This window comes from Nyctereutes procyonoides, unplaced genomic scaffold, assembly GCF_905146905.1.
Source record: "Nyctereutes procyonoides isolate TBG_1078 unplaced genomic scaffold, NYPRO_anot_genome, whole genome shotgun sequence".
In the NCBI taxonomy this organism is placed as follows: domain Eukaryota; kingdom Metazoa; phylum Chordata; class Mammalia; order Carnivora; family Canidae; genus Nyctereutes; species Nyctereutes procyonoides.
The window spans coordinates 64,661,342-64,884,819 of record NW_026575051.1 but is presented as its reverse complement, the minus strand read 5'-3'; the positions used below and the strand labels follow the sequence as shown (position 1 = coordinate 64,884,819).

Genomic DNA, 223,478 nt, shown 5'->3' with positions numbered 1-223,478 from the left:
TATATTTACAGATCTCTCATTTGTAATAAGCAGGCTCCAAGCAAGCATGTTCTTTAGGAGTGGGTGGATGTGCTCTTTTTTTTTTTTTTTACAATGTACAGTGTTTTAACAAATAGATGATTATATATAAGCATCGTATCAAAATGTGCTTTTAAAAATTTTCAAAGCCTTTTTGTTATTGTATGTACATTTCTTCTGTTGGGTCCATTCTTTCATTATTTAGAGATCTATTTTAATATATTCCTTTAAATAGTGACCAGTAGGTACACTATAGTCAGATATGTAGTTTCATTCAATAAACACTACTGGCCTTAATGATTTTAATATTTTAGACTGCTTTTCCTTTCATTTTTGAAGCAGCATTTTTTTTTTCAAATACAGTGTATTGTGGGCCTGGGAGTGATTCAATAAAATTTCTAAATCTTAAGATTCCAAGACAAGGCAGTATTTTCTGTTCATGCTGTAAAAGGTATTTCTGTATTTTAATAAAGAATGGAATTTACATGAGACTGTGTATCTTTTCTCTGATCAACTTCCCTATGTTCATTATTATTTCATTAGATCTAATTCCCATGGGTGGAATAGGCAAGGAAAAGCCTTTCAGAGGGGGTCTTTTGACAGCCAAGGCCGAAAAGTCCCCATTCACAGTGCTGCAGGCAGCACTTCCATTGCTGGCACAGAGCTGGCTGGGAGGACCTGTTCCAGGAGCCCGGGGTTCTCTAGTGACTATAGTTCCTGACCTTCCTATTCTGGTGAGTACAAGGGGGTAGCCCAAGGCAGGGAAGGAATGTGAGAGCTGCTCAGAGCCCCGGGTACGGGGTGTCTGCTCAGGGTCCTCTTGGACCAGTCTCTCCTCTAGGATTTCCTTCCTGGTTAGTAATCAGGCCCAAAGGGAGGGCCGCCTCCTGTGGTGCTCAGGGGGATTGAAATAAATTGCAGTGCTTGGAAAAGCCTTCCAAACAGTGTCAGTTGAATCTGGAAACCTCTTCTAGCTGTTTACTCCGGCGGGTTGGTTGTGACTCTGGCCGTTCAGGGGTCATGATTGCTCCTGGGATTTGAGCCCACCCTCACCCTGACATGCCAATTGCGTCTCAGAGGCCACCATCCTGTCCCTGGTGCTTTCTTTGCAAGGATCCTCCCCACAGGCAGCACGGTTCTCGGTGAAACAATTCAGGGACAGGGAGCGGTCCTCCCATACCAGTGCTCTCTGTGGCTGGCTAAGGCCAGTGGAAGACCTGGGGACAGTTCTTGGGTAGAGTTGGGGGTACAGACCTCCAAAAACTCTCTCACTATTTGCTCTTGATTGGCTTAAAACTTAATTGATTCTGAAACTATTAACCTTGCTACTTGCTCTGCCCCAAACAAAACCATTTCCAAGTTCATCTCTCCCCTCTCTCCTCCGGCACAGATCTAAACTAGGTAGCCTTTCATATGTCTAGTCCCTGGGCCACCCCCCAAAAAAACCATCTACAAGGGCTCTGAACGTTTATATGTACACGCACTGCCCCTGCCTTCGTCCCTGTTTCTTAAGAGACACAGGGTACATTGCACCAGAAGCCACACTTGGGGTTTAGCCCTGGCTTTCCCACTGACCAACTGAGGCCACTGGGCAACTTGCTTTCCCTTTCCGGACACCAGGGAGTTGGACTAGCTGAGGTCCATGTTCCCCCGCCCCTACCCTGGCTCTCTCCAAGAGCCCCTGGGTCTGTTCCTTAGCAGCAGAATAAGCCATTTATAACTAGATTCTCTTTTTTGCAGTCTTGAGAGTCCTGAGGGACCCAGGGGGGACCCATCGGGGCCCCATGAAGAAGAAGAAGCTTAGGTGGCAGAGACTGGGAAGACCACCTACCTCATGGGCCTCTCCTGAGAATCCATGAGGGATAGTAGTTTTTTTTTTTTGTTTGGGTTTTTTAAAAAAGATTTTATTTATTTATTCATGAGAGACAGGCAGAGACATAAGCAGAGGGAGAAGCAGGCTCCATGCAGGGAGCCCAAGGTAGGACTCAATCCCAGGACCCCAGGGTCACCACCTGAGCCAAAGGCAGACGCTCAACCACTGAGCCCCCCAGGTGCCCAGAGGGACAGTAGCTTTTAAGATCAGAATGGAGTTAATTTTCTCAGGCAAGTTATCAGAAAAGAGAATCTCCACTGTCGCAATTTAAAGCACCCTCACACACACTGAGCCTGGACAGATCTTGCTTTCTGATCTCTAAGAACTTCCATTCATTTTAGTGCTCAATGAACTTGCACATTTTCCCATTACCCTTTTCATTAAAAAAAAATCATTTTTAAAGCAGAATTGCTTTTCTCCTTGAACTCTTCCCCAAGGTCGGTTCGATACCCATGTAGGAGTGGCTCCTCACTTATTGTTAACCTGTTAGCGGGAGCAGTAAAAAAGGGTGAAAGGCAAAGGCTATTCAAATAAGGAATATTTCCATAAAATCCCCTGGGATTGGGAGGTGGAGCAGCGGCTCTGAATCGCAGGTAGCTCCCCTGCGGGCTTCAGACTGACAGGTTTGGCAATGATGTTTTGTTAGCAGCAGCTAATCAGCGAATCCCATTACTTAGTAAGGCTATCACTCTTAGCACAAGCTGCAAACTCCAGTTCTTTCTCTGCAGGCTGAAGATAACATCCTCAAGCTGTCGCACCGACAGGTAGTGTCTTGTTAGCAGAACCAGGTAAGCAGCAGCGCACGGCAAATGCCATTTGCGCGCAGCTCAGGCTGATGTTTTCACCCCAATGTTCCCGGGCTGTTCGGTGGCCGCTTCCCTCCTCCCCGGGCCTGGGGGCCTGTGTGGACTGTGAATGGGGGGGTCGGGGGGACTGTTGCTTTGTTCATCACCAGCTGCAGGAAACACACGCTGGGGTCCCCCGAGAGTAAGTCCCCGCCATCCCAGGCCTGTCTCTCCTGGGGGAGGCTCTTCGGGTGACCTAGTGATCCAGGAGGGGGACTTTGCCTCAGCGAGACCCCTTGCCCGTAACCCCCTTGCACCGGGGCCCAGGGCACGTAGTGTAGCCAGAGAACTGCGCAACCCCCCTCCCAGCGCCCCCCGGATCTCCCCGGCACCCCTCTGGGCTCCTGCCTGCATAACAAGGCCCCTTAAGCCTGGCTTCTCTAGGCAGGGCACATGTTCAGCCCTGTTGGGGGGGGGGCCGGGAACCTCCGAGAAGGGCCCTCCCTCCCACCAGGGTGGTGTCCTGTCCCCCGTGGAGGGGCCCATGCAGGGGAGCCCTGGGAGAAGGGGTGCGGGGGGGGGGGGCAAGGGGAGCTCTTCCCTCCGTGCACCATGCAGCACAACAGGTGGTGGGAGACACCTGGGAGACATCTGGGAGGCAGAGGGACCACAGCCGGGCTTCCAGGCCCCCCCCTCCGCCCCCGCTGGACACCCAGCACACCTGCTCTTCCTGTCCCCGGGACCCCTCTTTACAGGGAAGCTGTCTTGTTTCATTGGCTTATTTTTTCCTTTTGCCTCCGAGAGCTCAGAGGGGACAGTTTGACCATCTTCCTGGGCCCAGCGTGTCGTGCAGGTGCAGGTGCACGAGTGGCCTACCTCGGGTGGGGGGTGGATGCCACGCGGTCTCCAGTCCACCCCCTCTTGCCCTCCGGTCCCCCAGCCTTTCTTAGAGCTGCCTGTCATTTCCCCCAGGAGGGACTTTGGGTTTCCTGGCTGAATTTTTCTTATACACTTGCAGTCACTTGCCCCTTTCGGTGGCACCTCTGCACCCTGCCCACACTTGGCTATGGAAGCATTTTTTTTTCTTGGTGTTTTATTTCCTCCTCTTGCCTCCTCCACCCCCACCCCAGTGAGAACATCTCCGTTCATGTCTCTCAGCCTTACATTTTTCCACCAGCAAACACACTTCCAAGGGCCTTAGTGACTTGTGAAAATTCCTTCCAAACTTGTCTCCTGGAAACAGGATGGCAGATGAAAGATTTCTTCATTAAAATGAGACACTTTAAGAGGCATTCCGTAAAAGCTCCAAGCATCCCCAACGGGCCCCTGTCTGGTGAGGGGACCAGAAGGAGGCCCGGGCTTTGGGAAAGGCTAAGACCAAGCACGCCAAGGTCCTGTCCCCTTCTTTCTGACACAGAATTCCTCCCCTCCCCGGGGCAGGGAAGGTTTGAACCTGATGGGCTGTGGCCTTCCTACTCATTGCTCACACGGACTGCTGCCTGGAACAGCTAGTGTGTGTATGGGGGCGAGGGGGGGCCTGGAGGTCCTCATGACCCACTGTTCTCGGAGAGCAAAATATGATTTATGACTTGCAGAGCTGGTCAAGGCTTTGGATGTAATTCCAAGCAGTGATTTCTCTTTGGGGCTCCTAATGTTTGATTATGCAGCTGGGCGGCACCCCCTCTAAAAGGCAGGTTTCTCAACATGGGCCAGTTCCCAGCGGAGAGCTTTTACTGGACCAGCAGTGTGCAATGGGAGCTTGGAAGAAACTTCTGGGCAGGGCCTTAGGAAACTCAGAGCCTGGGAAAGTGGTTGTCTCACTCCAGCTGAAAGCAGGCGAGAAAAAGGCATACAAACTGGCTCTTCCTCTGAGCCAGGCTCGGCACTGGGTGCTCCACGCACAGCAAACATCTCGCTGACTCCTCAAACGCCTCTGCTCTATGGGCACATGGCAGACAGGCTCGAGGCACATTCCTGGGGCAAACCAGACCACCTGCTGGACTAGCAGGAGCCCCTGTCTCCCTGTAAGACCTCTGGCCCCTCCATGAGGACCCACGACTGGGTGGTCTGGCCTTGGGATTGGGCCTGTGTCCTAGGCAATACCCACCTCTCATAGGCCAGGCCTCGGACCACATGGACCCTTCTTACTTCTTTCAGGGACTTGGGATACAGGCCTCTAAAAAGCTGCTGAGATGTCAAGCACAAACATGAGCAGAGATTCTATTTTTTGCCACCTAGCCCACCTGAAGGAAGCCAAGGATAAAACACCTTCTCAGCAGGTGCGCACACGCGCACACGCACACACACACAGCGCAGCAGGAGATTTGCCCCGTCCTTTACTGTAGATCATTGTGGTATCTGCAAACTATTAGGATGAATATTCTTGCCGGAATATTGAATCCTGACATGTAGAGCCACGGGCACCAAGTCGTCCTTATCTAGCCTGCAGTGCCTCCTCCTCAGTCCACTTGCTCAAGACTCACTTCACATGAGCACATACTGCTTCTGCAGCACACACGAGCCAGGACCTGTACCCTTGGTGTGTAGACACATGGTCTCAAAGCAGGGACCGAACTTCCCTCATTTGACGCTGAGACTTGAGTGTGAATATTGACCTGGAGACAAGAGGGATTGGGGTGGGGGTCAGAGAGCAGATCTTGAAGAGTATACGTACCACCTTGTGAGGCTTTGGAGGATGTCTTTACATTGCCTCCAGGCACCCGGGAGCTGTTTTTATACATCACAGAAGAGAGGCCTGCTGCTGCTGGCCTGGAGAGTTAAGGAGAATCGGTGATGAAGATCCTTAGGTGCTTGCAGTCAGTGTCCCTATCCCAAGTCTCAGGGGTCCCACTCTTTTTCACGGTTAGGGCTGTGAATTTAACACAGGAGACCTAAGGTTGCACATTCAGTAGGCTTGGCAGCTCTGCTACTATTATCATCAGACCTCAGGGTTGATTTTCAGCACAGTTTGTCCCATAGATACAGGATATAAAAGTTATGGGTTGCCACAGAGGTGCTCTGGCTTCTGCAGCAACTCCCATGTGGGTTGGGAGTCAGCTGTCCTCAATGCTTTTTTATCAAATGTGGCGATGCTATCACCCACCACAATCCTACTTACCTCATTCTACCCATCAAAAGCCACAGCAAATGCTTATCTCAGTGGTTCCCAAATTTTCCTGCATGTAAGTGTCACCTGGTGATCTTCAAAAAATACTGACACCTGGTTTCCACCTATAGACAGTTTCATTTCATAGATATGGGGTGGGACCTAAGCATGGGGTTAGTTTAAAACTTGCCACATAATCTTAATGTGGAGCAATTTGGAAAGCACAGGCCATCCCTCGCCGTGGCATATTGCTTCATCAGTGCCTCATCTTCTACCTCCACGTCATTGCTCTTAACCCCCGGTGAAAGCTTCAGTGCATCGCTGCACACCAGGGGTTTTCACCAGTCTGCTCACCACCAGCAGTGGGGGACCTTTGCCTTCAGCCAAGTTGGCAATTCAGCTCCAAAATCCCACCCTGGGGACTGCTTCCTAGGCCACTCTTGGAACTGTCTGTCTTGGCCCACATTCCTAGAAAACAGAGGCTGAGCAAAAGCTTATACACTAAGACTTTATGGCATAATGGAATTCCAGGGAGGCAGAAGAGAAGAAAGATTTGGGGGAAGAGAGAGAGCAAATACAAGGAGGTGCATCGCCAAGCTGGCCACAGCTCCATGCGAAACTGATGGCTCGGTCCTGCAGGATGTCTCAGAGAGACCCCATGACACTACCTATCCACAAACAGTCCTTCCCGGGGGAAGAAGGGAGAAGGCTTTGATGTCTGACTCCCATCTCCTACTGGTGCTCATTTGCCAATTGTCATTACATCAATTGAGTGCAAATCAAACAGTTTTCTGGATTGTGTCTATTTGGGCATCAAGTGGGTCCCCTAGCATCTTGCATCTCAATAGTGACAGGAACACCCTGCCACCGAAGCTGAGAGACAAGAAATACACAGAATGATGTGGAAGAGGCAATGCCTTGGTTGTCTATTGCTGGGGAACCAACCAACCTAAAACTTAATGACTTCAAGCAACAGCCATTTATTTTGTCCACAAGCAATTTGGGCTGGGCTCAGTTTTGGGGGGCTCTTTTGGTCTTGCCAGGGGTGAAGTCATCTGGTGGCTTACCTGGGGCACACTTGGGGCTGAACTGGCCAAGATGGCCACACTCACACGTCGGGCAGTTGCTGCCTGCCAATAAGGGTGTCTCTCTTCAAGCAATTGCTCACTCCCAAGGAAGCCAGCCTGAGCTTCCTGACATAGCAGCAACATATTCGAAAAAGGAGACAAGAGGCTGAGGCTCCAAAGTCACACAGGGTCACTCCTACACAGTCTCTTGGTCAAAGAAGTCACAAGGCCAGTCCAGGTTCAAGGAAGGGGAAACAGGCCTCTGGATGGGAGGAGTAAGAGAAGCACACCGCAATGGGCATCCACATGGCAGTGCAAGGGACCACTGCAGTTGCCTTCACAAACATTGTAACGCAATCACTGTCACCTTATGCCTGCGAGGAAACCCCTGATCCACGGCAGTGGTGGAGGCAGCCACAGCCTCCTGGCCCCAAGACAGAGGGGACAGCGCAAGTTGTAGTTAGACTCACGCCAACCCAAATCCAAGTAGAATGTGTGGATCTGAGTGGCTAGTGCCCACAGCCAGTTCAGAATGGACAACTATTTTTAGAGGGAAATATGATCATATCTAATAAAGTTGGAAATAGGCCTATAGTTCGGCACCAAAATTCCACTTCTGGAAACTCTCACAGATGTTTACAAGGTGCAAAGGAATATATTCGTGGTGACATTGGAATAGCAAAACCCTTGAAACAATCTCCAAGTCTATCAACAAGGGAATGGATAAAGGAATTCTGATAGATTCACTTAATGGAAAACTATACAGTAACTAAAATGATACAGGTGTGTCAGTGTGCATCGGAATAAATGCCAGAAATATAATGGTGAGTGCAATAAAATTGAAGGAGATGATACATATTGATATAATTTGTACAAACCTTAAAAAAACACAAAATGATACCTTATTATCATTCAAGCATGCAAATATACATTAAAAGAGTATAAAACACATATGGAAAAGAAACTCTCAACTTCAGGAAATCAGTTATCTCCGGGGGAGAGGAAAGGAATGAGGGGGATGTCAAAAATTTGCAACATTGTGCTTATTAAGACAAAAGGTATCTGAAGAAAAAATAGAAATGTGAACTTTTGTTATGTGGGCCTCCGGTTCATGGACTTTTTGCACCACCCTTTTCTATACTTATCATATATTTGAAATATGTCATAATAAATAAAAACAACTATTCTTAAAAGGCTCCAGGAGGCCTCCAATCTGATCTGGATTCAGCTTCTGGGCTTGCTCTTGGATAGAAATAAGTCTGAGAGAGATACATATCAAAATATGAAGGGTGCTGATTTGTGGGTGTTGGCATTTTAGAGTATCACTTGCTTAACTTTTATTGCAGTTCTTAGTGTTGTTTGTTTTATTATCAGGAAAAAAATTAAGATATTTTCAAGAACCCTTGTTCTTTGGCCTCAGATAAATCACTCAACTTTAAAACCACATTGAGCATCGCAAGAAAAATGAACAGAAATCACCATTTTGTAGGTTGGACCCCTGCCTTGGCCCTCGTGGTCTCGCCTCACTCTTCTGCACGTAGCTGACACACCTGGACAGTAAGCCCAGCTGCACGTCAGCAAGCCTGGACTCGTGGTGTGTGGGGTTACAGGGGCATTAGGTGGCAAACAAGGCTCCCCCTCACTGGAAAGTGGGTCCCCCAGCCCACTCCTTTATTAAATAATTCTTGGCAACAATGGCCTACCTGAGGGGGGACCCTCTGCAAAGTATCACCCTCTTCTAAGCGCAGCAAGCAAAAACCAAAAGGACACCTGAGCGTCCACAGCATGTCGCAGGTGTGCTGGTGTTGGTACTGCTTTCCATCGTTTGATATGTCCACCACTGTCGTGGCACAGGACTCTGGGGGTTCTGTGTAACAAGCAGGCTGGCATGTCCCTTAGGGGGCCCTGTCCCCTTCCTGCCTACCCATAAATGATGGCAGCTTGTTTGAGTCAGCACTACCAACTGTCACAGGCTGTGCTGACTACAAGAGGGATTAGTATGGAGAACATGGAGGCGGCTGGCGACCCTCGCTCCTGACTTCATTCAGCAGATTTCATGAGTGAGTCAGGGGGTGCAACTCCAAGTGGCTTAAGCCAATGGAGGGGGGATCACATTCGCTTATCTAACTAGATAAGGGCAAGGCTGAAGCTGGGACTCAAAGTCCAGCAGCAGGACTGTTCCTCTGTTTTCCATCTCAGCTTCTTTCTTTGTGTTGATTTCATTCTTCCTTCAAGAAATTCCATTCAGGAGCACCTGGGTGGCTCATTCGGTTAAGCAGTTAAACATCTGCCTTCGGCTCAGGTCATGATCCCTGACTGAGCCCCTCCCATATCAGGCTCTGCGCTGGGTGGGGAGTCCCTGTCTCTCTCCCTCCACCCCTCCTTCTCCCCCCCCCTTTAAAATAAATAAATAAAATCTTTTTAGAAAAGAAAAGAAACTCTTTTCCAGCAGGGAGGACAGAAGAAAGGGAAATGACCAGAGGCAATTCCAGACTTATCCCTGCCAGCTCAGGATCCAAGAGGAAGGAACTGGAGATCCATTAAGACCATCAGCACAGGGATCCCTGGGTGGCACAGCGGTTTGGCGCCTGCCTTTGGCTCAGGGCGCGATCCTGGAGACCCAGGATCGAATCCCACGTCGGGCTCCCGGTGCATGGAGCCTGCTTCTCCCTCTGCCTATGTCTCTGCCTCTCTCTCTCTCTCTGTGTGACTATCATAAATAAATAAATTTTAAAAAATTTAAAAAAAAAAAAAGACCATCAGCACATTGCATCTCATGAAGGACTCTCCTGAGGCCAACTTGGGTCTCCTGTCCACCATATGCACTGATGGTTAAGGTCAGGGGGCAGGTTGAGCTTGAGCCACATGCCCACCCTCGTCAATGGGTGTGAGGCAGCATACGGGGACTGGTGGCCTCATCAGAACTGATGCCATAGGCATGGAGGAGCAATTCTCTAAAGGAAGAAAGTGCTGTCATCTGAGGAAGGAACACTGAGGAAACAAAGTAAATGTCCGCCCCACACACATAGGTCACAGAGCTCTTATTCTGTAGCCAAGTTTCTTAAGCAGAATGGAGGTGTCCCCCCACCAAGTGTGCCTCTCCTTCCCCCCGTTCTAAGGGATGTGTGGGGAAGACCTCAATAGTAAAGTGAGAAAAGTTCTTGCAGCTGTTGGGTAGGCTGGTGGTTCACTTTGAGTTAGACCCAACGCCCTCCTCCTCGCCAGCACGGATACCATTCCTTTCCCTTGCCTCTCTGTTCTTAACCATCTCCTTGTATCTCAAGGCAATAACTTTCATGTTTATGACTTCCCCTAGTGATAAATAAGAGATATTTCCGGCTTCCTAGGTGCAAGCCCTTGTAGTTTAGGGGCAGAGATCTGTGTCTGAAAGGAAAATTGTAAACTAGTCTCACTTGTGATCCTAAGCAAATCATTGTCTGCAGGATGACCTCAGAATGCTAGTCAGCACTGTAAGAAAACCAAAAGAAATAAAACATGCCAAGGTCAAAAAGGGATAGCTAATACCGGCATTATTTGATATGATGGTTTACCTAGAAAATCCAAAACAAGGAATACCTGGGTGGCTCAGCTGTTGAGCATCTGCCTTCGGCTTAGGGCATCATCCCGGGGTTCTGGGATCGAGTCCCACATTGGGCTCCCTGCAGGGAACCTGCTTCTCCCTCTCCCTGTGTCTCTGTTTCTCTGTGTGTGTCTCTCATGAATAAGTAAATAAAATCTTGAAAAAAAGCCAAAACAACTGACAATCTATAGAACTAATAAGGCTTCAGTCAATTGCTATCAATGTGCGCACACACATGCATTTTTCTATGTGCCAGCCACAATTAGAAAGTGTAGATATTTTTAGTGATACCATCACAATAGCAATAAAAAGCTATACTCTATCTAGGAATGAATCTAACATAAGATGTGCAAAGTCTTTACAAGGAAACAGAATTTTTTTTGTTGAAAGATAGAGATGAAATAAATGGAAAGAAGCACCAAGTTCACGGAAGGAAAAGCTGTACCACAATGGTGCCACTTTTCCATAAATTGAAATATAACTTAACAAAATTATAATTGAAATCTGAGACACCTGTGTGGCTCATTGGTTGAGCATCTCCCTTTGGCTCAGGGCGTCACCCCGGGGTCCCAGGATCAAGCCCCACGTCGGGCTCCCTGCATGGAGCCTGCTTCTCCCTCTGCCTGTGTCTCTGCCTCTCTCTCTGTGTGTCTCTCATGAAATAAATAAAATCTTTTTAAAAAATCCCATCAGAGTTTTTCATGGGATATTTCTGGGGTCATTCATTTCCACCAAGGCATGGGCCACAGGAAAGGCTCCACAGCACAGTGACTGGTGGTGACAGCCCCACCTCTTCTTTGCCATCATCCCAGGGTGATGGGATCTGGGCCTCGGCCCCCATTCACCCCAATAAGGTGAGGAGCAGGAGAGTCCTGAATTGGGCCTATGACTGACTATATTTCAGCCTCAGCTGAGCTCTGTGTTTTTGAAAGAGGCGCCATAGAGAAAATTGGTTCCTGCTATTTCTATTGCTCAGGAACCAAAGCCTCTTCAACCCTGGGATCCGGCCAGCAAGGACATAATAAATAACCCCACCAGTGGAAAAAACGCCTTCATTTCATTCCACGAGTTTATAAATCAGTATGTTACTCAGTTATCCCCTGACTTCATCTAATATTTTTCTCCATCACTCCACCATTGGGGATAGTGTCCTGCAGGAAAAACTTACATTCTGAAATGTGCACTTCATCTTCTTCCAACATGGAAAAGCAGGCTCAGCGAAGAAGGAAGAGTGAGTAGCCGTTGCCAGCTTTCCGCTTGGAAACAAGCCATGGCAAGGCATCCAGGAAGAACCTTCTTGGAAGACCACTCTATCAGGACCAGATCGGGAGTTGGTGGCCACAGCTCCTGCAGGGGACCCTGGCGACCCACATGGAAAAGAGGAGCCCCTTCTCTTGCCTTGCTTGTCCGTCCCTCCGGTCTGCACAGCTCTGGCCAAAAGATAAACCCCAAGAACAGCAGCCCCGTGGATGGAGTACCTGAGACTTTGCAAATCATTTTGGGTCACTTGGTCTATGTAATGATCCTGTGACTATTGCCATTTGGAAAATGGGGAATATGGCACACTCACAGCTAGAAAGCAATCCAGCCAGGACTCATGTCCCGATTTAAAAAAAGAAAATAACCATCCTACCCTCTTTTGTCTCCACCTGTGCCGACCTCTCCGGGTTCCGGTTCAGGCCTGGGGGAGAAGTCCTGCAGCGGCAGTTTTGCTCTTCTGCAGATAGATGAAGGCATGTGGTTTGCCCACAGGCAGGACCAAGGAGGCAGGACCAAGGGAGGGTCTTGGGGCAACTTAATCAGAGGGCCTTTCTCCCAACAAGGAAATTGCAAAGGGCACCTGGCCACACCTGGTCTCCCGAGCAGGGCCTTCCTCCCCGGGCTGCGCACTGAGCTAGCACCTGGCCAGCCCACTACTGACACCTTGTGGCCGAGAAAGAGTTCCTGCTTAGAGTCCCACCAAGAAAGGAAGCTGAATGTTAGGAAACCAGCCAGATCTCCTCTCCTGTCCTGCCCGAGCTCCCTCGGCCACTGTCTCCTCTAAACCCAACGTGGCAGGGCAGCTTGGGGCCTGTGTAACCCTGAGCGGGTCCCTGCAGAGCTGCCCCACGGCCCGGGCTGCCTCGCTCCTGTCAAGCGCGGTGGCAGTCACAAGGGCCCTCTAGATGGCACCTGCTGCCCAAGGCAGTAACCCGCATGCATGGCACTCGCCAAACAACTGACAGATGAAACAAGGATTTGCTCATAAAAATAGGCATGAACCAGACACCTGAACACCGAGTCTGCTTTCAGGCTCTGTGCCTGCTGCCGCCAACCGAGCCTCAGAAGGTGGGCAGAGGACACCTGCTGGAAAGAGAGCTTGTTCCAAATAGCCTCTTGTGATTGCCATGGAGGCAAATGACATTTTAGAGGCAGAAATCAAGAGACTTGCTCCTTTTTTTTTTTTTAAAGATTATTTATTTATTTCTTTATTTATTTGAGAGAGAGCAAGCAAGAGAGAGCACAAGCTGGGGGGAAGGGCAGAGGGAAAGGGAGAAGCAGACTCCCCGCTTTTGCTGGGAGCCTGATGCGACGCCAGACTGGATCACGGGACTCTGGGAGGATGACCTGAGCGGAAGGCAGATGCTTACCCCGCTGAGCCACTCAGGTGCCCCCGAGGGGTTTGTTCTTAGGTCGGCAAGAAAGCACTTCAACCTCTAAGGCGACACTGCTGGTGATAGGAGGAAAGGTACCTGTGACATCCATATGCATACCCGTATGGTAGAGGCATCTGACTGCAGAGAGTCTCGTCACTGTTTTAAGATGTGTTGTGCAATTATTTTAGCTCAAGATATTTTTAATGTTCCTAAGAGTAATAATCAGTGTGGCTGTGATTTGCTTAATTCACTTCATAAAAATTTAAGGCAGTGCTAGCTCAGAGCACCACGACGCCCCATTGCACTAAGTAGCTAAGCATCGGGAAGCAGGTCACTGCGTCTCCAGCCCTCTGTCTTCCCACCTGTGAAATGAAGTTTGAACAAATCTGTATTTCTTAAATGTGGCTCTTGAACATAGGTGCATCAATGTCACCCACTCTTTAATTAAAGACCCGAATTTCACAACTGTTCGCCCGGGGTCTAAGAATCTGCATTTGATCCCATTCTTTTTTTTTTTTTTTTAGATTTATTTATATAAGGGGGGGGAGAGTGTGCCCGTGAGCAGGGGGAGAGGCCGAGAGAGAGAATCCTCAAGCAGACGCCCCTCTAGCACAGAGCCTGACGCGGCCTGATCCCAGGGCCCTGAGATCATGACCTGAGCCAGATAAAGAGCTGGACACCTAGACCCCTGAGTTCTTCTAGGTAATTCGCATGCACACATGTTTGAGAATCACTGAACCAGGTGATACAGTGTCTGAGAACTTCCTATGCACCTGGCACTGACAAGAGAAGACTCTTCCCCTCCAAGAGCCCACAGTCCCGTTGGGAATGTGGACAAGCAACCCAAAAGGTGCAGTGAGTGACTACAAATGCTGTGGCAGCAAGGAGGAGAGAGGAGAGGCCCTCCCTGAAGGCCCCACAGGGCAGGGGACGCTGGAGTCGCCTGGGAAGATGGGCCCAGCAGGGGCACCAAGGAGCTGCTGACGGAGGTCAGGAGGGGCTCTGCAGGCGTGGTGAGCTGCACGTGACTTCCAGCCACTGTGCTGTCCCCAGGCCCTGCGGTTAGAGACCTGGAGCCCCGCCCCGACAGTGCGGCCAGCATCTGTAAGAGGAGAGCAGCGCACTAAGGATTAGCCTGCCGTTTTCATTTGATCCAAAAATGGATCCAAAGCTCTGGTAACTTCATCCTCTCCTTCCAAAGCAGTAAGAGGTCAGGTCCTCACCGAGGGGGGTGGCCAAGGGCGGGACGGTGCCGTCCATGCGGGGACACCGCCCACGTGGGGCAGGGCTGGAGCTGTCTGCAAGAGCGGGCCTGGGATTTCCTGCCCCCAGATCACCTTCTCCACGAAGGACATCTTACAAAGTAGTCCTTACTCTCGATCCTGTTTCTTTCTTCTTTCCCCCTCTAGCCTTTCAATTTCCTTGACTATCTAATATTTTCAGCTCTTTGCTTTTGGTAGCTTTTGGAAAGATGTACCAAAAAACCCACCTTGAGTTATCTTCCTACCCGGGATCTGATCCACGTTCTTCAATCCATCTTGTACCCGCTCAGCCTGAGTTCTGCTCAAGCCTTCTTGTCCTCACGGCCATCGTCCCTTGCCTCAGCCCAGTGGCCTTTGGCGGAAACCCAGAGGAAGCCGAGGCAACCCCAACCTTCTTCTGCTGGTGTGTGGCCTGGAGGCCTCTCCTATCAGCTCACAGAGCCAATTCTCCATTTCCAGGAACATTTTGTTAAGTACATTTTATCATTAAAAATTAAATTATATGCATGACAATTAAATAAGTTTTGTTAAAAACAAAATTAATAGATGCCCCGAACTCATCATTTCCCAATTATTTCACCACATTATACTATTATCCAGGCTCCTGAGGTTATTTATACCTCTTATATCTAAATAGTGGAAATATTGTATAATGAGGTGCACCTGCGTGCGGTCTTGCCAACTCCAAGTTCAGAGGCGTCACCTTGTTAGCTTGCAATTGATTGTGGTGAAAATACACCATGGAAATGAGCATATGCTAGAAATCAGGGCTTGATTGGTTATCCTCTGAATTGTCTAGGCTTAAGTGATGGAAAATGCTAATGATGAGAATGAAACCTAAAAGCATCGTCATGTCCATGGGTGTCCATTGTGGGTCGCACAAAAATTTGAGGAAATACATTCCCAGTATTTGAAAAATAACATCTGATTTAGAAAAGAAGCCACTCACGTCAATGGTGAATGAACCAAGTTCCAACCTATGTCTTTGTGGTTTCACTTTTGTCTCATATGTTAGTTAACATACAGGAAAACATCACCGAACACTCATTCGGCAATTGCGACCAAGTACAGGTAAGAGAATTCGGCAAAAACCAACCAAAGAATTCTGTGAGAATCAATTTGGCCAAAGGAATTCATAACAGAGTGTTGCATACTTTGTATTATTTGTAAATTGTAAATATTGTATAATGAGGTGCACCTGCGTATCAGCAAAATTTATGTTAAACTTGTGTATGCACATATTTTCCCCCAAAGAGCCCATAGGTACACGTTGGCCAGGGCTCCATTCATCTTCTCTGAGCTTCACTTCTGTGGAACACAACTCGCCCCTGTTGAGGCTGCAAAACCTATAGTCCATTTTAACTGCCATGCTGGTCGCTGGACTGAGAGTCCAGGAAGACCCAGGATCTCATCTTGAGGACGTGCAGCCACTCGCTAGCCATCTGCCAACCCACTCAGCCTGCCTCGGCTCCTCCACGTGGGAAGTGGGTGCATTAAACCAGAAGAACAGTAAAGTCCCTCCCTGCTCTCAATTGTCATGATTTAGGAATCCGTGAGAAAGGGATCACTCCCAAATTGCAGGAATGCGATCCGGGAGGTTTGGGGTGCACCAACGTGCCAACCGAAGGACCCCCAACTCCATCCTTCAGTGCCAATGTCATTCACAAAGTCACAGATATGTTTAAGATGCTCCCATGCTGTTCGGTTACCTCAATAAGGATGACAGGAGTTCTAGACAAAGGGGAGGAGAGAGGCCTTGCCTGTAAAGACTCTTTCAAGGCCTGTCTGTTGGAGATGAAATAACAGAATTCTGTCCGTGGGGACAGGAGCGAGAAAGATGGACTGAGTATGCTGCCGTCCCATCTTCCTCAGCCCTGGTCCTTCTTCTGGACTCGTCTTTCCTGCCCCCCCCCTTCCCCCAGGACCTCTTAGCACCCGGTTCTCCCCCCGCCGCCGGTGGCAGGAGCAGGCCTAGCACAAGCAGCTCAATACCCAGCGAGTGATGGCCCACGAGGTCTGATCATTAAATAGAAAGCATTTTAGGGTTCCCACGGTGCCTTTGCAGCTTTCCCAGTGTCGGGCAGGAAATGGTTAAGCCTGACAGTCCGGATCCAGAGCGGCCACAGGCAGGGGAGGGGCCGCCAATTAATAACACTACACAGGAAGTGTGGGCCTCCTTCTTTCTGCCCAATGGGGAAATTCATTTTCAATCCTGACCTCAATGAGGAAGTTACTCTTCCTGCCAAAAGGAGGTACAACCTTCTCCATCCCCACGACGCAGCAGAACCAGAAGATGGGAGGCAGACAGAGAAGTGGCCCTGGGGCCAGAGCACAATGCAGGAAGGAGACAGACCCAGACTGCCCTTTTTGGTAGCACCATGACCCAGCTCAACACTCACTCACTGAACCGGAGCACGGCGAGGCTGGGAAACAGCAAAACGCTAGCTGGCGTGGAACAGCGGGAGACACAGAGAAAGGTCAGCAAACCTAGAAGAGCCTTAGCCAGACCAGACCCCATCACCTCATGTTCCTTAGCACAGAGTAAATGGAAGGTGCAGCAGAAAGCTGCTGGCTATTTTTAATTATAGCATATAAATGAATGTATGATTTTTGAAAAAAAAAACATATGTAATTCTTATCCTATTTTTTTCTTTCTTCATAATTCCCCAAGTTCAGGGACCTCCCTAGAAATTGTTTCAGGTTGACAACTGTCCCAGGAAGATCCTGACCTTGTGGGAAAAGTCCCAGATCTGATGCCCAGGGTGAGAAGAGCCAGGGGAGTAGCCCTGCCCCCGTGCCCTCCGTGGAATGAGATCTTCGGGGGGTCTGTTTCCATGCAGACGTGTGACATGCTTGCACATTTGCACACTCTATCAGCCAGGGTCCAACCGGGAACACAGAAAGCAGGCTTTTTCATGCAAGGCGGTTGGGTGAAGGGGATGAGCCGCCCAGGTGATGGTGAGCCGCAGAGCTATGCAGGGGACAGCGAGGTAACCCTGAGGCTAAAGGGACAAAGGGAGGAGGCTGCAATGCCAGAGGCTTTCTGGAGGGGACTGGCTGCAGCTGGAGGAGCTGTCTGAGGAGGAGAGAGAGGGAAAGAGATACCTCCTCCCACATTCCCATTGGCCGAATGCAGCCTGGGTCCGGTCCCCTGGTGGACAGGGCAGAGCAGGGGAAGGTACGGACTGGGCCTGAGGGAAAATAGGCCCAGAGCTAGCATACATGCCATCCTTTAATCCTGAGAGTAACCCCAAAAGTAGGTATTATAATCTCCATATCACTGATGGAGAAACCACACCTTGAAGACCTTAAAAACCAATACAGCCAACAACACACAAGGGTAAATCGTGGAACTGAAACAGAAACTGAGATCTCCCATCTGTACACCCACACGCTGTCCATTCTCTTTATTTGGTCCTGCCGTGGTGTGGGGGGCAGTGATGTCTATTGGGCCACATGGCTCTTCCAAGCTACTAATGGTAGTGGTCCTTAACCTCCTGCTCGGGCCTGGGCCAGGAGCCACAGTTGGGGTGCCACATGGTGCTCTGGCATGAAGGGAGGCCATCGTGGGCCAGCACTGCCAGCTGGGGTGGTAGACTCATGGAGGGACTTGCCCAACCTCCCTGAGCCTCTGTGAAAGGCCTCTGTGTGCTTTTCAGAAGGCAGAGCAATGGGCCAATATGTAGCCTGTGCCAGCTAATTATCTAGCCCTCCTTCTGCTCCCTGGAAGACCCGGCCTGCTGGACGGACCGATGTTCTGTGTTTCTAATGTCAGATGGCCTGGTTCCACCTCTCAGCGGGGCTGGTATTTGGTTGATCCTTCGGGTTCCCATTTGGCGCACAGAACACAAACATCTGCTGGGGTTCTGGTTGGCCTGTGGCAGACGTCAGAGTGGAGAGAGGGAAGGAGAAAGGTGGGGAAAGGAGGAAGGGAACTCGGGGAAGGGAAGCTGAGGGCAGAGTTTCTGGGGGAGCTCATCAGATACTGTGTGATGGGGGGAGGCTCTATCCAGCACCCCCCCCAAAGGAGGGAAAGGCAAAAGAGAAGATGAATTTTCATGGGGTTTCATTGGAAAGCCTGAAGTACAGTCTATGGATGCTTCTCCTCCATTGCTTTGCTTCCCCCAACTGTTCCTTTTCTCACCAGTTGGCTATTATTTTCTAACGCATTTTGATAATTACTTTATCAATCAAGAAAGATAAACAAAAGCCTAAAAATACATCTGAGTGAATGAGTTCCCAGAGCCAACCAATCTTCAGTACTATGATTTTTATGGCTTTTCTTTTCTTTTTCTCTTTTTTCTTTTTTTTTTTTTTAAAAACGTGCTTGGGAAACACTTTAAGGGCTTATTCCTCACTCATTGATGGTTCACAGAATATATTAACCAACCTCTGTCCTCCTGACACTCACGTAGGGGGCCAAAGAAATTCAATGAGTTAAGGAAATACTATCCAAGCAAAATAAACACCCTAAAAAGACACGCCTACGGTCTTATCAGAATGATTCTTTTTGCCTTTGATTTGATTAAGTCAACAGAGTATTGGGTCAATCACCTCATGAATAAAATGCAGAGAGTTTGTATCATTGCATTGCAACTGTTGAGGAAGAAAAGGTGCCAGAGTCTCAGTGACTAGACCTCATGTTTCAGAGGCCAAAATGTTATCTAGATATGCCCCACGGGTGACTGGCTGTAAGTCCCACTCCCTATCCCCCCACTATATCTCATGGAGCAGCCCAGCCTGGCATGGCTTGTTAAGAGCCCTGGGGAGAAGAAGCCAATGAGCACTGCACGGGGGAAGAGGCATTTGCTTCAACTTCTGCTTTTGTCCTAAATCCATGACTTGGAAATGAAAAAAATCACTGGGGCAAAGCACCCTAATGACCAGTTAGAAAGGCATGCCCCACCCCATCCCACTCCCTCCCAGTTTTTCATTCCCCAAAGTAAAGTGTCTCCTACCAAAGGGGTTCTGGGTTTTCTTTTCTAGCAAGAACAGCCCAGGACTAACAGTCAGTGACTACTCCCAACAATCCATAGCAGGTACTATAGGGATATCAGACCTGAAGGAAGCCATCCAGTTTATAGCTGCTCACGTAAAAGCCATCAGGAGAATCATGAAATGATTCTCCATATGGTGCCCTAAAGCTTCCAAAAACTATACGAGAGAGAGAGAGAGAGAGAGAGAAAGAGAGGCTTGGAAGCAATTCTTTCCTTTTTGGAGACAAGGAGGGTAGAAGCCAAGCATCTGTGGCAACCTGGAAAAGACAGTCCTCCCCGACACTCACCCCCCTGCATCCCCGGGGTGGCCTGGAGGATCCGTCCGCGCTGCGGCCCAGGCCCCCGGGGTCACCGACATCGGCCTGTTAGGCTTTTCCATTAACCAAGCTTATGTTTTCGAGTATAAATGAACTCTACAGTTACATTGTGTGGAAGCTTAGAGACACAGTTTGCCAAATGGAAAAACATTTGGAGGTTGGGAAAATATCTTGCACATAAATTACTGAAGGCACAGAGAATCTAAAAGAGGGATGAAATCAGAAGCCAAGGAAAAGCCGGGAGGGTGCCAAAGTAAAAATGGAGAGAGAGACAGAGACAGGGAAAGCGATGTAACGATTTCTCTTAATGACCTGCCTTCAGACCGAAAAGGCGAGTTTCTAAGCCTTGTTCGAGCCTCCTAGAAGCCATGTGCCTGAGTATCGAGAAATACCCTTTAAATGGCAAGATCAAGCCCCCAGTATTCAAGCTTTCTGAGTGGAGTTCTCCATTGGTTCGGTTGAGTGCGGGCCACCAGTGAGAAACACAAAAGCCCGTTGTCTTTGACGGTGGCCGAGGCCAGTTACACACTCATTAATTTCTTGATTTATGACACCGAGAAGATGGAGCTGGGGAGGTGCTTCTTCTCTTTCCTCTCTGTCTCTGTCTCTCTCTGTCTCTCTGTCTCTCTTTTGGTGGTGGCGGTGGAAACTATTAAAACGGAGGCAGATCAGGAAGTTTGTGATAAAGAGAAGCCAGGCTCTCGTCTGACATACAATCTCTCTCTTGGCTTAAGTAAACTTGCTCCTTCAAGGCCTGCCATCAACAGAGTCGGGCTCACGTTTCACCACTAAATCTGAGTCAACAATCTCTAATCTGGACACTGGGTTCGGAATCCGGGCTCAGGTTGCACTTGGAAGCTGACAGCAGGGACGAGAGGGGAGGAAAATACGGCCTTTGTTTCTGGTTTGATCGTCCCCACCGAGCGGAGCTGAGGTCATGTGTCGTTTTCTGTCATCAACAAGATAAAAGTTTGCACCTCTCTGGCCCCGAAATGGCTCTCCTGCCATTTATATTAAGGCCAGCGAGCTCTCTGCCGCAGGATCGGAGGGCCAAGTTTGTAGAGAGCTTAGATTTGGAGTCCTTTTCATCTTTCTGACATGTGATACCGTGACATAGGCAGCCCTTGCTGGGTTGCTATGCAGATATACAATTTCTGAAAAGTTACACCCGGAAAACGAAAACCCCGGGCTGGATTAGCATTTCACAAAGAACAGGGATAAAATGTGTAGCAGTTAGGCTAAAAAGCTAAAAAAAAAAAAAAAAAAAGAAGAAGAAGTGAATTAAAGTTTCGTGAAAACAAACTTTTTTTTTTTTTTAAAGAATCAATAAGTATAAAAGTATCTTATTACATTCCTGGCCTTTGGGCCTGAGCCATAATCCAGCTACTGTATGTGAAGGAGACGCTGAACCAAACGGCAAGGCCAGGAAGGGGAAGTTCATGGTGTAGGGTGGGTGTTGGGGGCGGGTGAAATCAAAAGAGTGCTGTTGCTTCATAAAGCTCTTCTTACTTTCTACCTACGGTTGTTTTCATCATCTTTATTTTGTGATCATTTTTGCCTTTTTTGTAAATAAACCTAGAAAGAAGGGGGGGCGGGTGGAATTACCACACAGTCTAAAGGTTCTGGCTAAATATGCTTCAGGAGCCACCTTCCCTTTCATTACCGGGTTGAAGGGCACGCCTTCAGAGCTCACTCGCTCACATGTGCCTTTCTTTTTCTCTCTTTTTCTTTTTTTTTAAGATTTATTTATTTGAGAGAGAGCGTGGCAAGGAGGGAGGGATGAAGGAGACAGAGAGAGAGAGAGAATTTCAAGCAGGCTCTGCACTGAGCCCACACAGGACTCAATCTCATGACCCTGGGATCATGACCTGAGCCAAAACCGAGAGTCTGATGCTTAACCGACTGCGCCACCCAGGTGGCCCTCACACGTGCCTTTAGGACACAAATCTTTTGTCGAGTGTTTCAAATATCAGAAAGTATCTTATGTGGAATATTTAAATGGAATGTGACCTCCCTGCATGAGACATAGCAGAGGGGAAAGGACGGAGGGCTTTCCTTGTCCTCAAGACCAGGTTGAGGTCTTGACTGCGTGCTCCCCTGCCAGTGTTCTTCCCGAGGGGCCTGGCCCTCCCAGTTGGGGAGGTGGTGGCTCCTCACCTGCTGCTCAGGCACCGGGGCTTCCCAGCAGCCTCACCTGCCAAAGCTCTGGAGGGGAGTCCAGAGCTGGAAAGGGGACACAGTGGGTACAGAGGAGACCTGAGGGACTCCACTAATCCCACCCCCACAGTGGATGGAAGTGGATGCAGCCGCGATCTACACTCTGGACACTCAGTCCTTCAATGCTGGACGAGTGCTGAGTGCTGGGTGCACGTGGGGAACGCAAAGATAAATTAGCCCCAGTGCCTGCTGCTGGAGCAAAGCAGAGGAGTGGAAGTAAGTACGGTTCAAGGCCCGTGGCATGAATCCCCGTGAGCACTCCTGTGCCCCATGACAAGGCCGGCAGCGTTCGTAAAGAAGAGCTCTCATTGGAACAGGAATCTACCAGACGTGAGGTAAAGGAGATGTGGGCAGCTGACTTTTTCCGGAAACTCAAGAGACGGGAGCCACTGTTGTGCTCCTCTACTACACTCCAGGGGTGGATTGAAAAGATGAGTTGACATAAGGGAAAGGGACTGGTGTGAGATTGGGCCCCCGCGTACCTCAATTAAATGCCCCTCTAGTCACGCACGCGGGCCTCTATCCATCCACAAGAGGGAGGCTAAAAAGTGCGAGTGTGCTGGTTGAATGTGGGCCAAACTCAGGCTTCGCACCTACGTAGCCCCCGTGTGCTCGGTTTCCTCATCTATAAAATGGGAATGATAACAGTACCCTTCTCACAGGGTGGTTGGGAGGCATCCATCAAGGAAATAAATACATACATGCATACATACATAAAATGATGCAACTAAATGGCATTTAGTACGCCCTGGATACACGTCCATTAAGATCACAGTGGCCCTTGGTCCCTCCTGGAGGGGTTTGCTGTCTGCGGGTCGGGCCCACCCCCGCACGTGAGGAACGGGTGAGGAATGAGCACTGTTCGCTCCCAGAGGTCTGCAATGACATCATCAGGCACGTGTCCCATTGGCTGACTCCCACTGGGACTGAGTTGCGGCCTGAGTGGCCGCCCGTGTTTCTGCAGCTGTGGGGGCGTCAAAGGAGCGGCCACGTGGGGGCAGAGGGTCCAGGTCTGGGCTCTGCTACATTCCTAAGCGCAGGGAGCCAAGCCGAGCCCTTCGGCTTCCTGGCCGGTGTCTTCCTTCCCCAGAAACGAGGATTCCACCCGCAGCATGTGGCTCGGTGCCGGGCGCCTGAGAGCCTGACGACTGCCCCGTCGCGGCGTCTGGCACGTGGACGCCGTCAGTGTTTCTGTCTGTCGATTCAGTCGCTCCGTGGACGGGGATCCAGTGGCCCGGCCCGAAAGTGACCGCAGGCCTGGCTTCCGCCCCCCGCGGTAGCTCCAGCCCTGCTTGTGGGGCGCCCCTTGGCCCCTGGAAACGAACGGCAGGGGAGGGAGCCCAGCTTACAGCTCGGGGCACCAGCAGCGTGGGAAGGGGAGGGCCCTGACCCGCGTCCCTTAGTCCCTGCCCTAGACCTTGGCCATGGCGGCCAGAGGGGCCCTCTCCCCCCTTCCTCTCTCTGCGCTGCTGGAACAGCACCCCTTCGCCCCCATCTCCCTCAAACTTCACCTACAGATACATTGACAGTTGTATGTTTGATGTTGTTCCAAACCATGTGTCAGGAAATTACGAGGCGATTTCTTCCCCTCTCCCGGTACAAAGGTCAAGGCTGTGTCAATGTCCTGGTGCAGGCCCAAGTCAACGAATGACCTGAAGTCTGCCCTGCGGCCTGAGCCACGGGGTGTCCCGGGGTGTCCACGGACATGGCAATGGGGGGGTTGGCCCCTGGAGCCCAGGCTGGGCCCTGCTTCCCCCTGTGAGCCCTGCCTGGCCGCACCCTGCCCCCCATCTTCATGCCCCCGTTGCTTTGGATACGAAACGAGAATGGTAATAACGGAGGCTGTTGTGAAAATCAACTAAGCGACTGTGTGGAAAGCCCATCCTGGGGCCCTGCACAGAGGACACCTGTCTCAGCAGAGGGCCCCCTTCCCTGGAAGGGTCACACACGCTGGTGGCAGCTGTTCATTCCAGCCACAGTCAGCAGGATGGACTAAAAGGCCCTTTCTGGGCATTGAGGCCTAACTTCCCATCTATAAGAGAGTCCAAGGGTCACACTTCGGGGTTATCTCATCTCCAAGGTTCTCTTGGGTTTAAAAAAAAAAGTGTCATGGTTCCTTGACCCTAAAGCCCTGCACAGCACAGAAGCCCCAGGACAGTGATGGAGCCTTATTCTCTTGTGCGGCTCCCTGCCCTCGGAAGCAGCCCAGAGGGTGCCGCCCCACGGGCTGAAGCCTGGGTGACACAGGTGCCTCCCTCCCGTGAGCACCAGAAACAGGACAGCACTCTGCTGTCTTCCTGTGTTGGCTGCACCACAGCTCCGGTCATCAGGGCGGTACTGCCCTCTTCCATCGGTGGGCTGGACCAATGCCTCAGCTCAGCCCATGTTTTCTCTTCCAAGGGTGGACAACAGTTCTGCAATGACGCAAAGTTAGGAGGGCCACGGTGGTCTATGTGCGAGGAGCCCAGAGGACACGGGAAGGGCGGTATGAGAAGTGGCCTCTCCCATTTAGGCAAGAGCACATGCAAGCCCAAGGGAGGAGCGGTGACTTGGGCCACAGGGGATCGGGCTTGGCCTCACGGAGGGGTGGTATGTAAACTCAGCTTTGAAGGGGTGGCTTGTTAACTGCATTAATAACTGTTATCATGCTCAGGGGTCCCCAGGTGCTGGGCCTAGGGGATCCAAGGCAGATAAGACAGGATCTCCACCCTCCAGGACCTCGCAGACTAGCAAGGGGCACAGAGAGGCAAGCAGCTGGACAAGCAGCGAGTGAGGTGCACCGGGATGGAGGAGGGTGCGGCAGGGGAGAGGGACGAGTGGTTCTGCAGGCTCCCCTGGAGAGCATCACCCATGCCGTGGGCTGAGTCCTGATGTCAAGGGGAAGATGAGGCACAGGGAACCACTAAGGACTTGTGAGCAGGGTGTGACATGTCCCAGGGCGAGGCCCTGTCACGGAAGTCAAGGAAGCTGGGACTCTGGCTCCTGGGGTGGAGGAGAAGCCAAGGAGGGGTGGAGGCAGTATCAGTCTTGCCTGCCTTTGTACCTGGGCCGGGGCTCTGGCCTTCGGCCAGGTCAGGTAGGCAGCATGACCTATAGGCCTGCTTATGGCTCATGCTGCCCTTCTAGTGTCAAGGGGACACCTACGGTGCATGGGAAGGGTACCTTTGCCAAGCTGTGAATCTAGGCTCTCGGTGTGCAATTACCTAAACCTTGGGAAACATCCAAAGAGATTCCTGGTGAGACCAAGAAGTGGTCCGTCTTTCCTACAGCCCCATCTTCCCATTACCTATAAGCCACTAGGGCAAGCGCTGCGAGCCTTTTTCTTCTTCCTGTCTTCCCTTAGCACCAGACATGGGGTCCTGAGTTCAGGGGGGCTTTGATAACCAACAAGGAAGACACTGCCTGACTCGTTTCTCAGAAAGCAGACTGGCCTCAGCGCTTCCCCCACGCCCAATGAGGTGTGGTGGGCAGGAACCGTGAACGCTCGACCCCCCTGCATCGTTTAAAGTGAGGGCCACTTGGGAACAAAACAGGATCACTGCCAAACTGACAGGAAGTCAAAATGACTCTTCGTGAAGATGTCATCAGTTTTTCTCCAGATGGAATGCGCGGCCTGGGCTCTGGCACCAAACCTCGTGGCTTTGAATCCCATTCTGCATCTCACTGGCTGGGTGTTCTTGGGCAATTACTAAACTCACTGAGCTTCTGCTGCTTCTTTTATAACAAAGGGAAAATAATAGGACCTTCACTCATAGGCTTACTCCGAGGATCAAATGAGGCCAATGTACATACGCTCAACACGTGCTAACAATTGTTGGCATTACGATTGCTATTTCTCTTTAGACACGGTGTCGATAGGCCAAGAGGATTTTGTATCCAGGGAACACCGAGATTAGGAGAAGGAAAGGAAGGGAAAAGGTGTGCTTATGTCTAATGAGATGCCAGGAAATTCTTTCTTGTCGGAACAAAGGTATCTTTTGTTTCCAGAGGGGTCAAAATGTTTGCTCAACAATCTGGGATTACGACAAAAGCAAAATCAGCATCCTGGGTGACTGTGTCTAGGGCCACGTCCGGATGAGTAACGCTATCTGGGACTCTGCACCAGACAACCACAGAGGGGTGTCCCGGTCCCCCGGCCTGTCCTCAGCCGGGCCTACGGAGCTCTGACCGAGCTCTGACCGAGCTGTCGTCATTCACACAACCCCACACCAGGGGCCTGCAAGACTCCCCGTTTCCACGAAAGAAAGAAACTTGGTTTCTAGAATCCACTCCCAGGAAGGTCTCTCAGAAGAAACTGCGGAGAGTGCCTACATCTTTTGATAAGTTCAACCACGCTCCGTGTGGGACTCGGCAAGTCAATTCACCCTTCCAGGCTTCAGAGGATGAGACGGGTTGAGCTGGGCCAGAACTAGGTACTAATGTGCTATATCCCCCTTAGAAGTGTTCTGATGTTTGATTCACTTACCCAGCAGAAGCCAGACGGACCCATCCATTCATAAAAAGTCAAAACAACCCGGGGTGGGGGGGTTGAGATGGTGTCCTGGTAGGAATGAACCCCAGAGGGGAGGTTTGTAACCACTGGATGGTGTTCCTTGGAGTCAAATCCCACCCCCCACCCCAAACCCTGATCAGGACCCGGAGGACGGGTGGGAGGGCCACACAGTCGGCAGGTCCAGGGCCTCACTGCACATGTACCTTCCAGTTGTCAGCAAAGGGTATGCAGGGGAAGCAGACCCTCGAACAGGCCAGCGGGCTCTTTGTACACGAGCATGACACGCAGCAGGTGGGGAAAGCCAGCGTCACCCCTATATCTCAGCATCTTTTAAAACTTCCTACCTTTATTTTTTTTAAAATTGTTTCCCTGGAGGAAAGAAATGAGCGCCCTCTGTAACAAGGAAAACAACAATAGTCATAATAATGAGAAAAGCAAAATAAGCACATGTAAGTGCATTTTTTTTTCTTAGAGATTTATTTTTGTTTGATGAAGCTGACACCAGTCAGGGAGAGAGGAGAATGTCGGGAGCCCCACAGGGGAGTGAGCACCCAGAGGAGGGGCTGTGCTTCCTGCGGGGCAGGGATGGGGGGTGGGGGTGGGCTTGGTGTTGGGGTTGGTTTGTTTGTTTAATTTGTTGCTGGAAGTTTTTCCTTTTGTTCTCTTTTATAAATCTCTCCCTGGGCTTTCGAGCTTCCCTCTCCCTCCCACCTCCCTTCCCCTGCCCCCCAATTTCATTTTTAAAAAGCGAGCTCGCTCGCCAGGTGTGTCCCCCAAGCTCTCACAGCTCTAATAAATAAGGAGCACCTGTAAAACAGTAGCTTGACTTGTTAAGTGACTCTGTACAAAGGAGAATATAGAAATACAGTATGTACACGGCATCCACGCGCCCCGGGGTGCGTCAAGGCCGGCGCGACACGGTCCCGGCCTCGCCCGCCCACCGCCTGCCACCCCTCCTGCCTCCCCGCTCGCTCGCTCGGCGGCCTGTGTGGGCGGGGTGGGGGGGGCACCTGGACCCCTCAACAGGGAGCAATTGCTTTATCTGAGTTAGTAAACAGATACACTGAATCACAAGGTGATTTGATTTTTTTTTTTTAGTTTTCTTCTTTTTTTTTGATTTTTTTTCCCTTATTTTTTCTCTCTTTTTTTTTTTTTTCTCTGTACTCATCAGAATGGGATACTCCACGACTGTCTCACCAACTCAGTGTCAGTACACATGCTCTAGAGGACTTCTGGACTCGCAGCTACGACTGTACAAGTGCACACAAGAAAATCTACCCTGTTATCCTCCACCCACTGATTGAGGATTGAATTGCACATTTCTCTTAACCATGACAGGAGAAAGCAAACAGTGAAACAGAATCATGGGTGATCTTTCTCACTTTCCCTCTTGTTTTCACTGGTTCGTCCATACCATTCTAATTATCATGAAAGGGCTCTGCGCATAGCGAGATTGCTTCACTGACTTCCTGGATCACCGAAAACCATCAGGGTTGAAATTTCATCCAAGTCTTTCGTGACGCCCAGCAAATATTCCCCCTCGGATTATTTTACACCTTGAGGGCATTTTGGTCTTCAGTTCAACACTCTTGCTGTGTTCCCAAATGGGGCGCTATTTAGGAGAATTTAAAGAGAAAGCTGAGAAGAATAAACATTTACCGAGTTCTCTTGGCATTCAGTCTCTGAAAAACCACAGTATAAACTATTCATGCTGCTTCTTACATCTGTCAAATCGAAAAATTAAAAGCCATAAAAGTGTAACACTGAAAATATGGCATTAAAAAGGATAAAGGTGGCCTTTGTAAAAATAACAAGAAAAAGTATATTAGCCAATAAAATATTCTAACTCTTCATTTAAAAGTGCATCCTGGGCGGGACAGAGATGAATCTGGAGGGGTTGGGGCTCCAGCGCGATCCCTCTCCGCCTTCAAAACGTGAACAGTATAGGTCCAAAACCATACAATGCAAATCACGACTCTTAGTGTAGCAGCAAAACCACAGCAGTTTTGTGTTTTTTTTTTTTTTTTAAATGCCTAAAAAAAGATTTGTGTTTTCAAAGTCGTATCGTCTTCCAGCCTCACCCTCTGAGCCTCGAAGACGGAGCGGGGAGATTTACCTACGTTGGTTGGTCCGTGTGGCTTGTCGGTGTTTTGTTTTCCCAAAACCAGGGGCGAAATCCCTAAGTTCCTCCGGGGAGAAGCGAGCCGGTGGCGGCAAGGAGGCCGGGCCGCGGGGTGGGTCCGAGCCGGGCAGGGCGGCCGCTCTGGGCTGGGGGCCGCCGAGGGAGGCCGCTTCCTCAGCTGCTCAACGACAGGAAGCGCCTTTATTTGTCTGAGTTCTAGCCCGAGGGGTGCTGAGCTGACAGCTGGTGTCACTGGGTGGCGTGACGCGGTGTGCTCTCGCCCTCTCTCCACGCAAGGTACCCTGTGAGTGCGCGTTCCTGGGGGGAGAGAAGAGAGAGAAGAAGGGGGGCCCGTCAGAACCCACTGGGCCACACCACAGCCCGACCCCAAGCGGGGAGAACCCAGGCGGGACCCAGTGGCCCACTCAGGCCCACTCAGGCCCGACCGGCCACCAGTGCCCGGAGCCAGAGCAGCGCCGCAGATTGGGACGGGCCTTCAACCCCCGGTTCTGCTCAGGGTGGGCCCTGCCAGCTTGGGGTGGCGGCTCCTGGGGGCGCCCCGACCTCACCCGGACACCACAGCAGCAGCCCCTGCCGCCCGGTGACCTTTGCCCTCGCCTTCCCGCCCAAGGTCACCCCCAAAGCCAGGCCCGGGCCACCGCGGTGGGGGGGCCCTGGGCCTCCAGACCTCACCCCTGTGCTCCACTGTAGGGGCTCTGGGGGCTGCTGCTGCGAAGGGGCGAAGCCTAGGGATGGGCTTTGCAGCGCAGGAAGCGCTGTCTCCTCAGAGGCCTCCTGCAGAGGCCCAGGAGCCCGAGGAAGGCCGCTGTCCGCGGGCCCTGGACGGCCAGGCCCACCAGCAGCACGGAGACCCGAAGCCCACAAGCCCCCAGGCCTGGGATCCCAGGGCAGAGGGCCCGAGCGGGGCGGTTCACCGAGGAAGGCCGGGGTCTGGAGAAGGCCCACCCCAGCTTTTACCACAGATGTTCCTCAGGCTCGGCCTCTCCATCCCTACCGGCTTATTTCACTTGCTACCAAGTGAAAGGTTTGAAACAGAACCTGCTGGGGACACTCAGGGACTCCTCGTAAACAGCCGCCGAGACCTGGGCCAACTGTGAAGTCTCTGGGGTTCGGGGCCGCGTCCGTTCTGCCCGCATCTCCACACCCAGGCCCTGGTTCAGCTCGACACGCATTTGCCGAGGGGATGAGGGTCAAGCAGCCCCCGTCCCCTCCCCTCAAAACTGTACCTTTTAAAAAATTAATAAAAATAAAAATAAAAATAATTTCTTTTTTCCTGCAGATACGTGAGGACGCCAGAAATGCCAATGGGTAAAATCTGACTGACATGAGGTGGTGACAGAGGACTCGTAAACATCTTTACAACGGCTGAGATTATTCCTAGAACAACGAACACGTAATTTCTGAGAGGTGATAGAATTTAAAACTTGAAGGGACCCCAGAGATAGTATAATTGCTGCATTTTATAGATGAAGAAAGAGAGGCCACAGAGAGACCCGCAGCCTCGCTCAGGGTGTCTGTAGCATGAATTTGGCAAAGTATGAGGAGGTCAAAGTGCCCACTGGGAGGACTAAGTACAAGCTTGCGCTTTAGACCCTGCTATCCAAGTCCTGGTGTTAATGGTAACGATAATAATGATCGGCCAAAAACAAGGTTTGAAAATCTGAATGTGCATGACAGGAAATGCCTGAGTTCCCCAAATCACATTAAATCACCAGATCCGTGTGTATTTAATATGTATATTAAATAACCAAAGTGAAAATGCAAAACACCACAAGTATGCAATGGGGGTGGAATTACAAGGCCATGGAAACCTTTTCATTTGGCATGGTCAGATTTGGAAATGTGGATATTTATCTCTGAAAAAGGAGCTCATTTTTATTCCTTTCTTGTCTCTCTCTCTCTCTCTCTCTCTCGTTTCTTTCCTTCTTTCTCTTCCTTGCTCTTGCTCTTTTTTTTTTTTTTTTTTTGAGAGTGAGACAATGGCAAGAAGGGACACAGAAATAAGAATGCCAAGAGCTGCCATCAAATGAGAGGTCATAAAGATTTGGAAAGGAGCCTCAGAAATCACGACTGGATCCAAAGACACAAGTGCAGCTTCTTCTGGGGCAGTTTCTTTTCCATTTAGGGAGCATAGACTGGAACTTGCTGTGCAGGGAGGAAAACCGTCCCCACCTCTGGGCTTGGGCCCAAGAGTGACCAAATCTTGTAGTCGGCGGGGAGGGGGGGGACTCCAAATCCTTTCTTTAAAAAGGAAAAGGGAATTTTTTAAAAAATGTGTTTTAATGCTTTCTTCCAGGGACTGGGAAACACCACCATTTTGAAGGACTTACTTGAGAATGTCGTGATTGCTTTTTTGAAGGATGTGGCTTTTTTTTTTTTCTTTAATGTGATCATGACCTCAAAAAGAGGAATCTTTCTCCAATGAGTTTCTTTATATTCAAATCACCTTTGGACAAAGGCCAAACATGGGCAGCATCAGCCTACTTGGAGAAAATTTCAAGGCTTTCATAAGGGACTGGGAAAACGGGATTATAATGAGAGCCATTCTGCAACCTTAACTACAGCGTTTGCCATCCCAAACACTATAATAATCATTATTATTCTCTGGTATCTATTATTGTCTGGTAAATAATATGTGTTTTCCCCCCAAGTTCTAAAGGGTGCAGCTGCACCACACTCTATTTTTTGCAACCCCATTCCTGCTGCTCTGAAAGCTCCTCACACCGAGCTTATTTTAAGAGAACGGCAAAGTAGACAATTTGTGCTCTTTCCTTCCCTCCACCACGTACTTGCCACGTCTGGGACACCCACAAAGGCCAGATGGTGGCAGTGCAAGTCTCTCTCTGCTGGTGACATTTGAGGAGGGGGTGGTACCGAGGTCATCCTCATCCGTTCCTGTGGCTCCTCTGGCTGGTGCAGGGCAGCCCCCTTCTTGGGGACCCGAGAATCAAATGGAAATGGACAACCTAGCTTTGGGCTTCACCTCCCAGAAGTGACTGGTATGCAAACTATGAAACTCAAGAGTGGGGAGGAAGCGAGCTTGCAGTTTTAGAAAGTGATCATGAGAAAGCTCCAGAGCCTGGGCTAGTTCCTACCTTTGCCCTTGCCAAGCAGAGGGATCTTATGGAAAATCCAGTTTAAATTTATTGATCTGAGCAAAGGGGAAATTACTATGATAAGTGAGACACAGACACCCATCCCCATCCAGCACGTCCCCTTCCTTGGCCTCCCCAAGCCTTGATTCCTCTTCTGTGCAGTGGGCGCCTCTGTGAGATTTTTTATTATATCCTCTATCTATCAAGTTCTGTGACTGTAGGATCTTCGGATCAAAGCCAGTGTCAATTATAGGGGATTATAAACTTGAGCAGTTGACTATTAATCTGTTAACAGCGCGTAAGGAGAACTAGTAATTTCTGAACCCCCAAGCCCAAAGTTTCAGAGACTTCTATTAATTACACACACACACACACACACACACACACACAGAGCTCTCTGGCAGAGGATTTTGGAGTGTCCCTTACAGCAAGGAAGTCTAGGGAAGTGGCTGTACTTGTGCCTCACATATGGGTTTTCCTGTGAGTCAGGGGTTCATCTGAAGGCAGGACAACCCAGGGTTGTATTTTGTAAATGGTTGTATTTTGTATTAGTACCCAGGGTCCTGTTGCAAGGAATATCACACGCACACAACCCATCCCGCATACCATGCATGTACCGGGTTTGAAGGCCGGCTGCACGATGTGTGGTCTCCAGCAGGCTTGTATGGCCAGGTGCCTTCTGGATTCCAACCCACCCACCCACCCACCCCACCCCCCGCCCCCGTCCCTTCAGGTCAGAAGAATGAAGTATCTTCCTTAGCAACGCATAACCAAGTGACTGAGGCTCCGCCTGCCTGGCACATTTTTCTTTCTTTCTTCCTTCTTCTTTTTTTTCTCTCTTCTTAGTAGGTTCCACACCCAGTGCGGGGCCCAGTGTAAGGCTTGAACTCACAACCCTGAGATCATGGCCTGAGCTGAGATCAAGAGTTGGATGCTTAACTGACTGAGCCCCCCAGGTGGCCCCCTTTTCCTTTTTGACATCAGGAAAGCATTGCTAAGAATGTGATTGAGTTACTCATCCCCCGCCCCCACACAAGAATTTTCAGAGAACTACAGAGGAAAAAAACAATGTGCCTGGATACTAATAAATGTCTTCAATATTGCTACTGTCAAAATACAACCATTCTCACCTTTTCTCCTTTGGCCTGTACAGCCTAAGACTTATGCTGGCTGCATTTAAAAGGAGATTTTATAATTTCTACACAACCACTCCCAAAAGTAATTATGTGTCCAGAGAAAAATGTTTGTCCTATTCTACATCCCAACATTTGTAAGCTGGTACAAGCGTCCACATCTGCCAGGAAGCCTGCCTCCACTTACCCATTTTCAAGACTTTTATTCTTCTTTCCTTCCTTAGATACCTTTGTAATTAGCATAATCAAAGTCCTGAACGCCTGTCCTGTCTTACCTGTTTAGAAGGCAAGCTCCCCATGTCTGTCATATTTATTCCCGGAGCCTAAAATCCTGTGGCATCAACTCTACAATGTGCAAGAAATGCCCACTGCTGAGCCGGCTGGCCCTTGTCCATTTACCCCAGCCCCGCAGTGATGCGGCTCACTCGGGCACGTCGGCCCATCACTTAGCACGGTTAAATACAGCCATTACGTGCTGGCTTCGGCCACGCTGTTTATCTGGGACAATAATGAGTCCCTGAGGACTGAACTGCTCTCAGGTAGCCGCAGCTATTCTGGGACACTCACAAGAGTAGAGCCCTGCGGTCAATGAGCAGAGTCACCTGCGTGAGCTGATAAACCCAAGCGTGATGCCAGATAGTGGTCTCCACGGCAGGCCCTTCCCAGAAGAGGCTACAGCTTGGTGAGGTTTTGCCAAAAACCGGTTCCTTCTCTCCCCCATCGATCATTGCTTCGCGAAAGTTTGGAAATGGCTTTTGCCACGATTGGAAACGGTTTTCGTTTATGAAGTAGATGGCACCTCTCTTCTGACAGCTCATTAGTTGGTGAAAAACATCCCTTCTCCTTCCTAGCGTGACTGTTATGGGAAATAACCAGTGGTGGGGAGAGGGGGGTGGGAGCCAAGGGTGACAGCTCGCTGAGCTCTGGTCTGAACCACAACCTCATCACCACCGTGCTACTCTCCCCACAGCGCCGATAAGCCGAGGCCCGTGTATGTTTAACAGAGAAAAAAAATTAGGCCAAACCTAAGGCCTTCCTTTTCTTTTTATTGTCTCCTTTAGCAATATCTCCTATTTTACTTTTTAATCAATAAAAATCACAACCATAAAGACCACCCACTAGGATAACTCCATCCTTAATTCTTTGTTTTACAAATTAAAAGTTTGGTTTTCTTTGCCTGGCTGCTTCTATGAATTAAATGGGTACAGAGGCCTGTTTATTCTCATAAGCGGTCACCGCCTTTCTCGCTGACCTCTGCGAGTTCCTAGGAGACAAAGAGCCCTCAACCACGGAACCCCATTGTGTGCACTCATACAAGTCCTTCTCAACATCTTCTTTAAATACCTCAAATCTTTCTGGAACCTGGGAGTTAGAGCAAACCAAATGACCCTGTCTGGCCCTTTCCTAAAAGCATGCAGGGATTCATGAGCACATGTTCACTAACCCGCTGGAGCTGGTGGCTACATCCATTCAAAAAAGAGAAAAATAAAATAAAGGAGACTTACTAATAGAGCTAATGTTCTGCAGGAAATTTTGAAGATGAGGCGAGAGCTCTGTGCCCCCTGCCTTTTCAGACTGAACACACTGCCATTATGGTTTGGAAAGCTGGATTTTTTTTTTTTTTTGCCCCCAAAGAAAGGAGTCAAGTTTTTAGTGAGCACCTACTTTATAGGAAATATTGCACGAGGCACTTTTACATGCTTATTCCACTTGAAAACAAGCATATTTTATATACTTATTTCACTTACACACTTTTTTCATTGAAACAACAATGCTATTTAGGTATTTATTAATGTCCCCATTTTACAGATGAGGAAACTTTCCTAGGAAGGTCAAGAAGCTTACTTGGCCAAGGTCACTAGCTAGAGGCAGAGTGAGTGGCTTGAGTCCAGCTCCTTTGACCCCAAATCCCACATTCCCGTCCAGGGAGTGCTTCCCCCAGTCCTGGTTTCATCGCCCCCCTTCCTTCCCAACAAGCAGGGGTTGTAGTGTCAGAGCCTTAAAGGGCCCTAGAGGCATACCTGGTCCAGGTCCTTTGCTTTAGAAACAAGAACTCTGAGGAGTTATTTGATAAGGGATTATAATTACATTTTCGTTCAAGTTTTGTCTAATACACAAAGTAGCTAATGCTGGTTCACGTGTCTTCTACAAATTCCGCCTTGAACAAAAAACAAATAGATGTTTATTGTGTTAAGACTGAGTTTGTTACCTCTCTATATGTATACTATCTGAACATAGGCATTCTAGATTAAAAAGAAGAAAAAGATCCAAGAGCAAAAAGCAGCTTTATGTGGCAAGTAGCTATGGTTTATGGGCAACAGTACATTTTAGGATTTCAGGTGGGATCTGGAAAGGTGGTTTCTCTAGCACTTTGTCTCTTCTTTACAGCCAGTCCATTAGTAGAGGAGGGAGATGGATATATATATATATATATATATATATATATATATCCAGAGAGAGAGAAGAGAGACACACTTCATGTTCAAGGAAACTAACTTCACCACACAATCTAAGAGCAAGCACACTGACTCCCCAGCACCCCACCGTCCCACCCCGGCACCCCCAGAGCCAAGGAGATGGAGAATGTGGTTAATGATTGCTTCTCTGCAACCCTTCACCCTCCCGACCCCAGATGTTGAGGTACGACTTACTTCCTCTCTGCGATCAGCTGCCCAACGGGAGGAAGCAATACCATGGGTGGCAAAAATATGCCTCTGGTTCTTGGCAAGGGGTGTGTAACTCAAGCAGCTTTGGTCATATCTGGTGTCCCACTGAGAGGAAAGGCAGATGAGGACTCAGGTTCTAATCCTGGCTATGCCACTCTGACCTTGAGCCTTTGCTCTGTTTGTCCCAGTCTCTACTTGTAAAAGTAGAACCAGACATCTTAGAGTTTCTGGAATGGTTTCCCTAGAACCTCCAAGGTTGGCAGCATGGAAGTGTTTCATTACACCTTCCATTACACATCCAAGGGAAGCGAGATCTGGGCTGCAGGGGCCCCCATGACAAGCACCTGCTGTACGCCAGGTACTTCCTGGGCATTTTAACTTAGGTTATCTACCCTGGAGCCTGATGACTCTCTGCGGTCGGGGCTTTTACCTTCATTTTCCTGGCATACGAGACATGCTCAGCGATTTTGCATGGGGACTCTGGAGCCAGGCTGCCAGTCAAATCCCAATCCCCGCACTGTCGCTCACTGACCGATGACACCGAGTGGAGACTTGGCCTCTCTGTGCCTCAGTTACTTCATCTGTAAAATGGATGCAGTAATGGTAACCCAGAGAGTTGCTGTGGGCATGTAACATTTGAACACTGCCCTCCTATAGAGTGTGCTCAATAACTATTAGCTGACACAATTATTTAACCAGAATGTCGGTACAAAGAGATTATAAAGCTTATCCAAACCCTCACAGCCAGTAAGCGATACAGCCAGTTTTCCAATTGGAGCAGGTCTCACTCCAACCCCGTGTCGTCTTCTCTCAGGCCTTGCAGCCTTTCTAGAAGGGACAGTGGCTGCCAGCGGTAGGGCACCTGGGACGTGCTCCACTGTCCATGTTTTCTTACCTGTCCCTCACAGCAATGGCACGTCCTTCCTCACCTACTGAATGGCTCTGCTGGGATCTGGACCCAGGCAGGCCCAACTCCAGAGCACATGTTCTTTTCCAGGAAACCATTCCACTGCCTTCCTTTACCACTGGGAGCCCACTGTCACTGCATGTGGGAGCTTCAGAAGATCTACAGTGTGGGAAGTAGAAAAAGATAAGAGCACATCTCCAAAGGTCATCCCACTCCCTTGACAGCACCTGCAGGCCCTGGGAGGATGGGATTCGGCTGCTATGGAAATCTCAGAAGGTGTCTGAGGTAGAGTCAGCCCCCCAAGCGTCATGGCTGCTCTTTAGTCCAGGACCAGAGCATTTGGGTGTCACTGCAGCCACTGTACAAGTTCTGTGCTCATCGGCACGGAGGTCCTCTGCCGGGAGAGCACTGCCTGCCTCTGAGGGCCCAACAGCCCGCACCACACCTGGCCGGCTGGCCCATCAGGAGGGCCGAGGCCCTGTTTGTGCAGCAATCTGGGGCCCAGCCAGCACCCTCGACTGGACTTTGACCTGGTCTATCGGTCGTGAGGTTTCCTTCCACCATGGGCTGGGAAGCCTCGAGGCCTACACTGGCCACAGAGTTCTTCCTCCCTTTGCACGACTACGATGCTGTGCACACTTGGTGTGTACATGCGGCGGCCTACGCCCCTCACATGGTAGCGATAACATCCCACAGTGTTTAGAAGCCACCACTGGTAATTAGCCTGTCATCAGAATGCAGCCATCAGCTTTAGGGATGCCAGTCTTTCTCTTGCTTCCTTTCAGTCTGCGAACAGCTGCTAAAGTAATTTTCTTTGAACACAGATTTCGTGCTGTCACTCCTCTGCTCGAGGTCATGGTGACGTCGCCTAACGCGTAGAGTACAAATCGGGCACCCTCCGGCTTCCCCATTCACCTGCCCTCCTCCAGGGCTCCTCTCCCTTGGCACGAGGGCATTGCTCCAGGCGGGGCAAAGGGGAGCTCATCCCCAACGGGGCTCACCCTCCTCTGCCTCTGGGGCCTTTGACATCCTATTGCATTCCTTCCTCTTACACTCCTGAAGGCCAGGCCACGCCACTCCCCAGACTTCAAGTCTCATGGAACCCCATCGGGGTAACTCCGTTAGCTATTGCTCTCCTGGGACTCTTCTCATTCATATATTCAGCAAATATCTGCAGGCCCAGTCTGCCAGCCCTGAGCTAGAAACTCGGTGACCCCGGGGAGTGACCCGCGCCGGCCCCTGCCCTCGCTCAAAGTGTACTGTCTGCAATACCACAGTGGTTTGTAGTTCTGCGTGTTGCTTGGAGAAGTTGCCTTGGTTATTTCTTGTCTCTCTCGGCAGGTTATTAGCTCCTCAAAACAAGTCAAGGACACCTGCCACTCCCTCTCCCATTTTTTTTGTTTGTATCCTTCCTTCTTGCCTGCCTGCCTTCCTTGTATCTCTTGACAACACCTGCACCAAGTCAATGTTAGATATCATTAGTTAAAAATGGATGTGTTTTAAAAGAAATGGATGTGTCTTGTTCTCTAGGAAAAACAAATGAAGATCATCTCTGACCCATCAATAAGTAAAAGGGGACTGCCTCCCTCTATTTGGATATGATGGGGAATTTATTAAGTTTGTGGAATGTAAAATATGAATTAAGTATAAATTAAGAACTCCCAATACAGATTCTTTTTAAAAAGCTATTATTATTATGTATAGGCCACACACACACACACACACACACACACACACGTGCATGCACACAGCTGAGACAAAGAACAAGTCGATCAGATGATCAGACAGTGAGGAGTGCTGTCAAAATCAGAACTCTGAACTGGTGGCCCCTCATCTTCATTTACAGAACCATTATGTTTTTCCAAAATCTTTCATAGTTTTCCAATTAAGATTTGGGATTCATGTTGCTCAAACCTTGGTGGATATGAAAATAGACATTAAGTCCCATGTTTATGATGCCATCATATTAAATGAGAGGAATGGAGGGACCTGGATGTATTTTTTGGTTTGGCAAATTGTAGAAATACTTTTTTTCAAACATTTGGGGTTTGGCTAAAACCAAAACTTACTTTGCCAAGCACTTTGGCCTTAATTTTTAAACCCATGTGTATTTTAAAAGAAATTCAATCTATATGTTTCTGACTCATTTACACTTAACTCATGAAAATGCTGTTTGGTGAGAGCTATTAGATGTCCAGGCAAGTTTATGAGGCTTTTTAAGCCTTCTTTTCCCGGTTCTTACCAGAGACTTGTGTTTTGCCAGCCATAAAAGAGTGTGAGCCCCAGAGGCCTGTGGTCGGTTTGAAATTTATAACCTCTGAAGCTTAAATGGATTCTGAGTGTGGAAAAACGTTTTTTTTTCTTTTTTTTTCCTTTCCTCTTTTTCATATGAAGTGCACAAACAGGCTACCTCTGATAAAGATGGGATCCTGGGTCTTCATTTCCAAGATGGCTAAAGGTGAATAATAAAGAGTTCGATCTAACCACCAATAAATTGCCCCTAAGACACTTCAGAGGAGCAATATGGCACTTCAAACTCCTGTGGACACGGATTCAGACCCAACCCTCTACAGGGAAGTTTTTACTAATTACTCCTAGGATAAGACAAGGAGGTGAGACACAACAAACGATTCAAGTTGAACACTTTACCTTTGGGAGAACTGGGTAATTTTTTTTTTTTAAATCAGACAACCAACCCTGTTTATGATTTTTTATACATTTTTTTAAAATTAGTGGAATCTACTAAAAATAGCATTTGAATTAAAACCAGAGAAGCAGGAAGAACGTGCATGCATGCTGCAGTGACTTCACCCTGTATCTTCTCTATATAATGATGCTCGGATACCACTCAATTATAGTATTCCAGTGGGAGAAAGCTTTTGGATAAAGTACTTAAAAATGGCTTATAAATATTTAAAGTATAAGCATCTAACAAATCATAATGACAAAGTTTTACATTTAACCACATGTGCTCCAAATATCTTGAAATTACTCTAAATATGGGTTTAAAATATCAAAAGGGCTTGCTGATGGGATGCAGAACTTTGCAGAGAAACTTAAACCTGATCGTTCTTGCTCCCACAACACCCAATCTGCACAATTTTTAAAGTGTGCGTGTGTAGATTTCCTTAGAAGAAGATCATGTTACAGTCTGAATCTCCAAAACAAGAGTTGAAGGATGAAATATAAGGTTTCCCTTTCTCTCACCAAATGCAGCTCAGCCACTTTGCTTCTAGATAATTTGTTAGTGTAGGTTGGCTCAAATTTAAGACAGTAACGTTTTAGAAACACATCGAGAACTCAGCCAGCTGCAAGGAGGATATCATTACAAATTGAGACACATGTTGTATGGGAATACCATTCATTTTCAATACCAAAAACATGTCTGGGGAAATAAGCCATGCAAATGAGGGAGAGATATACTTTTTAATTGCATTTTTGGGATGTTAGGTCAATGGTTCATATCGAATGAGTCCATAAAGTGTGTCTCTCCCTCCTGTTCTGTAAATGCCATCACATTCTTACCTCCCTTTTTACCCAGAACAAAACACAGCTTGCTATCAAAGAGACCCAACACACCAGAGGTTCAAAGGGAGAAATGATGAGACATCCAGCAGCACAGCCAAAGAGCCAGGTGGAATGAGGCTGGGGAGCGCCGGGCACCTCCCATTTGCCCCGGTCTGGACCCCACAGGTACGGGGAAAGGCAGTTCCCTCTCTCCCTGTTGGGGGAGGGGGGGCATTGGGGCAGCTTGGTTGAACTGCTGGCACATGCTTTTGCTGACACCGTAGCTCAGTACCAAGAGCCAAGGGTTCAAAGATCTGGGGAGCAACCTGACTGGTTTCCAATCTAAGAATGTGTCATGCACTCAGGAGCCACTCGACAGCACAAGAGGCCGATTGCAAGTTTTGGTTGTTATTGTCATTTGCTTTTGCTCCAAGTCATTGTCACTGGAATCTTTTAAATGACCCTTGAAATAATCTGTGGGTGTGCGTGAGTGTGTGCATGTGCGTGGGCTCCCCCCCTCTGCGGACGGCCTCACGGTCTCAGTCGGGAACCCCACCCCACCACCCGTCAGGCAGCATGCTGTGGACACCCACAAATTTGGAGGAGAGGCCTACCCAGTTAACATTCAGAGCTGGCGTCTGAGATGGAGTCCACCCCTTTGCCGTGAGAATGGGACCCTGTTAAATGAGGCCCACGTCACATCATCTCTTTTGCAAAGCTAAGTGAGCTGTTTCTCTGAAAATGGCTTTCTTTTATGCTTTTGAGGCTTTAAAAACCAAAAGTTTACACGTGCAGAATGCATCGCCTTAACACGCATTCACATGTGAAGGGCTACCCTGGAAACCCGCAGCGAAGAGTACAAAATCGTTCTGTGCAGGGCAGGGGGAAGGAAGGAAAACACAACGGCCACCTTTGTGGCCCTTTGGCACAACCTCTTTGGCACAAGAGAAGCTGGAGAAGGCAGCGTGCTGGGGCGGAGGTGTCTCACTACATGAGGTAAGTGTCCCGGGCTGTGGTGTATTTTGGTCCTCAAATACCTCTGCCCCTCCTCAAGGCTTGTCTGCACCAACGTAGGTGTAAGTGATTGAACCATGATGCCCAGGCAGCAGCTCAGGCTGGCAAGGGGAGGATTCATTGGAAATCAGACGGGGAATTTCTTTCCAGTGCCTTCCTGAGCAATGGTTTGTTAATAGGTGATGGAATGCTTTCCCTTCTGTCCAGGTGAAGAAGCATGCTAGGGAGTTAGGGAGCTAGGGAGCGAGGGGGAAAATGGGTAGCACTTCGAGACACAGCAACATCAATGCCTTAGTGTTTACTGAGCCGTCCACTTCCTGGGTGCTGGCCATCCTGCTCCCTCGGCCTCAAAAGCAGGGTGGAAGCTTTTCCACTGAAGGACAATGTCTCCCACTGGAGTAGAAACTTCCAAAGCTAGGGGCCTGGGAAGCGTCTAGCTTGTTTCTTTTCTTGCTTACCTTTTCTTGTGCTCATGGGATATGGAGAGTCCCTACAGCCTTTTGCCTTTGGTCACTAAGGCCATCTTCTGAGGCAAGTGCTACATTACGGAGCTGTGGACGGTGGTTCTGCAGACATCGGGTCCACAGAAAATACTGCTGAAAAGAATTCTGTTTTAAGGGGAGCTTTACCATTAAATTGGCTTCCTCCGAGCAACAAGAAAAATTCCAGCTCAGATATGGCTTAGTGATAAGATAATCCTTCAGAGATGTCAGGCAAACTTCTGAAGCCAAAACCTACGGACCTCTCCTCCCAAGAAAATGCCTTGTGCACAGGTATATAAAACTGGCTCTGAAATCCCAGGGGGGAGCAGCTGAAGGCCATCCGTGGACTAGTCCAGGGAGCAGGAGACCAGCTTAAGGGAGCTGCCACATGAGCCGGAAGGCCTGGAGCAAGGCTAGCACGAGCATGGCACCTGCACGCCCCTGAGGCTCCGTTCTGCAAAGTTTGCACACTAAGCACTGTCTCACCTCACCCGAGTCCCAGCCCCACAAAGATGGAGGGTTATGGCTACATCTGAAAGAAGTAAATACCCGGTCACGTACGTCATTTCCTAGTCCATCGTAATCTGATTGAAATAACATCCAAAAGCCAGATGCTTGCACATGGAAACCACCCCTGTCCACCCTCAATTTTAAGGGTTAAAATAGAGCCAGCGGCACTGAACGAGATCTTGACCCTGAGCATTCCAGAAAAGTCTCCCGTACGAGTCTGAAATGATCACAGGAATCTCGGGCAGGTCCTCCCCCACTCACCCATGTACATGATGCGGACCTGGTGGTTCCTCTCTGGCTCTTTGAATTACCCCTACCGGAACTGGACAGCTATCCGCACCCCCACAGCCCAAACTCGAACATCAGGAATTATATGGCCAATTCCCGCACACCCCATAACCAAGTACTGTTGGTTAAGAATCTCCAGTCTGGCCTAGGATCTGAGCACATCGCTGATTGGACTCATCTCCTCACCTCACTCTCAGGTTTTCTTCTTTTCCTTGCTTTTGTAGGAGGCACCCGTAGCAGTATTTAGAATGTATGGACCTGACTTCCCAGGCGGTCTACCCTCTCCAATTTCTCAGCTGGAGAAACTAAGCTGCCAAAAAAAGTTACCTGTCACCTCTTGATGAAGCCCCTTCGGCATTCTTGATGAAGCCAACACCGCTCCCCCAGCTTGAAATAGTCCTTCCTGGGACTGTGGCTCCATAACCAGGCTAATAACTAAACTCCAAGAAGCCACAGCTAGGGCTGCCTCCTGCAGCTCTCCCAGAGAAAACAGAAAGTGGGAGGCACCCCTGCTGCTGAGGCTGAGGAAGCACTGAGGCATCGGGGCCAGGGAAAAGAGTCCCAGATTTTCTTCCTGTTTTAGAAACATGTAAGAAATCTGGAAGGCACGAAGGTGGGAAGTCGTATGGACTTGTTGCTCCAAGGGGATGGAAAAAGTGAGGGCGAAAAGGTTACTCATGGTACACATTTTTTCCATTGATTATTTTACTTAGAATATGTCATTTCCCTGGAAAATCGAGGAGGGGGGGATATTTTCTTTTGAATATCTTCAAACATTTGCAAATGGTTACTCTGAACTCCCCAATGTACCATAAACAAGTGTAAACTGTAGAAATTCAGAAAATGTACAAATACAAACAGCTATCCCCCAAGCTCCAAGGCAAAGACAAAGATGGGAGTATTCCATTTACAAATGGAATTCTTTGCGGATAGAATAGTTTGGAAAATGTTTATACGTTGTTTTTCTTATTATTTGGGGGAATATTTTCTTTCCAGCCTACAGAAGCTGCAGAACTGGCGTTTGGGAGTCTTGAAAGTCGAAGATTAAAGGGAGATTACAATCTTTCAAAATCTTCGACTAAAACCTAATTAGTTCTGCCTCCAAAGACACTAGCTGCCCGTTGAAATCGTCTGTAATCATATCAACAGAGAATGCATAAAGTCAGGTAACCAGGAACGGAAGCCCTTCAAAACTGGGGGGGGGGGGAACGACAACAACAACAAAAAAACCCCAAAAAACACCAAACCTAGTATTTGCCGAGAACTAGCAAACATGATGGTTTCTTTGGAGAAAATCGTAGCTGCCTCGCTTACTGATTTTAAGATAAGTCGGCTTTGAATCTGCCTAACATGATAAACAAACCAGTAATAGAGTAAGAGAACGGCAGGCCCAGGGAAAAAGCATGAAGAACCCCGACAAGTTACCAGCGGCCTCCCCAAGAGAAATAATGTATGAGTCACCAACGAGCACATGGAGAAATCACTCAGCTGCACCTCATCCACCACAACCGAGGCCAGTTTCATGCTTTCCCCTTTGGCTCTAACTCGTCACCATCCGTGTTCTCCGTCAGGGCACAAAAGCCATGCCGCCCTTTATTTAACGGATGCATTTCCAATTTCCACAACCATATGAATGGGCTGGGTTTCTGAAGGCACCGAAGAGAAACAGCACCACATGTGCACAGAAAATCAGGAAGGGTCAGAGAATGTGAGTGAATTACGGCGGGTTGAGCCTGTGCTTCCAGGTGACATGCAACTCCAGAGGGCAAGAGGAAATGTGATTTAGTGAAGGAGAGGCAGTTCGCCGCCCCCCTCCCTCCGTCTTAAATCACTTGCCTTGTCACCCTGCTGAAGCTGGCGAAGCCTGAGTGTCTCTGACTTTAGAGAAAAGCTGTAATTTCTTGGGGGACCCATCATAAAAAGAACTCTCCAGTCTCGAGGGGCTATGGGCAATTTTGTCACTGCATCTTCGGAAGCTGGCCGAAGCCAGGTTGATATTTTTAGTAACGACTCTGGTCCACTTACAGGACCCTAGCCTGATTCTTTATTCAGAAACATTTATCATCCAAACAGCCATCATCTAGTTCATGCTTTTATGTTCTTTTGGGCCCATGCTACTCATGGACCGGTGGCACTATTCTTGACCTGGTCACTTCTCACTCGGGCCATGGAAGTAAAATCGTTCACCCTCCCCTTCCTCCTGTAATGTCGTCGGAGTGAGTGGCATTAGAATCATTTTTAAAAATTACAATTCCCAATGCTTTCTGGCTTTCTTTGTCCCACACCTTCCTGCTACTCACTGCTTTATTAACCAGAGTACATTAGTCTGGTGGAGACATCAGGGGCACTGGAAATTGTGGCGACTCTGAGAAGGCTGAGTCCATCAGTCTTCAGACAGTAGAACTTGTAGGTGTAAAACCCAGGAAGGAGGGTGAACCGATTTTTACTGTTCTGCTCCGACTGGCAAAGCCATCAGTGGAAGGAAACCTCAACCTATGGTGACCAGGAAAGCCTTCTTGCACCACCGGCAGCCCCCTCGAGCTGGCTCTATGCCTCCCAAGCAAACCTCGGGCTGCAAGGTAGGTAGGTGCCCACGTAAACATGCCAACTTGGAGACAATGTCTGGACACGCCACATCAAGTGTTCTGGTCCACATTTATATTTCCCACTGTGGAGTAACGGGCTGGTATTCTAGGTTTGCTGTTGTTGCTGGAAAAACAAGAATTGAACACTGTCAAAAAGAAGAAAAAAAGAATACTGTCTCAACACTCAGAGAAGCCGGTAGGTATGCTGGGTTTTTAAAAGTCTAGGAACTTTCCTCAGGACAACGAAGGCGAATAAAAGGCTTTTATCAAGCGGGGCCATCAAGGGGCCATTTAGCCTGTTCTCTTACAGTGGTTTGAAGAAACTGCAGCTCTGGAGTCAGACAAGCTGGATTTGAATCTTGACTGCTCGCCAGCTTGGGCATCTTGGGCAAATTACTTAATTTCTATGCCTCGGCTTCCTCATCGGTAAAACAAAGACAAAAATAATTACCATCCAGATCCAGACCCCAATAAATACTACTGAAAAACACTTACAAGAAGGCCTACACATACAAACGTGAGCAAGTGTTTGTGCTAGAAGGTCCACTTCCACCCGGACTTCCTTCCTCCCTGGGGGTATATCCCCCCACCAGACTGTATGGGTCTTGAGGGCAGGCGCTGCGTCCTATTCCCACCCCCCCCCCGTGTCTCCCAGCTCGTGGAAGAAGCTGCGCACAAGTTAGGTGCTCAGTAAACGTTCACTCCTCTTCCTCTGCTCTCCACAAAGCCCCGAGAAGCCTCAACTGAATGTTAGCCCATCTGCTAACATCTGCCGTCTTCTGGGACAGCAGGCCTGCGTGTGTGGCAGGTCTGAGTTACATACTGGTTCCCCCACTTGCTGGCTCTAATTTGGACAACATCTCCATGCCCTATCCTCCTCCTTGGTGGGGTACAGAGGAGGCCCATTCCGCCAGGTGGTGGGAAGATCAAAAGAGGCCACATCTGGCCCCAGCGGGGTGTGCTAGGCATGCTAGTTCCTCTTCCCCTTACTGAAACTCTGGCCTCATTATCAATAGCTCGTTTTGGCAGTCGGCAGGGCTCCGGTCACGGTCACGGGGTCAGACATAGGGGGACTCTCAGCCGCCTTGGAGGTGTGGCCCTTTTCTCCCTCCAAAGCCTTCCACTGTCTGCAGCGGTGAGTGACCCACTGGGCCACTGGGATCGAAAAAGGAGAGACTGAAAAGCTGGTCAGCCGAGCTGCAGGCCTGCCCTGGGCAATGCTGGTGGGGGACCTGAAGGAAGAGACCCCCCCTCCCTGAACAGGAGCCACGGGCCTCGCTTCTAACGCTCTGCCAGGGAGATGGCGCTTAGTGGCCTGGGGTCAGCTGGCATCAGCACGTGAGAAGATTAGTTTTTCTTCTCCTCTGGCCGATGGAATCCATGATTTCGGGGGGAAATCTGGTGAGTCGAGACACTCTGCTTATGAGCCCACCAGCTCCAGGAAGTGTGGCCCAGCTCCCCTTTTAGGGCGGCCCTGTAACCTCCTGACTGAACATTTGAAGGGCCCCAAGTAACCTGTCCTTCCTCCCCAACGTCCTCCTCTTCCTCAACAGGGAGAGGAGCAGAGGAGCAACGGTTTGGTTGAGGAGACGGCGTTCCAAGTCAGGTTCGCCACTAAAGAGGTCACCCCGGGGGGGGGGGGGGGGGCGTGGCCTCTACCTGCCGCGACTCGGTTTTCTCAGCTGTAAAATGGGGATGACGCTGCATCAGAACAAGCGAGCACCCCGAGGTGCCCCGGGGAGGGTGGGGAGGGGGGGACTCGCAGAACCTTGATCATCAAACAAGGCTCCGCGGCGGCGCCTGGGCGCAGGGCAGGTGCACCCGGCTCGGGGCGCAGGAGGAGAGCCCCGGAGGCCATACCAACCTTTTTCTCCTTTTTTTTTTTTTTTACTTATTCTGATTTCTAATCCGGAGGCACCTGCGTTTGAGCGGAGGCTCCAGGTCCTCGGGCCCGGCGCCGAGCAGGGGCGCGGCGATGACGCCCGGCGCCAGGGCGCTCTTCTCGGCGGGCTTTGGCACCGGCTGGATCACGCAGCCCGCCTTGGGCAGCATCCGCAGGGCGTACGCGTGGTCCTCGTCCGCGGGGTTGTTGAGGTTCGGGTCCGACTTGTCGCCCCCCGCCAGGGCCTCGTCCCCCATCAGCTTTTTGGCCGCCTCCGCGTCCAGGTGGCAGTTGGAGGCACAGTTGTTCTCCTTGACCGACTCCAGCTCGCTCAGCGCGGGCTCGTCGGGCGACAGCAGCTTCTTGGGCGGCGCGGGCGGCGCGGGCGGCGCGGGCGGCGGCGGCGGCGGCGGCGGGGGGGGCTGCTCGGGCGGCGGCTCCGCGCCCTTGGCGGCGGCGGCGGCGGCGGCGGCGGCGCGCGCGTGCCGTTCACGATGACGTTGCAGGCGGCGGCGGCCTCCGGGCCTGCGGGGGCGCCCGGGCCCGGGTCGCCGGCGGCGGGCGGGCTGCAGTGGCCGTCCCTGCAGCCGCCGCAGGTCCTGCGCTCCGCGGCGCCGGGCTCGCGCTCCGCCTGGCCGTGCGCGTGCAGCGCGCGGTGGATCACGTTGTGCAGCCGCGCGCGGTGGCCCACCGTGAGGTCGATGACGCCGTCCTGCGGGCCCTGCAGCACGCCCGCGAAGCCCGGGGGGCTGCCCGCGCGCCGCGTCAGGTCCACCACGTCGCTGCGGCCGGGCTCGGCGGGCGCGGGCGCGGGCGCGGGCGCGGGCGCCAGGCTCAGCGCCTGGCCCGAGCAGCCCGGCGGCGAGTCCGCGGGCTTGGACGGGCCCTGCTTGGAGTCCCGCGGGGACAGGGAGCGCCCGCCCGGCTTGCCGCCCGCCGCCGACGGGTCGCCAGGGGCGCTCGCAATGAAGTTCTCCCCGTTGCTGGAGAATCCGTTGGGGGGCTTGGAGTCGTTGACGTGGGGGATGGGGATGGGGATGGGGATGGGCACGGGCAGGGGCACGATCACGGGGTACGGCACGAGCAAGGTGGGCGGCGGCACGAGCGGGGCGAGCGACGGCAGCCCGAAATTCATCATCTGCGGCACGGGCATCGGGCCGTTGGGCATCATGCTCACGGGCGGGAAGGGCAGGCTGGGCAAGGGCGCGCCCGGGGGCGGCGGGGGCAGCAGGCCCGGGGGGTTCCCGGGCATGGTCGGCGTGCTGGGGGGGTGGATGTGGGGCGACAGCATGGGCCGGTGCATGGGGCTGGACGTGGGGCCCAGGTTCCGGGGGCCGCCGGGCGGGGGCCCGATGCCGGGAAGCATGGGGTTGGACAGAGGGCTGTTGGGGTTGGAGGCGTGGTGCGGCGGCCCGCGGATGAAGGGCGGGCGGATCTGCTGCATGATCTGCTGCTCCATGAAGATGGGCAGCGGCACCGGGCCGCGGTTGGTCATCACCATGGGAGGGCTGCGAGGCGGGACGCCGAGGGGAGGCCCGATGCTAGCGGGTGGCTGGACGGAGACGGGAGGGAGGCTCGGAGGCTCGCTGATGGGCATGGACTTGGGCACTGGCGTGGGGATTTTAGTGGCAGAGCAGTTGGCGGTGTCAGATGGAGAGACGGTGGTGGACGACGATGGGCCAGGGCCCTGGCTCTGGCCAGCTGCAGCCACCGGGGAGGGGGCCTTCCTCCGAGCATCTGCTAGAGGGATATTCCAAGAGTCTGGAGTGAGCAGCTGCACCCCGGTGCCTTCTGCTTTATTTTCCATGGGAGGGTGTAATGTGCTGCACAGCCCAGCTGGAAGATTGGCCTGTGTCTCTTTGTAGAAAATGTCCATTTTGTACTGATTGAGACATTTTGCACTGCAGAACTGAAGCCTTCTTTCCCCGTCCCCAAAATCCAGGTATTCTTTTGTGTGTCTTATGTGCTTACACCAGTCACATACCTACAACACAGTAATAGAAAAGAGAAACAAGATAAGCAATTTCCTCTGGTAGATAGTGTTCCGTGTTTCACATAAGGGTTCTTTCAAACTTTATCACAATTTTTTTTTTTTTCCCCAACAGGCTGAAGTGTTTCTTTCGGAAAGGCAACAGTCTTAAGTGTTTGTAAAATGATTTCTCCTCGGGAAGTCAGACTTGCTTTTTAAATAGTAACTCTTCAGAATAGCAGCTATCACCATCTAGCATTAAAAAACAGCCGCCGCCGCAGCCGCTGCCGCCACCACCACCACCACCACCACCACCCAAACCTGTGCTGTGCCCTTTCGGCTCAACGTAAAGGTGGCTCCGACAGAAAGGCGTACATCTATCTGCCTGCCCACGTATTTGCACTTGTCAAAAGAGGCTCGCTGTAAATATAAATGGAAATACCTGTGGAGAGGAGGATTCTCCAGGAAGTTCGGTGGCCTTTGAAAGAGAGCCCCATAAAATTCTCCTCACGCAAAGTCACTGTACGCTATTGACTGTGTTCAATAATGCAGTTGGAAAGGTTGTGCTGTGTTAACCAATAACACAAAGCGCGGAACATCATTATGTCTGGCTTCCAAAGGGAAACTTGGAATTAGTCATGAAGTCTGTGTGAGGTTTAGCTATTCCCAACCTGTGATGTTGCAGCAAGCTAGAATTATTTTTTGAGCTGTTTGCCCACTCTCTCTCAGTAGTCAGAATTTTTGGTGACATTTCTTGGCAGGCGGTCTTATTTAACAACTTTTCAAACACCAGAGAACGTTTTCCAAAAGTTGTTATGGCTTTTCCCCCCCCTTCAAATCTACTCCTGGCAAACGAAAGATATCACCAAATTTATTTTAAAGTTGGGCTGCAGAACTAATTAAAGGCTGAGAGCTTTTCCCAATTGGAAATCACTAGACATCAAAGTTCAAAAAATAGTCATTCTCGGCTTCAGAACCCATTACTTTGGAGAAATTATTGTGATTTCATTAACACATTAATTTTGCAACACCATCAGCTCTCACAGATGGTGAAGACATGATCTACAATTCAAATATGACTCTTGTTTGCACAAATGTCTTTCCTTCATATGGCATTTTAAACAAGAATTAATATGAGTAATCTTGCCATAGCTATAAACAGATAAACAGATGTCAAAATTTTCAGTAGTTCTTTCAGTGCCTTACTTTTTTGACTGAAAAATTACACACACAATTTTTTCTTTTTCTTTCTTTCTTTCTTTCTTTCTTTCTTTCTTTCTTTCTTTCTTTCTTTCTTTCTTTTTCTTGGTCATTTCCTTAGCTTAGCACTCAGTCATTACAGCAGCAGAGGAAGAATTCTGAAATGCAGCGCAATGGTGAGTTCCCTGATTTCAAGGCTCTCCTCCATAAAGCACTGATTCCAATATTGCTCTGAACGGGACCTTGTTTCTGTTGAGGAGGGTGTGTCTGTTGTTCCTTTGTTGATGCATGTTGTGTTGGGTTTTTTTTTTTTTAACTATGGTAAACTGATAGCATTATAAGTTGATAACTTTTAATCACGATTGGTCACATCAACAATGCAAAAACAACATATGCTGGGCATTTGATTACTCATCTCATTTAACTCTCAGCTTTCCTTGACTGTAAACAGTGGTGGCATGCTAGTATGTGACTGGGGGTGTACACGCTTGTGGCAGATGTGGCTCTGTGTGTGCAAATCCCCTCTCTTCCTTCTCACTTTCTTTTTTTCGCTGATATTTGCAGGTAATATACTGCAAGGCGTGAGACCGAATAACGGATACTTATTGGCACACATTCATTCTCTGTGTAGTCTCATAATCAAATTTCTGAATCCTTGTTGCAAGAAGAATAATTTCAATACTAATATACTTCTGCGTTTCAGAACGGTATTTTCAGGTTTTTCTAGAATTACAGGAATTTTTTTTTTAATCATAGTTGAGATGTCTACAAGTTTATGAGTAAGTGCAGAATTGCCTCTGATGAAAAGAAACACACAAAAATCCACCAGACCCTCAAAATTCTTATCTACATAAAGGTCAAATAAACTAGTAGTTAAACCTTGAGGCAAGTAAGTTATTATTTTTAAAACCTGATCATTTTTGTAAAGTTAATATGTAATGATGTAACATTTAAATTCTTGTGTGAAATAAAGCCACCTGAGTCTATTTCAATATTAGGCATCCACAGAAAGCCTAAAATGTAAATTTATAAGCTTGAAGGAAAGGATCAAAGATAGCTTCTTTAATCACAAACTAAAAAATATTATCAATGAATTAAACTAATTAAAGTAATATGCCAAATTTTCTGGCATATTTCTTTTGGATCTTATTTTTTAACCATAAGGGGAAAGAGTTTTCTGAAATCCTTAATTGCTTTTTAAATTGCCAGATTGAATTATTTGCCTCCAGAGGATTCCTCTGTTTCCTCAAGCTAAATAAATATTTTCAAGTGGAGTCACAAAAAATAATCTAAATATAACTTAAATGTTCTCCCTTCCTTCATATCCTTCACTTTTAATAATTCAGTGATGAATAAGGAATACCCATAGATCCAACCAATTATCAAATGAGAATTCTCCACCACATTTTATCTATTTCCACATAAAAAGAATTTGAGACATCAAAGTTTTAAAGCAAAATTCTATTGCATCAAACTTTCTGGTTAAAGCAACAGCCTACTGTTTACAACTCCGCTTTCCGCAACATCCTAAAGTGTTTAGGTAATAGCGTGAAAGTTCATGACTGTCTCGTTTTGGGTAACGTTGAGTGTGAATGTGTGTGCATCCTTGCCTTATTAGATTTCAATTCAGAACACTGACCTGAAAATACAGAAGAGCAATCTTTCTGATGAAGCAAAAATTATTAGAGAAAAAAAAAAACCTGTCACTTAAGAAATAATGAATCAAGTCTGTCTTACAGGACACATCATTTAAGATGAGGTCAATGAATTTATGGCACAAATGGCTATATCATGTGAGGCAATAAAACACAGTACCATCATTCATTCTACATCTAACTAATGACACACTTCTGGTAATTAAAGATTTCATCATAGGAGCCTGAGCCGATTACTTAAGTTGTGATAGTTAGGTGAAAATATATACTATAGATCTCTCTCTTTAATAGAATAACATTTGCATATCCATGAAATACACACCACGCGTCTCATAAACTATGGTTTTCTGAATTGTGTGTTCTGGGAGAGTCTTCCTTTCTTTTTCCACAGGCAGCTTTAAATTTTTTTTTGTGTGTGTGACGTTTTGAGGCATCAGTTTTTTTCTTATTATGCCAAGAAGTACCAAAATTCCTTCAGATATTTTAAAAGATAAAGATTAAGAAGTGCAGAGCTCAACTCACTGGGCTCTGGAATGATTTCCCCCTAATTCCATCCCAGCTTTGTTTCTGTTGGAATCCGGCCTCTTTGGTTCCACTTCTCTCCCTAACAGGTCCCAGATTGGACAGAGCTGAAGCTAAAGCCGTTTAACGATGGCAATCTGGGGACTGAACAATCAGCTAATGCAATGCCATTGAGCAAGACAGCTGAAATGCTTCGTATCACAAATACATAATGTATCACCAGGAAGACAAAAAGATCACAAAGGAGATAAACAAATGCGTATTCCATTCAACCCTATAACAGCAGTCCTCAAAAAGATTAAATTTACCTTCCTGGGATGTGTCCAATTCTAAACAACAGAATGAACATTTCCTTTAGTCCATTTAGAGTATTTATATTTTGGTGGCTGACTGCCAGGGTAGTACTTATAAGCTCAGTGGCCTGATGGATTCACTCCTTTCCTGTGAAATAAATGTGTGGCAACCTACACCGCTAAACTACTCAAAAGACACTGCCTCAGCAGAAATATCACTTGCTCTTGATAGAAGAAAACTGGAAGGCAGGACTTCTGGTTCCTATAACTCTTTCCATCTTGTATTTCCCCTGGAAAGAAAGAAAGCTATTCATGTTGGCAACTGAGCCTTTATTTTTATATAAACGTCCAAAGTCAAAGCCAAAGTATGCCATGAGGTTACCCACATGGGTATAATATATACATTCTGCTGGGCTTAAGAGAAGATTCGGGTGACTGGGGAGGGGGTCAGGGTTCCTAATTAACACATTAATCAGCTGTCGACTGTGGGAGTGAGGTTCACCCTTTAATGGAGCCCACGACCGCCTTCTGAGTGATAATCTGGCATGAGGCAATATTTAATTAAGAAGCCCTTTTGCTGAAATCTTTCTTATCTGGGCAAAGACATTTGTGGCAAATTAACAATTAAAAGATAGTAGCAACCCCCTGAATGCCATCAACACTTTGAAAAACGACACAAAACCTTCATGTGCTCCTGACTTTCCACAAATAGAAGCACCCAGGTACCAACTCAGAAGGTATAGCTCCTAAAACGAAATTGTAGCTTGCCCTAAGCGGCTGGTTCTCTAGGTCTTGGCCTGTTAAACGTGGATCTTACAGTCCACACGAGCTCAAGAAACAAACCAAACCAAACCAAAATCATGAGCTCACCCAAGAGTGAAGCAAAGGAGGACAGATAGACATCGGTGGTGGTGGTGGGGGGGGAATCAGCGTTTTTTAAAGAGTCTGAGGGCACCCTACCTGTAGTCACCCCACAGCCAGATTTGAGGGCCTCAAACTGACCCCACCTGGAGACCTGCTTCCAGCCTGACGATGGTTCCAGCAACTGTTTTTTGGGGGTTCGACATTGCCTCCACCAGGGCCCTAATTCAGTGCCCTCGGGCAGCAAAGGATGCTATGGAAATCACCTGGGATTTGGACTCGGAAGACGTGGGTTCGAGTCTGGGCTCCACTGTTTACTAGCAGTACAACTTATGAAAATCTCAGCTTCGGTTTTTTTTCCTCCTCCGGGAAATGGAACTAATAGTAACAGGCAGATCCCTCGGCTTGCTGCACGGTACTTTCTTTCAGTCCCTAGCCTGCCTTCCTCGTGGGTGCTGATGTCCCAGGAACATCCCATATGTTTAAGTTCGTTTTAACTTAATGGGAGAAGGACGTTTCTATGGCAATGTTAGTAAGGAACGGGAGAGCTTGTCCTGCACAGCTCTCCTGCGAGCCTGGGTGTCGTTGACATAGGATGGAGTGTTTCTCTCCGGGCAAATGCAGGCTGCACCTCAGACACCAGCCCCTGGCCCAGCTTCCTGGGAGACTGTCCCCAGGTAACAGGGGGGTGGCCGCATGGGCAACCAGGCCGATAGTTCTAGGCACATCCCAGCTGACCACCATCCTGAGAAGACTCTACTCCTGCCGAGCCCTCTCCTTTTTCCAGGCCCAGTCATTCTCTGATTCGGGCAAAAGCTTGACAAAGCAGCGCGGCTGCTTGGAAATGAGTGTTCCAACCATTAAGAATAACTCCTTCGGCTCAACTGCTGTTTGAATAGTGAAGGCCATAAACTGTGCTATTCATGTTTTATTAAAAAACAGAGCTGATGAGCGATCTGCTTGACTCATTACATGGAAGGGCCAAAAGCCACAGGATCACGGGCCTTTCAGACAGGAGGACCCAAGCCCAGCACGGGTGAATGCATGTGAGGACGAGCCCCCGTGGAGCAGGGAGGGGTACACTGAAACTGGATTCGGGGACCAACCTCACCATTCCAAGTTTCCTTGTGAAGCTGGATTAGAGAGGGAAGGAAGGAAAAAGACCATAGATTTGCAAAGCCACCCAGAAATCAGGAGAGGGATTGAGAACCAGCAAGGGCTATTTTTTTTTTTTTAAGCCAATTCATGGAGAAGTTCATTTTCAAAATAAACTTTCTGCAGGCTTGGATTTCAACATGATGATGTTTGCTGCATAGTTCTTTTTATTTATGGCTCTTACTTGGGTTTTTTTGTTTGTTTGTTTTGCTTTGTAGTTTGGTTTCTCTCTCTCTCCCCACTCCTCTCTCTTTTCTCTAACAGGATTCGGAACTCAAGGCGAGGCCAACAAGCATCTTTGTTAGAATTGAAAATCTGGTTAGAAAACTGCCCTGTAGGAACTTTATACCATGACCCAAGTTCTTCTTATACATTTTAAGCTGGATTTCAGAAATCTTGGCCCAGGTCACCAGGGCAGATCCTTCTTCTGCATGTGTGCCATGAATTCAGTCAAGCAGAGAAGAGATGGGCCTGGTTTTCAGGATCTCATTGAGCGTTGACAAATGGCTCATTACTGACCCAAGTATGTTTCTACATCCAAAGTAAGAGATGGAGTCCTGGCCTGTTTTCAGTGACCGTGGGTCCTTCTCACAGCCAAACACATGATTGAGAAGAAGGTGATTTTTTCCCTTTGGTCGCTCGTATGATTTAGCTTGCCTAAGAGCATTAGCATATCATCACACAACTCTCTGCTTCATTTATGCCGAATAGATGCAACTTACATCTTCCCAACACAAGTCATCCCGGCGGAAACTAAACAATTCAAACATTGGAGAATCTGGCCGACTTGGTGCCAAATGTCTGCCTCTCTGTTTTCCAGTTACTGGCCCAGAGAGGACACAGAAATAGCCCAAGAGATCTCAGAGCAATGAAATTTAGCCCTGAAAAGAATCTTAGAGATCAGCAAGTCCACTCCTCTAGCCTCCAGCTCCCACTGGGGCCAGCCACCTAATTACTCTGAGCCTCAGGTGCTCAGCTGGGAGATGAGCTCATCAATAGTGACAGCTCTCCCCGAGAAAAAGGCCACCAAGAAGGAACCAGCCCATTCTCTGGCTGCTCCTTGGAGGTTCATAGCTGCTCCTGGTAAACGCTCATTCACTTAGCAACCTTATACTGATTACTTGGAACCCGCTGGACACCTGGCTAAGAGCTTTATTTGCAATGCCTCATTCAATCCTCTTTTAACAGTCTGTCACATATTTCTTGGCTCCCTGTGTTACAAGCGGAACTAGCTCCTACCTGTGGATGCTCAGGACTGCCCCCACATAAGCCTCTAGGATCCACCCCTGCCCAGTCGTCAACTCTCTCCAGAACACCCCATCAAAAGTTATGATTTTTATGATAGTGCCTGCTGGAAGCCCTGATTGGATATTAATAATAATTTAGTACTAATGATAGCTAGCATTATTTAAGCATTAGTAACCATGCTAACCCTGTCACATGGATTACCTCGTTTAATCTCCACCAGTCTCTTATCACCTAGATAACTGGGGTTTAAGTAGATTAAATAACATGCCCACGATTATCCGTGCAGGTAATAGATGGCAGACCCTGATTCTAACTTAGATCTGTCTGGCTTCAAAGACCATATTGCCCTCACCATCTCAAGGATGTTTGCCTTTTCTTTTAAAACTACGGGATTAAGGTGGTTGGCTAATACTTCATAATAACCTCATCTTGAAATTCCAAAATTTAGTTCTCCAAGAAACCTCACAGTACAAGCTCAACCTGACTCCCCCAACAAGCTTGGGTTCTCTTTTACGCATACGCAGATGGTCTTCCAGGTGGCACTCAGACTTCCTGTGACAGGGAGGACCATCCAGATCCATCCACACAGCCAAAGAGAGATTCACATCATAGTGCTCTGTCTCCTTTGCACTGATTTTTCTAGTGGCCTTCTAAAGACGATCATGATATAGTTGCAGAGCCCTGTGCAGCCTAATTTAAGGCAGCCTATTCTGTTGTTGGACAGTTTTGACTAAAAAAAGCTTACCCACTTCACATCCCTGTCACTTCCACCCACTGATAGCAGTTCTGTTCACCAGGGTCCCCTAGCACAGGCCAACTCCTCAATCTCAGCCTTTCAAATACTTAAAAAAAAGCCATCATATTTTCCCCAGATTGTTATTTTTAAACATCCGAGTTCCTGTGCCCATTCTCCAGGGAACAAGTTCTCAGAGTCCTCCTGTCCTGTCTGTCATCCTGTGCCTTGTACCCAGGCATATACTCCACCTTGGTAACGCCCCTCTTAAAGGGTGGAGCCTGGAATGGAAGGCAGCAGCCTGACCAGCACAGAGTCCAGGGAACTGTCCTCTCCTTCTTACAGAACACTGTACCTCCACTAATACTACCCAAGAATGCATGTGCTTCTTCTTTTTTTTTTTTAAAGCAGGCATATCCTGCTATATGGTCTTTGCTTTTTAAAAACAAAACTTTAACTGCTTTGTATCAAGCCTGAAATTTTTACTTATCTCCTTTAATTCTAACAACAAACTTGTAAAGAAACTACTGTTGGGGATCCCTGGGTGGCTCAGCGGTTTAGCGCCTGCCTTTGACCCAGGGCACGATCCTGGAGTCCCGGGATCGAGTCCCACATCGGGCTCCCAGCATGGAGCCTGCTTCTCCCTCCTCCTGTGTCTCTGCCTCTCTCTCTCTATGTCTATCATAAATAAATAAATAAACAAACAAATAAATAAATAAATAGATAGATAGATAAATAAATAAATAAATCTTTAAAGCAGCAGCAACAACAACAAAAAAACTACTGTTTTCCTCCTTTCACTTGAAAATGAGGAAACAAAGGTCAAAGAGACAATGTGGTTTCCCTGAGCTCTCACAGCCTACAAACAGTGGAGCCCGGATCCAGATCCAGAACTTCCAAACCATCCTCTTTCACTCTGCCACACTGCTTGCTTCATTCTGAGTTTCTGGTCAACCAAAACCCTTTTCTCCTAAGTGCTCATCAATCAGTTGTTTAATGATATATTCAAGGACTTTTGAGGGTAAGCCATCAAACCTACTGGGTCTAGAGTTTCAGAAATCAGAAACTCCTCCCAATTTTGAAAATTTGGTCAACATTTGTCCTTTTCTGTCTTTTTAAAGTCTGTCCCATTTATCATGACAGAGAAAAGATTATATAAAAGTAGATATGAAATTATCTACAAATTCCTTCATAGGGGCTCAGAGATCTAAATTTGCTTAGCATAGCAGGTGCTTTCTGCCCATCTCTTTGCCCACAATGTGGGAATCAGGGCCTTCTTTATGGGAGCTGCCCTACCTAGTCTCGAGAACATTCTTTTTTTTTTTTTTTAAAGATTTTATTTATTCATTCTTAGAGACACACAGAGAGAGAGAGAGGCAGAGACACAGGCAGAGGGAGAAGCAGGCTCCATGCAGGGAGCCCGACATGGGACTCGATCCCGGGTCTCCAGGGTCACACCCTGGGCTGAAGGTGGCGCTAAACCACTGAGCCACCGGGGCTGCCCTGGAGAACATTCTTTTTATGGAGACAAAGGGAAGAAACCAAACAAGAAGCCCTGTCTTCTCACCTGCTTTTGTTAAATATTAACTGTATGCTCTAAACATTGATCTATCCAACACTGCTTCTTGTTCCTTTCATGAGCATAGCCCTAAGAGCTCCCTTTTATTGCCCTGAGCAGCTCCCCAAGGATTCAGCCCCTCATGCATCCTCACCTTTCTGACACAGAATTCATTGGTGGAATTCCCACCCCTCCCCACCATGTTGTTCCTCCACCCCTAAGACTACACTGAGCCTCTGACTGTGGGACTAAATCCACCTTTCCTTAGAACTTAAACAAAACCTGCTTTTCTAAATCCTAGGGAATGTGGCTGGTCATATCCAGCATTCTCTCCCTCTCCACTGCACAGTCCAAGATAGTTGGGTCACTCCCCCTCCCCATCCACATACTAAGTGGCTCTCCTCCATGTTAACCAAATGGTGGTCCAAGTCAGATTCTCCTCACGCTTTCTCTGCCCTCTCAGAACTGTCAACAAGGTATGGGAGGAAAGGTCAATTATTCTGTTTTTAAGAGAATGACATTCTTAGCAGATATCTTGGTAAGCTGTCCCATTTCTTGCTTCTTTGCTAAATAATCTGTTTTTAATGTCTGCTTCAGATTTTGTACTCAATATCCCAAAATAATTCCTTTGATGTTTCTATTTATTTTCCTAAAATTCCCATCTTACATTTCCTCTGAAGTGCATGGATTGCCATACAAGGATAGAGTTTCCTGAATTTTAATCACCTGTTAGATATGTTGGGGGGAGGGGGCATGCTGTTTTACATTTTAGTTCTGTTAGCTCTAGTCTAGATAAAAAACCAACAAATAAACAAACAAAAACAAACAAAAAATACTCCAAATCTCAGTGGTATCTCTGAGAGTATTTTTATCTCAGAGTCCTTCCCACTCTGCCTTGGTGGAGAAATGTCAGAAGCCATTTGTTTGTTCCTGTTCATGACTGTGTATTCTTGAGAAGGACTGGTTCCTTCTTCGCTATCCCAGCTCTTCCTGAGTCATACCTGCTAACTTCAGTGCGTCCAACTTTACAGGTTTATTGAATAGTTTTGCCTCTCTTCCCTACCTCACAATTTAAATTTTTCTTGATGAGAACCTTAAATCTTTAAATACATTCCTCCCAATCTTCAATCAATGCCCCCAGGCTTTTACTCTTCACTTGGGAAGGAGCAGGGTTTGGTGAGGGAAGTGGTGAGCTAGGAATCAGAAACCCATGTCCTGCCCACCCTGTAACTTTGGGTTGTATTTCTGTGCCCTTGGGCTCTCTGTCTACCTTCAAGTTCTGCTGTGAGGATCAAAACAAAAAGTGCAAATGAAAGCACCATGAAGAATAGAAGTGTCATATAAACATAGATATTTTCATTTTATTATTATAAATGTGTAAGAACAATCTTTAGGTGCAGAAAACAAAAAACAGAGCCAACTGGTCTACCTACACTCTGCTCTTATTTACCCATATTCTTCTATTAAATCTTAGTTATAAAAACAAAGAGAAAATCCACCACTATGAATTTTCCTGTGATGTGTACTTCAAAGTAAAAAAGCACACCACAAAAATAAAACCCAGAAACCGAAATCAACAAAACACTTGACCCCCAAATTCTCCACTCTGTTTCCAATGGCTTGTGGAGTGTTTGACAGCTACATAATTGCAGTAATGAGGAGGTTTGTGGGCCAGGTTGTGGTCGTAGGCTCACTACGGATGTTTTAGCCCTAGGCTCAGCTTCAGGCCAGCACTAGTCGCCTGGGCCAGAGTCACCAATGGAATCTCTTATGCTTAGTCACGCACAAATGTGACATTTATGGCACCTGGGACACAATGCTGCAAATCCAAAAGGCCTAGGATGCTGCGCTTACAAACTTGGGGAAAAGAAATAATGTAGGTTGCCTATTATCTTTTTAGTTCATTAAAACCTGTGAGAACACCCACTTGATGGCTGTTTCTTAAGCATCTAAGAGGCATGTGCTGGACGGCTTCTGATTTTGGATCTACACGTTGGTTCTTTTGTCTCTAAAATGCTTCCTGTATGCTTGTGGACTGTTGTTTTGCCTGGTTCTCTTCCATCTTTGTTCCATGAATTTAGTCATCCTGCCTTGCCAATCACCTGGTTGAAAGCCAAAACTCCACTGAAGCTAGATTCTCCACTGACCATCCCTCTTACAAATTCTGGGTTAGCCCAAGCCAGTCTCTCATCCAGGTTCAATATCTGAAATGCTAAATATTATAAAGCAGGACAGCCTGGGACAAAGATATGTTCTCGCATATGTTAAACACACCTGTCATTCATATAAGTCCTTTCTCCCGGTAAATTCAATTAACTCAATAGACACTATCACAATATCACTCACAAGAAGTCTGCAAAGAGACAAGCAGCCAGGAGCACCTGGGTGGTGCAGCTGGTTAAACTCAACTCTTGGTTTCAGCTCGGGTCCTGAACTCAGGGTCATGAAATGGAGCCCTGCACTGGGCTTTGTGGTCAGCACAGAGTCTGCTTGGGATTCTCTCTTCCTGTCTCTGCCCCACCCACGCATGCATGCGCGCGCTCTCTCTCTCTCTCAAAAAAAAAAAAATCTTTAAAAAAGAGAGAGAGAGAGAGACAAGAAGCCAGATAATATGTTTTATTTTAGAGATAAATAAATGAAGACTAGCAACCATTACGTATCAATTGTCAGTGTTTGGGTAAAAGCCCCCATCTCATAATTCCTGTATAACTACATCTTTCTTTGGTTCACTCTGACAAAGGAAATGAAATGGGGAGGAATTTCTATTTCCATTTGACCCATTGTACAACCGGACTCTTGGCTCCTGGGTGAAGAGAAATGAGCATGACAGAGTTACCTAGTCCAAAGAGCCTGTGCAATGGGCCTCAGATCCGGTAAGATACAAAAGACAGGCATATTTGGGGGGTAATCTAAATAGGTGAGGGCAGGCCTCTCTTCTAGTACTGAGTATCTCAGAGTGAAATAAAAAGGGATTTCCAAGTATATTCTGCTACAATAAGGCATGCCCGAAGTACAGACCAGCACGTGCAGAAGACGGGAAGAACAGGAAAGGAAAGAGTGAGGAAGAGGAAAAGAACTGTGTATTAACTAGCTCTGGATCAGAATGGAATCCGCTAGATGCCAAGTGCCTGCTATGGCCACAGCCCTGCTATTTCCCTGGCCGTAACTGGCCCCAAGGACACGTTGCTTGTGGGAGTAAAGCCAGAGGATCACCGAGGACCAGCAGTAAGCAGGAGCCAGGGGCAGCAGATGGCACAAGGTGGAGTGGGGAAAAGAGGGCCAAAGTGGCAGACCTAGAAGTCAAGTGGTAGGGAATTGCAAGTCTTCAAAGACCACATGCTAAAGCAGGTTGCAATGATGCTTGCACCCGGCAGGTAATAAGGCCCTCCAGCTGCCCACTTATTAGTACCATGGGACCATCCTTGCTGCCAGAACAACGGTCCACACTCCAGGAAGATAAGCAGCAGTGGCTGCTACAGTCTTGCTTATTTCCTTGGGCTTCTTTATAGTAAGACTCTAACCCAGCTTTATATACTTTCTCTGATTTAATCCTTACCCCAACTCTATCAAGTATCATGTTCTATGAAAGGATGAGGAAAATCTAGGAAGGGGTAGTGACTTCAAAGTCCTTGAATGATCGCACGATCCCCCCACCTGTGATGAGGAAGCTCTCTGCAGCACATTACCACGCCATACCCTGCTATGGGTGTGGGCTGCTCAGGGCAGCCTCAGTCTGCAAAACAGGAAGCTGACACCAGAGCATGCCTCTTACATCTGCCTCTCTACACCAGCACTATTTCTGAGGGTCACCACACGAAGGAAATGTGACTGTCACAAAAAGTCCCTGCTTATTTCTAAGTGCACTGCCAATGCCCCCTTCCCACTAAGCATCCTACCCCAACTTTCTAATTGCCTCTGCGGTATTCCGGGAAACTTACAGTCCTATCCATGTCCTGCTCCTGGAGAAGGATTCTATGGCCAAGTGAGTCTGGGAAATGTTGCATACCCTGTCTATGCTCCTTCTGGAGATTCTTAATGCACATTGCCATATCTAAAGCCTCCTTTGAGAAGTTCTGTAGAAAAGAAATGTGTTTAACTTCATTAATCCAGAGTTTCCTCAATGCTGCAAAAATAGAAGTCTTTTTTTTTTCCTTCTTCTAGTAGAATCCTCTAGAAAAACACTTTGGAAAGTGGCACTTTAACAATGTAGCTGCATGTAAGACAGAGCCAGGAAATGTAGGCCTTCCCACGAAAGCCTCTGTGGTACCGGGTCTGAGTCTCACAAGCTTTCACAGCCCAGGGCACCGTCCTGCACGTGGGGAGGGTTCCAGGCAGCTGCTGGTTATCAACCAAACTGTAGGAGAGGGTGAGGGGGATTCCCATGCCTGCACCCTGAGGCCTGACGCCGGGCTCGTCCTGCTGGAGTCCAGCTTATACGGCCTCTTGTAGCACTTTTCTCAGCCCTCATCAGCTTCCTGTGCTCACCCGGGCCTACACGCTCTTACACTTCACCCTGTGGTTTCAGCTGCTGCGCTCACTACGAACTCAACTCTGTCCTCTCAGTTCTAGTCACCCCACACTGCCCGCAAGTCCGGCACGATGTCGTGGACACTGTTACCTGCCATGTGACCTTCCAAACCCCAAGGCTCCACCCAAGAGCGTCTTGGGTCACACCACTGCCTTTTATGCACCACGGATGAACTCACGAGCATCTCATGAACCAGCCACCACAATCGAGGCAACAAACTCTTAGAGCACAGCGACAAACAGCATGTCAGTATTTTCATATTTATACACAAAGGACAGTCTTATCTGTCATGCTGAGTAAAAATAAAAAATCAAGAGATACTAACTCAATTCATGGGCCTAGCTGGCCCATGATTTTCAAGGAAATTCCATTGGTCTATGAGGATTTATTCTACTCTGCGTCACATCAATCATTTTCTCTCTTCCTTTGGCCGTTCGCTGCCACAGACCTCTGGGCACAGTCACCCTTTTCACGAGCGAGTGACACGAGTGTCCTAAAGGACCAGAAGAACTATGGTTTCCAAGGGAGAGTGGGCGATTAATTACCCCTGGCCTAAGTAAATTCTTCTCATCCGACACCTGCCTCCTGTAACACATCCTTCATGGCCTGATAAACCCAATGGTGGCGGGGATGCCCCGATAACATGGTTTCTAACAGGTAACCTGACTCTCTCGAGTCCTACCGGTTGGAAGCAACTCGAATTCTTTTCTAAGTCCTCTTGACAGCACAGGGTCATTTTGGCCATCCATTTGACTAAAAAGGGTTGCAACAATCATCTAATGGGAAAGCGTACCACTACTTCAGCCTCCGTACCGCTGTTGCTAGAGACCTTACGAGAACACAGGCTTGGCCCTGTGATCGTCACAATGAGCCATGGAGCGAGCAGGCCCGCTGGCTCACTGGCTAATTGAGCTTTTTGCTGAGCACCAGTGAGACGTGAGACATGACTTTGGATTGGAATTCCATTATGAGTTTTTAATAATTAAACGTCACATGTTTGGAACCTCATTCTTCTGTATTACTTTTTAAATATTAATCTATTTACATCAGCTGGACTTCCTGCAGCTTGGTAGGCGCAGCACACGGGAGTCACACTGTGACAAGACAACTGTGTGCGCAGCTTAAAACATCTCTGCTGCTCAGCAACGGTGAAGGTGGCACTAGCCCCATCCTATATCAAAATTATCCCGCCTTCTAGAAGGTGGCTTCCTCCATTTCTCAGCACGCTCACACTCTTCTCATTGGCACAATGACTTTGTAAACTAGCGAGGGTCCAAATCAATCTGCTTCTGGGAGTATTATAACACCCCTTGAGCTTGGGGAAGGGGGGATCCTGCCCTCTTCGGAACCGGGGTCAGGATAGGGATGCGGAAGGCACGTGAGCATTTCCTTGGATAGTACCCCACGTTGTGATGAGACTCTGGCATAAAAATTCAAACACAGGAGCACACATAAAAACTTCATTAAGGGGGATCCCCGGGTGGCTCAGGGGTTTAGCGCCTGCCTTCAGCCCAGGGCATGATCCTGGAGTCCTGGGATCGAGTCCCATGTCAGGCTCCCTGCATGGAGCCTGCTTCTCCCTCTGCCTGGGTCTCTGCCTCTCTTTCTCTCTGTGTCTCTCATGAATAAATAAGTAAAAATCTTAAAAAAAAAAACAAAAAAAAACTTCATTAAGGCCTAACCTTGCTCTATATGGGGCCCTCAAGCTGACAGGGCTTCTCCCCAGGTGCCCAGTGACCACTCTCCTCCTGGACTGATGCTGCTGGGGCTTTCACGGTGTGTCCTCCCCTCCTCCCACTTCATCTCGGAGTTAGGGGGTGCTCTCCCTGCTGCTGGGGATCTCCGACTCAGGTTTGCTGTCTGTCCATCCTCTCCCAGCCCTAACGCAGAGCACCCTGAGCATTGAGAGATGGGGCCTTCTCAAACGCCTGGCTGCACCGGTGGACAGCCTGAGGTCAGGCTTCAGTGGAATTGGGATTCTAAGCCAGGCGGGACAATTAGGAACCATTGAAATCCAAGGATGGGGGAACCAACGCAGCAAGAGCCTGCCGCTCCGGAGATGACGGACCCCACTGTTTCTGCAGTCAAGGTAATCATCAGACCTATGTCTGTGCTTGGCCCCTTGCAGAGAACAGTCTCCAATTTGGTTTCGATTTGAGAATTTTATTCCCTTTTAAGACAAAGCTGGCAGCACAGACCAGCCGTGGACTGTTTTAAAGAGTAAAACACGGTTTCACTTAATATAAAAAGATGTAGGATTCAAAGTAGAAAATGACATGGGAGCTAACCTCCCATGTCATTATAGAAAAATGGCCCTCCCAGCTGCCCACCTCAATGACCACTGAGCAAGAGGGAAGTACGGACACTCCTGGGAGATTCAACGTAAAAAATCTCTACCAAATGTCAGTATGTTGTTTTACCCGACAGTCCAACTGAATGGCTTATGCAAATACCTCAATGCAAATGGCCCTGAGTAGGCTCACAAGGAAGCCTCGGTCCTGTGCATCCTCTGGACGATGCGTGGGGCCGGCACGGCTGGTCCAAGAAGGCCTGCAAGGCCTACGACGGTGACTGGTGGTCCCCGGAAGCTGGGACCACCTTGGGAGAGCTGTCCATACTGGCCCATGGAGGACAAGTCGGTTCCCAGCATGTAGGGGAAATGTTCCAGGGGAAAAGAAAAGCTCCAGGCTCATGGAGGGCTCTACGTGACTGAGGCCCACCATCCGCCTCAACCAGCAGTGTGCGATTCTCCCTGGAGCAGGAGGCTCCTTTACACCCAGAGTTTCCAGAGCCATTCCCACCAGGCACTGGGAAGGATTTCACCTCCTTTTCCCTCCCTCTAGAGGCAGGACTAACAACCGTGGGGAGAAATGGGCACCTGCCCAATCCCGCATGCTCTCCAGAACTCTTGTCTGATGCTCACATGCAGGTTTCTCCCTTGGGAACACACCACCTCCTGAATAATGCCTGGTTTTAGGAGAAGCCCTTGTTATAGGGGGACAGAAGTCATTCAGAAGGGGATCACCCACTGGGATTTTCAGTGTTGTAAGACCAGAGGAAAGCAAAGAAAGTGAAGTTCTCTCCATTTGCCTGATCCCCAGAGGCCACAGTGTCCTCAAGATTATCTTGGTCTCTGTCCCTCTGATTTTCAAGTGACTTGGAAAACAAAGTACAGCATTCCCTCAAAAATATCTAAAAGCTTCATAAATCCATTGCTTGGAAGTACTCCACTGATATCCGGTCTAAATCTTTCTTTGCTGGGGATCTCTGGGTGGCTCAGTGGTTTGGCACCTGCCTTCGGCCCAGGGCGTGATCCTGGAGTCCCAGGATCGAGTCCCACATCGGGCTTCTGCATGGAGCCTGCTTCTCCCTCTGCCAGTGTCTCTGTCTCTAATGAATAAATAAATAAAATCTTTAAAAAAAAATATTTTTTTGCTTAATTTCATTCCATGGTTCCTACCCTAATTATACCCCTTATCTCAATTAATAAATGAATGCTTTCCTTCCTTTGTGTTGACATCCTTCAGATATCTGCAGACCACGATCGTGCCCACCACCCAAATCCTCAGACCTCACCAATGTCAGTCGAATGCAGGGGAAAGAATAACACCGTCCCTGTGTGCCACAGACTCTGGCTGAATCTTTCCTGCTTTGTTAGCCCCAAATCCTTATCCATTTTGAGTTTCCTCATTATCAGCCAAAAGGGGAAATGCCAATAGGGTGGAATAGTACACAGTTATCAGAAGATATTCAAACTAATGCTCCCACTGAATCTGCAAACAGGAGACAAAATCCCCAAAGAGTAATTAAGTCAAATACTTCAAACATTTCCATCAATGATGCTGAGTGACTTTTTTTTTTTTAAAAAAAAAAAAGGAGGAGCATACTTTAAACAGTGAAAATGATAGATCAACATCAAATTCCCTTTTGATATTGGTTGTAGATTCAGCATGTAACAATTCAGTAAATTTTGGGAGTTCAAGGTCATAACACCTAGGCAATGAACTGGCACCAGAAAGTCATTTCACCCCACCTCCCAAGCAGTGCAGGGAGCCCTGCTACAACATGCTTGGCTGGTCATCTGACCCAACGGTGATGCTTCTGCCAATGGGGAACTCACTACTTCACAACGGTGCCCATCCTTTCTTGCTAGCAAACTCCTTCTGATACTGAGGTCTGCCTTCTTGCAACCCCTCCCCATAGACCTGGCCATTTCCCTCAGGTCCACTCAGCATGGCTGCATCCTTTTGTACACAGCTGCCCTTCATACACCTGGCAGTGGGGGTATGTGTTCCTTTGGCCTTTCCATCCCAGGAGGGACGTTCTCGGTCACTTCTATTGTCCTTAAGGCATCATGACTTCCAGACCATCATAGCCCAGAGCACCTTCATCTCACTGTTCCATCCTCACTATGTAACACCCCAAGGAAAACATGACACCCTCTAAACCCACCCTCCAGGGATGGGCAGAGCTGAGCTTCCACGAGACTACATGATGTGATTTTGTGATTGCTGGAGACATCTGCCTTCCTCCTCCTCGGGCATGACATTCTACCTTTAGAGATTTCTTTATTATTTTTTTAAGATTTTATCTATTTATTTCAGAGACAGAGACAGCACCAGTTGGAGGGAGAGGCAGAGGGAGAGGGAGAAGCAGACTCCCTGCTGAGCAGGGAGCCCGATGTGGGACTCGATCCCAGGACCCTGAGATCACGACCTGAACTGAAGGCAGACATTTAACTGACTGAGCCACCCAGGCACCCTAATATTTCTTTCTGTAGGTTAAAAAATTACATATCTAGGACTCCTCTGTTAAAAATCCAAATACCTCTGAAGGGATAATATTTTAAACCACCAGCAGCCAGTATGAATAGATTTATTCAGCACCTTAAGACTGAGACCTGCATTCTCCTCCCAAGTTTGTGACTTTCTAACTGCAAAACCACAAGCAAGTCACATAATCTCTCTGAATAGGAAGTTCATCAGCTGAGAATAAGGTGGTGGAGCCCATAAATTCTTAAGACAACAGTCATCGAACATTAGCCAAGTATTTGTGAACTTAGAACAAACACATTTTTTTTCTCCTTTCTTTCCTTCCCACTTATTACCTCTACAACTGTCAGGAAAAAGGATCTGATTTCTACAGACAGGAGTAGAGTGGGTCACTGTTATCGCTAATATCCAGGCAGCTAAGGAGTAACATAAGACACCTGAGTGCAACTCCAACCAACAACAACCTAATGGTTATGCATTTTTAATAAATGTTTTTCTGCCATCCCTCTGAAATATTTTGAGGTATCACCTTTGAAGCAAGTTCAAAGAGAATTCATAACCACCTGGACAGGTATTCTTCTTCTGGGGCTGGTCTTAGAAGGATCCTCAAGAAACTCTATATAATGATTTCTGCAGCAGAAACGGCTGGGATGGATGAAGTTCGTGGTAGGGCACACAGCACCCCCATCCCCACCCCTGAGTGTCCTGAGCTCCTGCATGCAGACAGCTCTGGGGCTCTGGGCCAGGGCTCCTCCAACTTGCGTATACACCAGAATCACCTGGAGGGCTTATTATAACACAGATTCCAGATATTTGTACACCAATGTTCATTGCAGCATTATTCACAATAGCCAAAGGGTAGAAACAACCCAAGTGTCCATCAACAGATGAGTGGATAAATAAAATGTGGCATATACATACGATGAAAAATTATGTGGCCATAAAAATGAATGAAGCACTGATACATACGACCACATGGATGAACCCCAGAAACATCATGCAGATTGCAAGAAGCCAGGCACGAAAGGCCACATATTGTATGATTTCTCTTGTATGAAATATCTAGGGTAGGCAAATCCACAAAGACTGGCTATCAGAGGCTGGTGGCAGAGGGGAGTCAGGGGTTATGGCTTAAGGATTATAAAATTTTTGTCTGGGGTGATGAAAAAGTTTTGGAAACACACAGTGGTGACGGTTGTGCAACATCGAGAATGACACTGAATCATATACCAAACATGGTTAAAATGGCAAACGTTATGTTACCTACATCTTACCACAATATAGAAAAAAAATTTTAACCCCCCCCCCCCAAGCCCCCTGGGGTTGTGTTTTCAGAATCAGTTTCTGCCTCAGTAGGTCTGGGACCAGGAATTCCCGGGAAATCTGCATTTCGAGAAAGTTCCCAGGGGATGCTGATATGTGGTCTGGGGGCCACATTTTGAAACCACGACTCCAAGCCCAGAGAAGCTAAGAAAACTCTTCTCATCCTGCTCTGCTTTGCTGGTAGAAAAGCTCAAACTTCTGTGCGTGTATCGCAATGTCAACACAGGCTGGAAATCATAAAACCGGCCGTGTGGGGGCCGACTTGAGGCTGTCAGTTTTGCCCTGTGGTTTTCTCCCTCTTTTTTTCTTCTCACTCAGTTTGGAGCCACCACTGACCAGTAGGAATGCCGATCATTAACAGCGACTTCAGCAGGGTAGGAGCAGGTGCAAGTCAGAAGGCAGTGGGGGGAGTGAAGATTTATCCTCTGGGGCTTGTCCTGGGGAATCTTGCCCCACCCTGCAATCCAAACTCGCCAAATGAACAGGGCAGTGTTTTCAGATGGGACTTGGGGGAAAAAATGCTCGCTGCTTAAAGTTTCGAAAGAACCCGAGTGCCAGGCTTTGTGATATCGATCTGGGCAAGCTATAGTCAGTCATAGGGGGTACGGAGGATGTGATGCATATGTCTCATTTGGGGGTCTAGAAAAAAATTGCGGAAGAGCTCACATTTCTGGGATTCTCTTTTTTGACATTCTTGGGTTCACCTTGAGTTCACTGGTTTTCCCGATGGTATTACTTAACTTCTCCAAATCTAATATATTTTTATTCCCGCTCATTTGAGGGTTGTATTTCCACACAGGCATGCTTAATTGAGCAAAGTGTGCTGGGCCTTGTCCCCACAGAGGTAGCCGTGCGGCTTTTGCGCCCGGAAAGAACAGGAAAGAACAGCATCCTCCTCACTGTCCCTGCCGGGAGTAGCCTGCCATCAGGGGGGGACGTGCAAATATCCATGGCAACACAGGTGAACCGACGCCGGGCCAGGCTAGACCACCCACGGAGCGGGTCCTCCCACTGGGCTGAGCGAAGCCGGCAGCTTTTACTCAGCAAGCAGATAGAATGTTGGTTCCTCTCAATTTGCAGGGCTGTCATGTTTAAATATGAAAATGTTGCTTATAGCCAAATGTTAGTGACAGCAGCCTGTGGCGCCGATCACAGTTTGCTCTCTTACTCCTGCTAAAAATAAGCTTGCTTTCTCTGGATTCCTTCAAACTCCACATCTGCAGGAAGTTTTTGTTGCTTTTGCTGGCCCTTTTCTTTCTTTCCCGAGGATTAGGGCTCTTGGGCTCCACCAGGGACCCCTCCCCTCTCCCCTTCCTGGGAGAGCAGCATTCTGAACAATAACAAACACACGGGGCCCAGCCACTCCCACAAAGGCATCTCCTGGGTTCCCAGTTACTAGCCCAGGCCCCTGCCTCATACAGTCTTTAAGAGTGAGGAGGGAGCTGGGGCAGCTGCAAGGGGCAGAGTCATCTGACCAGAGGTGAAAGACAGCCCAATGGGATCAGGCTGGGAGGGAAGACCTGAGGGCGAGGCTTCTGGTTTGGGATGCACATGGCAGCCACATCTGCACCAGCCAAGCTGCTAGCCCGCTCCCCGCCCCCAGGCTGGAATCACTCTGGTTTCTAGGTAGGCAAGACACACGTAGCACATGGGAACCACAGTAATGATGCATTCTGAGCACATGTTCAACTCTTCTTGAGGCAAGTATTCGATTGCCTTTATTATTCTCTCTTCCTTTCTCCTGCTCATGGTGCATGTGTGTGTGTGTGTGTGTGTGTGTGTGTGTGAGAGAGAGAGAGAGAGAGGGAGAGCAAGTGAGTGAGTGGGTGTGGGGGAGGGAGGGACAGAAGGGGAAAGAGAGGGCCATGGGGGAGGGGCTGGAACAAATGGCATAGTTGCTTTGGGTGTCTTCAGAATCAGCCAGACGATCTTGTTCAGAACAGAACCTGAACGCTTCTAGGTGCTTCAAGTGCTTCGCAACACACTGGAACCACCCAAGGAGCTTTCTCTCTCTGGCCCCCGCTCTTTGGGATTCTGTTTCAGGGAGGTTTTGTTTGTTTATTTGTTTTTGGAAAGGACATCTCTTTATTTATGGTGCCAAGTTGTCAACCTGGTTCAGGTTATCTACAGCGGTGGGGCCTCCCTGAGCAAGAACATGGCAGCCATGTGGCACCTGTCGAGGCCAAGAGTTGGCTCATGGGTCTCCCAGCTGCTCAGACATACTGTGTCCTTCCGTCCCAGGGCCACTCTTCCTCACTCCCTGCAGCCTTTGTGGGCCAGTAGCCTCTGATGCACCTGCCTCTTCAGGAGCTAGTGAGGGTTCTGGCTGTGAAATGTTTGACAAGAGACAGTCCCAAGGAGTATGATGGAGTATGATGACAAAGGAAGGTGAGCCAGCTCTGAAAGTCCTGGCCCAGCTGTCATGCTCCCAAGGGCCCCAGTCAGCTTTCCCCCTTCTGTGGAAAGGGAAGACTCTTGTCTCATTCTCCTTCATCTCCCAGCTTTGGCTAAGTGCCTAATACATGGTAGGTGCTTGACGGAGGTTTGCTAGAGTATTGGGTGCCTTCTCAGTTTTCCCCAGAGCTCACAGCCTCTGTGGCAGTACAAGTGAACTCCAACTGGGAGAAGAGGTGTCTGTCAATGAATTCCTATGACGTGAGCCTCTGTGAGCCCCAACTTAGCTCATGGAAACTGCAGATTTGTGTCTGTGGTGGGATCCTCACAGAACTGGAAGCCCTTGGCCAGGAATGGCTCAAAGAGTCCCAGATGATTCAGACCTGGAACACCGGGCGGCATTTGAAGATCATGACCCCACTGGCCAGTCCTAACTTAGTGCTTCCTTCCCAATGTGGTCCTCTCTAGGAATAGTGATGATGTGGGGGGTGCAAGGCTTCCCTACCAGGCCTTCCCAGAATCCACATCCTTCTCTTTCTACCTGTGATTCTAAAGGCCTAATGGAGTCAGATGGCACTAGGGTTGCTAACACTATATACTACTTCAAGCTGGAAACTCCTCAGGATCAAGGAGAAGGGTCCTGGGGAATATATCAACTACCTTGTGTCAAAGACCAATTCCACACTACAAGTGGATCTATGACAAAGAATCTCCATGGAAGAGAGAAATTACAGAAATCTCTGTAATTTCTCTCTACCATCCATAGACACTCACGTACTCATAATATTTGCTCAAGAAGAGGATGTGTAGCCTAACAGTATACATCTCGGGGCTTTTCTTATCTATTACCATAAAATCCACTTTCCTTTAACATCCTACGCACACATCTCTAGAGTGATGATCTTCAGCATGGGGGGAGGTACACCAGCAGGTGCAAACATGATCCGCTGATCTCATTCATGGAAGAAAACATTAGAACATCTAATGTTGGGTTTCTTGGGGGGCTTGGGGGAGTTTTTTGTTTTGGTTTGGTTTTTTTGTTTTTACTGGTGAGCTGTGTGATCAATAACCTGCTGAAACCACAGGTCTAAGTGACCCAGTCAGCCTTCACTTTTCATGAAGCTGAATAGCTGGGGCGAGGGCAGGAGTGAGGGAAGGCACATGTCTGAGGATCCTCCCTAGGCTTTTCTTTGGAAAGGGAGATGAAGAACAGACCAAAGGTGATGGATGTCCCTTGTTTCTGCATCTGCCTAAAGAGCTTTCTGACGACAAATCTAGGAGGCCCACCTGACTTCCTCTCCCTCGTCAGATGTGATTTGTTCTTCTCTGGGACACCCCCCCGCCCCGCCACATTTTCCCTTGCTCAAAGCTCAGGTCACTGTAATTTCTGATGTCACTTGAGTTCTGGTCATGTCTAATCCAGATTCTCCACTCTTTGAGAGCAGTGCCCATCTCTTCAGTTATCTCCTGAAGACCTTGCACATAGAGTCTGATGGAGAACCCATGCAAATATAATAAAGCTTTCCTCTAAAAAAAGATGACCAGTGAGGTCACCAGGCACTAGACAGTGTTTTCCTGGCTTTGAATTCTATAGTCAGTAAAAGCTCGAAAACAGATTTTAGGCTTGCCACCCCTTTGTCAGTCCCCTGAATTATTTTTGCCTAAAGACTTTTTAAAAATTACTATTTATTGTCACTGCCATTTCATTTATTAAAAAAAAAAAGAAAAGAAAAAGGACATTTTAATACCACATAGCTAGAAATGATATAGTCTCAGAAAGAAAAGATCATCCTTCCCAAGAAAGGACTCTGGGACCTTATGCTGCCACATGAAGTATCTTTATAAAGTCCTCACTCATCATGCCCTAGTCCACAGTTCACCACTTGGGGACCTCTGAGGCAAAGGGAGATAACAACACAAAAATCCCAATCAAATCACTGACGGCATTTTGCTCTTTCACCTGGGGAGTCAAAGGAGAGACAAGCCCCTTGTCTGAATAGAACTATGACGTATAGGAAGTAAGATGCTTGTGTTACCTTGTCTTCATCAGGCTGTCTATCCCTTGGTTATCTTTCTTTCAGGGCCCAGATCCCCAGCAAACAAACCCGAAATGCCAATCCAAGGCTTTTACCTCAGATAACATCGAAACCCAAAGGAAATAACACCTAATGGTGGAATTTCAAGTGAGTAGGTGACCTAGCCTTTCCACTTGAGTAGTCCCTCAAGTCACAACATACTCATGACTACAAACCAACCTGTGTCTCTCTAGAGCTGGCCCTATATAAAGAGGTTCAACCCTCCAGTAGCCATTAGGACCCTGGACTGACACAGGGTCTCTTACGTCTGATTAGAGGGCAAAGCTCCCTAGAGAGCCCCACGAAATGCTGATGGGGTTAATTCTATCATTTGGACCAAAAACAGTGTACACCCAGAAAATGATTATGTTGACCATATTACATACATGTAATCAAGAAAACCCAACCTCAAGCCACATGCTGCCCACATGCACACACACGGCTTGAACCACACGTGACCAGCTCTTCCTGAGTTCCTCAGTATTTATCTGTTTTTTTTTTTTCCTGTCTTTATTCGGTTTGCCAAGTACTAGCACATGCTACCACAATGGGTACCAGACACCGAAGGCTTAAGAAAAATTAGGAGAGAAACTCTTAAATGGAAAAAAAAATTATACTCATCAACTTAATGTTTTTCTGCAATAATGCCAGTATTTGACATGAGCAGCAGAACATGAGGGTCCAGCTGGAGGTACATCAGTGTTCCTTGGGAGTGTAATGATAACAGGCCAGAACAGTTTACATTGGGCCTGTCCCAGAAATTCCAGGTGGCCACGGACATGATCTTTTAAATGAACTGTCCATTTCCTATTGTGCAATAAATTGTCACCAATTGCCTGAAAAATATCAGGACACTTGATCTGACCAATATTTATCCTGCCATGTGTAGGGAGTATAAGACAGATTGGGAAGTACAGCTGGAGCCCCAAGTCATCTTGATGATTTATAGTGACAACTGGCATAACATGAAACCAGGTATCTCAGAGAATGTACAGTAGCCATAATAGCATCATCCAGGGCACATCCCTGGCCCTGGACTTAAGGTCAGATGCTCACTGGCCCCAATCCCTTGACTTACACAGGGACTTCTCCCCAGTCCCCTTTCTTGGTGTAGACAACAGACTCTGCCCCCAGATGATGAGAAACCCAAGGCCTCTGCATGTGCCATGTGCTAAGCTCCCTCACCTGTTCCATGCATGTGGTGAGAGGGCTGAGAGGGATGAGGGAGCGATAAGCCCCAAGTTGGGCACCACTGCAGGCAGCTACTTTGAAGTCATGGCACTGGGATCGCCCTGGCTCCCCTTCCCATAGCACATGGTCACCTGCCTGAGCAAAGAGAGGCCAGCCAAGGTTAGCCTCTCCTGGTCCTGCAGGCAGAGAGCAAAGGTGGGCCCTCCATCCCTTGGACCCCACCCTGGCACCTCTGCCACCCCCCCCCCGAAAGCAAGCTATGAGGTGAGGACCCTCTCGTTTCGTTCCAGGGATTAAACCATAAAGCCCAAATTCCAGGCGCCAGAGGCAATCTGGGATTTAGTATCCCTTTAGCCGCTTCACATTTTCTTTCCAAATTGGAGCTCTAAGACTCAGACTTCAAATATGCAGAGGTGGTAAGGCAGTAGGCTGAACTTCCTATAGAGCTGCATTCTCTTGTGGCCATGCCCCCCCATCACCACTGCACACCTACCTTCAAGCCCCGCCCCCCAGGCTGCTCCTTCTGGATACTCCCAGCAACACTTAGCAGTGGGTCAGAATCCTACTAGTTGTACATAGTACATTTCTCAATGGCTGTGAAAAGAAATTCTGGTGGCACAGGGGAGGAGCCTGGGGTGTGCATGTGTTGAGTGTGTCACAGGCACATGTCCGATGATGATAAGGAGCCTGCTAAGAAGACCCAAATTTACAGGATGAAAATCTGTCATCATACCCTAGCCCAGAGCTTCTCAAATTTCAGTGTGCACATGAATCCCCTGGGGATCTTTTTAAAACGCAGGTTTTAATTCAGTATGGCTGCATTCCTACCAGGGGCCCAGGTGGGGTCCCCACTGCTGGAGGGTGGATCACATTTTGAGAAGTGAGGGGCCATAAGGCAGGGGAGGTTGAGGGTTGGCCCAAAGTCAAGGGAACCATATTTTCTGAACCCCAAGCCAGGGCACATGGTCTGCAGAAAGAATTGGGTTTGCTTCCTGGAACCAGGGGCAATCTGGGAACCATACCAGGATGTTGAAGTTTTGCACTTCCTGGAACATTCTCAGAGATTGGAGCTAGTGGTTCTCAAACTCATCTCTGGAGGACACACTGTCTATAAGTTGGACTCCCCAAAGCCGCCACTGCAATCAAATCACTTCTGTTTTCTCCCAGACCACTGGAGAAAAATGTTAATGCACTGATTTCACAGTTCTGTTTCTGTCCTATATCTTTTCCTTAGCTTTAATGAGAAGCCAAGATTTAGCTATGGCAGGATCGTCTCTGGTAGGAGAAAGGCAGCAAATCGAGCAAGAGGCAGTGACCTCTGAGCTTCACCACCTCTGGGGTCCCCACTTCAGCCCTGCTGGCCCCACATGGCTCTGCAGCCGCCCGGTGTTGAACACTCCAGTGTAAGCATTGGCCCTCCTTTGACTTGCTGTATTCCCGCTGGGACTTCAAAAAAGTTATTATAGTAGATAATCAGTGAGATCAAAAAGGAAGTGTACCCAGAGAACACAGGGAGCAGAAAGGCTGCCTGGTGGATGGCTGGACTGTTCAGGAGAAAAAGTTGAGGGAAAATGAGCAGGGTGGATGAGCCACCCGAGAGGGGAGAGAAGAAAGTGGGAGAAGTGGAGGATGGCTCTGAGCAGGCTGACAGATGACTAGAACCTGCACGGAAATGTGGCCAGAGAGAAATTCCTGGTGGCCTAAGAACCTTTATGAACTGGAATGTCATATTTAAGCTTTTCACAGTACTGTGATTTAAAAGCCCTTTACTAATTTGAACCTTCAGTAAAAGTTGCTGTATGCATGCATGCAAGGACACACACACACACACACACACACACACACACACACAGAGGAGTCTGGCTCAAGAATGGAAAACATCAAACTCACAGGCCCCAAAACATTGGCACAATTTGCAGGCCTGGGTCCAGGCACAGGACCAACTTCAAGGCCAACTTGGAGGGAGTTATTAGACCACACATCGCTAGGTGTCGCCTTCCTAGGCACACGGTGGCGGAAGCGGGGAGAGCAAGCCTATCCCCTGCGCACACCCTTCTTGGATTCTGGAGGAAAAGACGGCTGGCGGGGAGGAGAGATGGGTGGCAACAGGGGTTTGGGGAGTGGGGTGGAGATGTGGGGTTGAGTTTAGAAATCTGAGATGCCACTCCCTTCATAACATCCAGAACAGGATGAGCAGGGGAATAAACACATCACAAGGCAATAACTGCTGTGTGCATAAACAAGAATTACCCAAATTCAGTAGGAAAGGACTCGGCTCATAGGCCAAGGCTGCTGTATCTGCTAACAAGCATCGAAAGACAACACAATCAGCAAGCAAACGGCGAAGGACTACTTCTGGAAAACCAGAAACTGTCAATCCCGTGCAGACAGCTCGATTACTTATTTGTGAGCCTGTTTATGACTTGTTTCATACGTGTATTATAGGCAGCAAAAACTAGTCCCAGTTCACACAATGGGGATCAAGTAGGTCAATAATTCACGGTGTTTTAAATTAGCGCCACCGTTTCCAAATGCTGGGCACCTGAACGCATTTGTAGACCGACGGTTTATGAAAACAGACAGTAAGTGTGAAATTGGGAAGGTTGTGCAAATCCCAGGACATGTGGTCATCACTCTGATAGCTAAGGTGCCTGTGTCTGCTTGTGCATATGATGTGTCCAACAAAGGACGTCCCCAAATACAGTCCTGAATCCCAGCCCAGCAAATGAGGAAACTTTCTCATGGCAACTCAATGGTGCTCAATCCAAACTTACCTCCTTACCCTCCAGTTTGCAAGAAATTATTACAGGGGTTGGGCAGGGGGAGGGGGAGGGAGGGACTGCAGGCCCCCAAAGCATGAGAGCCACAGGCCTCCTCTTCTTTCTGGCCCTGCTTTTCCAGAAACTCATGATGAGACCTCACGGTATCTCACAGTTCTGGGTGAGGGGACTGGTGTGGACATACCAGCTTGGGACATGTCTCTGAGTATAGAGGTTTCCTTCATGCTCCCAAAGCGCTTTTTTCAGGCTTCTACTACGTGGTACTCAAATTGCTTTTTAGACAGTTTTCCACTGTGTTTTAAAAGCCAGCCCCAGCATGTCTATAAACATCAGTTCATATTCCTGGAATAAATCTTTTTTTGTGTTCCGTCCTACTACCCACAGGGGCACAGATGGCATGTTTTATGTGGTGGCCACTATTTACAATTCAACTCCATGGAGGCCCATGAGATGCCACAAATGGAGCCCACACAGGAAGACAGCCCCTTGGGCAGAGACATTTGTCCCGACAGGCCAGGAGTGCCAGGAAAGGACACACCCTGAAAGTACACGGAGAGCCTCTGCCGCTGACATATGTTCTCCGTTCACGGCCAGTGGAGTGGGGTCCTGGGCATCCCCAGGAGGCACACAGAGAGGCAGGCTCTGCCCAAGTGACTGTGGGGTGCGCACGACCAATGGCTGTAAGCAGGAAAAGCAGCGCACACAAAATGCCCAGAATTGGCCGTCGAGTTAAAAACATCAACAAAGCAAATCCTTCCCTACCAAGAGGCTCGCCACGATCATTTGCATGTTCATGAGCATCTGCTGAGTATCAACGTATCCTTCTTTCTATTCTGATGGACAGCCATTAATCACAGTAGATGTGACCTTGTCAGCACCTCAAGGACCGAATAATAGTAGCAGGGTTTTTTTGTGGAGGAGGAGAGGGGGGAGAGGGAGAGAGGAAGCACTTCACTCAGAAGAATACTCTGAAGAAGCCACTGCTGTCTCTGTCTCAGACTAAGATAGCATTTGCCGAAAATGTCAACAGATTGCTTCTTGAGTTGGAGTTGTGCAGACATCAAAAGCTTATTTTAACAGGGCATTTTGCTTAAAATCACTTGGTTAGTTTAGGCATTTAGAATGCCTCTTAGTATATAATTTGGATCAAGAAGTTCTTGTTGAGTTTGACTGATTTAGCATAAATCAGAAGGACATAGTCCAACAGACCCCTTCACATAAGCAGAGCCTTTAGGCCATTAATGTAGTAAAATTTGCTCTTTGTTAGCAGTGAATTTTTAATGGGGTCTTTTTCCTTTCTTTCTTTTCTTTCTTCTTCTTTTTTTTTTTTTTTTCTTTTTTAACACAGCTTAGTTGCTATGCAGAGGCTTAGCGCTCCTGCATGGGGATCAGTTCCAGACTTTGGTTTGATTTGAAACAAGCCTGGCAAATTTGCCTGAATGTGATTTCAAAAGGTTTTCCTGTTCTCCTATTTATCTCATCAGGAGATTAAAGGAAGGTGAAAAGCAAGTCACTATTTGAGTTCAAATAATGCTGGTCTGATTTTTCACAAGTATTTGGTATGACTGAGTAGACACAGTTCAGAAGGACAGCCACTGGCCCCTCGGAAATACTGCAATAGCTCACAACGGCCAGCCTCAGGGAGCTCATTTCAAAATGCAGGTAACTTATACTTGCAGAAAAAGTCTCTTTCTTCCATTTTTACTTTTCATTCAGTCTTTCTCTTTCACTTTCTCTCTGCATATCACATTGAATAGATGTGACTCAAAAAGTTAATGGCAATTGCTCTCATCTTAATTTAGCAAAGAGAAAGAGAGAGAAATGAGTATAATTTGCAGATCTGAGCGCAGGTCATTACAGGTGTGTTATATTAGTGTATTCATGAGCCTCCCGGGACAAGCATGCTGCGATATCCAATAACTTTCTTAATGTGTAATTACACACCATCGGACTATAATTGATTAATTGAAAAGAGAATGTAGGCAGATGTGAGGGCAAGACTTCTGCTGCTCATTAAATGAATATGTCCTTGCTTCTCTTTAATAAGTTAAGTGGAACTACTCAAAAGCAATTAAGTCAGTAGTGAAATTCATTAAATTTTAAGTAATTATTGGTATTAAATTCTGTAATAAAATCCAAGACTTTGCATAGTTCCATTTCAAAAAGAAATATGACAATTCTGTGGGGCCAATGCAGCAGAATGAGGGTTCCAGAGAAAACGACATCTTGGACCTATTGACATTTGGTGTGAAAATCACCTGAGAGAAAAAGAGAAAGAAATGGGGGTTGGCAGGGAAGGCATTCTGGAAGCTCTGCTGGCTGTACTAGACTAACCAGAATGAGTGTGTCCCTTAAACCTAGGAATGTGGTGGCGATTCCAAAGTATTTCTTTCATTAAAAATCTTAATCTACATAGTTCAAAAGGAATGAAAAAAAAAAAAACACCTGTTTTTCACTCTAATGCCTCGCGTACTCCATACCTTCCCTACTTGTTACATCCAAAACATAAACATGAATTATAGGGAGTTAAATACGATTTGGAGAAAATTCTTTCCAGGCCCTATTCTCTCATTTGGGAAACAAACCTGGGCTTTTGGGGTAAAGGGAGAGGTTGAGGTCTGCTATAGCTGAGCGAGTGGCCACAGACAGTCCTCAGAGCCCATAAGTGGCTTCTACATCTTCGGCCACTGTTCATTAGGCCCCGGGCAACTGGACAACTCAGAAATGTGTCAGAAAGGAACTCAACTCAGCCAATGCACCGCATTCCAGACATTCCTGACAACTCCCTAGACACAGGGGAGACCTTGGCGTCTGAGCTGGCTGTGGAAAAGTGCCAACTGGGAGCCACACCGGGGTGGTTTGTTCATTCATTCATACAGTAAGTATTTCTTGAGCACCTATTCAAAGCTTTTTAAAGATGACTTTATATCTAGATCTATCTATATAGTACACATATAATATAAAGTAAACATACAAAGATAAGGTTAAGGATGGAATTCTTTAAAAAACGTAGCCCCTTTCGTACCCATCCAAGTTGATCTGGTGTCCTGCACATTAATAGGCCTTCGGTATAAGCTGGCTGACTGAACAGCAGAAGGAATCGATGATGCGGGCTGTGAAGAAAGCATGCTAGTATGTGGTACTTGCATAAAATTCCCTATTTAATTTCTGGAAACAGTTAACATTAGACAGTTAATGCTTGGCCAGGAAAAGCCAAAGAGATGCTGATGATGGCCATCTGTGAGAGAAGAACTGACTCCAGAACCTCTATCGACTCCCAGGCTTCTGCTCTAACCATCAGCATCCTGAAGAGTCCTGTCAATTCTTTCTTGCAATAGAAAACTGAAAATGTAAACCCATGTATGGTGGTGGGTTGTTTTTTTTTTTTCTTTTTAAACAGTAGACTCAACCACATTTTTTTAAACTGGGACTTCCAAATCTAAATATAACTTTGTATGGTTAGTTTAACAATTTAAAAACAAAGGACTGTACTTTCATTGTTTGCTGGGGCTAACACTTTGATGATGCTGAGAGCCAGTCTCCTAGATGCAAGGCTGCAAGGCTGCTGGTTCCCATCATGGACCCTGCCTGGGAGAGGGCATCCCCACTGCAGACTGACTAAACACAGGGAGAGAGCCGGGAGACATGTGACTCACCATTCCCAGCAGGAGGGGGAGAAAGCATTTTATGTATACCCTCATTCCTGTTGGAAGAAAAAAATTCCAATCCTCACACACACTGTAATTTTAGAAAGCATAACTAAAGCTAAAACTAAATTAGCCTAACTAGGTATATTAGGCTCAGAAAAAAAAAAAAATCAGGGCACATGGAAAGACATTAGGTCTCATTTTCTGTTTGCATGTTTATCTGTGGTAACGGGCAATTTATTGTCCCACAGCTCATTTTAATCTTGAACATGACCTTGATCATCTGTGTAGGGGCAGCCCAACTATTTCAAAGAGAAGTTCTAACCCAGGGACATGGTCTCCAGCTTTGTCATGTTCACTAAACGATGTTTTGCTCACACTATTTTGGATTCTTCTGTCTTCGTTTTTCATTTTTACAACTGTAACAAGTCCCAAATATATTCCAGACAGCTAAATCAGACCAAAGGAAAACTGATTTATCTAGTCAATAATTATGTGCCTAATTTGATATAATCTGAAACTTGTCCATTTATGAACAAAGAAGATGGCCAAAGACGTGGGTGATGGTGTTCATTTCCAAAAGAAAAGTAGAATTTTAAGTGGTCAGGTAATTAGAATAATTAGGAATGTAGGATTATAAAAATTTTAATTTGAGGAATTAAACAGCATACCCTTTTTGTGTGAGACCTTTTTCCCCCAAAGCCATTTGATATCCATTTAATGTTCTGTCTCAGTAAACTCAATACGTTTAATAAAAAGGTTTTTTTTTAATTTGATGAAGATCTTTAAAATTTTTAGGGTCATTACTGAATAAACACCAGTTCTTCTTCTAGAATCCTCCACATGCAAGGTATAAAGAATTAGCTAAGTCCATCCAACCAAAAGTTATGTATGATGAGAATTTTGTCTTAAAAATAAAGGATTCTGAAAAAAAAATTTGAAATAAAGGATTCTACACTTGCAGTTGAGCAGAGCATACATGTAGAGTTGTCCAACCACACTATGTTGTACACCTGAAACTAATGTAACACTGCGTCAACTATACTCAAATAAATACATAAAAAAAAAGGATTCTGAAGACTCACGTGAATTTTATTTATTGGCATTTCCTTCTTTCTCTTAAAAGTTGAGTACAAGGTGAGGGGTTTTATTCCCTTTGTTAGTTACCATTTATTGAGGGTTTATTATATACTAATATACTAGGCATTTTATACGTATTATCTCATTTAGATTTTACATTAATCATAAGCAGCTACTATTTCTGTTTTACAGATGCAGATACTGACTTTCCCAAGACTGCAAAGCTAGTAACCACAGAGCCAGGAAATGGACTGAGTTAATGTGACTCCAGGGCACAGACACTCTACTGCCTCTGTGCTGTTTTCTGAAGGAAGGGATTATTACATTCTTGTTAATGGAGGTTCTAGCCTTTTTAATCCAAACTTAAGAAACTTTCACCCTTAGTGTGTATTTTTACAGTTCAAATCACGCTGATCGCCAAATCATTCTGGATCACAAATGTTTCAAACTTCAGTGTCTTGCTTCTACTTTGACCTTGTTTTTGCCGCTGACCACAACTAGCTACTTATTCAAATAAGACTGTTATCTGAAATCTAAATTTACACGGAAATTGGCTTGAGATGAAATTTTTGCCAGTTATTTATATGAACATGGTCATGAGAACTTGGTGACCAATATTTCTGGACAGCCGTTTGCAGTCTCTTGCCTTTCCAGCTGTGAGAAGCCTTTGTCCCCATCACAGTGTGCCTGGATAGTACCAACCACCTTCTAGAAGTCTCCCCACTCCCGTCCTCCAACCTGTGAAAGCACTGCTTTCACAACAGTACTTCCCAGCTCAGGTGCCTACTACAGAGCCCTAGATCCTAAAACACCAAATGTGAAATCAGCTGCGTGTTTCTGTTTTTATTATCTGACCACAACCTACCAAGTTACCTCCTCTCCCCTCTCAGAATGATGTATGTCCGGCAGCCTCTCAACTGAACCCCGCCATGTGCTTGCTGCTCACCTCACTCATCATCACCTCCCCTCCACGATCTTCTCTTTCTCTGGGATACTCTTCTATTGTGCACCCACCTCCAACGACTAGCCCAGGACCCGCCCTCTCTGAGCATCTACTCTTGCTGACACCATCCCACCATCTCTTCCCATCTCTTAACCTCTTTACTGCATACAGAACACTTTAATATATATTTCTATTCTCTAACCAGCACACCACCCATTTGGTACTTAGCTATTCACTGGGAGTTCACTGTTCATATAAGGACAGTTTGTTTATAAACTCCTGATGAGAAAGATTCACATTTTATACGTTGTTTACACTGCAACACATGACAGCACTGGAAAAATGGAAAGACAAATGGCTTCAAAATCTGGATCACATACACACACACACACCATAACCTCCTACTCTCATATTCACTCTACTTTTTCAGATGTCTGTCCATGACACTAAAGACACTAAATTTTTTAAAAAGGCTTTAAATCTTTATAGACATGGCACTGCATTCTAGACATTGTCTTCATGCAGTGTATACAAAAGAATAATTAGAAATATAAGAGCGATTCAGACCAAATTAACCTGGAAAAATATATCCCTTGAGAAAAGGTCTTTTGGGTTTGAATTATCAGGACTGGCTGTCTCCACCCCCACAGCTCAATTTCCAACTTGGCTGATAGGATGACAGTCAGAACATTGTCTAAAAACCAAAATGTTAAGGAAAAATGAAAATAAATACTTCATTACAACTATTCTGTGTTATTTATTTTTATGTTTTCATATATAAACTTCAAATTATTATAGAAAAAATAATGCATAAATGAGATGTGTTAAATGCCACAGGCTGATAAGCACTTTTGTAATGCTCTAGTTTATTTTCATTTTCCTTTATATGTGTACCCACATTTTCACATAGGACATAACAGTTTGCCTCCATATATTGTATTTCATATATATATATGCAACAGTGTCACTTATTTTCAAAATTCAAGCTATACAGATATTTCTCTAAGCCAAAAATGGTGTTTAGTTCGTTGGGAGTGCCCTTACACAATCAGACAATTTAGAAGTTAAAAGCACCACTGATTGAACTGGGTATGTAATGGAGGTCCCCAAAGTATTTTACATTTTGTAATAATCTGGATACTTTTCATGAAGGCTTTATCCTAGCACAGTGAGCAGTATTTAAATATTGCTCTCTTCCCACCTCAGGCTTTGACACTTAAAATGTTTATATGGGTCTCCCTTCCTTGTTCACACAAATAAGTGTATAACAGATCCTCCTGTCGTATCAAGATCAGATTCAAAATTTCCATAAAAATTAAATCAAAGCATATTGAGATCTGACCTCTATAAAGCAGCGGAGTATTTCACATAATTAAGTTAAGGGTGTAACTCTACCTATCCATACAAGTTGATATCCTGAACGTGGATTATGAAACTTGAAGTGTAGGAAATGCATCCATGTGTACTCGTCTCTTTAGTAGACTGGGAACTTCTCTAGGAGATGTTGGTGATGGTGATGATGATGGATAAAGGCATCCTGATTTATAAGAAACATACTTTAGCCTAACGTAACCTACAGCATGTTCTATTGCGAAAAAGAAAGGCATCCTAGCTCTTCCACCAATGTATCTTCACAAATTTTCAAGAGAAATATTGATGGATGTGCAACCCATGGTAGAACATTAAGCAATTTTATGGAAATTAAGGGGGAAAGTTGTGCTTATTATTTTAAACCTGGCTTATCTAGGGTCTGTCTTAACTGGTTCAACATTTTGTTTGAGAAAATGAACAAAGCCATCTGTCGGCTCCACTGAAGGGAAAGCATACAGCAGTAACATGCTCAGCTGTGACAACCACAGGCCACCTCCCCATCTGAACTTGTCAGTGGCCGATGCACAATCCAGAGCCAACCGTAAGCGTTTCACTTTTATGTGAACTAGAACCAGGTGGACAGGTTATTGCACGCACTCATTTAACAAATAATCACTGAGCACCGACCTCCACAGTTCATGGAATCTATGTCATCACTGATTTTTGAGATACCATTGTAGGGAAAAACACTGCCAATTAAAAAATGACCAGTTATCAATTGTAGTATGCAATCCCATTTCTGAGATGTTACACTGTTAGGGGGGAAGTGCATTTTTCTATGCATGCGATGTGCTGTGGGCAAGTGCAGTTCTCAGAGATACGGTGAGGGAAGACCAAGCTCCTGCCTCACAGAGCTCTTGGCCAAAGGGAGCCTCATCTGGAATGAAAAGGTCTCCTCTTCTGGTTGTATGCAGCCATGAGAAGAGAGCCCTCAGGAAGACCTGACACCTGGAAGTGTGTCCAAAATACGTGATTATGAAACCTACTTCAAGCCAAATGCAGTGAGAAAATACATTCTTTTTAAAGATTCTTATTTGCCTGAATCTGTTCGTTTGCAGTTTAATCATGGGCTTTTATCTTCCTTCTTCCCTTTCAAAATTCCCTCTCACCAGTCCCCCATCACCCCCACATCCCCATCTCCAATTTCTTGCCTCCCTTATTACTCATACATGTCATTCTTCTCAACTCCAAATATTTTTCATGGCCTTTCTCTTTTTCCCCCCAAGAGACTTTGGTTAGCTTGTCCTTCCAGCCATAAGCCAAACACGTGACTGAATATGATGAATTTTCGTTCTGGCTGGTTACTTGTGCACTTTTATATCGATAATTGATATCCTATCTGATTTTTCAGATTTGTTTGATATGTGACCTAAAGTTTCTGTGAAACACCAGAGGCAAGCTTTCTTTGGTATTTTAGGTAATTGTTCAGTTCTAGCAATTAAAGCAATGAGGGAGGATATGACTGACTTTGACCCCAGGTAGCGGCCAGAAGTCTCGAAGGACATATAGGTCAGTTCACTCTGAGGAATACAACAGTACTAAAGCAAAAGAGGTCAGCCCTTTTTAAAATGGCCTTACTGATCACAAAAAGAATCTAAATCTTCAAAAGAAGACTTAGCACTTATCATACCTAATCTATGGCTGTCAGTTTTTTGAAAATAATACACTCAAATGCTTATATCAGATTGAAAAATATATTTTTTATGGTCTACCAAATTAAAAAAAATATACTTTGGTTCCTTTCCCCACAATTTATTTTGCATTGGGAATTCTCCAACATTATAGGCCTTTCTGAATAAATTCCCCTTCTGACATTCTCATAGATGTTCTTTCTGGCTTCAGAATTCTCCCAAAGAATTGTTACTATAAAGAAGCTAGAAAGAGTGATTCTGAATTAATTTCTTAATTCCTTCATTCCACCAAGATAGATCAAATATCTTCTCCAGCCCTGGGATGCAAGGGTGTAACAGACCCGGTCCCTACCCTGAGATGGCAGCAGTGTGTCTTGGCCTGAGCACAGGTCAGAGAGATACGGGTTGAACCTTGGCTCTGCACCTGCTTACTGGATCCCCTTTCCTCCCCCAGTACAAGGAACATAACATTATTAATTTTACCTTCCCTACCTAAAGTAGAAATAACAATTCTTGTTTAGCAAAGTTATGGAGAGTGAACAGTTTAAAGGAAAGTATATAAAGGACTGAGCACAGTGCTGGCATACTGGAGGCACCTCACAAAGGATGATTTCTTGTCTCCTTTCCTTAACAGGCACATCTAACTTGCTACTGCAGATATTCCCAGGTGTCAATTAAATTTTTTCCTTTAATTTCTTAGTTGCATACCTCCAAGATTAACAATTTTACTATTAAATGGTAGGGTGAGGTGAAGGGGTCTTGGATCATGAAGAGAATCTTCCCTGAGAGAAGAAATGTGTGAGAAATATCAGAAAGGGAGACAGAACATAAAGACTTCTAACTCTGGGAAATGAACTAGGGGTGGTGGAGGGGGAGGAGGGCGGGGGGTGGGGGTGAATGGGTGACGGGCACTGAGGGGTACACTTAACGGGATGAGCACTAGGTGTTATTCTGTATGTTGGTAAATTTAACACCAATAAAAATTAATTTATAAAATTAAAAAAAAAAAGAATCTTCCCTGAGAGGTATATTTAAAAAAAAAAAAAAAAAGCTTAACTCTAAGAACTATCCACATAATGTATCTTGTCCTTCTCATTGCTTACAAGGAAATTTTGTGGCTTTTGCAAGCAAATGTGCACACCCAACACTTTCAGATAATCTATGACTAGAAAATTTGGCCAAGTGGTACCCTATGACGTGCTTGAAAATAAGTAGCCTTGGAAGAAATAACATAATCATAACACAACATATGATTGAGTACCAACTGCTTGCCAAATACCATTTTAAGAACCTTATGGGTTCATTCATTTGGACATCACACCAACTCTACTGGAGAGATACTGTCCTCATTTTATAGAGGAGGACACGGACATTCTGTGACTTGCCCAAGGTCACATAGCCAATGGGTGGGATGGTGGAGATTCCTGAATCTGAACCAAACTGTCTAGCTCAAGAATCCAAGCTCAGTACAACACCATATCATATTTTGAAAGTTTTGTATTCTTCTTCAAAAAAGTATTCCAATATTGCAGTAACTCAGTCAGCAATATCTGCTATACAGCCAACAGGCATCTCTAGTGCCTTCAGCATAAATAGGCAAGTGAGTAGATATTCAAGGGTTTCTCTGAAGTTAAAATATTATATACTGGCTTCTATCCCAACCAATTGGGAAGAGACTCTAGTTAGAGAATAAAGGCAGGTACTCCCAGCATCTGCCTTAAGATTTTGTTTAAACTAATGCCACTTTCTAGCTCCATTTTATTAGTAATAAGGCTGACACTTACTGAATGTTTACTGTGTACCAGGTATACTAAGATGCATACTTTTATATATGATCCCATTTACTCCTCAAAACAACCCTATAAGGTACATACTGTGTTTATTCTCATTTTGTTGATAAAAACACTGAAGCTCAGGGCAGGCAGGAACTTGCCCAGGTTGCACAGCTGGCATCTGCAGAGCAGACACTGGGACACCCATTCTCATCCGCCACACCACACTGTCTCCCTTGGAGAACACAGGGTCCTCCATACCTCTCTCTGGCTCTAAGAACCACTGCCACATACCATGTGAGAAGTCAGCATGAAAACCAAACCATTAAAAAAAAAAAAAAAGAAAACCAAACCATTATGCCTCTGACCTTTTTGTGCAATGGCCCTGAGACTAGAAAGGCAAAGATCTCCATATCCTGGAAAAGGAAGTTTGCTGAGGATCAATCATCTCCGATCAAATCGGGGGTCCCTAGCTCCAAGAAATGTCCTTATACCAGTACAGAAGCTGGGGGACTCTAGCCCTTAGCCTAGTGGTTTCTCCCTCAAATAAAGGAACACAAAAGAGAGAGTTAAAAAAGGTTTGCATAGTTGGGGAGCGGAGGGAGATGGTCTATTGCAGTACAGAGGGTCTTTATACAGGAGAAGAAGGAGGCTCCGAACCATGAGAGCACAGCAGGAATGGAGCCAAGAGGCTGGAAAGAAAGAGAAGCAGCAAACTAGAGCAAGGTGAAACAATAGCACTTATGGAAACAGAGGGAATATGACAGCCCAAGGAGAATGCATCCCTTCTGCCCCTGTTAAAAAAGAGAGGTCTTGCTGCAGGGCATAACTGTGCCACCTCCGTTGGAACCACCCCTTGCTTAGTCTAACACTGGTCTTTTTTCTTTCTAAAAAGTTCTATTTTTCTAAAACATCTTTCAAAAAACTGTAGGAGCACAGGAATAGCCCCCGACTAACAGGATCTGGAGGGTGGGTGTAAAAATGATGGGATAGGCCAACTCTCTCTAGACAGCAACCAGTCCCTGGGGTTTTCTAGGTCATTTTACATGTTTGGGGCTGTTACAATTACTATTTCAGGAAACTGGTACACAGCATACTACATACACAAATGTCATATGATATTTAATTTGATGTGACATAAGTCCAAGTGTGTCACTGCAAATTTACATTCTTGGTGCTTTATGCTGCTCTGCTGTAACATCAAAGCAACTGTGTAACTTCAAATTGAGCCCGGGCACGAATCTGGCTTTCTGTTAAACCAAGGGTTAAGGGGAGGGTCTTTGGTTACCTATGCCTATTTTAAAAAGCTTATCAAGTTTCAAGTGAAAGGTGGCAGGTTCTATCACCCTTTGGGATGTGGGGTGGTTCTCATGAAGTCTCCATGATCTAGCAGGAAAGTCCTAGCAATAGCTAATAAATGACTCCAATCCCAGAATTGCTCCTTCCTGCTGTTCTGAGGCCAACATACACTCATGAGCTGGACTGGGTTGCAAAGAGATCTGATCTTTTAAAGAAATACATTTAGAACCAGGGGTGTGAAAGTGAAGAACTCAGGTCACCACTGGCAGTGTGGTGTGGTGTGGTTTTTACCTGAAAGGCTCTATAAACTACATCTGATTGTCCAAGACTTGTAAGGTTGTACTGGGCAGGGATGGAAGGGCACACCGCACGACCAACAGTCATTTGTTTTACGTGTACTCAGTCCTAAAGCTTCAATACCCAATTTAATCAGTGTCAATGGATTCTTTCTAGACAGAAGACTGGGGGAGCTAAAGTCTTTGCCAGAAAAGAAGCAAAAAAGCTTCTTTGCTTACAATCCTCCAGCAGAATAAAAAGGGGATGGGGTGGGTAGAGGATAAAGTGATAGATGAAGCAAGATGAAGAGTGGATCATTGTTGAAGCTAGGTGATAGGTACGTGGGAGTCCACTAATTACATCACTCTCTCTACTCTTGAGCATGTTAGTGATTATTCCATAATATATTTTTTATACACAGAAGTACTAGGAATTTCCATGAAGTAGAGCTTCTGAAGTCCAAACCTGATAGGATGGTGTCAGTAACTAAGACCTGTGCAAATGAACCAACCTGCCAGCTCACCGCCCCCCCCCACCCCCCTTATCTTTCAGGTACTCTATACTCCGGTCAACTTAGTGCCACCTGTGGATGAGTCACCTGGTCTATAGTCTCCCATCTCCTTGCCTTTGCCATGGCTATTTCCCTCTGCTTAGAATGCCCCCTTCCCTTACACCTCAGCTCCAACTATCAAAATCCAACCTATATAAGGCCTAGAGTAAAGGTATCTTCCTCCTTTGTTACGTCTCTAACTACTACATTTGGAGATAATCTCTTCTTCCTTTGTACTCTGGAACTTTGCTCGTGCTCTCTGGGGCACAGCCGTCTGTGTAATGATAACAGTCAGGAGACTAAGAAGAATCATAATAATAGATAATAATAGTAGCTAATACATACTGAATGTTACTATGCACCAGGCATTTTAAATATATCTCACGGTTAAGCCTTACTATATCTTCTGAGGTTATTACCTTTTATTATCACATATTATAGATGAAGATCTGAGATTCAGAGAGGTCTAAAAGGATCCACTGTGATGTAATACCAGGTGTGTCATCATAAACGCTAAGCCTTTGTGCTTATGATCCTTAGTGATACCACCAGAGTAATATCATATAAGTTAAAGTCTGGCTGGGCAAAATACTAATTTTCAGGATGAGAGCCCACATTCCTGATGACTACAATACTGTATATGCCTACTCTTCTTACTGAACTGTAAGCTCCTTCAGGGAAAGCACTGTGTCTTTTTCTATTTTGGGTCCCCTGAAAGCACTGTGCAATACAATTCCATGTATACAGAAGATGCTCAATAGTGTCTTGCTAATTGAACAATGTATTAATACAAAGCAGTTCCATACCAGCAGTTCTACCTAAGGACTATGTCCAACTCTTGTAATCCAACTTTTGTCTACCTTCACAAGGAAATGAGATGGACAAATCAACCCATAGAAAAACTGCCTAAGTATCTCTGCTCCCCACCATCTCGGTTCACAGGCCACAAAACTAAAATGGTTTTCATCTTCTCGCTACACTGGCCTTCTAAGTGACCAGAAAGAATTCTTCCCTGATGCTATTTTTATGTAGCCCTCCAGCGGTGGACTCCTTCCCCACCTCTGCAAAACTCCCACGCCTAACAGCCTTAGGAAAAGCCAAAGGGAGTCAGACTGTGTCTTGATGATGACTCTGGAATCTGGAATTGAGAAAAACAGGCTGATTTCCCCCTTAAGTTTCCTTTCTCTTACTTCTCCTTTCAGACTTCCTAAACCTGTTTTCTTTCCAACCCAATTACACGAGATTGTTGCTGCTGTTCTTTGTTTATATTTTGACCTCCTTCCTGAATGCAGTGATGTTCTCTGTACTGGCTTTGAGAACACCTGGGGAGTAGGCTTGGATGCCTTCAGTTCCTTCCCCCAAACCCTCTCAACATTCCTCTCCTTTTAGCTACAGGTCTTCTCCCTCCAAGGACACAGCTTCTGCTGTATTTCTGCAAGGTCTTACTCCCAACTGGCTTTTAAGAACTGAGAATGTCTGGATGATGAGATGTAAGCTCATAATATGATAAAGGTCTTCCTCTCACCATAGCTCTTAATCAAACTCCCACCAGCGATATGAGAATTGTAATAGAGGAAAAGAAGAGGAGAAAGGGCCTTCTAGTCCCAAAAGAATGAGGCAATAATGGTAAAGGGACCAGCAATGGAGGCGAAGTTTGAGGCTGAAGTTAGTCACCTGCAGTTGGCTGCAAATGTTCCCTCTTGTGGACTCCCATAAGCTGTGTCTCTGGAGTGTTAATGTGATGTGAATTTCTGTAGTTTGTTTTATTGAAAGTGATTTTCCATGGCCATAAATTCAGCTCCGCCAGCAAACTACCTTGGAGTGTGCGTACGTCTGTGCATGTGTACCTATCTATGAAGAGGTAGATGGGGTTACACTGAATTATGTTATATCAAACAGTACTCAAGCTTTATCTAATGTCACTCATCTTGACAGCCTTGCATTTTCAATATTAATAAAAAGCATAAGGAAGCTGCTGCACAATCACCAACCAAAGAATCTTGGCCACCAAGCTAAATATCTAGTCATCTGTGTTGTACATTAAGTGTGAAGGCACATATCACAGTTTGGGATTTAAATGGAAAAATCAATACCCTACAGGAATCTCCAGTTGCACAGCAGATTTTTCTATCAGCCAATGCTTTGTTTGTCAGCGCCTTTGTCAGCACACATACTTGTGCATTCCAGGCATGGATTTTGCTTTGCTTCTGTTTAGGTTGCTTAACCCTCTTCCAAGCAGCAGAGGCTGGGGGTAAGGGGGAGAGGGCAGAGACAATAAATGGTCACTAATAAAGACTGAGGCAATGTCCAATCTACCTGGCCAGGGCACTTTCTGTCAGCCCCTGTGGCCCAGAGGGTTAGCCATGTAGCCATCCGTCCTGATCATGTGGGAGCCTGGAAGTAACCTGTGGCCCTGGGTTTTCTCCCCAGAGCCACTGGCATCCCCCACAAGGTTCCTCCACTTTCTAAACCCCCCACTGCTCTTGCTGCAAGACAGTTCATAGGCTAAGAAAGCACTTTGGAGCAGGACTTGCAATCTTTTTTTCATGAATCTTTAAAAATTTGCTCTAAGCTGCACTAAGAAAACTCCAAGGACTTCCTATTTCTCTCTTAAGAATGTATAAGTCTCTTTCATATAGAAATATAACTTCTCCAGGCTTCATAACCAGCCAAACACCCCTGCTTCTCTTGCAGTTGAAAAAATTAAATTTCTCCTTGGAGAAATAAGCTTACTTGTTTTTTCTCTTTATTCTCCTTTTTCCTTTATCACAAAAAAGTATGCTGATGAAAATAAAGCATTTCTAACAGTGACTAGGAGGACAAAGATTATACCAATCTCTCAAAACTACTGCTAACACAATATCTTGTTTAAGCATAGCAATGATTAAACGTATATTTTCTCCAAAGATAGCTGGAAAAGACGTTCACATGTGCATTTTACTTCCTCCTGTAGAAACTGACCACAACCAGCACTCAAACACATTCATTTTACCAATAAATATTTTTTAAAAATCAAATACGGCACATTACTTCAAACAATTTCTCTAAAAAGAAGTAAAGACACCCGCCCCCAAAGCATTTTGACACCAAAACATAGCATAAATGGCCCCTATGGTCTTCTGTGGCATAACCATAGTTATAGGGTGAAATATTAAAAAACGGAAACGAATGAAAAAGGTTTCCCCCAAATAGGTAATGCTAGCAGGCCTGGAAGTTTAAGAGCCCTAAGATAAAATATAAGGTGAGCTAAATTTTCAGAAAAAAAAAATGCATTTATAAGCAGCGAATTTGCCTGCGGATCGGTTGGTCAAGGGACAGGACACACAGAATGAGTGGCGCTATTGTAACCATGCAGTTTGTGGAGCGGGGAAAGAAGTTTCTCACTGTCAACATCTAGCTGCTGCGGCTGGGATGGGTAAGAACTGTATTTTTCTCTCTTCTCCTGCTCTTTGGACACCTTGTTTTTTAATGAACAGTTGGTATCAGAGCTACGTCCAAAGACTTTTACATGTGGGATTTCCTAACGCCGAGCCCTGGCAAAGCTGTGCTGTGTTCGGCCAAAAAACTAAATAGAAATGAGACTACCTCAGAATGTAACAACTGAGCATCCTCGTTCTCTTTCAATGTTTTCATTTAGTTGGAGCAAATGTTTTTGCTTTAATGCAATTGAAAAGAAAAGAACATTTAGGGACAACATAGCTAGATCCCTCATAAAGCTTCATTTTCAAAAGCAGTGTTTAAATCTCTAAATAAATGACAATTCATTCTCTGTTTACTTTAGGTAAACAGAAAATGCATTGCGGAGCACTCATTTTCAAAAGCTAATCAAGAACATTAGGTCCCAACAGATTCATTTAATAGAAATATAATAGGCATTCCTGCTTGCTTTTCATCTTGTCTTGCTGTAAATGCTGAAATGAACAGCAAATTAACCCTGCGTTGGAACAGAGTCCCTGTCACAGCTGATATCCTCTGTCTCACGACTTGTAAACATCCCCGCATCCTGTCGCTGCTTTGACTTCTCCTACATAGAAAAGACGAAAGTGCCTGATGGAGTTTGGCAAGAGAGTGTGGGAATACTTGAATTCTAAAGGGAGTACTGCGTGTCAACTCTGCTATCTTTCCTAGCAGAACAAAATATTACCATGTTGTCTCCTAAAATAGTGTACAATTAGGAAGGAGGAGGAAGGGTGCCTGAATGGCTCAGACGGTTAAGCGTCTGCCTTCAGCTCAGGTCAGGATCTCAGGGTCCTGGGATCGAGCCCCGCATCGGGCTCTCTGCTCAGTGGAGAGCCTGCTTCTCCCTCTCCTTCTGCCTGCCACTCCCCCTGCTTGTGCTCTCTCTCTCTCTCTCTCTCTCTCTCTCTCTCCCTCTCTCCCTGTCAAATAAATAAATCTCTTAAAAAAAAAAAAAAGGAAGGAGGAGGAGTGGAGGTGGGATTTTTTTTTTTCCCCAAGTTACACAGATCAACTGTCTTTCTCTAGATTTTGACTTTACTAGCCATTCTCCAAATGGCTGCTTATAAACTACCATACAAAACAAGCTCATAAAGACAGGGCCATCCAAGCTCTATAATCCGATATAAAAGATTGGCAAACAATTTGAGATCTTATCATTAATATTCAGTGATATCAGAATTAGCATTTAGAACTCTATACAGAAAAACTATAAGACTTCATAAATTATGTAATAATGAACAAACCCTTTCAAAAACTGTTTTCACTGTGCTAAAGTAACATTCTAGACTTGTTGTAAGTACGTTATTCTTACAAGTAGTTCGCAGTTATTCTTGAAGGCAAGCCTTGGAGTTTCCTTAGCATAGTGCTGCTGGGGGAAATTTTCAGCATGTCCATCTTCATCTCTAGCCTGAAGGGAAATATAATGGCCTATTTAGGGACTCACAAATAATGGAAGAAAAAAAAAAGCTAAAAGCATAACAGCTCAGATCATTAAACAAACGGGAATCCAGAAATAACAACATTCTTAAGAAGTTTGTTTAAATACGCAGTACGCCTTTTAGATATCGAAATTTGGGATTTATTTTTCTTTACATAGTTTGGTTTGAACATGCAGATTCATCGTGGTGTTAATATTTTAAATTATGATATGAAGCAAACCAAAATCAAATAATTTTGTTGGAAATTACCACCACTTTGGTCTTCCAGCGACTTTCGTTGCACATTCAGGATTGTATGACATACGTACGTGTTTAAACTTTTTGGCATGCTTAAGCAATCTCTAGATAATGCAACTTTAAAAAAAATTCTAATAGCAAGGCCATAAGAAAAGCAATTTGCATTGTTATATTTTGCATTGTAATACTATCAGAGATAAACTGATTCCCCTTGATTTTTAAATAAAGATCTGAAAGGAGCAATGATCTAGTAAGAACAATGATTCTTCAATCGAATGCAGGAAAAAAATAGATTTAATTAAGAAGCTGCATTAAAAGTTACTGGTTATTTTGATCTACACTGTTAATTAAGAAAGCTGAAGTTTAAATGGAGACATTAACAGAACCCATTAGCAATACCGCTTGCATACAGTCTTCTCTTTCTAATCTCCATCGGTTTCTGGTTTGGAGTTGGAAAGAGGGAGAGGTAGGTGAGAGGAGGCGTGTCTGCAGCACACTCATTAAACCATTCATTTGGGTGACACTTGCACCCCGCTCTGCTCTCATCTCATCTTAGCCCTAACTGCTCTCCCTTTCCTGGCCTCCTGAAATTCACAGCTGAGCTGTCTCCCTCACATATGGCTTGCATATAATTATGCATATTCCATTTTGCACTGCATTAAAATGATGAGCTCCTGGCTCCCTGCCAGCCGATTTTTAAAAAGCCCAAGTGAAGTAGGAAAAAGGAGAGAAACACAGGGAGAGCCGCACAGGAAGCAGCAGGTAGTTCTGTCTGCTGTCTCTTTAGATAAAATGTATGTCTGGCACCACGGGAACAGCTGAGAACTACCTGTTGTGATGTATGGATTGAGGGGGAGAAAACAATGAGTATACGTCCGTGGCACAGCGATGACGGCACTTGTGTATTGTTTCTCCTTTGGTGGAGTGGAATTAGCCCGCTGACAAGTCTCGCTCCGAGCTCCTCCGCTAGACTAGGGATTGTCACTTTAGAACGGATCCGTGCTTGGTACACTTTAGGATGTAGAGCTTGTTTTTTGATAAAGGCTTCTGCTACTTATTGCAGGGAGGGAACCGGATGGAATCTGGACGCGGAATGTCATGATGGCAGTAATGTGTGGGTTACGAGAATTTGGTGGGAGAAGACGTTGCTCTGTTTTGGTTTCATTTTTGAAATTCATGAACATCTCTGGGATCAGATGCCTTTTTATTACACCTCCCCCCCCAACCCCTGCCAAATCAGAGTAAGATAAAGATGCAGTTCCAGGATTGGACTACATGTGACGGTAAGTGTAAGCACTGTCCATGTCCAGTGGTTATCCAGGCACTGAAACCAGTGATGTTCCTTCCTTCTCATGGTGTCAAACTCTAAGCTGTAACTACATCAGAGTTTGAGCTATTACAGTCTTCGATGGGGCCCACTTTACAGTGGAGTGTATAAATAAAAGGCAGCTGGAGGAAAAACAATAGGCTGTCCATGGGTAGCAACAATGTTAGATTCTTTGATTCTTTGTAAGTGCATTTTAAGCCATTCTGCAAGGTCTCTTGAAGGCAGGGGATTTCGTCTACTTCATCCTTCTTACTCTGTCATGCCCAGTGCCTTACTTTTAGTTAGTACTTAACAAACACTGAAGCGATGGGGGGAAAAAAAATGGATAGTAACTAGACCCTACCATAAACAACTCTGCAGAAAATGCCACCTCAAAATATGCTAAACTTGGTGGTAGGTTTATTATATTCCTGATGCACTAAGATACATATGCTTGGAAACACGCTTAGCATATAGTTTACGAGGGCTACTATTTACATATATGTCTATATTCAATATATATGTATCTTGTGTATAAATATTCATAAGGTGGAATATGTTTATTATGCATGTACTATGTGTACACATTCATACACACCAGATGCCTGGGGATATTTTCAACATTGGTGGCAAAAATACATCCATTCCACTTACATATAAGGTGATCACAATGCTTTTTGTGTTTTTAAAGGACAAAAAAAAAAAATTCCCATTGTCTAAGATTTGAAGGCGCTTCCTCTCAAAGGAGCTAAAGACTTCATATAAAGCCTATTAATTTATGGGGCTGAACAAAGCAGCAGTGGAAGAGAAAGCAGAGGGAGACTGGGAGAATTGGAAGTGAAGAGAGAAAGCCAGAAATTTGCTTTATTGAGCCGTGTATTTGCCTCTGCATCAATCTCCAGGGCCCTCGGAATGGTCTGCCTCTCACAGTCAACCTGATTCCAGAGTCTAAGACATTCCAGCCTCCAGCCATTTGCTGCGTTTCCACCACATGCCACAGAGCTGGAAAGCACACAACATGTAAGGAGACCCAGCACCATCCCCCTCACGTGTGTGTGCATACACAAGCACTCACCCACCTCCTGCCAAAGTAACTCCTTTTGCATTCTGAAGGGGGTTTTTTTTTAGGGTAAAGTTTAAAATTACTATTCCTAGACTAAGTGAAATTAAGTGCATTCATCGAAGGCAGTAGTTCTCTACTCCCACTGCATACTAGAATCATCTGGGGTGGCTTTTTAACATTGGAGCTCGTCCTCCCCCTCCTGCACCACCTTTCTAAGACTCTGATTGAACTGGTCCAGGATGGGGCCTGGGCATGGTGTTTTTTAAAAAAGCTCAGGTGATTGTGTTGGCCAAGTGGGGCTGAGATACACCAATCCAAGGAGCATGCCCAGAAGAGGGGTATGGAGAGAAGGCCCTTGGCAGAGTGTTGGCAAGATGTCCTCTAACCATGTCCCAGACCTTATTGGGCTGAACTGCTATGCAACACTAAGAGGATGTAGGACATGGCCTCTGAGATGGGTCTAACTCTAAAGATCCGAGAGATGACATGACTAGCTGCTTGCAGGCAATAAAAAAAAAAAAAAAAAAAAAAAAAAAAAGGAAGGAAGGAAGGAAGGAAGGAAGGAAGGAAGGAAAAAAATCCTTATTTTAGTTGCATGCATGACAAATAATCTTGCAGGAACTACTAGATCAGCTCCTCCAAAGGTCATTCTGAACCTCTCTAATCAAGTCAAAAATCCCCACGTGCCCTTAGACTTGACACAGGTACAACTTTATGCCGGTTGGTGTGATTTCTGTCTCTCCTCCCCCAGGACTGCAGGCTTCCTCAGGGCAGGGGGGTGCCTGGTTCCTCACCACTGCACCGGCAGCCCCAGCCCCAGCCCGGTGCATGGGAAGTATTCTGTGGGAATGAGCCCTGTTTCCACGCCTAGCAACTCACTGGCCATGTTAGACAACATCCTGGGAACCTTCTTACCCCACATGTAGAATAATTTTAGAACATTTTATAACCCGTTTTATATTGAAGCCAGTGCCTTTTCTGCCTCTGCACAGCAGACAATAGCCTATCAAGGCAGGCAGGCCGACCGAGAGAGCCCACAACCCCTGCAGGGAGGGGTGTGCAAACCCTGCAGAGATTCAGAATCTCCAGTCACGGTAATAACACGAAGCAGAACGACTTTTAGCTGGTTTTATTATTGTTCCGAAATTCTCCACAGACAATGAGTTCTCTAACTGCCTGTCTTGGGGCCGACCACCCCACTGCTGGCTCTTGGCATTTCCTGGGGCTAGGAGACCTGTGTTGATGTCTGACTTTGTTCTGGAGTGACCAGTTCTGACAGAAGGAATGCCAAGATACATGATGAACTAACTCTCTCCATGTGTCTTATTCTCAACAGCTTTATTCTGACTAATACGCTGGATATGTATGCCAACTATGGGAAAAAGCAAATGGGAAGCTTTTTGTTTTTTTTGTTTTTTTTTTTTCACATTTTACTACAAAATGTGATTGTCAGACCAAAGGTGCATTTTTTTAATCTATTATTCTAAGAAGGCTTCACTTCTTGCCATAAAAATCAAAATAAAATCCTTCAATTAAACTGCAGAAGGTAAAACTCCTTCATTTAAACTGCAAGGGGATTTCCCCATCTTGCTGACAGTCATGCATCCATTTTCATGTTGTGCCTACCATTTGAATAAATATTAGATTATGTGAGAAATTTAGACTAATTGCCTCTCTACTTCAAAAATCTCTGGCTTACACAAACTTCGTATTACCTCTCTTTCCCTGTGAATCATCACTAATTCACTTTTTTCATTTTGATTCTTACATACAGCAATCTTTAGTTCTCTTTCAAAGGAATCACTTCTTCCTTTGGGCCAAAGCTTCCTATGTCATGTGCATATGCAAGCAAGCTCAGCAATTTTTTTTTCTCCTCTGGAGGACTCCCTTAGAAAATGTGGAACATTCTAAAAACAGCTCCACAGGCCTACCCCAGAAAAGCGAGATGTTTCTGAGTCAACAAAAAGGTTAACACTGCTGCCATTTAAGTGGAGAGATAACTAGGCTTCCCAGTTAATACCTCCTTGTGATGAATGGGAGTTTACACCTCTGCACCACTGTGATTTCAGAATTTCTTCTGAAAGCAAAAGAAAGTTCTGCCTGGAACCAGAGCCTGGGAGCGCACAGTGGAGCCTCCAGACTCAGCCTTCCAGTGCTGCAGCAGATGTAGCACCTGTCAGCTCGCACATGTGGTGTTGTTACCAGACTTGAGAACATCAAAAATAGTGCAGCTCAAACTTGTGGGAGTGCAGAGAAAAACTCATATTTTAGAACTCGTTTTGTGAACCAGAAGAAATAGAATTTCTTTTCACAATTCAAGATAAAAACACCAGGACACCACCTCTGAAAACTCTTAGAATTTCATTTTGTGATGTCCCGTTTCTGGTCTCTCCTTTCCTGAGTTCGAGGTCTACATACGTTTCTCTTGAGGAAGCTCAGAGATGATTAAACTGTAACCATCACACGTGGCCATTCAGTGGGCTGTGAACATCTTTATGAACTTGATTATAGGTCAGCCTGGTTTCTAGGCCCCTCGGTGGAGTTCAGCCAGTGCTGGCCCCGGGCCAGAATGACACAGGGAGGCCCACGGAGTGGCTCCTGCTTCCAGTGAGTTATGGCCCGGGTGTGCTCATCCCGGTGGCCTAACTCCTCATGGATGAATGCCCAGTTCCCCTCAACTGGATTCCTGTCCTTTACCCCCATCTTCACCTTGTAAAACTAGATTTCACCTGTCCTCCTGACTTCTAGAAAATTCTTCTACACCTTTTAGGCATTCATTCAGAACAGAGCTCCTTTAGGAAACCATTCCCGACCTCTTCCTCCTGGTCCTAATCTGGGCTCTGTACCCGTGCGTGTGTGTGCGTGTGTGTGTGTGTGTGTGTGTGTGTGTGTGTATCTCCATTCCATCCATTGCCCTATGACCATCTACATGTTTATCTTCCCCACTAATCTGTCAGGTCCTTGAGAGCAGAAATTGTGTTCTATTCAGCTGCAAATCTCTAGAGCCTCATCTACTGCCTGGCACAGGATAAAGGCTCCATAAATGGGGAGTGAGTGAGTAAGTGTGTGTGTGAAGGAGCTCCGATCCTGCAACCCTGGCAAATGGACATTCTGTCTTGTACTCTGATCCCCAGAGGTGAGTGTCCTGCCCCTGAGTCATCTCCATACCTGAATCTCAGCCAGACCCTCTGATCACACCTGCCTCCCCCATGGACCTTCACTGTCTATTCCATATCCTCTGCCCAACGCCTGCCCCTCCCACCTGGTTAGACACTAGAATCTTAGCCTCACTGCAGAGCCTGCACTTCATTTGGACTCTGGCCAATAATCATTTTGTCCACATGTTTCTCTCCTCTGCCTCCCACTCTAACCTCTGGTCATTGCCTAACAAATTTTCATCCCTAGAAGTCCATTCCCAGATTAACCAACCTGATGCCTTGCTCCCTGTTCTGATACCTCATCTAGTCATAGTGTCCCAAGTCAGTCTGGGACTCCTCGGTGTAACTCATCTTGGTTATGACTCAAATCTTCCCTACCAGACTGGAAACTGCTTATGGGAAAATGTCCGAAGTCCCCATGCTCAGCAGAGTACCTTGTACAACAAAGAATCCTGTAAGTATATGCTGAGTGGATTTATTAACCCTTTGCTCTTCCTTAAGCCAAGACCCAGGAGTGTTCTGTTTCTCTCCGCCCTGAGTTCCCTGCCTCTATAAATGGATCGCCTTAAGTAAGAGTTGTTTCTATGCAAATTCAAGTCAGTGAACATCAGATTCCAGAGAATTGCACGGCTCGTGGACAGAATTGTGTGCGCATGCAGCTTGGGTAGAGAGCTTTCTCTTGCACAGAGGACTCCCGCCTGGCATCAGGCTCCCTGCTCTGGAGACACCCCAGGCACCCAGAAACATCAATCTCTGGACCCAGGCATCTGTTCAATTCATTTTAGTACTAATTTTTGCATCAGGATCCCTTGCCCTCCCTTTCATTAGCTTGTCATCAAAGATTGACTATGGGATTCCTGCAGTGGTGCTGTTTTACTTTGTTCTTTTAACAAAATGTATTTAAATTCCTATTTAGCAAGTAGGCCAAGGGAGAAGCTGTTTCCCCAGTGAAGTTCCTTCTATTTCTCTATCCTCCATACCTGCCAGGCTCCTATGACAGCTCCCACATCTCTGATGGATGAGATGAACTTATTTGCTGCGGCTCTTTTTTCACTCAATGCAAACCTTTATATATATCATAAATTTTTAATATCCAATTTGGAGTCTTCAAAGAATAACGGTAACAAATAAGCAACATGAAGATAATGGGAATCGAATCATGTTTATGGCCTCCATGAGCATCTCCTTAAACGATGTCGGGTCAGAGCCACTCAGAGCTGTGAGTGTGTGAGGCTAGCAGGCTGAGCTCATGCCTGATTAATGGCTGCCCTTACTCGGGGGCCCTAATGGATTGCATGACAGTTACGGCAACAGATTCCACATCAGCCTGAAATACAGCTACCCTGCGAGCTAAAATATATCATGCTCGTCCCAGCATATTACAGCTGTGTCCAGAATAATCAGAGCAGTTGCTAAGTGGTTCTGAAAATCCCTGTTTTGGCTTTTCATTTTAAAAATCTATTTTTCCTTTATTGGACAGGACTGCTGGATTTATCTTGCACTGCTTTTTGTCAGGTCACCTGAGCGTCTTTGGTAAGAACTGTTTTATCGAAGTGGTCCACAGGTACAGCCCGGCATCTGGGGCACGCGGCCCTCTTTTGTATTCTCTGCTAAAGCCACTCCACCATCACATCCCAAGCAGCTTCTGCTTATCCCAGGCCCCTTGATCCATGGTGGGTTATCCCAGCTTCTTGAAGGCTCCCTTGCCCCCACTTCCTGCCTCCGCCCACCAACTAACTGCCTTTTGGCTTTTTCATGCACTATTCATTTGTATTTATTACCCAGGGTCGTGTGAGGGGAAACAAAAGGCAGGCAATTCCAATTTGTTACTCGTTGGCACCTACAAAATACTCAAATAATTGCCCTAATCTTGGCATTTCAGGTGGTCCTTTTATTCCTTTTCTCTAAAATCACTAAGCAGAAGGGGCTGGACTCTAGTCTTTATATATAGACCTCAGGATGGACCTAAGAAATTAGAGAAAATGTGAAGCAGGCAAGGACCCCATGTGTAAGACTAGGAAAGGATCCAGACGTAATGGAGGAGATTTACTACCTGCAGGAAGTCTCCCTCGAAATAACCTGGCCTCAGATGGGAATAGGAAACACACAGAACCAGATGAAGATACTGCTCTGGATATTACTGAAGATTCGTAGTAATGGCTAATATCCCTACAGCTATTATATACGCCTCAGACACCATTCCAAGTGCTTCATATGCATTAACCCATTTAACACACACGCCTGTACATATACCCAAACCAAACAAAACCTTATGAGCAGGGACTGTCATTGTCTGCATCTCACATATGAAGAAACAAGAGCACAGAGAGATGATGGGAGTGCGCACAAAGTCACACAGCTAACAAGAGGTGGAATCGGGATTCAAACCCAGACAATCTGTCTCTACGGCTCCTATTCTATCTGATAATCTGCTACCTCTCTGCCAGTGGTTTAAAAAAAAAATCAGTGTGAAATAACTTGAAAATACTGATGTCATTAAGCTAAAATATATATTATTAATTCATCAAGGGAGGTTTTCATAATCCTCTGATTTTCTTGGGTTTTCTTTTTTTTTTATTTTTATTTATTTATGATAGAGAGAGAGAGAGGCAGAGACACAGGCAGAGGGAGAAGCAGGCTCCACGCACCGGGAGCCCGACATGGGACTCGATCCCGGGTCTCCAGGATCGCGCCCTGGGCCAAAGGCAGGCACCAAACCGCTGCGCCACCCAGGGATCCCTTCTTGGGTTTTCAATTCCAAGATCATATACTCCAAGGAAACTAGGAAAAGAGAGTGTTTAAGAACAAACACAACTGAAGAAGATGGGGTGGTCTGCAAAGAGCTTGGGTAAAAAAAGAAGCAAGAGCAAACATGAGTCAGTAAGTCTCTGGCACAGCCTGGGGGAGATGCTACTTCAAAATTTATAAAACTAATCCTTAAAACAAACCAACCTCTTTGACCGAATTCTTATTAAACAACATTTGGATCATTGATTATGACACCTAAGTCCATTAATTCCAGAAGGACATGTCCTACAGAGCTCACTCAACTATTTAGGTCCTTTAGCCATTTCCTTTGTGAATTTCTAAAAGCATTATTAGTATTATCATATTATTTTTTATTAATCCCATAAATGATGATGTGCAGACTATAAAGGACATTGTGTGTTTTATCTCATTAAGTCCTGGCCCTCCACTATATAAAGGCGGATTGTGGCTTTGGTTAACATGAGTCAGTTCATCAAAGCAGTGGAGACTTTTGGATGAACTGGCGAAATTGAGTCACTGGACTTGCCTAGTTGAGAAACAGGCCTGGACTGTGGTGATTCTTCAAGGGTGGGGTTGTGGGGAGCCAGAGGCCTCTGTTCAATACCACAACTGGGAAAAATTGAGAGAGAGCAATAGTAATGCAGCCTCTGTCAGGTTGATGGCTAATTAGCTCAGCGGGTGAGAAGACAATACAAGAGGCTTGGAGTCACATCCTGGGACAGTTAGCTTGCTCTGTGTCACAGAACATACCCTTCATCACGAACCTGCCACATCACATGTATATGGGTCTTAGCAAAGGGGAGACAGACACTGGGAAACGTGCAAGAGCATGTGGATGAATCAATGCGTATCTCTCACTACTACTAGAGGAAACAAATCAAAGGGCATATCCGGGTGATGGTGGTCCTGGACAGCTATGAGTCACGAACTGAAACAATTGTATCCTTGAATCAATTTCCAATTCTGAGATCAAAGACTATAAATTCTAAATTAGCAGCAATACTTGTCAAAGACCATGATGTCACAATTATTATCCATAATAAAGGTTCAATGCTCAAACCAACTTTTCTTTTTCTCTTACCAGCAACCACAACCACAGAATAGCCATAATGACGATCCAGATCAACAGGGCTGCCTACATTTTCTCTGCATGGTTCACCTGGGCCTCAATCTACCCCATCTCCTGGGTGCCCACCAACCTGTAAAGTGGGCCTGCAGATGCCCCATGTGTTCTGCATTCTCATCACTGGTTCCCTATCAGCTCGGGCTTCAAGGCCACCTCCATACCAGTCTCAGCTCTCAACCCTTACCCTTGACTCTATATTTGCCTTGGATGCTTTGATCTGTGCACTTGTCGTGGCTGGAGCTGTCTCCATTAGACAGGTCCTCCACTTTGGACAGCCACAGAATCTCCCACCCTGGTCACTGCTCTGAGCTGGGACAGTTTTACAGTCAGCATTCTATAATAGTGCCCAAAATATAAGGCATCTTAAAGATAAGATTTCTTGAGTAAGAAACAGAAGTGAGAATTATGTAACGGTTTTAAAGATCTAAAATTGGCCTGACATAAAGAAGAAAGACCAAGACTAGCAGGAAAATCCTGGCTGTCACTGGGTACTGTCCACATAAATGTTCTGACCAACATGAAGCAATGCTGTGGTTTGTGCCTGTGGAGGAAGGCAAAGGAGAAAGACAAAATGACACATCTATTCACTCTGCCCCTGGGTCTTTCAGAGTGTGAAGTCAGGATGTGATCCTGAACGGGATGGTCCTCCTGACAGCTTCAACTATGAACCACATACCACTTGCACTGTTAACAGGGGCATCATCAGGCTTAGATGAACCAAGTCCCAATTATCTTGTTTCCAAATCCAGGACTGAGGGGCACCTGGGTGGTTCAATTGGTTAAGCATCTAACTCTTGATTTTGGCTCAGGTCATGATCTCAGGGTGATAGGTTTGAGCCCCACATCAGGCTCTGCACTGGGTATGGAATCTGCTTAAGATTCTCTCTCTGCCTCTGCACCCCCAGCTCGCTCTCTCATTCTCTCTCTCTCTCTCTCTCTGAAGAAGAAGAAGAAGAAGAAGAAGAAGAAGAAGAAGAAGAAGAAGAAGAAACAAACCCAGGACTGATCAGCCTCTCTGAGGAGACAGATGTAAAGATGGCAGCAAAGGAGCTTCTGCTCAAATGGCACTCTCTGGAGTCTTCATTTTAAATCCCAGCCATTCTGCAGATGATGAATGGAAGTAATAAAAGGTGGAACTGTGACATGTTTAAATAGTGGACAATCTTTCCAGCAGAATTTGACCTGTGTTGAGGGAAGGGCCTCTTGAAGCCAACAGCTGAGTATCAGGTTAAGGTCCATTTTTAGATAACGAGTTAATACTCGTTCCTCTGTCATCCCTTTTTAAAGGCATTTATTATTTTTTTTTCTAGGAGTTATATCTTAGAATCAAAGCCTTAGTGATAAAAGACAAAAAGTGTCCTGGGTTTCCACATCCTCTCCCCTTATGGGATAGCTGACCACAAGAGAGGGTAGTTTCCTCCAGCATGGGTGAGCCGCCCTGCCCCTCCTGTTTGCTCCATCCCCTCTCTCACCTAACCTTTCTGGTTACTGAAATTCCCAAACTATTCAGTTCCTCTGTACCCTGGTATTTCAGCTGCCCAGAGTGGTTTTAGATGCGAGATAACTGGAAGCCACATCAGAAGAAGGCTTCCAGACTGCAGACTGGACCCCACTGAAGAGAACATGACTGCTTCTAGAAACTTCCAACTCAAACTCTACTTCATAGAGCAGTCACCACAAAGGTAGAAAACTCAGTATAGAAGTCATTTTAACAGTAAAATCAAGATCAAAGTTTGTTCTGTGCCAGACACCATGCTAAACAATTGCAGACTTTGGCTCATTAAAGCTCCTCAAACCCTCATAAGGTCTACATTACCATTACCACCTCCATTTTGCCGGTAAGGAATCCAAAGTGTAGAGAAGTTAAGTAACTTTTCCAAAGCTAAAGAGCTGACAAAGGCAAAGTTAAGGTCCAATACAAGTGTCGCCACATCGTGTGCAGGCTCTTGCCCCCACACCACATTGGCTCTCTCACAGCAGCTCTGTCAGCAGAGGACATTGGCTGACAATGAGCAACAGAAACTTCAGATATTACTAGAAGGCAGAGAAGTCATGGATCAAATGTCTCTGTGGGTCCTTGCAGGAGACAACACTGCCCTCTGATTTCACCTTTTGTGGTGAAGCACCAATGCCCATTACAGCTCAAATGGAGGTGGTCAAGGGAGCCAGCACTGACCTGTGGGGCAAGGCCTAGGGGTCAGTCTACTAGGCCAAAGGCAACATGGTCAATAAGAACACAACCAAACGTTGAACAGATCCAAACCTTAAGCCCACCAGCGTGGAAGGCAATGGCCTTTCTGAGTATCCTACACTTAAGGCATGGGGCAAAAAAGATGGAAGGATGTGGGGGGAGTACACATCCATGTCTTAGAGGGTCTTAGCGGTCAGCAGGAAAACCTCTGCATAGAGATGGGGGAGGACACATCCCTGGAGTGGAAAGACTTCTTGATAAGGGGCCTGCTTGTTTTGAAATCCTTCTTATATTTCATTTGCAAATCCTACATATTTAAGATGATGGGGTTCCCAGGTGAGAGTGGGAGCCTAAATCTTTCCTTGAGCATCAATACAGACTAAGCTGTGTTTTCAAGGACAAAGGATTCTAAATTCATAAAACTTTCTTTGTGGTACTTACCTAATCATAGAGCAGAAAACTGTTATGGTTTGATGTGGAAAATAGTAAAAGGGGCATGAGCGATTGCCTGATATAATTCCTACTAATATTAGCCTTCCCTTATTACTATGAACGAGCAGTGTTTACATGCAATTAATTATCCTCGTAGGTGAAATAAAGAAATTTCATTCATACTTTGCCTTTTATCATTCAAGACTTTTGCCTTTGAATAATAAAAATGATTTGTCTAATTCTAGAAACCAGAAACTCTGTATTTATACCAAACCATTCTATGAAGCATTGTGACTCCACAGAAAGCAGACAGCAATGACAAGGGCACTTATATAACCTTTTCCTTAGGTCCCATTCATTCATTCATTCATTCATCATTTATTGGGCATCTTCCGTGTGTCTGGCAGTTGTAGACAACTAATTAACTAAGCATCTAAAATGAATGGTATTTGGCCCACATGTCCAACACATTTTAATTTTTTAAGTTCAATGATAACAAATAAAGCAAATGATCCCTTGCCAAGGTCTAACCATTCACAATTTGGAGTGTCAGATATCACACATTTATATCCTATTTAAAATTTAGATTTTTAAATAATTTTAATTCTTAAAAAGTAAATAAAAGTAAATCACAAAAGGCAAGAGGCAGAAAATATTCTCATAAGCAGACAAGAATTATGAGGAAATCAAAAGCAAGAAAAAGTGAGAGCAAAATTCTCAAAGGCCAAGCACCCCAAGTGCCATTTGCTTGAGGATGTTAGTATATAAAGGGATGAGGAGGGCCATTTGGTGCCAATACTGAGCTGAGTTTGATTTCTGGCACCAGCAGTAAAACAGAGGACATAACATCCAGCTCAGAAATTCAATGCAAGGATTAAATGAAACAATTCATCCTACACAATGCCTGGAACAGAGTAAGTACTCAATATACGACAGTTATTTAAATTTCACAGACCTACTTTCTTTTCTGGAGAGAAAAACTCAGCAGGCAGGAAGGCAATAGGGACTCACTCGCTCTTCTTATCATTAAAGTCTTGGTTAAAATTTAGTTGTGTGCAACTATAGAGCATGCTCAGCAGCCAAAGGCAAATGCCAATCAGAAGACACCGGCGAAGATGTGAGGACTATTAGAAATGCATAAATACACCCACTAATCAGGAACCTAACCTCTACACATCGATATTAATGACCACTTTTCTCTTCTGCCATCTGACTACCCATTCCGTTTCCTGCAAATTAAGCCATGTTTTGTTTTGTTTCCTTTTGATCTTTCCATCTCCCCTTAGGTTTCACAAGCAGCATCTCCACCAAGCAAGTTTCTACGCAGGCTGAGCAGCAGCTCCCATCCATCAGCAGCCAGGGATTCATGGGTGCTACTCTAAGCTGAATTCCACGGCCTTCACCACACCTCTATCGAAGAACTCAACCATGGTTTTACTGTTGGTCCCTTCCTTACCATTCACATCATCTCCCTTTATTCTGTATTTTCCAGCTACTAACTTCACCCTGTATCAACTTTGTTTCTGACTCAATAGGAAGACATCTGCATCACTGGCTGATTTAAACGTTCAGCAGAGGTTGGGCACACATACACTGTAACCCACACACTCTTTCGAAGCTGAATGGCCTCGCCAAAGACGGACAGGAACAGACAAAATAGAGGGGCGAATTTCGAAACAATCCAATATGTGGTTCACCATTTGCAGAAAATGTGCAAAGGAGAGGATATAATTTTCTTATTGGAAAGACTGGGGCTTTTTTTTTTTTTCTTTCACTAAATGTTTCATCCTCTGCTAGGTCCTTATTCATTTTAGAATTCAGCACAAAATTGTCACCTTTGAGCTTTGTTTTGCTTTTAACGTGTCTATCCTCCTGTTTCTGACACATTGTCTCTCCTGCACGCCCCTTAGGACTCTGAGCCACCTGGCAATCTCTCCTCCACAGGTGAGAATCCCCTCTCCTCATGACCTGTGCAATCGGAAACAACTTTCTTTTAACTTGTAAAATTTACTTCAAGTAAAATGTCGTCCTTGTATGAAGCATTTTCATTTCTATTTCTCCCTGCCGCTTGCCCTGCCACAGGAAGCTGCCGCACAGGTACCGTATAATGTTTATGTTCATTTGTGTCTTTATATTACATCCTGCCCTCCTGAGCTCTACGATCGGATGTCTACAAAGATATAATCAAAATGAAATTGTATTAGTTTAGATCAGCATCTGTGGCAGCAATTCCTTAAATGATACAAACAAGGCAGTAGCTATAATGTCTGTCTTGTTTCAAGGTAAAAATGAAAAATGACATCTTTGATGGAGAAGACTCCACAGAGACCAGGGAGAAACGCGGCCTCTTCCCCTGCTCACAGACAGCTCTCTTTCCTGTCATATGGCTGACAGGTGTGTAATCATGTTCCTTAGTCACAGTTTGTGTTAAAATAACCAATTACCAAATGAATGAGAATGGAGCTCTAGTGTGACTGGCACCACTGTTGCAAAGTGATGATGTGCATCCAAAGCACAGCCTTAAAGAGAGGCTCCTCCCCCAAAGCTACCTCCCAGGCTAGAAGCCTTCCCAGTGTACTATGAATTTGCTCAAATACAGGACGTTTTCCTTCTGGCCCCTGCCCTAAGGAATGAAGAGTCCAACGAGGCCACCATGGATGATCATCCCAATTTCCCCGGCAACAGAAGGTCCCTACTATTTCCTGTCCTTGATCTTTCCAGGACACATCATCCTCACCTCTCATTGAGCACCCACTGGTACAGCTGTCTCCCTGTGCATCTAGATTTCCACATGAACAGGGCAGTAACTACCATCAATCTTTTCTTCCCTCCATGATATATATCACCTTCTACCAGGCCCCACAGTGACAAAGGACGGTGCTGAAACCCAAGAGCCCTGACATTCCAAGTGTATCCTCACCAGGCAAGGAATTCTCCAGATCTACTGCCCAAGAAAGATCAAGTAACATGCAGGTAGTCCACAGAGCCACGTGTTGTTCTGTGTTGTGGATACAGTCAAGAGAAGCAAATCCTTTAGTGTTCATGAAAAACGTTAAGCACAAAAATCACATTTTCTATTGGCCCAGAGGTTGTTAACACGTTGGGGAAGAAAGCTTGCAAAGAACTCAAATGAAGTCCTGTGTAGAAAGTTGAGATAATGACTTACAACAGACTGATTATAATAGTGCTATTATTACATTTTAGGTGACTTTCACCACTAATCCCTCCTGTGTGTCAGACATGCCCCATCGCTGTGCCCATGGGTGCAGGAGCCCTATTTCCCAGACTGGTGGCTGAAGAAGTTGGAGAAGAGGTGAAAGTAGGCATCTGCCCTATAGGTTTGCCTCCCATCCATGAAGCAGGGTTAGTACTTCTTACCCACACTTAGTGGAATGAGAGATTGGTTGTGACCACCATGCAACACCAATGGTGCAGTGCAAGAAAAGATTTTTGAGCTGCATGTCCACTGATATCTTTTGATGAGACACACTGTAGGCTTTCAAACAAACATGAAGTTTTCAGTAAAGCCAAGGGAGGTGCTGATTCAAATTTTAGGCAGCAAATACCAAAGTAAAAAAGTGAATCCCAAAAAATCTCTGGATTGGTTTATTTTAGGCTAAGGGATACAAGGAGATTCAAGACAGATTCAAAGAAGTGAGTGAAAAGTACCATTCTTTTCTAACTCTCAATCCTTTTTTTTTCTCTTATCACAAAAGATGTTCCACCGGTAGATTTACCTACAAAAACCAGAGCAAAGTTACTTTCCTGTAAAAAGGCTTGATAAGCCACGCTTTGCATGAGATGAAAGGTAATAAACATTTAAGAGGAAGAAAAAAAAAGCCATAAGCTGGTTTTCCCCTTCCATGTTCTTTGTAACTGATGAGTTTTTAACCTCAGTCTTGTTATCCTCATTAGCATAAGTGCTAATTACCCCCTCTCCTCTCCTACTGGAAGGGCAATCAGGACTCCACACCAGCTTGGACAAGGCTGACACCCCAGGTCAAGGTTGCTGGCTGAGGAACGACATTAGGGCTGTGTAAGTGGCAGCAAACGGTGTGACAGGTGTGCTAGATCAGGGACAAAAGTGCAGGGGGCTGCTGGAATCGAGGGTCTCCTTCCAAGGAGGGGACGAGGCCCACTGCTGCACTGCGTCTGATGTTCTCTCCTCCACTTATTCATGTGCTCCTGGCAAGCTTGGCAGTGGTACCTTGAGTGAAAAGCACACTATTTTGCACATATGGTGGAAAGAGTCTTGTGCATCAGTTGAATGCATACTGTACTACATACACATTCTGTTTTATCTCCGGGCCCAGCCGTGCTGCAAACGCTTGCAAATTGGGAAGCCTTCTGTGCAGTAAAAATACGGACAGGAGAAGCTAGACTGTGACTTATAAGATGTGACACTAGCCAAAAAAGCCAAAGTAACTAAAAGTTAAGGCGTGTGCTTCATGCTCGTTGCAACAAAGGCAGCAGCTCTGCGAGGTGGAGACTCACCACCCGCACTGGTTTCATCCCCCCTCATCCTGTGGTTTCAGGCCCGATGAACGGGCTTCCCTTACACACACACACACACACACACACACACACACACACACACACACGATGTCCTCTAGAAACCTCTGCCTGTATTCATTGCTGTTTCATTTTACGGAAAGTTTGGGATTTATATGGAAAAAAAAAATTCAGTGAAATTTCTCATTTACCTCGGTGGGAGATAGTGACGAAATTGCTATTTTTGTCCTCCATTATATCCCGAGGTCTTCAGCCTACCATCCTGCAATGGGATGCCGCTGCCCTTAGAGAGTCACTGGCATCACTTTCACTTCCTAAGTGTTTCTGAAAGCAAAATCTGATACTTCTCGGAATTCAGAACTCCCTGTGTATTTGGGATGTGCAAGGGGCAAAGTGGTGGGTTGCTCTGACCTTCTTTCTTCCCAGTCTTCCTTTATCTGGCACCCAAATTAAGCAATGATTTTTTTAAAGATTTTATTTATTTATTCATGAGACACACACAGAGAGAGGCAGAGACACGGGCAGAGGGAGAAGCAGGCTCCCTGCAGGGAGCCCAACGAGGGACTCGATCCCAGGACCCTGGGATGACACCCTGAGCCAAAGGCAGACGCTCAACTACTGAGCCACCCAGGTGCCCCTACAGTAACGATTTTTATAAATAACTCCTTTAAAGGGAGCTGCAGAGATTAATATAAAAATCCTTCAGTGATTCAAATTACAGATCTTCCTTTCTTTTCTACTAGCCTCGTTATACAAGTAGGAAAACAGCGTAGGACTGTATAGATTTCTTTAACAAATGAAGACAATTTTTATAGGGGTCAATGTATTAAGACTTCTATCACTCTTCCACAGCCTGCTGAAAATGGTAAGTCCTTGTCTCAAAAATGAAGAAAGCAAATGAAGGTAACTGGGGCATCGGGGGCGGGGGGGGGGCTCAGTCAGTTAAGCATCTGCCTTCAGCTGGGGTCATGATCCCAAGGTCCGGGGATGGAGCCCCACAGTTGGCTCCCTGCTCAGTGGATAGTCTGCTTCTCCTTCTCCCTCTGCCCCTCCTCCACACTCAAGCTCTCTCTCTCAAATAAATAAATAAGATCTTAAAAAAAAAAAAAAAGATGGACCCAGGTATCCAATAGAAAGCACAGAGGAATACAATGTGGGGTTCTTGGCAAAATACTGATTGCTTCAAGTATATAAAAGGGAAAGAGCAGAGAGTACTCAGAGTGACGGCCCATACTGTCCCCACTCTCTGCTGGAAGCTCCTTCTTAATTCAAGGACACATCTCTCCCCTCCTAACCCTTCCGTCTGTGCAGCATCGGAGGTTGTAAAGGAGCAGCAGGCTTCCTAATGCTGAAGTGTGTGCCTTGCCTATTTCTGTGTGTAGAATTCATGATTTCGTTTCCATGTTATTTAGAATCATCCTCTCACAAATGTTAGGAGTGACGGAAGTTAACCCCAAACTGGTGAGAAGCTTTGAGTTGCCTGAGGCATGCTTTGGCTCGTGGCAGTCAGTTGTTCATTTTCAATATGCTTTTAGTTTGTTGAGTTGCTAGAAACAATAAAATACATATTTAAAAGATTGTGTTTTATGAGGACTCCTCCACAGGCAACTTTACACCACACTTTCCACCGTTCAGCACTTTGTCTGGCTTTCTCTTTGTCCGAGTAGCTGATTTTTTAAAAAAATGAGTTGAAATATACAGAAAACATAATAAAGTCAACAATTAGAAACAGCTCCCACCATTTAACTCTATTAACAATAGGGTATGATAATTATTACTGATACATCTGAAATTCCCAATAGAGCTTTCTGAGAAGTGTATGTAGGGGAAGGGAAAGAAATATTACATACTTGGATAAAGCTCCAGGTTCTTAAAATGGACCTGTTAACAAAGTCATAAGAGAACCAGCCGGTTGAGTTTAAATACTGTTCATCCTTCCACACAGCTGCTCTAGAGCCAGAAAAGGGGGAGCTGGGGGAGATTCTCCGGGCTATGTTCAGAGCCTCTTTTCTAGTTTTCTCTTTGAAAAAATAAAAATAAAAAATGATTTATTTGCAACACATTCCAGTCCCCACCACCAATACAACATAAGAGTAGAAGAGTCACACTGCAAGCATCACTTAGTCCAAGGCAGAGCTCCGTGCCCCTCAAGGCAGCAAGCCCATCTCCCCCAGAGACCCATGCCCAGAGCCAAGCTGAACACACACACAGACCAGCTGAGAATGAAGCCGGCCCCAGGCCTCAGCACATCCCCCCCTCCTACAGCCCTTCAAGCTCCCTGATGGCAGCCACGGGCATCCCCCAACCACACCAGCTCCTAGCCTCTTGACTAGCAGGGTATATATTTAAACAAGAATCAGCTGCTGTTTTCCTCCCTTTAATGTGTATATGTCCAATCTTCTGAGTCAAGCTGAAAACTCCTTGAGAGAAGGGACCAGATCTTACGTGTCTCTTTCCCATAGTCCCCAGAGTTGACGTTTTGCAAGATGCAGTAAAATGAGTTCAGAACACTGGAAGTCCCTCCAGGAAGACCCTTGGTTAAATTGAGTATGCTAGATATTAAAATGCAATCCAGTCCCAGAATTGGGTTAGTGAAATATGTAGATATTTTGAGGATATAAAATCAAACAGCAGTACTTGAAATGCCCAAGAATATAGACTTTGAGGAGGTCATTTTTTTGAATAAGAACCTGGTGTAGAAGGTGACTGCCTTTCCAGAATGAGCTGTAATGCTCAACATATGTCTTTGTCTGGGGAGGCACATAAGGGAGGTTTGAGAGGCATCGTCTTGGGTTGGGTTGGTCAGGAGAAGAGGGGATTTTAGGTGAGTGCTACAGGTATTTTTTTAATAGGAGTCCTAGTTATTTTCCAGGACGTGTCCAACTTTCAATTTCACCCTCAAGAAAGAAGGCTGAAGAGGAAGAAAGTGAACTTAGGTTTTGGATCAGAACCACAAGTCTGGTTATGTACAAGTAAGCCCTAACCTTCTACCATCGTCCCCCCCATGTGCTCCCTGCTATTGCTTCCCTACTTCTAGTTTGGTCATTGTTTCCTTTCCCCCTTACTACATACATGGAAACGAATGAAAGACTCTTGATACCCTGGATGCATAGCACAGTGCTTGACACAAGGGAATGCTCAATAAATGTTGGGCTGTGGACCTGGGAGAGCAATCAAGGTGTCTGCCCACCACATCCCCTTCCAAGGGACCGCGTACCAAGTTTTGTACCACGTGACCAGCCTCAGCTGACTGGACCAAGGATGTGCATGTGACCCAAGAGCAGTCAGTAGAAAAGGCGTCCAGCAACCCATGGTATGGCCTGGGACAAAAAGATGAGCTGATTCAATCAGATTTCCTCCCTCAGGAACAAGAATTAGCACATATCAAGGGGCTGCGACACACGGCAACAGGAGCTGAACAGAAAGGTCACAGTAATAAGAGGAGCCAGAGAGGCCATGATGGAGTTAGACCTGCTGGGCGCCGAGGACCAGGGACCACGGGAAGGAGAGAAAGAAAAACATGGAGCAGACAGCCAGGGAAAATCAGAGATACCATGACAGAGGAGATGGAGAGAAGCCAAGCCCAAAGCTGCCTCGTTCTCACTTGCTTTCTGCTTCCAAATCCTGCCCCCTTTCCTGAAGAGCCTGGCTAAAATAGACAGTAACATCTTCTGTCTTCAATTTAACTCCACTCTCTTCCCTTTCGAAAGTCCAGATGCTTGTTTTTCTTTCTCTCCCACAGTGGAGAGGGAAGTGGCTACCGCACATGAAAGGAGCCTCGAAGGGTGAACAAACACGAGGATTTCGAAACCACCAAGTATCTCATCACAAACCCCCATCGCCTGCTGGGTCTGATGGACTGGGCGCTGCATTAAATCTTAGAAAGGGAAGGCGTGAGCGAGAGCGGTCCTGTTTTGTTTTGCAGGAGAAGACAGCGGTGCTAACAAGCAGAACCAGGGGTGCAATTTCCTTCATCACCTGAAACCACCACTACAGGTGTGGATGCAACAATGCTTTCTGTTTGGTGAATCCCGGAGTCTGAGTGGATTCTATTTTTTTATGGCAAATCAGCCACGGCCTCTTACCCTTCGGGGCATTTGTCATTTCTAATTTCTGAGAGTGGCAGATGTCAGCTCCCTTAGCAAGGAACAATTTTTAAAAATCTGTTTGTATACATCAGCTGACATAAACTGAGCTGAAACCCACTGGAGGAAAGTATAAGATTATGTGTGAAGCAACTAGAAAACAAGGCTTCCGCTGGCTTCCCTGCGTGGTGGGGGTGGGATGGGCCGGGATACCTTCTCATCCCGATTTCCTTTATTTCCATTCCACATATTCCAGCATACAGTTCCGGAAGGTGCAGAAACTGGTCAATTAATCTGAATACTCAGATCAAGTTCACTTTTAGGTTCACTTTTATTTTCTATTCTCTGGCTTAGAGATTAAGTGCATATTGTACAATACAATAAAAATCACAATTTTATTATTTTGTTTTGTTTTGTTTTTTTAGTTAATATTACTTACTCATTCTACTTATCTCTAGATACCCCTGGTTACAGTCAAAGTCCAAGAAAGTGCCAAGGATTGGAGACTCCCTGAACTTTGCCTCTGCTCCTTGGTCTCCACTCATCCCATCCCATACCTATCTAGTTCCCTTGTCAGCCCAGGAGCCCTGGAAACCAGGACCCAAGTCATCTCCTACCCAGATGACCATATAGAAACTGAGTCAGCTTTAGGCCCTTCCTTCCCTTCCCAGCCCCACCCCCTCAACTCACACTCACAATCACACAGCCTGAGTTAGACCCTTTGTGCCTGCCTGTACTGGATTCAGAGAACCCAGCATGAGAAGGATATGCGGGTGGTTCAAAGGGAGACAGAACTTTCCACTATGGTAGACACTGAGACAAGCTGGCCTCAATCAGAATGAACCTACAAGGACAGCCTTGTGCAGTCTACAGCAGACTGAGACAGGTCAATGGGACCTAACAGAGACTCTGGAAACCATGGACAGCCGGGACCTATTTCTGATGGTCTATGTCACCTCTTTTGCTTTGTTAAAGGAGCCCTGAGGCGAAGACTTTTTGGAGCCTATTGACCCTTCAAACGATAAGGGGACTTCCCTCCTTCATTACAGCAAGAGTTAAAATACCACAGATTGATCTAGTCATATAATCCAAACCAAAGAAAACACCTGGACAATCTCAAAATGTACGTTGCAGTCACCCAAACTTCGGCTTTTCAATCGCCATCTCTCCGTTCTCTCCTGCCCTCTTTATTTTGATCTGCTGCCCTTTCAGGCAGTGATCCTGTTTTCTTTAGCAGACCAAAGGCAGTTTGTTTCTGAGTTAAATGTCACTTCAATATTTCCCCAAGTGAGATGTTTGAACCAGTTTGTAAGTTTCCTAAGCAACAGAGAAATGCTGGAAAAATATTTGGTATCTCAGGTCTGAAAGTTGCCTTAAACTTTGGCTCCCTGAGGCAAATGAAACAGATAGATTGAATACTCCAGCCCTACTAAAGTTTCAAGTTGAAAAATAAAGTATTGACCTGAAAGCTTAGGGCTCTACAGTCCAGCCTCCCAAAGCCATGTCACTCAGGTTTGTGCCTCTAAACAATTCTACTACGGAAATATTCTAGTGACAGTAAGAGAAACAATTGCGGCTCAAGTCCAGGATCATGGAGCCATGGTCAACAACGAATGTGTGAGGAGGGAAGTAAGCTTCCCTAGCCAAACACAGAATTCTGCAGGAAAATTCCTGTGGGAACCCAGATTATGCCCTGAAGGCTGAGATTCGATTAACCTTCTTGTAGCATGTGTAACGACAAATGTTATTGGTCATAAAATTATCCAGCCCTTATTAAAACACAGCTGCAGCTCTGGGCTGAGTGACCTCCTGGGGGAGAGATTTCCATAAGATAGTGATAGACTTTATGGAAGGAGAGCGCCTTCCTAGCGTCGAAACTACAGGAGAGTGTATTCCACTTTAATGAGGAGTTCTTGAGAGAGACCAGGCTCCTTAGTATTAAAAGCTTTAAGAAATAGAAGGACCAGATTACATTCAGTCTGCTACTTGCTGGGCAGCCAGCCTACAGCTCACAATATGGATCCATCTTCCTTTGCAGAGAACCTGCAGAGTCACATTCGCACAGACATACCTATCTTGCATCCAACTGTTATTGCTGAGATGTTTTCCCTTCTCTTTGTTCTTATATAATCATAGCATCGCAGAATTTGAAGGAAATTTAGAGGTTCTCTGGTCCAACAACCCATCCAAACTCTACCACTGAGTAGAACTATATGAAAATGGAACCTTATCTTTGAGCATGTTCCAGAGGGGCTATGCAACTACAGCATGTTATCAAAGGCTACCAGAGCCAATGGAACTTACTCCCCCCAAGAGCTAGCCAGCTCTCCATCTCAAATCATGGGGAGGAGGCGCCTCCCAGGGCTTTACTGAACCTCCACATTTATGGGGAGTGCAGCTACGAGGCTCCATCTCCGACAGGCCAAATGCCAAATACCAATACCATCGTGGGAAGGGGATCCTCTGCTTTTCTGGCATACTGGTGAATCCTTGAGCAATGCCCTTTAGTCTATTACAAGTTTTTAAATAGCTAAAGACAAAATAAGAACAATGAAAATGCTTATTCTTTTCTGTAGTTTGTTCCTCACTATTTATATCCTACTTTCTTTTCCTTCACATGAGCCACCAAACTCATTTTTATTAATAGTGCTTCCTTTGTGAGATTTAAATCTGCTCCTAGGAATCCTTCCCCAAAATACAGAGTATTTCCCCAGTTTAATTTCTCCTAACTTGATCATTTATCTGCTGAAAAAAATCAACACTTGAAAGATTGCAAAGTTGTATCTCATTAATTTGTTTCTCAATGATAAAAATTTCCCAGTGATATAATGCTTCCTCAAATGATGTAAAAAGCTTTCCTTGTGAAATTATTTTGGACCATCAAGTTCCTACAATCCATGGGGGTCTCTGCTCAGTGGGGAGCCTGCTTCTCCCTTTCCCTCTGCCCCTTCCTCCTCCCCCCAATCATGCTATTTTTCTCTCTCTTACATATCATGCATCCATTAACACTTTACACTTTTAAATTTTTTATTATGAATTTTAAAAACATACACAAAAATAAAGATAATGGAAGAATGAATCTCCAAATTCCCATCACTCCACTTCAACAATGATCAAATTTTACCCCACTTACTTCATCCATCCCTTGTCTTCATGCCTTCTTTGTAAGAGTATTTAAAGTAATCCTGAGTCATGTCATCCCTATATACATCAGTATACATTTTATCCTATCAGTTTTTACATAATGTCAATATGATTTTATCTTCCTTTTTTGAGCCTTTCCAGATTTGGCCCTGAGGTAAACCATCTCAGAATGTTGCAGGGGGTCTCAGCATCCCAACATGTGGTATCCACTGTCCCTACTTTGTAGAGGGGGAGGCAGGGAAAAGATGTGACTCACAAATAAGAACACAATATCAGGGCACCAGGGTGGCTCAGTCACTTAAGTGTCTGCCTGCAGCTCAGGTCATGATCCCAAGGTCCTGGGATCGAGCCCCATATCTGGGTCTCTGCTCAGTAGGGAGCCTGCTTCTCCCTCTTCCTCTGCCCTTCCCCTTATCCCCACTCTTGCTCTTTCTCCCTTTCTCTCTCTCAAATAAATAAAATCTTTTTTAAAAACACACATACACACAGTATCACAAAATACAAAATTCTGACCACGAATTTAAAGTCTCTTGTCAATTCCAAATTGGCATATAAAAACTCATTGGAAAAGACAAGTGAATGTGCATGACTCTATAACTTGGTAACCAGAAGATAAAATATACTGCTGCCTATATTCTCATCAAGATATCATTGCACCATGTACCAAATGACCTACCAATGTCTAAAGACAATCTTTCTTTAAAATTTTCCTTTATTAACCTCTAAAAAGCTTCCTTTTAATATACCATCATTAAGTGAAATTCAGTATTTAAGAACCAGGGAGCCATTAAGAAGCAAGTGTGTGATGATTTAGTAATATTTTAGTTCAAAGAATACATGATTTTAATGATCTCGTTTGAACACCACAGAATCCCAGACACTGGGAAGAAATAGAAACGTATGACACACCATTCAAGGGATCTATTTCTCTCTGTTGTTCTTACTTCTTTTCAAACTATCAAGCTGTAATAATTATTCAGTCTAAGCAGCCCCTGGTAAATGAAACAGCCCTTAGACAGCTGTCAAGGCTCAGTCTTCCGGAAGCTTTGATTTTAATGAAACTCATTAAGGAAAGAAATTAACAGAAAATATCATAATTTGTCTTGTTTCAGAAAACTAAACAGAAACAAAGGGCTTCTTAACCTGACAAGGAATCTGACCAGCCAAGCTCCTTTATTATATTCAGAGCTCCCCACCAGGCAGCTCTGCACATGTATAGGACTAGGTTAGAAAAAGAATCTCTTCCCAGAGGAACAGCCCAGCCCAGCCCTGAGATGTGTCTCAACTCCATAGAGAAGGCCTCCTCACCCAGGGCAGGGGTTTCTAGAGCCACAGTATGCAAGCACAGAATATTCAAAGAAATGAAAGGCTACGGGCAATTGCAATTCTCATTAAAGGGCTACAACTGGAGAAATTATCCACACATTTGGCTGAAAACATTAAGTCCAACTTCTCTCCAATGATGACATTTCCTTTCTTATTTCCTTCCTTCCTTCCTTCCTTCCTTCCTTCCTTCCTTCCTTCCAAGAAACCCCATGAAGTATATGTTCCTTAGTTTCCATGTCTTCCAGCTTAAATTAGGCTGGAATGCTTCAAAGAGGGGAAGAAACAATCACCTAAATTTCTACCTACTAGCTGGGACACTCTCAAGGAAGACACTGATGATGCCCACAAACCTTAAGTTCATGGGTTCAGCACAGGCCTGATTTGCATACCTTTAACCTGCATGTAGAGCTAACTGGCATCTCAGCCTGTTAGGTCAGAGAACCCAGAGACAGACCTCTCTGGATAGCAGGCATCAGAGTAAAAACTGGGAATAAGTATATCATTGACAACAGTCTCACTGCTGTAAGCACCCATATTTTAGTCCCTAGAAAAAAGCCTGCAAAGGTGGTTGGGCTTTTCCAGAGACTTGGGTTGTGTCAGTAGAAGGCAAGATAAGGAGCAAGAGAGAGAGCAGGGAGCGTGTACATGGCACTGCTGTACCCCTGGCCATGCACACCCACCTTCATTCAGCCTGATGCAAGGATAGTCAAAAGTACAGTCTGGTGGGGAAAGAGACCAGAGTCTGTTCCTAGCCTGGTCACTCACTAATGGTTCATCTGACCTGGGTAAGTTATTTAACTCCTCTGAGTCTCAGCTGCCTTCCACGTAAAATGGGGTCATAATGTCAGGTTGCTGTGAGGATTAAACAACAGGAAATGCTTATTAGCCCGATGTCTGATACAGTGATAACTTTTAAAATAGAAGGAACTGGGATCCCTGGGTGGCGCAGCGGTTTGGCGCCTGCCTTTGGCCCAGGGCGTGATCCTGGAGACCCGGGATCGAATCCCACGTCGGGCTCCCAGTGCATGGAGCCTGCTTCTCCCTCTGCCTGTGTCTCTGCCTCTCTCTCTCTCACTGTGTGCCTATCATAAATAAATTTAAAAAAAATAAAATAAAATAAAAAAAAATAAAATAAAATAGAAGGAACTGGGAGTATCGGTGAGTATATGGAGAGGCTGCTAACATGATAACCCTTGGGGATCAGGAAGGCTCTGGCAAACAGAGGACCCTGGGAGCCAAGTTCTAGAAGGAAAAGAACCAGGGAGGAGCTAGGGTGTGGGTAGAGGTGAGACCTTGGATGGGAAGCAGAAAGAGTTGCTGCAATTGGCTGACCTCTCCTCCTGGTGTTGCACTGTCTGTGCAGGCAGGTCCCAGGAAAACTCTCAAATCCTTCCCGGCCTAGTCCTCTCCTTGCCATGGGGGATCTACACAGGAGACCCAGGGGAGAGCTGCATAAAGCTTATCTGAACATTGTCTGGAATGGGGATGGTCAGGTGAAACTCCTGCAATCCTCTTTTTAAAAAGGTGATTGGTAAGATGAAGGCAGGAAGCTGCTCAAAAAGAAGGAACCAAACAGACAGACAAGGGGGGTGGGGGGGAAGAAAGGTTCTTCTGTGACACACAGTATTATTTCAACTGTTGGAAAGTAATTTTGAACTAGTTATTTTCTGGGCTCCATCTGATACATAGAAGGGTTATCAGACCACCTGCCTAAATGCTGCCCCCTCACTAAGGTGACAAGTCAGTTGTTCTACACAATACACTGAACACTGTTCTTTTTCAAAGGAGAAAGAAATCGACGTGTATATTGTAAACCAGTGAGTGACCATGATGGAGCTTCTAGTTTAGATTAGGAGTCTGTGTGCTGCAAGGTACAAACTACACATAGATAGTAATAAGGGAAAATAATCAGATCTACGTGTCACCCAAACTTCATACAAATCCACGTTCTCCCACACAATACAAAGTAAGTTTCATATGGAGGAACCACTGAATGGCTGAGAACAAGATAATTATTCCTACTACTACAAACCTGGGAAGACAGATTAGTTAATCTGCAAAGGTTTTGTACGGCCCAATGACTCGGGGACAAAGCCATGTGGTTGGGCGATCAGGAGATTAAGAACCTCCTGGACTCAGGGCCCATTTACCCCAGACAGGATTACACTGTACATTGTGATTCTCACTCTTTTTACAGTATCTCCTCTTGTTCTTGCTTCATGCCTGTTTTTATTGTTTTCTTAGTTAACATAAATGTCATCTGAATGTTTTTATCTCTAATCCATTCGGATTCTTTGTGCTAGAGGATTTGCATATTGAAAGAAGAAAAAAATCTGATTATCAACTAGTATAATTTGTGTAGCCTCCACATCCTCTGTAATGGTTCCCAGATTTTAAAAAAAGGCACCCGACGCTTGATGGTAAAAAACGAGGTTATCTATTAGCCTACAAAGTAGCTCTTTTAACAGCTAATTAATCTAATTTGGTAAACAAATTAACGTCCTTTTCAATGTTCCTTATTTCAAAAAGTCAGGCCTAGTTTATTGAGTCCATCATTTAGTTCAGACCCAGTTCATTCATTCATTTGATGAATATTTATCAAGAATTTTTAATATAGCTGACATGATTTTCAACATTGGGGATATGCCAGTAAGCAAGACAGATATAATCTCTATCTTCATGGGGTTTTATTATAATGGGAGGGACAGACAATACACAAATAAGTATCTGTAAAAAATGTATGCCATCCAGTAGTATTACATGCTTTCAAAAGAATGGCAGTTGTAAGAAGTTAAAGAATAATGGGGCTGCTGATCTAAGTAGATATTTGTTGAATAAAATAAAGTGCTCAATTTGTAATATCACTAAGGCAACTTACATTTTTTCTAATCTCCCGAGTGTGGTATGAATTAGCATGTTGGAACAAACACATAGCTATGGTTTCTGCAGTTTTATGTTTATTAATTCAATTTTATTTATTAATTTATTTGTACTCTGCCTCATTCCTGAAAGGATTTATGGTAGAGCTACTATACAGTTGCACAAATTGCCCTGCTCCTTTGCTATTAAAGAACTAGATCCTTATGAAAATAGAGACACAAAGTCATTTCCAAAGTATTTCATTTTCTCTCAATCTCAAGTTGATTTCCCTGACAATTTAAGTGTGTCAGTAAGTACTCAGAACCGAGATTTTCCAGGAAGATCAAATGAAAAGGCTAAAAAAATCAATACAGGCAGCAACTACTTCTTATAATCACAATTCTCATAGAAACTTAACTTTGTCATTTTTTTCACAATGTGTCAGTCCCAGAGCATATGAGGATTGATCCTGTCTGTAGCCAGCATCTTAACTAAAACCTTCAAATTCTACGTTCTCGTTGATACACAATAAATGTCAATATGACATGAGAAAGTAGAGGCGGAATGAAGGAGAAAATTACTCATAAATCATGTAGTCATCTTTTGCTGATCCTCCGTGGTAGAATGGAGGTGGTCTAAATGACACAAGACAAAGAATAATCTAAAAATTGCAAGGGAAAGCACACAACCAGTACCCTGCTCCATAACGAATCTCAGCCCCGCAAAGTTCTTAGCAGCCAGAATTTAGAATGATGATGACAGGCAACCCTCTGCATTGCTATTAAAACTCAATTCATGAATAATTAAGTGTAGTCTACACAAAATGTGAGCAAATAAAGTGAAATCTCTGTTGCAAATCCCCTACTTGGCACTCAGTGGCCATCTGTTGAAACATTTTTATATTAACTTTCCAGAAGTTTGACTTATTTTGACCAAGTCATAATAATTTAAAATTATTAAATACATTTAATATTAAAATAATTTAAAATTTAAAAATACATTTGATTTTTCAGATCTACCAAACGTATTCATTAATTACTCATGCCAAAAAAAATTGTTTTCATTTTTCTGTTAATTTCAAAGGAAAAAAACCTCTAAAATGTAAAATATATTTTCTATGCCTTAATTTTAGCTCTGCTTTGCATTTATTCTATGTTTATCTTTTCTTTTTTTGTTTTAAGAGAGGGAGAGAGGGAAGAAGAGGGGCAGAGGGAGAGGGAGAGAGAATCTCCAGCAGACTCCCCACTGAACAGGGAGCCCTACACCTGGCTCCATCTCATGACCCGGAGATCATGACCTGTGCAGAAATCGAGAGTCGGACGTTCAACTGACTGAGCCACCCAGGCACCCCTATTCTACTTTTATCTTATTCACAAAGCAACCCTTGTACCAATAACAACATAAGTGTACTGAGTACACACAGATATATGTACATTAAATAAAAGCATTAGTAAAGTCAGAGAGATTAAGTCAAAGGCTGCAGGTATGTGATGCTTTATAAATTACAAAATGTGATATAAATGCATATTCTTCTTATTAGTATTGCTACTTAGGACATCATATCAATTCATTTTCTTTGAGGCTCATTATATAATACCTTTATCATAGCTTTTTAAATTATCACCTGGCTCTCTTTTATCAGGCACCTGATTTTCAGAATCACCAGATGGACACACATGTTCTGGTTCACCCAGGAAGAAAGAAGGTTCAGATTAGCCCTATGCCTACAATTGCTGAAAGATCTGTCCCAGCTGATTATTTACATGCTACTCTTATGCATGTATAACCGTGACTCGCCGGCTCACAGTCAAGGTCTGTAGATGAGATTGTGCCACTTGCTTTGTCAGGCACAAATTAATGCAGTTGAACTGTGTAATTAATTCATGCCATTTTGTCAAGCCAAGTCACAAAGAAAGAACATTGAGGAACCACACCATTACCTCTTTTGATATCTCAAAACTATGTTCGGTCATTTGCTCCCAGGTGCGATGGATCCAAATGGTCTCCAGAAAGTGTTTGAGGTGATGGAAGTCATGCCGCTGTGAGCACCGTGAGATTGTGGGTAAGCTGATTTGTGTGTAGAAAAAGTATGGCATTGATGTAATAGAAAATCTCTGACTACATGGAGATTTTGGGAAGGCCATTATTAGGTCATTCAGCATATCAAGGGTAAAGCGCTGATTTACGCATCAGCTTCAGAGTGTGCATTCTGGCCTTTTACAAATGACAAGCCAGTGAAGAGGATCATTAGGCGCCACCCTTGACTCGGGACCATCTCAGAACACAGGCTGCCTGTGCCCCACTGTAACACCTCTATTATTTTAACAAGCAAACCTATGCTCTAGTTTCCAAGACTTGCAAAATTCTCAAGTCAAGTGTAAATGCATATTACAGAGCACCCTCTGGCATGTATTGTTAAAGCCCTCATTAAAAAATCTCCAAAAATCTTCAACTGTGCAATTGGAAATGTTTCCAAATCCTCTTATCCCCAACATAACAAATCCCATTGTTTATTAAATCTGATGTTTGGTAAATGTGATACGGCCTGGCTTATAGGGAAGAACTATCTTCCAAAACAACCCAAGAGAGTTCTTATGGAAAGACAAGCAAATCAGGAGAACCCCCTTCCATGGGAAGACGATTCTAGGGCTAGGAGACACAACAGTATTGCTAACCAATTACAGTTCTGTCTGGGTCATGCACTATCTGTAGCAAAAAGAGGCAAGATGGCAGATGCCCTGGGTTATTTTAATTAATTTAATCATGTGACTAATTGGTCTCTGCTGGGTTTCTGTGGTAACTGCTTCCTAAGTGCTGATGGGCAATTGTGTTAAATGTAGCTTGGAATCCGCACGTAGGGCGCAGTGCCTTTGGAGAGCTGGGGAGCAGAGCGGTGCAGCTGCGCTCGCTCGGAAGATGCCCTGCTGGGCCTCTGATTGTCTGACTGCAGAGCGCTTCCAGCTGCAGCATCCTCTGGAAACAGGCACTGCCTCCCTTTTCTGCAAGCCACTGCTTACCTACCTACGTGGGCACCAACTCACTGCGGACATAGAAAAATGATCTGTGATCAAAGAATCCCCAGGTTCAGCAAGGGGCTGGGAATTAGACAGGAAAGGGCATCTGTTAATAAAGGGACACTGGAAAGGGGAAGAGGAGGGAAGGAAAATTAAGGCTACTCTTCTGTGAATAATATGCAGCCCCAGAAGCTATCATGTGTTATTCATAGCTGTCCAAATGATACTAATAAGCCATCCTTTTAAATGCCTTGCAGGGTTTATCTTCTTTCTCTCTCTCTCTTTCTCTTACAATGCCATCTCCTCCTTGTCACCGAGAAGGTGCGTGGGAGAATGGGTGGGTGGATGGCCAGTTTTAGAGCACAGTCTACTTCAGACAGATGGAAGGAAAATGACTTCCAAATTTTCTCATGAAGTGGGATATGTTTGTATTTGCGCAATGCATTCTAACACCTGTGCAGAGAAAAAATGTAATCACAGATTTCCCTCAGAAGGGGATTAAAAAAAAAAAAAAAGTAAAACCATCAACTGCAGCACAAAGATTCTGCTGTACTTGATCAAGCCCTTCCATCTGCAGTCCCAGGCAGACTCTTAGAACAATAGTTTCTTCCCACTCCACCCCCACCCTGAAGAACGGTCAATGCCCATACTATTCTGGAAACTCGAGAGAAACTGCTTTCTGAGATCATTCCTGTGTCTGTTAGAATGGCGGCATGAGTGATATTTTTTTTCCTAGAGCAGGAGTGGGAGGCAGAAGCAGGGTGGCACTGCTTTTCCTTAACAAATGGCACAGTGACCCAAAGACGCTATTCTGTGTCCTGTGTGTTCCAGACTTCTGCAAAGGGGCAGCTCCGATGGACTCTAGCCCTGCCTCCCCACCTCACTCCACCACCGCCATGCCGTAGACCTGAAGCAACATCTTGGTAAAGTAAGCTAAATGGGCTCCATCTAAAAATTTCACATTAGAGATGAACATTAAATGGGCTGACAGTTTAAATTCCTTTAAGAGGTGGCAAGGAGTTCTGTTAAGTATTACAATGCATCTGACAGGACATCCAGGCAGCAAGCATTATTTAATCCAACATCTTGCTAAGACCGGGAGCTTCCCCACATCTGTTATGTCTCTGTAATGCAAATGGAAGAATCTGTCCATAACATCACCAGTTTTGTGACTTTAATGACTCCCATTTTGAGAAGTATCTGTCTGTTCTAAGCACTGGGCAAATTACTGAAAAATTGTGTCATTTGATTCTCAAGGTCTATATCCTGGAAGAAGCATCATTGCTGGCACTGGGGCAGAACTGTCCTCTCTCTCTCTCTCAATACTGTAAAATTTATTATTGCATGCTTCTTCCAAAAACCTGCCTGAGACACCAAGCATGCCAGTCAGCCCCCAGTCTTCTTGTACCATCCTTAGGCTGACAGATTTACAGCACACCTCCACCTGTTCCACACCTCCATTCCAGGCCCCGTAGGTCAGAACACTATCCATCCGGTACCTCTGACTTAAGGTAAGAGCTCTAGTTTTTCAAAACAGCAGATGAGGAGCTGAGTGTTCCCACATCCAATTATGCTTAGTTACGATTCTAAATCTGAATTCAAGAGGTCAATGAACAAATTTCAGAAAGTCCATGAACCCATGAAATAATCTGTAAAATTCTATTTCCTAGAGAAAAGGTCCACTCTGAACAAATTTTCTTCAGGTTATCCAAGGAGGGCATCATTCAAATAAGAGATTATGAACCCCTGCCCCAGTATTCACTGCTGGTTGGTGCCCTAGCCTCCTCCTGCCATGTCTCTAATCCAGCCATATTGAATTTAGAAATGAGAAAGCCTTAGTTATCCTTTCTTTATCAGCCTACTTTAAAACAGAGTCAATCATCTATCAATAGATGAACATATTTTAAAGAATATATATATATACATATATATATATAATGGAATATCACATAGCCATCAAAAAATGAAATTTTGCCATTTGCAACAACATGGATCGATCTAGAAGATACAATGTCAAGTGAAATAAGTCAGAGAAAAACAAATACCATATGATTTCACTCCTATGGAGATTAAAAAATATAATAAGCAAACAGAAAAAAGAGACAAAAAAACAGACTCTTTTAAAGACAGATAATAAACTGGTGGTTGCCAGAGGGCAGGTGGGTAGGGGGGTGGATGAAATAGGTGAAGGGGATTAAGAGCACACTTATAATGAGCACTGAGTAATGTAGAGGATCGCTGAATCACTCTAGTGTACACCTGAAACCAATATAACCATGTATGTTAGATATACTGAAATTAAAAATAAAATAAAAATAAGTAAATTCAACCATTCTTTCTCCCTGATAGCCAACTTGTCCCCCCAAACAAGTCTCCTGACATGGGCCAGTCCTTGTAAAGGATAAGCCTCATGCCATGATTAGCAGCACAGCCCTATGGGATGGGCCTGGACATCATCTCATTGACTGTGCCATGGACACCAGACCAAACATGGTAACAGTATATCCCTCCATTTAACTCCTCATCACCTTTGGCCCAAGGCTTAGAACAATAATGGAAAGCTGTGTGGGAAGTGCTTCTCCTTCTTAACTGCACTCCTCAGGCCCCTCCTCTGTCTGGTCTTCATAGCCAGCTCTCTTACCCACGCTCCTTCCCCACAAGTCACTTCTGCCTTCCTTGCCTTCATTTTCAAGATACAAGATACAAGCGCTTGACACAGCACATTTTAAAATTTGAGCATTCCCTTTTACTGTCTGATCAATAACCTCATCACCCCCAGTTCTCCATCAAGACAAATGCATACTTAAAAGCACATTATAAATGGGGCGTGACCTTTTAAGAGATAAATATGACTCCATCAACAGAGTCCACAATCAAAGTTTAGAAAAATGAATAGAAATTCTTCAGTTTAACTTGGTGAAACTGAAGAGTCAAAATCAAGGAGAATCCAATGGTAAGACCTTGAAGGCCCCCATCCTGCTGTAATAATTACATTTAATATAAATCTCTTCATCCAGTATTTTCGAGCTGGGTTCTCAACCCATTAATGGGTCCCAACCAGTAACTTTTTAATGAAACAGAACAGAACAAAACAGAAAATACCAGAGCACATTGCATAAAAAAAAATAAGAACAGTTTCAGGAAAATTTTTAGTTCAGATTTTTGTTTGTTTGTTTGTTTGTTTGTTTAGAGAGAGAGAGGGTACACACATGTGTGTGAGCACCAGTTGGAGGAGGGTCGCAGAGGGAGAGAGAACCTCAAGCAGACTCCCTGCTGAGGGCAGCACCAACTCGGGGTTCAGTCTCATGACCCTGACATCATGACCCGAGCCAAAATCAAGTCAGTCGCTCAACTGACTAAGCCACCCAGGCGTCCCGCTTTCGGTTCAGTTTTAAATGGATATGCTCTGTTCAGCATAGTCTAAAGCCTAAGCATTTTTCATATTTTAATATATCTGATGTCATTTTAGAGTTGTTATCATCCAGTCTGCAATTGTGACATAACTGCATAAAAATCTTCTGTTGAGGGGCACCTGGGTGACCCAGTCGGTTAAGCATCTGCCTTCAGCTCAGGTCATGGTCCCCGGGTCCTGGGATTGAGCCCTGCATCTGTAGGGCTCCTTCCTCAGCAGGCAGCTTGCTTCTCTCTCTCTGCCCCCCACCCCGCTTATGCATGCTCTCTCACACTCAATCTCTCTCTCTCTCTCAAATAAATAAAGCCTTTAAAAAAAAAATCTTCTGTTGACATCTCCTGGCAAAATCAAGAAAATGCCAGGATCGAAGTGATTTAGGTAACATGAAGTAGAGGAGGAGTCTGTGTGTGTGTGTGTGTGTGCGCGCGCACGCGCTAAATCACAAAGCAAAAATGTATTTCTTACTATGAATTCATGGCAAATAAAACTTTGCAAACTAGCATACTATGCCTTTCTATAAAGTGTATATGTATGCTTACTAAATATTGAGAATTCTTTTTTTAAAGATTGTATCTATTTATTCATGAGAGACACAGAGAGAGAGAAAGGCAGAGACACAGGCAGAGGGAGAAGCAGGCTCCATGAAGGGAACCCAGTGTGGGACTCGATCCCAGAATCCTGGGATCACGACCTGAGCCGAAGGCAGATGCTCAACCACTGAGCCACCCGGTGCCCCTAAATATTGATACTTTTAATGAAAAGGAAGAGCAATTTCTTTTGCTCTTCAGGCAACTGCCATTACAATTCTCCTCTTGCTGACTTCAGAGATCTCGTGCTGGTCACAGCACCAACGGTATCTGCCCCTCACTAACTTTGTGGCCCCGGCAAGTCACTTCTCTTCTCAGGGCCACAGTTTTCTCATCTGTAAAAGGAGGATGTTGGGGAAACATTCTAACATCACTTTTAGCTTTTTACATGCCTGTCACGAGCCTGTCCGCACATTCCCCTCTTCTCTGCCTCCTGTCTCTTGCAAACTTTCTCCTAAATACTTCCGCAGGACAAAATGATAGCCAAAGTCAATTTTTTAAGTCATGGAATATGGTTTGATGCATTCCTATAAAGTCTGTGATATTTTAAAATGTTAAACCATAATCTGGGAGCTACAACAAGGATTACACGTTTGTTTTTCAACGTGTGACAAGTAGAACTCCCACTCCTGACTCAGATCTTTAAACTGCCTTGCCACTCTTTGCTTTCCTCCTATCTGTCCCATTTCCTGAATTTGCATTTCAGTCTGCACCGGAGCATATGCTCACTCATGCAGAGAGCCTGGCCCCTGGGCTGGGGAAGTCAGTCCATGGCCCCCAGTTCTTATCCACGTCAGTTCCAGCACGCCTCATACCGAATCATTTGTTTACTTGTCTGTCTCCCCTATTCAACTATGAGAGCCTTAGAGGCAGAGACCTCTCCTCCTTTATGTATCTTTGTATCTCCAGCCACAGAATAATGCCCAGTGTGCCGTGAAGGCTGAATAGATGGGTAAGTGAATAAACGTGTGGCATGAAATTTCCATACAAGCACGGGAAGACTCAGACACTCAGGCAGACATTCTTCTCGGCGGAAACCACGTCTCCGATTTCTGTGCTTCATGGCATCCAGCCCTGAGAGAGGTCTCGGGCTCTGAGGACCTATCTCAGTTGCTGGTTCATTCACTGGTTGTGCAGGACATGGATCTCTACCCAAATATGCATTTCTGTACTTCTCTCCAGCCTTTCATTTCCCCAGCTTATTCTAGTGTTCTGGCCCAAGCCAAAAGTGATGCATGCAACTGTCCCTGATCTGCTAGCAGTAGCTCCTGAAAGGGAGCTGAGTGACAGAAGGGGTTATTTCAGCTTCAGGAACCAAGAGCAAAATGGAAATAGCCCAACTTCCTTCCCATTTCCCCCTAGGAGCAAGCTTGGCCTTCCAGGTGTAGGGGGAAGTGGGCCATGGGTGCTGGGCTACCCAGGAGTGAGTGAGGCCTCTCTCTCCACGTCTCCTCCCTTGCACAGCTGGTTTAGAGCAACACAGTGATGGCCACCACTTGCTGGGCCCCTGTATGGTCCTGGAGAATACAGATGACAAGGGCTAACTGTAACAACCACTTTGATATAGGTTTTATACAATACATCATCCATGTCCCTACAGACATAAGGAGAAAGAAATTGAAGTCCAAATCATCATTACCACCCACCGAACAATTGAACCAAATATCTAGGCCCCAGGGGTGTCGAACATCTTGCTGAATTACATGGTCACAAAGAATTAATTTAATGGATATTTATTAAGTGCTAAATGGTGGCATCAGAAATGTAAAGGAAGTGAACAAAGGGGAATGAATGAGAAAAAGGAGTGCTTGGGGATTGGAAGTGCTAACTTCGGCTCACCTCTAAAGTTTACTTTTAGGCACTTTAATTTTCCTCTCTCATCACATTTAATATGACACACTGTGGAAGACATCTAAACTTTTCCTCCAACTCCTCCTGAATTTCTATTTAATTTTGGTTGTCTTGATTTAGGCTTCAATAAATACAGTTAATTTCTCTGGGCTCCAGCCCTGGTATAAGGCCTTGGGAGTATACATCTTTATAATTAATTCCCTGGGGTTTATCTGCTTTTAATTCAGTCTTTAAGTCAATTTTAATGCTCTGGAATTTGGGAAGCCAACATTCGTTTCTACTTATTAAGCAACTCAGGATACAGGAAAATGAAAAAGATATCACTGGTACAGGATTTCTCTGGTACCAACAGACCCTAAGACGGTGGATTCTTTTATCTCTTTTTTAATCAGTATTGACTTGAATATCAGTTTTGAAGTTCTATTAGGTTTACAGTAGTGTCTGCCGCCTTCTCATTTGATTCACAAAGTCCTCATACCATGATGTACTCTCAGTGGTGCCGCTTCAACCAGAAGTAGGAGGTCATCAAACTAAATCTCAGATCTGGGATGTGAGTCTACGTTCTCTCCCTTGCCTTTACCTGATGTAGCCTGCATCACCCTTCCGTGGAGCATGCCTCATCAGCTGTGCAGTGCAATACAGAGGGGGAAATGTTTTCCCAGCCCAGAAACTCATCAACTTGAACCCTGAAGCATGACATCTGAATTCCTTACTGCAAGAGCAGGAGCAGCTCACAACTGCTATACTCGATCATTAACAACCTGCTTGCACTTCCAGGGCTGCCTCTGTGGATTAATATGCACACTATGTATTAAACCATCTGCCATGGAGTTTGACCCGGTCTTTCTCCATGGTGGCCAACTGCAAAGGTTACCCCCTGAGTGTTAAGAGGCAGGGTACACTTTCATTATTTTATCTTTACCAATTCTTCAGTTTTATTATTGGTTCTTTTGTCCCCATCAATACACCTTTTCAGGCTCTTGTATCCCATCTTTGTGTAGCCTGGAGCCTAATGAAAATATATTTAATCCTCTGTGTCAACTCTTTCAAAGTTCAGCATTAGCCTCTTATAAAAATCAAGTTAAAGGAGGATAAACTACACATTTCCTGGGAAGGTGGGACAACGCTTATCGTTTGACATACTTTTGTACAGTTTAAAAAACTATCTTTAAAGCAAACATCTAGGAGCATCTTTGGGTGACTCAGTGGATGAGCATCTGCCTTTGGCTCAGGTCATGGTCTGGGGTCCTGGGATCGAGTCCCACATCGGGCTCCCTATGAGGAGCCTGCTTCTCCCTCTGCCTGTGTCTCTGCCTCTCTCTCTGTGCCTCTTAAGAATAAATAAATCTTTTAAATAAATAAATAAATAAATAAATAAATAAATAAATAAGTAAGTAAATAAATAAATAAGTAATAAATAAAGCAAACATCTAAATGCAATTTTTTTAAAGTCTAGGCGAGGAACACAATTGAGGCCCGTTCACACCAAACCAAGTTCCCCTCTCTGGGGATGCTGAGAGGCAGCCTATATCATGGAGTACGAGGATTGAAACTTTTTTGTCCTCTTGTGCTAGCTGACAGCTCAGTGAATGGAATTGCATCTGATGTTAGGTTACCTCATTATATTCATATATTTGTAGAGCAGGGTTTGGTGTTTTGTGGGGGGGAAAGGGGACGGCTGGGAAGAGGTAATCCCCTGTGGTTTTTCAAATGAAAGCAACTTAGAAAAAGTAGCAAACTTCTCCTCCTTCCTGTCATCTACTTCCAAATAAGCAATCAGTATATTAAGTGACACTACTCCTAATATAAACCCCTGGGACAGTATGCTATTAATTTATGTGTACTCTGAGGAATATCATCCACTCCTTACCCAGGTTCTTAATCCGAGGCAAGGCTTTATTCCTTGCCTTCAGTTATTTATTTTCCTCAAGGGTCTCTTTGGAAGGAGTCAGCCAAACTCTAAGTGAATTATTTGGATTTTTGAAAATCCAAACAACTTACCTTACTTTTTTGCAAGGCTATATTTGGTCTTTTTTTTTTTTTTAAGGTTTATATTGAATGCTAACTCAAGATACAAGTACTGTTTTGTTCTGTTTTTTTCTCAGAGGAAGGTTCTCAAATGGCGACCCTGCAAACTTTGCACTGTTGTGTTATTTTTCAGAATCTGACTTTTCTCCAAATTATGATAACGGAAGCTCACCAATCTAAAATCTAGAGACTTTATATGTAAGTGGACGTGTGCCCTTGCACATGTACAGGGACCTACGTGAAGGTTTGCACTGGAAGCACTGAGGGGTACCCTCAGGAGAGGCTGGTGCACCTCCCACCACAATGAACTCCCAGTTTCAGGGATGCTTACGATTTTTGGAAATACTGGCAATGACATCATACTTTATGTCCTTCACATGCTTTGGGCCTTGTGATCGATAGTGCTTCAGTTTCTCAAATTTGCCCCAGCTCCTTTTCCTTTAGAGACTTAACCCACAATTTAAGTTGCATCAAATCCCTATAAAAGCTGTACCTCAAAAATACAGGATAGGGAAGCCACACCCAACCTTCCACAGACCCCATCTTTGTCTTCCACAGCCTTGGAGCACAACCCCTGATACCCAATGTACAGAAGCACATTGTGCAAGTTTTCACTACCTCTGGTTGCTTTCTGAGATGTCATCCATGTGTCCTCTCCCTTTCCCATTGGTCTTTAACATGTCTTCCGAGTTGCCAGAGACAGATTTTTCACTTTTCTAAAGGATGCCTTTTTAGTACTAATAAAACTTTCATACTTGTCTGCTTAATCACGCCAGCTTTACTGTCCCCTTTTTACTTTTTTGTTTTTGGCTCAGAGGTATATGAACCATCTGTGCCTCTAAAACAGTTTGCTTAAATAGCCTCCAGGCAGATTTTATGGTTTTTAAGTTTTTTCCTTTAACCTTCAGCCTGCTGTTAGCCATTTTCATCACAGTTTTAAAATCAGCCTCTTTTGGAAACGACTGTCACTATATGTGGTTTTCAGAAGTTACTGGAACTGGAGAGGGGGCCACTGACTCCAGCTGAATCGCACCATGGTCCCCATTCAGTCATCTGAGCAGGTGTGGGCATGGCCAGCCTCGGGAAGGGTCATCTCCTCTATTTGGCATCCTGAAGAGTGATGCAGGGACGTTTCATTTCAAATATCCATGTCCCTATCACCCAGTTAAGACCCAGGAAGATAAAATGTGAACTGCTTACCTGCCTATTTATTTATCACCACATTTCTACAGAGTTGTCATCATGACCCTAGGCACTAAATGAGATACCAGGCTGAAACAAAGAACACAAAGAAAGGGAGGAAAAGTCCTGCCTTCCCGCCACACCATTGTGCCATGAGAATCGCCCCCTGTTACTATGCCAGCAGACATGCTGTTCTGTTCCCATTTTATCACAGCGTCTAGTCGGGGGACCTGAGCATCAATAAGCATTTCTCTAACCTGAGATTCATCACCCAAACCTCCTGTCTACCCTTGCATTAATGTTAGCATAGGTCTATACTTCTCTCTATATATATAATAAAACCACATCTCTTCCCATACCCAGAGGGAGGTGGGGGGAAGGATCTGCCCTTTTTGTGGCCCTTTCCATCAAAAAACAACTTACCCCATTTATTTTCATTTATTTTCAATCATCCAACCATATTTGTCGGACACTAATTATTTTCTTCTCTCAAATCAGTGCATCTTTCACCCAATCTTTTCTCTGCTGTTATTGTTGCTTTTCTGATACATTTGATAATAAAAAACACTTAGGGTCTTGTAGTTATTATTATTATTTACTTACAAAATGTTTCTACCTTCAGAGGTTACAGACTGTCAATATACTCCCTGAAATAAATTAGTAATACTGTGCTAACTCTACAGTTCCTAAAGCGGAGTGAAAAGTCAGGGAAGGTAAGCAACAAATCCCCGAGGGTTGGTAGAAATGAATGAATAAATGAATGAATGAACAAATACACAAACAAGTGGATTAATGGGCTTATTGTTCCGGGGAATATTTGTTTGCTTTCTTGTTTACAGGTAAAGTTCCATTCCTTCACAAAGAACTTAAAATTAGCAAAGAAGTAGCAAATCAGGGCCAGGATTCAAAAATCATGCTGCTGTGTCCTCATCCCAATGAACTCTTTCCTCCCCTTCTCCCCTCCTTCACATCTCCATCTTTCAGATTTCAGTTCAAGCACTATGTCCTCAGGGAAGCTCCCGGGGCTCCTGACTAATCAAATTCCCCTGTTAGAGGCTCTCACAGCACTGTGCCCACACTATCACAGCACTTGACACGGTGACAATTTCACATTTGTGCTATTATGTAAATAAATGTCTGTCTTCCACTGGCCTCTACACTTCATGAGGGCAGGAACCCGTTCTCATGGTCTGCTGCAACTCCAATGACTAGCACAGTGCCTGGCACATAACAGCTGCTCAAGAAATACCTGTTTAATGAATACATAGATAAATTAATAACTTGAGAGTTGCGGCCTTCAAGGTCTCTCCTCCTTTAGCTACTTGAACTTGATGCATTCAGTCTCAGACTAAATCACAATTTGTTTGAACACGCCCTGCTCCCTTCTGCTCAGCAGGTGCAGTTTTCAGCCACAGAGAAAGCTTAAATGCATGGATGGCCAGGCTAACTCTTGATGAGTAACAGCAGCAGCATCCAGTCCCAGATATCTGCCTCCCCATATCCAGTATGGTCCTTGTCCAACATCTCCCAGGCCACTCACACTGATGAAACTATGCATTGTGCTATCTGCTATTCTAACTGCACCATTGTTCTTCTTCATAAATAAGTATATCTAACAGCTAACCACAATCCCCTCATCTTAGTTCTTTCTCTTTTTTTAAGTTTTTATTTATTTATTCATGAGAGACACACAGAGAGAGGCAGAGACACAGGCAGAGGGAGAAGCAGGCTCCATGCAGGGAGCCCAATGTGGGACTCCGAGATCATGCCCTGAGCCAAAGGCAGACGCTCAGCCGCTGAGCCACCCAGGCATCCCCCCTCATCTTAGTTCTATGTAATCACATAGTCTATGGAGTCCAAAAAGAAGAGAACAATTCAGCACTTTGGTCCTGGTACTAAAGCCAACATTCTAATAATCAGGTTTTCAAATAGCTGGTCCTAGATAGAAGTGTCCTATGATGAATGTTAACCACATTTTTATATCTCAATCCACATTTGGTTTCAGATTCCTTCTTTCACAGAAGTAGATAGGCATGCCATATTCATTGTGTAAAGAATTCAACCTCATGAGATAACCTCATGAGGTCACTTCCTCCTTCTCTCTAGCGGATATTTGCTGGCACTTACCATCAGCCATCATTCTGACACCTTTCCTCTTTTAATAGTTTCCAAATTTTCATTCTAGTAGCTGCCCTTCCCTATGTAGCCTCCCACAGGCTTTAGGAGAAAATGAGCCTACCTCTAACATCTGAGGGAAGTCCTGACTGGCTCAAGTTAACCAGAATATCCACTGCCCTGGACACAGTCCCAGTTCAGGCCTGGGGAGCATGTGACCTACACATACACAATGAGTATAAATTTTAAGACTCTTGCTTAGCATGCTAGGACACAGGCACTCTGTCTTTTATTGTATATGAACAAGGAAGTATGTAGGCCTGATTGCTGCTAGCAGCCATCCCACGACCTCTGGGGAGGCTGCCTTGGAAAACAGCCAACACTCATATACAAGAAGACAATGATGGGAAGAAATGAAACCACTGCACTTCAGGATCAACTTGTCTGAAGTATATCCTACCTTAGGACTTGAATTCCACCAGATAAAAGATGTCTTTTATTGTTTAAACCAGTTTGAGTTGGGTCTTCTGTTATTTGCATTAAAAACCCTGATATTCCTCTCCTGCCAAAAAAAAAGTCCTGATACGTCCTATAACTATCACCAAATTAAGTCTATTTGTAGAATAAAAGAAACTTCGAAACACTTCCTCTACCCAAAGGTGGCCCCTTCAAAGTTACCATCTCCTTTTCCTCACACTACTTCTAGGGGAGTGTGGATGCCTATAGATGCTGTAGGGCTGTCTCCCAGGCCAAGGCTTGGTTTCTGTGTTGAGCTTACCGTCTGAGGCCTTAACCTCCGCACTAGAAGGGAGGTAAACCCCACCTGCCCCGTAGAAAGAAAAATCGCTGTGTCAGAACATTTAACCAACAATATCCATCCTTGGTTCACTTCTTCCCACATTTTAAAAGAAAAAAAAGAAAAAGAAAACCCTAAACTAGTTCAACATACTTTTTCTACTGGGAAATGTTTCATAACTACTAGTGAATAATTCAGTGAATATGACACTTTTCATTTTCTATTGCCAGACACACCCAACTTCATGGGAATGCTATCGCCTTTCCTACTCTCCAAATCTTCTCTGCATCCAGGATCTTAAATGTACTGACTGCTTCCTTAACAGAGATCCAGTCAACAGGGAAGATTAGATCATACCGCACATCCTGCTCATCATCTCCCCAAAATTGCCATCAAACTTAAAATAAAATCCAAACTAGTACCTCTGCACCCTAACCACCTTGACCATTCTACTCCAGACAGTATGGCCTTCTTGCTGTTGTTCAAAAATGCCAAGCCCGATCCTCTACCTTTCACTTGCTCCCCCTCCTCCCATAAACTCTGCTCCAGGCTCTTCTCGTGACAGTCCCATCACCTATTCTGTCCCTACCCACACCTCACCTCCTCAAGGACGATTTCTGGAACCACCAGATGTAAAACAGCACCCCATCGCTACTCATCCTCTCACCCTGCTTTGTCTTCACCTGTCACCACCTGAAATTTTGTTACCTATATACATATTTTTAACTTGCATTTTATGTATCTCCCTTAGAGAAAGAATGTAAGTTCCTTTAGGACAGGGACTTTTCTCTTATTTAATAATGTGTCCACCAAACCCAAAACAGTACCTAGCACATTAGAGACACTGAGCATATCTTTTTTTTTTAAGTAAATGGATGAGCAAATAACAATTTTGTTTTAATCTTGGCTAAAAACAAACGAAAGAGGAGCACAGTGACTTTTGTCTCTTACTAAGCAAATCTCTCTTGTCTTTAAGTATTTGCCCTGCTTTTCTCCCCACCTTTTTCTTTTTTTAAATTGAAGTGTAGTTGACATGCAATATTATATTTCAGTTATCCATCATAGTGATTCAACATGTATATACATTATAAAATGATCACCATGCTAATAAGTCTTGTTACTACTGTCACCATACAGAGCTATTACAATATTATTGATGCATTCTCTATCCTGTAACTTATATCCCCATGACTTACTTATTTTGTAACTAGAAGTCTGTACTTCTTAATCCCCTTCAACCTATTTTGCCCATCCTCCCATGCCTCTTCCTTCTGGCAACCACCAGTTTGTTCCCCATATTTATGGGTTTGTTTCTGCTTTTTATTTGATAATAAACAAACACACAAACAAAAAGCAGAAACAAACCTATAAAATGTGGTATTTGTCTTTCTCTGACTTATTTCACTCATCATAATACCCTCTAGATCCATCCATCTTGTCACAAATGTCTATTTGTCCAGCTTTATCTCACATACCACTGGGTCCCTGTATCCCTAAATCCTTTGACACCAACGGTTTAAATTGCCCCAACTTATAAAACATTTAATCCTACAGATGATCACATAAAGTATCAGGACCTTCAAGGATTGGTCTTATAACAAAGAGTTGGATATGCAATCTTAGAACCGCTCACCCTATTTAAAATAATATGAATTTATTCTACCAAAACAGATCACAAGATAATGTAGCATTTACTTGGATCAATACAGAAATCACCACTTTATCCTAGAATGTCTGGCAAGCAGCCTCTGAAGAAGACTAGCAATTGTCATACCTCAAAATTCCTATTACCCACTGAATTCCCAAAATACACTTATTGGGTTAGGACCCAGCTCTTGTAATGCTAATTAGCTAATCAGGAAACTGAAAGTTTGTGTGACAAAAATCGGACACAACATCTTTGATTTTATGTCATAAATTCTACTATCTCTGTGGGGAAAAAAAAATCATTTCAAAGTCAAAGCTGTTGTTTTTCCACAATCAAAAGTAGTTAAATACTTGTAAATTCATTTGAACCTATTTGTGAAGGGTTTCTCCTATATGCCTCCAAAGCTCTTATAAATCAGTATAATGTTTTCAAGGCACATTTAGAAGTAAAAAATTCCTATCTACTAAGTGTATTTTCTTCTATTAGAAGATGAATTAAGCAGAAAATACATTAATGTCTGAATTTATAATAGAAGTGGTTAACCCTTAGCCATAGCAAACTAATGAGGAATATTTTACCATGCAAGGATTAATCAGGGCTCTCCAACACTATGTAATTTGACATTCTGAGGACTTAATCATGAATGGATTTTATTCCCCTATTTACTTTTCATCACAGGATGCCTTACAAAGACACTATGTGTTAGAATAATATAATTCTGGAGCCTAATCCTATTACTTTAAAGAAATGTCATTGAAAGAATATTCCATAGCTTTAAAAAATAGGCCTTACAGAAGCAGTACTCAACGATTATGTCGTCTCTGGGTTAAAGCAGCTCAAACACTGAGAAAAATATTAATATAGAAGTAGTGAGCCTTAGAGCCTGGAGCTGGCTAACCCTCTGTTAGCAATGAGACAGCAACACAAATTCTGGGAGGTTGTGATTACTGGACATTGGCTTCCATCCCCGGCCATTGATTATCTCTTTCTTTGTTAAAGACTACAGGAGTTTCATTTAACTGGAGTGCTCAGTAAATTGCAGCAGAGTTCAAGCATCTTTTATGGATTCATTAAACCATTGATCTGCCTTCCTGTGCTTGTAGTAGTGCCCAGCTCTGGCCCACAGCCTGTGTTTACAGAGAATGCAACAGATGACGTTTGTAACCTCCAAAGGCCGCCTGTCAGTAGACATCAGACTCCACCGCATGCACGGCCACTCTAAGAGTGGATTGTAACATAGGGAATTTCCTCCTCTCCATCTGAACCGCTGGGGCAGGAATTAAGCAGCCATCGACAATGAGCTTCTTTTTATTCCATTCTGACCTGCGATAATATAAACACCGAGCAAAGAGCCAAGTAACAAATAAGTACATGGGGCTTGCCCAGTTCACACTTTTGCTTCTGTACAGAAGCTACCTGGGGGTATTGATACAGGGGAGAAATAAAAATCTCAGGTGTGCCTAGAGCTTGCATCTCCTGCGTATGGCCGTCTTCAGTGTTCTAGCTTTTGTGACCAGACATTGCAAAAGTATATGAGAAAAATTCTGGGGCAGCCTGGGTGGTTCAGCGGTTTAGTGCCACCTTCAGTCTAGGACATGATCCTGGAGACCCTGGATCGAGTCCCGTGTCGGGCTCCCCGCATGGAGCCTGCTTCTCCCTCTGCCTGTGTCTCTGCCTCTGTGTGTGTGTGTGTGTGTCTCTCGTGAATAAATAAATAAAACCTTAAAAAAAAAAAGAAAAAGAAAAATTCTGGACTCAAACTACTACCTTAAAATAATCTCAAGGCAAGCCACCTGGCCTGTCTTGGATACATCATGTTTTTAACAAAGCGTTTGAATGAACAGCGTAACTAGGAAAATGCACGAGCGTAATCTCTTGGTTTCCCTGGACAGGGCACTAAGTACTCTTGGAAACTTCTCCCTCCTGTGGCCTTTATTCATAAGGTCTCCTGACACCTTGTGCTGGACTTTACCAGCACAAAGAGCGCTGGATGTAGTTTACGATGGGAGAAGCACATCAAAATGACCCATGAGGTAATTCTTTAAGTGCTTGTTCTTCCGATAAACCTGAACACTGCTAGCAGCAAGGTGAGAAAGTTGGTGATGCAAGTGACCGGATCGATAAGGAGGAAGCATGTCCCAAATAACTAGAACCCTTCCCGATCATTTGTTTCCCGGACTGCCCACTGCCCAACCAGACAGGCGGACTACGAACTCGAGGCACGCCCATCCATCACTCCGCAGCCGCACTCCCCAGAACACAATGTAGCTGATGCAATCTGACACTGTGGTTAATGTTAAGAGAGCGTGCCTTTGAGATGGATTGGATAATTACCGGCAGCTCAAATGAGAGAAACTTGATTTAAGTGTAGAGCATCAGCTATCACTACAAGGACGGCCAGACACTGATTTCACTGTGTCTGAAAATCAACATTCAAGAATATGTCAATAGCCCTGCACATTGACCCCCAGGTGATCAGATTCAGATCTATGGAAAAAACAAAAATACAAAAAAAACCCGCCCTCTTTTCTATCTGTTCTTTCCAACATTTCATTGAAAAGAAATGTTGAACAAAGACTGGGACTTGAAGCTATTTGGCGTTTTAATCAGCTCTTCATAATTGGTCTAAAATATCTAATATTATTCAGAGGTTGATACCCATTCTGGATAACAGATTAGAATTATTTCTCTATTTTCCCCACAACCTCCAAAATATAGCCCACTAAAAACTAGAAGGGGGTGCTATTCCCTTCTTTCAGGGGAAACTCACTTCCCCCCGTTCTGTTTGTGTTCCAGGTATCCCGTAAACCAGTGCTTCTCAAGTGGTGTTCAAGCGTTCTGAGGAACATGAGGATCACACACCTCTCCCCTGAGTTTCTGATGGCTTCCAAGGGCATTGGGTCCTACCCAGCCTGCAGAAGCTCTGCCCTTGAACGCTTTCTGGCTTTCTTCAAGAGCCCAGGCATCACTTTAACGTGACCCTCATCTTACCTCGCTACCTAGAACTTTCCTGCTAGAACCTCACCCTAAATGTGTTTCAAAGGGCTAACATCTTCCCCCTCTCCTGCTATTGCTTTTTTCATAGGTTCTCATTTGCAGCAGTTCATCAATATTCCATTCCATATTTCAAAATACCACAGAATGAGAAAACAGTTGGGTTTGTTGTTCTTTCCCTAGAGCTTTCTGAGGACGCCCCTGTTTGCCGTGACCGAAAGGGAACTCAGCCACTGGCCTGCAGGCTGAAGCCCTAGGGGGCAGAAGGGGCCACTCTCTGTGCAGCCAGCAGACAGGCTTGCAGCGCAGTTCCAACAGACACTGGGGGATCAGAGCGATCATGCTGCAGGCCAGGACAGGTAGGCTGACCCAAAAGGCTCACTGGCATCCCATTAAAATAATGTGAATCTGTAGGAAGAACTCTGGTGTTCCCTTGGCACATTTACTTGTCGATCGAGAATATTTGCAAGTAACTGGCAAAAGCAAGTCTGTGGCCTGAGATTTAGGCAGTCAGAGAACATTAATTACAAATAATTTTTTAATGTCCTTCCCCAAACCTTCTAGAATAACCATTTTGCAAATTAAATCTTGCAGGTGTTTAAAGGAACAAAGTAGACAGGTTAATCACCAGATTAGCAGGGCAACTGTTACACATTTCTTCTGTGCTACTAGGTTCCATAATTATCTCTGAAACTGAGAATCTTTTCCAAGACATCTTCAAGTTTAATAAAAAGACCAGTACAAAAACAAAAACAAAAAAATCAGTACAGCAGTCCTCCTTATCCAAGGCTCACTTTCCATGGTTTCGGTTATTTGTGGTACACCATGGCCTAGAAGCAGATGACCTTCCTGATTTAGAAGGTCAATACTAGTCTAAGACTACATCACAATGTCTATGTCTCACAGCATCACAAAAAAAAGGGGTCAGTAAAGATACTTTGAGAGAGAATCCACATTCACATAAGTTTTGTTACAGTATATTGTTATAACTATTTTGTTGTATTATTAGTTATTGTTGTTAATCTCTAATTGCATCTAATTTGTAAGTTAAACTTTATCACAGGTATGTACGTATAGGGAAAAATATAGTATAAATAGGGTTCTGGGGATCCCTGGGTGGCGCAGTGGTTTGGCGCCTGCCTTTGGCCCAGGGCGCGATCCTGGAGACCTGGGATCGAATCCCACGTCGGGCTCCCGGGGCATGGAGCCTGCTTCTCCCTCTGCCTATGTCTCTGCCTCTCTCTCTCTCTCTCTCTCTCTCCGTGTGACTATCATAAATAAATAAAAATTTAAAAAAATAAAAAAAAATAGGGTTCGGTACTATCTGTGGTTTCAAGCATCCACTGGGGGTCTTGGAAGGTATCCCCCAGTGATAAGGAGGGCTACTGTAGTCTAAATAAAATATGTCTTCAAATAATATGATACGTGCTAATTAATGATGGGTCTTCCAAAAGAGATGTCTTCTAAGAAGAAACCACTGTGAATAGAGGGAAATCCTTTGAAAATAAGATAAATGCTTTATTATATAATATTCCCCTCTTTAAATATTCAGTATTATTATCATGATGGTGGACGATTTAAGGGACATGATTTGCAAATGTTGTTTCTGTCTATATAACCTTTCAATCTTTATTTCATCCTTATTGTTATCTCTTATCTACATAGCTTTCTTCCCACTATGGTCTGGTGGGGAACAGCAACATTATGATATTGAAGTAGTTTCTATGTAGTTTCAAATTATAGAGAAACTAGAACAAGGAAACATAACTTTGGTGTCTTTAGGAAATTGTGTCTGTTACTAAAAAGTATCAATGCCACTAACCCACTAAGAACACTAAAATTTGAGATCTTAACAAGGAAAGAAAGAAAACAGTCATTTACACTGGGTGCATTGGCCATTTGTCTTGAGTGTTTATTTCCTGCTTGATTTATGGACATTAGTTTAGATAATAAGATATTTTCCCAAGCAGAAGGAAAAGACCAAACACGGGATATGTGGAAATGACTACTACTTGTGGTCTTGTTTGTTACTCTTGTTTTTAAAGGGATAATGGTTATAAGGCATACTCCCTTAGGATAGAATATTTTTAAGTGTCTAGGATTGTACAAAGTAAAATGGGCATTTGTTAGACAAAACACTTCAGCATCTCTTGCAAAACCACTAAGGCACCTCTGCAACTTTCCGACTCCTAGGCGAATTTCTAGGCTAGAAATGTTCCCAAGTTCATCTCTACTTGTGGCCTCAAAAAGGGGCTGGGAAAAGAGCAAGCTATTCGTTCCCTGAAAAGTCTCTAGTGCATCAAGTAATGAGACTGACATATCATTGTTCAGCCAATGCCCATAGACTACAAAAGTATTTTTCTTACCCACTCTTTCAAAAACTTGTAAGCCAGCAATTGAGCCTGTTGGGGATAAGGATTCTACAAAAAATATAATCATGAATTAACGCTATTTCTTCTTAGAGTCAACATCCTGAAATGCCTAAGCTCATAGTTCGGTTCTTAAATGAATACAGCTGTGACTCACAGTCCTCTCCTAACAGAAACCTCTTGAAGAAAGCCTACACGTACGGGTAGCAATCCAAACAACTCTTCAAAAAAAATTTTAAATTTGGTCTGAAACTATAAACTACATGCCATAAAGGGTTAAGTTGGCTTCAGTCTACCCCACCTTACTTTACAGGGCCGGGGTTTGTGAGAGAGGGATATGACATTCTTAACCCACTCCATCAAACAGACACAGAGACCAGAGAAAGGAAGGGCGGAGAAGCAAATGAAATTTAAAGAGCCAATTTTCAGTGGGCCTTCATTTTGAGAGTTGGGCTATTTTTGTCCTTGTTTTTAGCAGCAAATCAATTCCTGCCTCCATACCCAAGCATTTGTGAAGAGGATAGCAGGGGAACCGCAGGCACAGCTGTCCAATTTACATTCACAAATGCAGGTGTTGCTCAGACACAAAACAGAGGTCAGCTGAATACGGCTCCTAATTAGCTACCTTTTCTACTAGGATTTTTCTTTGTAAAGTTATGCATGCAATTTGGGTTCAACTTAGAGACCATTTTTAGATCTCAGCATGCTATCCACCAAGAAGCGGCTGTCATTATAAAGCATAATTTACAGCATAGTTAACTTTACATGTTTTTTAAAATCTACATTATACCTAAGGCAAATTTCTCTTCTACACACATATTATTCACTGTTTTCCATCCCTTTCTGAATATCTAAAATTTAGGGTAGAATCTAGCCAGAAAATCTTTTATGACAGGATGGGAAGAATTTTGCCCTTTTTCTAAGATTAAAAAAGTCCATAATTTTAATAACGAGGACTAAAGACTTTGTTAAATGACACAAGAAAGGTAGCTATTTGCTATTGTCTTCAGTGGGGAACACCCTGGGGCTTATTACAGCAGTTCTTAGAAATGGCAGGATGGAAACTGGTATCGAATACAATCCATTAGGAAACCCAAGCCCTAAATGAAATGACCACAAAATCCTATCAGTTAACAGAAATGCAGCAGCTGTACATGTTTATTGTAATACAATAGGATATTGTTGCAGAGATAACACTCTTAAAATTAAAAAAAAAAAAAAAGAATCCAGCAAGCGATGTGATCAGTTTATTCCCCTATTTGAAAAATGAGAAGGTATAGTGTGGCAGGGCTTTGGGATACATAAATAAGCATGAAGATCTCAGAGAAGACAGGTTTTGTATGTACACTAATGGGCTGCTGGGATCAGCTGTCAAAGTCACCGGCTAAACTTCAAGCTTCTGTGACTCCCAGCTTTTGCAGGATGTTCAAAGACCTACCCCAATAACTCCCCACAGGAAGTGAAAGGTAATGGTCCTCCTCCCCCTGCTGATTTTACCTGCCATAAGTATTCCAAATACTAACTCTTTTCTTGGCTCCCAGTTACCCATCTTTTAAAACTGTATGCTATGGAAGTTTAAATCCAGTTTGACCTTAAACTTTATAATGATGTAATATTACATGTTAAGTATAACAATGTAAATTCATATATATGGCATTATATATATATATATATATATATATATATATATATATATATATATATATACACTCCCTTTATATATAGTATTCTAGGGTATTTCAGAGGCTTACTAAAGTTAAATGGTTTTGCAAAATATGACACGTATCACCAGGATTGTGACAAAAGTATCTTGCTTGTTTTTGCTCCCTACAGGCCATCCATCAAGATTCAGACCCACAGTTCTTCAGAATCATAGACAAAAACCCCTGTTCTCTAGCCATCTTCTGGGATGGAATGCAAAGTATTTTGTTGTGGTAAGTAGGGCTTTGAAGATGAAAGCGCTGAGTCCACTCCTGTGATTGTTACCCCAGTGCTCAGCGTTCAAAACGGGAGCCCCAGGGTCTCCAAGATCATTTTAATCCTCCTATATTAAAACAAAACGTGTCTCCCATGCGTTGCTCCAACCCCCCCTCCTCTGGAGTCTCACTGGCCCCTCCCAAGGGAAAATGAACTGGACTTTGTCCCAAAAGAATTCCAAACAATTTCCTTACTTGCCTCCCTGTTCCAGTGAAGATTATGAGCCTAATACTTAGAGACTGCTACTAAAATTCCACCCCGCTGAATTCTGCAGCCTAATTCTTTCAGCATTATGTTTTTTGGCAGAATGACGTGACCCAAATTTGCAGGAGATAATTTGCTGCAACAGTGCTTCTTGCAATGCAGTGAACCCGAGATGAGCATTTCAGGATTACAAATACCAGACTTTAAAAGAATAATAATAATTGTTTGCTTCAAGAAGAGACAGATTTTGATCTTGTATTATGGAAATGGAAAAGCTTAGCAAAATGCGGACAATTTTATGAATTAGGAAGCTATACAGATCAATGGAAAATAATCAAGATCTAGCACATTACTTCAGTAATCGGTGCCAAATTGTAGAGCGGTTGGTTCTTTAAAGATTAAGAAACTAGCTGTGTGTGTACGTATGTGTGTGTGATTGTAAAAACATCACGCATTCCATTTCTCATCAATGGTGGCCACTACTATTCTAAAAGGACATTTTCAGATCTGAGATGTCTTAAAACAAAACAAAAACTGACTAACTATGGCTGTTCCTGTGTTCACCCACCATGCTGCCCACAAACGCTCGGCTGTGTGCTCAATGTTGGTTCAGGTAGTCATTATTTCACCTTTTCTCAATATTAATCAACTTTCATCTAAGGCGTCAAAAGAGACTTGACGTTTTTCTCAATTAGAATTTGTGGTTCTTGATTAAAATTTGTGGATCAGGTTTTGTAAAGAGCCAGAGCAATATTCCCACTGGGAACAAATATTAAACTGTGTGGACTACAGCTTTCTGGCCACACTCCCGTGGCTAGTTTCTCAGCCTCTGAAAGAAATCTCCACCACTTATCTTTCGTGGACTCTAGTCTCTACACTCTATGCTGGAGAGACACTGTCACTTAGGGTGGCAGCTGCGATCACCGTGTTCTTCCTCATGGGATTCTCATTCACCCTCTCAGAATTCAAACATCAAGACAGAGAAATGGAAGAACAGGTTACACATCAGAAGGGGATCCCTTATTCCAGAAGGTTAAGTATGACAGAGAAGGGGAACAGACAGGACAGGAAAAAAAAAAATAAAAGTAAAATGTGCACAGTGTTTTCAGCTAGAAGCTAGGAGGCACATGCGCACACGGTCTGGGGAGGCCTGCGTAGCCGCCTCGCTCTACGTGCTCTTACCTTATTTCTCTTGAAGTAGGCTCGTCGGCAGGCTGCAAAGCACTTCTCGCTGCAGAAGCTTTTCACCTCACTTCCCATACTCAGGGAATAGCGCTTGATTCCCACTTTCTGGCACCAGGCACACATTATTTGTACATTTGACACATCATCTTCTATAACAAAAGTATAAGAAAAATGTTCATATCAGAAGCAAACATCCCTTCAAACTTAGACACACCCTCAACCTGACAGAGCTACCTGAGGTCTCATTTTAATTTCTGTACCTCATCACTCTCTGACCTCATAGGATAGCCAGCTCCTGATAAGAGACTCATGCTTGCTCACTCTTTCTTTTTTTTAATTCCTTCCTTCCTTTCTCTTTTGTCCCTTGGTTGGCTCTTAAGTCTCCAAAAAAAACATCATTTACTTAAAATCTGGAGCATGAATGCACAGCCAGGAAGGGGGTTCCAAGGCTTGCTTAGCCTGGTAAAAATGCATTTTCTATTGGCTTACACCAGGCTCTGTACTAATGAAACTTGTAAAATGACCCATTTCTTCTTCAAAGGTACTGCTGGAAGCCTGTAAGATCCACACTGGGTGGGACACCCAGTGCTAACCCATAAATGTGATGCCCTAATGTGAACCTTGACAGTCAGGAACCAGGCTCAATCTTGGCATGTGTCTTATTACTGTTACCTGATATGGGGTTTTATTCACCCTTGCAATGTAATGATTCCCAAGTGATACAGCTAGTCAAAAAAAGGAAGGACATGAGGGGCCAGATTGTGCCCATGGAAAGGCACTGGCCTGGCTCACTCAGCAGTCTCCTACGGCAGAACCTTCCTGCATGCATGTCCTCAGGGAGGCACAGGCCTGATTTAAATTCTCTCCATGTGATGCTGCTTGTGTCCCGAAATGGAGGGATGGTAATGGAGGTGTCAGCCATGAGACCTGAGGTCACATAGCTATAAAGATCATCCTCAGCTAGACTGGTAGTCTTTGCAGCCCTCCTGTAGGACCTGCCACACACGTCATGGAGACACGCAGAATGATGTTAAGTGATATGTGACTATTTTCAATAATTAAAATACTGTATTTCTTTTCCTTTGTAAGGGAGGAAAACAAATTTAACTTGCAAAACAGGCCTGTGATATCACATGCATTACTGCTCAAAGCAAAGAGAGGCTTTTAAAGTGAGTCAGTTAATAAAATATACTGAGTAAATCATAACACAGGTGATAAGAAGTTACAACAAAAATGTGACAGTGACATTCAAATGACTGAAGTCTGGGAGATACTAGCCTATTTGATAGGGGGAGGGGGAATAAGAGAAGACTTTAAAGTCTACAAAATATCTTCTTGCTGCCTCCTAGGGACTTTGCTTATATCTTGAGTTTTCTGGTCCTCCCAATTGACAATATGCGTACATATGACTGATTGCCACTATTAGCCACTATTCTTCTTCCTTTATGGATTTTTTTTAACTATCCCAGACTCATGCTCCAGACATGAATAGTAATCACAAAATCCCCAATAAGCTCCGATATAGCGTTGTCTGATTTCTGAACAAAATCCCCCAAAGACTAATTGCTAAACAAGGCCTGGTCCATGAGTTGTTGACATATTCATGGTTCATAGAGTCTGTCATGCAATCATTCCATTTCCAGGGAAAAGATTTGGTTTGAGGCAGTGCGGTCATCAGCCTGCAAAATTAGAAGCAAACTAATTTGTAGTGCAGTGATATGGCTCTTTTTCCCCTGAGTATCATCACTCAGAACTATGCGCAGCATTTTATTTACCTTAATGGAATAAATATTGTCATTTTAACGACCACTTTTTTCACAAATTACATAATGTGATCTATTGTTAATTATCAAATAAGACAGTGTAAAAATGACCTTTGATATTAATCATTTTTGATAACACAACCTTCTTTAAATGGAGTCATAAGATGAAATCAAATGTCATACGATGACTGCATTTTTTAATTTGTTCTATTCAAGAAAAGCTTTATTTATATTTTACATGGTTTCTAACATGGCATCTGTCTACATATAGAAATTTTACATGAAATGTTATAGGCATGAAAACTGAACAAAACTCTACAATTAGCCTCAGAGTATGAGAGAGGTCTTTTTAAAAATTAGATTAGAAATAATATATTTTAAAAATAATCATCTGTCATTCCTAAACTAATTCGAACTACTAGTTTCAATTCTTCCCAATGGATTAGCTGCTTTAAAATCCTAAAGTCCTAAAAAAGAAGATGATACAGCAGAACTCTCCCAAATGATCCGTTGGCAATAAGTTTGAGTCTGGTGAAACCTGTAAGGAAAAGAAATTTTTATGGGGGAAATTATTTGACCTCAGAGTTCAAAAAGGAGACCCCACCTCCCAAGGAGCTGCTTTAGAACAACCATTAGGTTCCCCATGTTGTTCCTGCCTTTAAATTGTCTGGCTTGGGAAACAAACCTAAAATTTTTCCTCCTAGATCTTTAACGGATATAAATAAAATAAAATAAATAAAATAAAATAGAAATGAAATAATCCACCACAAGGGACTGAGATCCAGATGAAAAAGGGTAGAAAACAAAGTGGTAATGGGGGCAGGCACACAGCTTGCCTGGCCTGGCAAGAAGGAAGAAGGCTGTGGAGGAGGTACAGCTCACAGTACCCTCATGCTTCCCTCCATCACCGCCAGGCAGACTGGCTGGTCAGTTTTTTAAGACGAGGCAAGGATATTTTCTTACAATAGACCTAACAGAGAAACAAAAAGTAGAATTTTAAGGGAGATTACTTTTATAAATCATGTGTACTCCTGCACCCCAATGTTCACAGCAGCAATGTCCACAATAGCCAAACTGTGTAAGGAGCCTCGGTGTCCATCAAAAGATGAATGGATAAAGAAGATGTGGTCTGTGTATACAATGGAATATTACTCAGCCATTAGAAACGACAAATACCCACCATTTGCTTCGAAGTGCATGGATCTGGAGGGTATTATGCTGAGTGAAGTAAGTCAATCGGAGAAGGACAAACATTATATAATCTCATTCATTTGGGGAATATAAAAATTAGTGAAAGGGAATAAAGAGAAAGGAGAGAAAATGAGTGAAAATATCAGTGAAGGTGACAAAACATGAGAGTCACCTAACTCTGAGAAATGAACAAGGGGTAATGGAAGGGGAGGTCATCGGGGGGTTGGGGTGACCGGGTGATGGGCACTGAGGGGAGCACTTGGCAGGATGAGCACTGGGTGTTATGCTATATGTTGGCAAATTGAACTCCAATAAAAAAATTTTTTAAAAATCATGTGTACTATAAAGTAACAATATGGGAAGAGGAGACAAAAGAAATTGTGCACTTTTGTTTTGTATGTGGCAGTTGGAAAACTCTTAGAATGGTGGTTAGCATCTGTCTCGTTAAATAATTCAGTATTCCCATCCGTTTCTCATAAAATTCCGTTTCATAAAGGCAAAGACTGGAAAAATTCCATCGGATTTCTCCTTTTCTGTCATCAAACTGTTACCAATAGCTAGTGTTCCAAAGATGAGAAAACATTTTCAGATACCTCAGGTACTCTGGTCTTATAAAAGCCATTTTTATCCACATTATATTTAAGAAACTGAGAACTGTAATTATGAGTTAATTTTTCAGCTGAAAGATAGCTCAAAATTCTGGCCCTAAACATGAGATGGTGCCCATCTTAAATGTGTATGTATGACTGCATCCCTAGCAAAGTGAGCTTTTCTTAAGTGCTTTAAACCAAAGGGATAGGTTCAACAACTACATTTTTTTAAAGTCTAAAACCCAGTAATTATATGCATGCTTTACATTGGCAAAATAGAAGGCCCCAGCATTTTAGCTTTTCTAATTTGATCTGCTGTAAATATATATATATATATATACATATATATTTATTTAAAGATTCTTTTTCCAAACTAGGGAGAACCTGATTTCCAATCTCACATCTAGACTAAAGCCTGTACCATTAGAGACTTGAGACTACCTCAAAGAAGACTGGCGTAACAGATTTTTTCCTTACAGCCATTAGCCTGTGTGTTTTTCATAATGAACAATGCAACAACAAATGTAAAATATTTACAGCATTAAGTCACTTTCCCAAGGCGAATAGTTTGTATAACATGATAAAATTTTCATATGATAATATCATATAAATATGCATCAGTCAAAATATGCATGTTTCTATTAATCATGAAAAGTTTGTACCACCTCTTTAGGATTTAATTAGGCAAAATGTTTAGGGCATTTTCTTTCCAAACTAATGTTCAAAGAGCTATAGAACATTATTCCATTTTACATCCCAGAAGGAGAAGTTCATATTAATTACTCTGAGATGAAATCAAAATTGTATTTATTTATCATCACACAGAGAAGTATGAAATCAAGCATTTCTGGAACGCCTTGCTGAAGTTGTTTCAGAAACTGCCTTATCTGGTGATTTTCAAAAATAAGAATGGCCATTGGTCGGTGACATTCTAGGGGCACTTGAATTGACTATGAACATGCATCCTTACTTGCCCAGGGCACAAAGAATCAGGAGGGCCTTAATGGACCCCAAGGGATTAACTGTCAATTCACCACCCTTTGTAACTTTCATGGGAGTCCAAGACTGAGGAAAAAATCTCAAAGTATTGGCTGGCGATGTTTCTCTCCTCCAACAGTTCCTGGAATGCACACATCCAGATAATCATTTCAAGACTTGAATTATATTTGAGACAAGTTTCAAGGCAGCCTGAAGTGACTCCTGGGTGTTCCCTACACCATGGAAGGAAAACACAGTACGGGAAGCCCTCTGTCCATCTATTTGTCAGAGTAGCTATATTTAAGAACACAGATAGAGATATGGCCTGGAAGACAGGCAAGAACTAAGGTTAAAGTCTGCTTTCTTTGCAGCCCTTCTTGGAATAATTCAACTCCAAAAACTTTGAGGCAGTCCAGTTCAAAAGCCTCTACAGAGTCCTATAGAAGCTTCTGTACAATTCTTTGGGTTCTTGAAGTGAACATATAAGGAGACCCAGAGAAAATTTGGAACACTGAGCCAAACGAAAAATAATCATAGCTAGCCATTATTCAGTATTTAGTGGTGGGAGGCACAGCGCAAAGTTTCTTAAATCTGTTGTTTCATCCTAATCACAACTGTAGAGATGGGGAAAGTGAGGTTTAGAAGGAAAGTAATTTGCTCCAAATCATAGAGTCAGTATACACCAAAACCTAGATGAGGACCAGGATGACTCCAGAGCCCAAGCTCTTGACTACCACACCTTAGAGACCAGGGCCCTTCTAAAAGCATGAGTTTACATGCCATCCACGCAGACTTCTCTCTGCAAAACAGACTAAAAGCTGTCACAAGATTCTGCTACTTACAGAGCACCCTTCTCCATGACATGGTAATAGACAAAGAAAATGAAATCAAAAGGTCAAAATGTCTTTGAGGAGATGGCTGAAGTGTTATTCAATCAATATTTGTTGATTGATTTTCAAAAAAAAGTTAAAGGCTCACAATGCAAGCCTTTATTTCTTTATGACTATGAGACTTGGATTTGCTGCAAACATTCTGGCTGAACTTTCACCAGCAAGTGCCACTTATACATTAAACAAGGAGCCAGAGCCAATAATACCTGGATCTCAGGAAGCAGTCATTCTACCCACAGGCAAGCAAAACTCTTCCCAATTTTCTCTTCAGTAAGGAAGGGGATCACAGCAAGACATGGATAAGACTGATTTTCCACGTGGGTGAAGCAGGGAACCACTTACATCTATAATTTCAAAGATGCCAATAAGAGTACCCTAGCTTCAAAAATTATGCCACAACTCCCCACTAAAATTAAATTCTACCATTAGAGAGTAATTTATTTGGCCATATATTTTTTTATATCCCATTAAAACACAAATTCCCTAAAAGCAATAAAATTCAGTACATATTTGTCAATTATGACTTACGCTTTGAAATGAGTGGCTCTTTCTGGAGAACAAGTTTTCACAGAGAGTGGGGAGAAGGGCTAAGGACAAGGTTCCGACAAGAGAGGTAAAGGGTAGAAATGGGAGAGGCTATGGTACGAGAAGCATCTGGTCACTCACTGCTTTGCTGAAGTCTAGCCCTGGGCATATAGGTAGAACAAGCTTAGCCACGCAAAGAATGGACATAATACTGAAATGAAACGAAAATAATACTGAGCACACTGTAGCAACTACATCTTCAGAGGGCCTTTTAGATGTGAACATAAAACAGTGGAAGTTGAAAGAGGTGGGAGGAAGAGCATACAGCCAGGGATCTCTGGAAAAGAAAAGCAACAGGCAGATGCACTTATTACCCTCTCAAAGGGGTAACTTTTATTTTTTTTAAGTGAATGAGTTAAGAGATATATGCTCCTTTGCAAATCTTAGTTGCTATTATTTGAAAGACAATGTGGAAGAGTGCTGGGAAACAGAGACAGAGGACGTTGGCGAAAGTACTAAACCTACCCCTTCTAGTTGTGTGACGTGGGCCAGTCACTCAAGGACTGTAATGTCCACCCTTAACTATAGCTGTGGTGGGGACAAAATGATAGAAAGTAGTCACATCCTATATGTAAATGAGCCTGCCTTAGGATCAATGGCAAATAGAGCCGTAAGAAGAAGGAAGTGTCAGCTGTATGCAGTCTGGAGAGGCCCGGACGACCAGACTCCAGTTTCTTCAATCACATCCCCTCCCATGGATGACATTGGCAGAACCACTATCTTTGAGTACAAAGAACAACCCAGTTAATTGGTTAAATTTCACTAACTCAGACTATTTAAGAGGAAAGCCATTACATTTAATAAAAGCTTCACTTACAGTTATTCTTTTTAAAAATTACTTAACTTGAATTAATAGTTGACAAGGTGTTGCCAAATATATCACTGTACTGCCAGATATTCTATAATTAATAGATGGGAATTCTTTGTAATTATTACATCAACTAGCTACACATGGGTGGATCTTCCTAAGTGCCTGAGAAGTTTGCTCTTTTAAAAAGTATCATAGTAACAACTGAAAATTTCTGCCACCTTGGTAACTGAACTATCAAAAATTGCCAAATAATAGAGTGTGAAGTCTGAATTAATAAAATTTTATTGCACTAAGAGGATAGGTACAATGAAATGATAGAGCTTCCATACAACTACGATTCTTCATAGCACTAAAAATTATTCCTTTTTTTTTTTTTTGGAAATGCGGTCATTTGAAGTGATTTCAGGAATGTATGTATTTTTTTTATGTTTTTGGATGAAGTGATTTCAAGAATTTAAATGGTCCACACCCATCTAAATAGAGCAGCACTTAACCTTAAAATAAAATTGAAATCTCTGTACAAAAACTAAAATTTGGTTCCAGTAGGTGAAAAGAATGAGCACATATTGCATAAAATGACAGTAAAATTATAGAGTTTAAATTAGTTTTAATATTCTAATGGAACTTTTCTAGCCCATTTCTAATTTTGTATATATACATATAATACATATATATGCGCACGTGTGTGTGTGTGTGTGTGTGTGTGTACCTATGTAAAAGACGTGACTCCAGAATGAATTAAACATCTAAATGCAGGTCTCTACACTAGGCAACTGGTCAAGAATGCTCAGTTGAAAAAGACATGGCCCTGCTCCCAAGAACAGGAAAAAAGAGCATGTGACTCGTTATATGACAAACAGAATGTGGTAAGAGAGAAGTTCAAAAATCTGTTAGAGACCAGAAAGCACAGCTTTTGAGTGGGGTCCTGAAAGATCTGGAGGGGGAGAAAGTTTAAGAAAAGGAGGGAAAGGACAGAAGGAAAGCAGGCACCAGGGAGTGGGTGGGGCTCAGGGATACCAACGAGTCCTGAAGTTGCCCCCCATTAACCAAGATTATTGCAAGAAGAGAAAAGCAGATCAGACTGGGGCCAGTCGGGCCTGAACAAGGAATCCCTTGAAGGATGTTTAGCAAGAGGATGGAACAGGCTTATCCTTATTCCACAGGTAATGGGGATCTCCTGAATGTCTCTTAGGAGAGCATGACAGGATCAGAGATGTGCTGAACAATGTTACTCCAGCAGGGGGGATTGGAATTCAGAAAGACTGGAATCTCCTTCTGCGGCAAGGAGACTCAGTAAGCAACAAGAGAGCAGGTTCCATGTCTCTTTTGCCTTCATGTCTTCAGTGCCTAGCACGTAGCAGTGCTTAAACTATGTTGAATAAATGGATGGATGGACAGACAGATGGAAACAGAGGGAAGGAAATGACGTTCAGACCCTATGAAGCAATGGTAGAAATGAAAAGAAGACTATAGCCAATTGCCTTCACCAATTCATCTCCCTGTGTTTCAAAGAAGACCAGGGAAAACTCCAGAGTTCTTTGAGAAAATGGACTGTGTAGTCAAATTCAAACTGTGAATTTGCTTTCCTATCAATGTCCCTTCTTCACATATTTTCCCAACATTCAAACAAAAAAGGAAAATAAAATGAGAGATCCCATTTTGTGACTTTAACAAAAATAGTAGTTCTCTCTTGAATACCATACTGAATCTGGAGTCTTTAATGAGACGCTACTAAGCACACATGTCTACAGCTCCTCAATATTAATATGAATATCCCCCCACAATTTCCCTGATTTGCCAGTGAAGGGAATCCTTGTTAGTCTCCTGGACAATCTCACCTCCATGTCTCAGTACTTACTGTGGAGAGTCTGTTTTCCCTACATCCTTACCCTAAGAGAGTAGAATAAGAAAGGAAGGTGGTAGGACTTAAGAGTGACATTTCCCAAAACATATTCCACTAATCCCAGGAGATACTTAAATGGGTGTTATTTTTAAAAAGGCTACCATGGTCAAGTACGTATGAAAACACTGGGCTAAACAAAGTTAAATAATAGATCCTTTACTATAAGCCTGTTGGGTTCTACCAATGTATAAGTAGGAATCCTAAAAGGAGATAGAATGTGCTATCTTTCACCAATCTGACCACAAACAGAGAATCCACAAGACTGGGCTTCTAAGGAAGTCTCCCTGGGATGTGCTGCTCTACTGCCCTACATTGGCACTGAAGCATGAGCATTTCCACGTGGGTCATTCATTATCAAGCAAGTTTCTCTTTTGCCCAGAATCGGGTCCTCCACTGCCAGGAGCTTTGTCTGAACTGGGCAGAAAGACAAGGCCTACAGCCACGTGGCCAGTGTTAGGTGTGCTGACCCACACCTTCTAGTCCTCAATAAAACACAACCAGGATAAACAAAGACATCCATGGTCCACAAAGTCCTGTGGTGTCTGCTCCATGCATCTAAGAGAAGACAACACTTTTCCTGCAAAGTCCTCCAGAAAAAAAAATAATAATAATAAAAGCAGAAATGAATAATACGGCAATGGGAGAGTAATATTGATCTTAACACACTGAATAATTCGTGTTTACCAGGTGGTTGCCATGGGTAAGGAGCTCAAGTAAAATCGTGTCCTCCATTCTTGAGCCCAGGATCTAACTCTGTGATCAATCCAGATGCCCTAGGACAACGAGACTGCAATCATGCGTTTGCTCTCCGCTGGACCTCTCTCCTACATAGCTGAAGTCCACTCCCTGAGCCCCAGCATCTAGCCAACAGATGCACGTGTTTAGGAAGCAAGGTTAACGAATGTGCACCAGCAAATCCACCACTGCTGGAAAAGAAATTGCAAACCCCTACCCTGCATGGAGAGGCATCCTCTCCAAAGAAATACAAATAGCAGCATTTTGTGACTAACGGGTCAAGCAGCTTTACATAGGATGCCAGAGCAAGACAAGCATTCCCAGCACCTCCTATTTATCTGAAGGGCTCATTTCCCCTTCTGAAATCTGACTGTCCCATTAATTACAATTAATGGGCCCACAGTGGTTGACAAAGCTCCACAGAGGGGAAACTTTAATTGTAGACAAAGGATTCATTTATTTACTCAACTCTGTGCCAGGTACAGTACTAGAAGCTGGAAATACACTAGTGAACACAAAAGATAAGATTCCAGTCCTCAAGGAGCTTCCTATGGCTGTCCCCAGCACAAAATGTCAAGGTGCAATAGAAAAGGACCACAGAAAAGCCAGGGCTGCTCCCACAGCTCTGTCACCACTCAGAGGTCACAGGAGCCAGGTATTCTTGGTGACCACGGAGAGGGATATAAACCCCACTGGGGGGGAGCATAAGCGGCCGGTCCATCATGACCGACTAGCAGGCCAAGTCCCACCTCCTTGGCATTTGGGGCAGTCCAGGCAAGCAGGATACCGTGCGGGGAGTGCCATCCTAGGGGAGGTGAATTGACAGGTTAGAGACTAGGGGAAGGGACACCTGAGTGCTGTAGGTTGAAGAGCAGGTTGAAATTCAAGTCAGTACATTGAAAAGTAGGAAGAATTTCACTTCAATCTGTTAAGAGAACCAAGGTGAACCTGCTGGAACACTGTCAACAACGATTTACTTCCCTCTTCATCTTCCCATCTCGAACTATTCATTGAGATTCTTGAATGAGAGTAATGAATGGTTGAGGGATGCTCTGAAGGGGTCCCCCGAGGATCTCCACTCAGGAACGTTCTGAGACATCACACACCAAAGGAGCCCAGCTATAGGAAAGGTGGAGGAAGCCACACCAAGTGGAAATCTTTCAGAGTCTTCTCTTCTCTCTACGTACTCCCTTTGGGCTATATCAGCTATGTACTCCTGTGACTACAGTTACCATCCATGAGGCGAAGATTTTCAAATCAACATAGCCACCCCTCCTGAGATATCATTTCCAACTGCATCTCAGCATCTAAACCCATCATGTCCAAAGCTGCATACACACCCCTACCTATAAGCTCTCCCTTTCCTGTGTATGCTCCCCTGACCCCCGCTTTCTGCCCCTTACCATCCATGCAGTTACGTGCTAGCAGAAATCTAGCATCCTTCCTGCTTCTTTCCTCCTTCCCACCTCCCACATTCTGATTATTCACCAGGTCCTCCTAAATATTTTTACAATATACCCACATTCATTCAGTTCATGCACGTATGCATTCATTCAATAAATAAATATTTACCAAATCTAATTATGTACCAGACACTGTTCTAGGTGTCCAACTTCATGGGAGTTTTCCTCTGCCCCTTCCAGTGAAGCCACCCATCCTACAGGAGGCTTTCTGTCTCGTTCCTGTTCAGTTCATTCCCTCCACTCTGGATATGAGAGAGTCCTCTGAAACACAAATCTGATCACTGCTCTCATCTGCTCAAAACCTTCCAGTGTGGCCTCTGCGGCCCTCAAGAAGGAACTGGAACTCCTCAGCATGACCTCAATGACCAAATCAGCCTCTCAGTTTGTCCACTCTCTGGGAACTCGCTTGCTTTACTTTCCTTGAAGTTCTCTCTCTACTCTGAGCCTTTGCATGCGCTGCTTCCTCACTCACAACCTAAAATCCTTGACTGATTCAGTCCTACCGCCCCTCCATTATCTTACCTTCAATCTCATCCTAGGAGAGCCTTCCTTGACCCCAAATCTGGTCAGATCACACAACACTCTGAACTTGATCATCACCAGACTGCATTGAGACTTCTGTTTAATGTCTGTCTCCTCCAGCAGATTGAGAGCCAGTTAAGACAGGGACCATGTCTGGTTCACTAGAATGAAATGCCTGACTTTGAACCTCAGCGCAAGGAGCAAAAAAAGCAGAATCCTTACCAGGTGCACCTTGGGTTGTTGGATGCCCAAGGCGGGGGTGGGGTGGGGGTGGGGGTGGGGTTAGGGGAGGAAGCCAAGGATACCATCTTCGGTAATCACTCAGAACAAAGTTGCTTTAGTGGGAAACACCAGTGAAAAGCCCCAAAACAGAATGTGATCGTTGTTTCCACTCGCCTTGGCCAAGTCCATGAACTAAGTCTTCACAACTTAACAGAAACTTTGAGAAGTCAGCATTGGGAATGTCCCTAGAATAACAAGAATTACCAACTTCACCATCACTTCTCTCTTAACCAAACTTTATTTATACCTTCAAATAACTAATAGCAAACAGTTCAGTCAGGTCTAGGCTAATCCCAGAAACACAGTCATCCTCTACAAGCAAGGAAAAATACAGCTGACATTTCCTTATTTCCTGTTAGCATCTTAGCTCCTTGGTGACCTAGGGGCAGGGTTTTCTGGAATCCTATCTAGGTCATACCCCTAGTTCCAGGCTGTGTCAGGGATCAGAGGTATGTGGCTTAGAACTCATGTTAAGATGTTGTACCCTGCTCAGAAGTGAGTTCTGGCCCTGGGTCTGCCATTAATGCAATTCAGTGACCTTGAGAAGGTTGGTTAGGCTTGCCAGCCTCATTTCCTCATTTATAAAAGAAGGAATTTAACTAGATCATCTCTGAGGTCCCTTCTAACTAAAATTCTCGGATTCTAAATCTGTCAAAATAACAAGATTCTGGCTGTAAAGAAGTACAGCCAGAGGATATTCTTTCTCCTTTCTCTTTTTTCTTACAGTCCTGACTTAATTTTTCCCCTTTTTATCCTTCTGTATGGCCACTACTGCTGTCCCTTGCCATTACCACAAGAGTCTTATAAAATTCTTTGACTGATGGGACAGTTTTAGAAGTGACCCTTTCTGAGCTCTCCAATTTTGCACCACCATGAATCTGGTACCCTTTTTTTTTTTTTTTTTTTACTTCTTTAGTATATATTTACACTTCAAGGGGACAAACATGAATGTCCATAAAAATGTTAACTTTTTATATTCTTTTTCATTAATGCCTGATCTTTCACTATGGACCTCCACATACATGATATTTTATCACAAGTTCGCCAGAAAACAGACTCTGAGACATAGATTCGCATGCAGGTGGTTTACTGGGCATGTGATTCCAAGAAGAATAAGAGGCACAGGAAAAGAACCTAGGGACGAAGGAGAGCCAATATAACGATGTGTTACTAGGGGAAAGTGGTGTGCAACCATAAAAAATATTCTCTGGAGTTTATTAAATACATTTCATAGTTATTCACCCAGAGGACAAAAGAAGGAAGAGTTTAAACTCTCATACCCCACTGACCCAGTGTGTTAATTCCCCTATACTTCTGGTTTGCACATGTATAAGTCCCAAAAGGATTTACATGATGCCCATGCTGAATGTCAGAGAAGCCCCACAGCAAGTAGCTACAGACATATGCCGTAAGCGTCAGGCAAGGCCTTTTCAGAATGCACATGGCTAAGCTGTCAAAGTACCACAGCAATCGCTGGATTAAGAGGTGGGGCCAAGGGGATCCAGAGAGGTGCACAAGAGGTGTCCCATACATACAGCTGTCACCACTATAGAGCCTGCTTTCTCAACCATGGCACAATTAATTCAGCCAGATAATTCCTTGTTGTGGGGCTGTCCCATGCATTGTAGGATGGTTAGCAGCATGGCTGGCCTCTACTCCTTGTATGCCAGTAACTTGCTTTCTCTACCAGTTGTGGCAACCAAAATATCTCCAGATATTGCCAAATGTCCCGTGGGAGGCAAAGCAACCACTGGTGTAAAGTATTGAATATCCTACTTCTGTCACTTCCCCAGTACCCCTTCATTTCTCTCTACTTACATCATATCAAAAGCTGCTCTCAAGTAGGCCACTATGAGAGATATTTATGTCTTACACCTGTAATTTAACTTGCAGGTCTCGTTGTGATATAGTTCACATAAACAGATAATGCCTTAATAATAAAGAATGATGAGATTTTAAGTAGTTGATTTAAATAGCTGATTCTGAATAGTCTATGAACAGACTAGATATAGAGGGGAGGGGAAATGCTAAAATTATATTCTAGGGCTTTTTTGTTTAAATCAGGAGGAGTTAAAATTTAATTTTTTTTTTCAAAATCTAGGTCTCCAAGTCAAGGGCTCAATATTTTTTGAGACAAGGATTTTTTCCACTCAGTAATGCACATAGATGATATACATTCAATTTCACGTTCAACTTCAAGATTCATACTCACCCATTCAAGCCCACCCAAGGAATACCAAGAAACCATGTTAATTACTGTTGATGATCATTTGGATTGTTTCCAGTTTTTACCTACTATGAATAAATGCTACTATGAAGATTCTTCTCTATGTCTTTTACTCATGCATATATATATATATATATTTATGCTGAGAATATATCTAGGATGGAATTACTGAATAATAGGATATGTGTGTGCTCAGCATTAATAAATATTGGCAATCAGCTTTCAAGAGTGGTTATACCAATTTATACCATCACCAGCAATGCTTGAGAGTTCCAGTTGCTCCATATCCTCCCCAATACTTGGTATGTTACTGTCAGACTTTTTCATTTTAGTCACTGTAATGTTTGTGTGCTGGCATTTCACGATGCTTTTACATTTTATTTCCCTAATGACTAATGAGATTGAACAACTTTTCATGTGTTTATAGGCCACTAGGTTATTTTCTTGGTGAAGTGTCTGTTTATATTTTTTGCCCAATTTTCTATTAGGCTTTTTTCTTTTTTATTTATAGAGGTTCTTTATATATTATGAATACAAGTCTTCTGGGGGACGTGGATTACAAACATCAGCCTAATCAGTGATTTACCTTTCATTCTTTTGAAAGATATTTTTTTAAAGATTTTTTTATTTATTATTCTAGAGACATAAAGAGAGTACAGGAAGAGGGAGAGAGAGAGAAGGAGGAGAGTCCTAAGTGGACTCCATGCTAAGCATAGAGCCTGATGCAGGGCTTCATCTCTCTGAGTTGAAACCCTGAGATCATGAGCTGAGCTGAAATCAAGCCAGGGGCTTACCCAACCACACCATCCAGGTGCCCCCATTGAAAAATGTTTTTTAAACAACAGAAATTCTTATCTTTATAAAATCTATTTAATCGATCTTTTTCTCTATGGTTAGTGCTTTTTAGTATATAGTTTAAGAAATACTAGCCTATTCAAAACATAAATACATTCTCCTAGGCTTTCTTTTATAAATTCTATAAACCCTATTGTTCTGACATGTTTTGATGGACAATCCAGCTAGAACTTGTTTTTGTGAATGGTGTGAAGTAAATAATCAATATACTTTTCTTTTCCACATTTACTGACAAAACTATCCTTTCCTCACTGCCCTACTTTGTTATCTTTGTTGTTATAGACTGAATGTTTATCTTTCCAAAATTAATATTGAAGTCCTAACTCCTAATGTGATATTATCTGGAGACAGAGCTTTTTTAAATTAATTAGTGTTAGATGAGGTCATGAGCTAGTGTCTTGATGGGATGTTTGATGGAACTAAAATCCTTCTGAGAAGAGATGGCAAAGAGCTTGCTATCTCTCTGCCACATGAGAACACACAGAGAAGGTAATCGTCCACAACCCACAGATAGGTCTCACCAGATACCAAGCCTGATGATGTTGATGTTGGACTTGCATTCTCCAGAACTGTGAGAAAACAAATTTTGGTTGTTTAAGCCATGGTATTTGGTTATGGTAACCCAAACTGATGAATATATTTATCATAATCCAGAATCTGTTTATATTTGTTTCTGAACTCCACTTCAATGATTTATATGTATATCTTTTTATCATTATTTCATTGCCTTTTTATAATACAACAGAAATCATTTATTATTGCTCATGGGTTCTGTGAGTCAGATACTTGGGAGTAGTTTAGAGCAGTTCTGGCTCAGATCATCTCATGAGGTTACAGCCAAAATGTCTCTTGTGGCGGCAATCATCTTGAGTTGGGCTGGGGGACCCACTTCTAAGGTGGCTCAACCACACAGCTGGCAAGCTGGTGCTGGCTGTTGGTGGGAGGCCCTGTTCCTGTCCACATGAGTCCCTTAATAGGGCTGCTTGAGTTTCTTCATGCTCCTTCAAGATGGAACAATCTGAGAGAACTGGGCAAAAACTGCAATAACTTTTTATGACAGTCTCACACAAGTCAGTCACACAAACCAACCCTGATTCAATGTAGGAAAAAACTACCAGGAGACCAGGATCATTTTGGAAGCTGGCTTCTATAATTTCATTTATCTGAAGTCCCAAAATAGGCAGTAATAAACTATATTGCTAATGGGGAGCATCCTTGGGTGTTAAAATTATAGAAAAAAATAAGGCAATGATTACCACAAAAGTGATTACCTCTTGAATGGAAGTTGTGAGTGGACAAGGATCATTATTTGTGAAAAAATGCACTTATATTTTATGCGTTTTTCTAAAAGGTAATGTATTTCATAATTGCAGGAAGAGGTCCTTTAAAGAAAATTAAGCCAAAAGAGAATTGACATGAGAAACACAAAGTGTTTTCTCTCTTATGCCTCAAACATAGATCTAGCTTATTTAAAGTATGTTCAAAAGAAGAATAATAGCAATAGTAGAATTAACACTAATAATACAAAATTATTTAATTATTAATTAATTATTCTAGTCTTACAATAATGTTGAGATTTGGTAGTAGAAGTCTTCCCTTTTTTTTCTTCAAGATTCCTGGTTATTCTTGCCCCTTTGCATTTCCATGTAAATTACAGATGCTGCTTTTAAATTTCCACAAAATTTTATGCTGGGATTTTTATCAGAATTGAATATATAGATCAATTTAGGAAGAATTTGCATTTTTAAGAATATTTAGTCTGCAATCCATAAACATGGTGTGTCCCTCCATTGATTTAGGTCTTCTGTTATCCCTCTCAGCAATATTTATAGTTACCTATATAACAATCTTGCATATATTTTGTTAGATTTTTTCCTCTGGGTATTTGATGACTTGATGCTATTTTAAATAATATTTTTAAGGTTTTTAAATATATTTGTGACTAGTATATAGAGATATAATGGATTTGGGGGTATTGCCTATGTTTAGAGACCTTGATAAATGTACTCATTAATTATAACAGTTCACCTGTACATTGATGGAGAAGGGGTGGTTATAAACAAAATGCCATTTCTACATTTCAAACCTTTTACTTTTTGTTGCCTTTTCTTGCCTTATTACATTGCCTATGAATTCTAGTACAAAATTAAATAGAAGTGGTGACAGTGGTCATCTTTATCTCATTCCTGATCTCAAGGTAAGCTTTCAGTATTTCACAATTAAGTACAATGTTTGCTGTAGATTCTTTGTGGATAGTTTTTGTCATATTAAGGAAACGCCATTCTGTTCCTATTTTGCCAAGAGTTTGTATTATTGTATTAAATTTTATCAAATAATGTTTCTGCATCTATTGAGAATATAGTATGAGGTTTTATTTTATTCTGTTAGTGTGGTTAATTATATTGAATGATTTTTTAAACTTAAATCAACCTTGCATTCCTAGAGAAAAAATCCAAATTAGACATCATATATTATCCTTTTGTATACATCACTGGATTTTGTTTGGTATGATTTTTTTTGAGGGTTTTTAATAAGTGTTCATGATGAACAGAAGTTTTCCATTTTAATGTAACTCAATCACATTAAATTATCATTTTCTTTACTTCTAATTCCCTTGTCATGTCATGGGATCAAAGTCATGCTGGGGGGATCCCTGGGTGGCGCAGCAGTTTGGCGCCTGCCTTTGGCCCAGGGTGCGATCCTGGAGACCCAGGGTTGAATCCCACGTCGGGCTCCCTGCATGGAGCCTGCTTCTCCCTCTGCCTGTGTCTCTGCCTCTCTGTCTCTCTCTGTGTGACTATCATGAATAAATAAATAAAATATTAAAAAAAAAAACAAAGTCATGCTGGGATCATAAAATGAGTGAAAGTGTTTCTTTTTCTTTTTTCTATTCTGTATTAGAGTCTCTCTATGTTTAGTTTTATTTTTCCTTAAATTTTTGGTAGAACCTGCCAATGAAGCTATCACTGTCTAGAATATTCTTTGTAGAAAGGATTATATCCTTTCTTTGTAGAAAGGATTTAACTATTTAATTTCATTTTTTTTTTCATTTTTAAAAGATCTGATTTATTTATTGAGACACAGCACATGAGCAGGGGGAGAAGGAGGAGAGGGAGAGAGAATCTCAAGCAGGCTCCACACTGTGCACAGAGCCCAATGTGGGTCTTGAGCTCAGGCCTCTGAGATGGTGACCTAAGCCAAAATCAAGAGTCAGATTCAACCAACTCAGCCACCCAGGCACTTGTTTAATTACTTTAATAGATGTAGCACTACTGAAGTTTTCTATTTCTTCTTGTGCCTGTTTTGATAAATTAAATTGAACATAATGTGACTTCTCTTTTGCAGAAATTCTGAGAATTACTTCCAGTGATCATTACTTATGTGTAACATCAAAATTACTAGGTCTAATGACATATGGGTGATCTAGTCTTTTCATTTATTCACATTTCACATTATTTTCTACCAGCTTTTCTACTTAAATCTATTATTTCAAGTCACTCTTCCAGAGTAAAAAATTAACAATCACTGATAGTTGTCTAAGTGGCATAAATTTTCCATGAGACTTTTGGCTGCCATAATTACACATATAAGTGAGTCTTCTTTAAATATGTTCAATCAACTAACAAGTACATATTATGGCATATTAAAATAGACTCTCAAATCACAAAATCAGGTGGTAAATTCACTATACAAGTCACAAAATCAAGACTTTATAAATGTAGAGTAATTACAGATTACCTAAGCTAATTACATCATTATTAAGACAAGGAAACTGAGGCACAGAGAAGCAAAGTGACTTATTTACATGGCCAGTAAATAGCAAAGCTGGCATGAACAACTCAGGTTTCCTGATTCTTGCTCTGGTAATGTTTCTACCACATCATGCTACCATTCAAACCACACATTTGAGGGGTGCCTTGGTGGCTCAGTTGGTGAAGCATCTGACTCTTGATTTTAGCTCAGGTCATGATCTCAGGGTCACCAGATCAAGCCCCACATTGGGCTCTACACTCAGTGGGGAGTCTGCTTGAGATCCATTCTCTCCCTCTCCCTCTGCTCCTTCCACCAAATAAATAAATCTTTAAAAACACACACACATTTGATTTGGCGTTAAGAATGGTTGAACATACACAGTGGAATATTACTCAGCCATAAAAAAAGAATGAAATATTGCCATTCACAACGTGAGGGAATCATGCTAAGTGCAATAAGTCAGATAGAGTAAGATAAATACCAAATTATTTCACTTACATGTGGAATCTAAAAAAAAAAAAATGAACAAACAAATAACAGCAAAAGAAACAGACTCAAAAAGATAGAGAACAAACTGGTAGTTGCCAGAGGGGAGGGAAGTAGGCGATGGACAAAATAGGTGAAGGGGATTAATAGGTACAAACTTCTAGTTATAAAATAAATCAGTGTGGGGATCAGAAGTACAACACTGGGACTATAGTCAATAATACTGTAATAATTTTGTGTGGTGACAGATGGTTACTACAAAAAAAAAAAGAATGACTGAACATACTGAAATGTGATTCTCACCTTTTCAAGAACCCTCAATTTTACAAAGAAAGTTAAAACAGGGCCCATATCATAGTAGGTAATATTTTTAGACTTCATTTTGTATCTTTTGTGAATCACCTTGAATTCCAAACGGCTATCTTCTGGCCTATGTTGTTTTAGATGCCATTTATCTTCAACTGTGTAAATATAACAGTTCCTGACTATCTCCCTATGGACCTTCTGCTACTCTACGACCCTTCTACTGCCACCATGCACCCTTCAAATGCTGCTAAAATTCCTTCCAAAGTCAAAGTGGAATGATGTGTTGATTATACCGAGGACACTGTAAGTTCCTGGTGGCCAGGGATGATGATATATATATATATATTTGCATTACCTAGCATAATGTGAAGAACATTCAGTAAACACATAGTTGACTGACATAGGTTTTTGGGTAATCCAGTGGCTATGAATAGGGGTTAAGGAGACATGCCTAAGTTCAAATGTCACTTCTACCACTCATTACCTGTGTGACCTCAGGCAACTTGCTCTGGGTCTCAGTTTCCTCATCTGTAAAACAAGGTTAATAATAGCATCCACACAGAGTTGTTCTGAAAATTAAATGAGATAATAATCTATTAGCACTATGTCTGGCCCATAATAAGTGCTCAAAAAATATTAGCTATGATGAGATTATATCATTACTATTATTAACTATTCCTTTTCCTGCCATTCACCATAATTCCTCCTGTCCTTGTTCTAAGTGAATTGGAAAATTCTCCAAATCTGAGGGTTCGGTGAACATCTTTTTTTTTGAGAAATGTATCTGCTGCATAAATAGTAAATCATCCAAATCCCATTAACTCTAGGTAATTTTATTTAATAATCATATTTTAAAAGTTGGACAAATAAATAAATGGCAGAGCAATTTTGATTAAATCCTGTTTTCTCAGTGGCTATTTGGAATACATCATTCATATGCAAGCCCCAAGAATATTGAATAACAGATAAAATAAATAATGATCATAATGCAAACCACATTCTGATTCCCACTTCCCTGCAAGTGCAACTCCATGTAAGAATTATAAGAGCCAAAAAGTAACATGCTTATTAACTATGGGTTGCTCTGCTATATACATAGGGCTTAGCAGATCACGTGAATGTTTCCATATTCTCAGTTAAGCTAATGGTTCCTTGGAGCCCAGTTCTTATAACCCCCTAAGAATTTTAAGATTTGCCTGAAAAAATATATCATATTTCCATGACTATGACTGAACACAAATTTGGAAAGCTCACTCAAAGCAAACCATCCTGGAAGACAGGAAATGGTCATTGTTTTCAAAGAAAGTCAAGACGTTCCTGCACACAGGGAATCAAGCTCTTATGAGCTTGATCTCCTTTCCCTCCACAAAAACCTGTGTATGCTTTGGGGACAGACCCTAGCTTTCACCTTGGGTAGTGGGGAATAAAAATAAGGCCACTTACCGCTTGAGGTTAAAAACAACAACAACAAAAAAATTTTTTTATTCAAAACTGCCACATAAATGCATCCAGAGAAATGTATTCCCTCCTTTTTGTATATTTAATTTCATTTTACAGTATTCAGCGATTTAGAGGGATTCTGGACTTGTAATAGGCAAGTTGTAAGCCTCTGAAAGGCTAGTAAGAAGACTCATTTAAAATGTCATTTCCTAGATGCACAGTGTTTTCTGCAGCCAGGCTCCGTTCAACTTTCACTAGGAAAAGTTGCTGCATTTCATCTTTTCCTCATGAACAAAAATAATTACACCAATAGTTTCATTGATTTTTTTTTTTTTTTTAATTCTTGGGAGCAAACTGTCATGCAGCCAGTTGGAGACTAGGAGATAAAAAATCCTGGCTCAAGTCCTAACTGGCTACTTTAACCAGAAGGAGAGACAAGGGTAGGGAGTAGCAAGCCTGCGCAACCACTGCAGAGGTCTGGTCAGTGAGGCTTAGTGCTATTCCCTTTGTAAAGCAGTGAAGACCAATATAAAGTCTTTGTTTAAAAAAAAAAAATCTGTATTTAAAATCCATTTTGAATGGCTTTCCTTCCATAGGCAAACTAGCGGAGGAGCAGGGTAGGCACAAGTATTTTGATGGAGGCTCACTACGGCATGGCCTTTACAATCCACGCTGGAAGTCCTTGACTAGCACAACCCTCTCTGAATGAAGTCCTGAAGGGCTGAACTTATATTAAAATCTCTAATGTAAGAAGAGTTACAGCAAGGTTACAATATAATTAACCTGAGTTATCTTTCAAAACTCTTGCTGATATATATTCTGCTACTTCAGACTATGATCATGCTGTGATTTTTTTTAAATTAGCCAAGAAGAAGGCTTTCCTATTCATTCAAACTAAAAGGATAAAGGAATGTTTGCATAAAAAGAAAAAGTTGGTCAGTACTTTCTATTATTTTCTTATTCTTTTCACATTATTTTTTAATGGTGGCTCTATCTGGCAAAGCTTTATTCTGTCCACTTCCTGGTCTGCAGAAAAGTCTGCTAGTCTTATTTAAAGATCATGGTGATTCCCTTCACTGCTTGGAGGAAAAAAAAAAAAAGGCAAAATCAGGGCTATTATCCCTTGTTTATAACAAGTCTATTACCATAGTAACGACTGTGATGTCACAAACCCTACACCAAGGGCCAACTTCTGTCTCTGATGGGGGAAGGGCAGCTTAGCCTTGGAGAGCAGACAAAATTGTGCACAAATATGTGTGGCCAGAGCAGGAACAATGCTTGTGGTAATCACCAAAGCACAGGGAGCTCCCCTTCTCTGAAGAAAAGGGGGGGAGCGGAACAGAAAAGCAATTCCCCAGGCCCAGAAATAAGCTACACCCACACTTCTGTATGCAGCTGTGCAAAAGGAGAGTAGAAATCCAAGCAAGTGTGGTGTCACCATGTTCCCAATCACAAGTATTCCACTGGGCCCACTGGCTGCCAAACGTGGATGGGATCCAGTGGTGAGCCCGCCCAAGCACATGAAACATACTCTGGAACTAGTGCCCAACCAGATGGAGCGCTCTGGAACCTCAGAGGAGAAGCAACTTGCCTTATGATGGCACACACTTTAAAACCAGGCTGGGGGGATCCCTGGTGGCGCAGCGGTTTAGCGCCTGCCTTTGGCCCAGGGCACGATCCTGGAGACCCGGGATCAAATCCCACATCGGGCTCCCGGTGCATGGAGCCTGCTTCTCCCTCTGCCTGTGTCTCTGCCTCTCTCTCTCTCTCTGTGACTATCATAAATAAATAAAAAAAATTTAAAAAAAAAATAAAATAAAATAAAACCAGGCTGGGGTTTTACTCCTACTAGGTCATCCCAGTTCACAGAACCATAGATTCTCAGGTTCAGAAAACTCATCAAGTCTCCCAAAAGATGTGGACTTTAAAAAAATAACCTTTTACAGGAACACGTTGTATCCCCTGTCACTGGAGAATCTGAAGTAGCAGACTAATAAGGGCTCTTCCGATATAGTCTAAGGAAATTTTGTACAAATATGCTGGAAAACCAACTTCATATTAAAAAGAATATTGAATCAGGAGTCAGGTACTCGTATTGGCTCAAGTACTTAGAAGTCATCTGACCTTGAGAAAGCCATTTAACCTATCTGACCTTCCATTTTTTCATCTAACCATATCTGGGCATGCTATTTCCCAGGGTCATTGTGAAGATCCAATCAAATAAAATAAAGAATGTGAATGCACTTCATAAACTATGAAGGATTTAATACAAACATAAGGTATTATTATTGGCATTGTCACATAGCCAGTTTACAGTAGAACTGGAATAACTTAAATGCTAACAGTTATTTTCTTTCCAGGAATTCAAAGATACATATGATCCCCATTTTCCCCACCTCAAGAGGTAGACAGTTGTATGATAAAATCAGTTCTAAATTATTCAGGGGCTAAGTATCGAGGGGCCTTTTACTTCTAGCCATTGTATCATTTACTAGCTTCCCTCAAGAATGCCATGTTAACGTACTCATAGCTATAAAATTGACAGATAATGTGCCTCAACTCAGTTACCCAGAATAACAACTCTGGTAAAAGTTTTAACAAAAGGAGGAATTGAAATGATTAATTAGATGAAAGTTTTGGGGTAATCTATGGGCCTCTCATTCATGGATAATTACTCACACCACTGTCAGTAAAGCTACAGTCAAACTCTGACAGGTTAGGACTAACCCTGCCAAGATGCTAGCATTTTCTCAGTGAACAACGAAGTGGCCCCTACTGTCTTATGTATGTGCAGTAGGAATTTGAATATCAGGCATTCATTCAATTTTCAACAAATGTTATTGGAGCACCTATCTTGTGCCCAAAGTCTCCACATACCCTGAAGACCTCACTCTCTTCCATGTTGCTGTCCCCTAATGATATTACACAGAGCACCTTGGCAAAGCTCATGGCCTGACTCTCAGAAACTCTATGCAACTTCCTAGTATCATGCGACCTTTGCCAATCTTACCCTAGTGCAAAAATCAGCAACGTAGGGTCCTGGGGCCAAACCGTCCCTGCTGCCTTTTTTGTAAATGAAGTTTTATTAGAACATAGGCACACCCATTTGTTTATGTATTATCCATGGCTGCTTTCCTGTGACAACAGCAGCGTTCAGTAGTTCTGATGGAGACAGCACAGCCCAAAAGCCTAAACTACTACCTGGCCCTTTTTAGGAAAAGTTCGCAGACTCCTACATTAATTAATATGACTAAATCAAAATTCATCTCTGCTGTGTTTCTGCTTAGGGATTAATGGAGAAAACTTTCTGAAATTGGAGATCCTTTCTGTATCTTTGTCTTGTCATATAGAACCTTGGAGAAGCATAAAGTCAAAGTCTAGAGCAGATACAGAAAATTAAACATGTCCTTCTCTACATTTTGTTTTCAACAGATGAGTGCTTTGGAGTTCCATGAAGACAGCATAAAACCACTGGTGTTCGGTTACTCTGGCTTCTAATTCCTCCAAGTTCCTATGTCTAAGACTTCCAAGGCTCAATTTTTGGCCTGTATTCCTTTGCATATTTATTTCCTGATCTGATGTGGAATTAGAGTTAAATGGGAGCTGTGTGCTTGAATTCCACGTGGCTGGCTCAGCAGGAAACTCCAGGGCAGGTTTTTTGGCATGCCAAACTCATGTTAGCCTCAGCTATGCTAATTTCTAAAGCTGTTTGCTTTGCTCAAATAAATCTTAGAGGGGAATTTGCATTTGGATGCACACCTTTTTATGCACAAATTATGTGCATGATAATTCTAGGGCATACTAAGGACTGGAAAAAAAAATGAGGCATGGTGTTTACTGAATGGCTTTAGTGTGGGAGGCACTAAGCTAGGTGCTTTACATATATTTTCTCATCTCATGGCCACAGCATTCCCATAAGATGGAATTGTGATCCCTTTTACAGATGGAGAAACTGAGAAGAGAGCTTATATAACGTGTCCATGTTCACAGCACTTTGTAAGTGACAAAGCCTAGATTTGAGCCCAATCTAAATTTGTCTAAATCTGAAGCCAATGTTATTTCCACTTAGACTTACTACCTTAACAATCCCCTTTATCATCACCCCTCACCCAAGCCAGTGGACACACATTAGAGTATGAACCCTACATTTACAAAATTAGTCACCTTCCTCTTCCCAGTGGCCTATGCAAAGTATGTCTATGGCCCTTGGAAATACATCTGGGTCCCTCTGCATCACAAGACAATCAACCAAAGGAGAACAAGGGCATTAAAAAGGCAAACTTTATGTGATACACAAATTGTATTAGTAATTAGCAGACAAACATAATTTCAAGTGATTTTGATGGTAAATGGATTTTAACGACATATCTGAGGACCTCAAGACAAAAGGATGCTTGTACTACTAAAATGTAGTAGGCTGAGCAAGAGAATGTACCCATACTATGAAGAAAAATGTTACTAACACTTAAGATATGGTGTAAATATATCTATAGCATAAGCCCAGGAATTGACATCTACAAATAACTTTGCTGGTTATGGAAACATAACCACACACCTACCTCCCCTCACCAAAAATAGAAACATTCCCTTTGGTAAGTTATAGTAAGTATTGCCATCAAAACTCACTGTTAATCATCGTTCAACTCAACATACAGAAAAATAACCAGTGTAGCAATGAAGCATTCTAGCATAATTCCAATACTTCATAGCAAGCCAGGTACAGTATTATTGAACTTCTTTCTCTGTATGGAACACAGCTATACCCTAGCTCACACTATCACATTATGCTCAGCCCACTGCCAACCAGCTTCATACACTGCCATCTGATTTTCTGGAAATATTAAAGAACTGATTATATTTGCATGCAAGTGAAATTCAGACATCCATTTTTCTTTAAAGCTCTCAAAGAGAGTTTTCCAGGAATTAGAAAGAACTCTGTGGTAGAGGTGGATAATCTAGGTTATTTCTAAGAAGGGCAGCCTGCTCAGGAGACCTGGCCCTCACAACACCACCACACAGTTCAATCTATTGCCATATAAAATTATTTCATTTTTTAAAAAAATTCTTAACATACGATTTCAGAGAAGGAAAATAACTTTTTTTGTAGGCAGTGGTAGGAAAAATTCATTCAGTTGGAAGTAGATTGGAGACTTTGCCTAAGTCTTCCTGACAGAGTAATACTACTTTAAATAACACATGCACTAACATCTCTTGTCTACAAAGTTCCTAAAACAGTCTTTTCCAAAGTTAACTTGAACATTTAGTAATTCTTTATAAGATAATTACAACTTTCTATGAATAGTTCTCATTGGAAACCCCAGTAGCGACTTACCTGCTGGTGGCTTTATGAAAGGTGGAGGAATTAAAGGTACAATAATGGGCACATTGCCATGATCCTTGGACCCTGCAGGTGAGTCACTGAGTCCATTTCCTGTGGCAAGCCCTGAATAGCCTGTGCTTATATTGTATGGTGAGATAACACTGTCCTCAGGTAATTTTGGTTTTGGCAAAGAATTTTCTGTAAAAGAAAAAAAAATCACATTCAATATTACAAAAGTACTTGATTTCCTCATGACAACATTTTCTCAAGTAAAATGGCTATGTAACAAAACAAATTTTTCCTTGCAAATCTTAAAACACTTTACCAGAACTCCACAGACCATCCTGGACCTTTCCAGTCTTGTTACCATAAATTTCCAGTGGGCTCCTTTATAATTTGTTCCACTATGATAGCTAACATCTCAATTGTATCATGGTGATGAATTTAGCACTGTGAAAGCCCATAGAAAATTGAGAGGCAATTAACCTTTTCCGTGTACAAAGTGATATATAGCACAGGCATCACCCTCTGGCTACAAGGTGGGGGGGCAGCTAAAAGCATGCCTCTCCAGCCCTATAACTAGGTCCCACTGTATTAAAAAGTTTGGTCATAATATAATCAAAAGAACCAATGAGAAAGAAGCAGATTATTAGAAAGAAAACTTCATTCCACAGGGTAAACTCCTTAAATTAACCCATTAATATCCATTAAATATTAACAAAAATGGAAATAAAGAAAACTTACAATGATAGGAACTTTGTGAATTTTATCCTTGCATGTGAATCACTTAAAAAAAAAATTCAACCATGGAAAACAACTTTTTCCCTCTAGTAGCATATCCTGGCACTCTCTCCATGTTCCCCAGAGGCAAAGATTATTACCTAGACCAAGTATTATACGAGCTATTAGTTTATAGAATATAAACTCATGACTTGCATTTTTCATTTACAATGAAACTGATGATACTATCTCTGTAACATGATGTGTACAATTTCATAGAGGGCTTAACATGAAATTTGTCACGTACGTTCAATTCCACAGGCCTGAAGGACAGCTCATTTACATTTTGTTGCTTGGCATAAAAGAAGGAAAGGCACTATCTTAGAGACTGGGAATAAAATGCACAAGCGGGTAGTTTATGCCAACAGATTTTGAATGCAGTGCAAATACTCATCAAATTGCCAATGACAATGCACAATGAATTTTACCATTTTACTGAAGTTCGCCAAATCGATTGCTTCTTTACAATACTCTTTTTCTTTGATGAACAAACTCTCCAAATTTAGGTTCATAAATTCAGAATCCATATCAACACCCACCAATGGTTCTAGGCTTCCCTCATGAGATATCTGACACCGCTCTTTGCTGATAGAATCAGTGTTAATTCCACTTTGTCAAGTCTCTAATTTCTACTCTTTAGCTGGACTCTGATGAAAATTCTTATAAAATAATGTAGGATCCAATCATGCACGTCCCTTACTCCTCCTACCCTTACCTAAGGCTGGGGGCAGGAGGGACTTCGAACACAAAACAGAAATAGGTCTTTCCTTTAGAATTCCCACCAAAAAAAGGAGGAAGGGGGGATTACCAAACTAATCACAATTCTCTTTTACAGTCTAAAAATCCAAACCCAGTGTTTCACTTAATAGAATGCACCAGTCCCCAACAACTAATGTGTCAAAGACTCAGGAAACTAGGAGAAGACCTTGGCAAACACTGTCCCTTTCTATAAATCTGTGGGTAGGACCATAACCCCTAAGGTCCCTAGCCCTTGCTAGCTAGCCCTCCCATTGCTGGAAAGAGATTAAGCTGTGTCTATTTTTGTTTTATGTTGTGCTCTTATATTCCGTGGAATTCTGCCTATGGGAAAGCACTACTGGGGATGTACATTTAAATCAACCATTGGCATAATCAACAAAATGAGCCCCAAAGCAACTCAATTCTGGCAGGTTGAGATAGTTAATCCTTCTTTGCATGAACAAAGGGACATTAAATGTCATTACCTTTGAGAACAGAAATGTGCTGGCGGCTCTCTCCATCTGTAGGGTAGCTCCTGAATTCAATATCTTCACCATCTTTCAATTCAACCTTATCATAGCCATACCAGCCAAGGAGTTCATTCATAGTGTTTTCTGCAAAGTTCTGAAAGAGAAGCATAGGCTTCTTTTTTATGTAATCAATAACTATTTGAAAAGAATGCATAAATAGAATTTTATTTGCACTACCCATTTACTGCCAGACCTGCCCCACCTCCCCTAGAGCCGTGTTCATTTTTCAAATCACGTTCAAAAACTGTAATGCATTTAAATCTCAGGATGATGCATCCAATTATGACAGGTCTTCGACATTTGCAATTTAAAGACAATAAGAAGAAAAGATATTTGTCAGTTTTGCTTACAAACAAGAAGTCATATTTTAGAACACTGCAAAGTCTATATCCCACACTAGCACAAAAATATTGAAAGGTAAAGCACAAAAGCAGCTAAGAAAATATTTTGAAAATGAAAACAATCGACCTTTTTGTGGTTCCGATTAATCTAAATTAGAATTGCTTTCTGATTCAGGTATTGTTGTTTTAACATGACTCTTATCTCAGATAAAGCAAAATCTCAGCAAATAATTTCTCAGTTGTCAAGGCTACAAGGGTTTCCCTTTTTAATTTTCCCTTTTGCAAGTGTATACTTTAAAAATCAATGCATAATTTGCTTTACAAATTTCACTAGTGACAGATTCTTTCTCCATAAAATCAAAGGTCACTAGGGCACCTGGGTGGCTCAGTGGTTGAGCATTTGCCTTTGGCTCAGGGCATGATCCCTGGGTCCTGGGATCGAGTCCCACATCAGACTCCTCGCAGGGAGCCTGCTTCTGCCTGGTCTCTGTCTCTCTCTTTGTGTCTCTCAAGAACAAATAATTAAAATCTTAAAAAAAAAAAAAATCAGAGGTCACTACGATTGTCTTCTGACAAGTAACATAAAAAGTACCAAATAATTTTAAGGTTAAAAATCAGTCCAGATTTTGGATAATACCTGCAAACACTTTATGAACTATAAATCAATATATAAATGTAAGGTATTATTATTGTTGTTATTATAGATAGCAAACTGTGAAAATAATGGGAATAGTTGGACAGTTTTAAGGCATTAAAATCAGGTGAACTGGGATCCCTGGGTGGCGCAGCGGTTTGGCGCCTGCCTTTGGCCCAGGGCGCGATCCTGGAGACCCGGGATCGAATCCCACATCGGGCTCCCAGTGCATGGAGCCTGCTTCTCCCTCTGCCTGTGTCTCTGCCTCTCTCTCTCTCTCTCTGTGACTATCGTAAATAAATAAATAAATAACCTTTAAAAAAAAAAAAGATTTTAAAATCAGGTGAACTTATCAACTGCTAGATCTGGAAACAGGATCTGAAGCTGTATTAATAATCTTAATGCTCGCATGTGCCTTAAAATATCTCTGAGAAATACAGTAGAGTGGTAGTCACCAGAAGTTCGGGGGTGAGGGAAATGGGGAGATATTAGTCCAAGGGTACAAATTTCCAGTTATTAGATCAACAAGTTTGGAGATAAGAGATACAGCATGATGATTATATGTAATAATACTGTATCATATACTCAAATGTTACTAAGACAGTAGATCTTAAATGTTCTCACCACAAAAAAGAAGTGGTAACCGTAACAGGATGGAGGTGGTAGCTAGTGCTATACTGGTAACCACTTTGCAATATATAAATACATCAAATCAATGCATTATACATCAGAAACTTACACAATGCTATGTGTCAATTATATCTTAATAAAGCTGGGGAAAATTTTTTAAAAATAAAAAGAAGGGCCCTATGTTACAGAATATGGGCTTAATAAATATTGATGAATTTATCGTTGTTGTTGTTGTTTTAAAAATCTCTATCTGGCAAGGAATCCTGAGCTTCCTAGACTTCCTGGAAAAATCATATATTCTAACCTTCTCTGTGGCTCAAAAAGCCTTTTCTCATTCTCCCTAGAAGCTGTCATTTCCGAATTACACTGGGATGTATAATTTATATACCTGAAACAAAGCACCCAGGCTAAACCAAGAGCGTGCATGGCCTCAACGTGTGAGTTCCTGTTCTCTTGAATTTCACGACTTTAGATTTCAGCAGGGGTTGCATAAAAAAGAAAAGATATTATACTACGGACTCCACAAAAACAAACCTGGCATTTCAAACCACCCACAGAATGCTAGATTCTTTGCTTAGTGCCCACTTAAGCTCAGAGCTCCAACTGGGTCTATCTGTGACGGTACAGCAATTTAAAAAAATCTAGCCGGATTGATTCAGTGCTCCATCCACAAGGCCAATAGTCAGCCATATCAAGCTTTAGTGAGGCATTTATTCTCTCTGATGGCTGGTCACATCCACATTAAATAGACATTCTTTTCATGAATTCACAAAGATGATATGATCAATATGTATAATAAGCTCAGCAACTTCTGGAATACCACTGAGGAGGACTCAGCTAAATGCTGCTCTACTCAATCAAAAGAGATCCCCTTAATGAGGCGTCAGTCTCCCCTAACACCCAATTTTTTTCACTAAGCTGAGCGCCTGGACCAGAGAATGACAGTCGCTAAGCACACAAATTGAGGCCCTCCATCAGTGGTCTGGCAGCAGAAATCTCCAAGGATAAGGATTACACCTTACATCAAAACACCAATTCCCAACAGTGTTAGAAGCCAAGTTCAAGCCATCCTATTGGTCTATATGCTATTTGCCCCAATCTCCCAGAGAACTGTGCCATCGAGACAAAATCTTTTGCATAGTAACTCTTGGCCACCATATCCAACTCTCTAGACCATTTGTATCAGGGCGCCTCTCTCTCTGGTTCTGTCTAACCTCTGAAGTGACACAAAAGGCTACAGATGCATAATTCATGGAACAACCTTCCAGCCAAGGATATAGATTTGTTTGTTTTAGTCCAGCTGCAAATCCATTCAGCTTTTCAGAACCAATGTCAGGGATGGAATCCAGAAGTTTCAGACAGTAGGGTAAAAACTGAAACCTCAACTGGATTATTAACATCAAATTCAGATTATTGGGGCATCTTAACTGCATCACTTAGTTTATGGTTTGTGCTGAAAACTCAGAGGCTTCATGGAACAATCAATATGAACTTGATCTATTCCATGGTTTTCAAGTTACTATAAATGTCAATGAAAATAAACTCTAAAACATTCCCTTTTTTGTCAGTGAAAATAAAAATAAACACCTTAATAGCTTTGATATATGACTGCAAAAGCAGAAAACAAAAGGCTTATAAACCTTCAAGCCATAAATCTCAAATCTTTCATGAAAGGAGAATAGGAAAAAAAGAGAAGAAGAACACAAAAGTTTCCTGTAGCATGAGACATAGACTATTCTGTCTTATACACTACTGTATTCAGAAATCGAAGAACCCCAAGGAATAGATAATTTAAGATTTTTAATTGCCAGGTAGAATTTGATGCTAGATATCATATGGGCTCATTATGGTACTAAGCCAAAGGAAATGAAATAGATTTTTGCAGTTATCATCAAGAAACATAACATATTCTAGGAGAAATGAATTTAATGTTTATGACCCATAAGGGTTTTTAAATCCTTCTGGTAGAAAATTCCAGCAGTTGTTTTTTCCACTTTTTTTTTGTATTATTACCCTTAAAAAAAGGAGTTTTCTATTAAAAAAAAATTATTCCAGGGCAGCCTGGGTGGCTCAACGGTTTAGCGCTGCCTTCAGCCCAGCACGTGATCCTGGAAACCCGGGATCGAGTCCCACGTCAGGCTCCCCGCATGGAGCCTGCTTCTCCTTCTGCCTGTGTCTCTGCCTCTCTCTCTCTCTCCTCTCTGTGTATTCTCATGAATAAATAAATAAAATCTTTAAAAAAAATTATTCGTTTCCTACAAAAGTTTCTCATGTATGTTATGTTTTTTAAAGCTGGTAAGAGTTAAACTGCAGAGATTTTGGAGGTAAAGACGGTCAATAATAAGACAAGTTACTATACCAAGGGAGGTAGTGAAATTTGTTTCCCCCCAAATCTTCACCCAGCAAATGTCTAGAAACAGGGTGGGAAACTAAAGTCCCTTAAGGTCCCTCCCATAAGTAAGATTTTGTGAAATTAAAGAACTTCTTACACAAGAAATTAAGTACCTCTTGCAAAGAAATATCATTATTATAGTGACCGTACATCACAACTTTTACTGAACAGTTACTATTTCAAATATTTTATCATTGCTCCCAGAAACCATCAAAATTGTGCCAGAAATTTCCATATTCTGGCATCTGAATCACATTTTGCAGACTGCCTCTCACCCTTGGAAGTGGCACAAAAATTCTCTCTCATACCATGTGGTCCAATTTGGGTTTGGAAAATAGGTCACTATAATTATAATGATAATGTCTAACACTCTTACAGCACTTTACAGTGTTTCCACATCCTTTAACTCTCTTCTTCCTTTCAATAACCCTGTAAGTTGGGTATTTGATTTCCACAATAAACTTCTGGTGAACCTATATGATACCCTCATTTTACAACAGAAAATGAGAGCATCCAGAAGGTAAATGACAGGCATGAGACATCACCCAATAAAGTCAGAAGAAAAACACTGATCTTCTGATTCTTGTACCAGTGCTCTTTCTATAATCAATTCCACCAATGTGTCACCAATTTCAAAGAAACTACATTATTGTGGCAACCAAAGAGTTGCAAAGAAATCATACTACACAGGATGTCAACCTCACATATAAAGAGCTTTTCCACTAGGGTCTCTATCTACCTATGTTAAAACTTCACTTTACTTGCTCTTGGATTTGATTACTGGCCTCCATTCTGCTTAATTATTTGTACTGTTGGGGAGGCGATGTTCAAAATTCACTGTTAAAATGTAATCTTCTCATTTTATAATTTTTGAGGCATTGCATCTGATTCTAATTGCTTTGTACTTTTATTTGAGATTTTATTTTATTTACTTCTTTAGAGAGGTTGCATTAGCAGGAGGAGGGGCAGAGGGAGAGAAGCGGACACCTCATGGAGCAGGGAGCTGACATGGGGGGCTCCATCTCACAACCCTGAGATCCTGACCTGAGCCAAAATCAAGAGTCAGATGCTAATCTGACTGAGCCATCCAGAAGCCCCTAATTGCTTTGTACTTTTAATATCTACCCCTATACTTCTTCCTTGCCCTCTCCAATCCCTCTCTCTCACTTCCAGGGCTCCTAAGGAAAAAAGACATTCCTAACATTCAGTTTGAAAGCATGAGCTCTTCCTAGAATTAAAAAAAAAAAAAAAAATAGGTCACAGAAAGATGATGGAAAGGCTGGAAATTTTACAATTTCCCCATTCCTTCTGAGTTCTTTTGATATTGGCAAAACTTATTTTTATTGAAACTTAATTCCCAGGACATTCATTAAATTCTCTCCTTATTTGCCTGGAGGTACTGTACAAATGTCAAAGTTCAGTCTAAATGATTTTTCATTGAACATTTTACTGGTAAAAAAGAGTTGATTTCAAGACACTTGGAAAATTGCAATAATTACAAATTCTCACAATACTTCTGAAATGCAAGCACTTCAAAGTCTTCAAAAAGGACAAATGATTTGATTGTGAAAACACCAAACAGATTTTAAAATATAGGTAGGTACCAGGGCGCCTGGGTGGCACAGTTAAGCGGCCGACTCCTGGTCTCTGCAGGAGTCATGATGGTATTGAAACCCCAGTCATGCTCAGTGCAGAGTTGGTTTAGGATTCTCTTTCCCTCTCCTTCTGCCCCTCCCCCAAACACTTGTGCTTAATGGCCCCCACCCCCCCATCTCAAATCAATAAATAAATCTTTAGTGAAGCCTGGGTGGCTCAGTGGTTGAGCATCTGCCTTCAGCTCAGGGTGTGATCCCGGGGCCCTGGGATTGAGTTCTGCATCGAGCTCCCCGTATGGAGCCTGCTTCTCCCTCTGCCTATGTCTCCGCCTCTCTGTCTCCTATGAATAAATAAATAAAATCTTTAAAAAATAAATTCATAAATAAATCTTTAAAACATAGGTAGGTTAAAATATAGGTCAGTATCACTGATTTCTTTCTTACCAGTCCTCATAAAACTGAATGATGACATGTTTTCAACTTTGTATCCTAACCAAGAGAGCAGAAAGTTTTTCAGAGAGCTCCGAATCATTCATTCAAATGAGGGAAAAGCCCTGTACTCTCTCGCCCCACAATCATAATTCCTATTTTCTTTTTTTTTTAATTTTTTTAAATTTATTTATTTATGATAGTCACACTCCAAGTCCTGGTTTTGGTATTGCTGCCTTCCCAAATATATCTTAAGGTACCTGAGGGCAGAAACCTTTTATTTCCCCCATGCCTCACCTAGGACAATGCCTAGCACTTGAAATATACTCAGTCAATGTGCTAGTACATCTGGTTCGCAAGTATTTTTTAAGTGCGTGAATACAGAGAAATGATCAAACTAATTTCAGGGAAACTGATTCTCATAATAAATATGTACAAGTTGGGATCCCTGGGTGGCGCAGCGGTTTAGCACCTGCCTTTGGCCCAGGGCGCGATCCTGGAGACCCGGGATCGAATCCCACATCGGGCTCCCGGTGCATGGAGCCTGCTTCTCCCTCTGCCTGTGTCTCTGCCTCTCTCTCTCTCTCTCTCTCTCTCTCTCTCTCTCTCTCTCTGACTATCATAAATAAATAAATAATTAATTAATTAAAATAAAATAAAATAAAATAAATATGTACAAGTTAAAAGAACTGTAATATCCAGTGTTAATAAGCAGCCTCCTAGTATTCGAAATTTAATACAAATTTTAGAAAAGGTTATTTGACTGTATGCAGTAAAAGTCTTTGAAAATGTACATACCCTTTGATTCAGCGATTTTATTTCTCAGCACTGAAGGAACTATTCTAAGGAAATGTGTGCAAAAATATGCATGTTCAGGAATGTTTATCTTGGTGTTTTTTTCTTAGAAACAAACTATATGCCAAACAATAGAAATCTGGTTAAATAAATTACAGTTTAGTCAGGGAATGACTAAAATGGAATACTATTTTGCCACTAAAATATATACTGTAGATAAATTTTTACTGCCATGAAAAGCTATTAACGATATATTAAGTTTTTAAAGGAAGGTTAGTATATTAGAAGACCATTTTTGTTTTAAAAAAACTATATATCACACGTAGAAAAGGGCATTAAAAGACATATATCAAAATGTTGATAGTAACTGTGTCTGGGTGGGAAAATTATAGGCTTTGTTTTTCTTTTAGCTTATTTGTATTGCTTCCTCAACCACTTCTATTGTGTCCACGTATCCTTATAAAAATTAAAAAATCATTTTAATTAGAAATTAACAGATAGTCTTCTTAAAGACAACCATGTCAGCCACATTCACAGTCCTAATGACAATAAAAAGGATCTGCCAGTTACATGACTTAACTTCAAAACATTCTGACACATTGTCCATGAAAGTGAAGCCTATGAGAAATACTTTCAAAGGAAAAGGAAACCCCCAATCCTAAACAATTCACCAAAAAAAAAAAAAAAAAAAAAAAAAAAAAAAGCTAGTATCTCTGCTGGTTAAGATTATGAATGATAGATTGATGGTTATTTTTGGAAAATATTTTACCACCCTTTTCACCTCCATGTGTTCCGAGGTAGATTTCTATTAAGAGGCCACGAATGCGCTACTTGAGATTTTAAAAGGGGGTGAGAGAGCAATCTGCAGAAAAGAGGTGGTTTCTTTTGCCGAACTTGATTAGAAGTCAATTTCTAGCTCTATCCCCACATCTGGCCTAAGGTTGAGGCTAAGTCATCTGTCTTAACACAGACCCTATGAGTCTAGAGTTCCGAAGGAAGGTCAGAAGGCAAAACTTAAATAGTGCGAAAGAAATACTGTAAGAGCTTTTTACAGGTTACAAAGTATTTCCACATTCACGATCCCACTGATCAGATGGTATCCTAAGGACGAGCCACACCCCACAGATGACCCATTAGAAGGCTATCCACATGCATGGAATGATAAGAGCAGCTAGATTTGTACAAGAGTACCCATGGAGCCCCGATGTTTTTACCTGAATTACAGCCTTTTAGCTTGAAATCTTTTAGAGATGGACACTGCACTCCATTTGGATCATTTTGCAGCATTGTTCTCAGCCACAACAGCATGATTACAACGCAGTCGTAAGGGCAGAAGGCACATCGTAACGCTAAAATCCAGCTCTGGCCTGGAGCTGGCCTGAGGAGAAAGTCTTATTTGTTCTCTCATTGATATATTCTAAACGGGATGGCTGTCTAACTGGCATATGGAACCAAAATTGCGTGTTTCCACATATAAAACCTATGTTGCTTTACTGTCTTATTGTGACATAGAGCAGACAATTATGTCCCCACATATTAATCTATGCCCAGGACATCAAATGTCCAAAGAAGGTCAAATACTGCGAAATTGTGGATTCCAGCCCTGAGGCTAACATTGTGGCAAGCGAGGCAGGTGTGCAGCTATGTGCAGCTGTGTCCAATCACAGCTGCAGAACTGCCCTAAAAATCACCAGGACTTGTTACATTGTTTTTCTGTCCCTGCCAAAGCCACTGGCCTTAAAACAGGACAGAGTTCCACAACCCTTTGGTTATATAAGAGATACTAATACCTATCAGTCTACAGATCCTAAAATATACATTCAGCAAATCTCACTCACCACATTCTTTCACGTCTGTTTACATGTTTCAACTGGCACCATCAAAAACAAAGTTTTTTTTTTTTCTCTCATCCTACCCAGTACTATCCCTTCTCTTTTAGGAAAATATTCAATAATCTTATTAGCTGGAGAGTGTAAGTGTGGCTGACTTCCCACTCCACAAGAGGAAGTCTGAGACTTCAGAGCTTTTTAAATGTTCTGCTCTCTACTACTTCTAATAATTTTTTTTTATTTTTTTAAAGAGAGACAGACACATAAAGACTCTTAATGAAAAAGACACTTACCTAGAAGGTACAAAAGTATGGTCACCTTAAAATGACACTAGCTCTCCCTACAACTCTCCTTTTTTCAGACAATCACTTGTGCTCACTGATATTTGCCCCTTTTTTTGAGGCCGTTTTTGACTTTCCTTTAAAAACTCTGTTACTTCTTGGTTTCTATGAGTCTGTCTTTCACACAAGGAGAGTAGGGCTTGGCTTCCCAGAGCAGTGCTTGGCAAGCACAGAGGCAGGAAACGCAGAAGGGAATGAGTCTGTCAGACTCATTTTCTTCTAGTTCAAATGTTTATTTCAGATTCAGGAGGAAGTGGAGTGGTTCCTTTCCATTTCCTCGTCTCTGGAACCTGCGAGTTGTATAAGGCTTGGAGAATCTTGCTCTGTCGCACTCACAGGTTCCCGGACGGAGAAAGAGACTCTTTTCAGAAAACCCTGGTTTGAACTGAGCAGAATTCATAGCTCTCCGTGCCTCCCCCCACCCCTGCCCCGACCACTATCTCTTAATGGGTTTGGACTGGAGCTCTGAGCAGGACAACGGAGAGCAACGTGGAAGACAGAGCTGGTGGGCCCAGGAATACCCTATTCCAGCTTCCAAGGAGTAAGGACCATGTCCCAGCTGACAGTAGTCCCCAGCCCTGCCACGTGGCACACCTGAGGCCACCACTTGGCAGAGAGGTCTGACATAATTTGTGAATTATGTCCTGAGCCCACTTTCTAGGTTCCTGAGATTTAACTGTGTCTGACATCAGGATGGAGTTTCAGAGCAAAACCTAAAATATACCTGTTTTAGGAATGAGCTGATTTCAACCTTGAACATGCTGACTTTTCCAGGCTGTGATTTCTCTCTCTCTCTCTCTCTCTCTCTCTCTCTTTTCTTAATGGAAACCTATTTATCTCACTGCACTCACCAGCTTGGCTCTGCAACTTGTTTTATTGTCTATGCAGTTGACACAGGTCATTTTCAATGCCAAATGGAGACCATCAGAAACCAAATTAGCAAATCTTGTGGTGAGTTTACTACTAAACTCTAACAGATGTGCGTGACTCTAACTCTAGGCATCAGGACTGAAGCATAATTTTAGGTACAAATTACTTACTGGGAATATTTATAGACAGAAAAGTTCTTCAGTGAAGGAGACCCTAAGACATTTAACATGGATTATCCTGTAGTTTAACAATTGATAAAGAAGTAACATTGTAAATGCATTAATTATGGTTTGTTTAGGAAAGTTTCCAGGGCAGAGTGCTTGATCTAATCACACTGGTTTTGTTAAAGCACTTTCAGAGATAAAAATCTGACTCATTATCTCTAGTCATAGTGTAGGCTTTTTGAGTTGCATTACTCTTTGGTAGCCACTAATCATATTCACTAAGGTCTATGTGTGCAGAAATATATACCCTTAGGTACAACTATATTTACACATAACACATATTTGCATTTATGCACTCTATAGTACAAACTAGTTTTTATATTATATCTGCCATGCTCTAGATGAACTCCTGAAATGAATTAGCCCTTCTGTACGTTCGGAGTCCCTCCTAAGATCCATTTATTATGATACGTATTAGCTAATGGTATACTGAAGACTAATATGTCTTCATTAGATACAATCACAGTATTCACTTTAGAAACCAAAAATAGTCAAAATGTAAATTGCCTCACCATCTAATTTTTTTTTTTAACCGTCTCTACTGGTCACCAATTAAATAATGCATACTTATTGTAAATACAGCAAAGTAACAAGGCTCTTTAATCAAGAAAAACCAGGATGAAGCGAGGAAGAAGAAAAGGAAAGATAAGGAAACATTGTAAAGGTCGTAATGAGACAAGCATTTCTACTTGAAGATATTTTCACTACACTATAAGCAAGCTATGCCAAGTCATGTACTTTTCACACACAAAATTATATTGTATCAAATTTAAATTTGTTACAACTGCCATGCACATTAAACCAGTGATAACGAAAATGTAACTCAATATCTGATCTAGTGAAACAGCCACCAACATTAGCTCGCAGCCACATGAAGACAATCTCCAATGCCATTACTGATGTCAGCTAAACCTCAGCCAGTTTGTCTTCTCCAGCCATTTTTAAATAAATATGTAAGTATCTCAATCAGGAGATCTTGGAGAAAGCCTCATGATGAGGTGATTCTGTTGCTCATTCTCAGTGCCCTGCATTTGCTGTACTTAAAATAGACACTTGTACCAATGTCCTTTCTATTACCCGAAGGGGAAAAAAAAAAATCACATACACACCAGTCCTTTTTCTTTCAGCTCACAGAGAAGCAACTTGATCCAACCAGTGTTGAAACCTGAGTAGGTCACTGTACACCATGATAAAATTCCCTAATCCCTGAGCCAAATCTCCCTTAGGGGGGCCTCCTCCTGATTCTCCACTTCCCAGGCTGACTTTTCCATTCGCTCTCTCCTCTTTCCCCCTTTCATTTCCCCTACCTTCAAGCCTTGATATGTGATCCTCGGTGGGGGTTCAGGTTTCCGTTTTTACAGCTTAGGCCGTGCTAGCTGTATACATTCCTTTCTTTCTGCCGGGCAGTGATTACTTACCAGGGTTTAGTTTACACTGGTCCAGATGAAAGCCGTTCAGATGAAGGCAAACACAGCCAGGCAGCTCCAGCGGCACCGATATGAAGCTGCACAAGGCCACATTGTGTTCTCGGTGACATTTTGTTGCACATATTTTAATACAGGGCAATCAACTTGTTATGTCACTCTACGCTTCAGGTTCGGGGACGAGGAGGAGTACTAATACAATGAGGCTCGAGGAGGGGTTTACTGATGCGGTTATTAATATTAAAACCCGAAAATATTAATGAGTTCAAAATGACCCTTCCGACCGTTTGACTTTGAGAAATTACTTTTCAGATGAGGACTTTGGGTGCTATTATATCAGAGGAATATCTACAAAACAATTCCTCTAGTAGAGGGAATTCATGCATATTGGCATGGTGTGCACTGACATGTCTGAAGATTTCCGCCGGGATCTCTCATACGTTGGTCCAAACCAGACAGAAAATCCCAGTCCTCCAGGCAACCGAATTATTTGCTGCGCACAACTCCTTTCTTAACGCTACACTCTGCACAGAAACGATGAGGGCTAAAACTTCAAATGGTAGGTGGTGATTTGGAAGAAAAATAACATTTTAAAAAAGAGGAAATTCTGTGCACGAAGGTTAATTCCATACTTAGTCCTGCAGCATTGGCTAAAAATTGTGTAATTTTTCCCCTTCACACAATGTTGTTTTTGTTTCTTCCTCACCAGTTCAGACAAACATCTGTTATACTGTAGAAGGACAACTATCTCCCAAACCACGGAGTGCGCCCGCAGCCAAAGTCAACAACGCGAGCCCCAAGCATTGAGCACAGTCAGCCTTTATATCCAGCCGGGATAACATTTCACATGTTTTGATTAAAATTAGCTAATTTGTAATTCTAGAACCTATGAAACTTAAAAGCTGCCATCCATATAGATCACATTAGGCAGTGCTTTAAAGGGCCAGTGCACACCGTGATTTCCTAGTGGCTTCACTTCTCTCCTCTCTCTCCACCCCCAATTTGAAATGAAATGGAAGAGTAATCTGGAAATGCAGGACAGGAGGGAAGGGTAAGTGAGAAAGAATGGTCATTGTAGACTGTTCGAATTCCACCCCCATTGTAAGACAACAACAACTCCTACTGGTCTCTCTTTTTAAAAAACGGTTATTGAATTCAGTGGTGGTTTCCATCACAAGGAATGGCACTGATTTCCAAGGCAAATCTCCCTTAACTCTCCTCGGACTGGGGCTGCACCACCTCATGCTTTCAGGCACCAAGTTCCTCACCCAGAAATAAAAACTCTGTAATCTCCAAACGCCACAGACATTTTCTGGGGGAAAGGGAAGCCAAACAGATGCACCTAGGCGGCACTTACTCCTACAGCAAGTATGACCCATGTGCCCCTTTCTAAACAGGGGTTCTCACAGAAGGCACTCTCGCAGCGCAGAAGATGCTCGTCCTGGACAAGAAAGCGTCAAAACGCAATAAATTCGATTCACTCGCATGCCACCTTCGTCCAGCCTGTCTTTTAAACACAAACTTTGCCAAGCTGACCCAGTCCCGTTGGCAGGGTTAAGGATTCTATGCGGAAGATGGGGAGGCGGGGAGGGGGGGACACCAGGACGGCTGCTGAATGAAAAACTGAAGTCCTCCCCCCCACCCCCGCCTTGAAAACTGCTACTGGCTTGTAATTCACAAAAGGAAAAATCCATGATTGTTGGTTTGGGTGGTGCGTGTGTGTGTGTGTGTGTGTTAAATCCAGGGAGACTCGTGGAAATCAACACAGAATAAAATCCTCGCCAGGCAAAAGCTTCAACTTCATGGAAAATAAGTGGGGGGGGAGGGGGGAGGGGGGAGGGGGAGGGAGGGGGGTGTCCGGAGCCGAGCGGTGCTCTTGTGCAATCGCTCCCGACGCGGACAGCTGGAGCGCGGGGCTGCTGCGCTCGCCACCTCCGAGCACCGCTGGCCTGGCGGGGCGCCCGGCCTCGCCGCCGGGACTCCGGGCTGGCGTCCCCGAACAATGGGCGTCCCCTCCGTCCGGCCGGGCTGGCCCCGGGCTGCGCGCCTCGGCAGCGGAGCGCGCGGACGCGGGCGGGAGGCGGCGGCAGCCGAGCGCGAGGAGCGGCCGTGGACGCGGTCCCCAAGCCCCCGACCCCGCCGCACCCCGCCGCACCCCGCCGCACCCCGGCGACAGCCTCGCGACGGCCTCGCAGCCGCCCAGCCCCAGGCGCGCGCAGCCGGGGCGCCCGGCGGGAAGGGTGGCACCGAGCGCCCCCGGGGCTCCTCGGCCCGCAGCTCCCTAACTTTGGAGGGACCCGCGCGGCGCGGCTCCCTAAGACGGGGCCGAGGGGGCCACTGCCCCGCCGCCTGGGAGAGCCTCTCCGCCGCGGCCGCCGCCCCCCGGGCCCCCGGCCCCTCCCGCCGGGACGCGCCTGTGCCAACCTGGGGTGTAGGAGGCTGAAGCGTGTGCGTGTGCGGCTCCCCGGCCGCCCCCACGCCGCCCGCATCGCGCCGGAGGCAGGCAGATCCCGGGATGCAGCCCGCGAGTTGGCCTCGGCTTTGCACCTGGAGGAGGAGCTGAGGCTTCCAGGGCATCCTACGGGAACTGACAGGCGCCCCCGTCCCCCTCCGCAAGCCCCACACAACGGCCCAAAGGGAGCGCGCGGGAGAAGGAGCTCGGCCTCCCCGGCCCCGCAGCCCGCACGTACCTTCATCTCCTCGTTGATCTCCCTTTTCACCGGGTGAGCCGGTTTCCTGCTCCTTTTATTTTCCGGAGGTCTCCCTTCTTTCTCCATTTCTGCCATGTTTTTGTGTCTGGCTTCGGCGGAGATGAAATGGCTGCTGCCGCCGCCGGCGGTGGCGGCGGTGGCGGCGGCGGCGGCGGCGGCGGCGGCGGCGGGCGGCGGCGGCGGCGGAGGTGGTGCTGATGGAGGCAACGCCGGCGGAGGTAGCGGTGCTGGCGGGGCTGGGGCTGGGCTGGGGCTGGGGCTGGGGCCCGGGGGGCGGGGGGCGGGCGCGGGGAAGCGGGTGTCTTCTAGCGGCGGAGGGCGTCAGTGGCCGTCACCGGGAAAGGTAGCTCGAGGAGGCTCGGGGATGCCGCCGCCGCCGCCGCTCCTGCTCCCGCTGCCGCCGCCGCCGCCGCCGCCGCCGCCACCGCCGCCGCTGCCGCTCCCGCCGCCGCTGCCTCTGCCGCTCCCGCCGCCGCCGCCGCCGCCGGGCTGCATCCTCGGTGCCCCGTGGAGTCGTCAGCCATCTTCCGTCGCTCTGTCCGTCTGCATGGGCGAGGGGGACGAGGGGGACGACGGGGACGACGGGGACGACGGGGACGAGGGGGACGAGGGGGACGAGGCCGGGCGCGGGGAGAGCTGCTCTGGGCGTGCGTGCGCCGAGGTGTGTGCGCTGCGCCCGGGAGAGCGCGCCAGCCCCGGCGCCCTGCGCCTCCCGCGAGCCGAGCCGGGGGCGGGCCGGGGGCCGGCGCGGGAGGAGGGGAGGGGAGGGGGCGGGGAGGGGGGAGGGGGAGGGGGAGGGGGCGGGGGGCGGGCCGGCCCCCGCTCCCGGGCGGGCGTGGCTTCCACCGTCACTGAGCGCGCGGATGCTGCGCGGCCCCGGGGGCTGCTCGCGGGCGCCCGCTCCTCCGCGGCGGGGCCTGGCCGCGGCCACCTCGGGGCCGCCCGGACCCCCGCCCCTCTCCCTAGCTCCGAGGGTCTGCAGCTGGCTCCTGGGCCCGTCCTAGAAGCTGCTGCTGCTGCGGGGGCGGGGGCGATGAATGGGGGTGACGGGAGGAGGCGGGGCGGTGCGAGGGCGCGGGGACCGAGGTCGAGGAGCCCGGGGCCGCTTTCCCCGCGCGTGGAGCGCCGGGGTCTCGGGGGAAGGAGCCCGCAGCCCGACGTCCCCCGGAGCGGCAGGGTAGGGTTCCCCTCCGGGGGCCACCTCGGAGCGCGTGGGGGCGGGGGGGGGGCCCGGAGAGGTCCCTGCGGTCCCCAGCGCGGCGCGGGCCACCCCTGCTCTCGCCCCTCCACGAACCACTTAGAAGTAGGACATCCCGGCCCTCGGGCCCCCTGTTCTTTCTTCTTTCTTGTGCCTCCAGTTCCTTCTCCCTTACACAAACACACACGCACGCACGCACACGTGTCTCACTGCAAAGTAACAGCTTTACCCTGTGACCCCGCGCGCACCCTTGCCCCAGTGCCCCGGGTTTAACCTCCCGAGCGTCGGGTGCTGCTGCGAGCGCGGGGTCCCGCGGAGGGGGTCGGTCCTGGGGGACCCTCCCTGCCCCGCCCGGCGACTTGCCCGCGCCCGGCTGCCCCCACCCCCACCCCCACCCCATCCCGCCCGCGCCCGGGCCCGGGCCCCGACGGTCCACGCCTGGGGCCGAGCTCGCACTGCGCGTGTGGTCGGCGTGAGCGGTTAGGAGCGTGCGTGCTCCGCGGAGACACGCAGCCCCGATGCTCGCGCGCGCTGCAGGGGACGCACAGACGGTCCCCTTTCCGCGCCGCGACACTTCGTAATTACCTGGCACAATGCGAGATGGGGGTGTCCATTGTTCCACCGCTTGTTATTATGGAGTGCTCATTATAACAGTGGTGGAACTTAAAATTGCACAATTCTTTTTTTTTTTTTTAAGTACTTAAAAGATTGAATGAATCGGTTTGGGGAATATGAGTCAGCTTTCCATTAAAATCTGTTTGGCCTGTCAAGCGAGGCTCGTTCTGGGTATCGCATTGCCTAATTTGCATGTTAGCATTGTTTTGCTTCTGGAAACGTCAAATTAGAGGTATTTGGGAGCGTACCCGGCAGGGCTAAGCACCTCTGCGGTGGCTATTTTGCGTTTTAGCATTATTCTGTCTCGGAAATGCCGAATCACAGATCCTGGGGAAGCGTGTCCAAGAAAGCTGGGCACCTCCTCTCGCCTCTTCTCGGCCCTGTGCGGAGGCAACGAGGGGAAGCCGCACCCCGCCCTGCGTGGCTCGCCAGATCCCAGGCCAGAGGGAGCGAGGCGGAATCAGACTCTGCTCCTGCAAGGGGTCCAAGCAAAACATTTGCCCGGAAAAAAAAAAAAAAAATTAAGATCCCGCGGCGGTTATCTGGGGCAGAAAAAGTCAAGAGAGGAAGATTGCTGAGTTTTTAGGGAGCGCTCTGTGGTACAGGCATCCCTTTATTCAAGATTTTTTCCAGCAACCTCTGGGAGTGCTCCCAGGTTGACCAGGTGTGAGCCCAAGTCCTCTGGGAAGTCAGGACTTAGCCAGCTCACAGACGACCTACAACGACCCTGGCAGCAAGGATGAGGAGAGGAGGCAGCAAGGATGAGGACAGGAGCCCAAACCTGTTTGCACTAACACTACGCCCTCCCCTTTCCTAGAACAATAACACAACATTCCCCAACATGTGAAAGTGGGTGTTTGTCTCAGTGAGGAATAGCATCCTAATGCTGTTGCCAGTAGGGAGAGAGGAAGAGCGGGTCTTTTTGGTTTTTCAATCTGAATTTCATCCAAAATATCTGATAAATTATACGTGGATCGGAGGTAGCTCCTTTTCTCTGTTTTGTCCTCTTGGTCTCTAATGACAAGTAGTTAGAAACTTCTATTTTCTTCCTTTTGAATATTCTAAAACAGAGGAAGCGTATGTTGTAAAGTATACACAAAGGGAAGCTTTTTGTCTTCTGGAAACATATTTAAGTCCCCCTCTGCTTCCTTTGGTGCCAGAAGCATTACAATCGATTCACTGTTGTTCACTTGATATCAAATAACAAGTTATAGACCCAAAGCACTAAGATACAGTTTCACAAGTTAAGAATAAACAGAAAAGGTGAACTGTAGCCCAGAGTCATATTTGGAGGCAGCGATACTTCCTTTAAAGAAAATTTCTTCCTCTGCAATGGCTCATTTAATAAAAATAGTGATATTAATCAGTCACCTGTTCTTTCACAGGCATTTGTCCCCCAGGAAACTGAGGTGGGAATATTGTCTTAAAGAATCTACAGTAAAAAAAAAAAAAAAAAAAGAATCTACAGTGATATCTTCAGTGACGGAATGAAAGCTCATATGGCCGGTGTAGGGGAACTTTTAGTTCAGAATGAACTGCAGAACTAATGACTGCCACACCTTGTTAAGGGCAAGTTTTAGGTTTCTTCAAATCTACTATAGATGAGGACAATTATAACAAGAGTTGCCGCTTTATGAATTTGGATGTATCCTGAGTCTAATAATGTTCCGTAGATAACTTTATACAGTCTGTTTGATTCTAATCCTATGAAAGTAGGAACAATCCCTACATCTCAAAAAAGTCACTCTTTCACTGCTATGACTTACCGTTATGCTCCAGCCACCAGCGTGCACACATGCACGCACCCACACCCACGCACCACTATCCAAGGCCCTAGACGTAGAAATAAGCTTCAATATACCCTTTACTACCCCTGCCAGTCACCGAGATAAGTACAGGAATGACCTTTCATACACCCCTCAGGTATATTTTTGTGACTTTTACTCTTCAAGGCTTCTCTTAATATTCATTCTGATAAGATTCACCTGGAAAATACATCAGAGAGAAGACGGGAAAACTCCAGGACGGTGTGGCTAAGGCCCTCGACCTCTGGATAGATCTGCTTCTTTGTTATCTCTAACAACACCTAACGCAGTGGCCCAGTCTTCATGCCTAGTAAGGAATTAATAACTATTTGCTGATTGGTTTGTATGACATAATAACAAACCTACAAAGAGGCTTTCCGATATAAAGTTTGAAATTCATGCTTATCTTGAACAAGCTCTGTGGTCTAACCAAATATAGGACTAAAATATGTAATTACTATGCTGAACACATGGTAAGAATTACCTCCTTTAATATTTACAAAACCTTCTAAGGCATCTTTTATCTCCATTTCACAAATGGCAAAACTAAGACTTACACAAGCTAAGTTATTCAGTCACAAGCTGGTAAGGATTGGGATTTGAGTCCATAACTTTCTGTCCAACTCTAGTTATGGAGCGATAATAATAAGCTGATTTAATAAGCTCTTTTTAAATATCTGTATTTTATCTAATCTAAGCCCCATGGATTTTTCACATTTTAACACCTCTGAGATGTTGATATTTCTCACAATGAATTCTTACAGCTATAAATGACAGCTTCCCGCCCCCCAATATTATATAAAATGATAACACATTCTCCAATCAGTGGTGTATTTGGTTATGTTAAGTTATGCTGCAATGGCAAATCAGAAAATCTCAGGACTTAAAGCAACAAATGTTTATTATACTCCTTGCTCACACAAAGTCTCCTGAAGATCTGTGTGACTCTCCAGAGCAACTGTCCTCTGTGTGATGGCTTGGCATGGCATCTCCATGCCAGCATGTGATTCCATGTAGGAGAAGATGGAACATCTTCAGGGGACCTCACCAGCGATTAAATGCTCCAGCCTGGCAGTGACATATGTCACTTCTGCCTCCAATCCATTAACTAGAGTTAATCATATGATTCTGTCCAAATGCTAGGGAAGCTGGGAAATTTAATTCTCCCATGTTCCCCAAAGGAGAAAAGAACTGGATATGGGGGAGCATTTAACATATATCCCAAGGCATCATTTTTGAATGAAATATGGTCATTAGGATCAATTAATGTAAATATCAGGGATCTTTTTTTACTCAAAACCAACGAGCAGCAATTGGCCTATGATTTGTTATATGCTATCTAAAACATACTTCCAAAGTTCATTTTCATGTTTAATTTCAGAGAACAAAAGTTCAAAATCAATTAAAAAAAAAACATTTGAAAGAGCAAAATTATAACGCAGGGGCTTTAACCAGGGGTCTACAGATGAGTTTCTAGAGTTTTGGAATCTCCTAAAATCATACACAAAACATTCAGTTCATTTTTTTTCTGGGTAATGGGCAAATATGTATCATTATATTCTCACTTAGGATTCATGACTTATTCATTCATTATATATACTGAGATACTGAAGGCCTGCCATATTCCAGGCACTGTTCTGGATGCTTGGGAGCTAGCAGTAAAAACAATAGATAAGCCTCCAAATTTCAGAAAGCTTATAGCCTGGAGAAGGGACAATAAGCAAGCAAATAAGCAATAAGGAAGGTAATTTTAGACACAGACAACAAAAGAACAATATGATAGAGAAATTGTAGTAGGCTGCAAGGTTTGGAGCTCTGTTTTAGCTAAAATAAAAGATCTTCATGAAAACAAATTTCAGGAGACCTGGGTGGCTCAGCTCGTGATCACCAGGTCCTGGGATTGAGTCTTCCTCGCAGGGAGCCTGCTTCTCCCTCTGCCTGTGTCTCTGCATTTCTTGTGAATAAATAAATAAAATCTAAAAAAAAAAATTCATATCAAATGGGAAAGATGAGAAGGAACTGTCCACGCAGAGATCTTGGAATCCTGGAGAAAAGTATTCTGGTTAGAATTGTTTTTTAAAGATATATTTATTTATTTGAGAGAGAGAGAGAGAGAGAGAGAGAGAGAGTGTGTGTGCAAGTGGGAGGGGATGTGGGCAGGAGGAATTGGAGAGAGAGAATCTCAAGCAAAGTCCCTGCTGAGTGCAGAGCCTGCCACAGATCCCCTGGGGCTGGATCACATGACCCCCCAGATTATGACCTGAACCAAAACCAAAAGATGGTCGTTCAACACACAGAACCGCCCAGGCATCCCTCTGGTCAGAACTTTAAAGGAGCTGAAGAATGGATGTGCTGAGCATGTTTGAGAAATGGAAAGGTATCTGTAGTGTAGAGAACAAAAAGAGTAATGGGAGAAGCAGGGAAAGAGAAATGCAGGGCCAGATTATATGGAACCTGTGGACCATCATAAGGATCCGAATCTTATTCTAAAAGCAACATGGACAGAGGCACAGGGTCAAGAAAACTTCCTTTGCATGGGAAGGCCTGAGTTTCTTCCTGGCTCCACTATTTGGATACGCGGTTCATCTGACCATCATTAGCTATGACATTATACACCAGGTTAACACAGCAAGGCACACCCCTGATTGGGGATCTCCTTCCTTCTTGCTGTTCCAAGAACAGTCTTGTCCTCTTTGCCATGGTGTCAAGGTGAAGGCCATGACCTTCTCAGAATAATGAGGGCCTTTTATCAGTCACAGGTATATAAAAAGTCCCTCAGCCAGTAGCTTCAAACAGACTCAAGTTTCTTTGCACAATAAGAGGTTTCATTTCTTTAGTGAGGGCTTAAATGAGTCATTTTACCTTGGCCTTCATTTCCTCATATGTGGAATAAGAATAGTAAGTGCCTAGTAAGTGCCTAGAATAGTAAGGACCACATCTTACTCATTTAAGTGAACTAAAACAAGACTGCACAAATTTCTCCGGACAAATATGTATTATCTGCTCTTCTGAGAATCATTATCGTTTTAGTAATAGCCTTAGGTTTATATGCACAGGCTCACAAAGATATGTGACAATTTAAGGAAACCTGACACATGAGGAATAATCACCTACATAATGAAAGCATTCTACGTTTTTCAATATGATGTACACCAGCATCCCTTTTAATAGCAATTTGCTAGAATGTTATAATTTTAATTTACAAAAAATGAGATTTTCATGTACAATTTCAAGAACATTTCAACTGTACCCATTGAGGCAAGTGTACTAATACCTATCAATTCAAGGAAAAGATTAATTTGAGTTATAATTTTTAATTCTTATCCATTGAATTAAAATGAGATCAAAGCCCAGTATTTATTTACTCCAAGCATCTCTATGCTCAAATTTTTTAATTCCGCTATCAACGTATATGTTTGAATATAACCACTTTATCTGTAGTAAGCCAATGGAAATAAATGAAGATCACTCAAAAGAAAACAAACAAAGCCTGTTTATATAGTGCAAGAAAGTCAGCCGCCATCACCTGCATTTGGCAGAGACTCAAAGGCAGGCATGTGAGTGGGAGAGCTTTATAGTGGAAAATAAAAGGAAATATAAGTGATATTCTGATGGAGAGTTTTTGGCATGGAGAAACTAGATGCTAACTAGAAGGTGGGCCAACTGGAAGCAGGACATCCTATGTGATTAGTTTGGAGAGCATATTTGGCTTTCTCTAGCCGGTCCCAAGTTGGAAGGGAGAAGTATGGTAAGGAATCCGAAAGCTGGCAGTCATTGACCAAGTCCCAACCATTCTGGGCTGATGATGGCAGAAGTGATTTATCTTCTCGTTTGTTGCTTCCAAAGTGATGGGTCAGAGTTCTATTGTCATGTGTCCTGGCCACTGCAGATTTGTACAGTCAGTCTCCCAAGCCATTAACTAGAAAATAATTTAGGCCTGGAAACTAAGAAGAAACTAGCTCAGGGTTTAAGGCAGCTTCCATCTGTGGTGAGGTAATATTTTGATGTAATAAGTGTTCCGTTTTTGTTTATACTTGCTACTTCCTTTCTAGCCCATGCTCTTCTTCATTCTTTGGGCATCCATGGCTTCAGAGTAAAGATGTTATAAGATAGATTCACAGAAAAATATGAGTTAATTGTCCATGACTTTTGAGACTTAAAACGGAATCGTGAAATTCAAGGCAGAAAAAGATAGTTTGAAAGAACATTTTTTCAGAGTTTCAAAAAGTCTAGATTTTGAGTATCTAGACCCACTGACCTGAAGGATTTAGATTAAAAGTTTATTATGCCATAAAAAGTAGCTTCAGGAAAAAAAAAATTGGCTATAGGAAGTTTCTCCAATTCAAAAAACAGATCACAATTCTGTGTGGTTGGTATAAAGAAGGAGCAAAGATGCTTAGATGATGGAAGGAGGTTATTGTAGGTTCACAATCAGGTTCCACTTTCTAGGTTTGGGGGAATATGAAGACAGAGGGCTGAAAGCAGAGATGACTCATGTCTCTCTCCCTTCAAGGTAGAGCCTGAAACAACAGCAAGCCTTGTAGAACAAACCAGCCCAGCATAGAGCAGGCAAGTGCAGTGCGGATAGGAAGAGTGGCATGAATAAGCCTGAGCAGAGGTCCTGGGGTAGCCATAAATACTCTCCACTCACCATTATGTATGTGTTTCACGCATGGCTGAGAATGGAGGAGGTGTGACTCCGAGGGACTGCAGGACCAGAGTAGTCCTGCCCCCAAAATGTTTGATTAGATGAAGACTTCCAGCCCAGAGGATGCCAGCTGGAGAGGTGCCTATGTCTGAGAGGTAAATGCCACCCATCCCACCCCCACCTGCCATGGAGATGCCAGCCCAGTGAGAAAAGTCCAGGGGGTGGGCACAAGAGAAGACCAAATCAACTTAGATTATCTGGAGGTTTTCTGCCTCCTAGCACAGTAGCTGTATGAAACAGAGACTGAGTTCAGTTATATGGGAGTAAAGAAATTTACAAGTAGTAAAAACCTAAGGTTTTTACATTGATACATATAATTTACATCGATACTTATTCTATAACTCAAATTTGCTTTTAAGCAATTTTTTTAAATGGAGTTTTCTGACTCCTGGAGTAACTGTGGGGCATTATTTACGTAATTATTTAACATCTAAATAGTATTGCCCAAACAAAAATAGTTTCTTTGGGGTTATGGCCTTAATGTCATAATAAGACCAACTTAAACATAGAACACTTTCAACAGTCAAAATTCTGGTAAATGTAACACAACTTGATATCTAAGTTATCCTGAATTGTCATTGCCTTTCCTCAATGGTATCCATTGATGAAATCAGAACTCTTCTCTTTATTTGATTTATATAGATACTAATATTGACTTGTAATAATATATTCCCTTTAGACAAATAATCAAATGCCTTTAAACTTATTAGACCTCTGACAATCCTGTTGAGTGAGATCATCAACTATCATGTGATGGATTCCTGCTATGAGCCATGTATTTTGCAAACAGTATGTCATTTATCTCTCACAACCATGTTTGAGAGCATAACTGTCCCCATTTCACATCTTAGAAGAGTGAGGGTGAGCACAGGATCACACTAGGAAGTGGCCAATTGAGCATAAAAGTCCACAGTCCACTGATGCCAGGTCGAGTGAGGTATGCTTTCACCTACATGACACTCTGCTCCTTTCTGCTCAGCCCTTTTACCAACTTTTCTTGGGAAAATAGAGGATGCTGCTAGGTGAATAATTTTAATTTCTTCTTTATTTTAACTTATATACATGGCGGTTATAAGAGGAAAACAGCTCTAATGCTATAACAAAACACTCAACCTTTCAGAAATAACATACTACATTTTAATATTCTCAAACCAAATATGGTATTCAGTAAATGGTTACAGAGGATTGATATCTGTGTTTTGACCCACCTCCTTTGAGAAACATTACATGTAGTAAAAAACATTTTTCTTTCACAGGAAAATTTGTCTCCAATGTGCTGTTTGGCCATAAGTTGTCTCTTTATTACATCCCAGAGGGAGGAAGTTGAGTGGAAAAGATTCCACAGTTTAACTATGAGAGGACATTATACTTTTCAGTGGAAGAAAAAAAAATTCATCAAAAGCTAAGTAGATAAATGAAGGATTCCATAAAAAGTCTTGGAATATAGGCTGTGCATTTGTTTGTTTGTTTAAATAAGTCCATTAAAGCTACTAAATTGATATGCCACATGCTAAGGAGGACTGTCGCTTTGACTCTGTTTTGCCCTTTCCATGTGAAGACACTGGGTCTTTAGTGAAGCTGATCTCCTTTTGAAAGCCTCGAAATGAGAGAGAGCCGGCAGGGATAGAGCAGGTATAGATGAGAGAAGATCCAGGTACAATGACTGTAGGCTGCGCTCCCCAGGAAAGTCCCGGGATATGCAGTCTGGGAAGGCACTAAAGTCCTAAGCTGGAAAACAAAGCAAGACAAAACAAAAACCCAGCATGGGAAAGAATGAAGTGCATTACTGAACACAGAGTGCGCACTGGGGTGTTCTTTTTATGTGGTAAGCAGCAGAGTTTTGTGGCCTGAACACATGGATCATTGCTTAGAATTCAGTAATTCAAAAGCTACTATTTATTGAATGCTTCTTTATTCACCAGGGACTGTGCAAAATACTTTACAGATATTATTGTACGCAGGCCTGGCACAGTTGACACAATATTTGGTTTGGGTCCTGTTTTACAGATAAGGAAACGGAGGGCTGTTGGGACGGGGTGGGCCAGCAGCCTGACTCCAGAGTCTAGAACTATCTCTACTGCCTTGCAGCATCAATGGTACTGGCAAGGATTCTTGCTTTCGAGGAATAAAAATGAACTCTGTCTAAAGGAAAAAAAAGAATATTGGAGGAAAGGGAACTTGTAGAGCCCAAGAGTCTAGGAAAACTGACAGGAGCCCAGGGACTTAGCAGGCCAGGCCATGGGAAGACTATCTAAGATGCCACCATCCTTGCCTCTGCTGTACAACACCGTCTAGGAATCACCACTGGGACATCATGATCCCCCAGGAGCTGTCCCAGAGGTTCTTCCTTCATCTTGTGGGGAGGCCTGGGTGGGAAAGTCTGCCGCCAGGTATAGGCATATTCCAGGGGAGACTGAGATTCAAACTCTCTGGCTTCCACAGGAAGGTAAGGTCCTATATCCCAACATCACACTCCATGGATTTCCCCAAACATAAGAACAGATGGGTTTTGACAGCCAAAAGAAAGTTACAGTGTCCTTCCAGACTACCCACGGTAGCCACTTTGTAGCAAATCATTCCATTAGGAAAGTAAATGTAGGTCTGTTAAAATAATTTTGAAAGGTCAGGCATAGGTGAAATTGTGCAAACATTAAATATTGCAAATCAAAACCTGACTGACCTAGAAATTCATTCTAATAGATTTATTTGCAATCTCTAAATGCAAACTCTGAAAAGACAAATTTGGTAACTCATATGCTAAACATCAATTAATTAGAATGTTTAGGGAATAGAATGTTCTTGTTCATTTCAATTTCTAACTAAATGTGATTAAGCCTCTAAAAAGACCCACAAACTTTTATATTTCAGACCTTGCCACTGGAATTCTTAATAAAATATTTGGATTGTGAAGATTTTGCAATGCCTCAGAATTATTAATGCCACTATGTGTGGTTGTAAAGTGCAATGGGTTTAGACTGTGCCAAATGTGTACAGATCCCAGGGTTTATGTTCCATGTACATTAATTAACCAAACTTCCAATGAGAGCTTGCCTTTTGCTTTTTCCATTGCATAAGTTGAGTAAAGAGGAGGAAATAAATAGTGTTCATGTAAACATTTTCTTTGGAGCCCACTAAGGGCATGCCTACCACTAAGGCACCGTGAGCATAAACATAAATGATAAGGGTATTTTAAAAGTGAGATGAGAACTAAGAAAAAAGGACGACTAATTCTGGGTGAGGGAGACAAAGATGGTAGCCAGCTGAGTTGGGCCTCGAACAATGATGTGTAGGATGTTGTCAGGTTACAGTGGGAGGAAGAGCAGCACGCTAGACAGAAAGAACAATATGAAACAAGTTGCCAAGATGTGAGAGTACAAGTAGAGGTAAGGGAAGAGTGAAAATTTTGGTGTGCCTAGGATGAGTGCATTAAAGGGAGCCACGAGGTCAATCCAAAGGGAAAATGGGGCCAGATTGTCAGTAGCCTCAAGTACCATCCTGAAGCATGTGGACTTCTGAGAATCCTAGGAAGCCACCGAGTCTTTTTTAATATGGAGGTGATAAGATCGTAAGTGTGGGATAGGAAGACCATCTAGATAGCAGGTGAAAGGCAGAAGCAGAGACCAGAGGTAGGAGATTACATGAGAGGTGCTTGCAGTAGTTCAAGATGAAGTAAATGATTGCTTAGGTTTGGTGCAGTAGTGAGGCTGCGAGGAATTCTTAGTTACCTTAGAAACAGAATCCATAGGAATTGGTAACTGTCTAAATAGGAAGAGGGTGTGTATGTGTGAAGAAATGAATATTTAGATAATAGCGCCCATTGCATAATAACTATCTCTTTTGCAAAACAACAACAAAAATAATAATTACACTTCTAATTAGCTCATTGAGTATGTGGAGTGGTAGATTCCAGTTTTGATTTATCTTCTCCCCATCCTAGACACGTTGAAGTAGATCGTCTACATGTGAAGACCAGTAATTCATATTTTTAAAGCACTTTAAGAATTCAGGTGGTCAGTTTGAGAAAACACTGCGGTTGAAGACGTGAAAAGGAAGTGACACCTAATAGCATTAGATCGAACAATAGCTTATCACATCGTGTCCGCTCGACTTCTGAAAATATCCTGTATCTCACCGCCTCTCTCTAATTCCACTGCACCCCTCCTAGTCTCAGGCCCATTTATCAGTTGCCAAAACTAAGTAATCACCACCTACTTGAGCTCCCTGTTTCCACTCTTGTCCCTGTGTAATCCATTCTCCACACAGCAACCAAACCAATTCTTTAAAAATGTGAAACAGATTTTTGCTTAAAATGTTCCAGTGATTTCCTATCATACTGTGATGGTTTTAAATATGTCCATGAATTCTTTGATGCTTCTCCCTTGAAAAATAAAGCCAGATTCTCCTTCCCTTGATTATGTGCTATACTTAGTGACTTGCTTCTAAGAAATAAAATGTGGCAAAGTGATGGTGTACGATGTCCAAGATTAGAACATAAAAGGCATTGTGGTTTCATTCTTGCTCTCTTTTCTTGGATCATTTGCTTGGGGGAAGCCAACTACTATGTCATGATGACATTCAAGCAATCCTGTGGAGAGGTCCATATGGAAAGGAACTGAAGCCTCCTGCCAACAGCCAGCAAGGAACTGAGGCTTTCTGCCAATACACATGTGAATGAACCATCTTGGGAACAGGTCCTCCAGCCTCAGTCAAGCCTTCAGATAACTGTAGCCCTAGTCAATGTCCTGACTCCAATTACCTGAAAGACTCTGAGCCAGAATCACCCAGTTGGGTGGGATCCAAATTCCTAACTCACAGAAACTATGAGATAATAAATGTTGGTTTGAAACTTCTACATTTTGGGAAAAATCTGGAAAGCAATGATATATATCTAACACACATTAATAATATCCTCCAAATTCTTTGCCATGGCCATCAAGGCCTTACATACTCAGGATTCTGTCTATATGACTGACTTTATCTACTATTCACTTTGTAGAAAAGACTATTAATGGTCCCTTAACTATTTGTCTCTCTCTCTTATTATTTTTTTATATATAGACTCACCAGGGGTACCTTGGTGGCACAGTCAGTTAAGTGTCCAACTCTTGGTTTTGGCTCAGGTCATGATCTCCAGGTTGTGAGATCAAGCCCCATGTCAGGCTCCACACTCAGTGGGGAGTCTACTTGAGATTCTCTCTCTTCCTCTCCCTCTGCCCCTCCTACTCATGCTCTCTCGCCCTCTCAAATAATAAATAAATAAATAATAAATAAATAAATAAATCTTAAAAAAAAAAACTAGAATCAACAAAGTTTATTCAGTTACATGAATTCAAGCTAGTGACCACATTTCCTAGCCTCCCTTAGCTAGATATGATCATGGGGCAAATCCCGGCCCAGGATGTGATTAGACTCGGCATGTGCAACTCCCAGGTTGCGGCTTTAAACAGAGGGATATGCCTTCTGTTTCCCTTCCCCCTCATTCCTGCTGACTGGGTATTAGGATGATGGCAAGAGGGTAGAGGCTGGACTAGCCATCTCAAGCTACAGGATGGAAGTCACATGGTGAGCTTGGCAGAGCAGTAAGACAGAGAAGAGACCTAGATCCCTAATACCATCAAGCCAGAGTTGTCTGTCTTGTCTTTTATGTGAGCAAGACGTAAGGCTGTATCTTGTATTTAAGTGATTGTATTTTTTTATCTCCTTATTGCAACAGCCTAACCTATATCCTAACTGAAACTCAACTCTTTGTTCACCACCTTCTAGCCACATTGACCCTCTATCTTCTTTTCTGTTATTCTGAGGTTGTTATATTTGCTCTTCCTTGTGTGGAATGCTTTTCCTACAGGCATACTCATGGCTGCCTCCTTGCTATTGTGTTTCACTGTTTCATCTAAAATAGTCTCCTCTCAGTTACTCCCTATTACATAATCATGAGTTCTGTTATGCAGGGCACTGAAATTTCCTCATTTATCTGTCTATTGTCTGTAACTCTCCACTGGAATAAAATCTCCCTAAGATCAAGAACCTTATCTACCTTATTCCCTATTGAATCTCCAGTGCAAAGAAAGTGTCTGTACATAAGAGATGCTCTATAAATATCTTTTGGGGACACCTGGGTGCTCAGCAGTTGAGCATCTGCCTTTGGCTCAGGGCATAATCCTGGAGTTCCAGGATCAGAACTGCATTGGGCTTTCTGTGAGGAGCCTGCTTCTCCTTCTCTGCCTATGTCTCTGCCTCTCTCTCTCTGTCTTTCATGAATAAATAAATAAATAATCTTTAAATATATATATATATATAGTGTGTCTGGGCACCTGGGTGTCTCAATCGAACATCTTCCTTCGAATCGGGTCATATTCCCAGGGTTCTGGGATCAAGCCCCGCTTTGGGCTCCCTCCTCAGTGGAGAGCCTCCTTCTCCTTCTTTCTCTGCCTCTGCTCCCCCTGCTTCTGCTGTCCCTCGCTGTGTCAAATAAGTAAATAAAATCTTTTAAAACTGCATTTTGTGTGATAGATAAACTAATGAATTAATAGTAAGCAATGCCAAGAACCTAGTCCTTGAGTTGATTTTTTATAATTTAGCCTCATCTATTCGCTGAAATTAGGGTAAGTTAGGTAACAGTAATGGCAACCCAAGATCAATAAAAGAATGTCAACATGTCTCTTTACCTTCATTATCTAGTGTTATGATTTAAAGATGAAAAACAAAGATAGAAACAGTAAATGGATCTCTGATTTTGGCCTTTAAAACCCAATCAGAAAAAAATAAAAAGAAGCTCATAAAAATATTATCCCTAAAGAACAGATTCTCCTAAATCCTAATATAGATGATTATATTACATTAACTCTAAGATGCCAGCTATTGTGAGACACACTATTGTTTTATGTATCATGAGAAAAGGAAAAATTCTGCTGCATACATTGTATTATTGCTTCCAATTTCTGTCCCCATTGCCCCTTCCCAGACTCTTGGTAGGTGAAATACACTTTCCTCCTCTGCTGTCAAGGTTGGCCATGTGACTTGCTTTAGCCATTTTTTTAAAGATTTTATTTATTTATGAGAGACACTGAGAGAGAGGCAGAGACACTGGCAGAGGGAGAAACAGGCTCCCTGCAAGGAGCCTAATATGGGACTCCATCCCAGGACCTCAGGATCATGACCTGAGCCAAAGGCTGATGCTCAACCACTGAGCCACCCAGATGTCCCGTTTTGGCCAATTAAATGTGAGTAGACATGACAAAGGCCTTATCTAGGCAGCTTTAAATGTGCTTGTGAGATTAGATTCCACTATTGCTCCTTCCTCAACCATAAGATAGTAGTAGAATAGTCTCAGATAGTGGCTAGTCCTTCTACCTGGATTCTAGAACAATGTATGTAGCTGTGCAGAGCTAAGGCCAGTGGAGCCCAAACCAACCCATGTCCCTACATAATGTGAACAAATAGATGTCATTGTAAGCCACTGAGATGTTGATGATCATAACAAAAGCCTGGACAATTAAACTACTACATGCCACCAATTGTAAGCTGCATTTTGATTTCAGAGATGTTAAAATGTGAACAAATGCATGTCCTTGGATCAATAAAATATAATGTATTATACATATTATCATGTATCAGCACAAGATGCATAGCAGGTGCCCAATATTTGTTGACTTGATGTTATGTACATGATGACGTAGAGTTCATATTTTTAGTGAGAGTCCTCTTGATAAACACACTTTCTCTTTAGCATACTGTTGGTAACAGTATAACCTCAGGCATTAACTGTAATGGAAACTAAAATTTATATAGTAAGCAAAGTTCAAACCTATGAAAATGTAAGCTGTGACTTTTCATTACCTCACACCTGCCCCTATTCCCCTGCTACATCTTATAATTTTTTGACTTATACCCCAAAGGACTTTCTCCTCTATCTGTCCTGCTCACTGTCTGTCCTGCTCATGGTCTAATACTGCATTATAAATTAATCATAATCTATAACTTGGATATTTCTACCCAGAAAAAATAATAGTAATAGTCATGACAATGATTATAATAATAGTGAACATTAATTGAGCAGAGCACTGACTATATGGCTAGCACTAGGCTAAAGGACTAACATAAAGTATCTCACTTGCTCCTCATTATATTCTTATGTATTAGTTAGCTATTGCTGCAAAAATGCTTTGTAACAGGCCACCCCAAAACCTAGTAACCTTTAGCAACAGGGATTTATTACCTTTCTCATCAGTCTGCTTGGGTGATCCAGGCTTAACTCTGTTGCACAGCTCTGCTTCAGGCTATGGACAGGGGAGACTTGGCTCCAGGGCATGTGTTAGGTTCAGATTTGCTCCATATGCCTCTTGTCATTCTGGAAAGAACAGCTAGCTGAGGCATGTTCTTCTCATGGTGATGGGAGGAGTACAAGATGGGAAGTGAAAATACATGATGCCAGGTTTGGAACTGGTACACTGTCACTTCTCCCCATACCCCATGACCAAGACCAACATTAATAGGGAGGTAAAAATACCCCAGTAGAGATGGGAGTGAACATTTCTGAATTATAATCAAATAGAATAAGGAGGGTATATAGGTATTTTACACCCATTTATAGACAAATAAATCAAAGTACAGAAAAGTTAAGTGACTTACCCAAAGCCATACACCTAGGAAATCATGAAGCCAAATATGAATCCAGCCTAATTCCAGAGCCTAGAATCTTAACTATCACTCTGTATAGTTTTATCAAACCAGACTCCAGAAAGTATTACAAAGGGAGATATAGAAGCAGTGGTAATTTTACAATAATAAATGGGACCTGAGGAAAAGAAGTATGTAAGATCAAAGACTGTGACTATTTTGAGATCCTAATCAATAAAGATGATTTTCTCATTAGCTTTCATAGCTGCAGGAGGTTATATTATAGAAATCCATGCCTGTGGGTTTATTTTTAGATCCCCCCACCATATAAATATGTTAAAATTTTATCTATTTAAATACTACTTTTGTTACTTATTTCCTACCCATCTCCTTTGAAAGGGAAATCTCATTTATTCTGATAATTCTGAGTAACCTATGAAGTAATTATAGAGAATCTCCTTGTAAAAACACTTGGGCATATTAATGGAAGTCATGTTAAATCAACATTTTAAAAAATTAAGTCCAATAAAAACGTTATTTTTTAAAGATTTTGTTTATTTGAGTGAGAGAGAGAGAGAGTGCACAAGTAGGGGGGAGAGATAGAGGCAGAGGGAGAAGCAGAATCCCGACTAAGCCGGGAACCCCACGTGGGACTCCACCCCAGGACCCTGAGATCATGACCTGAGCCAAAGGCAGACCCTTACCTGACTGAGCCACCCAGGCGCCCCAATAAAAGCATTAGTTTAAGCTTTAAGGCACTCAAATATGCTGGGTAGAAAGAAAACCACTGAGGCATGATTATAAAACGTGAGAACTGAGGTACATTATCACAAACAAATTCCTTGGAAAAAATTGTTAGGAAGAGAAGAGAGAGTCTGGTGAGATGAGAAGCAAAAGGGAGTTCTACACCCAGGGAACTTCAAAGATAGAAATGTTGACCAGTTCATGCAGCTTTAGTGCCTTGCAATGTCCACAGTTTTTGAACTCTGCATGCTTCCTATAAAATACGTACTTGAAAATGATAATCTTTCTTCTTTCTACAGTAGCAAAAGAATCTAATGTCATGAAATAGGTCCCTAGGTCAGTATTAAAAGTAAAACCCAAACCTATTGTGAGGGCTCCATTTCTTACTCTAGATTTCTCTACTCTGTTATGATGATTTCACTCAAATTGCAGCTGTGGTCATTCATTTCCTTCTAGAAGAAGTATAAAGCTAAAACATCTTCCAAAATCTAAAATCAAACACTTACAACTTAAGCAATGCATTTCACCTTGATTGGATCTTGATTTACGCAAATCAACTATATAAAAACATTTTTGAGACAATTTGAATATTAAGAATTTTGGAAATTTTGTTAGGTGCAATTGCATTATAGTTACTTTGTTAAAAAATGGAAAATTTTATTTCTTATAAACAAATTTGGAAATATTTACAGGCAAAATAATATGATATCTGAGATTTGCTTCAAAATACTTTGGCTTTATTGGGAAGGGAAGTACAAAATGTTGGTAATTTCCAAAACTGGATAATATGTACATAGAAGCTCATTATCTTATTTTTTTCTACTTTTGTGTGAAGTTTAAACACTATAATACAAAAGCAAAAAGAAAATACTCATTTAAAAACACCACAAAAAGATGACTATAATAAAGTCTAACTCAGGGCACCTGAGTGGCTCAGTCCATTCAGTGTCTGCCTTCAGCTCAGGTCATGATCTCAAGGTTCTGGGATGGAGCTCCATATGGGGTTCCCGGCTCAGTGGGGAGTCAGCTTCTCCCTCTACCCCTTCCCCACTGGTGCTCTCTCACAAAAATAAATAAGTAAAAATCTTAAAAAAAAAAAAAAAAACTCTTGGTAACGAAGCAAAGGCTGGTTTACCTCCTCTGAGGAAGGAGAAGGAGGTGACACCACCTCTGTTTTCAGGGAGTTTGCAATTTAAGAAAAGTCGCACTCAGAAGATGTCTTCAGGGACACCTTGGTGGCTCAGTGGTTGAGTGTCTGACTTTGGCTCAGGTTGTGATCCCTGGGTCCTGGGATCAAGATCCATGTCAGGCTTCCTGCAAGGAGCCTGCTTCTCTGTGTGTCTCTCATTAATAAATAAATAAAATCTTTAAAAAAAAAAGATGTCTTCAACAGTTAATCAATTTTTAAAATAAGTTCTAAGCCATATAATTCAGAATGTCCTTAAAACTGCATCGCCACAGTGTACACAAATAACATAGCATTTCAATTGTCTTTTGTATATATATATATACATGCTTACCCTAAGTAGGCAAATTGTACAATTTGTTCTAGAATTAAAAACAGTTGTTCTCCTAGAAATAAAAAGAGTAAAAGCACTTTATATCTGTATTTTTTTAAGTGATTTGAAGTTATGAGGACCTACAGTTTCATCGTGGAGAATGATGGGAGGTCGTGTTGTAAGCTTACTATGTGCCAGGCACTGACCTAAGTAAGTTTATGAACTCGTGCTATTATTAAAAATTACCTATTGGGGGCCCCTGGGTGGTTCAGTGGTTGAATGTCTGCCTTGGGCTCAGGTTGTGATCCCGGGATCCAGTCCCACATCGGGCTCTCCACAGGGAGCCTGCTTCTCCCTCTGCTTCTCTGTGTGTAGCTCATGAATAAATAAATAAAATCTTTAAAAATAAAGTTACCCATTGATATAGGTATTATTGTTCTTTCCATGTTACACATAAGAAAACCACAGTACTGAGACTAAATTACATAATTTGCCCAATATTGTACTACTGGTTTATAGTAAAGTTGGGATATGAATTCAGGGTGTCTGGCTCCTGTGTCTGATCACTTAAACAAGGAGTTTTGTCACTCTCCATGGAAAAAGTCTTGTAGAGTTGGTCTTTGTTTAGACTTCTGAGACTGTGACTCTTTTATTCTTAGAAAAATACAGGGATTGACTCCTTTTACTTTGTTATGCACTTCACACCTATTACTCCCAATGTAGTCCTACCAGCCCTATAATATTTATTACAGATGCTAGTGGCATGATTTCAAAGAACAGAAAACATCACTGCAAGCTCTTCTGATTGACTTAAACCAGGATTAATTTTGAGAAACCGCTCTGACACTATAGTAGTTGACAATGACAGCTCTCTTATTTGGGTGTCAGCTTCTGGGAAATGACCTTACATGATTTTTCTTAATTACCTGATCTTCTCAGATGGTCTTTTGTAAATTCTTTTCAGCCCAGCAAGTTGATGTCCCTGCTTCCATATTGCCAAGGTTAATAATGGAAGCCTCTCTTGCTCTCTCTTTTTCAATCTCTCTTTCTGTTCAGACCCATTGTCTTTATTTGGCAAAAGTTAATTTATCTATGGGCTACATCAAAACAGCCTTAGAATCTGGTGACTTTAATTTGGGGGACTTTTAATGGTTATTTCTAGAAAGGAATTGCTGTGAGTCTACAAAGGGCTTTAAACTCACTTATTTTACTGAATTGGTCATTGAATTTATGAAAAGAATGACTTGATGGAATTTTATCAATAAATTTGTGAAGTTACTGACCATGCTGATTTAATTGTTCACCCTTAGGTACATCCATCTCTGAATGAAATATTTTCCTTTCTTAAAAAAATAAATATTTTATTTATTCATGAGAGACACACAGAGAGAGAGAGAGAGAGGCAGAGACACAGGCAGAGGGAGAAGCAGGCTCCATGCAGGGAGCCTGATGTGGGACTTGATTCCGGGTCTCCAAGATCACGCCCTGGGCTGAAGGCAGGTGCTAAACCGCTGATCCACCCGGGCTGCCCAATATTTTCCAATTTTAGGGAAAAAACCTATATCTTAAGACAGAGGAAACATTTTCAGATAGTTTAAGATATTTATTACAATAGGACAGCAGTTACTGACAAAATGCTTTACCAACTCTATAGTCTGAGGTTGTCAATCTTTATACATATAATAAACACAGTGTGTCCTGACTCCCTTTTACCTGATGTTATCTGTTTATGCATTATATGCAACACAATGAGGGTTTTTCTATACATACAATTCTTTTTTTTAAGATTTTATTTATTTATTCATGAGAAACAGAAAGGCAGAGACAGGCAGAGGAAGAAGCAGGCTCCTCACAGGGACCCTGATGTGGAACTCCATCCCAGGCCCCTGGGATCATGCCCTGCACTGAAGGCAGATGCCCAACCACTGAGCCACCCAGGCGTCCCATCTATACATATATAATTCTGTCAGAATTTCTCTAACCCTAGGGAATGAAGTCTGACCTATGAATTTCTTCTAAAGAGAAGGGAAGAAAGAAAGAAAGAAAGAAAGAAAGAAAGAAAGAAAGAAAGAAAGAAAGAAAGAAAGAAAGAAAGAAAGAGGGTAAAAGAGACAGAACTAACACAAAATAATAGGAAAAGACTAGACTATAATTTTTCTAGAGTAGTAATTCTCAACCCTGACTGCACATTAGAATCCCCCAAGGAGTATTTAAAAAATACTGATGCCTGGTCCTCAAGCCCAGAGATTAGTTGTGGTGATTTTTCGTCATAAGAAATGCTTAAATAGCAATGGAGAGGTAGCTCAACTTGTAGTCATAGAGATATTCTTTAGCCTGGGCTTCTTGAACTTATGACAAACCAAATACAACTCAAATAACTTCTGAATTTGAGTGTGATGGTAGAGTGAACATGGGAATAAAGAATAAAGTAGTACACCCATTCATTATTCATTCAACTGACTGACAAATATTTATGTGGTGTCTATTCTTCAGCAGACACTGTACTAAGAATGCAGATGCAGTGGCAAACAAAACAATTAAAGAACAACAGGGCCCTCCCTGAAATCTTCCTATGGACCTCAAGTTTCAATCTATGTCAATGCCAAGATCAATCACGTTGGTTGAATGAAAGAGACCAAGAGAATGAAATGACCATAAGGATCAGATTAGTCTACTACTTAATTTCATTCATGGAATAAAAAGATTTTGATGCTTAACTGGACCCAAAAGACCATCTATTTTTGTTAACAGATTAATACTTTTAATCTCGTAAAGGTTAATGACTAGCCTATGACCATACAGTTATTCAGGACAGAGCTGCAGAACCCAGATTGTTAACCTTTTATAATGCCATCTATGTTCAAGTAAAAACCTTCTTAGCTGATTTTTTTTTTTTTTTTTTTTGGTCATTCCAAGTTCCCAAAAGAAAATAGTCTCCTGGAAAGAGCCTTTGTAATACAAAAAGACCAAGTTCTTCCCCTGTTGAGCTAATCCTAGTGTGAAATTAACTAGTACCCTTGCTAGTCAATTCCACATTGCTGCCCTATAGAGAGAGAAACTAGGAAAAAAGGAGAGTAGGTCTTGGTCTATTTCCTCCCTAACTGCAGTTGTTCTAAGGTCAAACACTTGGAACATTAAAAGGAGATAGCAAGAAAGGGCTATTGTGTACACAGGGAGTGGGGATCTAAAAAGGGAAGAAGTAAAAAATTAAACCCCAAAGAAAAATTACAATGAATTGTAGTCATATATACTTTCCCACATCATCTTTGAGGACTCATCTGTAAGAGGGAAAGGGCATTCAGTAATCTTCATAGTGAAGAGGGGAATGCAGATCCATACTGTAATGAGATTCTATTTTATACCTGTTGTTGGAAATTTTAACAAGGCTAACAATATCAAGTGTTGAGAGCATGTGATCAACAAGATCTCTCATAAACAGCTAGTAGAAATGTGAATTGATAAAGCCACCTTAGGAAGCTATTTGACATTAACTATTGAAGTGGAATATTCATGTACCCTACAACACAGTCATTCCAATGCTATATACAAAACTCTCGACATGTAAACCTGGAGGCATTTGTAAAACCTCTTCATGACAACATTGCTGTAATAGAAAAAAAATCTGGAAGCAATCCAAATGTCTATTGACAGGAGAGTGGATGAAGTGTGGATATATTCACTCAATGGATATTATATAGCAGTCAAAACAAATAAACTACCACTATATACACTGAATGGGTGAATCTCAATAAAATAATGTTGAGCAAAGAAAAGAGGTCACAGGAAATTACATTTAGCACGGAATCTCTTTTCAAGATAAAAAAATAACAAAAATATATAAATACTTTCAAGATATGCATATATTAACTTATTTTTATAAAAACCATGATAAATAGAGATAATAGATAGAGAATGATAAATACAAGATTCCAGATCAAGATAACTTTGGGTTGAGAAAGGAGAACAGGATGGAGAAGTCCACACTGACAATTCTAGTTCCTGTGTTGGTGATGGGCTCCCTGTATGTGTTGTGTTACATAAAGATCATCAGATCATTGTGTTAGTTATTCATTACAGTATAACCAATTATCCCATAGCTTAGCAAATTAATAAAATTTGTTATTTTACAAAGTTTTGAGGGTCAGGAATCTATGCACATCCTAGTTGGGCGGTTTTGGCTCAGGGTCTCCCATGAGGTTATAATCAAGCTATGAGTCAGGGCTACAGTATCTGAAGGAGCTGGAGGACCCACTTCCAAGATAGCTCATGCACATGGTTGTTGGCACGAGGCTCAGTTCTTCATCACATGAACTCCATAGAACTATTCATGGCATGGCTTCTCTCACAGCAAGTAATGTGTGTGGGGTGGGGGTGAGGGGGGGATAAAGAGGTAAAGAGGAATGGAGGGAGAGAGCATGAGCAAGAGAGAGCCCAAGACGGAAGCTGCAACGTCTTTTATAAAACTAGTATCAGAAGTGACACACCATCACTTCTTCCAAATGCTATCGATCACACAGATCAACTGTAAGACAATGTGCAACTGGACAACACCAGGTGTAGGGATCACTGGGCACCATATGGAGGCTGTTTACCACCACAATAGAATAAAAAAAGCACAATGTATGGACCATTGATAAAAGTGGGTCAAGAAGCAATTACCTGCACTTGAGGTTAGAAAATAAATGAATAAATAAATAAGTGCATTCAATTCTGAAGATAATAGGACATGGGAAGGAGCGAGTTTGAGCTTTCTTACCTCCACGGCTTTCCAGCTTCATGACTTCATGGAAGTCATTTGACTTGCTTTCATTTTTAAAAAAGAATGAAGATATTTACTTGCCTCTTTAAAAGTATTTTATTTTTTTAAAGATATTATGTTTTTATGAGAGAGAGGCAGAGACATAGGCAGAGGCAGAAGCAGGCTCCAAGCAGGGAGCCCAACGTGGGACTCAACCCCAGGTCTCCAGGATCATGCCCTGGGCTGAAGGTGGCGCTAAACCGCTGAGCTACCGGGGCTGCCCTAAAAGTATTTTATTATGAAAATATTCAAACATATACAAAATAGAATAGTGCAATGAATGCCATATACTCATTATCCAGAATCAACTATTTTGTAGATTTCAGCATACTTGCTTTATCTGTTTTTCTTCCCTCCAGAAGTGTCTTAGAGAAAATTCCTGACATTGTATTGTTTTCTCTATATATACTTTAGTATGCTTTACTTAAAAATACAGAAAATCTCTAATAGACACACACATAAGATTAAGGATTCCTTTGTGATATCTAATATACCAAAACTATAATTCAAATTTCCTTAATTGCCTCCTAATTTACTTTTCACAGTTGGTCTGTTAGAATCAAGATCCAAATAACACTTGGTTTGTGAGCCTCTCAAAATCTCAATCTACAGGAGTCCTTTTCCAAGGACTCCAAGGATCCCCCAAGGGGATCTCATCTTATCCCCTTGTCTTGTTGAAGAAACCCAGTCAAGTCAGCTGGATTAGTGTTTCCTTGTGAAGTTCTTTTAAGAACTTCCATTCCCTCCTATATTTCCAGAAAATCAGAAGTTAGACCTACCAGCTTTATGAGATTTAGATTCAACTATTTTGGCAAAAATATTTCCTAGGTGGTGCTGTGTACTTCACAATGCACCTCATCAGAAGGCACAGCTGTGTGGACCCCCCATGCCTAGTGTTGCTGAGATCAGTTAGTGGTTGCAAGTGATGTCTCCGCTGCTCTTCTGCTCTTTCCCATCGGCCTCTCATCTTTTGATAATTGTTGCCTGAGTTGATTATTCCATGAGGAATCACAATATGGTGATTTCTTATTTCTATCTTTTCTTTCTCTTTTATTAGATGGAATTATTAGAAAGAGCCTTCCCTCATCAACCTGGACTGTCTATTAGAAGTGACTTGTTCCCTGTTTCATGTCCTCTCAGCCTGCCTCTCGCTAGAGCCATTACTGAAGTAACCTGCTTCCTGTAGGGGTAACCCGACAGCACTTCTCTACATATGCACTGTGCACATGTCACATTCTGCTCCCTGAGGTCCTCTGACTCCATGAGGGTGGGATATGTGCCTGGCACTCTCATGGCAGCTTAGAAGTGTTAAGAGGATTAATGCCCCAAAGGGGAAATTTGGACCAATAGGAGCTGGGAGCTGGTCAACAACGGCTCCTCTCTTGCATCAAGCTGACAATTATGAAGTATATTCTATGTGGCAACTCAAAGAGCCCCAGCAGGCGCAGGGCTTCATTGCCCGTAGTGATGACTAACTCAGAGACACCCCCGTATTAGACCTCCTCTGGTTCACAATCCCTAGTCATCAACTGCTGCTTCCTGAGATCACAATCCAAAATTATCTACCTAAAAGTAAGCCCTTGTCTCGGGCTCAGTTTTCAAGGGGGTAAGCCAGACTAAGACACCACTAAATATGCTTCCTACAGGATGGCAGGATAAATGTTCAATTCTTTCATGATATTGGAAATATTCAGAGTATTGTCCTTGTTATGTCTCTTAATGAGCTCAAGGATTTACACATCATCAATGAATTTCAATCACTTGTAGTTCTTATTCTGTTTTGATGTTCAGATTGTCTCCTTTTCAGCTACTGGGACCTCCTCTATGCTGATCCCTTGGTTCCTTTGCCCTGACTTTGGACTATAGTAGATTCCCTGATTTCTGGCACAACAGGGTGTCCCAGGATCATCATGTACATTTCTTGTCCCAGACCTGAAATTTGCCATACCTCTAAAGGACTCATTCCTTTTTTTTTTTTTTAAGATTTTATTTATTTATTCATGAGAGACAGAGAGACAGAGAGAGAGGGGCAGAGACATAGGCAGAGGGAGAAGCAGGCTCCACACAGGGAGCCCGATGTGGGACTCGATCCTGGGTCTCCAGGATCACACCCTGGGCTTAAGGCGGCACTAAACCGCTGAGCCACCCGGGCTGCCCAGGACTCATTCTTTTTAACAGGGAATGAAGGATATATTGAAAGTATGATTATGAATACTAAAGGTGCTCACTGCTATGAGATTAGCATTATTTCCAGGCCCTTTCAAGGGACAAAACAAATAAATGCTTCTCCCTGCTACCCCCACCCCACCGCAATTAATGTAAAACTTTTCTTATTGGGACATAAAAAACATTTTTGAAAAGGAAAAATTCCAACTTCATACTATTTCCAATTTAACTATAATTTTACATGGATTCTACTTCCTCAGTGTTCCTAACAATTCTAATATTTGTTTTTACCCATAATGTATAAAAATAGTTTGAAGACAGTAATATCTATATTTCTACCAGCAATGAGGCTACTGATTGAAATTTAAGATTTCTTTGTAGGTTTATTCATCCTGAGAACATGTTCTACTATAAATACACTGTAAAAACACTATTTTCTAAAGTCATTTAATTATTTACTTGGTGTGGTTATGCCACCTACTTAATATACATTCAGATCATTTGCTTCAGCTTGTCTTCAAATTTTAGCAATTACATTTTCCTTTAGAATTTAAAATTATTTGGATCCCTGGGTGGCTCAGTCGTTTAGTGCCTGCCTTCGGCCCAGGGCGTGATCTTGAAGTCCTGGGATCGAGTCCCATGTCGGGCACCCTACATGGAGCCTGCTTCTCCCTCTGCCTCTGCCTCTGTCTCTGCCTCTCTCTCTCTCTCTCTCTCTGCGCATCTCTCATGAGTAAATAAAATCTTAAAAAAAAAAAGAATTTAAAAATTATTTTGGAAATGTAAAACATATACATGACTTTATTTTTTAAATAGAATTTTTATGTAGTATGTAGTTGAAAAATCTGGGAAAATTAATTACTTTTTACAAATTATGTAATAAAAGACTGGAGACTGTTGTCTTTGTCAAATGACCAATTACCATAAGGCATATACAGGACTTTAAATTCAAAAGTACATGGTCAAGGTATATTCAGTACAGTCTGTTCTACACCTGTCCCCTCCAGCTGTTTCTTCCCAACCCAAATACATTGGTAAGGGTATATTTGTTGTTTACCTATCTCACAAGAAAAAGAACACTACTCTTCTGTGTCATGGTTTGGGTGTTGTTGTTGTTGTTTTGTTGTTGTTTTTTTTTTTGTTTGTTTTTTGTGTTGTTGTTATTGTTTTAAAGCTAACCCATGCTCTGGAGCTCATGTTACATCAGTGTAAAGATGCTCTTCACTCTTTTTCAGAATTACACAGTGTGTTTCACTATATGGATCTACTCCAGTTTACTTAACCACTTCCCTACTTGTGGTTGTTTGGTTTATTTCTAATCTTTTGCAATTACAAATAATATTGCAATAAATAACCTTGTGCATACATTTTGTATTTTGGAAAGAGTTCCTAGAATTGGGATTTCTGGGTCAAAGTATAAATGCATATGTAATTTTCCTAGGGATTATCAAATTTCCTTCCATAGATGCTATGAACTATTTTACAATCTCACTGGTGATATGTGCTGTCCCTGTTCTCCACAGTCTGCAGCCCAGTAAGATGGTCAAACTCTTGGGTTGTTGATAATTTCATTACTTGCCTCCTTTTGTCATTCTCCCCCAAAATATGCCACAGTGCTTTTCAACTGCTTTTGGCGGAATTGTCTTAGCATAAACAATGGGTGATTGTGTTGAGGATGGTACAAAGAGGATGGCTGCCGTGTCCCTATCTATTTCTACTCGCCTAATCATGGAAATGCCAAAGCCCAAAGCATACATCATTCTTGTTAAGACCTTGTACTTGCAAAGGCTGGTTTAGGTTTCCAGCCAAAGAAAAGGACATTAAATATAATTTTACTTGTTTCTTTCCTTTAAAGATTTTTATTGGGATCCCTGGGTGGCGCAGCGGTTTGGCGCCTGCCTTTGGCCCAGGGCACGATCCTGGAGACCCGGGATCGAATCCCACGTCGGGGCTCCCGGTGCATGGAGCCTGCTTCTCCCTCTGCCTGTGTCTCTGCCTCTCTCTCTCTCTGTGACTATCATAAATTTAAAAAAAAAAATTAAAGATTTTTATTTACTCATTTAAGAGAGAGAGAGAGAGAGAGAGAAAGCAGAAGCAGGGGGAGGGGCAGAGGAAGAGGGAGATACAGACTCCCCAATGAGCAGGGAGTACTACGTGGGACTCAATCCCCAGGATCATGACCTAAGCCCAAGGTAGATGCTTAACCATCTGAGTCATCCAGGCATCCCCTAACTCCACTTGTTTCTAAGGTCAGCAGAATGCAGAGAGGACAGTAAATGAAATCTACTGGTACTTTACCAATGTCAGGATCCTTAGAAAAGTGGAGGAGGAACCATGACCATATTTTGTCAGCTTGCTATCTCCCAAACACTCCCAAATCCAAGGAGATGGAGAAGTCCCTGTGTATGGCTGAAAGTTTCCAGATTGTGGAGTCACCACTTTAACTCGTAGGGCTACTCATACCCAGGACCTCTTCTTTTGTTAACTTTGTGGGAGTCCATGCCATCAATAATTCTTGTTTCTTGTTCGTTTGTTTTGGTTTTGTTTGTTTTCAGCATTTCCCATTTCCCTATATTCCCATGGGTGATTTTGCTCCCAGGAGATACTTGGCACTGTCCTGAGACACACTGGGTTGTCACAACCTGGACAGGGGTACTGCTGGCTTATAGTGAGCAGAAGTCAGGGATGATGCTAAACATCCTACCACACACAGGATAGCCCTCCCTCCAAAACAAAGACTTCCATGCCCTCAAATGTCAGTAGAACCAAGGTTGAGAACCCCCGCTATATTCTTTCTTTGTGCACATATTCACAGACATCTACAAAATGACTATTACCAGTGGCAGAAGAATGACGGAGTCACAGCTACTTTCTCTCCCTGCTCCTCCAAAAGTCACAATCAACTCAGAAATCTCTGTAGTCAGAAAGACTCCAAGGAGTTATATATTTATCTGGAAGATTAAAGAATAAATACCACTTTAACCTTCTAAAAACTGATTATCATTAGGTATAATGCAACCTTTTAACTGTAAGTATAAAGGAAAGTGCTGATTATTTAAAGTAAAATGGGACCAAAGTCCCATGAATAATCAAAAACTTGGTTAATAGAGTATGACCAGAGAATAATGCATTTGGCTTCTGTGGAGAAATTAAAGTACATGCTGTGAATTGGTATTAAGAAAATTGCATGGAAAGTTGGTCTTAAGGTTCCATGATTTTGAAGAAACAGCCTCAGGTGCACAATCTATCACATTCAGTCTTTATCTCTCTTCATTTTTTCATGACTTCTTTCACCTTGGATAACCCAGAAGCTCAGGCCTTGGAACTTTTTGAAATAGTAAGGTATCTCACTCTCCACGTTTATTTGCATCTAGAACAGAGCTGAATTTTATTGCCAGGAGTTTGTTATCTCTTCCACAGGAATCATTTTCAACTTCAGCTTGCCTTACTTATTTTGTGGGCAAAGACTGCGTTTAACACTTACAACAAGCATAATTCATCTAAAATGTACCCCTGAAAAGTTATGCCTAAACTGAATTTTTGGAAATAAAATCGCATTTTTTAAAATCACAAGGAAAATTTGCCATTCAAAGGGAGTCTGAGACTAAAACATATGTAGAGAAAAGCATCTTTCTTTAAAGTGAATAATTACTCTTTAATTCGCCCTTTTTTGAAGTCTGAATTTTTATATGTAGCCAGAGTCTAGCCCAGTATTGTGTATGATACTAATTTTAAAAATATCAATCATAAATTTGAAAGCATTTTAGGGGCGCCTGGGAGGCTCCGCGATTGAGCCTCTCTGCCTTTGACTCAGGTCGTGACCCCGGGGTCCTGGGATCCAGTCCTGCGTCGGGCTCCCTGCATGGAGCCTGCCTCTGCCTCTGCCTGGGTCTCTGCCTCTCTGTGTGTGGCTCTCATGAATAAATACATAAAATCTTTCAAAAAAAAAAAATTGGAAGTCGAAGCTATTTTTTTTTAAAGACTATTTTTTTTAATTTTTATTTATTTATGATAGTCACAGAGAGAGAGAGAGAGAGAGAGGCAGAGACACAGGCAGAGGGAGAAGCAGGCTCCATGCACCGGGAGCCCCGACGTGGGATCCGATCCCGGGTCTCCAGGATCGCGCCCTGGGCCAAAGGCAGGCGCCAAACCGCTGCGCCACCCAGGGATCCCCGAAGCTATTTTTAAGAATGTAAAACTGGGTAACATATCCTTCATTATTAACACGGGTTTATGTATTTATTCGAGAGCCCGAGCAAGGGACGGGGACAGCAGATGGAGAGGGAGAAGCAAGACTCCACGCTCAGTGGGGAGCTGGGGGCTGGGCTAGATCCCGGGATTCCCCGAACACCACCTGACCCACTGAGCCACCAGGCACCCCTAACAAGGGTTGTTGTTGTTGTTGTTGTTTTTTAATACTTCTTTTGGGTGATGCGACAAGGGGCAGGATACTAGACATACCTGAAAAAAGAAGAGGCAGCATCACTTGAATGATAACCACATTGCCTGCAACGAAGAGCAGAGTGGTTGTAGCTGGTTACTTAGCATAAAGCGGTGGTTCTGGGGCGGCCTGGGTGGCTCAGCGGTTTAGTGCAGCCTGCGACCCAGGGCGTGACCCCGGAGACCCGGGATCCAGTCCTGCGTTGGGCTCCCTGCATGGATGGAGCCTGCTTCTCCCTCTGCCTCTGCCTGTGTCTCTGCCTCTCTCTCGCTCTCTCTCTCTGGATCTCTCATGAATAAATAAATAAAATCTTAAAAAAAAATTTTTTTTTTTAAAGCTGTGGTTCTGACCATGGGATTCAGGAACCAGATGTTACCTGGGGGTCACATCCCTGTCTGGTGTGGCCTTTGCCAATCTACACGATGTGGACGTGCCTCCGTCTCTTCCCACCAAAAAACCACGTTCAAATACCGGCCCTACCTCTCTAACGGGTTTTGAGGTTTTGAGGATGCAAAAGAGCTACGAAATGAGCGGCTGTCGGTGAAAAGCACTAGTTTTTGAATCCTGGGTGGCAAACCGCGCGTGTCCTTGCAAAGAAAAAAAAGAAGAGAGAGAGAGAGAGAGAGAGAGTGAGAGAGAGAGGCCGGGCGCGGGGCCTCCCTGCGCCCTGGCGGGGGCCCGAGGGCCGGCAGGTGATAGACAAAGGTCGATCGAGGGCATTCCTCGGGGGGAAAAGGGCCCTTTCTGCAGGGCCACGCCACCTGTCGTCTGGTTGGGGACTGAGGGCCCCGCGCCCAGACGTGGCGTCCGGGTGCCGAGCGGCGGGCAGCCCGCAGCTCCCTGACCTGCGCCGCCCTGCGCCGCCCTGCGCGCCCCCCGGAGGGCCCGCACCTCCGCCCCGCGCCCTCGCACCCCGACCCTCGCCCGTCACACGCATCTTCCCGCGCGCACTCGGTGAGCGGGCATGCCCTAGAGGAACCGCCGAGGCCCGAGCACCGCTCCGCAGCGCCCCCGCACCCCCACGCGACCCCACTCCCGGGAACCCCACGTCTTCCCAATTTTGGGTGCAGAGCGGAGTGGGAGGAGCTTAAGCTCTCGGCCTACACCCCCTTCGCCTTCCGGAGTTCTCCTCCGAAGCCCCGCCCGTTTCGGAGCGCTCACGACCGCGCCGTAAAGCGAGGAACATTCTTCTCCTCTCTTGAACGGCCCGCCTCTGTCTTTACGACAGACCGCATTCCGCCTCGCCAATATGGCGCCCCCCATTTAGGAGGCTGCTGTGGTGGTTTTTTTTTTTTTTTTTTTTTCTCGGTACTCAGATGGCCGGGGGGCAGTGCTGAGTTCAGACTGTTTGTGCAGCCCGAAGCGCTGGAAGCTGCCGCGAACGTTCGCTTCGGGTCACGGTTCCCGGAACTCACGGGAGGCTCAAGAGTTGCCGCTTCCCGCTAGTTCCTGCAGGTTCCTCCTCTGCCCCTGGTTTCTTCCCCGCGCCACCTCCGGACACCTCCCCGTCCCCCCCCCCCGCCCCCCTCAAGTCCCTGACACTCCCAGACTCAAACTATGAGCCTTCTTCGGAAGCTGCTGTTGCGCTTGCCCGGTTATCTTGGGGCGTCGGGTCCCCCGCGTCGCTTGTGGCGGTTCCCGCCCCTCGGTCCCGTCTCCTCGGTGGGCTCCGGGCGAGAGCGGCCGTCTAGGTCCCCGGCCCACTGGAACCAAGTGGTGTCAGAGGCGGAGAAGATTGTGGGCTACCCCACGTCCTTCATGAGCCTCCGCTGCCTGCTGAGCGACGAGCTCGGCAACATCGCTATGCAGGTGCGGAAGCTGGTGGGGACCCAGCACCCTCTGCTTACCACGGCCAGGTGAGCTACCTCTGCCCCCGGCGCACTCGCACCCCTCGAGGCCTGCTTCCGGGCTCACGCTCATGCCCGCCTCGCTCCGACGGGCTCCCTGCTCACTTCTTTTTATCCCCCCCCCCTTTTTTTTTCTCCCCTTTCCCCCTTTCCTTCGCTCTCCTGGACATTCGGTGTTGTCTCCCCTCGATTCCACTCTCCTTAACTTTCTTCCTCCACCTGCTCCGCCGAGCGGGTAAGTGGTTTTCTTTCCAGAGACACCTGTACTTCTTTTCGCGTTTCTGCTCCTTCATTAATGAGGAGCAAAGATGCCTCGGTGAATTGTGGAGAAATCGAGCAGGGATGTGGGTTTGAGTCGCTTTTCTAGAAATGGTCTTTTTTTGTTTTTTAAGATTTTATTTATTTATTCATGAGAGACACAGGCAGAGGGAGAGGGAGAAGCAGGCTCCGTGCAGGGAGCCCGACGTGGGACTCGATCCCGGGACTCCAGGATCACGCCCTGGGCTCAAGGCAGGCGCTCAACTGCTTGGGCCCCCCCGGGCTGCCCCTAGAAATAGTCTTTTAAAAAGACTGATTTTTCTGTTCCGCACTGTTCCAGGGGTCTCCTCCAGAAAGAATGGCGTGGGGGAGATAATGCCGAAGGTAGGCAGTTCTTTACAACGAGTATCCCAGGCTTAAGGCAGGTCGGTCGCTATCCTCTTGGGATTTTTATCACTTTGTGCTGGACTTCTGTGAAACTTGCCATTAGGATTTCGAGACCACAATGTATGCTTCCAGTAAAAACAAACAAGCAAAACTCCTTTTTGTTTGTAAAGGATTTCA

The 223,478-nt window shown here is 43.9% G+C and overlaps 2 protein-coding genes across 5 annotated transcripts in view; one reads left to right on the top strand and one right to left on the bottom strand.

The window, feature by feature from the left end:
- Positions 1 to 26,823: 26,823 nt before the first annotated feature.
- On the bottom strand, positions 26,824 to 190,368 carry SOBP (sine oculis binding protein homolog). The gene is given in 8 exon segments (XM_055330696.1): positions 26,824 to 28,790; positions 46,545 to 47,038; positions 47,041 to 48,546; positions 94,160 to 94,255; positions 147,854 to 148,005; positions 173,969 to 174,154; positions 175,960 to 176,098; positions 190,199 to 190,368. Coding segments are annotated over 7 exon segments (2,646 nt in total). The 5' UTR covers positions 190,295 to 190,368; the 3' UTR covers positions 26,824 to 28,790; positions 46,545 to 46,567.
- Positions 190,369 to 222,113: 31,745 nt separating this feature from the next.
- Positions 222,114 to 223,478, top strand: part of PDSS2 (decaprenyl diphosphate synthase subunit 2) — a 253,994-nt gene continuing 252,629 nt past the window's right edge. For all 4 annotated transcript variants that reach the window (XR_008665127.1, XM_055330701.1, XM_055330700.1 and 1 more), the window contains exon 1: positions 222,114 to 222,665. Coding sequence is in view for 3 of the 4 variants with exons in the window: in XM_055330701.1 (XP_055186676.1) it covers positions 222,367 to 222,665 (299 nt within the window). In the remaining variant the exon portion in view is untranslated. The remainder of the gene's footprint in view (positions 222,666 to 223,478) is intronic.